This window comes from Sitophilus oryzae, unplaced genomic scaffold, assembly GCF_002938485.1.
Source record: "Sitophilus oryzae breed Bouriz unplaced genomic scaffold, Soryzae_2.0 scaffold_1059_pilon_pilon, whole genome shotgun sequence".
Lineage (NCBI taxonomy): Eukaryota > Metazoa > Arthropoda > Insecta > Coleoptera > Curculionidae > Sitophilus > Sitophilus oryzae.
Genome location: NW_022145681.1, coordinates 5111484 through 5372089, shown reverse-complemented (window position 1 = coordinate 5372089; position 260606 = coordinate 5111484). Strand labels below are relative to the sequence as shown.

The 260606-nt window shown below is 31.7% G+C and overlaps 16 protein-coding genes and 1 long non-coding RNA gene across 22 annotated transcripts; 7 read left to right on the top strand and 10 right to left on the bottom strand.

Moving 5' to 3' along the window:
• Window positions 1-5368: 5368 nt before the first annotated feature.
• Window positions 5369-56232, top strand: LOC115877010. Its single transcript, XM_030893072.1, has 17 exons — window positions 5369-5459; window positions 5506-5729; window positions 7598-7828; window positions 9557-9720; window positions 11603-11784; window positions 16675-16880; window positions 16972-17145; window positions 20885-21000; window positions 23917-24174; window positions 27528-27744; window positions 31107-31390; window positions 33420-33596; window positions 35145-35419; window positions 36913-37091; window positions 51650-52093; window positions 54165-54357; window positions 55903-56232. The coding sequence occupies exons 1-17, from the start codon at window positions 5420-5422 to the stop codon at window positions 56217-56219; spliced, it is 3681 nt and encodes a 1226-aa protein (XP_030748932.1). The 5' UTR covers window positions 5369-5419; the 3' UTR covers window positions 56220-56232.
• LOC115877035 (protein ATP6V1FNB-like) lies at window positions 40464-46462 on the bottom strand. The gene is made up of 3 exons (XM_030893104.1): window positions 46219-46462; window positions 41954-42153; window positions 40464-40684 (listed from the first exon to the last, which is right to left on the bottom strand). The coding sequence occupies exons 1-3, from the start codon at window positions 46387-46389 to the stop codon at window positions 40486-40488; spliced, it is 570 nt and encodes a 189-aa protein (XP_030748964.1). The 5' UTR covers window positions 46390-46462; the 3' UTR covers window positions 40464-40485.
• A 2767-nt stretch (window positions 56233-58999) lies between the features above and the next one.
• On the bottom strand, window positions 59000-100918 carry LOC115877025 (nuclear cap-binding protein subunit 1). Its single transcript, XM_030893092.1, has 13 exons — window positions 100738-100918; window positions 100320-100637; window positions 100120-100256; window positions 99823-100052; window positions 99510-99757; window positions 96621-96888; window positions 96424-96561; window positions 94343-94449; window positions 64065-64303; window positions 61689-61907; window positions 61480-61623; window positions 59413-59598; window positions 59000-59321 (listed from the first exon to the last, which is right to left on the bottom strand). Exons 1-13 carry the CDS (start codon window positions 100775-100777, stop codon window positions 59208-59210), a joined length of 2388 nt encoding a protein of 795 aa, XP_030748952.1. The 5' UTR covers window positions 100778-100918; the 3' UTR covers window positions 59000-59207.
• On the top strand, window positions 81053-94265 carry LOC115877015 (mucin-3A-like). The gene is made up of 5 exons (XM_030893081.1): window positions 81053-81189; window positions 87340-87547; window positions 89501-89981; window positions 91540-91668; window positions 91725-94265. The coding sequence occupies exons 1-5, from the start codon at window positions 81160-81162 to the stop codon at window positions 94189-94191; spliced, it is 3315 nt and encodes a 1104-aa protein (XP_030748941.1). The 5' UTR covers window positions 81053-81159; the 3' UTR covers window positions 94192-94265.
• Window positions 100919-101191: 273 nt separating the features above from the next.
• On the bottom strand, window positions 101192-103256 carry LOC115877006 (NAD-dependent protein deacetylase Sirt6). Its single transcript, XM_030893066.1, has 6 exons — window positions 102995-103256; window positions 102808-102935; window positions 102487-102729; window positions 102205-102375; window positions 102027-102150; window positions 101192-101815 (listed from the first exon to the last, which is right to left on the bottom strand). Exons 1-6 carry the CDS (start codon window positions 103058-103060, stop codon window positions 101378-101380), a joined length of 1170 nt encoding a protein of 389 aa, XP_030748926.1. The 5' UTR covers window positions 103061-103256; the 3' UTR covers window positions 101192-101377.
• A 585-nt stretch (window positions 103257-103841) lies between these two features.
• LOC115876992 (zinc finger protein 774-like) lies at window positions 103842-128478 on the bottom strand. Of its 2 annotated transcripts, none has more exons than XM_030893050.1 (10): window positions 128258-128478; window positions 127799-127909; window positions 124180-124637; window positions 120725-120977; window positions 114202-114339; window positions 109911-110098; window positions 108032-108302; window positions 107807-107980; window positions 105354-105621; window positions 103842-104230 (listed from the first exon to the last, which is right to left on the bottom strand). In XM_030893050.1, exons 1-10 carry the CDS (start codon window positions 128402-128404, stop codon window positions 104061-104063), a joined length of 2178 nt encoding a protein of 725 aa, XP_030748910.1. In that variant the 5' UTR covers window positions 128405-128478; the 3' UTR covers window positions 103842-104060. The 2 variants fall into 2 exon arrangements, with proteins under 2 accessions (XP_030748910.1, XP_030748916.1); XM_030893056.1 differs by having other exon boundaries at window positions 128118-128394.
• A 941-nt stretch (window positions 128479-129419) lies between these two features.
• Window positions 129420-133608, bottom strand: LOC115876970 (endoplasmic reticulum lectin 1). Its single transcript, XM_030893021.1, has 6 exons — window positions 132819-133608; window positions 132518-132762; window positions 132153-132464; window positions 131958-132093; window positions 130427-130623; window positions 129420-129698 (listed from the first exon to the last, which is right to left on the bottom strand). The coding sequence occupies exons 1-6, from the start codon at window positions 133108-133110 to the stop codon at window positions 129450-129452; spliced, it is 1431 nt and encodes a 476-aa protein (XP_030748881.1). The 5' UTR covers window positions 133111-133608; the 3' UTR covers window positions 129420-129449.
• Window positions 133609-134495: 887 nt separating this feature from the next.
• On the top strand, window positions 134496-142461 carry LOC115876977 (valacyclovir hydrolase). The gene is made up of 5 exons (XM_030893036.1): window positions 134496-134702; window positions 134772-135029; window positions 141112-141265; window positions 141948-142200; window positions 142258-142461. Exons 1-5 carry the CDS (start codon window positions 134625-134627, stop codon window positions 142346-142348), a joined length of 834 nt encoding a protein of 277 aa, XP_030748896.1. The 5' UTR covers window positions 134496-134624; the 3' UTR covers window positions 142349-142461.
• On the bottom strand, window positions 142374-143450 carry LOC115876986 (glutaredoxin 3). The gene is made up of 3 exons (XM_030893045.1): window positions 143232-143450; window positions 142756-143172; window positions 142374-142690 (listed from the first exon to the last, which is right to left on the bottom strand). The coding sequence occupies exons 1-3, from the start codon at window positions 143276-143278 to the stop codon at window positions 142513-142515; spliced, it is 642 nt and encodes a 213-aa protein (XP_030748905.1). The 5' UTR covers window positions 143279-143450; the 3' UTR covers window positions 142374-142512.
• Window positions 143451-144571: 1121 nt separating this feature from the next.
• LOC115876383 (putative peptidyl-tRNA hydrolase PTRHD1) lies at window positions 144572-144931 on the bottom strand. The gene has a single exon (XM_030892138.1). It carries the CDS (start codon window positions 144929-144931, stop codon window positions 144572-144574), a length of 360 nt encoding a protein of 119 aa, XP_030747998.1.
• A 312-nt stretch (window positions 144932-145243) lies between these two features.
• Window positions 145244-187717, top strand: LOC115876928 (high affinity copper uptake protein 1-like). Of its 5 annotated transcripts, none has more exons than XM_030892998.1 (6): window positions 145244-145401; window positions 149530-149698; window positions 167969-168096; window positions 174971-175066; window positions 176979-177005; window positions 186964-187717. In XM_030892998.1, exons 2-6 carry the CDS (start codon window positions 149543-149545, stop codon window positions 187163-187165), a joined length of 609 nt encoding a protein of 202 aa, XP_030748858.1. In that variant the 5' UTR covers window positions 145244-145401; window positions 149530-149542; the 3' UTR covers window positions 187166-187717. The 5 variants fall into 5 exon arrangements, with proteins under 5 accessions (XP_030748858.1, XP_030748840.1, XP_030748866.1 ...); XM_030892980.1 differs by having other exon boundaries at window positions 176979-177020; XM_030892991.1 differs by lacking the exon at window positions 145244-145401 and adding an exon at window positions 145717-145964 and having other exon boundaries at window positions 176979-177020.
• Window positions 153428-154078, bottom strand: LOC115876965. Its single transcript, XR_004049244.1, has 2 exons — window positions 153868-154078; window positions 153428-153779 (listed from the first exon to the last, which is right to left on the bottom strand). It is a non-coding gene; the product is annotated as an uncharacterized LOC115876965 (long non-coding RNA).
• A 2148-nt stretch (window positions 187718-189865) lies between the features above and the next one.
• LOC115876918 (leucine-rich repeat-containing protein 57) lies at window positions 189866-192580 on the bottom strand. The gene is made up of 2 exons (XM_030892969.1): window positions 192450-192580; window positions 189866-192398 (listed from the first exon to the last, which is right to left on the bottom strand). The coding sequence occupies exon 2, from the start codon at window positions 192380-192382 to the stop codon at window positions 191666-191668; it is 717 nt and encodes a 238-aa protein (XP_030748829.1). The 5' UTR covers window positions 192383-192398; window positions 192450-192580; the 3' UTR covers window positions 189866-191665.
• A 1215-nt stretch (window positions 192581-193795) lies between these two features.
• On the top strand, window positions 193796-214682 carry LOC115876911 (programmed cell death protein 4). Its single transcript, XM_030892960.1, has 7 exons — window positions 193796-194123; window positions 199757-200094; window positions 205179-205401; window positions 206852-207134; window positions 209345-209625; window positions 212052-212269; window positions 214054-214682. The coding sequence occupies exons 2-7, from the start codon at window positions 199892-199894 to the stop codon at window positions 214193-214195; spliced, it is 1350 nt and encodes a 449-aa protein (XP_030748820.1). The 5' UTR covers window positions 193796-194123; window positions 199757-199891; the 3' UTR covers window positions 214196-214682.
• A 17297-nt stretch (window positions 214683-231979) lies between these two features.
• On the bottom strand, window positions 231980-234319 carry LOC115876904. The gene has a single exon (XM_030892950.1). It carries the CDS (start codon window positions 234105-234107, stop codon window positions 232950-232952), a length of 1158 nt encoding a protein of 385 aa, XP_030748810.1. The 5' UTR covers window positions 234108-234319; the 3' UTR covers window positions 231980-232949.
• Window positions 234320-234957: 638 nt separating this feature from the next.
• LOC115876895 (putative methyltransferase C9orf114 homolog) lies at window positions 234958-237823 on the top strand. The gene is made up of 6 exons (XM_030892938.1): window positions 234958-235374; window positions 235433-235686; window positions 235747-235847; window positions 235898-236069; window positions 236126-236318; window positions 237532-237823. The coding sequence occupies exons 1-6, from the start codon at window positions 235078-235080 to the stop codon at window positions 237766-237768; spliced, it is 1254 nt and encodes a 417-aa protein (XP_030748798.1). The 5' UTR covers window positions 234958-235077; the 3' UTR covers window positions 237769-237823.
• A 382-nt stretch (window positions 237824-238205) lies between these two features.
• On the top strand, window positions 238206-242689 carry LOC115876888 (protein farnesyltransferase/geranylgeranyltransferase type-1 subunit alpha). Its single transcript, XM_030892926.1, has 6 exons — window positions 238206-238449; window positions 238610-238733; window positions 238796-239026; window positions 239087-239287; window positions 239340-239577; window positions 241940-242689. Exons 1-6 carry the CDS (start codon window positions 238314-238316, stop codon window positions 242012-242014), a joined length of 1005 nt encoding a protein of 334 aa, XP_030748786.1. The 5' UTR covers window positions 238206-238313; the 3' UTR covers window positions 242015-242689.
• The last annotated feature ends 17917 nt before the right edge of the window (window positions 242690-260606 follow it).

Genomic DNA, 260606 nt, shown 5'->3' with positions numbered 1-260606 from the left:
TATACTTAAGATCATAAATGTTTTGACAATTCACAAATCCATTAAGTTATCACAGTCCATTAATTTATAACAATTAATATTAGTAGTTATGTAAATATAGTTAAATATACATGGTGTCCCAGGCTGAGCGTGCAATAAAAAAATTCTAGAGAACAGCAATATCTAGATCAAAGATTTTTTGCACATCATTGTTTCACCACAATTAGGTCTATTGATTAAAAATATTTTCAATATGGCGGCACTTCCGGAAAATATCGAAAGTTGACAGCAACTTTCTTATTTTAAATAGGTACTTCCATTTCTTATTGCACATTTAAATTCTCTATAAAATTTTATAAATTTTGATATTAAACATTCGCCGTTTTTGAGAAAAAAATATTTAAAATTTTTCGAGGAAAAAACCTGCCTGTCAACAAAAATTGGATAACCAAAACTTCAAATTTAATAATTACCACAGCCACTGTGACATAAAGAGAAGACATGTGGCTATCTATTTCAAAAATTAAAGTGTTTAAATGTCATATTATTGGCCGTAGCTGTTATGGAACTGAGAGATTAAAAAATTATCATAAATCATTTTTTTTTCAAATGGAAACACCATTTTTATTTCCCTAGTGATAATGTTTTTAAATTTGTTTCTTTTTGATTATTCATGTTCCTATACCTAAAATAAATAGTTTTTAAATTAGGTATTTAGGATTTAGTTTTAAATCGTATATTTTCCTGGTTTTCAACCAGTAGCCTATGAATTTAAGCGTCAAGCGATATAAAACAATATATCTGTCATATGTCCATGTCATATTGCACACACATTGTTAAAAAATTAGTATGTAATCCATCGTCATTTCCAAGCCAACTTTCCGCCGTTTTTTTTTCAATCCTATAATATATTATTAATATCCAGTATTAGAAATCACTAAAATACGAGATATATTGTTATAAGTACACTTTATAAAGGTTTAGGCAGTAGTATTTATAATATACGAAATTCAAATAATTAGTTTTTTGACAAAAGGAAATAAATGAATTTACTACTGATTGTTTGACATTTAATGTCAAAGGAAGCTAGATAAAATCAAGAAAAATGTCGCTTTAAAACTAAATCTTAAATAACTAAAATGATTTATTTTAGATATACGAACATGTATAATTAAAAAATTCCTCCAAAAATTTTAAATATATTTTTCTCAAAAACGGTTAATTTTAGGTATAGAGTGTTTCAAAATCATAGTCATCATCAATCACAGTCCAAGAATACAAGTATGTAATAAAAAATGCGGGCACCCATTTAAAATAAAAAAGTTTCTGTCAACTTCCGGTATTTCCGGAAGTGCCGCCATATTGAAAATATTTTTAATCTATAGATCTCGTTGTGAAACAATGATGTGCAAAAAATCTCCGATCTAGCTATTGTAGTTCTGTAGAAACTTCTAATGCGCGCTCAGCCTGGGAAACCATGTATAACTTAATAATAATAACTTAAATTTTCTTTTGCTTCTCTTGACAAGGTTTCCTATTTTGAGTTTAATTCGGTTTGAACGGGATGTGCGATATATGAAACATGACATAACAGCATATTAGCAAGATACCTAGTGCTGAGAATCAAAAGCTTATGGAGGAGCTGAGAAGAAATCTTCCCACGAGAGATGGCACATGCTTTTTGAATCACCTTGTATATTGGGACGTGTTAGAAATGTTACAATGTTACATTAGTTTTAGATACTAAGACTACATTTTCTTTGCCACCAAAGGTCTAGCTAACAAATCTCTAGATTGGTGGAAAAATTCACCAGAGCAAACACTATTAACTCGATTAACAGAGCATTGTAGGTTCAATAGGCATCAATAATGGTTCTTCAACCCATTTCTCAATGGCGTCAGGTTCTTTTTCGTCAATTGATCTATCCCTTTGCTCCCAATCTTTAGCACAAAAAATACAATGGACTGTATTAGAGGATCTGTGTGGCAGCGACCACTTCCCGATTATTCTCTCTTTTCTCCCATGGTCTCCTTACGTTCCTCATAGATCGATATATAACTTGTCTAAGGCTGATTGGATTAAGTACCAAACAATAATAAATAAACCACTGGTAATCCCTGGAGATGTTAATGGAAACATTAATCGTATGGTCAATGTCATCAAAGAAACAGCTGATCTTTCCATCCCTTCTTACACCTTTAGGCCAGATCGTCCACCTGCTCCATGGTGGACAGATAGCTGTCATTTGGCCATCAGACAAAGAAAAACTGCTCTATCCAGATTTAAACATCATCCAACTCAGGATAACTTTATACAGTACAAGAGACTTAGAGCAAAGGCTTAACTAATCATATCCTATGCTAAACGCAATTCTTGGATTGCTATGATTGATTCTCTTTCTGCTTCTTCCTCTACCGACTTTTGGAATACTATCAGGAGTTTTAAAGGTAGACCCTCAAGATCCATTCATGGCCTTATTAAGGATTCAACATATTACAGTGATAGATTCGAAGTAGCAGAATGCTTGGCTGAACATTATAGCCAAATTTCTTAGGGTGGACCATCGATATCTACATACATATTTATAACTGTCCCACAGTTGCTCAGGAACAATCTCTTTCTGCTCTAAATGCTCCTTTTACTCTCAGAAAACTCAGTTTTTCTTTATATAAATCCCAGTGCACCAGGTCCGGACGGTATTCTTATACCTATGATCAAGTCTCTACCTCCTTCCCTACAATTGATTCTACTTGATATATACAACGACATATGGGGAAAAAAAATTGCCTAATGCCTGGAGAGAATCAGTCGTAATTCCTATTCTAAAACCAGGAAAATCAGGTACTTCTCCATCAAGCTATCGTCCTATTTCTCTAACCAATCATTTTGGTAAAATTCTAGAACGCATGATACAATCCCGGTTATCATGACTTATTGAGCACTTCTCACTGCTAAACGATAACCAGTTCGGTTTTAGACCTTTAAGATCTACTACAGACCATTTGGTTGGATTTGAGAACGATATATGGTCCTCATTTTGTGGTAACAAACACCTTATATCAGTTTCATTAGATATAAAATCAACCTTTGACAGTGTTTCAAGGCCTTCCCTTATAACAAAATTGATTAATATTGGACTAAATGGCGATATGAATCAGGTCGTGTCTCGAAATCCTCCAAATAATCCGCCTTGGATTATTCCTCCTCCCGTAGTATGCAAATTTTTGCTAGTACCTGGCTCATTTATGAGAATCAAATTTGCTGAAATATCATCCAAATACAATCCTGAAAACATAATTTATACTGACTGACGGTTCAGTAACAAGTGTTCACACTGGTTGTGCTTTTAGTTAATCAATTCAAAGTTAGTCAATTCCGATTACATCCCTACAATGATATATTAAATGCAGAACTTCTAGCCATTAAGGGGGCTCTAATATATATCGTTTCTTGTCCTCGGGCTTCTTGGCTGATATGCTCGGATTCATTATCTGCTCAACTATGTATAGAAAAACTTTACGTCCCAACATCCTTTGGAAGCACATATAATGGATTTGCGACATAGGGCAACTAGCCAGGGTTCCAATATATCTGTATTGTGGATCCTTAGCCATGTGGGCATTACCGGTAATGAAAGCGCTGATCGTTACGCAAAACATGCACGTCTAAACGGTACAGATAGGTTATCAGTTTATTCCACGGGTTGTCTGCTCACAAAAATCGCCCGACTGTGCAAATCCCTGGTTCAACTGGAGTGGGATCTTCTGGAGGAACCTAACAAACTCTGGAATGTCAAAAAGATATTCTTCTGTGGTTTCTCCACATCGAGTCATGATCGTCGCAAAGCCGTAGTAATTAACAGACTCATGTTAGGGCATTGTAGGTTTTCTCATCAATTTTTGCTTAAGGGCCAACCACCGCCTCTATGTGATAAATGTAGTAATCCTTTAACTGTCAAACATATCCTTAAGGAATGTAATCAGTTAATTAACCTAAGAGAGGCCTGCAATCTTTCGTCAGACATGTCAGTTATTTTTTCTACAAGTGAGCAACCAAAACTTTTTGATTTTCTGGAAAGATCGGGTTATATATCTAAAATATAGGTATCTAAAAAGCTACATTTTGGTTTAAAGCTACCAATTACTAATTAAATTGTACATATTTTTACGTTTTATTGTTTTATTCTATGTTGTTCTGTACAATTTACTTTATTTTTACAAAATCAATGTCTGTACTGTTAACACATACAATCTGTCTATAAACGTGTTGTTTAGTTTTTATTTTTTGTCAAATATTGTACCGAACTAAAGTAGCAGATGATACGCCGCTAAATAGCCTTTGATGCTGATGCGGCTTGAAAGCTAAAATTTCTTTCTTGCTTTCTTTCATCTAAAATTGATTGGACAGTTAAACAAAGCCATGTCATCAGATCAGTGTGATAGTCTGACAAATGTGAGCTTCATTCATTATATTGGAATGCCCGTCAAAATTTTGGGTTGCAAAATTGTTTTGGGTCGCGACCGTTGTACGCGATCTGGCGCTGTTATAGCGGTTGCTAAGAACAACCGCAAACATAAACAGAAATAATTCTCTCTTGTCCATATCTTTTGTCAAAGTCAGAATCTTCAAAAATTATAAAACCTTTCAAAATCTAAACCGCTCTCATTAATTAAGCTTTATTTACTCAAACTCGAGGTAATTGTGAAAAAGTGGTATTAAAAACTTAAAAGCTGTGCTGTGAACTGTGAACTGCAAAAACCATCGTGGATCGTGGCATAACGTCGGCGTCGGTTTCCAATGTTACATAGGTATTTCATTCTTGTTCTTATATAAAATAAAGTTTCTTGTATGCAACACACTGTATTTTATTTATAAAATTAAAAGAAAATAATAATATATTTAAATAAATAATATTTGGCGATATAATTCCGGAAAAAGCCGAACCGCTCGGAAATTTTCAAAAGCTTCGGATCGCGACCGTTGGAAGAATAGCGTCAAATAGTGTTTACATTATCCTTATGACCACTTTCCAATCTAAACTTGTTTCATTTATCTATAGCTTCGTTGTTGTATGAAATCATCTTGAAATGATAAGCCATTGACAAAGATTTATATGGAGCGTTCAGGCTCCAAGCTATTAAACTTTTTGAAAAATATAGAACTGGAAAATATAACCTAGATATCAGAAAAAGATCCCAATAGATCTATAGAAGTTACAGTGGACTAGGCCAATAGGCACCTCAAAAATCGAATCTAAACGAACATTACATACTTTTACAATATACGATTGCAAGCTTTGACTATATATCCAAATTATAAGTAATATCTCAATTTTATGGATGATATCAGATGATATCTAACCTTTTTTTAATGTCAAAATTTATACCAAAAAAACGTTGACATTGAAATATTCAAAAGTATTATGTCCATTTAAATATTATGGACAATAATGATCCATGTTGTTTACCCGATGATTTTGGTAAGTTATATCTTTGTTCTTTTTCCAAATTAACTCTTCTTCAAAGTGGGCCGTTCAAAACCATCAAAAGTAATTGAGAGATTATATGAGAAAAGAAAGAATGCCGAAATAGAATGTATAGAAACGCTAAGCAAAACCAAAAAGGAAATAATAGAAAAATATGTCAGCATTGCGAATTCAAAAGTAGAACAACTTAAAAAGTCCACTGGAGAGACAAGAGAGTGTATTAAACATGAAATTTTTGAAGCTAAACTGAGAGCGAACAATGATGTAACTCTGAACTATTACGTTTGTACAGGGTGGCGCCTCTCATACGCCGTAGAGGCTCCAAGAAGAACAACAGTTTGTATTGAAATAAAATTTTCTGAGCATATGTAGGTTAATTCAAAGCACTTTTTAAAAATATAGAGGGTTCTACAGGGTGTTCCCAAAAAAAGTTGCGTATCAAAGTTGTTTTTTTAATGGAACACCCTATATATTAATTGATTTTCGGATTCTGGAAGAAAAATAAATGTGAGTTCTATAAGACAAGTATATGACTAAAATGTAAGGTTTTTGACACATTTAACATTTTCTAGAAATAAAGAACAATTTTTAAATTACAATAAAAGCTACCTAAATTTGAATTTACCCGGTATAGCCGAATATGTAGTTAAATTAACTATTGTACTTTAAATCAAATTAAAACATGATCCAAAAAGTCATACAGGGTGAGACAAAATTAATATTGAACATTGGTCACCTTTAAAAGGATGTTACTCATTTATTTTAAATGAAACACCCAGTATATTATTCCGATATTCAATGGAGAATTCATGTCTCTTCAAAATACTATTAAGGTTGCCTACCCCTCAAACAAAGATTTTCCTAGATATTTTCATTTACATGATTTGTCCGAGTAGATCTTTATTATTTGATAAAATCTAGGTGGCTGTGATATGTATGACGTTCCTTCAACATAGCTGTCTAATTAGTCCAACTTTAACAACTAGTTATCATTTCGTGTCAGCTAAAACAAACAAATTTCTCAGAAATTTACCGAAAATTCAAACTTATCCTACATCAGAAAGAATTAATAGAATACTTAAATGCTCCTGATTTTATCTAGTCTGTTTTTTTTATGGGGATATATTAAAAACAGTGTTTACAAAACTCGACCAACTATTGTCGACAACATGAGAGAAATTATTGTAGCTGCTTTTCGAGGTAGAACTCCACATATGCCTTTTAAAATGAAAAGATCCTTTTGAAAAGACAATCATTTTATGCAGTTAACAGGAAAGGAAGCATTTTGAGCATTTGATTTCATCTAGCTAATTTTTGTCACATAATTATAGGTTTATATCTAGTTTTAATTCTGTAATAATTAAAATATATTTTAAACGTGTATATTTTTATTACCGTTGAGTATTTTACTCGACAATCTTTAATTTTTGTTAAATTAGCAAAAAATATATCACAAAGCCATCTAGATTTTTTCAAACAATAAAGATCTACTGACTCAAAATCACCAAAATTAAAATATCTACGAAAATCTTTGTCTGAGGGGTAGGCAACCTTAATAATATTTTGAAGATATATAAATTCCCCATTGAACACCGAAGAAATATACTGGGTGTTCCCTTTAAAATAATGGAGTACCTTGCTTTTAAAAGTGACTAATGTTCCATATTAATTTTGTCTCACCCTGTATAACTTTTCGAGTCAAATTTCTATTTTGTTTAACATACAATGGTTACTGTAATTAAATATTAGGCTATACAATGTCAACTAAAATTTATGTAGCTGTTATCAAAATTTAAAGTTTACTCTTCATTTTCACAAAATGTGAAATATTTCAAAATCCTTAGATTTTAGGTATATGCTTCTTTAATAAAACTCACCTTTATTTTTTTCCTATAATCCGAAAATCAATTAATATATAGGGTGTTCCATTAGAAAAAACACAACTTTGATGTGTAACTTTTTTTTGGGACACCCTGTATAATTCTATATATTTTTATATAATGCTTTCAGTTAATCTACATAAGCTGCCAAAATTTCATTTCGATATAAACTACCGTTCTCCCTGGACCTTCAGCGGCGTATGAGAGGCGCCACCCTGTATTTTAATGGACTCAAAGACAGGTTTATTGTAGAATGCACATAATATGCAAAAAGAATCATTTGATGATATATACAGTAGAATCGAATACTATACCCAGAAGAAACATGATCTTATTGAAGCATTTTTCAAAGATTTGAACGAGCTTGAATTAGAAAAATCTCAAGAGTTCAAAGGAATACTAAAAGGAACGTATGAGAAGCTAAAATCAATTTCTTACAAGTCGCATCATGAATATGATGAATTTATTGAATTTGAGATTGAGGTTTTTAAATGAGTCATTATACAGTACGTCCGATATAAGAATGAACAGCAGGAGGATATCAAACAGTCAATTAAGCCTGTTGCGCCTTGCGCAATCCTACACCATCAAGTATCATAATCCAAAAAAATCCAATTATTTCCTAACCTAACCTAACCTAACCTAACCGAGAGTCCTGTGCAAACTTGTACCTACAACCCTCTACAACGAACATGTACAGGGTGGGTCAAATTCGACGTTTTTAAAGGGAAAACTGATATCGGTGTCTGAGCTCAATTTTTGTCAAAAACATGATGGTGAAAACCGCACATCGATATCTGTTACCGTTTATGAGTTACGGGGTATTTTTCAAAAATGTGCATTTTTAACAAATCACTGTAACTTTTTTGCTATGGAAAATTTTGTATTTTTATGAAAACATTTCCAAAGCATCTTTTTACGTAGAATTTAATGGTTTAAGTATAATTTTTTAAAATTAATAATTTCCGAGTTATCAACAGAAAAGTTGATTTTTTAGTTGGGACACCCTGTATATTTTTAATTAAGTAAAAATACCTTAAAATTACCTTTTTTTTCAAAAATATAGCACGCTTGATATTAAGTTATAGTCTCCTTCGAAATACAGAATTTTTAAAAATTCACCACTTTTAACTAGTAGGCTTTGTGGACCCCTTATTGATGATAATGCCCCTAAAACAGAACTCGAAAACATATTTTTCCATCAAGACAAGGCACTGCCTCAAATCGCTGAAGTTATCAGCAAATTTTTGCAGCCAATTTAGAGAATAATTGAATAGCTAACCTAGTTCTCAGCCGTTGGCCATCGAGGCCGCCAGACTTAATGCCTATGGATTTTTCGGAAGAATAAAGATTCTTATTTTTAAATTGGGCCTATAATCTAGACACGAATTAGAAGTACTTAGCGGTTATGCGAGGTTATCTTTCACTCCTACTGAGTTAATGAATTCCGCGAGATATGTTCAAAAACGGTCTCGTTTGTCCATCAGAGAAGACTGTCGATATGTCGAACATCTGGAGCAAAAGCTCATGTCTTGGTTTACTGTTAATTTTTATTGTTATTAATATACTTTAAATGTGTTGGTGTTGTTAAATATAGTTTAAATTGTTATAAAATTCTAAATCATTCATTGCAAATATTATTTTCGTTTTAATTGCTGTCCACAGCTAGAATTTTTTTGCATTACAGCCGGCGCCGTTCAAAGCCTACTTATTCAAAGTGGGTAAATTTTAAAAAAGTCTATATCTCGAAGAGCAATCAAACAAAATATCAAGTATGCTATCTATCTTTTTGGAAAGGTAATTTTAAATTCTTTTCAATGAATTAATAATATACAGGGTACCCCATATAAAAAATAAAATTTTCTGTTGATAATTTTTAAATTATTAATTTTAAAAAAATTATACTTAAATCATTACATTCTACGTAAAATGGTACTTTGGAAATGTTTTCATAAGAATACAAAATTTTCTATAAAAAAAAGTTAGAGCGATTTGTTAAAAGTGCACATCTTTGAAAAACACCCCTTCACTCCGAAAAGGTAACAGAGGTAACTTCTGTACAAATTGGTGAAAGTTTAAAAAAATTCTACAAAAAGATTGGTCATAATTGCATGGGTGACCAATCTTATTGGTTTTAAGATCCCCATACTGTTCATTCTTATCTTGTATATACTGTCTACTTCGAATAATTGTCTATTCTTGTTTTTGTAGAAAGTCAACCAGGAAATTCTATGCAATCACAGAACTTATATAGACATAAAAACTCAATTAGAGTTAGAAACTGAAAACGATCTGAAATATTTTATTGACGAACTGAAACTCATTAAAGCATGCTGGACTAGCTTTATAAAAAATCAAACTGAGGAAGCTGTTAGGTAAATTGTATATATACAGGGTGGCGCCTCGCATACGACGCGGAGGCTCCAAGGAGAACAGCAGTTTATATCGAAATTAAATTTTGGGAGCATAATATGTATGTTAATTGATAGCATTTTATAAAAATATATAGACTTATACAGGGTTTCCCCAAAAAAAGTTACACACCAAAATTGTGTTTTTTTGTAATGGAATTGATTTTCGGATTCTATGAAAAAAGTAAAGGTGAGTTTATTAAAGAAGCATATGCCTAAAATGTATGGATTTTGATATATTTCATATTTTGTAAAAATAACAAGTAAATTTTAAATTTCAATAATAGCTGATATTTAATTACAATAAGCATTGTATGTTAAACCAAATTAAAATTTAACCCGAAAAGTTATACAGAGTGAGACAAAATTAATATGGAACACTGGTCACTTTTAAAAGCAAGTTACTCCTTTATTTTAAACAGAACGCTTAGTATATTATTCCGATGTTCAATGAGGAATTCATATATTCTCAAAATATTATCAAGATTGCTTACCCCTCAGACAAAGATTTTTCTAGATATTTTAATTTTTATGATTTTTTTTTAATCTTTATTATTTGAAAAAATCTGGCTGTGATAGGTCTTTTGTTAATTTAAGAAAAATTAAAGGATGTGGAGCAAAATACTCAACAGTAATAAAAAGATACACGTTTAAAACACATTTCAATTATTACAGAATTAAAACTAGATATAAAGATGTAATTACATGACAAAAATTAGCTAGATAAAATCAAAGCTCAAAATACTTGCTTTCCTGTTATAATACCTGCCATTGTTCACTGCATAAAATGATTCTTTGTTTAAAAGATATTTTCATTTTAAAAGGCATATGTGGAGTTTTACTACGAAAAGCAGCCACAATCATTTCCCTCATGTTATTGACAATAGTTGGTCTAGTTTTGTAAACTAGTTGGTCTAGTTTTGTAAACACTGTCTTTAACATATCCCCATAATAAGCCCAGACTAGTTAAAAGCTGGAGCATTTAAGTATTCTATTAATTGGTGAATGCATCTCAATTTGCAATTGCATATAAAATGCAATACTCTGATATAGGATAAGTTTCCATTTTCCGCAAATATCAGAGATTTTTTTGTTTTAACTTACACAAAATGATAACTAGTTGTTAAAATTGGACTAATTAGACAGCTATGTTGTGTGTGTGTGTGTGAAGTAACGTCAGACATATCACAGTCACCTAGATTTCATCAAATTATAAAGATCTACTGACACTAAATTATAAAAATAAAAATATTATCTAGGAAAATCTTTGTCTGAGAGGTAGACAACCTTAATAGTATTTTGAAGAGACATGAATTCCTCATTGAATATCGAAATAATATACACGGTATTCTATAATAAAAGAGTAACTTGCTTTTAAAGGTGAATTTTGTCTCACCCTGTATAACTTTTTGGGTCAAGTTTTAATTTGATTTAAAATGTACAATAGTTATTTTAACTCCATATTGTGCTATACCGGGTAAATTCCAATTCAGATAGCTTTTATTGAAATTGAAAAATTTTTATTATTAGAAAATGTTAAATATGTCAAAAACCTTACATTTTAGTCATATACTCCCCTAATAAAAATCACCTTTACTTTTAATCCTTACTTTTCTCCTAGAATCCAAAAATCACTTAATATATAGGGTGTTCCATTACAAAAAACACAACACTGATATGTAATATTTTTGGGGACACCCTGTAGAACTCTATATTTTTAAAAAGTGCCCTGAATTAATCTACATATGCTCACACAATTTCATTTCAATACAAACTGTTGTTCTTCTTGGAGCCTCCTGCATACTAAGTAAATTTATGTTTCTAACTTTTTAATAATGCTGTACAGTAAATTGAAGCATCAAACTTTAAAAGATATTTTGTCTTCGAGTCGAAATAATCTAGATGATCAGGAAAGTATCGTGGGAGAAGCTGAAAAAATTAGAAGCTCTTTTAACCTCGATTTAATCACAAAAGAAGAGACATTAGAAGAATGGTTAAAAAAATTACGTCTCAATTTAGCCGTAATAGGTAAAATAGTATTAATATTATACAGGGTGTTTCAAAAAACATTTGCCATCTCTCGTAGGGAGATTCCTCACGTAAAAATAAGATTTATTTTTCATATCAACATAGGTCCGATTCTGATTTGTTTCGTAGCTACAGGGTGTTAAAGTCTTAATAATTTTTCGATTTATTATAAGGTTTGTTCCCACCCCAAGTTTTAGAACGGTTCTGGAACCGTTCTGAAATCATTGGGACTAGTCTTATCCGCATGCAGTGGCGGATACAGAGGGGGGGCCCATGGGGTCTGCCCCCTCCTAAAATCTATAATTTGTGTCAAATATTAGACTTTTGGGTTAAAAATGGTGCCCTAAAAAGCATAATCTACATTTGGGCCCCCCTAAAATAAATTCCTGTATCCGCCCCTGTCCGCATGCGTTAACTCGGCACTGTTTCTGAACGATTCTAGATTGACAATCGAACAGTTTCCGAACCGTTTTTAATCTGTCTTGTCAAAACATCTGTTAAAATATACTCACTTTTTGTTTGATGTAAGATGTAAACAAAACAAACCTTAAAAATATTCTTCACAGATATTCTTATTAATTGTATAGAACCGTGGAAACTGAAAAAAGTGGTAAATTACAACCAACATTAATAAATAATGGACACAAACGATAATTTTCGTAAGTTTCACTTGGTTTACTATTCGTTTTTTTTTTTTGTTGAAAAGTGTGAACTGTAAAATGTTAAACCCTAACTAAATTAAATAGACAATTTCTAAGTATAGAAAGAATTAGAACCAAAAACTAAAACCCATTAAACTCCAAATAAATCCACAAAACAAAACAAGCAAACGCCCCGGCCCAAATGTCAATCAGCTGATAAAATTTACTAACTGCGCATGTCAGTTCCCACTTACTGGCAAGTATCGAAATTACGGTTCCGAAACCGTTCCAATAACGATCAGAAAATTGATTGGACCGCGAAGAGAATCGTTCGAGAACGATCCCTATCAAGGTTGGAACGCTTTTAGCCCTATGCGCATGAACGGAACCGTTCCTGAACTCAGCGAGGTTGGAACAAACCTATAATTTTCTTCCAAGTACTTTTAGTGATTTGAATGAAATTTTGAGGTTAAAAGTTACTATAAATGCTATTATATTTTAATGCTAAAAAAGTGATTATCACTGGAATATTTTTCAAAAAAATCGGTTATCACTGGAATATTTTTCAAAAAAGAACTTGTACCCCACTGACTTTTTTCTTTTGATGTAAAAATTGTGTAGGCCGTTTAAAAGTTACCTTTTAATGTTTTATAGAGTTCGACCTCCTTGATGAAATAAACGCTATTTTATTAATCACAATTAGGTAATAAAATTAAAATAAAAATAAAATTAAATTATATATTTTACCTAACTTATTATTAAATATTATTATATTAGTTATTATTACTATTAGTCCAACATACAGCAATTTCAAATAAAAAAATAATGGTATCTAAGATAATTACAAAAAAACCAATTTTAAAAAGATTTAACATCCTGTAACTCTAAAACTATGCATTTTCATACCCTTGTTCATAGGAGCTGTTTTTCATATTTTTTGATGAGGAATCAATGAGTACTTATTTAAAACTTTCGCAAGTTAATGATATTATTTTTTTAAGATTGCTATCAGAGTTGGATCAAGGTAAATTAATAAAATTGCGTTTATCTCATCAAGGAGACCGAAATCGACAAAATATCAAGAGATAACTTTTAATCGCCATTAAACTGCTTACACTATTTCCCTATAGAGAGAAAAAAAATCAGTGGCATACATGCTTTTTTTAGAAAAAATATTCCAGTGATAACCCATATGCACGTCCCTGATGAATATGTCGACACTTTTTTAGCTTTAAAATATGTCGCAGTTATAGCAACTTTTACCCTCAAAATTTCATTCGAAACAAGAAAAGTACTTGGAACAAAATTAGAATAAATCGAAAAAAGACTCTAAACATCCTGTAGCTACGAAACGAAGCAGAATCGAAAAATTTATTTATTTGAAAAATGTCATTCAAAATTTCATTCGAATCGCTAATAGACTTTGAATAAAAAAACAAAGGAAGAAGCATATCAAAAAACTTAGGTGAGCGCGATGGGGATGAAAAATGGCCGACTTGAATCCCGCTTTATCAGTGCCAGTGTAATTTTATTCGAAACGTATAAAAATATGATGTAAGGTAGAATCAATAATTTGTTGTTTTATTCTACGTTGTCAATAAATGTTGGAAATTATTAAAATGGTTATAAAAATATATAATTCTAATAAAAAGCAGTAACTTATAACAATTATTTATTAACACAAACATCCGATACGCTACTCATAGATAAATAAAACAAGTTTAGATTGGAAAGTGCCCATAAGGACAATGTACAACACTATTTGGCGCTATTCTTGCAACGGTCGCGACCCAAAGCTTTTGATAATTTCGGATCGGTTCGGCTTTTTCCGGAATTATGTCGCCAAATATTATTTATTCAAATTTATTATCATTTTCTTTTAATTTTATAAATAAAATACAGTGTGTTGTATACAAAAAACTTTATTTTATATAAGGACATATGTATTGTGTGAGATACCTATGAAACATTGGAAATCGATGTTATGCCACGATGCACGATAGTTTTTGCAGTTCACAGTTGGTTAGATGGTTACAACACAGTTTTTTAGTTTTTAATGCCACTTTTTCACAATTATCACGGGTTTGAGTAAGTAAAATTTAAATTAAACTCACAAGATAGCAATAATTACTTTGAGAATGGACGCTTTAACACTTTTCGGTATTTTTTCAATGAGGGCGGTTTAAATTTTAGAATATTGTATAATTTTCGAAGATTCTGACTTTGACAAGAGAAAATTATTTCTGTTGGTCTTAGGAACCGCTATAGCAGCGCCAGATCGCGTACAACGGTCGCAACCCAAAACAATTCTATATTTTGACGGGCTTTCCAATCTAAATTTATTTCCTTTATCTATGACGCTACTGAAGCATGTAAGTCAAATTGACGTATTTAAAAATTTTGACATCTAATCTTTGACAAGTAGTAAATAAAAACAAAAATGCAAGTAGAAATCTATAATTAGTTACGAAACAAATCAGAATCAGACGAGAGATGGCATATCGTCAGTGAAACGTGATAACCTGCTAACTTCATTTTTACGTTAATAAGTTTTTTTATACCATTTTAAAGAGAAAAAATACTCTATAAGTAGGGAAAGCAAATACATTTTTCCCATTAAAGAAAATTTGCTATTTTAACTCAATAATATCTGCTAACTCCCAGTGATCTGAAATAGCCGCCGAAATGCTGCTATCTCCGTAATTTCCGTTACGATCACACTAAAGCAAACACACGGATTCTTATTCGTATGTTTCTTTAGAACAGTACGTCGATCCAGGGTCGCACTAGGCCAAAGGGCAACGTAAGGAGGGGCCCGTGTGGAGTTTTTGCGTATTTTTTCGCCTTACGTTTTGGTAAATTTTTCCCTATTATATATAGGGTGAGTCTTAAATAAGTGCAAATATTTTTAGCGGTAGTACATTTCGACCCAAGAAACACGATTATGAGGGTTATTTGCGAAATTTTTTTTTGGAAAATTTTTTTAAAAAAAATTTTGGAAATGTTTTTAATTTTTAGTTTAAAGGCATACATTGTTTGTAATATGGCAACATAGGTAGTAAATTAAATTTACAAGAAAGAAAATCCAATGATTTTCAAAATTATAGCAAAAAATTGGAAATTTTAAAAAGAAATAACTCGGTTGTTTTGGATTTATTTGAAAAAACGGTAAAGAGAAAATATTATGTTTCTTTTATCGAGATTTACCAGCCCTGAAAATATTTGCCCTTATTTAAGACTCACCCTGTATAGAAATCAGCGAACTACCAATGGTAAACCAATGCAATGCAAATGCCATAATGCAATGCAAAAGCTAATATTGTTAAGAATAAATAATGAATTATAAAAGGGGTCCGCGGAGGCTGGGGCCCCCCTAATAGTTATATATATAATATATGACCAGTCCGACCCTACGTCGATCCGTTCTGTAAATACGGGGTATCCATAAAGGGTAAGGGGAAAAACGAAATTCTCTATATACGAGCAATTCATCGGCGTGCTATAAATAGTTCAAATAACATTACTTACTTGTATACAAGAATTTCCATAATACCTAATCAGTTTTATTTTTTCAACGTTTTTCCACGTAAATGATACATAATTTTTATAAAAATTAAAAAAATAAGGAGAAAAGTAATAAAAATCATGCACTGTTCTCCAAGCTCGGTCTACTACCGTTGTATAAAAATTAGGATAAGCATGGAAGCATTCTACTATATGTTCTAAGAATTAAAAGTTTAATTTTTAAATTATTTTCATATTCATTAAGTCCAAAATGCTGCTACTTCAGTTCTTTAGAAATGCATTAAAAATTTATTCGTTTTTGGACTTGTATGTTTTGCTTCTAGACCGACGATATTATAAATATATGGTTATGAATATCATATTTTTTAAATTTAATTGATTACTTCTAAATCTGTTTGGGTAATATTCAATTCCATTTTCAAAATTTCAAACAATAAAGGTTGCTATCTCCAGAAGTATATTTTTATTTCTTATTTTTGCAAGACGAATATCTGCTATCTCCTTATTGTGTCTGAAAAAAATGATGTAACACGAAATACTGAGTTTTATTTTTCCCCAGCAAATAAAATTCATATCAATGCATGAAAATACTTCCTACATGTGTACATATTTTTTTGTACCGTTTTTTGCTCTCCTGTAAAATTGGGAATAATGGAGTTAGCAGTTTATCACATTTCACTGACGATATGTTTTTTGAAACAACCTGTATGTAATATATTTCCAGATCAGAAAGCTCAAAACGTTATAACCAATTTTAAGAAAGCCACCATCATTTTCTTCAACCGATTTTTCGAAGAATTAAAAACTGTAGAAGAAGCTTTGGGCGATATTATAGACAGGGAAGAGATAACTAGTATACAGTGTGAAGTCTACACGCCGTCTTTAGAAGAAATAAAGGAAAAATATGAAATCGATATAAAAATACTTCAAGTACTTAGTTAATACTAGTAAAAGACAATACTCTTTAGCCCCAACAAATTAAATTAAGGTTGAAAATTTTCGTATTTTATTTCTCTTTTAGAAAACTTGGAATGATCTTGTAGCCGAAATGACGAAATCTATAGATGAGACTTATAAATTGCTTTTACTAGCAGCAACATTGTTTTCCAAACATTTTAGCAGACTTAAAGCGCTTCAGTTAATGATTTACAAAGATGTGAATAATACAATTTTGTCTAATAACACCAACATGCAGGTAATAATAATTAGAATACCATTTATATAAATTAATTCAAGTTTCGAATAAAAACCCATCTACCTAACTATAGAGGATTATAAAAACCAAAACACACGTGGCGGCTTTTATGCGGTTTAGGGTAAGGATACACGAGGCGGCTTATAATCGGCGGCGGCGTCGGCGTCGGCGTCGGCGTCGGCGTCGGCGTCGGCGTCGGCGTCGGCGTCGGCACTTTGATCCTAGCCGCTTGTATACGCTCGCCGGCCGTCGCCGCCGCACAGTGTAACGAAAACTAAAATAGTGGGACATTGGCATTTTTCTTCAGTTATCACTATTCTTGCTGACATTTTTTGACAGAAATTAAATAATACGACTAGGAATTTTTGCTACAGGGCGAAAAGAGTAAAAAAAGGCGTAATGGAAGGTCAAAAAAATACGAAGTTTTATAAAAGGACTTTACAGGTATATTTTTTTATTTACGAAGAGTTTATAGCTCTTATGGACCAAAAACGTTATCAAATTACTGTCGAACAATCACTTATCTCCCGCTAATATGTCAAAAATCAATCAACATTCCTAAATATTCAAATAATCAGGGATAAATTAGACTGCAAAGTTCAATGAGAACGTCACAAGTGGCAAATATCATTTAACAGTATTAAATAATATGATAATATGCCAAAAAAACGTATTCAACTTCAACAAAGGAAACCATAATACACACCTCACAAAAAATTTCGCAACACATATTTTTCGTAGTATTTATTCTTGAAACGCTTCAAACATTTTTATGTAAAAAACTTAAATCTAAGGTCTGCCTGAGTTATGATATACTTTCCATTCCTTAACAAGTTGGTATTAATGCAAATAACTTTTGAGATTATTGTTAACCAAGAGAATTTAAGAATACTTTGCAGTTTTCCAAATTAATAAGTGATGCGATAATTTATGTAGGGTGTATATTATTCCAAAATAACATAATATATAAGGCACTTACATAAAACATGCTTAAAAATCATTCTCAATTTCTTCTCCGTCCATATACAAGACCTCTTTCGCTTCCGGAAACAAGTCTACTTTTTTATCTTTAGAGTCCTTTGGTCGCAGATGTGAAAGTAGAGGATCTGAATATATCAATAAGTTGTGCAATATATCTTTAATAGTTTGGCACCAACAATGATGCAGCATTGAGGGTGGAGTGTTAAATTTGAGTGTTAAATTAAAAATTACTCAAGAGAATATTCATCGAAGAAAATATTGCCGGTTTGAAAAAATGTTCTCTTGAGTAATTTTCCTCCAATGTTGAGATTTTCTGAATTGATGAAAACTGTCCCCCACCCCAATGTGAGGATGGTTCCTCGCCCCTAAAATAGCATTCAGTATGTTCATAGCAAGCGTATAGCTTTTTCAATAAAGAAATTATAGCACAAAAAATTACGGATAAAAACTACGGTCGAATCAATGGAAAACGTAATTATTGCCGAAGAAATTTATTTTTTTCCTACAGGTTCAGATCTAGGTGGATGAAATTTATATGTAACAGTATACTAGAAGGTTCACTCTATGATATTTTATATATATATATATATATATATAATCTTGCGCGAATATAAGCGTTTTTTTTGAAAGACGTAATAAACATGTAGAAACTAGACTTGAAAAAAATTGGGACATTTTTTTCAGGTGTGTTGGTAAAAGACCTCTCTTTACGGAAAAAATTGTTGGAATTGAACAACACAAGGAAACTTCTGAAAATAATAAATTTCATTGTATGAAATTTTTGTACAGATTTGGTAAATTAAGGAAACCATAACTTTAACCCGCCATAACACCCCGACTAAGAGGTCAACTCAAGAAATATCTCACATGGTGGGGCTCTGGGATGTCCTTTATTCATCTATATAAAAAACTCGATGAATTAATTTTTTTGTTTTTTGGGCTAATGTCCTGCATTTTCCGATTTCGTTACACTGTGCGCCGCCGCGCCGTGCCGTCTGTGTGTTTTGTACCATTGAAGTCCCATTGAAGAGCCTACGCAGGCGGCACAACTCGCGGCGCACATTGCCTTGGATGGCCATTCTAACGGGACAACAATCTTGTATTTATTTATTTATTAATAAATTAAGTTGTTATAAATAAATGAATTTAACTCTATGGTTACTATACCGGGTGCGTCTCAAAAGTGGCTCACCCCTATAACTTTTTTATTTTTTGAGATAAAACAACGATATTTGGTATGTTAGTATATGACATAAATTGGGATTGATTGACGTATTCAATTGTCATTGGTCACTTCCGGTTTCACCGGAAATGACTACAACTTTTGATTTTTAAATGGTACCTTCGGTATTTTTTTTTCTTTATTCAATAGAAAATGACACTCTGAATCGAATGACATATCATATGTCAACTTTTGACATTTTAGCGTATGGTTTATTTGAAATTGTAACATGCGGTTCATAACGACAATTTGAGTCAAAATACCAAGTGTGTGGTATCAAATTATTCTTAAAAAAATGCTTTTTTCCAAATATGCTAATGAGCCACCCTTGTTCCATTTGAAAAAATTGAGATACTATTAAAAATACGATTTGGGCATCTTTTAACTGGCCAGGACAAGACACTAAAAACATTAGACGATCAAATCTATTTTTCCAAGGCTTCTTGATTAAAAATTAGTGTTTTTAACACAGCCATGGCACTCTAGATTGAAATTTAAAATAGAATTTGTTTTTGAGCGACTATGTCAAAAATTGACATATGATATGTCATTCGATTCAGAATGTCATTTTCTATCGAATAAAGTAAAATAATACCGAGGGTGCCATTTAAAAATCAAAAGTTGTAGTCATTTCCGGTGAAACCGGAAGTGACCTAAAACAATTGAATACGTCAATCAATCCCAATTTATGTCACATACTAACATACCAAATTTCGTTGTTTTATCCGAAAAAATAAAAAAGTTATAGGGGTGAGCCACTTTTGAGACGCACCCGGTATATCAGACCATTTGCTACGTTTTTAGATTTTATTTAAATCTCAAACATCGCTACTTATGTTTTGTCCCGTTATACTTTCCATCCGCCTCAGTGTTCCGCGCCGCGTCGACGAAAAGCCGCCTCGTGTGTCCTCACCCTAAAATCAAAGTCGCACTTTTATTACTTTCATACACACACTTTTTCCATTTTATATAGTTTCCAGGATACGAGATGATTGTTCCAGGTTTGTGTGATGTCAAGTTCTTGCTACCTAAATAACACAACTACATTATACAGCGTCCTCTGAAGTGCAAATATTTTCAGGGATGGTAGATCTCGATAAAAGAGACATATTTTCTCTTTGTCGTTTTTCAAATAAGTCCAAAATAACCGAGATATCTTACTTTGAAAATAAAAAAAAAATGATTTTTTGCCCTAATTTTGAGAACCACTGGACTTTTTCTATTTTTTTTTCTTGTAAATTTAATCTACTACCTATGTTGTTATATTATCAATAAATTATGTTTTTAACTAAAAACTAAAAAAATCCATTTTTTTTTCAAAAAAATTCCAAATTTCTAATTTTTTTCTGAAAAAAACTCATATAAATTCTGGAGTCACAATATACTACCCTTGAAAATATCCGCACTTATTTAAGACTCACCCTCTATATATCGAATATAATAACATAACATTTGTCGTTTCTTGTATTTTTCGTTTTTCCGTTTACTAAACTATTTACAGAGTTTGAAATTTGTTGCAAATAAATTTATTTTTAGGCCTGCAATGCAAAACTGAACGTCCTGATTGACACCTTGAGACAAGAATCTACAAAAGAGAAGCTGAACAAAACTTTCGGAGAGCTTAACAAGTACTTGGGCTCAATAGAAGACTTGTAAGTTTTCTTCTGTTAGAGTATAAAATTTATTTTAATTTATTTTTAATGAGTAAAGTTAATATAATCTATAATTACAATTCAGGTTTCAGACACACGATTTACTAACCACTGAGTGACGTTAATTTTAAATATCTGTTGCTGATGCTAACATGGTTAATAATTCAGTAAAACTCTTGTTTATACAGGGTCGCTTTTATGTATGGAAACGGTCGATTATTAGGTAAAATATAGGAGGTACCGCAAAAGTTTATACAAAAGTTATAGGATTTTTAAATATCTATTAGAGAGTAATAAATTTAAGTATACAGGGTCGTTCATAAAGTCGTGGCACATCAAAGTTTCATTTTTTTAAATAGAACCCCCTGTATATTATTACATATTTCAATTATTTCTTCAATTCTAAGCAAAAATCGAAATACATACAATGTACTTCAAACCAACCGTTTCCGAGTTATTGACTTTTGAAAATATCAGTTAAACAATTCGATTTAATTAATTTCGATGTGTTTGGTTTGATTTAATGATACCATTCTGCAGAAACTGTAATACTGTTGTGATGGGTTTTTAAATTCCTATTAGCTACTAGTAAATTTAAGTATACAGGGTCGCTCATAAAGTTGTGTCACATCAAACTTTATTTTTTTAAATGAAAACTGTATATTATTGAATATTTCAATTCTTTCTTCAATTTTAAGCAATAATCGTAATACACAATGTACATAAATTGAAGCATTAAAATGTTAAACGAAAATTTTGTAATTTTCAGACTTGATATACTCTCATTTTATACATCTAAAAATGCTAACTTGAGAACAAATGTCAAATATTATTAAGTATCACAGTTTCGGCAGAATGGCATCGTTAAATGAAACTGTACATCGAAATTAATTAAATCAAATTGTTTAAGTGATATTTTCAAAAGTCAATAACTCGGAAGCAATTGGTTTGAGGTACATTGTGTGTATTTCGATGTTTGCTTAGAATTGAAGGAAGGACCGAAATATGCAATAATATACAGGGGGTTCCATTTAAAAAAATGAAACTTGGATTTGCCACAACTTTATGACCGGTCCTGTATATTTAAATGTATTACCCGCTAATAGATATTTATATGCCCTATAACTTTTATATATAACTTTTTGCGGTACCTCCTATATTTTACCTAATAATAGACCGTTTCCATATATAACAGCGATCCTGTATAAGAACATATACAAAACGTACAGCTGGTTCCAAAAAAATGAATACGACTCTTTACACATTTTTTCCGAATATTTGGGCAGTGTATATTTATGTGTCAAGTATTTTGACATGTTAAGGTTATTATGACCATTGCCTGGAAACTTATATGGTGAAATTTTGATAAAATAATTTAGTACACACTAAAAACACGGTATGTCGCTAGTGGTAGGAAAAATAATTTTTAGAGGTTACTAGTTTATTTGGTTGCCTGTGATATGCATATCCAGGGTGTTTCCTAATTAATCTAAAAAATAAAAAATCGTTAGAAAACGAATTAAGGCGGGCTCTTAATAAGTATATTTATTTTTTTCTCGACAACCGTTTGATGAACAAGAAAAACTCAAAAGATCAATTTTGTTAAAAAAGGATGGCCAGTCAAGAAAAAAAATTATTTTCTTTAAAAAAGCAGTGGTGTACCATTTATGTTAAGCAAAAGAATCGATTTTTTTAAATTTTTAACACCCTGTAGATCAGAAAGGAAGTACTTTAGACCTAATGGTTATATAAAAATTGTTTGAAGAACACATGAGGAATCACACCATAATTTTTTTAGACTAATTCGAAAACACCCTGTATATTGTCAACTTGACAATGACTGCTGATAAATCAAAAAATACCGTTTCAGTGAAAAAAGCCTGATTTTCGCAGGAAAAATTTTGATTTGTATTGAATCTGGGCCTGCGTTTGCAAATACTCGTTTGTTTTTTAATTTTCTATCTATCTAAATTTTAAATATCATAGTCAGAAATAGTTTTATTATTTATTAACTGTAAAAATGATGTTTTCTTGTTGTGTTGCATCTTGCAAAGAAACTAACAAAACTGCAAAAATGTACGTGTTTCCAAAAGACGATAAGGTATGTACCTCAGATAAAAGAAAATATATGGTATGTATTCGTTGTTTGATTTTTTTTTCGTTCGCTTTAAAATCTATAAATCTCGGTCTATTCATTAAACAGCCAGTCGACTTACGATCATTTACATGAAAATAAATAAAAAAATAAATTGTAAAATATATATATTCTTATGTTTTATTAAAGTTACTCTGATATACTAATATATCAGTGTAACTTTAAAAATAAATCCTTTGAATTCAAATAAATACATAAAAAACATTTACAGCAGAAAAGGCGAAGGCGCTGGGTTAAACGTAGTCTCCACTAAAAACACGGAGAGGCGCTTTGACCCAAAATTTTACTATTAAGTTTTATATCTATCTTAATAGTAGATTATTTTCTTTTATCTGTGATTATGACATTGTATAAAACAACTTTGATTTTGATAAAGTGGCAAATAAATTTTTCAGAGTAGAGAAATGGGGGACTGGTATCATAGAATATACTGCCCGAAATAATAAAAATATGTTTTAAATCGTATTCAAGTTTATTGGAACCAGCTGTACGTTCAAAATTTAAAATTACCTGTTTTGTGTGTTCGCTTGAAAAATTGTACCTACTCTTTAGAAATAAATAAAAAAGTTACTACGTTCTTTATCTACTACGTGTTACTAAATTCGGGAACATCATCTGTCATCTGTCACAATCGTGTCACAAATTATTCTGTTACTTAAATAAATGTTAATTTTAGATATAATATGTTTTATACAATATAAATAACGTCTAGTTCTAAATACCCTGTTTAACTATGTATACAATATACTTTGCATTTGCAGAATTAGAGCTCAATACCAATCAGAATTAACGACTACAAAAAAATATAAAATTCATCTAGATCTAGCACTGGACGTCCTTCTTGCTGAGATGAATAGATTTTTAGTAGTCTGTCCTCCCGATTTAGAAAAAGATCCTAAAATCCAAAGAAAAAGAGCCAGCCAAACAAGCGAAATAGCCAATCATGATGAGGATCTGATACCAAATCAAATTTGGTACTGTAAATTTCAAGTCGACGCAGTTACTAATTGGGGTTTCGGGTAACAATTATTACTATTATTATTACAGTCTAAAAGTTAGTTTTAATATATAATAACAGACAAAAAGTTCCAAACGGGATTTTGCCCATGCAGATTCAGTTGATTCATTAAAAATATGACTCTTTACAATATATCATAGATAAAGGAAACAAGTTTAGATTTTGGAGAGAACTGTTTTGGAGCACATACGTTGTAGCGCGCTATAGCGGTTGCTAAGACAAACCGCTAACAAGAAAAGAAATAAATTTTCTCTTGTCAAAATCAGAATCTTCAAAAATTTATAAAACCTTTCAAAATTTAAACTGCCCTCATTGAAAAAATACCGAAAAGTGTTTAAAGCGTCTATTTTCAAAGTAATTATCGCTACCTTGTTAGTTTAATTTAAATTTTATTTACTCAAACCCGAGATAATTGTGAAAAAATGGCATTCAAACCTTAAAAAGCTGTGTGAACTGTAAAAACCATCGTGGATTGTGGCATAACGTCGGTTTCCAATGTTTCATAGGTTTGTCATACATGTCATATATAAAATAAAGTTTCTTATATATGCAACACACTGAATTTTATTTAAAAAGTTAAAAGAAAATAATAAATTTGAATAAACAAAATTGGCGACACAATTCCGAAAAAAGTCGAACCGCTCCGAAATTATCACAAGCTTTGGAGAGCGACCGTTGTATAAGAGTAGCGCCAAATAGTATTTACATTGTTCTTATGGGCACTTTTTAATCTAAACCTATTTCTTTTATCTATGCAATATATTATGTTAAGCATTTGCAGCAGTGACAAGAGAAAATTATTTCTGTTTTTGTTTGCGGTTGTTCTTAAAAAACAATTATATGTTTTGACGGGCATTCCAATCTATTTCCTTTATCTATGATGTCAAGATTCTAATTCTTTTACCAGTTATCTTTTGACAAGATGTTTTTCTTGACTTAGGGGAAGCCGGGCGAATTCCGCGCACATAAGCAAAATAGCTCCTAGATTGATGTTAATTTTTTTATGAGGTAATTTTTTGTATGAGGAGTATTGATACAATATACAAACTATTGCAACATTGAAAATTAAACATTTTTGTTTTGTTGTACCTATTAACACAAGAAAAATAAAAATGTGTGACTGCGCGGTATTACTCGGGCTTTTGGGTAATACCGCGCATGGTCTGGGGGAAGAACCCAGTAGTGAGAACAAACGTAAAGATACATTATTGTATATTAACATAAAAAAACATTCTAACGCAGATATTTATATAAAAAATAAACTGTTACCTAGCAACAGTAGTCACAAAGGTAGATTTTTCCACTACAATCAGCATGGGCCCACTTTGAGCAGGAATTACAGCGATACCAGACCTCGTTGTCCCTTCCAAATTCTCCGCAAATTAAACAGATGTCATCTTCAGGGTTTGGGAAAGGATCAACTTCGTCTAAGTCATCATCAACACAAAGCTCGCTTTCAGAATAACTCTCAGGTTCAGTATCATCATCAAACTTAATATTGTGTAAAATCGCTTATTTCTGGGGCTTACTCAACCGGGTCTCACAATGCAAATTCACCTCAAATATCCATTTAGTTGATCATTGGCAAGCACTCTCTCATTGTACATGAAAATAACAAAACAAACATTTACTGATCTGGATAAAATTGATAATTAAATAGTGACTCACCCGGGGGTACTCCGCCCTCTAAACCACTGACATCACTGACATTCTATTCAATATATCACATTTCATACCTTCCATCTAATTCAAATATTATTCGGATCTATTGGTTAATAATCTTCAACAACTAGCTAGTGTCACCTGAAATAGTATAGGGGCTTCCCCGGACGCAATTCTGCCGCTAAACAGATTCGCATCCCAATCGAATAAGCTAATTGGGGTACCTCACTAGTCTCTCTACCCCAACGCCGCATCGTGTCAATCGAGAAGACAAGGGAGACCTCAAACTCTCAAGACCAACCTCGAAGGCAAGACGTCACAAGAGGTTTTCTTCTGGTCAAACGACCCGTTGCCTTACAGTCCTTGCAACGTTTATAGTTAAAAGACTCTCAACCCCCAAATATCAGCTCTATGACAAAACACAACACAACAGCCTGCCGGTTAGACTACTACTGCCCTGCCGCAGGGCACGCAGGCAAGCTAAGCCTCCTCTTACATCACAATTTTACCGGATCGCAAATATTTACATTACTTGCCAATGAATCATACTATTTTCTCTAATCGACTTTCAAATAGAGTGTTTTAGCATTACTAGATAAATAAATAGAGAGTTTCCGAAGGAATGCATATTGTTTATTAGAATAGTGAATAAATAAAAGCATTATTATGACGAACTTATTTTCCAAGTTTTACAATTGCGACTGTGCTTTGGCTTCTTGTTGTTTTTTTTTACTTTCTAAAGTTGTTGAGAGTTTTCTTTTTTTCAATACAATATTTGCTTCTCTTTTCTGCCTTTTGTCTCTTCTCTTTTCCTTCATATTTACATTACTTGCTTCTTTTTTTTTTTCTTTTTTCTCTCTTCTTTCTTCTTCCATAGTTTCCAATTCTGATTTAAGTGGAGTAGCTGTTAAAATCTTTGAATGTTGTTTAGGGCGCGATTTCACTGACATTGGTTTAGATTTGACGGTTGGAAAAAACGGTTGGCGCAGCGCGTTATTATTTGTTATTGTTTTTCGCGGTTATTTAAACGCGGTATTTCCCTGGGAGCCGTTTATTAACATAAAAATGTATTTTTGGAAAAATACTTACATTTTATTGGTAATCGCTTGCGATAACACGTATAGGTGCACTGGTAAGTGGAGATAAAATCAAGCTGCTGTTAATAATCACTGGAACTACTAATTATCAACCGATTAAATTGCCGAAAAGATAAATGAAAACCCCATCTAGCACTAAAATGTTCATTATTGGTTAAAGACTGCCGGCAATTATTCCAAACTTTTGGAGCAAACTTCATATGGCTTATGCAACACTTCCAGCCTCACACCTGTCTATTACTAGTTGCAATTTTTTCTACAGCGGCGTGCGCGGGATTCCCCCGGTTTCTCCTAATATGGCAATATCCACCAGGCTTTTTATTCAAAGCTACCAGGTTTACCTGTATATTATGCTGGTAAATATACTGGAGCGCTATTCTGTACACACGGTATCGACAATCGTCATGTATGGTCAAGTTGATAGAGGCAAGATCCAAAACGATGATTGTATTAAGCGAACTTTAAAGTCTAATACCTAATTTATTTACTCATTAGTTACCTTAAAATATAATATGGTCTACCTATATTTTTCCATGTTTCGTTTTGTTTTCTTTACGGCACAGCTCTCCATCATCTACTTAATAAAAGATTTCAGATTATGGGAAACAATTAAAAATTATGCTCCTTTGGCAAAAGAAGACTTGCAACAAGGCGATAGATGGGTTAACAGTCAAATTGATAGATTGAATACCAGACTAGAAATAAGGCTAAATGTGGTGAAAATGCGATTTATGAAAAGCAAATATTACGTTTACGATGAACGCCTGGATGAACTAAATTTACATAAATTTAGATTTGAAGAACACAGACAAGTAAAAAATATTAAACAATAATGTTAATAATAAAAATGTCTCAATGTTCATTGTCTGCGCAAAAATACCGCATTCAATCCCGAGGCGCGAGGCGGTTCATTTATTAAGGGTGAATCTTAAATAAGTGTAGATATTTTTAGGGGTGGTATATTTCGACCCCAGAAACACGTCTATAAAAAAAATTTTTGCAATTTTTTTTTTTGAAGTGAAACTTACTTCTTTACGCGCGATGGGAGTAAAAATTTAAGGCCGCGACACACGAGCTAGCTTTACGCGAAGCGTCACAAAAAAATGGCACCGATCTTTTTTAACCTCATCTTTTCACTATATTTTGACGACGCCCTTTTTTAGCCTTATCTTTTCATGATATTTTGACGACGTTTCGTGCACTACGAAACTCCATCGTCAATGAATCAAATAAAAAAATCGTCCGATTTAAATGAAATTTGGTATGTCGATAGATTGGACCAAGACCAACTTGACCCTGTACGACACGTGTCACTGTGACAGTTAGTTTTGACGTACGAAACGTCGAAATTGATGTCGTCCGATCGCGACCAAATTTGGTGGGTAAGCTATGTGAGCGACGGTGCACACGGTCCCACCCTGCAAAGTTGGATACGACGTTTCGTTTACATTTCCATCAGGGTGTGACTAGCGATTTGATATTGAAAAAAAATGTGGGTCGATTTCAGCATAATTGGGACGGGCTACAGGACGCCATCCACGTTTCGAACCGATGTCTCTAAATGGACGAAATCGTCAGGATTTTTCTTAATTATGTCTTCAGATGGACAGACAGACAGACGAAAGTAAGAAGAAGTTTCACTTCAAATATGCGCACATAGTGCACACATTTTTTTTAAATTTTTAGTTAAAAAACATAAAATTTTTATAATATGGCAACATAGGTAGTAGATTAAATTTACAAAAAGAAACCCCAGAAAATATACAGCGGGTCTCAAAATATGAGCGAAAAATCATTTTTTTTTTTATTTTAAATGTAAAATATCTGGGTTATTTTCGATTTATTTGAAAAAAAGGTAAAGAGAAAATATGTTTCTTTTATCGAAATAAAAATATTTCAGCCCTGAAAATATTTGCACTTATTTAAGACCCACCCTGTATAAATATAAGTACAGGGTGTGCCAGGCGCCACCTACATGTGTTTTAACTGTTTTGAAGAGTAATAACTTTTCGTTCGTACCTGTATAAAACTACTGAGAAGAAAAATATACGTTTCCGTGATTTTTTACGTAAAAAATGTCTCTTGGTAAAAATCGCTACGAGCAACCGTTCTCAAGCTACTACCTTTCAAGATATTTTAAATGGAAATAGGCAATACATGTCATTATTGACAAAAAATAAACATGTTGAGTAGATAGTTATTTGACTGAAATGATAAATTTGGAAACTTTTTATTTTTTTTTTAATTGATCATAAATTTTTCTTCGAAAAAATGATGATAAAACAGTGTCTGTTGACTTTTGACACAAAATTATTTCAAATTTATGATTTCAGTTTAATAACTATTTAGTCGACATGTTTAATTTATGTCAATGTTGACATGTATTGATAATTGAGACTCCAAATATCTCGAGAACCATTACTCATAGCGATTTTTACGAAGAGACCTTTTTTACGTAAAAAACGTCATAAATGTATATTTTTTTACTCAGTAGTTTTATACAGGTACGGGCAAAAAGTTATTACTCTTCAACCCAGTTAAAAAAAATATGTAGGTGGCGCCCTCTAGAAGTAGGAGTCATATTGAGTCAAAATCAAATTTTTCATGTCAAAAAACTCCCAGACACAAATTTTCATCCAAATATTGACGTTACTTCAGAAATTATTTGGAAAAAATCGAAATAAAAATGAAATTTCTACACCCTGTATCTCCAAAACTAAGCATTTTAGGACATACATTTTTATGAACCTTTATACTTATTTCTATCTGCAGAATATGCTGCCGAAGTTTCGGGAATACATTTCGGACCACCCTGTATATTTATCCGTTGCCTATCTGAGGGACAAAATTTTACGACCTACATCGACAATGCTTTGAAATAAACTAAATCAAGCGATCAAGCGAATCGCTCGCCGCTTGCTACTTGCCATTCATCACTGCGCACGCAACTTATTGCTTGGCGCTTGGCGTTAACGAGTACTTACAACAAGTGACGGGTGAACAACCGTATTTTTAAATAGGAGTGATATTTCGCTCGAGCGATCACTCGGTTATTGCAATCGGCTGAAACTCGAGTACTCGATTATTGAAATTAATCGGATTTTCCCATCACTACTAACTAGTACCTTTACCTCTGGAGAATATTTAGCGAGGAAAACTTGGAAATATCTAGGAAACGTTTGTATACTGGCCTGGTGATATCAAGAGAAAAAAGTCAGTGACGCACATGTTTCTTTTTTAGAAAAATAGTCCAGCGATAACCTATATGCACGTCCCTAGTAAATCTGTCGACATATTTTTAGCATTAAAATATGCGGTAGGTACCGTATGATCGAGAAAAAACGGCGTCAACGATGGCTATGAAATGAAGATCGCTGTCATTTTATGTGTAAATTTATATGGGAAATGTCATCGATCGTCATTTCCCAGCCAACTGGACGCCGTTTTTTTTTTCGATCATACGGTACTTAGGTATAGTAACTTTTACCCTGAAAATTTCATTCGAATCGCCAAAAGCACCTTGAATAAAAAGGAATCTCCCTACGAGAGATGGTGCATGTTTTTTGAAACACCCTGTCTAAATAGATATTTATTGTTAAATAAATAAAAAAATATATGTTCTTCGGATTTCAATATATGACGCTTATATAAAACCTAAATCTAATAACAGTCGTATTTTTCACTTAATTTCAGTTCTGAAATATTTCAGTGAATGTTTTGCAGCTTAAATTGTATTTATAAAAGAACTATGTGTTTTATAAACTCTCTCAAATCTAGAATATCAATTCTCCTTTCTGTTTATGACATCTCATCTCACTCAAAAAAAATTATTTTTGGCGACTTGACGATAATCCATATCCAAGCAGCATTTTTAGTGTTGAATAATTATAGTATTTTAATAAATGAAAATGATAGAATAGTACCTAATGAGGATGAAATGCTTAATGTAATAGAATGATGATATCTTTTTTGAATGTGGTAGACAATGATTCAGTATTGAAAATAAAAGGATTTCGGACTTCCGTTGTCTTTATTTTTATTTTAGGTGTTGTCCATGTTCGTGTCTATTTGAAGTATAAAATTTTATTTTATTTCAGTTAATCTAGAATTATAACAGAGCTATTATAGCAAAAGCAATATGTTTATTGTTATTTGAAAACTACTAATTTTACAGGCAATTGAAAGACAAATTTTTCATTTAAAAGAATCGAATTCCGAATACGAAGAACAATGTAACGAAATATTCCAAACCTACAATCAAGAAATACAGAAGTTGGAAAGCAGATGTCTCAAAGTTCAGAGTTCTTCAATGATAAATGCTTATTTTAGAGTTCTAAAATCCAAAGAAGAGGAATGTTCAAAGGATATAGAAGAAACATTTTCAAAATATATAACAGCATGTACAGATTTTCTCGAAAAAGTTAAAGCAAGCAATATACTCTTCATTAATAGCATGAAGTAAGGTTACTACTACCGTATGATCGAAAACAAACGGCTTCCAGTTGGCTGGGAAATAACGATCGATGACATTTACCATATAAATTTACATACAGGGTGGCCCATCGAAAACGTTTCGCAATGCATAACGGCCAGAGTATTTTTTTTTTCAGAAAATTCAAAAACATGTCAATTTTGTTTGTGAGGGGGACTTTTGCCCCAAAAATGATTGCAAAATCTTCAACCCTCTAAGGGGGGGTGACATCCCCCAACTTTTTCAAATGGGAAGGGGGGTCAAGTGGCGCCACAATGAAAAGAGCTTTCTATTCTCTATATTTCCCCGCTTTATTTTTGAAAATCGGTCGAGTCATTGAGAAAATAAGAAGGATTGAAATTTGAAAAGTTTATTTAAACATTTATCAGAGTAAATGATAAGGATAAATTCCTTCGACCAATTTGCTGTTTTTTCTTATTATTTCTAGATGTTTACGAATTTTTTCACTTGCCACAAGGTTGGACGATCAGGTGCGGTAGTTGCTAGATAGCTATTCTGTGACTGGTGCGTTGAAGTTCTTCTCAATATTGTTAAACTTTTTAACAATTATGGTGTACTCACTTGCAGAAAAAGTGAAAATTATCGAACTTTATTTTAAAAATAATGAATGTATGGGGTTGGGCATATATTCAATGAACGCTATTCTGTCAAACACCTTTATGGCAAAATTGTTCGCGAGTTAAGGTACATTCAGGCTGAGAGCGTCGAGCGTCGCGTCGCGTTTGCGTCACGTCCGCGTGTCGAAATGGAATCAATTCACTTAACTTAAACCGTTCAGGCAGACAGCGTCGCGTTTGGCGTTGCGCTGGCGTCCGCTGAGCGTCGGGGTTGGAGTTCAATGGGGCGGACGCGACGCGACGCTCGACGCTCTCAGCCTGAATGTACCTTTAGTAGCAAAATTTCGCGAAACTGGTTCCGTTATGATTAAAAAGAGGCAGAGGGAAAATCCTGTAGTAAATAAAGCTATGGAGGTATTCGTATTGGGCCAAGTTGCCATGGATAGTACGCTGAGTACAAGAAAATTAGCCAATGAGACCGGCGCGCGTGAATCGTACAAGTGTCCAAAGGATACCACCCGTACAAAATTCAGTTGGTACAAGAACTCAACGAAGACGATTTTGATCGTCGCTTGCAATTTTGTGAAACTATGAGTGAACGAGTGGCGAATGATAATCATTTCCTGTTTAATGTGTGTTTTTCAGATGAGTGTACTTTCTTTTTGAACGGTGTAGTTAATCGGCACAACTGTCGGTACTAGGCTGAGGACAACCCCAGAGTTTTTCACGAGGTGCACACACAAAACCCTCAAAAATTGAAGGTGTGGGCTGGTATTTTTGGAAATTCTATTGTGGATCAGTTTAACGATATTGAGAAGAACTTCAACGCACAAGTCACAGAACAGCTATCTAACAACTACCGCACCTGATCGTTTAATTTTGTGACAAGTGAAAAAATGCGTAAACATCTGGAAATAATAAGAAAAAACAGCAAATTGGTCGAAGAAATTTATCCTTATCATTTACTCTGATAAATGTTTAAATAAACTTTTCAATCCTTCATATTTTCTCAATGACTCGACCGATTTTCAAAAACGACGCGGGGAAATATAGAGAATAGAAAGCTCTTTTCATTACGGTGCCACTTGACCCCCCTTCCCATTTGAAAAAAAGTTGGGGAATGACACTCCCGCTTAGAGGGTTAAAGATTTTGCAATCATTTTTGGGGCAAAAGTTGTCCCCCTCACAAACAAAATTGACGTGTTTTTGGATTTTTTGAAAAAAAAATACCCTGGCCGTTATGCCTTGCGGAACGTTTTCGATCGGCCATCCTGTATAAACTGACAGCGATTTTCATTTAATAGCCATCGCTGACGCCGTTTTTTTTTCGATCATACGGTATAATAAAAAATATCGCTGTGATTAGTATTTAGATTCCAAACGGATGACTTGCCACCTTGTAGAATAATGGCTAATATTTTGTTCGCTTTCACATTAGATTATTTTCTGAAGACGGAAATTATTCCGTACAAGAAGTCAAAGATTATATAAAACATTTGAGCAAGCTAGAGGGTCAAGTTGAAAAGGCAGTAACATCAGCTGAAAAAGATACTGAAGTGCAGAAATTAAAAATAGTGGACAGTGTCAAAGTCAGACACGATGAAGTATCACACACGTAAATATTATTTATTTTTTAATTCAACATTATTTCAGCGTTATTGCTAGAATACCAAATACATAAAAAAGGCTGTAACGCCTCTAGACAATTATTATGATTAATATTACAGCTCCATTATGATCTGTAATGACCCCCAGTATTTTAATAACAAACAAGTCACAACAAGTCCATGGTACAAAGAAAACAAGGTATGATCGATAGCGGCTCCAATTTCGTTAAGTTTGCGCATACCACCTGTGACGTCATACGCCATACAAAAAAATATCCATGTTGTTCTATTGCCACTAATAAAAAAAGACCAAAAGTAGAGAAGAATTAGGACATAACCCCAAAAGTTGACGTAGTGACGTAGTGACCAACCTGCGCAATATCATACCTTGTATTCTTTGTATCATGCAACAAGTCCCTAGCAATACCATGACAGCATAACACCATCTGGTATCCAGTACGAGCCTTAGTATAGGATAACGCCCATCGTGTGATATACAGGGTGTCCCAATATTCCGTAGACATAGAACTACTACGCATTTTTGGTCTCAAAATAAGTTCATTGCAGACAAGTTATCTCTTTATAAAAGTGCTTCGTTTGTCCGTTAGAGGGAATCAAACTTTAAGAAATAGATAAAGATTTGAAGTGAAAGGTCTTTACGCGTGTTGGGAGTAAAAATTCAAGACCGTTATCTCGTGATAATCTACCCCGATGAAAAATAAGCTTGTGGCAACACTGGGTAACGATCTGTGTCATACGCGGCTAAGAAAATCACTATAATAAACTTGAACCTGTACCAACCTTGATTTCATGCATATTTTCATCGATAGGTTTGTAGCTTCTGAATAACGGTCTAGGTAAAGCATCTAGGTAGCTCATTTGCCAGCTCAGAATTAGAATTTAGAGTTAGTAACTCGCATTTTCATTGGAGGACACTGTCATATTTATTTCAAACCAATAATCAACGAGAATATTCGTATAATTTAATAAAATTACTGTAAATCACTATAAATAATGAATTATTTGTAATTTCTGTATTATTAATCCGGTAAATGATGGAGATAAACAATTGTAATTGATTAAAATTTTATTTTAGAATTTAACAACATTCTGAGAATTCGAATAATGACAAGACAAGTGACATCTGTCTAAAAAAGGCAGCGATTTAGAGTAACAACTTGGTTATGTAAAATTTAGAGTGACAATTTTGATTATGCAAAAGAAATACATATTCTATGACTTTACGGGTTGCCTAACGATTAACATTAATTTAAAGATAAATCCCCAACATGAATAATGAACAAAACATTTAAACAAAAACAGACCACAGAGTACACAAAATAAATTGTATAGAGGTAAATTGTATCAAATAAAATTATTTTGATTCCAGAAATACCTAGTACTTCTATATCCACGGAATAATAGAACACCCTGGTTACCCTGTATATCCCTAAGACCAAAATCTTTCAGGATATTTCTTGTCGCTATTCAGGCAATTTTTTTATTCTAACGCTTATGATGCATAAACATCTACAGACATTATAATCTGCTTACAGCCTCAAAATAGTCAAAGAGGAGTACATTCACAAGGAGTATGTTGAGAAGAAAATAAGAGATCTAGAACGTGACGTTTTCAGCAAAGTTATATCTTGTCAAAACGATATTAAAGTAGTCCAAACGTCCTTTAAAGAACTGGACTCGACTGCAAAGAATTTTTGTGGAGAATACGAATATTATAATGATTATTGCGAAGTTTATGACGGAATTTTAGCAAAAGTGGAAACTTTAGGGAAATATTTTATCCATCCTACTCCCATAATTTTATATTCAGGTAATAATTACAATGCACATGAAATCTTCCAAAAATGACACTATTACCATATGATCGAAAAAAAACCGGCGTCCAGTTGGCTTGGAAATGACAATCGATATCGACAAAAATCAATCGATTATATGGGGAATGCCCCATATCACTTTCCGAATAAAATGACAGCGATCTTCAATTCATGGCCATTTTTTCCGATCGTATGGTATAGACACTTCTTTTAAATTAGCATTAATACTGTATGATCGATAAAAAATGCGTGATGATACCTTAGGATCTAACCTTATAAATGACCAATCAATATATAATACCATAACACAATATATAATTATAACGTATAATATAGCATTAATCCTCATTTACAAAGTAACTATAATTACTATATTGCAGTTACTTTTTAGATCATACGTTCTTCTGTATTGATTGTATGCGTAGTTCAACGGAAATATACTAACCTGGTGCGTCTCAAAAGTAGTTCACCTCTATAACTCTTTTTGTATGTTTTCATATAAAAAAAAAGATTTGGTATGTTAGTACATGACATAAATTAGGATTGATTGACGTATTCAATTATTGTTTTCGGGCACTTCCTGTATCACCGGAAGAAATGGCTACAACTTTTGATTGTTAAACGGCACCCTTCGTATTTTTACTTTATTCGATAGACAATGACACTCTGATATGTCAACTTTTGACATTCTTGCTTAAAAAATCGTATTTTAGATTTCAATCTAGAGTGCCATAGTTGTGTCATTAATGTTTAATCAAGGAACCTTGCAAAATATATTTGATCGTCTAAAGTTTATCGTATCTTATCCTGGCCGGTTAAAAGTAGATTCTCAGTAACCTTCCGTTTCCCTTCCGTTTACATAAAATATTATATCATGTAAATGAATAGGACAATGCACACTATCCGTTCCGTTTCCCTTCCGTTCCATATCCTTTCCTTCTATACGTTTTTTTGGCAGACGGACTGAAGCATATCGGAAACAGCGTTGTCAAGTTCTTACATTTGTACCAGCTCTGTTAACATTTTGCTGATATTTGTTTATTCTTTCACCTCTTAATTAAATCTATTACCTTTTTAAAAAGATATAAATTTTTGAAATAAAACTTTCGTAATGATATAAATTGTACAATAAAAAGTATGGAACTGATACGGAATGGAAGCTTTTACATATAGCGTCAATAAAATAAAAAATACGGAACGGATATAGAATGAATATGGAATGGAAACGGAAAGTATAGTGAGAATCAACCTTAAAAGATACCCAAATCGTATTTGATGTCTCAATTACTTTTAATGGAACGAGGGTGGCTCATTAGCATATTTGGAAAAAGATTTTCTTTTACCAATAATGGTATAACAAATCAACTGGGTCCACACACTTCGCATTTCGAGTCAATTGTCGTTACATTTATGGCCATGGCACTCTAAATAAAAATTTAAAATACTATTTTTTTTAATTAATAAAATATTTTTAATATATTATATTTAGACAAAACTTCGGCTGATCATTCAGATTCAAAATTCAATAGCCTTTCAAACGATGGTAAAGTATCGGCGTACACTGAAAAACTGTTCAATTTTCCCGCAGATTCTCAAGATTCAAATTATATATCTGATTTAAATCAGTTGCTGGAGGTTTATTGGAAAAATATTACTGACTACTCAAAGGTAAGCTACAAAAATAATAAAGAAAAAGTAAAGTGTTTTAAGTTAACGTTTCTTTTTTGCTAATAAAGCGAATCTGGACGAGGCCTACTTTATTTACGCCGACTCCGAACCACGGTCCTCGACCATATCATTGTCAATAGTCTACAGACTGGACGAGTGTCCGAATCGACTCTTTCTCATGAGATATCATGAAATCCCATTCGGCCTCGAACCGGCGTGAATGAGAAGTGTATGTCAATAGATTTTACAACCTAACCCCCCCCCCTAACCGGTGCCCAAATAATAGACAATATTTCTAGGCCTAAAAGTCAACCACATCTTTTAAGCTGCCAGAGATAATCTAGACTTTACCTACTTCGATCATTAGTCTTAACATTAACCCTTAAGAAATTGACCGTAATAACTTACGCATGGGAAATGCCGTGCATACTTCTCTAACTTGTCTTAAGAATTAAAACTAAAAGAATTTCGGGCTTCCATTGTCTTTATTTATTTTGCGTACACAACGTAACCAAAGTCAGATATCAAATGTCAATCCTAAAACTACTTCAAGAAACCAAGCTACACTACTTCAGAAACCAAGCATTCACCCGTAGATTAGTTCGGTGCAGTCAAGCAGGAGGTTGTCCACTAAGTATACCGTGCTGGCAACTGTTACTTTTGGGCCGGCATTTACATGTTACATGTGTGGAAGTAAATCGCATAGGGATCTTATTAAGTCGGAGTGAGAGAAATGCGACAGACCGACGCGACGCGCGACGGTGTGCTGTTGCGGCGTTGCCGATACGCCTTTCCCTATCAAGTAAAGTAAAATCACGATCGCAAACCTTATTATTAAAAGACATTTTTTTCAAGAGATAACTAGATAAAATCATTAGACATGTTTCTGAGCATCTGAAATGGAATTATAAGGATATCGTTAAGGTGTCAAATTTTTTTAACGAGAAAACGTCAGTAATCGCGATAATTTAAAAACTCAACATTTTAACACATAACAGGCCATAACTCAAGAACCACTTTAGATATTAAAACTTTTTTTTATTTTCAAGATCGGATATTTTACAATATGTTTACATAAGAAAAATTCGATAAGGTTGTTTTTTCCATTCAAAAATTGTAAACAATCCATCCATTTACTTTTAGAGCATAGCAATTTTCAGCAATCGTGTAATTTTTTTATTGATAAAGATTTTCACATACTGTCTATAAAGAAAATACAGCAGAAATATTAACAGTTCTTGAAAAAACTACAATCTATTATTTCTAATAGATTTGGAGATATAGGGAAAATTACAACGATTCGTTAATAAATAAACAAATTAAGTATCACAGAACGTAATTAAATCGTGAAGCTGAACGCATGACGTACACCTTTCCCTAGAACTTTAAGTACTGACAGAGGTATTGATTGGGTCGACCGGTCAACTGCGACAAATCTGCTATATCCCCTTCCACGTCTCTTAGCGATTTGCACAGTTTCTCGGTTTATTTCATACGTTTGGCAACGTGTTTACTGTCCTCTCTTTGTTCAGTACATTATAAATGCATTGTACTCTTCTTACATTACGGAAATCTCGACCCAAGACTAACCTTTGTCAGCCCTTAGTATACCTACACTGGAGCGTTTAATGAGTAATTGTTGAAATTTCCATACTTGATATGGACTCGATATGGATATTTACTCCCAACGCGCGTAAAACAGTTTCACTTCAATAAAAGAATCAAGCAACACTTAATGTTGAAGAGAAGTCTTCTTCTTCCAACACTCTATTAGGCAAATTACCTGTTCATTCTTCCCAGCACGCCTACAGTTTGAATCGATGGTAAGGTTATCGCTCCAACTTTTTCTTGGCCTTCCCGTGCTTCTTCTTCCCAGTGGTGATTTGTCTCGAGCTGCCGTTACTAGTCTTCCTTCGTCCATTCGGTTGATGTGGTCGTTCCATTCATGCTTTCTATTTAATACCCATTCATTAATGTTCTCCACCTTGCACGTTCGCCTTGTTTTCGCTTCGTTCTCTATCTATTAGCGTTCTACCTGCTATTTTACGGAGAATTTTTATTTCGCCTGTTTCCAAAAACAGTTTTGTTTTTGCTATGTCCGGTCTGGTTTCTACTGTGTAAGTCATTATGGGTCTCACGACAGCCTGGTATATTCTTGACTTGACCTCGACACATGTGTGATTATTTTTCCATATGGTGTCGTTCAGACATCCAGCCACTCTCATTGTTTTTGTTGTTTGTTGCCTTACCTCTGTTTCGATATCGCCATAACCGGATAGCTCTATATCGCGATATTTAAATTTCATTTCTTGTTGTATTATTTTATTGTCCACGACAATCTTGCATCTAATAGGTATCCTTGATGTTGACAGGTTCTTTGTTTTGGAGGCAGAAATTATCATATTGAGAGATTTTGCTGCAAGGTTGAAGCGATATACCAGTCTTTGGAGGTCGTCCTCGTCTTCTGCGACTAGAACGGCGTCGTCGGCATAACACAGAATTGTAATATTGCGATCACCCATTTTATATCCCTTTAAGCTCTGAGAAGTCCATAGACAAAACTATATTAACTTGTAAAACTGATTCATTGCTTCATCGACCTGAGGGAGGCTCTCTCTCTCTTGACTATTCCATATGTAAAAGAAACGTCAGAAAAGATCAGGCGAATAGCCGAAAAGTATAACATTAAAATTGTCTTCAAATCTGGATCGACTCTAAGAAGCGTCCTAACACAAACAAGGCCGGAATCATTGAAATAAGGGAAAGAGTACCAGGTACCTTGTGAATGCGGTGAGTCGTATATTGGAGAGACTAAACGCCCTCTAAATGTACGACTTGGCGAGCACAAAAAACATGTACGAAAGAGCGAAACAATGAAGTCAGATATTGCGGACCATGTTTGGTCATAACAGCACAATATAAAGTGGTCGGAAGTTCGGGTAGTCCACAGGGAACCTCATTGGAAAAAACATAAATTTAAAGAAGCCGTTTTTATAGCAAGCAATAATAATATTGTTAGCAATCATAGTAACGAAATACCTACGATATGACAACCACTGATAAAACTCTCCAATGCTGGCATTCTAAGTGGACAACCTTCACAGTTGACTGACCTCAACTTTTTCAGGTGTGAATGCCTGACCGTAGTATAAAAGCTCAGTAGTTTTAGGAAGTAATTTAGTTTACACTTGATAACGGTCAGTGATCCTTCTGATCGAAGCGTTGTGTTAATCAAAATAAATAAAGACAATGGACGTCCGAAATTCTTATATTTTCAATACTGAATCATTGTCTACCACATTCAAAGAAACACGGGAGCTATTATTATATTATAAAGAATAAACAACATAATTTATGTTCGTTAGACATGGACATGAATAATTAATTTTTATTTTCAAATGCAAGAATTACAGAACGTAGGGCGGATATGAGCTGGTTCCTTGTACCATTCAGGATCCCTCTCCACACCCCTTCTTCTATAAAACGTGTCTTGAATAACTTGTTGTCTTCCAAATCCGGTTTTCTTTATAGTTTTCACATAGTTCCACATTTTCCAGCCGTACTCAAAGCTACTAACTTCGGGAAAATAAAATCTAGAAATCACAGAATTATGAGACTTTTATACTTATGACGATAGTTTTCATATAGAAAATTTACACTCCAGAAAAAAATGATTAGTAGTTGTACAATATGATCGAAAAAAATAGCGTCTATGAAATGAGGAACGCTTTTATATATAAAATTATATGGGGAATATCATCGATCGTCATTTCCAAGCCAACTGGGCGCCGTTTTTTTTCGAACATACTGTATATGTCACCGACAAAGTATAAAATTAAGAGGCAGAAAACCTAGATTCTCTAAAATGACTAACGATTTCCGGCAATGTATGAAATTTAAATGTTTTTATATACTGTTACGGATTCCGTGAGTCCACTAATTTAAACTTACGATAAAATACTTAAGGATTTATTTCCTCACTATACAGAGCGCTGCAAATTCGGGGTACGAGCATTTTGTTATCTCGGTAACCGTAATAGATACGAACATGGTTAAATCGAGGCAAAGTTGCGCTTTGGGATGTTCACCAAGATGCCATCAAAAACATTTTAAAAATTTCAAGGCTTGCTGAGTTTTTTGGAAAAACGGATTTTTTTTTAAATCAATTTTATTTTGTCCTGTTGTTACTTTTTAAAAAATCAAAAAACTAATTGCCACTTTATTAGGGTTATCTGATAGTATTTTTAGTTTTTCAAATTAGCTGATAATTTGTGAGATAGAGAATGCCAGTCAAACTCCTTTGACTTCGACAGTGATTCACTCACCGTCATCAAAATTCTAAGGTACTTCTAGAAGTGTTACAAACTTCAAATTTTAGGTAGCTTAAGCTTATAATGGAAGGAAAAAATGAAAAATATGAAAATATCCTTATGGATTAAAAGTTAGCTGTCTAGCCGCTACCGGTAATTGACTTTCCGGCCATGGTAATACCAGAACCGGTGATAGAATTGTTTTAAAAATTTGAATTTTTATATAAAGGCACCTGCTTTATCTAAAAATTTATCAGCGTTACAGTGGATCATTTTATTTTTATTTTTAAAATTATATTTATATATTACAGTGGCATCCCCTTTATTTTAAATGGAAGTATATTATTATATTATTGAAAACTACTTTCACATCTCATAATTTTTCAATTATACTAATCTATACCTATTGACAAAAACATGATTTTGAATTAGCAGTGGTAAAATCATTAATCAATTTGATATTCGTCAATTTGATATAAGCTGGTTTTATACAATAATTCAATGTTTATGAATTATTGCTAGTCAAACTTGTTGTAGTAAAAAAATATTCACCTATCTTCCGGTAATAACTTAATCCTCTTGTGCAGATAATTAAGTCTACCATCTTTATTACTACCAGTGTAGATCAATTTCTTAACTGCTGGATCGACGGGTTTCATTATCTCTTGCAAGTTTCCTGTAAATTCTGGTACCTGCTCCTCTGTTTTAATTCTAGGATACTTTTTCAAATCTTGAAACCCCCGTATTCTGTTCTATAACAAATTCTCACTTTGGTAAACATAATTATGGGTATTTAATTTTTATGTTCAGTTTTATTCACTCAACAACTATTAATTATAAAACTTTAGAAAACTTGATGTCTAATGATATACTGCAATTGAGTGAAAAATAATGTCATAATACATTTTTTATTTCTATTATAAACTCAGATGCAAAAAAAACGCAACGGAGAAATTTTTTGTCAAATTTAAACTGTTTTATTTTTGTAATTTTTAGCCCTATTTTCATGATTTTTTTAGCAAGCTGTATTATAATTATATCAACTTTAATTTGTAAACTCAGTTTTTTATAAACTTTAATATTTGGCATATTAGACAGGGTTAATCATGGCTGAGAAACTTAAATGGAAATGACGGTTCATTAAAAATAGTTTTTCCTCCAAGATGCAGAGGCGCAAAATATTAAAACTGTCAATATTATCAATGCAAATGTCAATATCTGACAATAATAAAATTTGATTTTTAACTGTCACTCAGAGACGCTTTAGTTGTGATTTTACGGTTTGATTTCGTTTTGATTTGTCGAATTATTGTAAAATTAAATTCCTTCAGAGTTTTTGCCAGTATTCTGTTTTAGACAATGTTTTTTAAAAATGGTGGGACAATTTGTGTTTTGTATAGACTCTTAATTATTTTTTATCATGGAGTTTAATTGTTGTACACCTGGTTTCCGAAGGATACAATAGTAAGTAAATTAAACATATCTACTTACAGTTATAGATTTTTTAAATTAGTACTGCTAATAAATGCCACCTGCTAAGCAGTTATTTAATTTTATTACGGTGCATGTAAGGAATTAAGGACGCGCGTTGTGTTATATTAGCATGATCAGCAGATGATTACATCTAACTTAATTTGTTTTTATTATTTCAGGTCTCAAACGGAAACAAACTGGGAATCTTGCCTACACCAAAATTATATAGCCGTTTCCAATTCACTTCAAAGGGAGGAAAATTATGTAAAACTGCCTGCTATTTGCTGAAAACCGCCAAAGATTAAATTATAACTGTAACAACTTAATATATACTATTTCTATTCTTTTTAATATATTTTTTAATTAATATCCGACATATAAGAACACTTTGTATGCTTTTAATTCAGTTGATTTATCGTTTATAATATGTTCGACCTAATTAAAAGCACACAAAGTGTTCTTACATGTATGTCTAAATTTATTTTAAATTAACTAAAACAACCCCCCTTCCCCGCACCCCTCTCTTCCATTAGTATTTCTTCCTCCATCTACCAGAGGCGCCCTTGTATAATAAAATTGAAATGTATTATAAGTTGCCTATCTATTTAATAGTATAAGTCTTTTATCTATGGGGTTAATCAAAGAGTTGTTTTTTTACCCTAACTTTGACACACCCTGTGCAATAATTTCGTGCGTAAATTTTCCTGACATATAATTTTAGGGGCAGAACCTCATGTCTCCTGAGCATTTTATTATTTGGATCATGTCAATACATGCCTTGGTTAATTTTTAAGAGCGAAATGAACTTGCCACCAACAATTTGCAATTTTTTCAATTATAATTTATTTCTGAATTTTTTTTTCGATATGACAAAGCAGCTTTGGTGATTATTGTGAACCACAAAACATCCCCCTTTAGAACTTTTTCTTTAATGGCCATAAGCGGGAGTAAAAGACCAACCGCCCGAACAAACACTAGAGGCGCCACCGGTCATCAATGGTATAAAAATTGCAAAAATTTAATCATCTAATTTTGACACAAGGGGTCGCGCTTAACTTTTTCAATTTTAATTCAATATTCATTGTTTTCAGACTATTTTATTAGACTTTGTTGTATTTTGTGAATGTATAAATGTTTTCTTAGTATAAAGTAGCATTATAGTAATTTAAATTATATTACATACATATATAAGATTCAAATATTATGACATATATGTCAGTTGCCGTCTAAAATGTCATCTTGATAACAAAAAGCTAGTTATTGTCAAAAGCAGGGGGGTGACAGTGAAATAGGAAAATTGGAAACAGTCATTAGTGTCATTCCTGTCATTCTCCTCACGACAAGTATGGCCGCCTAGACAAGGACAGCATTGTTTTTGTCTAACTATTGTCTAACTTCACAGTTTAGAATTGACAGATTTCAGTTTCAGAGACAACTTCAGATTTGTTCTAGAACAAATTCGAAAATATTCGACGCCATTTTAATTCATTCCGTTTAGTTTCGTTTTGGAAGTTCATTTTAATATTTCGGCTGAAATTTATAAATATAAAGGTAATAAAGTATATAAAATATATATTACATGAAAAATCCTGGAGAAAACGACGTTTCTGCAGTAGTAGGTATGTCCCATGTATATGAAAAATAGGTCGTAAATAAACACTGTTTTTACATTTTTTAGATGCAAGAAAATGGTGTTATAATATCTTTGATCGGCGATTTTTCTGAAAATGGAAGCAATTTACAGCAAGGTAAGATCATTTTTAACTATAGCCAACATTAGTTATCTCCAGTATGTGCGATTTATTGTCAATAATGCAATAAATCGGACTGATAATCTGATTATGTTATCCGACTAAAAGTCTCTTTGCTTCTTTTTGATTTATAAGCCAGGCCTCTTTGGGAATAATGGACGCTTTTTTAAACAGTATATTTATATTTTATACCTATTGATATTTTTACATTGTTAATTTTAGTATAAAAAAAATTGTTTTTCTGTTTTCAGGTTTTTGTATAAGGCTCCCGTTTTCATGTTCCTGTGTCCGTTTTCTGTCCTTGAAGTCTGCGAATACGTGTGTTTATTTACAAATTACTGTAAGTCATGCTTATACCTTAACTAATTTACGCTAAAAGTACATATAATTAACTAATTGGTATTGAAACAATACAATCCTCTATATTTTTATATTTATTTAGTCACGTTGTTCCATATTTCAAATAAATATATGTGAATAAATAATTTTTTGGTTTTATTTATGAAAAGTAAAAATACAAAATACATTTGAACTGAAAGAGGACCCGCCATTGAATAACCGGAAACGGAAATGAAAATTAAGCCATCATGTCCTTATCATGTCAACCTGTCAATTGGAAAATTAGTTCTCCAGACGACAACGAAGGCTTTCGGTGGCGTATCGTGTTTCCACGATTTAACACAGAGTTGACACTTCTCTCTAGTTAATTATTTTATGGTCAAAAGTAGTTAAAATCATGTTAAAATATTAAAATTTACAAGTTATAATTAGATATTTTATATTATTTCAACAACAAACACATAATATTACAGCATAATGTTGATATGCAGGTCCAAAACAAAAACTGCCGTTATATTTTTCAGTTTTCGTTGTCAGCCGCGGAAGTTTCAGTGATTTTAGTGTTGTCGGATATTTTTATTTGTGAAATAGAAATATTGCGTTTGGATTGCAAAACTAAAAGTGGAAGTTTTATTGCAATGTAAGTAAGCGTTTGTCCATTTTATATTTTACTTTTTTCATACCTACGACAAATATAGATATATGGAAATTTTATAATTCGTTTTATTTAAAAAATGTTAGAAAACAAGCTTGTAATCCTGTAATTGACATAATTGTTATGTAATATATTCCATTTAAATGTAATATATTACTTTACAATTAACAAAATTTAAATTTAAAAAATATATTAAAAATATATACAGGCATTAATTGAAATTTTTTGAGTGCGAACAAACACGAGAGGCCGCTTTATTATTTACTTTCATTTCTTAACATGATAGACGAAGTTCTAAAGGGGGATGTTTTGTGTTGTGAACTAGTATATACTACTATGAACTGCCCATCATATTCGATGTTTGGTTTGGTTTGGAAAGATATAAACACTTTAAATTTGACCAAGAAATTCTCTGTTGCGTTTTTTTTCCATCTGAGTGTATTCTAGAAAAAAAAAGTAAATATTTTCTTTTTAATGATCACCGTCTATCATCATCCAGCAAAGATTTTTTCTCTTAACAAAAAATCTATTTATTGAGATTTATCATTTCGTGTTTGTTATTTCAATCTTTTCCCGAAATTTTCCAATTTTTACGCTACCTGTTTCATTTCTTCCTTAATTTCGTCAGGCACAACTCTCGATGGAACACTGTTGGCGATTTCGTTTAATCTTTTTTCGTTTACTTTAAACCATTTGGCTCGCAAACCTGCCTCTTTCGCAATATTAGTTGCCCAATCTTGGCCCATCGCAACTCTTTCCGATTTCGACATGGTTGATAATTACTATAAACCGATCAACGAAAATTTAATAAGCAAAAAAAAATCTGCGTACGTTTATAGATGACAAAATAATTCAATGTCACATGTCAGAAGACATATTGTATATGACTTTGGTATATGACAAACCTATTTTTATACCGGGAGGTTCATTGGAAGCATTATAAATCCCATGGAAATTTTGAACTGTCCCAAAGAACTGTCCAAATATTGGCCCATCTGTTGATTTTGCACCCAAGTCGTAAATAGGTTTTTTAAATGGCCTACCTATGCTGAATACACCATAAAATAATAAATACAAGAAGAAGTGTCAAGTCAATGTTAAATTATGGAAACAGCGTGGCTGCCTGGGTAACTAATTTTCAGATATGGCGGCTGGGACATTTGACATGACATAGACATGACAATTTCAATTTTATGAAATTTATTTCCGTTTCCGGTTTTTAATGGCGGGCTCTTCAGGAGGTTTAAATGAGGGTTAATATACTTTTTACTCTTTCTGGGAGTAAATAATACAACAAAATTACTCAAAAATATTTATTTGGAATTTAGAACAATGTAAATATGCAAATCAACACAATTAAAGAGCTATAAACACATAAACTACTGTATCAATATCAAATATTTAAATAACATCAGAGATGCTGTGTTAAAGTGAATTAGTAAAATAACAGTAACAGACTTACAGAAACTTGAAGATAAATAAATGTTTTCACAACTTCTCGGGCGTAAAACTAAATAACTGGAAGCAGGAAAAAGACAACAGGAACCCACGCAAAACCTGGAATCAAAAAAATATATAAAAAAACATAAATATAGGTACATAAGATTTTTATGAATTAAATCAAACAGGACTTGAATAAAAATAAAATGAATAAAAAATATGATACATATACATCTAATACCTAATTTGTATTTTAAAAATAATCTACATACATAGATTTATAGCATTATTGCTATGAAAATACATAATAGATACATATGTGATTAATTAGGCATTTCTGTTCATCTTGTAGATAATTAATGTAGGCTAATAATAGTTCAATAATCATAATTTACCTTGTATAGCTTGCTTTCAATTGCTCAAAATCACCGATCAGTCTTTAAAGTAGAGATACGGAAAAATCCTTGGTAAAGAATATCCCAAGATCCTTGGGTCTAAAGCTAAAAAAATATAAAAACAGTTAGTATATTACCTATTTTTACATATAATATGGCCCATACCTACTACACGCAGAAACGTCGATTTCATCATTTTCTTCATGTAATTAATATCATATATACTTTATTAAAGTGTTAACAAGGAACTTTATAACAAAAAACATCTTTGTACTTATAAATTTCAGCCGAAATATCATAAACAAACTTCCAATCAAATCTAAACGACAAAAATTAAAATGGCGCCCGACCTTGCCAGAGGCCTCGGTAGTTGACACATGGCTAACACACAGACAAAAGAAGAGGACGCCGACGTGCATAAAAATGTTCCGTAACAGAAATTGACAGAAATCATATAGAAATATTCAGATTTTTGTCTAGGACAGTCTAGAAGGCCATGCTTTCTGCCTGGGTAGGACCGCGCCAGAACCATAGATAAAAGAAAATAATATTCTATTAAGATAGATATGAAACTTAATACTAAAATTTTGGGTCAAAGCGCCCCTCCGTGTTCTTAGTAGAGACTACGTTTAACCCAGCGACTTCGCCTTATCTGCTGTAAATATTTTTTGTTTATATTTGATTTCAAAGGATTTAGTTTTAAAGTTACACTGATATATTAGTATATCAGAGTAACTTTAATAAAACATAAGAATATATATTTTAACAGTTTATTAAATATAAATTTTGACTACAAGGTAGAAAGTAAATCACAATATTTGATAAAACTTATAAGTATACCATTTTTACAGTTAATAAATAATAAAACTATTTCTGACTATGATATTTAAAAGTTAGATAGATAGAATATTAAAAAACATACCGGTATTTGCAGATGCAGACCCAAATTCAATAAAAACCAAAATTTTTCCTGCGAAAATCGTTTTTTTTTCACAGAAAAGGTATTTTTTCATTTATCAACAATCATTGTCAAGTTGACAATATACAGGGTGTTTTCTAATTAGTCTAAAAAATTGTGGTGTGGTTGCTCATGTGTTCTTCAAACAATTTTTATATAACCATTGGGTCTAAAGTACTTCCTTTCTGATCTACAGGGTGTTAAAAATTTTAAAAAAATCGATATTTTGCGTAACATAAATGGGTAAACTACTGCTTTTTTAAAAAAATATATTTTTTTCTTGACTGGTCATCCTTTTTCAACAAAATTGATCTTTTGAGTTTTTCTTGTTCATCAAACGGTTGCCGAGAAAAAAATAAATATACTTATTAAGAGCCCGCCTTAAGTCGTTTTCTAACGATTTTTATCTTTTAGATTAATTAGGAAACACCCTCTATATGCATATTACAGGCAACCAAATAAACTAGTAACCTCTAAAAATTATTTTTCTTACCACTAGCGACATACCGTGTTTTTAGTGAGTACTAAATTATTTTATCAAAATTTCACCATATAAGTTTCCAGGCAATGGCCAGAACTGTTTCCAATTTTCCGGTTTACTGTCACCCCCCTGACACTGCGAAATTTGAACAATTTTGGACAAGCCTATTTCGAGTAATTTAAGATAAACAGCATTTTTAGATTAAAACTGAAGAGGTAACAATTAATGCAAAACCAGGCAAATGCCACAACATACCTTAAAAAATTCCGAAAAGTGTTTAAACCGTCCATTTTCAAAGTAATCATTGCTATCTTGTGAGTTTAATTTAAGTTTTATTTACTCGAACCCGTGATAATTGTGAAAAAGTTGCATTAAAAACTTAAAAAGCTGTGCTGTGCTGTGAACAACTGCAAAAACCATCGTCGATTGTGGCATAACGTCGGTTCCCAATGTTTCATAGGTATTTCATATATGTCCTTATATAAAATAAAGTTTCTTGTATACAACACACTGTATTTTATTTATAAAATTAAAAGAAAATAATAATAAATTTGAATAAATGATATTTGGCAATATAATTCCGGAAAAAGCCGAACCGCTCCGAAATTTTCAAAAGTTTTGGATCGCAACCGTTGCAAGAATAGCGCCAAATAGTGTTTACATTGTCCTTATGGGCACTTTCCAATCTAATCTTGTTTCATTTATCTTTGCATAAACGCAGCGTTAAGTTTTTTCATATTTCGAAGAAGTTTTAAATTACAAAAATCCTTTTCGAGTACAATAACTGTAGGTATCATAACGTAGTAGACATCCAAATAAATTGCATTTAATAATGAACGCGTTTGCTTTTTATTGCTTTTAAACCAATTTTAGTATAACTATTTTTACGCTTAAATTTAGCAAATCTTTTTGAAAAAAAGGAACTTTATGTTCTAAAAGTATAATTTAATAGAAATCCAATTTCTTTCAATTACTTTACTTAATAATAAGATGATAAGAAATGTTCTTATGCGGCGGCTTAAGTAATGTAACTACAGTAGTTTGAAAAATAAAGCGTACTATTGCGTTCTTCGTCGCCTTCTGGCACTTCTTGATGATTTTGTTACTTAAATGAATAATATTTATGGTCCTTTTAAAGTTCTTGGTACCGTACTTTCATGTTTTTTACACTTTCTCCTATGCTTCTTATATTAATATTCTTCTTTTTCTTATATTAAAATTCTAGTTTTTCCTAAATTTTATTCCAACACTTCTTACAATTTGATGTATTTCATTTTTTCTGTCATAACTACCATAGTAATAAGCTTGACGGAATCGCTCCAATAGTATTTAAAGTGAATTCTCAGACAATATCAGTATAAGGTCAGTATTTCTGATACCACTACATTGGGCGAGTCTTTTGCGAGTGTCCCCATTCTGGAGTGACTCATCATCATTCAGTCTATAACTCATCATAATATATAGGGATTTTCCTCTTGTAGAGGGGACAGAGTATTTTCCATCCTCCTCTGACAACAGATGTTCTCCGAGGAGTGGACCTTTTCACTGTTGGGATTTGGCCCTCTGTGTCCTTCACAGTCGAGGAACTAGTCTCCGGCTAGAGTATATGTCTCCATTTTCTCCACCTCTTTAACTTGGTCTCTCCTTAGACCCGATACAGGTGTTAGCCGGGGTCTGTAATAGAGGATATATCTCTCTTTCTCCATTGCCTCCTTGGATTTGAGGTCAATTCCTATTGTGAGGACCTGACCATGGCCCTCCCCCTTCGAGTTGATGACTCTCCCACTCGATGTCCTTGCAAACTCGAGTTCCAGCAAAGCTGGCCTGCTTGCCTCTCGGTGTTGGACGACTCTCCATTCTGGCTTTTTCTCTCCTTGCCAAAGCAGAAGTGAGAGATTCTCACTCTCTATCTTGACCTTTTGGTAGAGATGCGCCAGGCTGTTTCTTGGTTCCTTTACTCTCCCCTTTGACTGTTTTTGCTTAAAATTCCTTGAAAAAAAGAATTCTATACTGGTATTTCGCCACTGCAAGAAAATCTACAAAATAAAATAGTTATTTTTTGTAAACACTTCTGCGTTAATCCAAACGGAAACTACTGGTCAGAAGTTAGGTTGACAGATATAAAAATTTGTCTAGCAAACAAAAAAATGCTTAACGTTTCGGAAAGTTTATCTCTTTCCGCCGTCGCGTCGGAAGCAAAAAAATACAAAGAAAAAAAAATAAAGAAAAAAACTGTTTAAAATATTTAAATTCAACTATTCAAGAACACTTTAGTTTTTTAAAACAGATACGTCTACAAAAACTGTTGATGTTATGTTAAAATGACATTATATCAAGTTAAACTTCAAAATTAACAATTGCTACTTGATAACAATTACTTAATAAGGTAAAACCAAAAAACCCCAAACTTTCTGTATGATTGTTTTTAATTTTTAGGTATGTTATGTTTATTTATGTTATGTTCTTTAAAATCAAAGAAGCGATTGCCATACATTACTAACATCTACAGATGCATGAGCAATAAATTTATTTTTATTAGATTATATTGAAATAGCCTCTTTTATTTTTCTTTTAGAGGCTATCGCTTCTTTTTTTATTTCGTTATAATATTGATAAAAAAAAATAATAAAAAAAATACCCATATAGGATTTTTTGGAGACATGAATCCGCCACATACGTATAGATATTTTTTAAAAAAGAATTGATCTGCCACAGAAGAAAAATATATAAGATCTTATTTCTATTTTTCTTTTCAGAAATTCTTTAGTGAGCACACACACTTTTTCATCGAGCATCCCGAAATAAACCAAACGTTCGATTCCTTCCTCGAAAAACTCTACAAAAAATGCCTTCTTTACCAGAATCAATTCGAAACCAGATGGATCAAAGACGCGACAGACTTTGACGAATTCCTAGAACAAGTTATATCGTTCTACGAGAACTACAACATAATTTACCTCATAGAATATCAAACGAAGTCTTTAAAGGAACTGGATAATTGGTACATGGAGAACGTGAAGAAGAGCTTAAAAGACAAAAAAGAAGAAGTGGAGAACCTTTATGCGAATCTGCACAACAAACTGATGCCGTTGCATGGACATCCGAACAATAAAAAACTAATGGACAAACTAAATGAAGAAGCGGAACTTGTCCATCAGAAATCTTTGGAAATTATAAAGGATTCCAAGACGCCTTATTTGGTAATATCTAGATCTCTTAAACAATATACAAACAATTAATCGGCTATTACGACCCCCTCCCCCCCGCCCCCCGTTCATTAGAACGAATTACACATTTTGCGTATTACCGTATAAATATTTTTTTTTCAAACGTATTCACAAAAGTATTAATTTTTACGACGCGATTGACAATATAAAAGTCATTTTAACATGAAGTGCCTATGCATAAAAGTACGAAAATATATTCTTAAATCTCTGATTAAAATTACATAAACTGTCAAATATATAAATAGTCTCGATATATGATAATTACTTACCAAGAAATTACTTTTAAATATTTTTACATTATTTAGAACGTTTGAAATTATTGAAAAAAAATAGCATGTCCTATTCGGTGTAAAAATGCCTTTTTGTGCCTCAGCTGTATTGTCGTCAGACATTACGATAGATAAAAGAAAATAATCTACTATTAAGATAGATATGAAACTTAATAGTAAAATTTTGGGTCAAAGCGCCCCTCCGTGTTTTTAGTAGAGACTACGTTTAACCCAGCGCCTTCGCCTTTTCTGCTGTAAATGTTTTTTATGTTTATATTTGAATTCAAAGGATTTATTTTTAAAGTTACACTGATATATTAGTATATCAGAGTAACTTTAATAAAACATAAGAATATATATATTGTACAGTTTATTTTTTTATTTATTTTACAGTTTCATGTAAATGATCGTAAGTCGACTGGTTGTCTAATGAATAGACCGAGATTTATAGATTTTAAAGCGAACGAAAAAAAAAATCATACGATATATTTTTCTTTTATCTAAGATACATACCTTATCGTCTTTTGGAAACACATGCATTTTTGCAGTTTTGTTAGTTTCTTTGCAAGATGCAACACAAAAAAACACCATTTTTACAGTTAAGAAATAATAAAACTATTTCTGACTATGATATTTAAAATTTAGATAGATAGAAAATTAAAAAACAAACCAGTATTTGCAGACGCAGGCCCAAATTCAATAAAAATCAAAATTTTTCCTGCGAAAATCAGGCTTTTTTCACCGAAAACGTATTTTTTGATTTATCAGCAATCATTGTCAAGTTGACAATATACAAGGTGTTTTCGAATTGGTCTAAAAAAATTGTGGTGTGATTCCTCATGTGTTCTTAAAACAATTTTTTTATAACCATTAGGTCTAAAGTACTTCCTTCCTGATCTACAGGGTGTTAAAAATTTTAAAAAATCGATTTTTTTGCTTAACATAAATGGTACACCACTGCTTTTTTAAAGAAAATATATTTTTTTCTTGACTGGCCATCCTTTTTCAACAAAATTGATCTTTTGAGTTTTTCTTGTTCATCAAACGGTTGTCGAGAAAAAAATAAATATACTTATTAAGAGCCCGCCTTAATCCGTTTTCTAACGATTTTTTATTTTTTAGATTAATTAGGAAACACCCTATATATGCATATCACAGGCAACCAAATAAACTAGTAACCTCTAAAAATTATTTTTCCTACCACTAGCGACACACCGTGTTTTTAGTATGTACTAAATTATTTTATCAACATTTCACCATATAAGTTTCCAGGCAATGGACATTACAGCCATTGCCTGGAAACAATTTGCTAAAGTTTTCGGAATACAGTTCGGACCACCCTGTATAAAATTGGTATAAAATGGAACATAAAATAGATAATAATAAGATAATAATTACTTAATTTTAGTTATTACCTATATTATAAACGTTTGCGTACCCACGCTAATAGTACATACATAATTATAATATTTATTTTTTAAACAAACCGTATTGTAAGCAATGAATCAATCCTCACGATTCTTTGAACGAACGAGTCGCATTGTGATCCATTTCAATTCTTACGACTCGTTCTTTCAAATTTTATGGATTCGAGCTGGCCACAATTCAGTTGAACGAACCGTATTCTAAGTGGTGTATCGAATCTGGCGATTCAATTTTAATACTCGTTCAAATGAACGACTCGTTCAATCTTTGCTCGCCTCTAGTACTAGTAGGATGAAATATTTTACAAAATCAAATTATTTCCATAAGAATATTTTCGATATTTTTATTAGGAAGCCATCGACGAGTTTTTCAATAAAAAAATTATCCAGTTTCAACTGTTGAAGAACTCCATAAATGAAAACGGTGATCGAATTTCGACTGTAAAAGAGATCAAAATCGACTTGCGTTTGTCTATTCCGAATAAATTAGATCTGCTAAGAAGTTTCGTCAGTTTCTTGGAGATGAACAATGAAAAGGATGAAGGTTAGATAAACTGTATACCTATACAGGGTCCGGCAATAGTGCGTCGGGCATCTGTAGCTCCTAGAATAAAAAACTTGAGAATTTTGTTTAAGTGCAGACCTAAAGTATGTACTAGGATGTAATTCCGGAAAATATTTTAACTTCTATAGGGTGGCTCAAAAAAGTGTGAGTGGATCTGGATGACTTTTTTTAAATGGGACACCCTGTATATTATTGCATTTTTGGCTTCCTTTCAGATCACTTTACATAATCCTAAGATATGAGTAAATCTATTTCGATAATTTCAGAGAAATTAATAAATAAATAAAAATATTATATATTTTTCAGCCTTTCTTAAAAAATTATTAATAATACAAGAACTGTCCTGAAATCAAAACTGTATTAGATATTTACTCTAGATGATCTGTACTTACTTTGCTATAAATGTGGAAATCGTAAATTTTTTAAAATATACAATAATTTTTCTTTGTTTTTTTAAATGGGACACCCTGTATATTATTTTTTCAATAGATGGAGAATTAAAAAATGAACATTTTTTGCATTTAGAGTATTTCATAATTTTTAACGATTTCGCAGATATTCCCGGTTTTGTATTTCATATGGCATTTTCCACAGTAAATTTTTATCAAAGCCACCCAATGATTTTTCCTTGCGTGTATTCGAAAAACTATTAAAAATTTTCAAATACTTTAAATACAAAAAATGTTTATTTTTTAATTCTCCATCAAATAAAAAAATAATATACAGGATGTTCCATTTAAAAAAAAACGAAGTAAAATTATTATATATTTTTGAAAGTCTGGCGTAAAATATTGAACATCCTGTATGATTTACGATTACCATATTTATAGCAAAGTAAGAACAGACCATCTAAAGTAAATATCTAATATAGTTTTGATTTCAGAACAGTTCTTGTATTTTTAATATTTTTTTTAAGAAGGGTTGAAAAATATATATTTTTGATTTATTTTTCAATATCTCTGAAACTATTGAAATAGATTTACTCATATCGTAGGATTATGTAAAGTGATCTAAAAAGAAGCCAAAAATGCAATAATATACAGGGTGTTCCATTTAAAAAAGTCATCCAGATCCACTAACACTTTTTTGAGCTACCCTATAAAAGTTAAAATATTTTCCGGCAATACATCCTGGTACAGCTGGTTCCAATAAAATTGAATACGATTTAAAACATAATTTTATTGTTTCGGGCAGTATATTCTATGATACCAGTCCCCCATTTCTCTACTCATGTCATGCTGACGTTCTAAAAAAATTATTTGCCACTTTGTCAAAAGCAAAGCTGTTTTATACAATTTCACAATAACCTTAACATGTCAAAATACTTGACACATAAATATACACTGCCCAAATATTCGAAAAAAATGTGTAAAGAGTTGTATTCATTTTTTTTTTTGGAACCAGCTGTACATACTTTAGGTTTGCACTTAAACAAAATTCTCAAGTTTTTTATTCTAGGAGCTACAGATGCGCGACGCATTATTGCCGGACCCTGTATAAAAATATATATGATTATTCTTTTAGGATTGTTGCCCCAATGTCAATCATTTCTCAACCTCTTCGATAACGATATATCTAAAAGGGATTCACGCGAAAAAATTCAATTTGCCGAAATGAAGTCCCTATCCGCAGACACCTATGATTATGACGAATATATACTATTAAACTGTGCAAACACATACGACTTTGTTTGGGAAGTGAGCACGCTTTTGAACAAGAGACTTCAAGAAGTTGAAAAGCAAGACAATGATGCACTTATAAGTACCTTCGAGGACGAATGGAAGTGTGCTGTCGACAAAGTGCTTAGTTTATATCAAGTCAGATATGATAAACGAAAATAAATTATGTAATATCTTTAAACCACTGTCCTTTTTATCATATTTGCAAATATAAAAATAAAAGTTTGCAAGTAGAACTAGGGATTTTCGGCCCTAAAATTTCAGTACCGGTATACTTACAACCTGTATACTGGTACCAACAATTAGACCAAGAGGGTCGATATACCGGAATATTGGATGGGCCGAAATGCGACGAAATTTATCAATTAATCGGCGTTTAACAATAAAGATAAAATGAAAATAAAATTGCTAAATAATATTTCATACAAATACGAACCTAACGCAGTATATTTTTTATATAATTTTAAAAACACACAATCATGCTTGCGCAATTATTGTCACCCATAAACTTAAATAAAATATAGACTACACTATTTACATCTAAACGCGGTCAAACAATCATTTTTGTACACATGTTTACTTCTGGGTACAGTTGACCGCAGCCGATCGAGTCTTCTTTCTCCAGCCTATGTTGTCACGTCTTTAATATTATCAATATATTTTTTCTTATTACGCACATATATTGAGATATTAATACTACATTTTTATAAAGTAGGTTTTAATATTCCATAGATGTATTAAAAAATCCTTATACTACTAAATTATAAGTCGGATACTATTTAAAAAGGATAAGTTCTTTACAATATGGCATAACACCGATTAGACGCCAGGTCGCTTATTCCTATTCATTCTTTATTATCTTGTAGTACGCGTAGCACGTGTGCAGTAAAGCTTTGATGCCGATATGTCCCCGGCTGTATTAACGCATTTTCTTAGTTTGTACTCCTTAAGTGTTTATTTTATTTACTTTTTCTATTTAAAAACTATAAAATATGGTTCGCCAGTGCCAAATTTGCAAGAAATTTCACTTAAATAAACCATTTAAGTCTTGAAACGACTTTCGACCGGTAGGCAACTGTCAATTTACCAATTGGGATTCAGTGGCGTTGTTTTAGAAAGGCGCTTATTTAGATAATATTTTAGTAAAATGTAAAATCTGATTTTTTTCTATTACACAATCATTTATATAAAGATTTTTGTAACAAAATCATAATTATAACCCTGTTATACATAATAGATAAATTATATTAGGCATCGGTTAAAAAATGAATAATGTTTTTATTGAAAATATATTCGGGTTTATTCTAAAACTATCTTCAGAATCTAAAATAACATACAAGACTTTTAAAATGATATTACATTATGAAACAATATTTTGTAATACCCCGGGTGCGTCTCAAAAGTGGCTCACCCCTATAACTTTTTTATTTTTCAGATAAAAAAAAACAGATTTGTATGTTAGTATATGACATAAATTATGATTGATTGACGAATTCAATTATTTTTGGTCTCTTCCTGTTTCACCGGAAATGACTACAACTTTTGAAATTTAAATGGCATCCTCGGTATATTGCTACTTTGTTCGATAGAAAATGACACTCTGAATAGAATGACATATCATATCTCAACTTTTGACATTGTAGCTTAAAAACAAATCGTATTTTAAATTTCAATCCAGAGTGTCATGGCGGTGTTAAAAACACTATGTTTTAATCAAGGAGCCTTGGAAAAATAGTTTTGATCGTCTAATGTTTTTCGTGTCTTGTCTAGGCCGGTTTAAAGATGCACAAGTCCTATTTTTAATCATATTTCAATTTTTTCAAATGGAACAAGGGCGACTCATTAGCATATTTGTAAAAAGCATTTTTTTATGAATATATTGATACCACACACTTGGTATTTCGAGTCAAATTATCGTTATGATAATGGCGTGTTACAATTTCAATTAAACCACATGCGAAAATGTCAAAAGTTGACATATGATATGTCATTCTATTCAGAGTGTCATTTTCTATCGAATAAAGTAGAAATATACCGAGAGTGCCATTTAAAAATCAGAAGTTAATAGTAATTTCCGGTGAAACAGGAAGTGACCAAAAAAATTGAATGCGTCAATCAATCCTAATTTATGTCATATACTAACATACCAAATCTTGTTTTTTTATTTGAAACAATAAAAAATGTATGGGGATGAGCCACTTTTGGGACGCACCCGGTATAATAAAGACAGTACCGAGTTAAATAAATGTAATTTTCCTAACGTTTACTTAACTCCTTTCGTTAGAACCTAAAACAATAACAAGACATTGACCGCATTTTTCGGCTATTTATGAATGAGATGCTCAGTCTATATTTTATTTTAGTCTATGTTGTCACTAGTCATTTCATTAATTAAACATTAATATCCCTTTAAAGCGGTTTTCCAGTATCTTTTGAACCATATTTTTTGGTGCAGATTTTCTTGTAATTGATTTTCCGGTACCGGTACCAATACCGGTTTTGTAAAGGAAGATAGCAAACTACAAAAGGTAACAAAATATTTCTGGAATACCTGTCCTGGATACCGGTACACCGGAGGGCCGAAAGTGCCTAAGTACAACCCCTTAAATACAAGCAAATTGCTGCATTGATTCGACGCTTTACTTCATTTGGCGGACGTTCTTGGTGCGGCAATATTTTTGTTCGTATATTTAATACTTTCACTTTTTTATTTTCAGAACTTTGTATTAAACAAAAAATATCAAATTATCCTGTAGACACTTACAAAAACACAACACATAAAGAAAGAAAACAGACGCAAAGTCACGGTCTCACACATAAAAGGGGTGGGAATAACAGAGGCACGTTTACCACAGACCACATTTACATATTAGCTGAAAACTACTCTTTTTATCACATTTCCTTCAATCGACGTAGTACATATTTAAAAAAGACACTCAAAATTATGTTACAATAGGTCTTTTATTCTCAAAACTCAATGCATACTGAATATACAAAACCTAGCCTAGCGTTCTACACCAAAGAAGAACGATAAAAGAAACATACAGTAATCATATCTGCTTAAAACGTTACATTCTATTTATACATATAATCTAAAAAATTATGTGTTTTTAAAAACATACAAAACTCTTATAAAAACGAAAAAAGGCATTAACCCTGCAACGAGACGAACTGCTGGAATATTTCTAAAATATGCGGATCCAAATCCTGCGTAAACAGCAAAGTCTCCAATGTCGAACTGTACTTTTGTACTTGCTCTTGGTGCTACAAACGAAATAAATGTATTAGATGAGAGAACTTTCAGTATAAATCCGCGTTGCAACGGAAAAATCACAAATAAAATCAAGTAACTTACAGCTAGAAATACTTGCTGCAGTCTACCAATCGTCCATTTGTACCAATGGGTGTTATAATCGCGACCATCGGTATCGCAACGCACAAGATGCTCGGAAAGGATCATAATGAATCTTTGGAATATGATAAGAAACAGATTCTTCTGGTCAGCTTGGGCTGCTTCCAATTTTTCCTCCATTCTCTCGACCTGAAAAACAGCATCAATACAATTTCTGTAAAAAAATAAAGAATAATTTGCGAACTAGTCACTGAAAAACGCTAACACTAAACACATCTTAATAAGTTAAGAAAACCTAATGCCACTTATGCGAAATAACAGTACGAATAAATCACTATTTTCATATTTCATATTAATAAAAATATCAAATTATGGCCACTAATAATTCTTGGCTAATAAGAATGGCTTCTCACTGTACAGTGTGGTCCAATGATAAGGAGCTCCGGCTGTAGCTCGGAAACCGTTATGCGAACTTACGAAAATAAAAGATATTTATAGGTATATTGGCCAAGAGAGATAAAATCTAATGTTTTCATTTTTTTTGGTGTTGTCCCACGTTGGGCACCAAAATTAAGTGCATAGTGTTTTTATTCCTACGCCTGCAAATGGTTACTTTTCGCCAGCAGAGCGGTGGATTCGTCAATATTTTTAGCCATACATATTATTTTTATAAACAGAATATATATAAGAATTTTTAAGAATGTCAATTATAAACTTGTGTATAGTGCTAATAATAAATTACAATTATTAGGTAACTCCAGAGATAAAACACCTCCACTGGAAAGGTCGGGTATTTATGAAATTTCATGTAAAGATTGTAATCAGAAATATGTTGGGCAAACTAGAAGATCAATATTAACTAGATTTAAAGAACATTATGGCTCAGATTGGTAGGCCGGATAAATCTTGCGTTGCCGAATATATTGTTCATAAAGAACATTGTATAGATATTAATCTATAATATTTATACTATATAATTAATAAATGTAAAGTCAATATTAATAATTGCTCTAGTTTCGGTAATTATTACGCTCGGTTGGTTTTGACTCGCTTGGCTATTTTTGGCACGCCTACTCGGAGCCAACTGAGCGAGTATATAAACGCTCAATTTGTAGATATTAGTTTAGTTTTATTCATCTGCTGATGCACGCATCCAGTGTAAAAGTAAAAGTGTTTTGATGTATTGTGGTGATTTAGTTTTATTTTGCTTTTGCTCCTACATATTCTTACTAATTCTTAAAACTTACATGGGCATCATACACAAAAAAACCAAACCAAAAACAGCTGTAGTTATAAGACGAGTATATCTGGTTAGGAATTAATTAATAATTAACATCATTATATTTTACAATTTTTTAACATTAAAGTATAAAGTTAGTTGTTTGGCCGCAGTGGAGGGTCCCACGCGACCCACTCTTAGTGAATACAAATAGATGTTTGTCAAATGAAAAATTATATTAGATGATAAAATTTTTGAAATTGAAAAAATATATCGCTATGTTTATTTAATAAAAATGATAAATAAATGAATGAATATTACTTTATACATTCATACCTAGATGTTATTTTTATAAAGTCATCACTAAGATGGATAAATTCTAGAATTTATGAGGTGCAATGTTTAGTGTATAAAAGTTAAGCATATCATTTAATTTTTTTAGAAACCTAGCAAAATTTTGAAAATTCCCACAACGCCATCTAGTTAACACTCTCAAAGTTAGTCGTTTATTGTACCGTTTATGTCTACAAAAGTAGAGCAAAAAAGACTTATTCAACTAAAAAATAGTAGAAAGAATGTTTGACCGATTCCAGAACTTTATTTTTGAAAATAAACAAAACTGATTTGAGGAAAAAAGTCAACTTAACTATTTGAAGAAATTTAAGAGAAAATTAGCACATAATAAAATTTTCACTCTGGTGTTTCTGTGGCGTTTCCTAGCGGTCGATATTCAAATTCGCCGAAAATGATTTACAACAATTTCTGTATAAAATGTGTAAAATTCGACAGTTCAATTGATTATTTTTCAATAAATACAAAAATGTCTTGCATCAATAGTCCTTAGTACTTACCATTTCTTCAGTAGGTTTATCTGCATTGTCCTGTTTCTTTTTCTCGTCATCCTCACTCTCGCTTTCGCTAGATTCTTCCGCTCTAGCTAACTTTTCTCTAGCCTCTGTCAGCTCTGCAGCTAACTTAATCACGTGTTTATTCATCTGAAAAACCAAACATATAATAACGTACACGTAAGTATTAAAAAAACATCAAACAAAATGTATACCTTCTTAATTGTTAAATGTAGAATTTCCCACAGGTACATCTTGGTAAATTCTGAGGTCATTTCCTTGGAAAATATCCAATTTGCTACAGCAGAACACTCCACGATCTGCGTCTTTAACATTTTGTCGACGAGCACGACCATCATCTGTTGGTGGGTACTCCAAAGTTCGAACATATTTCTCAGGATGCATATTTGGGCTTCTTCCGAATCAGCTAATATCTAAAATAATAAATAAATATATACTATTCTTATATATAGAGTAATAAAACTATAGCAGTAAACTGAAGTATTTTCTCTAATTTTTTAATGTGTTCTGTCAAAACCGTCCCTCACCTCGTTGGGAAGATTCTAGTAGTACAGTGATCATTCTGTATTATCTTCTATAATATAAATTTATAAAGAAACCAAATATAACCAAGGAAATTATGTCAAAAATAATGGGAGGAAATAGAAGTGTAAACGCATTACAGAGAATTATTAAGAGCAAGAACTAAAAGTTTGAAATTCAGAATATACCAAACAATTATACGACCAATAGTACAACATGATCGAAAAAAACGGCGTCAGCGGTGGCTATGAAATGAAGATCGCTGTCAGTTTATATGTAAAATTATATAGGGAATGTCATCGATCATCATTTCCAAACCAACTGGACGCCGTTTTTTTTTAGATCATACGGTACAATAAATAGTGCGTCGGGCATCTGTAGCTCCTAGAATAAAAAACTTGGGAATTTTGTTCAAGTGCAAACCTAAAGTGTGTACTAAGGTGGCTAAAAAAAGGGTGAGTGGATCGGAATGACTTTTTTAATGGAATACCCTGTATATTATTGCATTTTTAGCTTACTTTCAGATCGCCTTAAAATAGTAATAAATACATAAAAATAATTTTTTTCAGTCTTTCTTAAAAAAAATATTACAAATACAAGAACTGTCCTGAAATCAAAACTATATTAGGTGATTACTTAAACTGTCTATACTTACTTTGCTATAAATATCGTAATGTTAAATCATAGAAAGTGTTCAAAATTATACGCCAAACTTTCTAAAATATAAAACAATTTTTGTTGTTGTTTTTTTTTAATGGAACACTCTGTATATTATTTTTTTATTAGATGGAGAATTAAAAAGTGAACGTTTTTTTCTATTTAGAGTATTTTAAAATTCTTATCAGTTTCGTAGATACTCGCGGTATTATTTCATATGCCTCTTTCAACTGAAAATACAGGAGAAAAATCATTAGGTGGCATCATTAAAAGTTTGCTGTGAAAGATGCCATGTGAAATAAAAAACCGCGAATATCTGCGAAACCGTTAAAAATTTTGAAATACTCTAAATAGAAAAAATGTCCATTTTTTAATTCTTTATTAAAAAACAATATACTTGTAGTTTGGACAATTTTTGTATTTTTAATATTTTATTTTAAGAAAGGTTGAAAAATATATATTTTTTATTTATTTATTAATATCTCTGAAACTATCGAAATATATTTACTCATATCTTAGAATTATCTAAAGGGTTCTTAAAGGAAGCCAAAAATGCAATTCCATTTAAAAAAAAATTCCTGAACTGCATCCTAGTACACACTTTTAATTTCCACTTAAAGTTTTTTATTCTAATGGTACGTATACATTGGTGCGCTGCGCCGCGCCGAACGTTGGCCTCGCGTTACTTTTATTGTTTTAACGAGCATCCCGCAATCCATAGAAATCCCGCGAACATTAGTTTAGTCGTTAATCATGTCTCTATCGTCCGAGAAGAACTACGCAATTTTAATTTTGAGTAGTGCGACTCTTTAAACACTCCATTAATAAACAATATTCAAAGAAAAACACAAAAAAGTGAATTTATTCAAAGAAAACACACATAGTCACTGATAAATGCGCGCGGATTGCACAAATGCACACGTACCAATAAAGACAAATCGGTGCGCGCGTGCCGCGCGTTCGCAGCACAGTGCGCCGATGTATACGTGCCATAAGAGTTTCAATATTCTAGGACTTTCAATACAACGGAAAATTCTAGGCTGAGTTCGGGAAAAGAAAATACTAAATTTTCGAGAAAACATGATAAACAGCATATGAACCGGAAGAACAAACGATGAAACTTCGTTCGCGAGTATAACGGGAGTAACAAGAGCACAATATATATATGGCATTATAAAAGATATGACATATTGAAAGAATTGCTGAAACAAGAGTTAAATGATAATAAGACGTAAAATAAATGGAAAGAGAAAGAGGAATAGACCAAGAACCAGAGGAAAAGGGATGTTGAAGAGGACATGACAAGGATAAAAGTTAATGGTGAGTGATGAGAACAAAGACGAAGTATAGAAATAAGTGAAAAAATACGACAACAAAAATGTCAATTTTACCTTAAATACGTAATGAAACTTCGAGATGGCTGCGAAACTGTGAGAGAAACTTTTCGAACCCAAATTGAGAAGCGTCTGAACGAAAACGTCAATTTTCAGAGGGTTGAATCTTCCATCTCCTTCTTCGTCCGATCGGGGGTTAGGGAGATCCTTTAATACTGCCAATACCTCTTCAGGAGTGCATTTCTGGCGGATCGTTACCACTAATTGATGCGCCGCTTGCGTACCAGGAAGATTTACTAGAAAAATAACACGTATAAAACTTTCTGCTGTATTGACAGAAAACAGTAAAAATAATACAGGCTGGTCCGAACTGTATTCCAGAAACTTCGGCAGCATATTCTGCAGATAAAAATAAGTAAAAAAGTTCGTATAAATGTATGTCCTAAAATGCTTATTTTCGGAGATACAAGGTGTAGAAGTTTTATTTTTATTTTGATTTGTTCCAAAAAATTTATGAAGTAACACAAATATTTGAATGAAAATTGGTGTCTGGAAGTTTTTTGGCATGAGAGATTTAGATGTCAATATGACTCCTACTTGTAGACGGCGCCACCTACATATTTTTTAAGTGGTTTGAAGAGTAATAACTTTTCGTCCGTACCTGTATAAAAGTAATGAGTAAAAAAAAATACATTTGCGACATTTTTTACGTCAAAAATGAAATTTGGTAAAAATCGCTACGAGTAATGTTTTTCGAGATATTTAGAATCGAAATTATCAATACCTGTCATCATTGATATAAATTATACAAGTTGGCCAAATAGTTATTAGAGTGAAAACATAAATTTGAAATGTTTTTGCCAAAAGTTCAACAGAAACTGCTTTATTATCATTTTTTCGCAGAAAAATTTATGATTAATTTAAAAAAATAAGAATTGCCAAAATTTATTTATTTCAGTGAAATAACTGTCTACTAAACGTGTCTATTTGTTGTCAATAATGATATGTATTGACTATTTCCATTCTAAATATCTTGAGAACGGTTGCCCGTAGCGATTTTTACCAAGAGACATTTTTTACGTAAAAAGTCACGGAAATGTATAGTTTTTTACTCAGTAGTTTTATACAGTTACGGACAAAAAGTTATTACACTTCAAATCAGTTAAAACGCTTGTAGATGGATTTCCCTACAAATAGTCATATTGACTTCAAAATCAAATTTCTCATGTCAAAAAACTCCTAGACACCAATTGTCATCGAAATATTGACGTTACTTCAGAAATTATTGGGAAAAAAATCGAAATAAATATGAAACTTCTACACCCTGTAATCTCCAAAACTAAGAACTTTAGGATATACATTTATACGAACTTTTCTACTTATTTTTATCTGCAGAATATACTGGCGTTTCCGGAATACAGTTCGGACCACCCTGTATACAGAGTGGTCCGGATTGTATCCGGATTGTATTCGTATTCGGTACGAGTAATGATTCTAAAGATATTTGGAATCGAAATAGTCAATTCATGTCATAATTACCAAAATTATACAGGTTGACTAGTCTGAAACAATAAATTCGAAATGTTTTTGTGTCTAAGATTTAACAGAAACTGTTTTATAGTATTTTTTAGCCGACCATACCAACAGGTATGGTAGGCTATTAAGATCGGCAAAAAAAAGTTTTTTTAATTTCACTCAAAATGAGTTATTTGGGTCATAAATGACCTAAATACAAAATATTTTCATGGTGTCTGTCTGTCTGTCCGTCTCTCTGTAACACGATAACTCAAAAACCGCTAAACCGATTTTAACCAAATTTGGTACAAAAATACTGTGGCACCCGAGAATCTGGCTATTAGTTTTTGGTGGGGGTGGAGGGTTGGTAAGGGGGTATGGGAGGGGGTTAAAAATTTTAAAAATCGTAACTCCAATATTACAGTAGCTAGCGAAACGCGGTTTTCAATTTAAGATTAGGAATAATATTTGCAACAAAATTTGTAATAACATCAAAATCAGTCAAAGTCGCAGTTTTTGAGATAAAAAAAATTGATTGAACTAAAAGAATTGCCTACCAACTTATTATTAACATATTTTTATTTTATTTTTTATGGGCGGCTATACGTGTCTCCCGGCGCCAGTTTTTTTTCTAGAAAAATTCATGATTAAGTTAAAAAAATAAAAAGTTCTCAATTTATAATTTTTTTATCATCTGGTCAACATATTTATTTTTTATCAATGACATACATGTATTAACTATTTCCATTCCAAATATCTTGAAAACGGTTGCTCGTAGCGATTTTTACCAAGAAACAGTATAAGTTTTTCCAAGAGACAGTATATATAAATTCCAGAAATGTATATTTTTCACTCAGTAGTTTTATACAGGTACAGACGAAAAGTTATTACTTTGCAAATTAGTTAAAAAACATGTAGAGGCACCACCAAAAGTAAGCTATGAGCGGAAAACTTAAATAGAAATCCTGAACAAATCGTTTTAAAATCCGCAATTATAAATTACAAAACGTCCATTAAAATTTGTTTTCCTTTCAAAATCCAATCTGCTGCATACCGAGCGAGATATGTGAGCCGTATAATTGAAAGTATTGACCAAACTCATCATCTTGAGAATAAAATTACTATTTGGCAATAGTTAATTACGAGCGCAAACAATAATCCTACAAAAAAGCGAACAAAACAGGAGATTGCTTTAGTTTTTTTCACAACTTTATGAATAATTAAAAAATAGTTAAGAAAGAAGTCAATGCCAAAGCAGTACGACGGTCAAAATTATTGTGCAGGATAATTATAGTCTGTCATAATCTCTGTACATAATTAACAGAGTAATAAGTTTTTCAAAAAAAAATGTATCAAAACAACCCTAATTTCTGCAATTTAAAATCCTAATTATTATACAGCATGACGCCTCTCATACGCAACAAGGACTCCAAAATGAGACTTAAGGAGCACATGTAGGTTATCTTTCAGCATTTTTTTAAAAATATACAGGGTGAGTCTTAAATAAGTGCAAATATTTTCAAGGCTGGTAGATCTCAATAAAAGAATCATATTATTTTCTCTTTAACGTTTTTCAAATAAGTCCAAAATAACCGTGATATTTTACTTTGAATATTTATAGATTTCTCACTTAAATTTTGAAAATCGCTGTATCTTTTCTGGGTGCTCTTTCTTGTAAATTTAATCTACTACCTAAAATAATCGCAAAACAATTTCTGCACGTGATCAACTTACTGTGACAAGCGATGGCGACACTGCTGCATGCCAGATTGTGATGGATTTATGAGATGAATCTTGTAACCAACAAATCAAAGTAAAATTGGAAAATAATATATTTATTATATAATTTTTTTAAGATTTTGACGTAAATGCTTAATTTAATAATTAATATTTTAGTAATTAATTGATTTATTAGTTTTATAGGTTATTTTACTTATTACATATTGACAAAAACTCCACTCAATTATGAACATTATTCTAAGCGGTGTAATGGATTATTTTCTTATTTATTGATGTACATCTTACAACACAAGTGGTAATAACAAGTAAGAGGATGCCATTAATGCACAAACTAATAATAACAGAATTTTCTAAAAACTAACGTAGAAATAACTTTGAAAGTGGTATAATGTGCTTACCAATCAACTTGCTTCTCTGACTGCAGTCTAGGATAATAAAGGACCTTTATTGTTACGTTCTCGTGCAAAATAGTTTATCAGGGAAGCACAAGCTCTTTGCTTCGACTGTTTGGTTTGGTTTGGTTTGGCATATTTTCAACACGCAATTTCAAGAAATGCAATACAAAAACTCAAAATTTTAGTTCTTAAAAAAACTATTTCTGCTTAAAAGTACAATTTTTAAAACAAGACAATGAAGATAGTAAAAAAGTGAGAATTACTCACAAAGATTCAAGAACAACACGATATTATACAAAATAATGACTGACATTATGTCAAATAATAAACGACAACTTTGCTGAACACGGAGCAATGTGACCAATATAGCGATAATAAAATTTGGTTTTAACTAATTTTTGCAGCTTTAATCTAAATAAATAAACTGTTACAATCATCTGCTCTATAAATTAAAATGAAGAGCTGCTCGGTATCTTAAATTATACAACAAATTTAAACATTTTTGCCAACATTTTATTTAGTCAGGTTTATAGGCTTTATGTCAATTTCGATATGATTGATGACATGTTTTGCCATTATCCTATATTACCATACTAGCGTGTACCCGTGACTTCGTTCACGTCGAATTAATTATTTGTAATGGTGATGATAAAGCAAAGCAAGAATTTCCATTAACATACAAACTGGATAAAATTTTCTCACATTTATGTCAGCATGAGAAAAAACAATACGGCGATATTATTATATCACTTGGTAATATTTGAGGAGTAGTTTCATCTCGTTGGAATTTGACTTTCGAAAAATCCGTTTCCCAAAAATAAGCTTTTTACGTCAAGCAGTTTAAGCAGAATCGTGGTTAATCAATTACCCAACTTTTTGGAACACCCTATATTTAAAAAAAAAATTCAAATTATGTAAAAAACAAAATAAATTGTGCGTGTTCAAGCGTTTTCCCGAAAGACTAACCGTTTTTTAAATAACAAATATTGTAATATTTGAGGGGCGTTTTCGCCCTCTTGGAATTTGAGATTCGAGAATCCCTTCCTTATCGAACATCTACACCCCACAGTCAATCCGTGTGCCAAAAATCATCTTTAAACGTCAAGCAGTTTAAGCAGAATCGTGATTACTCAATGGTCATATTTTATGAAACACCCTGTATAAATTTTTAAAAAATCTTAAAATATGTAAAGCAACAAAATAAAATATACGTGTTTAAGAGTTTTTCCGAAAAACTCACCGGTTTTTAAATAAAAATATTCTAATATTTGAAAGGTGGTTTCACCCCCTTAGAATTCGAGTTTCAAAAAATCCCTTCTTATCGAACCTCTACACCCTAAAGTCAATCCGTTTTCCAAAAATCAGCTTTTTACGTCACGCGCTCTAAGCAGGATCGTGATTAATCAATGACCAGATTTTTCGAAACACCCTGTATACATTTTTAAAAAATCTTAAAATATGTAAAAAAACAAAAGAAAATATACGTGTTTAAGCGTTTTTTCGGAAACTTGGCCATTTTTTTAATAAAAGATATTGTAATATTTGGGGGGTGGTTTCACCCCCTTGGAACTGGAATTTCGAAAAATCCCTTCTTATCGAACCTCTACACCCTAGAATCAACCTGTATGCCAAAATTGAGCTTCTTACGTTGAGTGGTTTGAGCAGGATCGTGATTAATCAGTGCGTCAGTCACTTAAGGATTTTATATACAGGGTGGCCCATCGAAAACGTTCCGGAAGGCATAACGGCCAAGGTTTATTTTTTTTCAAAAAATCCAAAAACACGTCAATTTTGTTTGTGAGGGGGACAACTTTTGCCCCAAAAATGATTGCAAAATCTTCAACCCTCTAAGCGGGAGTGTCATCCCCCAACTTTTTTCAAATGGGAAGGGGGTCAAGTGGTACCGCAATGAAAAGGGCTTTCTATTCTCTATACTTTCCCGCTTCGCTTTTGAAAATCGGTCGAGTCATTGAGAAAATATGAAGGATTGAAATTTGAAAAGTTTATTTAAACATTTATCAGAGTAAATGATAAGGATAAACGATTTCGACCAATTTGAGGTGTCTTCTTATTGTTTCTAGATGTTTACGCATTTTTTCACTTGCCACAAGGTTGAACGATCAGGTGCGGTATTTGCTAGATAGCTGTTCTGTGACTTGTGCATTGAAGTTCTTCTCAATATCGTTAAACTTCTTAACAGTTATGGTGTACTCACTTGCAGAAAAAGTGGAAATAATCGAACTTTATTTTAATAATAATGAATGTATTGGGTTGCGCACATATTCAACGAACGCTATCCTGACAAACACCTTTATGGCAAAATTTTTCGCAAGTTAGTAGCAAAATTTCGCGAAACTGGTTCCGTTATGAATAAAAAGAGGCAGAGCCTGTAGTAAATGAAGCTATGGAGGTATTCGTATTGGGCCAAGTTGCTATGGATAGTACGCTGAGTACAAAAAAATTAGCCAATGAGACCGGCGTGAATCGTACAAGTGTCCAAAGGATATTAAAAAAACACAAGTTCCACCTGTACAAAAATCAGTTGGTACAAGAACTCAATGCAGACGATTTTGATTGTCGCTTGCAATTTTGTGAAACTATGAGTGAAACGAGTGACGAATGATAATAATTTCCTAATTAATGTGTGTTTTTCGGATGAGAGTACTTTTTTTTTGGACGGTCTAGTTAATCGGCACAACTGTCGGTACTGGGCTGAGGACAACCTCAGGGTTTTTCACGAGGTGCACACACAAAACCCTCAGAAATTGAACGTGTAGGCTGGTATTTTTGGAAATTCTATTGTAAGTTAGGTTAAGTTAGTTAGTCAGTTTAACGATATTGGCTCTGTTCCCAGAAGAATCCCTGACTAGTCAGCGCGTTTCTTATTGGTTGAAATGTGTAGAAACCAGACTAACAATCAGGTTTCTATGCATTTTAACCAATGAGAAACGTGCTGACTAGTCAGGAATTCTTCTGGGAACAGACTTATTGAGAAGAACTTCAACGCACAAGTCACAGAACAGCTATCTAGCAACTACCGCACCTGATCATCAACCTTGTGGCAAGTGAAAAAATGCGTAAACATCTAAAAATAATAAGAAAAAACAGCAAATTGGTAGTAGGAATTTATCTTTATAATTTACTCTGATAAATGTTTAAATAAACTTTTCAAATTTCAATCCTTCATATTTTCTAAATGACTCGACCGATTTTCAAAAACGAAGCGAGGAAATATAGAGAATAGTGAAACAAATTCTCTTTCCATTGCGGCAAAACAAAAACAAAACTCTTTCCATTGCGGCGCCACTTGACCCCCCTTCCCATTTGAAAAAAGTTGGGGGATGACAACCCCGCTTAGAGGGTTGAAGATTTTGCAATCATTTTTGGGGCAAAAATTGTCCCCCTCACAAACAAAATTGACGTGTTTTTGGATTTTTTGAAAAAAAAATACCCTGGTCGTTATGCCTTGCGGAACGTTTTCGATAGGTCACCCTGTATTAGTATACAAGTAGTATAGATTATGAAGCTTAGAATTAAATCAAATTAAAAGCGTTCTAAACCAGCAAGAAGAGAATACTAAATTTCTGCTCTAGTGATCGAAAAAAATAGAATGAACTGTTCTTTAATTTAAATATATTAACACCGGTGAAAGAAAATCACTTCGATTAACGGATCACATTGCGCCTTTCGAGCGAAGAAGGTACACCAAGCGCCGTTTTTCACGGTACAGGGTTTTGAAAGTAGCAGTAATTTTTACGATAACGCTAAAATTGCTTCGAAAGTCTGTCATTTGCCCAGGCGCATGGCGTTGAACTGCATTGTTAGTACTTTATTACACAGGACAATGATATTCCGTAATCCGTCTGAAAAAAGGAAGCATGCGAGAAAGCGACAAATTATGGGCATTCAAATGAAAAATTATTGTAGGAATTAGTAACACTAATTAAAATAACCAACTCTAATACTAACGCCAATTTATGTGCCATGAATGTTTTCCGTGTATTCTTTTCCGTAATGGATTCATTAAATTTTATTTTTGACGAAAATCTGTGTAGTCCATGAAGATGAAGTAAAGTGAGTTACTTTTTCCCATATGGCCGAACACGGAACACTATCTGCCAAAGCAATCAAATTTGATATGTCCATTAACAAAATTCACTCAGATGCAAAAAAACGCAACGGAGAAAAATTTCGTCAAATTTAAAGTGTTATATTTTTGTTATTTTTAGCCCTATTTGCATGATTTTTTTAACTGTATATAATTATGTCAATAATTAATTCGTAAACTAAGTTTTTTATAAACTTTAGAATATGATATATTATACAGGGTTAATCGACGGGTTGTTTTTTACCCTAACTTTAAAACAAAGCCCATTGTGGCGTTAGTAGACAGTCTTTCCATGGTGACACCCACTCATAATTAAGAGATACATACAATAAGTTAAGCGAACCTCGAAATTATTAACACCTAGTTATGGACAAATATAAAAACGTTTTAGTACGTCCGCAAACTGATTTTCATCAGGGCGTGCCATTGTTGAATACGTCGTTATGTTAAATTGTGCGAAAATACATCGTTTTTCTACAGTAAAGGAATGGCAGCGTATAACAAAACGACCACGGCTATTAATTATTGCCTCCAGTGGAAACAATCCTGTGCGTTGTTTCAGAGAGGCAAACCGTTACCTAATCGGAGAAAGTACTAAACGAGCCTATACGGTGAGCTTTTAGCAGTTCTTCAGTTCCATTCTGCTTAAGTAAATCTTAATTTGATGTAATACGAGCCTTAGTTTTACGAGCACGATGGCTCAACAAATAAATAAGATATGACTACTGGTAATAAAATATTTTTTTGTCATAAAACCGAGTGATTATCCAACAAGTAAATTTCAAATGTTTATAAACTTTTCTATTTAATGCCGGAAGAGATAAAATGTCTTAAATTATACCGAGGAGTGCATCACCATTGGCAACATAGGAGATCCCGTGCAAATTTTGAACTGTCCAAATATTGGCTCCCCTGTTGATTGATTGATCCTAGCGTTAGGTTTATTAAAGGTCTTGTATGCTAAAACCTTTGTGACAGACGGGCGGACGGACGGACGGACGGACAACGAAGTCTTAGTCTTAGTAATAGGGTTCCCGTTTTTACCCTTTGGGTACGGAACCCTAAAAAGGGCATTAGTGCCAGAGACCTTAGAGGTGAACAGTGGAGCAATCGGGAGATGTGGAAGAAGGGCATCGTATTACGGTGAAAGACGTTTTGAAACTGATTTGTATATATATGAAATAAGATTTCCTTAAATTTGGCATGTGTTTTCAGACCTTAAAAACCTACTTACGACTTCACTGTAAAATCAATATTTGAACAGTTCAAAATTTGCAAGGGATTTTCTGTTTAGATAGTGTAATTGGAACTCTTCAATATTAATATTATATATTGCGGATTTTCACGACATTCGTCGTCTCTCGCTTCTCAACTTCCACAGATTTCTGTCTGTCCAGTCTTCTTCCTGAAGGCCCCTTGAATTCATAGCGTCAACTACGCCCTGCTTCCATCTTCGAGGTGGTCTTCCACTTTCTGCCTTTCGCCAGGTGTCGATGAATGAATTCTTTTTGGCCATCGGTTATCATCCATTCTTTGGAGGTGTCCGTACCAACTTAGTATTTTGCTGTCAAAGGCGTCCAGAATAGTTTCTTTTTCTCCTATAATTTCTCGTATTCTTTGATTTGAGATGTGTTCCAGTCTTGAAATGCGACAACTTCTTCGCCAAAGATCCATTTCAAGAGACAACAATTTATTTTTCTCTACCTTGTTTAGCTCTCACGTTTCAGCGCCATAAGTGGTAATGCTCTCTACAATGGCTTTATATAGTAGAATTTTTGTTTGTTGAGAAATTTTGTCACTCCACAACAACAAGTTAAGTTGACCGATAACTCTTTTTCCTTGACCAACTTTATTTGCAATATCTTGAGTGCTTTTTCCATTTGTTGTAAAAGTGACGCCCAAGTATTTAAACGTACAGACATTTTTAATTGTACAGATTCCTACATCCAAATCCTCACGTTCGTCATCACCCACTACCAATATTAATATTAATATTCTTTAATTTAATTTGTGGACAACAAAAAATCAGCTGGCTGTGACGCGATTCCGGCGGAAATATATATGTAAGTGTGCAAGTAACGAACTTATTGGTCATCTTAAAACTCTCTTTGATGTCATATGGGAAAGCGGAAAGTCATAAAGTTGTATCTCGCAACTCTGTTATACTGAACTGTTATATAAAAAAAATGTTAAACGGTATCACGCGCTGGGTAATACCCGGTAGTTCAAACTATGCTGGAAAAACCTTATATGGCATCCATTCAAAATGCCCTAAATGGAAAAAATACGTTACATTTCTTCAAAATAACTCATACCATGTGTATAACGAAATGGGATTTTTGTGAAATCTGTAGACATTAAATTACAGGCTAGTATTAAGAGCAAAAAAAATAAAAAATTATAGGAAATGAAATAAAAATTTAGTTTAACTCTTAGTATATTTCAAATGCGTTGATAATTGCGTTTTTCAATTCCTTTCTTAAATGTTTTGCAGATACATATGTTACTAAATTCATTTATATCTTATCATATATTTTGACTTTGAACCAAACTTCCTACAAGTGCACTTCGCTTGTTATTAAGAGGAGTTAAAGATCAAATTTATATTGTTTCGTTGATTTCAGAGTGTAACGCTTATTCGCTAACTCGTGATGCACCGTGAATATTGCTAAATGTAATCTAACCATGCTTTAATTTACCACAAGTTTTTTAGTTTTGAAGTACTCCTGCTCTATATTTTCGATATCGTTCCGTAGTATCTATGTTTGATATCAATTATTAATTTAACTTTTAGTTACGTAATCGAGGGCGCCATTTTTAAATTCATTGTTGCCAACCATGGACATATTCGGCGCCGTGCTGACTAACTAGAATTTAAATTCCGCGCCGGGGATTCAGGTGGTAGTTCTGCTGTAAAAAATATCAAGTTGCCACATTTATTTATTTATTTCCTGACGTTGTCATTCGTTTTGACACTTTAGTTTTGTATTACGAGTTTTTATTTTAAATAAATAGTGTTTGGTTTTGGCTTGTTGGTGCTACTTTGAGCTTAAAAATGTTTACTAGCAGACCTTGCAGTCGAACATTGTTCTTTTTAGAAAGTCTTTTAGTGTAAAGTGTACAAGATAGTTTAATAGCTGTAAAAAACGCATCGCAGCTTTATTAGAATATTTTGAACGGGAAAGCTGTAGTAATGGCCCTTTATGTTCCTTAAGTGCTGTTAAGAAGGCGAGTTTTGTTGATGTAAATAATAACTGTTTATATATTTATAATTAATTTATTTTTGTTTCCCAAATTATTTTGAATAAAAGAAAATATGTAAAGGTGTGCCGGTCAAGCTTAATCACGTGACTAAAAGTTTATTTGATATGAACTTATATAAATGTTACTTGTACTTATGTATACCGGTTTGGTCATTTTAGAAGCGTGGACTGGATTTTAACGTGTAAGACAATGATATAGTTAGTGAAAAATTCAGCTTAGTGGAAAATCAAATGTATTAAAAAGAGATCTGGGTTGATACATTTCTTCTATGCTATGTTCTATGTCTTCTAAGGTATTGCCGGATTTTAAATCAAAAGTTCAACCCACACAAGTAGGCGTTTATGGAAAATGTTGAATCTAGGGTTGGAAACTTATTTTTCACAATTAGTTACTCATTTTACTACAGATGTAATAGATTATATTTAGCTTAGATATATCATCTTCATTTCAGTAGTGTACATGAAGGTTTTTAAAATAGTTTATTTTTTTCTACACAAATTTTCCTACAAACGTAAAAACCGGCAACACTGTATGCCGCTTGCCGTCTCTCTGTCTGTCAACCGGTCATTTATATTATTCACTGTCTTACACGTTAAAATCCAGACCACACTTCTAAAATGACCAAATCGGTATAACAGAAATATTCTTCATAAAACATGTGTATTTACTATACAGACCGAGTCTTAAACAAGTGCAAATATTTTCAGAGCTATCAAAGTTTCAATCACTGTTTTTCTGTTTGTTTTTCTTCCGCTAAATTTAATCTACTACCTATGTTGCCATATTATCAAGATATTATGTATTTTAACTAAAAATTTAAAAAATTTCCAAAAACACTAAATTTTCAATTTATTTGCAGAAAAAATATTAAGACTTACTACTTATTTAAAACTCTCCCTGTATAGTTTATGTAATAAAGTATGTTTCAATATAGGCAGTTTCGATTTACGCGGTGTTTTCAAGGAACGTAACTCTCGCGTAAAAGGAACTTCTTTTTAGAGTTTTAAACTTTACTATACTCTGTTTTTTTTTTTCTCGGGTAAGATTTCGACAGACGATGACAGAAAATAAGCAGATGACGTTCATACCAATTTATTTAATTCACTAAAAAAAGTTTCTAATATTTTTTAAAACTATGGATGGGTTTGTATATAAATCAGTCGTGCGTCGTCTCTTGTTGTTTTTAACCAGTTTTATTGGTTTATTTCAAAAATCACAGATCATATTTTGAATATTATTGGATTGACGTAACGATGAACGATATACGTACGCATATGCGTGTAAACCCCAAACCCGCCTTAAGATTTTTGACGCTTGTCAAACTCTTGCCAAATTATAGGTTATAATTTTGTGTCAAATTATGTCAAATACCGATTTGCGAATTGCTTTTGCATTTCAGTGGAGGAAAAATCAAGGGAAACTTAACTGTAGACCCAGAGCACAGTTTATAGTTAATATTCGGTGCCCAGACAGAGAGTTTTATACACAAATAAAGTTACCATCAGTAAAGTTTGTATACCATCTTACATATGGTACTAAAAACTGGAGTACCTGTAAAATAATATCACACAAAATAGGTAAATAATAGATTTTAGTGCTGCAGAAACAATGTCAAAAGGTACTGGTTTAAAAAATTAAGATTAAAGTTAATTGATCAGCTTTTAAAGCTTATAAAATTCAGTAAGTGTTATTATTAATAAAATATTTTGTTTTATTTATGTTGTGTTTTATTTGTTACTGTGCAATATTAAGGTTTTTTATTTGCACATAAGTTATATTGATAAATATAATAATAAATGCAAGAAGTTTCTTGAAGCTTGAAAGTAAGAAATAGTTCTTTTTATATTTTTATGGTATGTGGTATATTGTTTAAAATACATGCCTTGTTTGTTTTGCACACATAAATTTACACATATGTATTTTTTTAAATTAAATAACTCGATTAGATTTTTTCAGTTTTATACAGTTTTTTTCACAATATTTTGAAGTAATCACTTGTCACTCAAATTTTAAATATAGGTATTCAATTGTACCAACTTACTTCTTTGTAAAATAAAGTAAACTACTTTGAAATTAAAACGACATACACATCTATCAATGTCAAGGATTTTGTCGTTGGACAGACTATACCTTTTGTAAATGACTATACGTATTATAATAACAGAAATATGCCATTGTATTCCTCTTTCGAAATGATGTAAAACTCAATAGAACAAGAGGTTCGTGATTAATGCATCACCTCGTAGAGAAAAACCTAGTAGCTGTTGAAACGCGAACAACTTATGTCCCGAACAATAATCCGACCGCGCGTTGTGCAATTTTCCACATGTCTTCATTTCCCAACACGCGCCTTCATTGGACGTTATCTCAGTAAAAATCAGCATTCTTAAGAAACACATAGTATATCCTGTTCTTCATTCTACATGTCTTTGAATAATTTGATAATTGAATTCGCGTTGTACCAGACCTTCGTGTGTTAGATCTAGATCCCGGGACCTTTAAGATTTTTTTGCCAGCGCTAAAATTAACATACAGGGTGTTCCTTAATGACATGCTAATATTTAAGTGGGTAATTCTTGGGAATTCTTCTCTCTTCTAAGAAAAAAACTTCATATGAATAATATATGTGGCAACTATATAAATATGAATAATATATGTGGCAAATATATAAAAATATATATGGCAACACTGTCGCTTTCAGTTCCGCACCGGCTTCGATATGTCTTCGCTAGCCGAATTAGAGAAAATTAGTGTTTTATGCGTTGGCCGCAGAACGAGTAGAGGATCCACCGTACAGCACTTGAGATGTAAGGGGAAATCAAATCAGCCTTGTCACGAATTTGCCCATTAGGTTGCATATCTTCCCAATATTTTCAATCAACAGTTAACGGTTGCAAGATATACCGCGTGCGTCTCAAAAGTGGCTCACCCCTATAATTTTTTTATTTTTCCGGATAAAAAAACGACATTTAGTATGTTAGTATGTATATGATTAATTAGGATTTATTGCCGCATGCAGTTGTTTTTGGTCACTTCCTGTTTTACCGAAAATGACTCCAACTTTTGATTTATAAATGGCACCCTCGGTATATTTCTACTTTATACAATAGAAAATGACACTCTGAATAGAATGACATATCATATGTCAACTTCTGACATTTTCGCTTAAAAAATACTCGTATTAATAATACATTTTAGTCTAGATTGCCATAGCTGTATTAAAAATACTAATTTCTAATCAAGGACCTTTGGAAAAATAGATTTGATCGTTTAATGTTCTTAGTTTCTTGCCCTGGTCGATGCCCAAGTTAAAAAAAAAATTTTAATCATATCTCAATTTTTTCAAATACCTAGAATAAGGGTGGTTCATATTTGAAAAAAACATTTTTTTACGAATAATTTGGCACCACACACTTATCGTTATGAACCGCATGTTACAATTTCAAATAAACCATATGCAAAAATGTCAAAAATTGACATATGATATGTCATTCTATTCAATTGCATAAAGTAGAATTTTTTTTTCTAAGGAATAAAGTGGAAATATACCGAGGGTGCCATTTCAAAATCAAAAGTTGCAGTCATTTCCGGTGAAACAACAAATGACGTCAATGAATCCTAATCTATGTCATATACTAACATACCAAATCTCGTTTCTTTATTTGAAAAAATACGAGCGGTATATATCAAGACTTTTTCTCACTAATATAGCTTAAATGTAAATAAATTTTCAAACGAATCAATTCTAAATACAAAAAAAATTAATAAATAATTAATATGCTTAATAATTGAGTAATTAACAGTTTGATAAGAATAAGTATTAAATAAATTATAATTACAAAAGAACAATGGTTAATTAATAAAAGTACCACAACTTTAGTGCATTACGGGATCTTCATTATTTCTTATGCAGCAGAGAATTGACTATTATTGCACGTTATATCATTATTGTATTTCATTTAAAGAAAATTTAAATAGTCTTTTTTTAATTTTCTAATTATAATGAAAAACCGACAAAGCCTAAATTTAATTATTAGTATGTTATATTTAAGTAGTTTATTGTGATTATACATTCACAAGCACGAAAAACGGGCACCTTAAAATTTTGATGTTTTTTAAAGTTTCATATACAGGGTGGCGTCTCTCATACGCCGCGGAAGCTCCAACGAGAACGGTAGTTTATATCGAAATGAAATTTTGGCAGCATATGTAAGTTAAATGAAAGCATTTTTATAAAAATATATAGAATTATACAGGGTGACCCCCAAAAAAGTTACACATCAAAGTTGTGTTTTTTGTTTTTTATAATGGAACACCCGATATATTAATTGATTCTCGGATTCTAGGAAAAAAATAAAGGTAAGTTTTATTAAAGGAGCATATACCTAAAATCTAAAGATTTTGACATATTTCACATTTTGTGAAAATAAAGAGTAAATTTTAAATTTTGATAACAGTTTGCATTTTCGGCAAATTTCTGAGAATTTTTATTTGTTTTAACTGACACAAAATGATAACTAGTTGTTGAAGTTGGATTAATTAGACAGCTATGTTGAAGTAACGTCAGATATGTCACTAGCCACCTAGAACATGCTTTTAAAGGTGAACAATGTTCAATAATAATTTTGTCTCACCCTGTATAACTTTTTGGATCTAGTTTTAATTTGATTTAAAGTACAATAGTTAATTTAACTACATATTAGCCTATACCGGGTAAATTCCAATTTAAGTAGCTTTTATTGTAATTTAAAAATAATTGTTCTTTATTTCTAGAAAATGTTAAATATGTCAAAAACCTTACATTTTAGTCATATACTTCTCTAATAAAACTGACCTTTATTTTTCTTTAAGAATCAGAAAATCTATTAATATATAGGGTGTTCCATTACAAAAAACACAACTTTGATATGTAACTTTTTTGGGGACACCCTGTAGAACTCTCTATATTTTTAAAAAGTACTCTGAATTGACTTACATATGCTCACAAAATTTCAACATAAACTGTCGTTCTCCTTGGAGCCTCCGCGTCGTATGAGAGGCGCCACCCTGTATTGCAATCTAGTGAACCGATTTTGATGATCTACTGAACAAACAGTTTCTATTGAACTATTGACACATAACATTTCAAATTTATAAGTTCTAATTTTATAGCCTAATATCTATTTAGTCAACATATTTAATTTATGTCAATTATGATGACAGGTATTTATAATTTGTATTCCAAATATGTCCAGAACCATAACTCGTAGCGATTTTTACCAAGAGACAATTTTTACGTAAAAAAACTCTTAAATGTATATTTTACTCGGTAGTTTTATACAAAAACGGACAAAAAATGATTACTGTTCAAACAAGTTAAAAAATATTTAGGTGGCGCCCTTTACAAGTAGGAGTCATATTGACATCAACATCAAATTTCTCATGCCAAAAACTCCCAAACACCAATTTTTATCCAAATATTAACGTTACTTCGGAAATTATTTGGAAAAAATCAAAATAAAAATCTTCTACATTCTGTAACTCCGAAACTAAGCATTTTAGGACATACATTTATACGAACTTTTTTTCATATTTTTATCTGCAGAATATGCGGCCAAAGTTTCCGGAATACGGTTCGGATAACCCTGTATATTATTGTATTATATTTTATTTTTAGATACTGTGACTTAAAGAAAAGAAAATTACGACAAACTGATATATTTGTCGAAGATGCCAATACACCTAATGGCCATAATAATCACCCTGTACATAGTTGATGTGAGAAAAGAAATAAAAACGATTTAGTTTAATAGCCCTTACGTACATTCACGCTTCAGTAAAAATCATTTAAATACCGACAAAAGAAAGTACATAAAATCAACAACAATTTACGTCAATTTAAACATTTTCTTGGCCATCGGACTGCACCTAATCGTCCCAAAACGCTAAAAAAATAAATAACGTCCCCCCAGAAAAAAGTCTATGCCCAAAGAAACGCGATACCAAACTCAACATCGAAGAATATTTCAGTCCGACGCGACGCCGCGCAAGATATTGATAACTAGATGCAGTAATCGTGGGTGAAATATAAACATAAACAGCACTAATTTACGTGTAATGGGGAGCTAGTAATATCTCTATAACATAGGAAATGTGTACTTGGCGTTTCTTAGTGATTTTAGTGAGTGATTTAGATTAATTTAAAATAAATTTTGAATTAGAATGAATTAGATTAAATTTTTTGAGTTGTTTTAAAAAAATTATTAATTTTTCTACATTCATTTAAATTTTTATCTAAGAATTAACTAAACATCATATTAAAATATTAAAAATGTTTTCTAAAATTAAACTAACTTTTAAAAAAACTAGTTTTATGTTTCTTAAATATAAAAAATAATATCTATACTGATATATAAAATCCTTAAGTGACTGACACACTGATTAATCACAATCCTGCTCAAACCACTCAACGTAAGAAGCTCAATTTTGGCATACAGGTTGATTCTAGGGTGTAGAGGTTCGATAAGAAGGGATTTTTCGAAATTCCAGTTCCAAGGGGGTGAAACCACCCCTCAAATATTACAATATTTTTTTTATTGAAAAAACGGTCGTTTCCGAAAAAAACGCTTAAACCCGTATATTTTATTTTGTTTTTTTACATATTTTAAGATTTTTAAAAATGTATACAGGGTGTTTCGAAAAATTTGGTCATTGATTAATCACGATTCGTGATTTAAAGCGCTTGACGTAAAAAGCTGATTTTTGGAAAACGGATTGACTTTAGGGTGTAGAGGTTCGATAAGAAGGGATTTTTTGAAACTCGAATTCTAAGGGGGTGAAACCACCCCTCAAATATTAGGTGAGTTTTTTGGAAAAACTCTTAAACACGTATATTTTATTTTGTTGTTTTACATATTTTAAGATTTTTTATAAATTTATACAGGGTGTTTCATAAAACATGACCAGTGAGTAATCACGATTCTGCTTAAACTGCTTGACGTTTAAAGCTGATTTTTCGCAAACGGATTGACTGTGGGGTGTAGAGGTTCGATAAGGAGGGGTTTCTCGAATCTCAAATTCCAAGAGGGTGAAAACGCCCCTCAAATATTACAATATTTGTTATTTAAAAAACGGTTAGTCTTTGGGGAAAACGCTTGGACAAGCATAATTTGTTTGGTTTTGTTACATATTTTGAAATTTTTAAAAAAATCATACAGGGTGTTCCAAAAAGTTGCGTAATTGATTGACCACGATTCTGCTTAAACTGCTTGACGTAAAAAGCTTATTTTTGGTAAACGGATTTTTCGAAAGTCAAATTCCAACGAGATGAAACTACCCCTCAAATATTACCAAGTTATATAATAATATCGCCATATTGTTTTTTCTCATGCTGACATAAATGTGAGAATATTTTATCCAGTTTGTATGTTAATGGAAATTCTTGCTTTGCTTTATCACCATTACAAATGATTAATTCGACGCGAACGAAGTCGTGGGTACACGCTAGTTCATTCATAAAATACTTTTCTTATTTCAAATATTGTCTTTGAATTTTTTCTTCTACATTTGATTAAAAATTCGAAGTCCATTAAAAAATCATAAAAATCGTTGCTTATGTGAAAAAATAGAATTTATTTCATACCCTTTTTATTAGCTATTTAATTATGCCCTTTTTATTACCTATTTAATTTAGTACCTTCTATTTTAACCAGTTAAGTTTGAGTTTTTCTAAACTGGAATCGCAAAATGTGGAAGTAAGACTATCTCTACAGGGTGTTTCAAAAAACATGTGCCATCTCTCATGGGAAGGTTCCTCACGAAAAAATACTTTTCATATCAACATAGGTCCGATTTGGTTTTGTTTCATAGCTACAGGGGGTTAAAGTCTACATTTGTTTTTCGATTTATTAAAATTTTCTTCCAAGTGCTTTTAGTGGTTCGAATAAAATTTTGAGGATAAAAGATATTATAAATACTGCATATTTTAATGTTAAAAAAGTGACCACAGATTCATCAGGGACGTGCATATGGGTTATCACTGGAATATTTTTCGAGAAAAAATATGTGCGCCACTGACTTTTTTCTTTTGATAACAAAATTGTGTTTAATGCCAGTTAAAAGTTGTATCTTGATATTTTGTCGATTTTGATCTCCTTGATAAGATAAACGAAATTTTATTAATAGCAATTAATAAAAATAAAATTAAAACATTATTTATTTTACCTAATTTATTTTTAAATATTATCACTATTAGTTATTATTACTCTTAGTCCAACACACAGCAAATTCAAATAAAAATATAATGGTATTTAAAATAATTAGAAAAGACCTAATATTAAAAAATTTTAACATCCTGTTACTTTAAAACTTTGCATTTCCGTACCCATGTTTATGGGAACTTTTTTCATATTTTTTGATAAGGAATCGCAAGTTCATGATATTATTTTTTTTAAGTTGCTATTAGACCTAGATCAATGCAAATAAGTAAAATTGTGTTTACAAGAGACAACTTTTAATCGGATTAAACGAATTATACTATTTCGCTAACAAGAGAAAAAAAGTCATTTTTTTTGTTTAGAAAAATATTCCAGTCATAACCCATATGCACGTATTTGGAAGAAAATTATAATAAATCGAAAAAATATTAAGACTAACACCCTGTAGCTATGAAACAAAGCGGAATCGGACCTATGTTGATATGAAAAATAAATCTTATTTTTACGTGAGGAATCTCCCCACGAGAGATGGCACGTGTTTTTTGAAACGCCCTGTATAATATACGAAATGTCTACTTGGCGTTTTTTTTAGTGATTTTAGTGAGTGATTTAGCGATAATTAAATTTTTCATACAATATTTTTAAGTATTCGAAAAACAAGTTTTGTCCTATTTTGGCATTTTGCATTAAATTTTTGTACGTCTATTTCTTTTTAAAATTTAAATGAACAACATATTAAAATTATTTTCTAAAATTAAACTAACTTTTAAAAAAATATACTTTTAATTTCTATTAAATATGAAAAATAATATTCGTTCATAAAATGATTTTCCTTTTTTTAAATGTTGTATTTGTTAAATTATTTTACGTTTTGTTAAAATAAAATAGTTTTATTTTTATTGATTTTATTAAAATTAAAACTAAAAAAAGAGTTTTACTTTTAATCATCTGCTGATGTTAATATGGTTAGCAAAACGCTTGTCCGGTATTAAAAGTAAAGCGTTTTGGTGTATTGTGACAAATTAGTGGATTTTTTTGATTAGTGGTTTTATTTTGCTGTTATAACACCAAAGCTTCCAGCCTCCCATCTGTAAAATTTATTTAAAATTCAACTCTCCCATTAAAAAATAGTTTCTTATGTGAAAAAACAAATTTTTCTTCTATACATATAACCTTCTACTTTAACTAAATTCCATTTTTTCTAAAGTGGAATCACGCAAAATAATAATAATACATAATTATCCGCAGAGATAATTTTTTAGATAATAATCTAAAAAATATCCACAATTACCGTATATGTTGACAAATACAACAATTATCTACATTTAAATTGTGATATAAACAAAATTGAATTAAAATTACAAAATAAAAAATACTGGTTTTCTATTGACGTTATATAACTTAGATTAGCTGCGATTTGAAATATTTTAGAACAATAGCTAGTGCATAATATAATTCCGAAAATGCAACAGCAATTATTGTTCTTCCGTATATTTTACAAACGTTATATTAGCACTGAATTAAATAATTATTACGGTTAACAGTAATATTTGTGTTGATATTGTGTGGCCTGCATACAATTAAACCTAAATAAAATAACGAAATCCATCATTTTATGGGACGCTCTCGAATTCTAGTTTGATTAATAGAGATGTTTACAAAAAAAACTGACAAATACAGATAGGTACAGGATGGGTCATTGTACGCTTTTAAAGACGAAAACTAATATCGGTGTCTGGAGCTCAATTTTTATCAAAAACATGATAATGAAAACTGCACATCAATATCTGTCACCGTTTCGGAGTTACGGGGTGTTTTTCAAAAATGTGCAATTTAACAGTATTTTCGTGAAAACATTTCCAAAGCACCTTTTTACGTAGAATTAAGTATATATTTTTTAATTAATAATTTAAGAGTTATCAACAGAGTTCGCCACTTTTAACTAGTAGGCTTTTGACCCCTTAGACGAGGCACCGCCACAGAACGCTGAAATTATCAGTAAATTTTTGCAGCCAATTTCGAGAATAATTGAATAGCTGACCAAGATTCCAGCCGTTGGCCGTCGAGACCGCCGGACTTAGTGCCTGTTATCCTTAGTGGATTTTTATCTTTGAGAAAAAATAAAGGTTCTTATTTTTAAATTGCCCGTATAATCTAGACATAAATTAGAAGTACTTAGCCGTTACGCGAGGGTATCTTCTACCCCCCCTGAGTTAATTAATTCCGCGAGAAATGTCCAAAAACGGTCCCGTCTATCCATAACAGAAGACGGTCAACAGTCGAAAACCTGTAGCAAAATCTCATATCTTGGTTTGTATCTTTGGTTTGCTATTAATTTTTATTGTTATTAGATATAGTTTAAACGTGTTGATGTTAAATATTGTTTCTGCATCTCTCATTGCAAATATTATTTTTGATTTAATTGCTGCCCACAGCTACAATTTTTTGCATTACAGCTGGCGCCGTTCAAAGCCTACTTATTCAAAGTTGGCAAATTTTTAAAAACTCTATATCTCGAAAAGGAAAATATCAAGTATGTTACATTTTTGGAAAGGTAAAATTAAATTCTTTTCAATGAATTAAAAATGTATAAGGTGTCCCCTATAAAAAATAAAATTTTCTGTTAATAATTCTTAAATTATTAATTTAAAAAAAATTATATTTAAACCATTAAATTCTACGTAAAAAGGTGCTTTGAAAAAGTTCACAAAAATACACAATTTTTCATAGCAAAAAAGTTACAACGATTTTTTAGAGAGATGTCAATGTGCGGTTTTCACCATCATGTTTCTGATACAAATTGAGCCCCAGACACCGATATTAGTTTTCGTCTATCTCCTACAGAAAAGGGTGTTTCCCTTTAAAAGCGTCCAATTTGACCCACCCTGTACACAAGGTGTACAAGGCTGAGCGTGCATCAGAAGTTTCTAGAAAACTACAATATCTAGATAGGATATTTTTTGCCCACATCATTGTTACACAATGATATCTATCAATTAAAAATATTTTCAATATGGCGCATGGCGGCACTTCCAGAAATACCGGAAGTTGACAGCAACTTTCTTTTTTTTTAATTATCATAAATCATTTTTTTCAAATAGAAACCCACTTTTTTTGTTTCACCAGTGTGAAACCATTAAGTTTCACCAGTTAAACCGTTACTTTTGGATTATACATTCATGTTCCTATACTTAAAATAAATAGTTTTTAAGATATTTAAGTTTCAAAGCGTAATTTTTCTTGATTTTATCTAGCTTCAATTTATTGACAGTAAGTGCCAAACAATCACAATTTATTACCTTCTGTCAAAATACTAATTATTGGAATTTCGTATACTACAGGTCGGCATTTCTGGTCTTGGGTGCCGATTTTCGTGTGTACGAAGAGTACGGTCAACACGCTTATTAAAATAAGATGTACTGAATAAAGACAGAAGGCAAGTATTTTTCAAAGCGCATGGAATCTAACGTCAAATTAAGTGATTATGCAATAAATACTTCGTATTTTTGCTCTCTTCGACTTACTAGATTGCCATAGCGATTCACTCCTATACATGGAAACGCCGACCCAATGTTTCGCTTGCCAACAGGGTATATGATAAATACTGCTGCTAAAACTTTATAAAGTGCATTTTTAAAAATTTATCTCGTATTTTAGTGATATCTAATAGTTGAACTAATAACATACCATATGATCTAAAAAAAACGGTGCCCAAAGTTGGCTTGGAAATGATGATTCATAACATACCGATTTTTTAACAGTGACGTAATATGGCCAGATATATTGTTTTACATCGCTTGACGTTTAAAGTCATAGGCTGCTTGTTAAAAAATAGAAAAATATACGCTTTAAAACTAAATCTTAAATAACTTAAAAACTATTTGTTTTAGGTATAGGAAGATATATATAATCAAAAAGTAACGAATTCAAAAACCTTTTGTTTCACCCGTGACATTGATCACTAGTGAAATCAAAAAAAAGTCAAATCAGCCTTAAAAAGGGAAAATCAAATCAGCCTTATCACCAATTTGCCCATTAGGTTGTGTATTTTCCCAGTTCTTTGAATCAACGACAAGAATTTAAAAAAAATAAGTATTTAAAAAATATTTTTTCAGCTCTTGAACATTATCAGTAGTTTGTGCATTCAAAATCAAAACCACAGACCGTCCAGGCATACCAACAGACGAGACTTTCACATCAGAGAGGGTCCATCAGAGTTTGACTGGGAACATGGACTAAGGGAATCAACAATTCAAGCTCTACACAGAGAACACTTTGGGGATCATAACCTCAGGCACCTAATTTATTCTGCACCCCTATTAGGTAACATCTCGTCGTGTTATTATGCAATTTTTTTCAATTTTGAGGAATATTTCAAGACCACGATTCTAAGTTTCTGCATTAAAATTGCGTTTTATCTTTAATTTATTCTTATATTTTGTTTTATTCTCTGTTTATACAATGTTATAATAATACCGGGTACCTCTCAAAAGTGGCCCACCCCTATAACTTTTTTATTTTTTCAAATAAAACAACGAGATTTGGTATGTTAGTATATGACATAAATTGGGATTGATTGACGTATTCAATTGTTTTCGGTCACTTCCGGTTTCACCGGAAATGACAACTTTTGATTTTTAAATGGCACCCTCTGAATCGAATAACATATCATATGCCAATTTTTGACACAGTCACTCAAAAACAAATTCTATTTTAAATTTCAATCTAGAATGCCATGGCTGTGTTAAAAACACTAATTTTTAATCAAGGAGCCTTGGAAAAATAGATTTGATCGTCCAATATTTTTAGTGTCTTGTCCTGGCCGGTTAATAGATGCCCAAATCGTATTTTTAATCATATCTCAATCATATATTTGTAAAAAGCATTTTTTACGAATAATTTCATACCACACACTTGGTATTTTGAGTCAAATTGTCGTTATGAAACGCACGTTACAATTTCAAATAAACCACATGCCAAAATGTCAAAAGTTGACATATGATATGTCATTCGATTCAGAGTGTCATTTTCTATCGAAAGTAAAAAAATACCGAGGGTGCCATTTAAAAATCAAAAGTTGTAGTCATTTTCGGTGAAACCGGAAGTGACCGAAAACAATTGAATACGTCAATCAATCCTAATTTATGTCGTATACCAGCATACCAAATTTTGTTTTTTTTATCTGAAAAACGCACCCGGTATATTACTTATTTTCATGAAATATTTGAAAAATAATAAACTATTAAATTAGGGCTACTAAAACATTGTTTATTTCCTAAAACATTCCAAATTTGAGAACAATATTTCGTGCTGTTTAACAAAAAAAGTTCCAACCCCAATTGGTTGCTTCAAAAATGTGTGACCGGTAAAGCATGTTTCTTAATGTAATTAACATTCTATGTTTTATGTTATGTTCATATTCTCCGCAAAATTCTATAACTTTTTTATATACAATGTTTTATATCTAAAACTAGTAGTTTTGTTATATTTCATTTTTTTTTAAATAAATGTTTACCTATATTTTGAATACACATATACTATAACATCATAGTTGCCATGACAAAAAGTAATAATTATCAAACTTGGACATGTATCATAAGCAAGAACAAAAGTTGAATTTTAGTTTAATTTATTGTAGTAAGTATAGGTGGTAAATTTAAAGATATAGTAACGAATTTTCCTGAAAATGAATTAGTCAATATGACTGATATAACGGACAAACCAATAAAAAAATTATGTATGTATATGGCAGTAACGCTTATGGGACCAAGTACAAAAAATAGATAGAAAAGTGACCAACTGCAAGTTCTTAGTTCATGGCCATGGATATTTATTCTTAGAAAATTTCAGATAAACCTACATATCTAAAAAGGTTTCTAAAATATTTATTTTTCTAATTAATACACAAAATGTTCAATATATTTTTTGCAAAAATAAGCTTATTGGTATGTTTTAAGGGTTGAATTATATTACCATTTAAAATATTTGGATATATAAAAAATTCCCTATTTCTTATTAATACAAAACATCTAAAATGAACTTCATTATTTATCACTAGCATTTCTATAATATTTAATGCAAAAACATGATATGTCAAAATTTTAAGTCTTCAATCAGAATATAACAAATCAGTAGTATGTGTATCGTTCATAAGATTAATCGTTCATAAGATTAAATTAACCGATCAATAATTTAACAAGTTCAATCGAAAACGCAGTTACCATACTTAGTAAACCACCTACTTATCTATATAATACCAACATTAATTCAACTTAGGTAAACGAAACAGAGCCATTCCTTTCGGCGATATAGCCGTCCTAGCCAGAGGTCAACTCTACGCCAACTATGCCGGTTACATCTTCGTACAAGACCCCCACGAAAACGACTGCGACGATTGCTGGTCTTCGAACCGAACACCATGGCACCCGAGACAAAATGAACAACTGGTAGCTCTGTGGACTGTCAGAAGAATACGACACCGATACTTAGAAAGAGATCCCAAATTTGAAATTGAATATACTATCTCGCCGGTAAACTTAAGATACCACCACGAAAATTACATAAATCCCAATGGCGGTTTAAATTATAATCTTCCTGGACATATATTCGTATTGAGAAGTGGAGATAACCATCCAAATATAGATGGGCACTTTAATACAGACTATCAAAAGGATAGTGTGTTTATAGCCCAAACGCCTGATGGGACCAAGTATATTTTGCACAGTTTTCCTGCCTACTTAACATCAGAATCGCCCAGGTATGTAATGTCATAACTATACTATAACTAAGTATAATTAACCTGAAAAAGTCGCTTGGTGACTATTGCACAAATCAAAGCACATAGTAAACCAAAAAGTACACAAAACTGGAATTTCATTGCATCATGCAAACCTTATGCATTAACTTTAAACCTATTTTTGGTACAAGCATTAACAGCATTTAGATTATTCCTTTTTACAGTAATATCTGCAACTTAATTACAAATTTATTCCATAAATGTTTAAAACCTAATTCAAATAATCTTTAAAATATTCTACGGTAGATAATAGAGATGAAGAAAACTATCTTGCTTATATATTCCATAAATTTCTATATCAATAAATATTTTCCTACCCTCATTTTTCCACAATTATCTAGTTGACTACGACATTTCTAGATTAATGACATTTCCACCCTTAGAGATGGGCAAAACTGCGATTCTCCATTCGCAATTGAAACTGCGATTGCGATTTTAATATTTACCAAACCAAATTATTCGTAAAAAGATGCTTTTTCTAAATATGCCAATGAGCCACCCTCGTTCCATTTGAAAAAATTGAGATATGATTAAAAATACGATTTGGGCGTCTTTTAAAAAGCCGACGACAGGACAAGACGCGAAAAACAATAGACGATCAAATCAATTTTTCCAAGGCATCTTGACATTCTAAATTAAAATTTAAAATACGATTTTTTTAATTTAAAATATCAAAAGTTGCCATATGATATGCCATTCTATTCAGATTGTCATTTTATAAAGTAAAAAAATACCGAGAGTGTCATTTAAAAATCAAAAGTTGTAGTCATTTTCGGTAAAACAGAAAGTGACTAAAAACAACTGAATACGTCAATCAATCCTAATTTATGCCATATACTTACATATCAAATCTAGTTTTTTTACCTGAAAAAATAAAAGAGTTAAAGGGATTGAGTGGTTCTCTTGAAAAACACCCGGTATATTATGATCGTGGCACTAGAAAATAATACCTTCCCTATAAATAAATAATATCAGAGAGAAAATTCAATCGCAGTTTACTATAAAATGCTTCAATAAACCACAAAATTACATTCGCAACAATACCGCAAATCGCAACTCCTAAAAATTCAAACTCGCAGATAGAAATCACGGTCCCAGTCTCCCAGTTTACAAAATCACAATCGCAGCAAAATCGGAAATCGCAACAAAGTCGCAAATCGCAGATATTGTAATACTGGTTGCCTAAATTGAAACTCGCAAATAAAAGAAATCGCAATCGCAGTTTCCTATGAGAGCCAATCGCAGGTTGCGATTGCTATTTTAAAATCGCTGCGATTGAATCGCAGTTTGCGATTTCTTGCTCATCTCTATCCACCATAACTATAATCTGTCCAACGAAAGAACATACGACTATGAGACAGACTTCTGTATCATTTTATTTAAAAGATTGATTGTTTTTTCTGTCATTTTTTGCAATTTCGTCTGTCAAAATTATCTATTCTTCCGATAGACCGAACTATACTAATACTTCCTATATATTTTTTTCTATACTTATTATACACCTTTTTTAAACCTTTAGAAGACATTATAGCAAAACAAAATCACCAGCGTCTTCTACCACATCCAAACAAGATTCAGAAGATGAAAAGAAAATTTATGAAACATTACTGGAAATATTGCACAAAAAAACATCACCTGAAGTAGATAGGTATAATAAAAAGATACATGTAAATATTTTTTAAGTCAAACACAAAAAATTTTCAGGTTTACACCAACGCGTAAATCATCTACTACGCTTGCTACTACAACATTGCATAAAACTTCATCCGACAGAATTATACCGTTGACAGAATTGCAAACTCCGTTTACAACTAAATCAACCACAGGCTATGTCGAAGCCCATTCTCCATTAACCACAATATACACTACTCCTAAAAAAAGCAGTACCACTTCTCAAGTTGTTACATCTGAAAATTACCCCGTTAGCGTATCCCATTCTTATCCGACTACAGAATATCACAGTTCACCTAAATACGAAACTACTCGAAAGAGTGGTACCACGACACCACTTCTTACTTCACAATTAATCTCAACCACAACATCTGATCTATATCCTAATTATGTTACCACATCGCAAAAGTACGAATTAACCCCTATTAAAACAGAACCAATTTCTTCGCGTCTAACAACACAATTATACTCAAGTACGAAAACTCAAACAACGCCAAATCAGCAAACAACTAATTATTATAGACCAGCCACTGTGCAACAAACATACACAAATTCCCAAACTACAAGCAAACAATCTACTCCATATATAGTGTATACAAAACCAAGTACGTTTTCGACATATCAACCAACTCCCACTACTGCCTATGTAACACCCGCAAAAACAGGTATTATTCCACCAAAAACGACGTTACATTACTTTGTAGCTGAAGAACAACAGAAAACTACATTAGTGTCAGAAAAACCTTCGATAGCTACTGAACAGGAAAATGAAGAATATGAAGAAGCATTGTTTGATATTAAAGGGAAACCAACATATTCTACAACACCGATAAAAAGTACTTTTATTACGCAAATTCCTACGCAAGGTACGACAAAATCTTCAGAATTTACTAAAGAACAACCTTTAACTTACCTAACCAGAAAAACAACTACATCTTACCCTTCAACAGAACCAACAACTAAACTATATTTTAAGCCTGAAACTACTTACACAACAACTAAGGAGTATCAACGACCTAGTACATTTAATATACCAATAACTGTTTATGAACCAACTGAAACAGATGTTACATTAAAAGACACCAAAACTTCAACAATTCCTTATGGTACTCGATTTACAGAAACTATTTCGACTTCTTTTCAAAAACCTTTAACTAATACTGATCAGCCCACAACTAGTTTATTTAATCCTACAACTACTTATAGCAAAATTCCTATTTACACCACAAAGCTGTCTAAAATACCTACAACTGAAGTTGAAACAAGTGTAGGTTTAACAACTCTAATGAATATCAGGCAAAATAAAACTACAGAAATGACCTATTACACAGTTGAAGAAACAGAAGCTACAAAGGAAAGTACATTGACATCTCCTGATAATAGAAATACACCAACGCAAAGTGAAGATAGCACACCAATAAGAACCACGACACCTATTAAAAATGTTTATGAGCTTGAAACAACTCCAAAACATATAATTACTACAATCCAGTCTGATGGTCGTGTTTCGGTTCAAACAACACCTATTGAAGAAACAAGCACTGCAAAAATTTCGACCTCAAAGCGAAAACCTACTCTAACAACTGAAAAAAGTAATTTTCTTATCGACACAACATCGAAAAACGATTTCAAAATTCCACTTTATAAAAAACCTCCAAAAGATTACAGCGAAGACGACATATTCGGCTCGACAAGAAGCACTGTTGAAGTCTTCAGACCAACTATATCTAAAAAGTACACTAAATCCGACGTTGAGGAGGCACTATTCGATATCAAGAACCACAGAAAATCTAAAACTCTGAAAAGGAGAAAAAGTACTACCACCGAAAGCGCGCCTTCAAAAGTGGTTTATTCCGATTTTTTTGAAGCGTCGACAATTCCAACGGCCACCCAAATACCGCCAACGATGACCACACCAAATTTCATCCTGACCACATCAGCTGTTTATGCAAAACCCTCGAAAACTAGATTTTCAGTAAGAAGAAAAACTACCACAACAGAAATACCAGTTGTAACACTAGAAACTCTTCCTACAGCTACAGAAAGAGAAAATTCATTATTACGTAAAAATGATCAAATCGAACCAGTGACGCGTCAAAGTTATTTGACATCAATAAGTTTTGAGGTAAACAAGAGAAAGAAACTATTTGAAAATCAATTAAAGGAAAGAAATAAAGGCATATCATCCAAGACACCTAGTCTTAAACAATTAGAACAGCACAAGTATATCGAAGATGTTACCACAATTGCTAGTACAACCAAGCCTTTCACTAATGAAGTATTTGATAAACTTGCTTTAAGATTAGTTGCTGAAGCAAAAGGAATTGAATATCTCGAAAATGCAAGTACATTAAGCTCAGCTGGTGAAACACCGACTACTACAATTAGTTCCAGCACAAATTCAACAACAAAGAAAAAGAAATATACTAGAAGAAGAAGCTATGTCCCTAGATCAAAAAGGCCTGTAAGAAAAAAAATTGTAAAAACAGAAATAACATAAAACCTAAATAATACCGCTTTTGATTGAGTTAGTTATTTATTTAGTGTAATTTGTAAAATACTGTATACTATTAACTTTTAGAAATAAATAATACTATAAAATAGGTATTTAAAATGTTTTTATAATTTTAGTTAAAATATAATACACTTACCCGCTTCAGCTTCTTTAGCATATTTATAGTCAGCCTCTGGTTTCTCTGGGATGAATACTGAAAAAGAGTCAGGCAAAATTTCCCTTACTCTTTGATGATAGGAAAGCCTGACCAACAAAAATGTATTACTACTATATTTAATTCAAAGATTCTTTGGAAATTAATAACAAAAAAAAGGAACCCTGATAACATATAATTTCGTAAAGACCATTTCTAAAGCGAATAACAAATGAAAATCCAAATCAAAAAAATATATGAAAACACACTTCTCATTTAAAATAAATAAATAATTTGATTATTTTAAGCTATTTACTAGTTATCTACAGAAATATGGGGAGTGTAATTTAAAAAAACTTAAAACTTTATCCTAACTTTTTTATGTCACACCCTGTGTACAACAAAGTATTTTTAGAATATTCCCGTTTATAAACCATGCAACGTCTGTATAAAACTTTTTTCATATCTTTGACAACAACGACAATATTGGACTTCCTCGTAGTAATGAGCCACCCTGTATAGGAGACCCATACCTGTATTGTTCATCAGACCCATACCTGTACTGATTCATTTCTTAAAACAAGTGGAAAAATATCCTGACTTATTTCTAGGAATAAACCCACCACAAAGAAATATACCGGGTGTTTTTCAAAAGTTGCTCACCCCTATGACTTTTTATTTCTTCAAATAAGAAGACGAGATTTTTTAATGGTAACGGGGTACCATTCCTAACCTAACCTAACCCCTGGTATATTTTTACTTTTTTTGATAGAAAATTATATTCTAAATAGAATTACATCACATATCATGTTTTGAAATTCTCTCTTAAAAAAATTGTATTTTAAATTTCAATCTAGAGTATCACATAACGACAATTTAATCAAATTAATTATTCACGACATTAAATATAAACAACAAACACGACAATTTGACTCGAAATACCAAAAATTTGTGGTACCAAATTATTCGTAAATGTTTTTTTCCAAATATGCTATGAGCCACCTTTGTTCCATTTGAAAATATTGAGATATGATTAAAAGTACGATTTAGGCATCTTTTAACCGCCCAGGACAAGACACGTAAAACATTAAACAATCAAATCTATTTTTCCAAGGCTCCTTGATTAAAAATAGAGTTTTTAACACAGCCATGGCACACTCTAGATTAAAATTTAAAATACAATTTTGTAAGCGAAAATGTCGAAAGTTGATATATGAAATGTCATTCTATTCAGAGTGACATTTTCTATTGAATAAAGAAATAATACACCAAAGGTGCCATTTAAAAATCAAAAGTTGTAAAAGTGACCAAAAACAATTGAATACGTCAATCAATCCTAATTTGTCACATACTAACATATCAAATATCGTTTTTATCTGAAAAAATAAAAAAGTTATAGAGGTGAGCCACTTTTGAGACGCTCCCGGTATAGACAATTCTTTCCTGACTCGTTAGACACTTTATACAGGATATGCCGAGAAGTTGACGACAAATGGAAAATACTACTGAGATATTGAAAAGAAACGTTAATAAGGCATTTTAAATTCTTCACCATATCCAATAACAAAATAATTTTAACATAACATTTAAAACAAATCTGGCCTTTTTCGATATTATGTCTCCTAACTCCATTTTTCGCATATATACCAAAGAATACTATACAATAAAAAAAAACGGCGTCAGAGATAGCTTCGAAATGAACGTCATTGTCATTTTATATGTAAAATTATATGGAGAATATCGTAATTTCTAAGCTAACTTGTCGCCGCTTGTTTATCATATGGTACATCACAATAACAGTCGTTATATCATTTAATTCAGGGTGCATCCACACTATCCTAGAAAAAGGTGAACAGCGTATCGGCGTAACACCCTTGAATCGATTTCCAGTAATTCTATTGGCTGAAATTTTTGACAGATCAATTTGACAGATGAATTTATGTCATGATGATGATCCGCTAGGATAATGTGGATGCACCCTCAAGTAGATTGTATTTCCATCATTTTTAAATGTCATCTGTCGTAATCCTTCTCTCGCTGGACAAACTTTATTTATTTATATGATTTAGGTAAATGACATTTACCTCATACATTTCAGCATAACCTCTCTGATAAATTTAGGCTTGGGATGATCAGCATCCAAACTCAAACACACATCCCAATCCTCCCATCTCCACCTAAATTGGAAGTTACTGAGATGATAACCAAACCAGTTGACAAATCTAAAAATAAAACACTTTATCATATAGATTTACTTTATAAACAAGTACAAAAAGTCTACCTGTCAAAGCATGATACATTCATGGTATCGATTTTGTTAAAAAGCATTTCTGTTGCTAAAGCCAGCACTTGAGGCATTGTACTTGGCTGAAGTTTGCAAAGTTCTATCAAAATAGACCCATAACAAATTTCCAAATAGCGAGGAGTAGGCATATTGAATAGCTCAGCAAAAATTACTTCAATTATACAGTATTCTAACGGTATTTTTAGTTTGTATGGAAAATTCAATAAGTGAGCTGCACAATCCTTACGTTCCAGATGATACATTTCTAAAAAAATCAGTGCAATATAGAATTTGTTTGAATAAATAGAAATTAGGATAATTGTGATTTTATATTTTATTTCATTTTATTTCCCATTTAAAGTATAGGTACTTAAAATGTAATGTGTCACAGTTTTCAACTTAAATTATATACACTAAAATGAACGGTATACCGGGTGCGTCTCAAAAGTGGCTCACCCCTATGTTTTTATTTAAAATTGTAACATGCGGTTCATAACGATAAGTTGAGTCGTAATACCAAGTATGTGGTATCAAATTATTCGTAAAAAAATGCTTTTTCCAAATTTGCTAATGAGCCACCCTCGTTCCATTTGAAAAAATTGAGATATGATTAAAAATACGATTTGAACATCTTTTAACTGGCCAGACAAGACACTAAAAACATTAGACGATCAAATATATTTTTCCAAGGCTCCTTGATTAAAAATTAGCGTTTTTAACACAAGTCTAGATTGAAATTTAAAATACAATTTAGTTTTAAGGGGAAATCTCAATAGTTGACATATAATATGTCATTCTATTCAGAATGATATTTTCTATCCAATAAAGTAAAAAAATACCGAGGGTGCCGTTTAAAAATCAAAAGTTGTAGTCATTTCCGGTGAAACAGGAAGTGGCCGAAAAGAATTGAATACGTCAATCAATCCTAATTTATGTCATATACTAACATACCAAATCTCGTTTTTTATCTGAAAAAATAAAAAAGTATAGGGGTGAGCCACTTTTGAGACGCACCCGGTATACCCTACATTTTTTAAAATATAAAATTAATAGTATATAAAATTAATGTCCACTCTTTCACATGTATTCACACTGTATTTAATATCTTAATGAATGTAGTTTTATCTCATTTTATGTTTTGATAAATAATTTTTATATAAAAAAATTCAAAACACCAATTTTCAGTTTTATCATGATTATTTTCAGCTGCATCAGCACAGTAAACATTATTTATTGATATGCCATATAAACAATTCAATGGCTGCATTCAGCAGACGTCCTCGATTAGTAATCAATTACTGATCATGTGCTGAACGCTCCTGAAAATATCCAATGACTAATCGCCGTTTGGTAATCGGGCGCCATTTTTTCAATCGTTCCCAAAGAGCAATTTGTGAGACTAGGGCTAGGGATATGTTTATATAAAAAGTGTTAACAATATGACAGTCTCTGAATGGCACGCAAAATTATGATGAGAAGAGAATGATGTTGATGCATTTGTTATTATTTATTTCCTAGATAATTATAAATTGGTAAACAAAATTATTAGAGTAAAAATTAAAGTAAAAAAAATAAATATTTATTAAATACACAAACGTTATAAATGAAAACAATATAAATAAATGAAGTAATTTAAAAAAGTAAAAAACCATGTCAAAAAGTAAATAAAAACTAACGCCCTCTCCCGTTAATCGTAGAATTTAAAGAAAGGCATTCAAAAAAATTACAATCACTAAAGAACGATTACTAATCGTAAATTATCGATTACCAATCAGATTCTGTATGCTGAATGCAGCCATTGTGAAATTAATTAAAAGGTCTAAATCTATTTTTTTCTTACATATAGGTAGAATATTTAGGAGGGGAGTTAATCATCGCGACCTTACAGATCTATTGTGTGTTACATATATAGGTATGTCACCATCAATAACAAACGCTTACTAGTAAAAAGGCAAAACAAATCATATATTATGTTTTAAAAAATCAAAAATTTAATTTAATTAAATTATTTAATTAATGTCAATTCTGGATATAAAATGTGTGATCATTGGGCTGTGTTATGATACATAGTTTTTAACTAACTCTGTATATGTGTAAAAATATAGTTCAATCGCCCTATATATTTATGAAAATACTTTTAAAGACTAAAGAAAAAACTAGTTCACTTTGTAGTCTAAAGATGTTTTATATACCTCCTTTTTTAACCACTTAAACCAAATCAAACCAAACACATAAAAAAATAAGTCATATAACGGGTCTGTCTCGAAAGTGGCTCACCCTTATAACTTTTTTATTTTTCAAGATAAAATAACGATATTTGGTATGTTAGTATGACATAATATAGGATTGATTGACGTATTCAATTGTTTTTGGTCACTTCCTGTTTCACCGGAAATTACTACAACTTTTGAGGTATAAATGGCACCCTCGGAATTTTTTTACTTTATTCAATAGAAAATAACCTTAATCGAATGACATAACATATGTCAACTGTTGACATATTCGCTCAAAAACAAATTGTATTTTAAATTTCAATTTATAGTGCCATGGTTGTGTTAAAAACATCATTCTATTCAGAGTGTCATTTTCTATTGAATAAAGTAAAAAATACCGAGGGTGCCATTTAAAATCCAAAAGTTGTAATAATTTCTGGTGAAACCAAAAGTGACTGAAGACAATTGAATATGTTAATCAATCCTAATTTATGTCATATAAAAACATACCAAATCTCGTTTTTTTATCTGAAAAAATAAAAAAGTTATAGGGGTGAGCTACTTTTGAGATGCACCCCAGTATATTGCATTAACTAGAAAATAATATACTACATATTTTACATCACTTACTCACAATTGAATAATTTGTTACCTTACAAATGACAGCTCTTACCAATAATGGAATGTAGATGTTCTTCTATCAAAAATCTTTCAATAGAATGAGCTCCTGGTAGAATAGGACCTTCTGGGCAATCTGTATAATCAAATAATCGAAAAACCACCCAAGGCATAGGATATTTGTAACTATCATGATGAGGAGGCGGTAAAATTGAAGGCAAATTATGCTGCAATGCTTCACATAAAATTGAATCAAAAGCCAAATACGGACGAGGAATATGCTTCTCCGCCCACTCATCTTGTCTAAAATATAATTTTATTTAAAGGCAAGAATAATAAAAAATCAAGAACAATAAAAAATGTCATACTTCAATTTTCTTATTTGGGCCCACAAACAATCTAAATATTCTTCCTGTGGGTGAGGTGTGTCACTAGCCCAAACCCTCAAAGCATTATGGTGTTTTTTTGGCCTTTTATTCAAGAATATCTCAATTTGAACAAGTAAGTGTTCAAGAGCTTGTTCCTTTTTCTCAAATAGTTCTCTTCCTACCCATGGAAGTGTAGAAAGAATAGCAAAAATGTACCAATCTCTTCTCACCTAATAATATTTATGACACACCAGTTGATAAAATATATAAAACATAAAAAAAAATATTTATATTCACCTGTGGAACATGATCTTCATTGGCAGCACTAATCATGTTATCTAATAATTGTTGCAAAGAAGTGGCACTGATTACATGACAATTTACTAAATCTGCTAGAAATCTCAAAGAATATCTTGCAGCATCCCACTTACAACCTAAAATTTAAAAAGTACAATGAAAAATTGTAAATACTGAAACTATCATAATAGTAATCTTACTTTTTAAAGCCTCTTTAAAAGTTTTTACCATATATTCTACAAAGTCTCCACCAAAGTTAAAATTCTTAGCATTCAAGAGGCCCACTAGAGTGGTGTAAATAGTACATTTTTCAGGCATTCGAATAGCACAATCTGTTAATATTCTTAATATTTTCGCACGAAAAGTACTTAAATCAGCTTCTAGGACACTAGCCAATCCCTCCAGATTTGACTCTAATGATGATGTGCTTTTTTCTCCAACTCTCAATATAAGAGATTCTAACCGGTCTTCAATTTCTTGATTTTCAGATACTCTACGTCTCTTTCTATATGCTCTATCTAAAAAATAATTTAAAACCAGAGTATGCAAGAAAATCTTCATTGATTAAAGGAATAGTATATGGAATATGGACTTTTATTCAAAAATTGTATAACTAACCATATCCGTCCTCCTCTTCATGGGCCCTTCTTCTACTCATTTTCTTGGTGTATAGATATCTTTAGCAATAAACAATTTAATATCTGTTAATATTATACAACAAAAATTCTATAAATTAAAATAGTACAACAGGACAAACATAACCTAACAATAACCGCATCATCATAGCAATCATAGCATCATAAAATATCATATATAATTTGTTTTCTTAAGTTATGATCATATATATCTCTAGAGCATTCTCGGATCATATATAGTTTTGTAGACAAATCCATTATATATGTCTGAGAAGAGAGGCACTCCTAAACTTTTTTATTTATTGTTTTCATTGTTTTGCTCAGAGCTCAGAGTTTTCCTATTTATTTCATTATGGAGTAATCTTAATTTTTGTTGTTAATTTATGCGTAATATAAAATTGTTTTCGTTAGAAGTTGGAATTGAAACTAAACAAATATCTTTAAATAATCTTATAAAACGTTTATTCACTCAATTGAGTAAAAAATATATGTAAAAGAAAGACAAAAAATAAAAAGGAATAATACATTACAATATCATTGGTACGTGGACACATATAAAAAAGTAAAATTACCGAGATTTACAAACTAAAGACAAAAATCATTAGCAATATTATGAAAAAAACTTATTCTAAGAAAATGTCATCATCACTTTCAATTGTTAAATCTATGTTTAAAGATTCTTTTTCAATATTTGTAATTACAGCTTGTCCATTTTGTCTGGCGCCTCTTCCCTTCACCATCTTAGCTTTCTTTTTAAGAGTTATCAGTCCATTTTCCCGAGTCTTAATCTTCTTTTTCTTCCCTCCAAATGCTTCATTCTTTTTCATTTCATTTTCATCCCTCTTTTTAATTTTATACTCCTTATGAATTTCATCATACTTTTTTCTATATAACTGGACTTGTGATTTAGCAATATTCCACTCTACTATACAGTTAGGTGTTTGATTTTTTGTTGGATCTTCTACTGCAGAATATTCTGGTATTTTTAAGCTAAGATTTTTCATTACTTCCTCCAATACATCGTCCACATATGTATTTATTATTAAATCAGCCTTTTTATCCTAAAAAAATACAAAAATTATTTTTCTGACTGATATGTAGCTATTATACTGTATGATCAAAAAAAAAACGGCATCCCATTGGTTCAGAAATGAACATCAATGACAATTCCCATATAATTTTACACATAAAATGGCAGCAATCTTCATTTCATAGCCCTCACTGACGCCGTTTTTTTTTCGATCATATTGTATTAATTAATGGTTGGCATACATGTTTTGTTGGTTGTAAATTAACTATAACCATTTTTCCTCCATATTTTTTACACTTTAATGGCAAATTACCACTAGGAACAATTTGTAATGTAGTACCAAGGCATATATTAACATCAGCAATACTAAAAGAAAATAATATCAGTTCATCATCAAAAATGCCTTTGAGTATGATTTACCTTGATTGATAATCAGACATTGCCAGATCTCGAGCTGGTAAATCTGCTTCCCAATCTAAAATAGTGTCTCGTAACTTTCCCCTACATGTACGTCCTCTAACAGCTCTTTTACAAAATTCACCTAAATCCTTTTGCCCTACAGTGCTTGTTGCAGTGGGTCTTACAAACTGACTAAAATCATATTATTTGTCTCAAACTTTTATAGATATGTTAGGCACTTTTTATCATTACAAAAAAATTATTTTTTTTTCATAAAATATTAAAGCAAATTTAAATATTAACCTCTCACAAGTATCACACTGTCCAATAAACATATTGCCATGCAATTCAGCTAAATTTGTCCTAGGAACACCTGTTCGTAAATGAAGTCCATCAATATTTTGGCTTACAATATAATGCACATAATCTTTTTCTACTAAATATTTTAATGCCATATGAGTCCTTGTCGGAATAGCCTCATTGAATGATATATTTATTTCGGGTTTTTTGCCTTCTTTCTCCAATGTCCATACACCCTTTGGACCTCTGTTATAATTAAAGAACAAAGTTAAAAAATCTTTAGATATAAAAATAAAATAACTCGAATAATGACGACTAAAATACCTAAAGTCTGGAATTCCAGCTGCAGTACTAATACCAGCGCCTGTATGAACAACAACATGCTTAGCCTTCTGTAACCATTCAGTTAATAATAAACATTTATCTTTAACTTCCTCTCGGGAATGAAACGTCTATAAGCAGTTGAAAATTAATAAAAAATATGGTAAATTAACGTTTATAGAAAACTTACTTCTGGGACGCCAAGAACACCCTTATTTTCATAAGGGGAAAGTCCGTCGGCGTAATTGCAAGACATGATAAATCAATGCCTTATTAATCGTCACGTTAATAAGTACATTTTTAAAGAATATGATTTCAGGGTGCTGAAATATTTGAAATCTGGAAAATGAATGGGGAGAGAAGCGAAAGTACCTCTGTACTAAAGAAAATCAAAACTGTTGTTTATTGTTTGTCATTTGTCAGTTTGTCATGTGTAAAAAAGAAATGACAGCACAGATGTCAGCTGTGTAAGGGCTGTGTAGTTTTTGAAAATATATTTTTATCTTATATTATACTTATATTCAAACACATTATATATGATTATGAGTACTCTACGATCCCAAATCATATACCAAATTCCAACAGGGAACAGGGATTAGAGGAGGCATATGCTGTCCTCCATCTGTCCTCCATTCGCGAACTTCGAGTTCCGGGCTTTACACCCTGAGGCTACTCGAGAACGGTTCTGAAAGGAGCTGTGCGCGATAGCCTAGTGCCTCCATATGGCGCGGAACAGTTCTGGAACTTTATGACTCAATTGAATGGAGTGAGAGTATCGCGTTCTTGAACAGTTCAGAGCTGCTCAACTGCGTGAAAGGACAGCAATAGATGAGGCATAGTATGCATAGATAAAGAGGTAAATGATACCAGAGTAAGAACTTACCGTATTTTGTTTCCGGTTTATTTACTTACCGGTAACTTGATCGTTCAATTATAAGTTATCAGTAGGTCTTTACCGGCAGAGACATTACCGGTTAATACCGGTGTGTTTACTGAATGCGCCGAATGTAAAGCTGGGAGGAATTAAAGATTACAAAAGTAAAAAAGCAAAAACACTAGCTTTATTAATCCCGTAAGAACATATGATCTAGGATTAAATCTATATTTTAACGAGTTTATCTCTAATACAATAAATATATACAGACCAAATCTATGCATTATTGCTGCCAATAAATAAATATTACAATCCATAATTTTAGCAATAATATATGACGCTCTAAATATTAAATTATTACAAGTACAATTAAGTAATCAACTTATGTAGAAGACTCGTTCCTTCGTTGGTACTGTGTAGTTGTAGACTTCCGCTTTGCATTGCTCAGGAGCGTCTCAATGTCACTCGGAGCTGCTGGTTTAATTGTAGCATTTAAAAAAGGCTGTCCCGGGTTTTTCATTATGACTTGTCCATTCTTAACTTCCAAAATTCCTGTTCAAAAAATCCTTTTAATATACATATATATAATATTTTTTAAATTAAAAATGAGAAGTTTGAAAACATTTAAAACAAAAAGAAGAAACAGATAGAGAAGAAATAGATATTCAGGACACCTTGTCCTTCTTTCTGACCATATTTATATTGCAGAGTAACTATCAACAATATATAATTACAATATATTGGGTGCATCTCAAAAATGGCTAACCCCTATAACTTTTTTACTTTTTCAGAAAAAACGAGATTTATTATGTTAGTATATGACACAAATTAAGATTGTTTTTGGTCATTTCCTGTTTCACCGGAAATGACTAGAACGTTTGACTTTTAAATGGCACCCTCGGTATATTTCTACTTTATTTGATAGAAAATGACACTCTGAACAGAATGACATCATATGTTAAGTTTTGACATTTTCGCTTATAAAAAATTAAAATATGAATTTCAATCTAGAGTGCCTTTGTTAAAAACACTAATTTTTAATCAAAGCCCTTTGAAAAAATACATTTGACCATCTAATGTTTTTCGTACCTTGTCCTGTCCATTTAAAAGATGCCCAAATCGCATTTTTAACCATATCTCAATTTTTTCAAATGGAACAAGGGTGGCTCACTAGCATATTTGGAAAAAGCATTTTTTAAAAATAATTTGGTACCACTTGGTATTTCGAGTCAAATTGTCGTTATGAACCACATGTTACAATTTCAAATAAACCATATGCGAAAATGTCAAAAGTTGACATATGATATGTCATTCTATTCAGAGGGTGCCATTTAAAAATCAAAAGTTGTAGTAATATCCGGTGAAACAGGAAGTGAGCAAAAACAATTGAATACGTCAATTAATTCTAATTTATGTTATATATTAACATACCAAATTTCGTTTTTTTATCTGAAGAAATAAAAAAGTTATAGGGGTGAGCTACTTTTGAGACGCACTCGGTATTATACTACTACATTATATATATATATATATATATATATATATATATATATATATATATATATTATATACTACTACAACATTATTGTTAAGTTGTTATAACAACTTACAAATAATGTTGTAGAAACGGCATAGTTATAGAAATTACATATTTGATTAAAAATGCAATACTTACCCATTTTTGCCATCTGTTTCATCTCATCCTTAGTCATCAGATATTTCTGTACTTTAACCACTTTGTCACCAACTTTCACGTTCGCAGGTTTTTTTGACGGCAATTTACTCAAACTATGTGGAACAGGTTCAGTTTCAAAATCTGAAAATAGTTTGATATTGGATGGTTTTTCATCAATTTCATCCAGCGATATTGCTGTATTCAGAGTTTCATCTTGTATTTCAATTGTTGGAATCTTGCGTTGCAGTGGACGTTTCCTTTCATATACCTAAATTAAAGAATAACAATCAATAAATAATTGTATTTAAAACCAAATTGAGTAAGTTCGAATATAAAAAAGTGACGGCACAAATACGAAAAATCTACTACATATATGGAATTTCTATAGGATTGGTGCATTTCAGTTGATTTCAACAAATTGCGACAGCAGCGCTTCAACGGAAGAAATCACAAATGATCAGTATATATTTCATGTCGCCGTCCCGGTTACAGTTCGTGTTGATCGCATTAAAATAATATTGACATCGTAAAAAGTATTTTAGTTTTTTGCTAGTGCAGTCAGTGAGACTATAAAACACTCAGGTACGAGGTTTGTGTGATGTAACGCTGTTTCTCGTAGCAAAAAATAAGTGAAGAAGAATTCGAACTAGGCGTTGTGTTGTGTTGTATCAATTTCAAAGGTTAATAAAATTGCAGAAAAAAAAACCGCGTAAAGGAGGGCGTAATTAGGGCGTTGTTAAAACACAACACGACGGACGCCTAGTTCGAATTCTATTTCACTTATTTTTTACTACCCGAAACAGCGTTACATCACACAAACCTCGTACCTGAGTGTTCTATAGTCTCAATTTGCACATTTTAAAATGGGAATAAATATTCGTCACAACAAACATCTAATATATCAACTTGTAGAGCAGGAAAAGTAGCAATAGGAATGTAAAATTTGTATTGTCATATCTTTTCAAATTGCCAGAAAAAGTAAAAACGAAATTGGGAAAATTCTGTTTTTCTCATCATTCACCTTTGTATTTCTTCTGGTTTCCCAGATACCAGTAGTGCCAGGGCTGAAAAAAATGTTTTTATGATTTTTAAACAAAACACGTTCCAACATATTCCTTCTTTATGGTTTAAAACAGTTCTTATTGTTATAAACAGAATTTTATCTCCAAAGTCCAGATAAACGAGTAATACCTACATAAAACACTTCTTGTTTTAAGCTACATATACTTGTGTGTAGTCATTGAAAATTAACAAGTAGGTTAGGTATTGCAAATAAGTAAAATAGTCGGCAAAATTTATAGATTAGAAACTTATAGATTTTTTAGAGAATTGATACTCCTACATGTAGCACAAAATAATAGGTTTAAGTAATTTTAAGTACTTTGTTTTTTAATAGAGTTAGGTACTTTGTATTAAAAACATATTTTAAATTAAAGTCCCCTTTTTGTTGCTTAAGCTAATCTGGATGGCCTATACTTTGTTTAGGCGGCATCCGAACCGCGATCCTCGGTCACTGTCAATGGCCTACCTATTGTTGCAGACCTGTGTGGACTCGGCCTAACCTAACTAATATGTCCCGCCCCCATATGACCTGGAATCGCATTAGGGTGCGTCCACACCATCCTAGAAAAAGCGGAACGGCGCGGCGCCGGCGTAACGACCTTGAATCGATTTCCAGCAATTCTATTGGCTGAAATTTTCGACAGATGAATTTGACAGATGAAATTTTTGACAGATGAATTTTACAGCCAATAGAATTACTGGAAATATATTCAAGGTCGTTACGCTGATACGCCGATCCGCTTTTTCTATGATGCACCCTTAAAGAAGACACCGTAATGGTTCATTGAACATTCGAGAACAATCGAGTTCCACTGGAATGGAGGCATACATACGAGAACATTCTAAACCTTCTCTATGCACCTAATGAACTAATCGAGAACCGTTTAGCTGTGGGTATATAACCCGAGGTCTGTGCAAAGGAGGACAGAAACAAATAGACGCGTACAGTTGCCGTGCTAAATTCAAAATAAATTCCTTTTAGATAAATAGTAAATAAGTTGTAAATAGTTCTTTAAGTAGTTTTATCGTTATTGTGTTGTTACTTAGTGTAAAATAAATTGTGTTTAAATAAATTAGACATTCTATCCACACGGAACCGACGAAAAACGTAACACTACCACTATCAATGTGTATTGAACAAAGTGAAAAGAGCAAAAAATCCCCCATACATATTAAATAAAGTATTTTATTATTTAATTAAGTAACAAACACCATCACATTTTTCTCTCTCTGACTTACAAGATCTCCATAATGGTTCACTCCTATACGTATCGAAAAATCGCATGATATGATCATCATGAAAAATATGTGATCAGAGAAAGCAACAAGTCATACCAACTTTTTATAAAATTCTTCAACTCAAAACATCCAAATATTGTAGCATATCTTACCTTAGCACCTTCCAGCCTCACTACCGGCTTAATGTCATGTTTATCCCTATTACCATCACCATCATTATCATCAATATCCCGACTTAACTCATCTTCGGTTCGGTTTTCTTCAACTGACGGCCTAGACGGGACTAGTTCCGGATTATCTATGCTTGTTATATGATATTCAGCTACCTGAAATAATATATAGAATATTTGCACCAAAAAATAAATTAAAAAAATTACTTCTCCCTCATTTTCGTCCTCGTCGAACGTATTATATTCTTCATAATCGGAAAAGGTCATACTACTCCTATTAACTTCTGAAATAACCTCTTGTTCTATCTGTTCTTCGTATTCCATAACGGCGTGTGTCAACTGATGCGTCTCCAACTGTTCTTCAGATTCAAAACTGTAGTCACAGTTTTCGCATGGATATGGTAATCCTTGGAGGTGTGTGGTTATATGTTCCTTCACTGCATTGGCTGATTTAAAAGAGGTATTACATATGACACACCTATGAAAACAATATTAATAAAACAATCTAAATGTAATTTTTAAAACTTTTGAATAACTAGATTAAGAAAGGAACATATCAACAAACTTAGGGCGAACACGATGGGGGATAATATGGCTGACTTATTTAATAAGATAGGCTTAATCAGATACGCTACTGAAACACTAAAAATACAAGAAAAAATACCGAGCGCGTCTCAAAAATGGCTATAAGTTTTTTATTTTTTCAGATAACAAAACAATATTTTGTATGTTAGTATATGACATAAATTAGAATTTATTGACGTATTCAATTGTTTTTGATCACTTCCTGTTTCACCGGAAATGACTACAACTTTTCATTTTTAAATGACACCCTCTGTATTTTATTAGTTTATTTGATAGAAAATGACATTCTGAATAGAATGACATGTCATATGTCAACTTTTGACATTTTCGCATATTTATAGTTTATTTGAAATTGTAACATACCACTCATAACGACAATTGGACTCGTAATACCAAGTGTGTGGTACCAAATTATTCGTAAAAAAATGCTTTTTCCAAATATGCTAATGGGCCACCCTTGTTCCATTGGAAAAAATCGTGATATGATTAAAAATACGATCTGGGTGTCTTTTAACCGGCCAGGACAAGACACGAAAAACATTAGACGATCAAATCTATTTTTCCAAGGCTCCTTGATTAAAAATTAGTGTTTTACCACAGCCATGGCAGTTTAGATTGAAATTTAAAATACCATTTGATTTTAAGTGAAAACGTCAAAAGTCGACATATGATACGTCATTCTATTCAGAGTGTCATTTTCTATCGAATAAAGTAAAAAAATACCGAGGGTACCATTTAAAAATCAACAATTGTGGTCATTTCCGGTGAAACAGGAAGTGATCAAACAACAATCAATCCTAATTTATGTCATATACTAACATATCAAGTCTTGTTTTCTATCTGAAAAAATAAAAAAGTTATATGGGTAAGCCACTTTTGAGACGCACCCGGTATATAATTATTATATTCAATTCTAAGTGAATTCATAATTGATTACTTCACCACATGTAATGTACTACTTATTGACAAGCGAAAATCTGTTCTCTTATTTTTCTCGGTTATTAACTGAGATATACCGTACGTTGCACAACTGTTTTGCAGTCTTTTTCTGCAAAATAAAAACACTAAATCACCACAATACACCAAAACACTTTTACTTTTACACTGGACGGGCGTTTCGCTATCCGAAACGCGCGTCCAGTGTAAAAGTAAAAGTGTTTTGGTGTATTGTGGTGATTTAGTGTTTTTATTTTGCTGTGTAACACCAAAGGTTCCAACCCTCAACTGTAGTCTTTTTCTGGATTTTTTTCTTTTTTTTGTAATAAGGTTAATTTAAGTTTGAACATAATATCCTCCCAAATTTACTATAAACAAAAAATAACATAAAAGAAGCTAATAAATCCGCAAAATTACAAATCAAATACAAATGTGTCAATTGAGAAATATCAAACAAAATTGTCCAACATGGGGGGCATGATGTCATTTTACCTCGAATGCATACAGATAATATTAAGCTCCTTCCTTAGTCTTTTATTTAAAGTTATTAACCACAAATGTATACCTCAAATTTACCATACTGTGAATAGCACTATGGTTAATAAGGCTGTCTTTTCTTCTGAAAGACATACTGCAGATGTCGCATTTGTGTTGTAAAATTGTTTCTTCGACTTTCCTGCCTTGGCCAGCCGCATAATGACTACGCATGTGTCTTGTTAAGTGGTGACTTAACAGAAACGTTCTTCCACAAACCTGTAAAAATGTTCCAACAATTATAAGCAGTGTATTAAACCTACATTAGCTACAGGGTCCGGCAATAGTTCGTCGGGCATCTGTAGCTCCTAGAATAAAAAAACTTGAGAATTTTGTTTAAGTTCAAGCCTAAAGTATGTACAAAGACGTATTTCGGAAAATATTAAAATTTCCACAGGGCGGCTCAAAAAAGTGTGAGTGGATCGGGATGATTGTTTTTAAAAGGAACACCCTGTATGCTATTGCATTTTTGACTTCCTTTCAGAACACTTTACAGAAATACATCGCAAATTCCGTTTGCACTTAAACAAATTCCCAAGTTTTTAATTCTAGGAGCTACAGATGCCCGACGCATTATTGCCGGACCCTGTATATTACATACAGGGCGAGTCAAAACTAAACATCGAAATCTAACAAAACACCCTGAAATGAAAACTCCGTAAAAAATTATTCTGCAACCACTGTAACCGCTTTTTGTTATAGCTGGATGTCACTTTGAACTAGAGGTGGGAATTCTAGTTCCTTGGGAGTAACTAGTTCCTTAGTTCTAGTTCTTCCAGAGGAATAGTTCCTTGAACTAGGTCTTTAGTTCACATGGGTTGCGTTATAAGTCAGAACTATCCACAGTATGATCTGTATAATTTTTAAAATGTACGAAATATAACGAGACTTGTAAGTTTTATTGCAGAGAAAAACAAAAAAAATAAAAAAGAAACTCAAATCAGAGTTTAAAAAGCTATATCGTAAATCAATTGGAGCAAATAATAAAATACTTAATATTGGCACATGTGTAGGTGAAGATAAATGATACATATTAAGGTAAAGTTTCTCTCTTATTTTACGAAAAATTGCATTTTTTCTCGCTTCAAGCTTTTTGCCTAAAAATTCAGAATATCTACTTCGTTTTATAAGATATTTCTTAATTTAAGGGACCTAAAGTGAAACATTCTCATAAAATATTCAAAGAACAAATTAAAAACAGTATCCACGACAATTTTCTGTGGTAATTACGCCGGCCGCGGCAATAGACTAGGCCGGACCTGCGGACTGAATAGATTCTCGTGAACTAGTCTTTTAATAAGTTCCTCACAGTCCTTTCAGTGGGTAACATACGGCTGGCACTCCCCAATCCCGCCTAGCATCGGGCTACGATCGCGCTGGCCGATCCGTCGCCGTCGCATATTAGTATTTCGCAACAAGTCCTTTGAGAAACCGGGAACTAGTTCCTTTCGTTCCGGGGTCGGAGTAGTAAATTGGAACTAGTTCGTTCACGAACTACACACCTCTACTTTGAACGATAAACTAATAAAAAACTAGCAGAAGACGTAAAGTCGTGTATTTTATTTTGAAAAAAAAACGGAATAAATTATCTATGATATAAAATCCATCAGAAATTGCGGGGAAATATGCCTTGTTTAGATTTGACTCACATTGTATATAGCTAATAATTTAGCCTCTTTTAATATGAATAGTTTTTAAAAAGGCATAAGCATCAATAATTTGTAATTAAACTTATAGAAAATTTAATATAAAGCCCCGTTTACACATAACGTTTTACCTCTCAGTATTAAGGTACATTCAGGCTGAGAGCGTCGAGCGTCGCGGTTGCGTTGCGTCCGCCCCATTGAACTCGAACCCCGACGCTCAGCGGACGCTAGCGCAACGCCAAACGCGACGCTGTCTGCCTGAACGGTCTAATTTAAGTTAAGTGAGTTGATTCCATTTCGACACGCAAACGCGACGCGACGCTCGACGCTCTCAGCGTGAACGTACCTTTACTTGTTCAGTCAAACCTTATGAAGTAAATCCATTTGTGTAGACGAAAAAAGTTTTACTTGAACTGAACTAAGACGGTCTAGAGGACTAGGCTAAAACTGGCAGATAAAACATAATGTGTAAATGAAGTGGATGGACCTGAAAAACAGCTTGGTATACAGGGCGGTCTGAATTATATTCGGAAAACTTCGGCAGCATTTTTCATTTTATTTAGATTTTTTCCATATAATTTCTTAACTAAAGTCGATATTTGAATGAAAATTGGTGTCTAGGAGTTTTTTGACATGAAAAATTTGATTTCGATGTCAATATAACTCCTCTACTTGTAGGGGGAACCGCCTACCTGTTTTTAACTGATTTGAAGATTAATAACTTTTCGTCCGTGCCTGTATAAAACTACTCAGTAAAAAAATATACATTTCCGCCATTTCCTACGTCTAAAAGGTCTCTTGGTAAAAAATGCTACCAACTAATAATTCTCGAAATATTTGGAATCGAAATAATCAATAAACGTTATCATTAATATAATAAATTATTATTAGTTATAATAAATAAAAAATGTTTTTGTGCCAAAGGTTCAATAGAAACTGTTTCATCATAATTTCTTCTAGAAGAAATTTGATTAATTTCTAAAAATAAAAAGTTCACAAATTTATAATTTTTGCCAAATATCTATCTAAACAACATTTTATAAATAAAATGTTGTTTAGTTAGATATAGTGTTTATAAATAAAATGTTGTTTAGATAGATATTTGAGACGCACCCGGTATTGACAAAAAACAAACGTGTTATTTATAAGGTGTGTTTTGTATGGGTGCGTCTCAAAAGCACAGTGTTTTGTATGGGTGCGTCTCAAAAGTGGCTCACTTCTATAACTTTTTTATTTTTTCAGATAAAACAACGATATTTGGTATAGTATATAACATAAATTGGGATTGATTGACGTATTCAATTGTTTGCGGTCACTACCGGTTTTACCGGAAATGACTACAACTTTTGATTTTTAAATGGCACCCTCTGTATTTTTTTACTTTATTCGATAGAAAATGACACTCTGAATCGAATGACATTATATGTCAACTTTTGACATTTTGGCATATGGTTTATTTGAAATTGTATCATGCGGTTCCAAAATACCAAGTGTGTGGTATCAAATTATTCGTAAAAAAATGCTTTTTCTAAATATGCTAATGAGCCACCCTTGTTCCATTTGAAAAAATTGAGATATGATTAAAAATACGAATTGGGCATCTTTTAACCGGTCAGGACACGACACTAAAAACATTAAACGATCAAGTCTATTTTTCCATGGCTCCTTGATTAAAAATTAGTGTTTTTAACACAGCCATGGCACTCTAAATTGAAATTTAAAATAGAATTTGTTTTTGAGTGACTATGTCAAAAATTGACATATGGTATGTCATTAAATTCAGAGTGTCATTTTCTATCGAATAAAGTAAAAAAATACCGAGGGTGCCATTTAAAAATCAAAAGTTGTAGTACTTTCCGGTGAAACCGGAAGTGACCGAAAACAATTGAATACGTCAATCATTCCCAATTTATGTGATATACTAACATACGAAATCTCGTTGTTTTATCTGAAAAAATAAAAAAGTAATAGGGGGTCAGTCACTTTTGAAACGCACCCGGTATATTGACATGTATTGATAATTTACATTCCAAATCTTGAGAACAGTTAGTCGTAGCCATTTTTACAAAGAGGCTTTTTCTACTTAGAAACGGCAGAAATGTATATTTTTTCACTCAGTAGTTTTATACAGGTACAGACGAAAATTTATTACTCTTCAAACCAGTTAAAAAATATGTAGATAGGTCCCCTACAAGTAGAAGTCATTTTAACATCGAAATCCAAATTTATCATGTAAAAAAACACCCAGACACCAATTTTCATCCAAATATTGACATTAGTTCAGAAATTATTAGGAAAAAATCGAAATAAAAATAAAACTTCTACAACCTGTATCTCTGAAAGGAAGCATTTTAGGACATAACGTTATACAAACTTTTTTACCTATTTTTATCGGTAGAATATACTACCGAAATTTCCCGAATAAAATTCGGACCACCCTGTATATTATGACTATGAGTTTTGGAATAGAAATTTGTGTCAAATTCACTAACTGAAAAACATAAGTTAAAAAATAAACTAAAATTTTAGTGTTAAAATATATTTCAATCTACTAAAATGCGCAGTATTATTTTCCGCTTATTTTACGCTAAAGATGGGAGTCAATATCTGAAATAGGAAATCTGATTTTTAGCTCTTTTTATAACACTTCAGAGTCACCCTGTACACAATACTTACTTTACAAGGATATGGCCTCAGTCCAGCATGGGTAGTTATATGTCTCGTTAATCTGAATTGGGAATTAAACGAATCATCACAATAGGTACACTTAAATGGCATGTCCTGGTTGTGAATTACTAGGTGACGTAACAGACCCTGTATATAAATAATAAGTTATACAATAATTGAAGACTTTTTAAGAAGAAGTAAATAATGTTCTAAGTGCGAAAATCATTATTTCGAGATAAATAACATTTTTTTGTTACATGAGAACATAGATCACAACTACACAATTTACCTCCATACAAAAGTGCTTCGTTTGTCCGTTAGAGGGCACCAGTAAAAAAATAAACCCAAAACGTTAATGAATGTAAAATGTATTTTATTTTTTTTAACCTTGTTATGAAGCATATTGTTAAATATTATTTGTGATATTAACACAAAATTCTATATTTCCGCCAACTAGACTGTTAACACATAGTAGATCACACAATAGATCTTTAAGGTCGCAGTGACTAACTCCCCTCCTAAACATTCCTAAAAACACATAGTAGATCTTATGCGCCTACATAGCTTGATGTGACAAGAAAGATTTTTTGGAAATTAGCTTCGGGTGCGCGGTGGCGTTTTTTCACAAGAGACAAAAAATACAGTAAATGCCAGAAGAGCTATTTTGGAAATAAAAAATTCTTAATTTTCTTAAAAAAATATTGTTACGGATTCCGTGGGTCCACTATTTAAACTCACGATAAAATACTTAACGAATTTATTTGTCTCACTCTGTACACACAACTTATACTATTTACAACACAATTTATGCAACTACTATTACTGTAACGGTATTTCGCGGTATTATCAAACTTCAGACTTCAGACTATCTTCAGACTGGTCCAACTGTCAAAGCGCGGGCCTTATATACCCCTGGCGATGGTTTCTGGAATTTTCTAAAGAATTCTGTAATTTTCTTTTACTTTCTGGCGAATTCGCCAGGTTACGCAACCAGTAATACACCTTGACCTTAATATTTTCTTTTACTTTCTGGCGAATTCGCCAGTTATGCAACCAGTAATACACCTTGACCTTAACATTGCCCCCTTCTCAAATTTGATCGTCCCGATCAAGGTTTCCTGTCTGGTATCTCTTCAATCGATCCAGATGAACTACTTTCATCTTACTTCTAGGGCTGCGTTGAATCCGGTACACAACATCATTTATCCTCTTGATGACTGTATAAGGATCTTCCCATGCTGGAGTTAACTTTGGGGACCTTCCTTTCTTGCGCTGTGGGTTATACAACCATACCCTATCGTCCTGTTGAAATCCCGTAGAATTAGCTCTGAGGTCGTAACGAGCTTTCATCCGATCACTGGCTAGCGCAATTTTACTTCTAACGGTCTGATGAATTTCCAATAACCTTTCCTTCAGTTCATCCGCGTAGTCCTCTACGTTCGTGGTGCTGTTGTCTGGTGATCCGAACACCAAGTCACAAGGCAACCGTAATTCTCGACCAAATAAAATCTTCGATGGTGAAAGTCCGGTGGTGTTGTGAACTGCACTTCTATATGCCATTAGGAATAGTGGTATATGCTGATCCCAATCTCTTTGATGTTCATCCACCATCTTCGAGAGATGTTCTTCAATGGTCTTATTGAATCTCTCGACCATCCCATCAGACTGAGGATGTAAAGCCGTTGTCCTAGTCTTGTGAATACCAAGCAGATCACACATCTTCTGAAATAGTCTTAACTCGAAGTTCCTTCCTTGGTCAGTGTGAAGCCCTAAGGGAATTCCAAATCTACTGAAGACATTATTGACTAATACTTCAGCTACAGTCGATGCTTCTTGGTTTGGAATGGCAAAAACTTCTGGCCATTTACTGAAATAATCCATCGCCACTAAAACGTACTTGTTGCCCTTGTGCGTTTCAGGGAATGGGCCTGCAATGTCAACAGCAATTCTTTCGAATGGAAATCCCACGTTATATTGTTTCATTTTTCCCCTAGATCGAGTGCTTGGTCCTTGGCTGGCTGCACAAGTTTTACATTGTCGACACCATTTCTTGACATCTTAGCAATAATCCACCCAGTAAAAACGATCTCTCAGCTTGCTCAAGGTCTTGTTTACTCAATGATTAAGATGGGCTCCAGTTTTACCACCGTGAATTTCTTCCAATACCTGGGTAACTTTCTTCCTTGGTACCAGTAACTGAGTTGTTACTGTCCTGCCATCCGTACTTTCCCACGTGCGCTTTAACAATCCATTCTCAATCACCAGTGAATTCCACTGAGCCCAGAGAGCTTTGAAAACCAGCCCCCTGTCCGCAATATCCCGCCACGGTGGTCTCTCGCCGTTACCTTCCTTGAGCCGTAGTATTGCTCCGATGTCTAGATCTTCCATTTGATCTTTCCTCAATTGTATCGTCGTCCACTGTTCATCAGTTCTAAGCTTAAAACTCCTTATCATGACAGTGCCTTCACGTTGTTCCGTTTTACAGCAGTGCTTACAATCGATTTGACAGGGTCTTCTGGATAAACCGTCTGCGTTACCATGCATCTTTCCAGCACGATGTTGGATGGTAAAGTGATACTGCTGGAGCTTCTCGAGCCATCGTGCTATTTGACCTTCAGGTTATTTCATCTCCATAAGCCACTTGAGAGCCGCATGATCTGTCCTAATTAAAAATTCTTGGCCATACAGATATTTATGGAAATGATCAACTGCCTTTACAATTGCTAGCAGCTCCTTCCGGGTAACGCAGTAATTCCTTTCTGGTTTGGATAGAACTCGACTGTAATATTCTATAACTCGTTCTTCGCCATCTTGCACTTGTGATAGCACTGCACCGATGCCGATGTTGCTGGCGTCGGTATCCAGGATATACTTCCCTTGTTGTTGTGGGTAGGTTAAAATAGGACTTGAACATAAAGCCGCCTTAAGTCTTCCAAAGGCTACATCACAATCGGTGTTCCATTCGTAGCCGACTTCATCACATGTAAGGTAAACCAAGCACGTTTTCCAAGTTAATCCTCTTAACACCACCTCCATGAGACGTTCGAAAGTGGCTGGAGCATTGCATAATCCAAACGGCATGACCTTGAATTGGTATAGTCCGTTTCCTGTAGAAAAAGCCGTCTTTTCTTTATCGCCCTCGTCCAGACCCCAACTTGCCAGTATCCACTCTTTAAGTCGAGAGTGGAGAACCAGCACGAACCTGCCAGAGTTGTTAATGTGTCATCTATACGTGGCAGTGGGTAGCTATCTTTCTTAGTGACGTCATTGAGCTTCCTACAGTCCACGCAGAATCGTGTACTACCATCTTTCTTCGTCACCAAAATAACAGTCCATAACCATGGACTTGATGATTCTTCGATTACTCCATCTTCTAACATCTTATCTACCATTGTCTCCATTTCTTGTTGTTTGGAAAGGGGCACCCTTCTAGGACGTTGTCGAATCGGCTGAGCATGACCAGTATTAATCCGGTGCTTCACAAAATCCGTTCTTCCACTGTTGTACTTCTCAAAAATACTGCCATGCTTTAGCAGAAACTGCTTAGCCTTCTGTTTCTCCTCAGGTGTTAGGTGATCCCATGGCTGTTCTAGATGTTTGAGTGTGTTCTGGGATGCCGTTGGTGTGACAGCTGACGACTCTTCATCACATCTGGTGACACTTCTTACAGGTTCGCAGATGGCTATCTTGTCACCTTTTCGAATCTTGACACAATTCGGGAAAACATTCGCAATTCTGATCGGTATATTCTTGTCGGTGTTAACTAATGACTTTCCTACTAAGTACCTATCTTGTTTGTTATCGCTACTTTGTACCAGTCCAACACAGCACCCAGCGATTTTCTCCACTTTACCGAATACGATCTTCTCGGTATTACCAGGTATCACCACAGTTTCCGCTGATCTGACATCCATTCTTCCTGGTCCCTCGTCTTTAGACAACATAAACTCTTCATTTGCGATATTCAGGATATTTCTCTGGTGATCGAACGAAAATCCATGTTGACGAATCACATCCATGCCCAAGATGAAGTCATCTTCAATATCTGCCACTAAGACGCTATGCTGAAACTTCAAATTTCCTAACTTCAGTTCGACGATAGCCTCTCCCCGTACAACGGCCATTTCCCCCGTAACTGTACGTAAACACACTCTTCTTCCCAGAGGCATCAGCTTCAATCCTTGCACTGAGTTAGCCCGCACCAACGATACCATAGCGCCAGTGTCCACTGTCATTCGGATTCTCCTACCATTGACCTTCCCGTCGATCACTAAACTGTCAGCGGTTCTTCCCAGACTCCTAATGGAAAAAATCCTGGGGGCTCTGTTCTCCCCAGTCAATACTCGCCCCTTAGTATTGACTGATTTTAGTTTTCCTGGTGCCTACGTTCTCTGGATGGTGAACGGGATCGCATTTGGACAAGGCAATCCCGTTTGATGTGGCCATTCCTGCCACATCTATAGCACCTTATTTCCTGGGATCTTCTATGGTTCTCTGTCTGGGTTTTGTTGCTACTCTTGTTCACTAGTAACTCACATAGTTTACTAAACATCTCCTCCAAACGTATGTGAGAACTTCCGGGCTGTTCCTCGACCGTTACAGATCTTATCTTCGGTCTTGGAATGGCGCTAAATGCAGCTTCTATTTCCAGCGCCCTGACCAGTGCTTCGCTGCTGGTAGAAAATCGGAATATTTGCAGTCCCTCTGCAATTCGATGTCCTTCAGCCCGCTGATAAAGCACTGAGCAGCGAGTTCCTCCCTAAATCCTTCCGGTGCTTCTGGATATGCTAGGTGTACCAGCTGACGTAAGTCTGCTTCAAATTCCTGCAGACTCTCTCCGGACCTCTGCAGGCGTGTCTTGACCTGGGCCTGGTAAAGTTGGCGTCGATGTTGGTCGCCATATTTTCTGTCCAGTGCAGCGACCAAAGTTTGGTATTCTTGCTGTTGGGCTGCAGGAATAGTTTGCAACAGTTCCAGGGCAGGGCCACGCAGCGCGATGACAAGTGCCGCTGCTTTCTCCTGGTCGGACCATCCGTTGGCAGCGGCGGCTGCTTCAAACTGGCGGTGGTACATCGTCCAGGTGGTCTGTCCATCGTAGGTCGGGGCTTTGAGGTTCGCAGTTCCATGAACGCCAGGTGTCCTTACTTGTACCTTGGTCTTCTGTAGGTCCATCCCTAATTTTTCTATCTTCTGCTGAAGGCGCTCCTCCAGATCTTCTACAGCTTCTTGGAAGTGGTTCTGTTGTTCCTGGCAACGTACTTCCAACATTGATTGTTGCTTTTTTTCCATTTTTTCGAAACTTTTCTTGATACGGTCCTGCTCTTCAAGTTTTTCTTCTTGTCGACGCACTTCAAAACCTTGTAAAATTTTCTCGATCCGGTCCTGTTCCTCTTGTCTTTCTTTTTGATGACACGCCTCTAAGCCTTCCAGAATTTTCTCAAGCCGGTCCTGTTCTTCTTGTTTTTCTTTCTTTTGACGCGCTTCTAAACCTTCTAAGATTTTTTCTTGATTTTCCATAAGTATTTTCAAAAGGTGGCATTGTTCCTCTTCTTTCTCTCTTTCTAATCGGGCTCGCTCTTCTTCTCGTTCTTTACGTAGCCTTTCTTGTTCTTCTGCCTTCTCTCTTCTCATATTTTCCATAAAATCGCCCAATAATTTGCTTACTTCCTCCATTTTCTTCGCTTGCTCCCTTGTACCAACCATAAAAATACTCTAATTCGGTCTAAAAATCTTCCAATCCACTTAATTTCTTCTTAAAATCCTCTTGAATCGCACTTCCGACACCAATTGTTACGGATTCCGTGAGTCCACTATTTAAATTCACGATAAAATACTTAACGAATTTATTTGTCTCACTCTGTACACACAACTTATACTATTTACAACACAATTTATGCAACTATTACTCTAACGGTATTTCGCGGTATTATCAAACTTCAGACTTCAGACTATCTTCAGACTGATCCAACTGTCAAAGCGCGGGCCTTATATACCCCCAGGCGATGGTTTCTGGAATTTTCTAAAGAATTCTGTAATTTTCTTTTACTTTCTGGCGAATTCGCCAGTAATACACCTTGACCTTAACAATATGTTTAACGGTTCTTAAAAAAACGTGTTTATTTTTTTAGTAAGTTTGATGCCCTCTAACAGACAAACGAAGCACTTTTGTATAAGAGGTAAATTGTTTGCAATGAACTTATTTTGATTCTAAAAGTACAAAGTAGTTCTATGTCCACGGAATATTGGGACACCTTGTATATGTTATTGGTTATGGAACTTAGGACATTTTACAAATAAAACATTGCAAACCGATTTTTTGGCACTTAGCGCATTATTTACTCCAAGTCTTCAATAATATTCTAAATAATAACAGATACAAAAAGTTTTATGATGAACTGGCCTTTATATGATTACAAATATACCAAACCAATCTTATTGAAAATATATTTAAAAAAAATATAATTAAAGCCTGTTTGATCACAAACATTTCTGATCATACGAAACTTGTGTATAGAGAGTAAACTATAGTTACCTGTTTAAAAACAAAACTTTTCTCACATTTTGTACAAACGAAAGCTTTCTTTTTATCGTGTTTTTTCATATGATTGTCTAGCGACTCTTGATTACCATAATTTTTGTCGCAATGTGGACAAGTAAATTTATCACAGTGCGTGAGTTCGTGTTTCGTGAGGAGCGGTTCAGTGCTAAAAAGTTTTAAACATACTGAACAAGAAAATGATTTATCTTGACAATGGTTCCTGCAATGTTGTGCCAAATCATATTTCCTAGAAAATATCGTTCAATAAAAATCTCTATTACTTAAATTATTTAATTTGGGATCTGGTAGATAGAGATATAAGCATAGTATAAGGAAACTAGTAGCTTTACTCCTTGTCAAATTATTTGTTCTTTTTCTGCCACTTTATATGACCTTGTTCTCGTGGTCTATAACTAGGCAAAGTATAGTTGTGGCACTCGCCATTGTTTCACAAAGATGTATTTAGGAAAATATGAGTTCACAATAAAATAAAATAAAAAATATTGATCATCCAGTAAAAATTTGCTTGAAAACAGAATATTTTCACATTTGGTGTAAGTAGTAATGATTCTTCTGTATCTGAAAATATTCTGATGGAAAGAAATGCGGAAAAAATATATGACAGATTTTTATATTATTATCTATTTCAAAGATTTTCTATAACTTTTTGTTAATTTAAAACAAGTTTAATTTTAATATTAATGTGTTTGTTTTGTAGTAATATATTGGTTAAGTGATTTTCATTGGATAACTAATACATTGAACAAAACATTGTACTAAATAATAAAATACCATATTTAAACTTCAATCATTGCTAATAAACATTACAGAAATTTCAAAAGAGAAAAGAAGCAAGAACAATGAGAAATAGCATCACTACTTTCTCACATAATAAAAGAATATTTTTTTAGTTATTGCTACCGAGTCTTGATGTCTCAAAAGAACCAGGAGTTTCCGGTTCCCTAGTTACCATATTATCAAGAAATTATGTTTTTTTAACTAAAAACTAAAAAAATTTCCAGATTTTTTTTTCAAAAAAAAAATTGCGCCGAGAAATCTTCATATTTCTGGGGCCAAAATATACTACCCCTAAAAAAATGTACACTTATTTAAGACTCGCCCTGTATAGGGCGATTCACGGTTATGGTACGTTACACCGTTTACGAAACCGGAGCTGTTTTTCGGAACCGGTAACTTCGGTACCATGCCTCTAATAGGAACCGGGATTTCCAGTTTTTTTCGGTAATTTTGCTACTAGCAATTTTTTTTTCAATGAACAGCAAGCAAGGGATGGTTGTCAAAAGTAAAATCGATAAAAAAATGAGGTTTAAATGAAAATAATATCAAATTATTAAGTAGTAATCAGTCATTAGAAAATTAACCCAGAAAGTTAACAAAAACATGATCACAAATGACTCTCCAAAAAAAACTCAAAGCACAATTTTTTGAATTATTACTACAACCAATAGCAGCACACAGTAATATGGCACTCATTTTTTGTCAATCCGTCTCTGTGCTGGGACGCAACGCTCGAACCTCGCAGATCGACCGACGGAACTCAACTGAAATGCTCTGCAATCTGCCGATACTCGACAGATTGACTCTCAAAAAAAAATCAAAGCACAATTGTTTGAATTATTACTACAACCAATAGCAGCACACCATAATAAAGCACTCATTTTTTGTCAATCCGTCTCTGTGCTAGGACGCAACGCTCGAACCTTGCAGATCGACGGACGGAACTCAACTGAAATGCTCTGCAATCTGCCGATACTCGACAGATTGACTCTCAAAAAAAAATCAAAGCACAATTGTTTGAATTATTACTATAACCAATAGCAGCACACTATAATAAAGCACTCATTTTTTGTCAATCCGTCTCTGTGCTAGGACGCAACGCTCGAACCTTGCAGATCGACGGACGGAACTCAACTGAAACGCTCTGCAATCTGCCGATACTCGAGAGATTGTAAAAACTGGCAGAAAATATTTGGGAGAGTGCAACTACTCTTTTCCTTCTACTATGATATAAGCATGTGGGGTTTTTATTATATTTTAAATTTTGTTTTTGACTATTTATGCAAAAAAAATAAGATTTAAGAAATATTAAAAGAAATGTATATAATCAAAAATCAACAGTGATGGGTCGTGGGTAAATACCCGATAAGAAGGTAAATTAAATTTGGTTATTTACATTTACCCATCGAGAAATATTATAGATATATGCCTGATATACACTCGGTATATTCCTGGTATGATACCGGGTACTTACTATGAGGTCGTCGGGAAATCCCCTTATAAAAGGTTTGTTCCAACCAGCATTTCGGGATCGTTTCGAAATCGTACTCGAATCGTTTTTTTTTTGCAATTTGCTAGCATGCGCGGACTTCGAATAGTTTCGTGACGGTGCAACAAGTATCAACGTTGGAATGCTTTGTGGACTGTTTTCGGGACTGTCAAAAGTGTCAACCCCCGTTCTCAGAACGACGACGTGTCGCTGGCGACACAGTTTGACGTTTGAAACAACCAATGAGAGCTGTACTAAATTTAAAATTGACAGCTGTTTGAATTTTGTACAAATCTGATTGGTTCCTTTGATGTGTCGCTGGCGACACTCGCTGTTCTGAGAACGAGGCTTCAAGCGTGCGTGTATCGATCGGTTTTTTACTTTTGTTTAGAATTTCATAACATAACCCTATTATTTTTGTTTGCAATTTGCAATAATAATAATTATTATTCTTGAAATGGAGAATCAAAATCCAGTAATTGTTGGTAAGTGTTTTCAACTGTATACTCACTAACTCACTTACCTATCCTCTCTTTTATGATTCTGTTATCCGTAGTTTCCTGTTATCTCTTTGCAGTGGTAGAATCTTTGAACATTATTTTATAAATAAAAAATTAATTAACATTTCCGAACGATTTAGTCCACACAAACTCACAAGCAAAAGTATAACGCACACGTATTCGAATTCGTAAAAAATAACCAAGACAGAAGCATCAGCCGGACGCCGGACCAGAGTCAGCTGTTAAAAATCGACAATCCCTGCCAATATGCTTTAATACGCAAGTCAACCCAAACAGTTCTCAATTTGGACCATGTACCGAAATTACCGTTCTGAAATCGTAACTAAACGATCCCAAGGTAGGTTGGTACGCAAATAGGATCGTCCGATAACCGTCAAATCTCGGTTGGAACACATTTGAATTACTGCGCACGAGCGTAATCGTTCGGTGACGGTTCTGCGGCGGGTTGGAACAAACCTAAAATTGTGTCAATACATGCTTTGGTTAATTTTTAAGAAAGAAATGAACTATTTGCGGTACCTCGTATATTTTACCTAATAATCGACCGTTCCCATACATTTCAGCGACCCTGTATATCAAAAACATTTAGCGTCATGCTTATATCATACTATCACCAGAGTTATCACCGTCAATATACTTACGTGTAAAATTTACTATCGCATGATGAACAAGAAAACTTTCTTATTCTTTCGTGATTCTTTAAATGCAATTCTAGGAGTTGTTTTAGAAGAAAACTTTTATCGCAAAGATCACAAGAATAAATACGTTTTTCATCGATATGCGTTTCAGCTGCTTCTACGTTATCACTCTCACCGTACACATCACCCTCGCTCTCTCTTGTATTATCTTCTTCATTGTTCAAATTAGAACCTCGACTCGATTCATCCTGTATACTACTTTCCGAAGGTGTTATGCATAAAGTAATAATTTCCGTGCCATCTTGCAACTTAACTCTTTTCGAATGTTCAGTGTTAGGTTCGGCGTCATTTTCAACAATTTTCACATCTTTTACGGGTAGAATTTTTTCGCCGCCCCTTTTTGTTACCTTGGGGACTTTAGGAAAGTCGGGTTTGACCAATCCACCCGTTCGAAAGAAATTCTAAAATTGTATAAATATACAGGGTAGTGTTATAACAAATATCGATTTTTAAACATTCCCGAATGACAAATACGAATATTAATTTGTTAAAAAAATATTTTACAAAAGATAATGGATATCATAATTAATAAAACAAAAGAACTTTTAAATGTTAATTGATTTCTAATAAAAACTAATTCTTGAATGTTATTAGTAGGTATTTTTATTTATACAAGTTGACCCAGGCTTCCAAAAAACTTCTAATGTGGTTTGTGAATTTTTTTTCAATTTTTTTTCAGAATATGCTATGGCACATTTAAAAAAAATTGTAAACATACAGGGCGATTCAAACATGTTCAAACTAAAGTTGTATATTTTTAAATGAAATACTATGAATTTTTTTAGTTCAGTTTATTTGTTATTAAATTACCATTTAAAAAATTCCATAATGGCATATTCTATACCGAGAGGTTTTAGAAATATAACCATTATAAACTAAATTTACTGCTTAAAGTACCGTATGATCGAAAAAAAATGGCGTCCAGTTGGCTTGGAAATGACGATCGATGACATTTCCCATATAATTTTACATATAAAATGACAGCGACCTTCATTTCATAGCCATCGCTGACGCCGTTTTTATTCGATCATACGGTACTATATTAATTATTGTGTATTCTTCAAAATTAACCAAAATGTTGTAATCTTGTTTCTCTACCAAAAGTAATTTTGTTTGATATATACAGGATTATGACTCCACTATTTTCCATGTAGTTTGTATCATAATATGGCATATTTAAAAAAAAATTGTAAACATACAGGGTGATCCAAACATGTTCAAACTTTTTTAATTCGTTTTTTAGATTTTTTTTAGTTCAGTTTATTTCTTATTACTTAAATTACCATTCCAAAAATTCCATAATGTCATATTCTAGACCGAGAGGTTTTAGAAATATAACCATTTTTAAACTAAATTTACTGCTTATTTAAAGCCCTCTCAAAGTTCTAAATTCGAAGAGTTTTAAAATTGTTTAACAGGAAGTACTGAATAATTGTGTATTCTTCAAAATTAACTGAAAAGTTGTATAGTAAACGCCACGAATGTTTGGGAGTGATTCATCGGTCGCTACCATGTGAAATAATCTGTTCAAGGTCACATAAAACTTAATTCCAGTGCCGTGGTCTTTCAAGTCATATAATAATCAATATATAATCTGTTGTAATTTGTTGTTTTAACTGTCAAAGTCTTGTCAAAACATATATTTGGTTATAAATATAAAATGGAATGCCCAATTGGTCGCAATGCAAGCACACCAATGGACTGACGCACAAAAACGAATCCATCAAAGAAACGCGATATAGTATTGTCTTTGTCAATCACGCTAACATTTTAGAATAAGTAGGAGGAGCGCAGGCAGATGATTAGACCGGGCCTTTAAAAACCTACGTCTGCGGTAAAAATTTACGTTTTTAATGTAAAAATGATAGCGCGCGTGTCGATTCTAACTTCATCAAGCGATGAATCACTCCCAAACATTCGTGGCGTTTACTCTAATCTTGTTTCTCTACTAAAAGTTGTAATTTTGATTGATATACCGGGTGCGTCTCAACAGTGGCTCACCTCTATAACTTTTTTATTTTTTTTTCAGATAAAAAAACGAGATTTGGTACCCAGTGAGCATTTTATTCCTTAAGGAAAATGATGACGTTGTTACGTTACCCGGTACCAGGCCCAACTTTTGCCTGATAAGAAAATGTTCCCTAAATGTGACAAAACTTTGCTCACTGGGATATGTTAGTATATGACATAAATTAGGATTGATCAACATATTCTATTGTTTTTGGTAACTTCCTATTTCGTCGGAAATGACCACAACTTTTGACTTTTAAATGGCACCCTCGTTTTTTTTTATTTTATTTGATAGAAAATGACTCTCTGAATAGAATGATATATCAAATGTCAACTTTTGACGTTTTCTCATTATTTGAAATTGAAACATGCGGTTTATAACGACAACTTGACTCGAAATACCAAATGTATGATACCAAATTATTCGTAAAAAAATGCTTTTTCCAAATATGCTAATGAGCAACCCTCGTTCCATTTGAAAAAATTGAGATATGATTAAAAATACGATTTGGGCATCTTTTAACTGGCCTTTTAAGGACAAGACACGAAAAACGATCAAATCTATTTTTCCAAGACTCCTTGATTAAAAATTATTGTTTTTGACACAGCCATGGCACTCTAGATTGAAATTTAAAATTGGATTTTTGTTAAAGCAAAAATATCAAAAGTTGACATATTATGATATATCATTCTATTCAGAGTGTAATTTTCTATCAAATACCAAAGTAAAAAAATACCAAAGGTGCTATTTAAAAATCAAAAGTTGTAGTCATTTCCCGTGAAACAGCAGGTGACCAAAAACAATTGAATAGGTCAATCAATCCTAATTTAGGTCATAAACTAACATACCAAATCTCGTTTTTTATCTGAAAAAAATTAAAAAGTTATAGGAGCAAAGCACTTTTGAGACGTAACCAGTATACAGGGCTATTTTCAATGTAGTTTGTATCATAATCAAACAAAGTTTATGGTATTAAAAACTTCCTATGCCTAAAATCGATACTTGAATGAAAAAATTGTGTTTTTTTTTTTGAAAATATATGACAAGATTTGACTTTTGCTGTTTATAACTTCAATAATTATATTATATTGTTAGTAAGTTGAGTAACCAAGCTACCTAGAGCCAGTGTTCGGAAAACTACATGTTACTTTTAAAAACTACATAAACTACCTACATTACATGAAGTTAAATGTAGAGGGTGTAGTTTATGTAACCTATGTATGTAACTTTCAAATATCAAAGGTTTTGTGAGGTTTTCATAAGTTGAAGCTTTAGAAAAAACATAATGTATTTAAGAAAAAAGAAGAAATATGGCTTTAAATATAATATTCACATCATATTATTTAGACCCCTCATACAAAGGACCCGAAAATTATTCATATCAATACATAGTTTATTAATGTAGTTTTCATGTAGTTAATGAACGGGAAAATAAACTTTTTGAAGAAAAACTACACATAGTTAATCAGGTAAATTACATCTTAATCTCTCAATTACTGTATAAAAAGTACAGTATACCAAAAATACTATATAAAAAATCAATTTTAATACCTTGAGAGCATCATCTGCTTTTTTACAATTGCTTTTAAACACATAAGACTGGTTAGTTTGTTGTTTACATGTGTTACAAATTAATTGAGGAAGACCATCAGTAGGAAATACCTAAAATATATATTTATTAAAATAAATATAACTACTAATATTTTACGTAATTTAATAGTATAGGCTGTTATATATATTTGCTAAGACATAATTTTATAATTTATATTTACTTAAATATTATAAAATTTTAAGAAAAATAATATAATTTTATGGTGCCATTTAAACTTTTAAAAATTTATTTAACAAATTTCTATAATGTTGACAGTACCATAATTTGTTACAGAAAGCTAAATAATAACTCGTACTAAAGCTAATCGAACAGCAAACTTTTTTTTGCAGTAAATTTTGATTATTTGTTTCTTGAGACAAGATTCCAATACTACTTCAGCAATTTTACAGATTCCATACCTCAATAGAAATGCAAGACATAATCTGTACAGTTAATGGAATCATTTTCGGATCCTTTTGGTATATAGATGTTAATTCTTTCTCGTCACTAGTCAAACAGAACCGACAAATCTTCATATCTTGTAATTGCTTTTTGTTTTTCTCCATTTTTATAAGGCAAATTTTAATAAACAATGAACTTTTTTATGAAAGCGCCACAAACAATATGGTGGCCAACTTGGCTTGGCTTTTTATTTGGTTCGATGATCCACCGCTTGGGGGAGAGAATAAGTCGTTGAATAGTTACGTTAGAGGTCGCTCTATTTAGAAACATTAAAATTTTTATTATTTTTTATAAAAATGAATCCACAAATGTCTCATACAAATCTTATACAATATGGCAAAGTAAACAAAATTTACATTTAAAAATGTATATGTTAAAATATAGTTAAAAGCATTTAATACCCTCCCATATAACTGGTTGCCTACACAGAGAGAGAAATAGACAAACCAGAGATATAGAGTCAAATTTATCTTCCTGAAGTTCATATATGATCATTAATTTATATATGATTTACTCATATCTTAGGATTATGTAAAGTGGTCTGAAAAGAAGCCAAATATGCGATAATATTATAGATAATATACAGGGGTGATACAGGGTGTTCCATTTAAAAAAAAATCATCTCAAGCCGCTCACATTTTTTTGAACCACCCTATAGAAGTTAAAATATTTTCCCTAAATACATCCCAGAACGTACAGCTGGTTCAAAAAAAAATGAATACGACTCTTTACACATTTCTTTTTCGAATATTTGAGCAGTGTATATTTATGTGTCAAATATTTTGACATATTAAGGTTATTGTGATTATTGAATAAAGAACTTTGCTTTTGACCACCTTTTGAAGTGGCAAGTGGCAAATAAATTTTTCAGAATGTCAGCATGACATGAGTAGAGAAATAAGAGACTGGTATCATAGAATATACCGCCCGAAATAATAAAAATATGTTTTAAATCGTATTCAATTTTATTGGAACCAGCTGTACTTTCGGTTTGCACCTAAACAAAATTCCCAAGTTTTTTATTCTAGAAGCTACAGATGCCCGACGCACTATTGCCGGACCCTATACATATATTAGATTGTATGGCCTATGATTGTACGTTAATAAAAGACCAAAAGGCTATATTTTCTAGACTTTATTTAATACATTTTAAAGTTTTATAGTAAACGTGTCAATATCAGTTTCTTCCCCATAATCGAGAGGAATATCAACAAGTCCATTTTCATCAGCTTTATCTAATATGTTACATATAAGAGGCGACTCGACGCCTAAAATATATTGACAATATCGTGGCTCTAATAAATACAAGGATACAGTAGCAGGATTGTGTGTTTTTTCTAAACATTTCAATTTGACTTCTGTTTGTCTTGGTTCGCCAGTTTTATCACATAAGCTACCCTAAAATATCCAAAAAATTGTGATAAGTATTATAGGCAATGACTAAAGAATACATGGACTAGTAACACCCGGGACCAAATTGTTACCATACCACCAAACAGTGCTGTGGCATGTATTTTTCTTAACTTAGCTGATTGAAGAGATATTTATATTTTTGATAAATATTTTGACTACGCCTATGATGTATGCGGTGGTATCATACTAATTAATTACGAAAAAAACGTATTAAAATGTTAACAAAAGGTACAAAACTAATACCGACATATAGCACATATTAAGTACATACAATATCAGAAAAATAATTATCAAATTCAATAAGAAAACTAAGAAAACGCTAAAAACGTGGAGTGGACTGTTTATTTACCTATGAAACGAAACTCATGGCTCTTTCTTATTGCTGCAGCTTTTACACTTGAAAGCTGAACAACTAATTACCATTTTAATAAAGTTTATACAAAGTTCACTACACACAAACTATTAAAAATCGCTAAAATTGTCGCTGATGACATGACTCATTCGTTACAACCAAAAAAATGGCGTCTAATATCACAAATTCTGCTGCAGCCCTTATATGGGCGTTACATGTCCTTGTATTTTTTGTTATTGATTATGCGCGTTTCTATTAATAAAACTGAAGAATCTGGGATGTTTTAAACTCTTGATTATTTCTATATTTTAAAATTCATTTCAGGACCCTTTTCAAAAATATTTGTATAGCGAATAATTACCTCTGAATAAAAATGAGTAAGCTGTTTCCTTTCTCCAACTGGTTTGGGTCTTTTATGTGGGTGACGTTCAATCCAATCTAAATGTTTCTGTTTATTAAACTTTCCCAAATTAATTGCAATCTTACTTCCATCTTTTTCGATATGAAATTGTTCTATGGATTTCCCATAGCAGAATTCAAATTTCCACCAGCCTGTGCCTAAAAGAACCTCTTGTTTCATGGTCTTATTTATTACATTTATAACAAATAGATGTAAACACATAATGTAATTAAAAAATTACATTTTAATTTGTAAAAACTACTTGAACGTTTTGAAAACAGATTTGTGTGTTTGCAAACTTTACACTTAATAGCTTAGTTCAGTTTTTTCCTATTACCGATGCTGAGCCGTCCTAGAACTTTACAGCGCACGCGCAGATAAAAAACTGCTGCGTATAATTCTTCTGCGCAAGCGTATGACAGTTCTAGGACAGTTCAGAATTGATTCTGAAAAAACCCAAAGTAGCCTACTAAATTCTTAACAGATGCTTTTACCATTTTTGGTAGATGACTGAAAGACTGTCCAAAAAGATATAATAAAATAAAGTTATACCACAAAGTTAGAATAGAAAATACAACTATGAACATAATGAGACAATTTAATAATAATATACAGGTCCCGCAACAGTGCGTTGGAAATCTGTAGCTCCTAGAATAAAAAAACTTTATAATTTTGTTCAAGTGCATACCTAAAATATGTACTAGGATATATTTCAGGAAAATATTTTAACTTCTGTAGGGTGGCTCAAAAAAGTGTGATTGGATCCGGATAATTTTTTTAAAATGGAACACCTTGTATATTATTGCATTTTTGGCTTCCTTTCGGATTACTTTACATAATCCTAAAATATGACTTTTGGATAGTTTCAGAGATATTAATAAATAAATAAAAAATATATATTTTTCCACTTTAAGAAAATTATTAAAAATACAAGAACTGTCCTGAAATCAAAACTATGTTAGGTATTTACTTTAGATAGTTTGTATTTACTTTGCTATAAATATGGTAATCGCAAATCATACAGGATGTTCAAAATTCTACGCCAAACTTTCTAAAATATAAAATAATTTTTCTTCGTTTTTTTAAATGGAACACCCTGTATATTATTTTTTCCATAGATGGAGAAATAAAAGATGAACATTTTTTGTATTTAGAGTATTTCAAAGTTTCTAACCGTTTCGCAGATATTCGCGGTTTTAATATCACTGAAACCATTAATAACAAATCTATATATATTTACTCATATCTTAGGATTATGTAAAGTGATCTGAAAGGAAGCCAAAATGCAATAATATATAGGGTGTTCTATTTAAAAAAATCATCCAGATCAACTCACACTTTTTTCAGCCACCCTGTAGAAGTTAAAATATTTTCCTGAAATACATGCTGGTACATATTTTAGATATGCACTTAAACAAAATTCTTAAGTTTTTTATTCTAGGAGCTACAGATGCTCGACACACTATTGCCGGACCCTGCATGTAATAATTACCTCCATATAAACAATGCTTTCCTTGTAAAAACAACCTAACTGGAGTAGTATCCACAACTCTCTCAGAAACAAATTGTGGAGCTGTCTTACTATTTAAAGAATCTACATCATCAGGCTTAAATTGTATTAGTTCAACCTACAATAATTCATAACTACGTTAACAATTAAGATCTTCAAAAATAAAGTAGGCCTTACTTTTATCCTCTCCAATTCCGAGTTGCGTCTTAATTTTGCACTATCCTTTTTCAGTTTCAATAAATTGTAAGGTTGGTTTAAAGCACCATTCAAAGGCAAACAATTTATTTTTAATTCCCCTGTTTCCTTTGGTTTATATTTAGGATGGGTGCACAGAAGTGGTGTCAAAATAATTATTTCATATACACACGTGGACGTTTCTTTTAGATGATAGACCTCATGTTTGCCATGTATATAACAAACATAAATTACTTTAGTCAAACGTGGTTTATTAAAGTTTAAATCGCACGCAGTACCATTGTCCATTAAGACCTAGAAGACATTCATATTGGTGTTTTATTTAGATCATATTGCAAATATATTACTTCATAATATGGCAAATTAACATTATCTATCTTTTTCGTTGGAATAATTTTATCTGGTAGTAAATCATCCCGATTAAGTTTGGATTTTCTTAGATTATTTACTAAATCAGCTTCATCCCATTTTCCTAATATATATTCTTGTAATTTAACTTTTTTACCCTCTCGTTCCTCATGATATTGGCGAATATATTTACCATGGCATACCTCATATGTCCAATAACTTTCTAAACGGTATGAGCATGTACCTATAACAAATAATCCATAAATAATTAGATTTAAAAAGATTTCTAATATATATTACCTTGTGAAAATAATGGAACAATAAGTTCTAATGGACTAGGCCCTGAATATGACTCCTCTTTTTTCTCTTCTTTTTCAATGATATTTGGTAAAATGCATTTATATTTTTCTTGCATTGATGATGTGACTGTTATAGTTTCAGCATTAACGTCTGAATCTAAATTTGCATAACTACCTGGCCAATTTATATCAAATAAGATTGTATCATCAAAACCTTTAATATCACTTTGGATCGAATATTTTACAAATAAAAAAAACAATAAATAGGTATATGTCTGAATCTGGACCAACATTTTTTATTTGCTGATTAAAAGATAAATATCCAGTTTTTTACCAATATCACCAATAAGAATGCCTATGATTCTCCTATGATCTAGGAAAACACCTAGAAAATCAGAACCATATCTACAAAAGGGATGCTAATTTTAACCAGCTACCATCTACCCAACATCTACCATATAATTTAGATAGTGTCCTTTCTGTAGTCTGATTGAAAAGCACCAAAAAACACTCAAATTATCAAGTATCGGTAATCCGTACCTGTGCTGGCTGTGAGTGTGCTCTTGTTTTTAACACGTTATTATTCTGTATTGGTTCCAGATATTTTGATTGATTGTGAATTATGAGACTTGTATCTACATTATCATCATAAAGATCCCTCAAGCTACGTTATTCAAGAATTATTTCACGATCACAGTTCACGATCAAGATTCAAGATTATTCCCATTCCTAATTCCTAGAAGGGAATATAAATATTATTTGATATTATTCCCTTTATTATTCCCAATTTCTCTATATGATTCCCAGTTAGCGTAATATGTATTTTTTATATATGATTAAGCATATGAAATTCATAGATATGGAACCTTAGCAAGGAACATACAAGGAACAGACAAGGAAAGAAAGCGAAACAGTGGATAACTATGGTGGATAATATCGAGATAATATGTGATACCTAATATATGAAATATGATCCAGACAAGTTAGCTATTATTTTGTATGTAAAATCCTTGTAAAATCATTATGTAAAATCCTTTGGTAAAATCAATTAAAATCATATTATTATTTTACTTTGATATTTTACATATAAAATATCACTATCAGCGATTTTCGTTTCACAGCCATCACTGACGCCGTTTTTTTTTCGACTGTACGGTAATTCTGCGTTGTCAAAGGCGTTGTAAGAATTTCGCGTTTTTTTTAAATCAATTCTGACCGTCCTACAACGCTGATCGAGTTATTTATTAGATACTTATTAGAATCTATCGTTTTTTAAACTTAGGGTTTTAACTCTTATTTATTTTCTATTCAAATTTAGATTACTTTTGACTTTTCAGTTAGGATGACTGTTTAGACCAAAGGTTTAGACTGAAAAATTTTTATACAGAAATTATAAGGTTCCAAATTCAGACATAATAAATCTTTCTATATAGCATGGATATAGCATCCAATATTTAAACTTAATTTAATAATAAAAAATTAAATATATTGTATTATATATACAGGGTGAGTTTAAATATCTCTAAAATAAGTGCACATATTTTCAGGGCTGGTAGATCTCGACAAAAAAATATTTTCTCTTTACCGTTTTTCAAATCCAAATTAAATAAAAATATTGTTTATTTTTGCTTTGTAATTTGATAAGTTGATATATTCTGAAATTACTCAATTTATTTGTGGCATCGGATGATTTTTAATCAAAACCCACTAATTTTCTAAACCGCTTACTTTGTTATCTTTATTTTACACTGTTTACCACGTACTTTTCTGTTGTAAATACTCCTTGATTAACCTGAGCGCAGCAATAATGTATTATTTAAATAAGAGTGTGAAAAATTTAATAAGAAAAGGATTATATATTAAATTTAATAGGTGTTTCAGTACAGTAAGTTGATTAAATTTATTTCTAATAAAGTTTGGTTAGAATTGATGATTTTTGATATAATTTCATTAGGAATTAAAAACGGAAATCAAAGGTCAAACAATAAATTACGTGAAAGTTGGAAATGGCTCCAAACCGATTCTGTGTTTTCCTGGGGCTCTCGGTACCATTTGGAGCGACTTTAAACCACAAATCGAGGAATTAGATAAGGATAAATTTACGGTCATAGCTTGGGATCCGCCGGGGTACGGTTCCAGTAGGCCGCCAAACAGATTATTTAATTCAAAGTTTTACGACAATGATGCTGATATGGCTTTTCATTTTATGAAGGTAAAAAATGTGAAGGCACTGCCGTCTCTAATAGGTCAGCCCCGGCGCGGACTTTTGTTTACTTCATCAGCTGTTCATCGTTAGATATTCATATTTTGTCGGTTGATTTTTGGTATTGTTTGTTACTGTAGTGCAAGTGATGGACACTCTGTTTCTCATAAAAAAACACGAAATATTACACGTTTTGTTACCTAAGTGCTTTAACCTAAAAGTGCCCATAAGTTTTTTATTTATCATGATTTTTGAGTGTGTTTTTCAAGACTCGGTAATGGTGTGGATCCGGTGGCTGACCTTGAAACGAGTTTTTGCTACATATAGTCACAGACACTACGCATGCGCACATCTTCGATGTTGCCAGATTGCTAGTTATTTTGAAATTATTTTCAGTAGAAAACAAATATGTGCTTTTCAGTGTTTTTTTGTCAATATATACCGTATGATCGAAATAACGGCGTCCCGTTGGCTGGGAAATGATGATTGAGGACATTTCCCGTATAAAATAACAGCTATCTTCATTTCATAGTCATCGCTGACGCTATTTTTTTTTTCAATCATAGTACGCGGTATAGTATTTATATTATTATTTTAATATTTCGCACAACACGTGAACGCTTATTATGTATTTTCATTGTCAATAAAATGAAATATAAATAAAACTCTAGATTCTTATAATTAATCTAATTGCTCTAGATTATTATGCTACATTTAAAAAGTGCTTTATTAGAAATTCAGGAAATTAAAAGGGATATGTCCAAGTTTTTTCTTTTTTTAAATTTTTAAATGCTGTAGCTCCATGTCATGTTCATAATAGATTTTTTTAACATTCCATCAAAACTACGGAGGCCTTAAAAGGCTTTTTAGCCTCCGTAATTAAAATAATAGAATCAGCTTCAGCAACATTAACAGTTTTACCTTGTTTAATTCTGCTTATACATATATTGCATTAATTTTTCTGCTACCTTAAGATTTTTCTATTCTTACAACTAATTTATGTGATTTTCTTAGCATATATGATTTATAAACTATATTTTTCCTAATGGAAGGATGGAATAGGATATGCAAAATTAAGATATTTTAACATTTATTTTCCAGACAAAGCATAATATAGTATTAAGATTAAGACATAACAAATATTATAAGAAAGATCTTAATATTAATCACAAACTAAGTCTTAATTTGGTCTTGTATAAACCCAGGTATAAAACTAATATCAGATCAAAATTCAACGTTCACCATATTGTCAAGATTTCGCATTATAGGAAACAAGAAATTACAGTAAATTAAGAAAAGAACATCAAAGTACACGATATTAAATACTGTAATGTATTCTACGACACAAACCATCTCCCTTCTAAAGAGAAAAAGATAAAACATAAAGCTTATTTTAGTCTTATCAACACACTCTTCAATAAAATATATGTCTAAAATTGCTATTAATCCACTAACTTGATATTTTTAAGAAATTATGATACAAACATTATAATCAAAGTATATTATATTAGTAACATTATAGGTAAAATGTTACCTCTATCTCCCATTGACGTGTATTGTTCTATAAGACTCGTCATGGTAGCACTTCAAATTAAAACTATTGTTGCCTGTAAATAACTAGAAATTAAATAACTTGAAAGAAATAAAATAATTCTAATAAGTTTAAAACCATTAAGAAAAAATCCGTAAATGATAATTTTTAATTCTAAATTCTAATGTAAATATATAAATAAATGTTATTATTATTACAATTTTATATATTCATAATACTTTCATTTCACAATCTTCATTATCCTTCTTACCTTAATTTTTGATATCGAGATAAATTTGAAATTATAAAATTAATTATAGATTTTGTAAACATTTGTTTTTAACTAAAAATAACTCGAAAATAAACTGCAATTTGGCAACATCCACGATGTGCGCTTGCGTAGTATCGATGATCAAATGCAGCAAATATGGGCTTCAAGGTCAGCCACCGGATCCACACCTTTACCCAAGACTATGGCCCAAGACTCTAACAATTCATCAATAAAGCTTAAGTGGAGTGTGTTTATTGTGCTATACCTCATCTTTGTTGTATTCCTGGTTGCAAGGATAATTATACTAGGCAGCCTAAAGTGTCCGGAAGAGCAAGAATAGTGGGTACGAGTTATAAATCAAGACAATTATATTGAAAATATCTTTAATAAATTTAAAAATAATATTTTCCCAGGCTGCTGTATATTATGTATATTTCATGTAAACTACAAACCAAAAACCTGAGGAATAGTTACATTTTCCATGTATTCTGCAACATATTTATTAATCCGTAGTATATAAGTAGCGTGACGTCATACATCTCGCTCGTGGCTGTTCTAGTAGAGACGGCATTGGTGAAGGATAAAAAATGGTGTACAGAAGTGTACAGTATGGTCCAAAAACTTTATTCGAGTAGGCTGTGAACTGGGTGAAAGGTTGCTTTTTCCCAAAGTTTTGCGGCTTCTAAAGATTCTTACATTCACTCTGAACCAAATGCACCGAATATTTAAATATAGCAAAAAAATTTACTTGCCTGCTTTTTTCCCTTGACCCTTCATATACAGAGTTTAGTCTTAAATATGTGAAAATATTATCAGGGCTGGTAGATCTCGATAAGAGAAACAGATTTTCTCTTTATCGTTTTTCAAATAAGTCCATTGAAAGTTTCCATAAAAATGATTTTTGCTAAAATTTTGAGAACCACTGGACCTTTTCTGGGTTTTCTTTCTTGTAAATTTAATATACTACCTATGTTGCCATATTATCAGGAAATAGTTTTTTTTTAAAACCAAAGAAATTTCAAATTTTCAAAATTTTTTTTTCGACGAGCCTTAGCCTGTTTTAACGCTCGCGACCAATCCTCGGACCAATCAGTGTGCGTTGCGTTAGCCCATTTAATTTGCATTGAAGGCATCAGGGTGCAGCCACACTATCCTAAAAACGGCGTATCGGCGTAACGACCTTGAATCGATTTCCAGTAATTCTATTGGCTGAAATTTTTGACAGATGAATTTGACAGATAAAATTTCTGACATATGAATGTTTCAGCCAATAGAATTACTGGAAATCTATTCAAGGTCATTACGCCGATACGCCGTTTTTAGGATAGTGTGGCTGCACCCTCACATGAAAACAAATTTATACAGGGTGTCAAACATTTTTTTCTCTTTACCGTTTTTCAAATAAGTCCAAAATAACCGAGTTATTTTACTTTGAAAATTAAAAAAATATTTTTTTTTGCTTAAATTTTGAGAACCACTGGAATTTTTCTGGATTTTCTTTCATGTAAATTTAATCTACTACCTATGTTGCCATATTATCAAGAAATTATGTTTTTATCTTAAAACTAAAAAAAAATCCAAATTATCAAAATTTTTTTTTCGCAAATTATACCTCATAGGCGTGTTTCTGAGGCCGAAATATACTACCAGTTAAAATACCTGCACTTATTTCTAGGACACCCTGTATAGTCGTTTAGTTAAAAACATGTTAAAAACGTCGTTTTTTACTATAACTGTTTTGCTCTCTTTGTGTTCGTCCAAGCCAAAACAGTTGCTCTTTCTGTGTGCGACTAGCCTAATACCACAATGACAAAAAAATAAGATTAAAAAAGTTTATTTGGGGTATTGTAAAGGTGCGTTACTTTTTTGAAGGCGTTCATTATTAGAAAATATAGCTAAATCTACAGGGTCCGGCAATAGTGCGTCGGGCATCTGTAACTACTAGAATAAAAAACTTGAGAACTTTGTTTACGTGAAAACCTAAAGTATGCACGAGGGTGTATTTCGGGAAAATACTTTAACTTCTATAGGGTGGCTCAAAAAAGTGTGAGTGGATCGGGATGATTTTTTTTTTAAATGGATATTATTGCATTTTTGGCTTCTTCTCATATCGCTATACACAATTCTTAGATATGAGTGAATATATTTCGATAGTTTCACAGATATTAATAAATAAAAAAAATATATATATTCAGCCTTTCTTAAAAAATTATTAAAAATACAAGAACTGTCCTGAAACCAAAACTATATCAGGTATTTACTTTAGATGGTCCTATACTTACTCTTCTATAAAGATCGTGGTCTTAAATCATATAGAGTGTTTAGAATTCTACGCCAAACTTTCTAAAAATCTAATTTTTCTAAAAATAATTTTTCTTTCTTTTTTTAAATGGAACATCTAGAAGTTAAAATATTTTCCTGAAATACATCCTCGTACATACTTTAGGTTTGATTCAATTTCAACAAAATTCTCAAGTTTTTTTTATTCTAGGAGCTACAGATGCCCGACGCCCTATTGCCAGACGCTGTATAATAAGAAATAAGCTATAATATTAGCTAAATCAAGAGTTACATATTATTTTCAGAATGTACAGTGTGTCCCATTTTGGTTGAAATCATACGGTATCTCCGTTATTTGTGAAGATAGAAGGGTGCCAGGTTTGCACAAACCTGTGCCACTTTTTTGTCAAACAAAAGATGCCGCAAACAGAATTTTCATAGATCTCTTCGTTTCTGAGCTACAGGATCTTTTTGAAAATTTTGCAAATTGGGACACCCTCTGTATCTCTGTTACTATTAAAGCTATTGAGACGGTGAAAAATGTTTATTGTAGAACTTTCTACGTAGAATACAGTTGCGTAGCCTGTTATTCTACGTAAGAATATTTTTAAAGATATGAATTAAAGTTTTGTTTTCTTAAACGGAACACCCTGTATATTTATGAATTATATGATCTGGCTTGCCATTAGCTTCTCAAAAATATATATCACTATATTTATTTTCAATATTTACTGCAATATTTAAAAAAAATATATTAAAAGATCATATTTATTAGTAGGCCATGATTAATAATAATAATAATAAGAAGAAAATTTATTGTAATTTGTGTACATAGATTAGATACAAACAACAGAATTATAAAACACAATAAACCAAAATATAAAGAAAAGAAAAATATACAAATTACAAAAAGACTGGAAATACAGCATAACTGATAAAGTTCCAGCCTTGTTTAGCCCTTTTAATAAAAGAAACTAAAGAATTATTAAAAGTATACTGCTATCTGTCTCTTGTTTTATTTTGAGAGCCACTAATAAATTCTTTATATATTAGGGAAACTTAATTTGTAAATCTTGGAAACTATCGTATCGGAACTTTTAAATATTCCTGTAGCTAATTCACGTGAAATGTACTTTCAGCAAGATGGAACTCCCATCCCCTTTGTTAAATTATTATTTCTCAAATCAATAAATAATTGGAACAAATAGACCCATATGATGGCCTCCCTGAGTCCTGGATTTGTTCTTTCTCGATTTATGATTTTGGGGATTTTTGAAATATGAAATATATCGTGGCAACTAATGTCGAACACCTGGAAAATTATTTAATAATGCTAGCTTTTAGATATTTGCAAACCCATCCCGTTATAATAAATTCCGTTAAAAAAAAAAGAAAAATATATTCAGAGATTGAGTGGTGTAACAGTTCAAAAGTAAAATATATCAATTCCAAACAAAATTTTAATAAGTGTATGACTATTTTAGTAAATACCATTTTGATTTTTTGTTATTTATCACGGTCTACTAATAAGAAAATGATATACTTATTTTAAATATTGCCCTAAATAGTGAAAATAAATATAAAGTGATTAAGTTGTTCGCAGAAAAATAGATTACGCCGCTGTATTCTACGTAAAAATTCTACAAGAATCAGTTTTCACCTTCTCGATAACATCCATAATAATGGAGATACGGGGCCTGTCCCAAATTGCAAAATTTCCAAAAAGGCCCTATAGCTCAGAAACGAAGAGAGCTATGAAAATTTTGTTGACAGCATCTTCCGTTTGACAAAAAAGTAGGACAGGTTTGTGCAAACCGCATCCACCTATCTTTACTAATAACCGATCGAGATACCGTATGATTTCAATCAAAATGGGACACCCTGTACATAATATATAATATATGTGTACTATTGTATCTCATATAAATAACAAATAAAAATTGAAAATGTTCCTAATACCTACAGATTTCTTCATAATTTTAGATATCTAAGATAGAACTTTTTTGTAGAATTTAGGCATCTCCAAATTTTCTTTATTAGGTTGGAGTGACGGTGGCATATCTAGCTTAATATTGGCTGCAAAATATCCTGATAATGTTGATAAGCTAGTTGTATGGGGTGCCAACGCGTACGTTATTGCTGAAGACATTGAGGCTTTTGAAAGTAAGTTTAGTTTAGTAACTATTATTGATAGATAAACCTGGAATAACGAACTTTAACTAGTTTACTGGTATACTATAAGCATGTAGATTACAGATGCCATTAATTATGAAATCAAATATAGATCGAGTACTAACGAAATTATATTTGAGACACTAATTCTTATATCTTGATATAAAGGTCATTTTCTCCCTCTATAGTCTTGGTGCATTCTCCGCCGGTGCTGCCACCATCGGAGAATATCGTAAAAAACTAGTATATGTACAGGATGCTACAAATTCGAGGTACAAGCATTGGTATCTCGCAAACCGTAATAGATACGAAGATGTATATATATATATAAGTAACGACAGGAAAAAATAAAATTGATTTTCAAAAAAATCCGTTTTTTCCAAAAAACTCAGCAATCCTTGAAATTTTTAAAACTTTTTTGATGGCATCTTGATGAACATCCCAAGACGCAACTTTGTCCCAATTTAACCATTTTCGTATCTATTACGGTTTCCGAGATACCAATGCTCGTACCTCGAATTTGTAGCACCCTGTATATTAAAATCTCTTATATAATTTTATTATATTTCTCTACTGTAGTCTTAATCACATCGTGTGATTTTTTATTTCTTTTTATCCTTTATTGCAGAGATACTTTTTGAGATTGCTTATTTTCATAATTTAATATTTTTAGAAATTCGCGATATAAAGAAATGGTCCGAAAAAATGAAAAATCCTTTGATAAAGCTCTATACTGAAGATGGACTGCAAAAATTGTGGAATGATTGGTGTGACGCCATGCAAGATATCTACAAAAATGGGGGAGATATATGTAAAAGTCGCTTAAAAGACGTCAAAGCACCTACTTTGATACTTCATGGAAATAAAGATCCTGTTGTGCTTACAGAACATCCTCAATTCCTATTAAATCATATTAAAGACGCAAAGTAAGTATGTACTATTAATACACTTATAAAAAAATTAAAATAATTTTTTTTATATAGGCTACATACATATCCTGAGGGAAAACACAATATTCATCTAAAATATGCTGAAGATTTTAACAAAATTGTATCAGAATTTATTTTATCTTAGTATGTAAGAGTGGAATTACAACATATATTTTATATTTTCCTTTTATTAGATATAAAAGCAATATTACTTTGGTACATCATATTGACATAATATATTAACTGAATATTTTAAAACAAACAAGAAATCCTGCCTTTTACTTTAACTGCCACAGTTGGTAAATTGTTTCAACCATTTAATATTTGTGTAAGTTCCCCACTGCCAAGCAGTTCCTTTATAATATCTAAGCCTCCAATTAAATCTCCATTTACATATAATTGGGGATATGTAGGCCAATCTGAATAAGTCTTAAGGCCTTGTCGAACTTCTTCGTCTTGTAATATATCAAATGTTTCATAGGATACACTAAAATTCATACAAAATTGTTAAATAAGTCTAAAGTCTAGATAAGTAAAATTTACAAATATTACCCAGTATTATTAAGAATTTCAATAATTTGCCTACTAAATCCACATCTAGGTGTAACCCTATCACCCTTCATAAACAGCATTACTTTAGATTTATTAATTAAAGATTTTAATCTATTTTCTAAACTATCTTGCTTCGTCTCATTATCTCCAATATGAGTTTTCAGAGTTTCAATTAATTTTGACACGTCCGCTCCATCTACTCTATCAACTTTTTTATTTGATTGAAATAATAACACAGTAGGAACAGAATCAACATTATATTTTAAAGATACTTCGCTAAGTTCTTCAGCTAGGCAGGAATAAAACTTTACATTAATAAACTCGGACTTTTTTGCTAAAGTATCAAGTACATCATTTACTTGTAAACATTGTTCTGCCCAATCTGCTTGAAAATGAATTACACTGAGATTAGACTGCCTACAAAGTAACGTATTTGTAATATTAAACCCTTTTCTATTGATGTGCTTGTTACGTACTTTATGATATCTGAAAAAGCATCTTGATCTTTTATTAAAGTTGGCATATTTTCGCTTCTTGGCTAGATTATTATGCAATTATAGTAATATAACTAATGATATGATTATAGTTATAAAGAAAACTAAATTATTGATAAAAATCTTAAAAATCACACTGCAACCGTAACCAATAATTTTTTGATTTTTGATAAATGTCAAATGAAATGTCAGAGTTCAGTCCTCCTAGGTCAAATACGTTTTCCTAGGTCCTCCTCATCAGTCAGGGTTGGGACCAGGGTTCGGAAGTAGTTAATTAAGACGTAATTTACCTGATTAACTACGTGTAGTTTCTCTTCAGAAACTACTTCTTTTCCCGTTCATTAACTACATGAAAACTACGTTAATAAACTATGTATTGATATTATGAATAATTTTCCTTTGTATGAGGTGTAATAGAGGTAATATGATGTAAATATTATATTTAAAGCCATATTTCTTCTGGTTTCTTAAATACATTATGTGTTTTTAAAGCTTCAACTTATTAGAACCTCACCTCAAACCTTTGATATTTGAAAGTTACATACATAGGTTACATAAACTACATCCTCTACATAAACTACATCTAATGTAGTTTATGTAGTTTTTAAAAGTAACATGTAGTTTTCCGAACCCCTTGGTTGGGACTGTGGGTTGGAAACTTTAGCTGGTAGGAAAAAAAAGGAATATCTACTCTAAACCCAAGCTCTAGACCAATCTAGACTCTGGACTTTGCTCTAGATTCATCTCTACCTTATCTCTACACTCCATATAATCTACTCATTCTTGACAAGCTAAAAACTGTCGTCGCCGAATTTTTTGTTTTTTATTTAATCTAAAAAAAAATAAAAGTATTTTTTTCTGATGTCGTGGCGGATGCGCCAGGCTTCAACTAGTTTCAAAAATTAATTAAAAAGACGGAGAAAAGGTTGAACGCAGTTGAATAAAGTAAATAAGATCTACCTATGAGATCTACTGTTTGTTAAAAGGAAAGGTTGTAAAACTTTGCTACTATGAAATAAAAGGAGTAAAAACTAGGTCCAACAGTGCAGATAAATGTTAAACTTCCAAAAATAATATTTTTCGTTTACAAAGGGAAAGTATTTATTTTCGTATTAAATTTAACTTTTCAAAGATAACATACCAGTGTATTTAATTTTTATATTAAAAAAGACAGTTTATCTCTTAGATCATATGTATATAACTCTGTATAAACTGGGATTTTATAATCAGTTTATAGATATAAAATCCCAGATCTATGACCTTTTATATTGAAAGCATATTAAATAAATATACGGTATACCAAATATATAAATTGAAAACTATTAACCCTTAAACAATTTAAATTTCTTAAAATATTTTTGAATTTCTTCCTTTTGATATGGTTTAACCGCTAAACAAGTAGGTATGTTCTCAGGCTGTTCAATCCATAATTTATGTTTAATTGCATTTTCTTCAAGTTTGGTCTTCAAATGAATAAGGCTCTGTTCATCTGGCGCTTCTAATACTACTTTATGCATGTTATCCAAGTCTTTAAAATAGAGTTGTGTGTCTTCATCGTTATAATACAAATGTGTAACAGCAGCAACTGCATGGCATGCTTGTGTAATTAAAGCTCCCACCGGCCATTTTAAATCTTTAAGAATATCACCACGTATTACTACATATTGAACAAGAAATGCCATATTAAAGTAGTTTTGATACTAGTTATAATGTACAAAAAATACGGCACAAAGTAAACAAAAATAATAAAATTTGTAGGTTATGTTATTTTATTATTTGTCCATAGAACAAAACATGTATATTTTATTTGAATCATATATAAAATATATGTAATGATTAAATACTTCCTAGTTACTACATAAACGCAAAAAATCCATCCCTGGATTTGAATTTTAAATCCATAGATTACAAATGTGAGTTACATACATACATGTTCATCTGTGGTTGTAGGGTATTTTTTCTTTACTCTATGGATTTTTTGTATTTTTAAAAGGAATGTCAAATGTCAGATTTAAATAACCTTAAAATCTAAGAGTGAAAGGGAAATCTTTCAATTATTCTCATTTTGGGCACTTAAATTAACATTACTTTCTACTATATCTGATTAAGAATAATTTTTTTGCTTGTGTCCGTTGAACCAACAATATTTTTGGTAAGTACCCCTTTAACATATGGTTGCTTCGATTTAGATGTAGGTAAACTATTATTTTTTGTTATTTGTGTTGAAATTAAATTGCCATAAAACATAGTTGTATGCGATGTACCATGTTAAATTAATACGGTTTTACATAGTTAATATAGCTAAATTGGTATCAATCATTGCACCATCTTCATGTATTATGTAATTTAAAGAACCATGGAATAATGTTTTATTATTAAATATGTAATGGATTATTTTGTTGTAATATGTTTATTAGTCTTGAAGTCGTTTTCATATGCCTCATTTATGTTAATTTTAGTACAAATAACTCTTATAAGGATGTAAACAAAAGTAAATTTGAAACAAAATCTACCTGTTCGTATGGGTTGATACAAACACGATTTTCTGAAATGTTCTTAAATTATTAGTGGTATCCGTGTTATTTCCTCAGCAGAATTAGGAAAGACGAAAGGCTATTAATCTAGATTATTTCCTGAAATCCTATTCTTATGAAATGAAAGTCTTATCAATATAGTGTTAGTTGGTATTTAGAAAGTAGAATTAAAACTTATCAGGTGAGTTGTCCTGACGTTCATTTTCCATAACGAGAAACATAACATATCATGTATGTTAATGTTGAAAATATGTAACTGAAAAGTATGATTAGTTAGTACTTAAATAAAAATATCTTATAATCTCTTATAGGCAGATTAAAGGGTATATTCAGTCTACTTTTATTAAAGGTCTGAAGGGTTGTCTTGAAAGGATAAGTAAAACACACTTTTGTTTATTTTTAAACACAATTAGGGTTAATAAAAAAATTAATTCTTTAAAAACAAACCCTAAATGAATATTTCAACAAACTGAACTATATTTATCTGATACAGTATACAGTGATCAGAAAATTCCATTTTTTATCCTAAATAGATATGGACTTTATAGAATTTTCTTCGTTTTTCAGTTTCTTCTTTAACTTCGTTATGTGTTCAAATTCAATAGCAAAACAAAAATTAAAATAAAATATCAAAATAAAATTCAGTATAAATGGACAATAACATTGTAAATAAAATAGATAATCCATTGAACTAAATGTTGAGAATGAAGATCTGGTAATAAAAGGCATATAAATAAAGATATAGACTGGTTAAACAGGCGAGTAAATGGTAAAAAATGATAGAAACTAACAAAACAACCATACAATATACTGTTCAAAGATTTGAAGTTATTTTATTTCTAATATTAAAACTATTAAATTAATAATAAATAAAGCTTGTTGAATATCATTGTATTTAATCTGCAAATAGAAATTGCAAAAAATATTTATTAGATAATAATAACAAACTAATAATTATTTTTCAATACGTTTATGAAAAAATATTATAATTTAAGGTGCTTTATTAATTGGTAATCATTGGATGATCTACCGTTGTAAATTGGATTTTGTAATTTTAAACATCCTTTTTATTGTGAATACATAAAAACCATAATATTTATTTACATATTTTACAGTATTTTCATGTTTCTCTTATGAAATTTGAGGTAAATATTAGTCATAAATTAAATAAATATACTTACAGACTGTTTAGATAAACTAGTGGACAATATTTGATTTATTCTTATTTGGTTAAGAATATAGGGAGAGAAGGGAATATACAGGGTGGTCAGAACTGTATTCCGGAAACGTCAGCAGCATATTCTGCAGATAAAAATAAGTAAAAAACTTCGTATAAATGTAGTCCTAAAATTTTTAGGATATACACAGTTTAGTTTCGGAGATACAGGGTGTAGAGGTTTCATTTTTATTTCATACATTGTTTCACTTTTTTTTAAGTAACGTCAATATTTGGATGAAAATTGGTTTCTGGAAAAAATTGGTTTTTGATATGAGAAATTTGATTTTGATGTCAATATGACTCCTATTTGTTGGGGGCGCCACTTACATGTGTTAACTATTTTGAAGAGCAATAATTTTTCGTCTGTACCTGTATAAAACTACTGAGTAAAACAGTATACATTTGCGACGTTTTTTACGCAAAAAAGGTATCTTGGTGAAAATCGCTACGAATGATGGTTCTCGAGATAAATTTTTCTTCGAAAAAATGGTGATAAAACAGTTTTTGATGAACTTTTTCCACAAAAACATATTAAATTTATGATTTCGGTCTAATAACTATTTAGTCAACATGTTTAATTTAGGTCAATGATGACAGGTATTGATAATTTCGGTTCTAAATATCTTGAGAACCAATACTCGTAGCGATTTTTACCAATAGACCTTTTTTACGTTAAAAACTTCGTAAATTTATATTTTTTTACTCAGTAGTTTTATACAGGTACGGACCAAAAGTTATTACTCTTCAAACAAGGTGGCGCCCTCTACAAGTAGGAGCCATATTGACATCAAAATCAAAATTCTCCTGTCAAAAAACTCCCAGACACCAATTTTCATTCAAATATTGACGTTACTTCAGAAATTATTTGGAAAAAATCGAAATAAATATGAAACTTCTACATCCTGTATCTCAGAAACATACAAATAAAGCATTTTAGGATATACATTTATACGAACTTTTTTACTTATTTTTATCTGCAGAATATGCTGCCGAAGTTTCCGGAATATAGTTCGGACCACCCTGTATATGGAGTATTGCTGCAAAGTCCCTGTACGTGGCCTTTAAAGCGTAATTTACACGGGATAGAAAATTGAGATAGAACTTGCTAGAGTAACTTGCGATAGTGTTTACATTTAGGCAAATTTTAAAGAAATTTCTTGCAACAAGTACTTTCTAGGCATATGTTTTGAGCAAGAAATTGCATGCACGTATACGTGGTATGGTGTATATTGCACAAGTATATTGTTTAGTAGAAAAATGTCGCGCCGTAAAAAGAGAGCTGCAGCCACTGCTCTTCTTGTTGCAATTTTCCGCAAACAGTCAAGTAAATCTAGAAAAAGAATATGGGTTAAAGAATGGATTGCCAGAAGGCCTAGTCTTGGAGTTTACGCGATGTTATTAAAAAAAAAAAGAAATGAAGAGACCCAAAGCATTTAAACAATTTTCTGCGAACGTCAGAAGTCGATTTTACTTTTTCTTTTTATAATTTTGTTCCACTCCTGGTTTGCTTGGGTACGAATATTATGTAGCTTCCGCTGAATCTCAGCCTCAGTTGTGTTGAATTTGTCAGCTATAAATTTGATTGCTTTTTGCTTTTTAGCTCTGTCTCTGTAAATTTTCGATTTTTTTTGCCACAATTCCGGAAATCCTTCAAATAAATTAATCAAAGTTATGGTATTTTCTTTCGACCACATACTCCATTTTAATATCGTTATTTAACACGTCTTCGAAAATCACTTGCACCAAAAACTTTCAACAAGACGGAAATAAATTTTAACTTGCCAGAGCACTCTCCTAACATGTTTACACTTGCAAGCGTCTTTCGTCGCAACCACTTCCCCGCCAGTTTTGTGACTTGCTGGGAGAGTGCTTTCGGATACTGTTTACATTATGCAAGTTTGGTAGAAGTGCTCTCTCAGACATATACTTGCGATAATTTACTTGCCCGTGTAAACTGCGCTTTAACTTGACAATAACTCGTACACCGATTCACTCAAAGGACTGTCAACCGAAAACGAAATGAAACCGAAAATGACGGATATTTTACTGGACGTTTTTCCAGAGATGCGCAGGGCTACCAACTGTTATATTTTTCAGACTACCCTCGTAGTAGTTGTTTGGGATGGACATTTGATTTCGATAAAAGTTGAAGTTTATGAACATAAAAATAGTTGAGCTATCGGAACCAAGGTCAGAATCACAATGGATATAGATTGAAACAATTACTATAGCGAACCCGTCGAGAATGATGAACATAACTGCTTTCGCAACACTTCTTAGTAATGTTGATTTTTTTCTATATCGGCTACCAAACCAATTCGATTGCCACTTATAGTTATCAGCGTCGCGTTTTTATGATAGGCAATGAGACGAATAATATTGTTTCATTATGCGGTTTTGTTCTTTTGATAAGGCATATTTAACATGGTTATGGTATTAGTCTAGAAAAAACAATCGACGCTGGTTGAAAAAAATATTTACAGTATTTTTTTAACCAGCAACTGCATAGGTACGTTTCTTTTGATAGACAAAAATAGACAATGGATTATTCCCACCATATGGAAGGACATGACACGATGGATCATAGTACAATGGACCACAGCTCAATGGATCACAGTAATCACGATAGGGGTTCTCATGGTGGTGAATCTATGAGTAATATGCATATGAGCCATATGGATGGTATGAATATGTGGGTAAGTGTCACACATGTATGAATATTTCCAGATTTTTTGAGTACATAAATATGTATATATTTAATTTTTTGTCTAATTTTCTTTTTTTTTGAAATATTAAGTAAGTTAATTATTTAATAAATCTCTTGCATATTATAGGTCTTTATTTTTAGCCGACCATACCAATAGGTATGGTAGGTTAAGATCGGCAAAAAAAAGTTTTTTAATAATAATTTCACTCAAAATGAGTTATTTGGGTCATAAATGACCTAAATACAAAATATTTTCATGTCTTTACTTTATACAAAACTTATTTTTACTTATACAAAATATTTAGTGTCTGTCTGTCTGTCTGTCCGTCTGTCTGTCCGTCTGTCTGTCCGTCTGTAACACGATAACTCAAAAACCGCTAAACCGATTTTAACCAAATGTGGCACAAAAATACTGTGGCACCCGAGAATCTGGCCATTTTGAGTGAAATTAAAAAAACTTTTTTTTTTGCCGATCTTAATAGCCTACCTTACCTATTGGTATGGTCGGCTAAAAAATTGGAAAAATTCCTTTACTTTGAAACTAAAAGATCTGCCTACCAACTTTTTATTAACATATTTTAGTATGGGCGGCTATACGTGCCTCCCGGCGCCAATTTTTATTTTGTTTTTTTAATAAAGACCTATAATATGCAAGATATTTTTAAATAGGTAATTAACTTACTTAATATTCCAAAATCAAGAAAAATACACAAAAACTTAAATATAAATTAGGAATAAAGAAAAACTAAATACAAAAATATTTATAGATTTTTTTTAATTACCATCTTAATATGTCAAATGTTATTTTTCCCAATGCTTCATTTCGCCTCTGATTCCTATAGTTTCTTTAAAGTTTATAAGAAAATATACCTTCCTATAAATCTAACAGGCTCTCTAATGTCTCTCTAAAGTCTGCCCAATAAGTGCATACATGACAGTGACAGGTGCCTGTCATTTTATTTCATAATTATTACATTGTATTATCATATTTGTTGTCAATATTTAGTTGAGTTGTCAATTTTATGTTGTATGTCGAAATTTTTCTTGACTCGTTGGGCAGACTTTATATATCAGGTGCGTCTCAAAAGTGGCTCAGCCCTAAACCATTTTTATTTTTTCAGATAAAAAAAAAACAGATTTGATATGTTAGTATGTGACATAAATTAGGATTGATTGACATATTCAATTGTTTTTGGTCACTTCCTGTTTCACCGGAAATGCCCACAAATTTTGATTTTTAAATAAAACTCTCGGTATATTTCTACTTTATCGATAGAAAATGACTCTCTGAATAGAATGACATATCGTCTGTCAACTTTTGACATTTTCGCATAGATGATTTATTTGAAATTGTAACATGCGGTTTATAACGACAAGGTGACTCGAAATATCAAGTGTGTGGTACCAAATTAAGCTTGATTTTCATGCATCCGTTGTCCGACGATACGTTGATACGATATTAATTTTATTGGTAGAATTTAAAGACTTTGATTGATTAGAAAATAACGCAGTTTTTTAAATGTATTGCATTTTCATGCCTCCGTTTATCGGATATACGTTGGTGTCATTTTATATTTTTGTTTCCATAACGATTTTGCTAATTTACTTATATTTTTATTAAGATTAAATTAAATTTGTCTAAAAAGTGTCAAAACGTCCGTTATCGTATGAACGGGTCCGTTGACGGGCTGCAGTAAAATATTTACGGACGAAAAGTGGCGCGAAAACGCTATGACCAATCAGAGCACCATCGGACCATCGTACGATACGTATAACGGATGCATGAAAATCAAGCTTTACTCGTAAAAAAATAGAAGTACATATTCACAGATGGGAGTATTATTTATACAGGGTTGTTCACCACATACGACACGGAGTATTGTAGCTAAACGATTAGATTTTTGCAAATTGTAAGTTTTGGGTTCGTTGAAGTACTATTAGAGCTACAATTTGTAAAAAACAAAACACGCCCAATTCATTCATAAAATAGGCATGGGCGTACGGTGTTATATGAAAATAATGTGTATCATAAATATAATACTCTAATATAATTTTTTTCAAAAAACTTTATGCTGTTTGAATCGTTACTGTTGAGTTAGCAGATAAACACTAAAAGCTTTTATTAAAGCTCCCTTAAATATTTTGAATCATTTTATTATTGTGTTGTTAATATAATAGAAGAAATAATTACAGCTGGGGATTGGAACCTTTGGTGTTACACAGCAAAATAAAACACTAAATCAGTACAATACACCAAAACACTTTTAATTTTACACTGGACGCACGTTTCGCTAACCATGTCTGCCATCACCAGATGATCAAGACTGAGTCTTGAGGTATATTTATTTATATCGGTACTAACTATATTTTTTTCTATAATACATAATTTTAGATATAACTATTTCCAGCAAAAAAAAAATCTTGAAAATAGTTAACTTTGGAAGCGCAAACAAAACATAATTTTACTCACCAGTAGATCCAATATTGCCTATTACACCAGATATGGTATCGCTCCGCCAGCAGTTTTAAAGGTTAGGTCATTTGTCTACCCATATGTTACATCTATGGAGGGCTTAAAAAGGAGATTTATCGGCAATGGGCAAATTTGAAATTTCTGTCCCCACTTTTAAGCAGCTTCCTCGGTTTGACAGCAGAGGCACTGCGATCGACTGGGATAATACATTTTCATTGTTAGTATACGATTTAATTGTGTTTTTTAATAAAATTTATGAGTTAATTTACAAATTTTTTAGCAGTACAACAATGAGTCGTGGTAAAATTGCTTTGTACCTGGCTGTACAAGTGGGAATCCTAATAAAAACAAGGCAAATAAAGAACGGGGTGAAAGAAACCCAAGCCTTTTTCAAAGCTCCTAATGTAAGTAGTATGATCTATTTATTTATAAAAATTATGGATAGATGTTAAGAAAAACATTAAAATTATATACTGTCAGTGTACAGATTAAATTATAAACCAAATTAATAGGAAATATAGCCTAAAATCAACATGTGTATAACATAACCTAGGAGGCCTTGTTATAAAATTAAAATAATTTAATACTTACTAGGTGCTAAAATTACCTGTTGACATGTACCTATATTAACCACAGTTTGAACAGTGCTATTGAAAGTGAATATTAAATATTTATACTTCAAGATCGTATTCTCAAAATAACAGCTTTAATAATGAAATTGTATATTAAATTTATATATTGTATATTTTATTTATTAAATTTAGTGGAATTAGTTAATAGAAACAAAAGTTGTAATGTATTAATATTGCTAAATAAATATTTATATGATGAAATAAGTCAGCGTATATACATATTCACAACTCTGTATTTTTGTGCTTTTGAAATAAACTGAGTACATTATTTATTCATTAATATTTTATTTACAAACCTACCTTATATTAATAAAGTGAATATCAATAGAAAAACCTTTACAATTATTAGGTGACATTGAATATAATATATCTTGAATTTAATTGTCTACGAAACAGTGACAATTTGCAAAACTTTGCTAATGACATTAAAACTTACAATTCAACGCTAGAAAAAACGCTATTGAACACAGGAAACGTTTCAGCTCAATATACCTACTCTCTAGTTTCAGCTATAAAAAGTTATGGAATAGATAACACCGATCAAAGGGTGCAATGGTAACGTTCGTCTTCAGTTTCCATTTATGATTAAGTTATTCCTGATAAAATACTCTTAATTTTCGTTATTCAATCTGTCAATCGCCATAAAACCACTACTAGTTCGAAAGATTTTAATGTTTATTAAAATGGTATCACACTAAACTGCATGTAAACATGTCAATTTCAAATGTTTTAATGAAAAACTATGAACCTTTAAACTGCATCAACAAAACTATTAATAAAACACTAACACAATCACACCATAAACTATTTCATTCGCATTTCTCATCAAGAAACAATTACTGTTTACATCAAATCAAAGGTTGAACTGGTGATAAATTTGTTGCTGGAACTTCTATCTTTTTTGTACAACAGTTCTAGGGAAGATTTATTTTAGCAGCTTATATGTTTCTTCGGTCGTGTATGCACTAAAAAGAACCACATAATAAAACATTTTTATAATATCAACTTAGGAAAAGGATATATTAAACCGGCATCTAATATAACCTAACTAACTTTTCAAACTCAAATTTAAGGTTTTGTATTCACAATTTTAGCCACGCACATTGCTCAATTAGAAAAACCACGTTTCTAAAAGCTAACTCTGGTAAAAATATGCCCAAATATTAACTTGGCTCTATAATTTATAACAAAATAGTTATTCTTGCCATAAGAAGCTGTGTATTTCTAGTATCCCAATCATCACAAGCGCCCCTAACGGCGATTTTCGAACCATAATTTTGCGTCTTCGATTCGCCTCCTCCTTTTAGACTCCATAGTTACATCCAAATAGATAATACTTGGCTATATTTTCGAATTTCGCGTATATATATTTATTGCTCCATTAATATTTATCTGTTATTTTAACATTTACGCCAAAAAAATTCATTTGATTTTAATAACCCCCTAAGCGTTTCCCTGCAAAAGGAAAATTCGATTCTTCCTGCAATTTTTGCAAAAGCTTTCTAATTGTGGCGACGAGTTTGAATTCGAGATAAAATCTATTTATCAAATTCCTGACCACTTCGAAAAAGTCGTTGAGCTTTTCGACAGCAGTCTCACGTGGTCGTTTCTTTCCAGAGAGGATATCATTTTATCGGGGTTAGTTTTCAGCCTTTTTTTTATCTTCTGTGTGAATTTTTTTATAGCCGATACGCTAACTCCGGTATAAAGAAATATCCGCTCAAGTTTACGTTTAAGCGGCAACTCAAGCGAACTCTCTGTAGCTTCTTCATCGCAAACCCTATTATGAACACAAGGAAATACACCAAATGAGATTTCATCCACGTTATTATTAACTTACCTATATAAATTAGCTATTATTTCTCTTGTCTGACTATGTAGCGTCTTACCCTTAACAAATTTATTCGTTTTAAAACACAAATATACGATCAAACTTGATATTAATAATTAAAAACTACGAACGAAAAACATTATAACAAGATAACAAAACAATAAAACACAACTTAACTATCAAATATACTAAAAATATAGGAATAAAGTTTAGGATAACCGGTATAAAATAATGAAATAAAGTAATAATGATCAAAAAAATGACACCGCCACTGGATATTTCAATAGTATTCAATATTCCTACTCTTTTCAGAAGAGACCGTGAAGTTGGGGATAAAGCAAGCGAATAGGAAAGGCGTAAAAGCCATGGCAACCGCGTGGTAACAAATCCTGTGACGTACTCGCCAATCATGTTCGATGAATAGGCGGCCATGCGCGGCTAATAGGCAGATTATACAGAATGAAAGAAATAAGTTATTAAATAAAAACATATCGAACAATATGAACTACGTTAAAATTCCTTAGTAATATACGTCAGAATATATGCTAAACACATTATATATAATAAAAATATATTAAATTTATAGTTCATGTCTGGCAATTTTGCAATTTTATAGATAAACGTGGCAATATCGATTTTTTTTTCTCGCATTCCTTCCGTAGCTACAGATCCGATGGTCAAACAGTAAGCGATTAGATTTTTGCAAATTGTAAGTTTTGGGTTCGTTGAAGTACTATTAGAGCTACAATTTAAAAATATTTTTACAAGATACAGAGCGTCCCAAATAAATAAAAAATATTAAAGTTGTATTTTTTTAAATGGAACACCCTGTATATTATTACATTTATAGTTTCTACGATTAAAATAAAGGTAAATTTGATTAAGGTTTGTTACACTTAAACCTTACCGTTTTTGAAATATTTATTGATCAGTTATTGAGTTGAATTAATAAAAATTATACTACCTTATACAGAGTGTCCAAAAATTTATAATTAATAATTACTAGCTTTAAACGGCAATAACTTGTTTAATTTAAATAGAACACCCTCTATATTTTACCGGAAACAGATGCACTATTTAATTGTCTACAAAATTGTATTATACCATTTTTTACCTATCTCTTGAAGATTTCGTAGAAAATGCATTTTCTTATAATTTAGACCTCATTTTTCACTATACCCATGGAATATTGACATTTTAGATTTTTTTAAAGCAACATATGTACAAAATGTTCATACAATACAGGTGATAAAAATTATAATATTGTAAGTCTATTTGTTTAAAAAAAGAAAACTATCTAAATCTTTGTAAAAGAGGATACCAATAATTATTACTAATTATTAATATATCACCATTATTTCCGCCCAAAAATTAGTTAATTACGTACTTAATTGTTTTAATTAATGAATTATTCATAAAATAACATAAATAAATGTGCATTTGATTAAGAAATTAATACAATAATAAGTTATGAAAATGAACATCTGTTTTTATAAATAAGCATTCGTCAAGAAATTAAATAAAATTTATATGGTGTTACTTTTTACCACACTGTGTAATACACACACACAAAATTCAATTTTTTAGTATTTGGAGCAATTATTATTAATCTACGTAAACAGTCAATAAAAAATGTAGTTTGAATAATGGGATCATATTAATTCTCAAAAAATATTTAAACAATCTTTTTATCTTTTAATAAAATAAGCGAAATATATCGACAATATTATTTAATAATTAGTATGTACTCTTTCAAAATTTCTTACATCTTTAAAGTAATCTAAAATGTCAATATTCCATGGGTATAGTGATAAATGCTTAGGATAAATGAAGTCTAAATTATAAGAAAATGCATTTTCTACGAAAACTTGAAGAGATAGGTAAAAAATGGTATAATACAATTTGATAGACAATTGTGCATCTGATTCTCGTGAAATATAAAGGGTGTTCCATTTAAATTAAACAAGTTATTGTCGTTTAAAGCTAGTAATTATTTAATATAAATTCTTAGACACTCTGTATAAGATAGTATTTTATTTATTATTGCAACAAGATATCTGATCAATAAATAAACTTCAGTAAATATTTAGTATTAAAAACTTTGATACCCTTGGAGAAATGAAGCCTTAAAATTTTTACTGCAATTTCATAAAATTGAAAATATTTCAAAAACGGTAAGGTTTAAGTGTGATAAACCTTAATCAAATTTACCTTTATTTCAATCGTAGAATCTAAAAATAGAATAATATACAGGGTGTTCCATTTAAAAAAACACAACTATAATATTTTTCACTTATTTGGGACACTCTGTATCTTGTAAAAATATTTTTAAATTGTAGCTCTAATAGTCCTTCAACGAACCCAAAACTTACAATTTGTAAAAATCTAATCGTTTAGCTACAATACTCCGTGTCGTATGTGGTGAACATCCCTGTATATTTTTGTATTTGTATTGACTAAGAGTGGGTCCCATGGGGGGGGGGGGGACCCTCCACTGAGGCCGCGAGGGCCTATTGTGGCTCAGTTTCTACACGCTCTAATTTACAAGAGCGTCAAAGTTCACCCTCAAGACCCAGCCTCCTAATATAGGCCGTTATGTCTGAGGGCGATATGTCTCCTAGGTCTGATAGGTCTAGCATGGGTTTGCCAAACATCTCAAACCTGGTCCTGCTTCCAGCGGGACAGGTACACATAACGTGCTTCATTGTTTCTGTCATCTTCCATACAGAGTCGGCATTCGGCGTCTTCCACCAGTCCCGTCCTCTGTAGGTAGATCTCAGCCGGCAGTGGCCCGTGTACACTGCAGTGAGCACACGCGTTCCATTCCTACCGGCCTTTAGGAGTTCTCCTGTTCTATGTTTGGATGGCCCTGCTAGGATTTTCTTGGCATGTTCCATTCCGGGACTGTCATTCCAGTCCCGGAATGTCGCACTCCTAACCCATTCACAGAGCCTGTCTCTTGCGAGATTTTTAGGAATGCTAAGTGTCGGTTCTGGGCCCACGAATGGCGAGCCTGCACCAATTTTGGCGAGGGAATCAGCACGTTCATTTCCCTCTAGGCCGACATGTCCCGGTATCCATATTAGCGACACTTTGTTCCTATCTTCCAGTATATTGAGTAGTTTCTTACATTGAAGAATCGTCATAGACGTGCTTTTCGTTACCTCAAGTGCTTTCAGCTTTGCTTGACTATCCGAAAATATCATATTGTTTTCCCGGTGTATTGCTGTTCTACCAGCAGTTGCACACAGGTTTCAATAGCATATAGCTCAGCTTGGAAGATCGTGGTGTGTTTTCCAAGACTGTAGTAGATCTCAGTCTTTGGACTGCTGCAGTAAATTCCTGCTCCAGATCCTTTTTCTTTTTTGGATCCGTCCGTGTACCAACACATTTCCGATGTAATAAACCGTTTCCCGGCTTATCCCACTCGTCCCTATTCGGAAACAGGACGTTGTAGGTGCGCGTCAAGAGTTGGACTTGTGGTGTGATACCCGAAACCATTCCCAGAATCTCATCCGACTGTAGTTCTTCTACTAGCCGGTTTTGTATGAACATGATTGTTCCTTGGCTTCCTCGTGCTATATTTAGAGACCATCTTGCCTCTCTTTCCAAAAGACTTTGAAGAGGAGGTAGGTCGAGTAGGGTTTCCATAGCTTTTGACGGCGTGGAATGGAAGGCACCAGTCACCGCTAAGCATGCTTGTCGTTGTAGTTTCGACAGTTTATTCTTTGCCGTTGTTTGGTTGTCTTTCTGCCACCAGGCAACTGCACCATACGTGATAATAGATCTGATGGTCGTCACATATAGCCAGTACATATTTTTGGGATTTAATCCCCAGTTTCTACCACAAATTCGGCGGCATGCCCATAGAGCATAGCAAGCCTTTTTTGATGTTTTTTTCCAGATGAGAGGTCCAGCTAAGTTTTTTGTCCAGGTTTAATCCTAGATACTTAACTTCCTCCGCAAACGGAATTGTCTCACCAAGAAGAATGGGCGGTTTCAGTTTGTCTGTTTTCCTTCTTCTGGTGAATGGTATGATCACGGTTTTCTGTGGGTTTACACTTAATTGTTCCAGTGTGCACCAGCCGTGAATTGCATCTAGGACTTCGTGTATTTTTGAGGAGATGTCCTCCTTTTTGTGTCCTTTTACTAGGATTACCAGGTCGTCTGCAGTCCCTGTATATTGCACGGGTATATTTTAGTGTACAAAACCTTTGGAAAAAGCAGAGGGAAAAAGCTAGTTAAGAGTTCTGAAATTGGCATTTCCAAAGCTAATATTGAAAATTTTTTGGTTTTATTTCTCGGAAATCTCCGTTTGGTTTTAGTTTTTATCAGTTAGATTACGAATTTGAATATACCGCGTGGAAATTGAAAATCGGACAATTTGGTGAAGGAATCTTATAAATAGTTAGTTTGTTGTGTGTTATAAGTTAGTAATTGTGTATAAAGTGAGAAAATAAATTCGTTAAGTATTTTATCGTGAGTTTAAATAGTGGACCCACGGAATCCGTAACAATATATTTATAGGCACGTAAGCGATAAAGTCGATAAGTCAAGTGATGTTGCTGGAAATTTTAATTTTATTTTATTTTTAAACGGTTGGTTTGTGGTACATTATGTGTATTACGATTTTTTTTAAAAGAAGAATTGAAAAATGCAATAATATACAGGGGGTTTATTTAAAAAAAATGACACTTTGATGTGCCACGACTTTATGACCGACCCTGTATACTTAAATTTATTACTCGCCAATAGATATTTAAAAACCCTATAACTTTTATATTTAACTTTTTTACAATACCTCGTATATTTTAGCTAATCATCAACCGTTCCCATGCATGTCAGCTGTATACAGGATGGTCCTCATTGTATTCCGGAAACTTCGGCAGCATATTCTGCAGATAAAAATAAGTTAAAAAGTTCGTACAAATGTACATACATATGTATGTCCTAAAATGCTTAGTTTCGAAGTTACAGGGTGTAGAAGTTTCAGTTTGATTTCGTTTTTTTTTAATAATTTCTGAAGTAACGTCAATATTTGGATGAAAATTGGTGTTTGGGGGTTTAATGCCATGAGAAATTTGATTTTGATGTCAATATGACTTCTACTTGTAGAGGGCGCCACCTACATATTTTTAACTGGTTTGAAGAGTAATAATTTTTGTCCATACCTGTATAAAATTACTGAGTAAAAAATAAACATTCAAAAAGTTTTTTACGTAAAAAAGTCTCTTGGTAAAAATCACTACGAGTAATGGTGCTTGAGATATTCGGAATCGAAATTATCAATACCTCTCATCGTTGACGTAAATTAACCACATTGACTAAATAGTTATTAAACTGAAATACTGAAATCATAAATTTGAAATGTTTTTGTCCCAAAAGTTCAACAGAACCTGTTTTTTCATCATTTTTTCGAAGAAAATTTTTTGATTATTAGTAAATAAAATAATAAAATAATAATAATAATAATATAATAATTAAATATTATTAAAAAATAAAAAGTTCTCAAATTAATCATTTCAGTCAAAAAACTATATTCTCAACATGTTTATTTTTTGTCAATAATGGCATGTATTGACTATTTCCATTCTAAATATCTTGAGAACGGTTGCTCGTAGAGATTTTTAGGAAGAGACATTTTTTACGCAAAAAATCACGGAAATGTATATTTTTTCACTAGGTAGTTTTATACGGGTACGGACGAAAAACTATTACTCTTCAAATCAGTTAAAACACATGTAGGTGGCGCCCCGTACAAATAGGACTCATCTTGATATCAAAATCAAATTTCTCATGTCAAAAAACTCCCAGACACTAATTTTCATCCAAATATTGACGTTACTTCAGCATCTATTTGGAAAAAATCGAAATATTACAACCTAACATCTACACCCTGTATCTCAGAAACTAAGCATGTTAGGACATACATACGAAGTTTTTTACTTATTTTTATCTGTAGAATATGCTATCGTAGTTTCCGGAATACAATTCGGACCACCCTGTATAATTTTTACCCAATAGAAAAATAATTACAAACTTTATTACCTTTTTAATGCCAACTGATCGTAAGCTTCATTAGAAAAAAACATAAAGAAAAGTATGGACCCAGTAAATGGCGTCTAGGCCATGATCTTCACAAAATTATCATCGATTATCATTCTCCAGCCGTCTTTGACGCCGTTTTTTAGATTTGCTATAGTCTGTCCAACGAATGGATATGGACAGAACATTTGTTGTCTGTCATTTTAAGACAGGTAAATTATATTATCTGTCATCTGTCAAAATCTCTCCTGCCTCGTTGGGCAGAATATACAACATAACATGCGGGCTCTACGCATTGTATTCGTTGATATTAGATTGATTACATGCTCAAAGATTAGTCTTAATTTTTGGTGAGGCCAAGCGCGGTACTATATGAAGAATTATTAACTGGAAGAGAATATTTAAAATTCTAATCTCCAAGATCATAACTATACATAAAATGATTAGTTCAGTAGTATCAGCGATAATAAAAATTGTCTCTGGTAATAGTAAATTTTATTTCATACTGTATCGTAAAACGGCATCTTTACATACTTGATTTCCAGTCCCGAAAATATGGATTTACAGTAATAATGTTTTAACCGGACCGAAATTCTAAAATTTTAATTTTTACTAAGATTTCTATTCATTCAGAGAATAAAACTCGAATAAGTATTTTAAAACAGTCTGTTCTAAATGCTTATGCAAAAAGAAACAATAATTTTATTTTATATGCACACTCAAGTTGATTTTAATCCTTTTTAAAATAAGTAAATTCCTGTGACTCCGCGTTGACATAATTATAAGAACTTTTGCGTTTCGTGGATATCCCAAAGCATTCTGCACCAAATTCAAATTTTATTTCTTTACTGAGTACTGACAATATTTCCACCAATAAATACAATAGTATCCGAACCATACATAAGCGGATTAAAAAATACTCAATTATTTAAAACATAGATAAAGATTTTAAAATTTAAACGTTCTAAGAAATGATATTACCCTGAAAAAATCTTGGTAAACCCAGATATATGCTGGTAAACCCGATATGAATTCCTGTTAAGTAAAACAAGTTTATGAACTGTTTCGTACTTGATTTATAAAAGAACAATTTATATATATTATATATTTTCGTATTGCAAATGACATACGTTGTTAAGCATTTTATGTACTATAAATAAAGGTAGATAAAAAATCATTTAGAGGATATAAATATGTAACATTAATTTCATAATTTTGTGCTTATTCATTAGTGCACTTTAAGTAAAAAAAACTATTAAGAAATACGACTACTACTATTATGGTACGACAATTATGATAATTTATTTTTTCTTTTTTTTTAATGTTGTACAGGGTAAAAATTTTGAAACATTTAGAGTTTTGTCTAAATGGCCACATTCTTATTTTCAAACAAAACGAGATTGTTGTTGAGATTGGTCTGTTACCATATGACATGAATCACGATTAATTGACTTCCTGTTGATAGTTACCTCCTGATCATATGTCAATTTTTAACATCTTCAATCATAAAAATAGTAGTTTAAATTTCAATCTAGAGTGCCATGACTGTTATAACTTGTGACCAATGTGCCTTGGAAAAATAGATTTGACCGTCTAATGTTTTTCGTGTCTTTTCCTTTTTTTATTAGTGCGAAGTTTGATTCGAAGAATCAGGTGTGAAAAAAAATTATGAAAGTTGTGCCACAGATGGTAAAAAATATTGTTACGGATTCCGTGGGTCCACTAATTTAAACTCACGATAAAATACTTAACGAATTTATTTTCTCACTTTATACACAATTACTAACTTATAACACACAACAAACTAACTATTTATAAGATTCCTTCACCAAATTGTCCGATTTTCAATTTCCACGCGGTATATTCAAATTTCAAAAACTGTCTCAGTTGTCGATGGCTCCGGCTTATATACTCTATTGACTGCTTCTCGAAATTTCCCCAATTCTCGGAAAGCGTACTTCTTCATACCAGACAATTCTATTGTCTGATTCCCTTACTTCTCGACTTGACTAAAAAGATGGCGCCTGAAAAAGTCTTTTAATTTCTGGCGGATACGTTGCGGTTGTGCAGGCAACCAGTAATACATTTTAATTTCTGGCGGATGCGCCATTTTTCTTGACATTGCCCCCTCTCAAATTTGATCGTCCCGATCAAGGTTTCCTGTCTGGTATCTCTTCAATCGATCCAGATGAACTACTTTCATCTTACTTCTAGGGCTGCGATGAATCCGGTACACAACATCATTTATCCTCTTGATGACTGTATAAGGACCTTCCCATGCTGGAGTTAACTTTGGGGACCTTCCTTTCTTGCGCTGTGGGTTATACAACCATACCCTATCGTCCTGTTGAAATCCCGTAGAATTAGCTCTGAGGTCGTAATGAGCTTTCATCCGGTCACTGGCTAGCGCAATCTTACTTCTAACGGCCTTATGAATGTCCAATAATCTTTCCTTCCTAGCGATTCTTTCGAACGACAGTCCAACGCTATCCTGTTCCATTTCTTCCCCAGATCGAGTACTTGGTCTTTGTCTAGCTGCGCAAATCTTACAACGTTGACACCATTTCTTAACATCTTCGCAATAATCCACCCAGTAAAAACGGTCTCTCAGCTTACTCAAGGTCTTGTTTACTCCAAGATGGGCTCCAGTTTTACCACCGTGAATTTCTTCCAATACCTGGGTGACTTTCTTCCTTGGTACCAGTAACTGAGTTGTTACTGTCCTGCCATCCGCACTTTCCCACGTGCGCTTTATCAATCCATTCTCAATCACCAGTGAATTCCACTGAGCCCAGAGAGCTTTGAAAACGAGCCCTCTGTCCGCAATATCCTGCCACGGTGGTCTCTCGCCGTTACCTTCCTTGAGCCGTAGTATTGCTCCGATGTCTGGATCTTCCATTTGATCTTTCCTCAACTGTATCGTCGTCCATTGTTCGTCAGTTCTCAGTTTAAAATTCCTTACTCTGATAGTGCTTTCGCGATGTTTCATTTTCTTGCCCAAAGTAGCTCGTCGTCGATCTGGCTCGTTGTCGATAATTTGTACCCGTCCTACACGGCACCCAACGGTTTTCTCTAGTTTCCCCAACACAGTCTTCTTGGTATCACCAGGTATCATCACAATTTTCGATGATCTTTCTTCCATATTTCCTGGTCTCTTCTCTTTAGATACAGAAAATTCCTCATTTCCGATTTTCAGGATGTTTCTACGGTGATCGAACGAAAAACCATGTTGACTGATCACATCCATACCCATGATAAAATCATCTTCAATGTCTGCCACTAAAACGCTATGCCGAAACTTCAAATTCCCTAACTCCAATTCCATGAAAGCCTCTCCCCGTACAACGGCCATTTCCCCCGTAACTGTACGTAAATACACTCTTCTTCTAAGAGGCATCATCTTCAATCCTTGCACGGTTAGTCCGCACCAACGATACCATAGCGCCTGTGTCCACAGTCATTCGAATTCTTCTACCATTGACCTTCCCGTTGATCACCAAACTGTCAGCGGTTTTCCTAGACTCTAACGGAAAACATCCTAGGGGCTCTGTTTTCTTCAGCCAATACTCGCTCATTAGTGTTGATTTCCTGGTGCTTATGTTCTCTCGATGGTAAACGGAATCGCATTTGGACGCGGCAATCCCGTTTGATGTGGCCATTCCTGCCACATCTATAGCAACTTATGTCCTGGGATCTTCCGATGTGCCGATGTTCTCTGGATGGTGAATGGAATCGCATTTGGATGCGACAATCTCGTTTGATGTGGCCATTCCTGCCGCATACATAGCACCTCATATCCTGGAATCTTCTTTGGTTCTCTGTCTGGGTGTTGTTGACTCTCTTGTTCACTAGTAATTCACATAGTTTATTAAACATCTCCTCCAAACGTATGTGAGAACTTCCGGGCTGTTCCTCGACCGTTACCGATCTTATCTTCGGTCTAGGGATGGCGCTAAAAGCAGCTTCAATTTCTAGCGCCCTGACCAGTGCTTCGCTGCTGGTAGAAAATCGGGATATTTGCAGCGCCCTCTGTAATTCGTTGTCCCTCAGTCCGCTGATAAAGCACTGAGCAGCGAGTTCCTCCCTAAATCCTTCCGGTGCTTCAGGATACGCTAGGTGTACCAGCCGACGTAAGTCTGCTTCAAATTCCTGCAGACTCTCTCCGGACCTCTGCAGGCGTGACTTGATCTGGGCCTGTAAAGTTGGCGTCGATGTTGGTCGCCATATCTTCTGTCCAGTGCAGCGACCAAAGTTTGGTATTCCTGCTGTTGGGCTGCAGGAATAGTTTGCAGGAGTTCCAGGGCAGGGCCACGCAGCGCGATGACAAGTGCCGCTGCTTTCTCCTGGTCAGTCCATCCATTGGCAGCAGCCGCTGCTTCAAACTGGCGGTGGTACATCGTCCATGTCGTTTGTCCATCGTAGGTCGGGGCTTTAAGGTTCGCAGTTCCCGGAACGCCAGGTGTCCTTACTTGTACCTTGGTCTTCTGTAGGTCCATCTCCAACTTTTCTATCTTCTGCTGAAGGCGCTCCTCCAGATCTTCTACGGCTTCTTGGAAGTGGTTCTGCTGTTCCTGGCAACGTTCTTCCAACATTGCTTGTTGCTGTTCCCCCAAGCTTTTCTGAAGTCGAATTTCTTGATTTTCTAAAGTTTTCTAAGACGGTCCTGATCTTCTTGTCTTTCTTTCTGGCGGCGCGTTTCTATATCTTCTAAAATTTCCCTCCATTCATTCTTCTGACGAATTTCTAAATTGCCTAAAATTTTCTCAAGCCGGTCCTGTTCTTCTTCTTTGTCTTGTTGTCGTTGAATTTTCAAATCTTGGAAAATTTTTTCAAGCCGGTCCTGTTCTTCCTGTTTCTCTTTCTTTTGACGGGCTTCTAAACCTTCTAACATTTTCTCTTGATTTTCCATAAGTATTTTCTGTAGATGGTCTTGTTCCTCTTCTTTCTCTTTTTCTAGTCGGGCTCGCTCTTCTTCTCGTTCTTTACGGAGTCTTTCTTGCTCTTCTGCTTTTTCTTTTCTCAGCCTCTCTTGTTCTTCTGCCTTCTCTCTTCTCATATTCTCCATAAAATCGCCCAATAATTTGCTTACTTCTTCCATTTTCTTCGCTTGTTCTCTTGTACCAACCATAAAAATACTCTAATTGGGTCTAAAAATCTTCCAATCCACTTAATTTCTTCTTAAAATCCTCTTGAATCGCACTTCCGACACCAATTGTTACGGATTCCGTGGGTCCACTAATTTAAACTCACAATAAAATACTTAACGAATTTATTTTTCTCACTTTATACACAATTACTAACTTATAACACACAACAAACTAACTATTTATAAGATTCCTTCACCAAATTGTCCGATTTTCAATTTCCACGCGGTATATTCAAATTTCAAAAACTTTCTCAGTTGTCGATGGCTCCGGCTTATATACTCTATTGACTGCTTCTCGAAATTCCCCAATTCTCGGAAAGCGTACTTCTTCATACCAGACAATTCTATTGTCTGATTCCCTTACTTCTCGACTTGACTAAAAGATGGCGCCTGAAAAAGTCTTTTAATTTCTGGCGGATACGTTGCGGTTGTGCAGGCAACCAGTAATACATTTTTAATTTCTGGCGGATGCGCCATTTTTCTTGACAATATTATCAAACGCTTTCCGAAAAAAAAGGAAATAAATATTGCAAGATTTTCAGAATTAGCATTTAAATTTTGTATTTAAAAGGAGCGTCACATAGATTGGTACCTAACAATAATAAAAAAAAACATTATAAGATGTAAATATTTGGAAAGTTTCCAATCAGATCGGGAATTTTTAAATATTTTAGTGTTTGATTTGGACAACTGAAGTTTTCGGCATTATCTGGTGGTATTAGAGCAATCAGAGCTAAAATCTCGTCCCGAAGCTCTAGGCCATTAATATCATGTTTGTCTATGTTCGTTAAATAGAGATGAAGATCCATACAATGCTTTGTTATTTCCTCTCGATTGATATTCCTGAGAACTGTGAAGTCGTATAAAAACGATAAATAGTCCGAGTGAGCTTTTAACAGGTTAAACCTTTCCTGGAGTGCCTCATGGATTGTATCCAGGACAACAAAGAAAAATTCGATTTTAAACTTTTCCTGTGGATCTAAAATTGACTGACACTGATTCATACAAAAACAGTCTAGTTTTTTTTTTCTGGGACGAGCTCTAATATCATTAGTAAAAACTGCTTCAATTTCCAGCTCTTCTGCCAGCTCTACAGCATCCACTAATATTTCTCTAAAATGGTTGTCAGTCCTTATTTTGACAAAATCGTCGTCGATAGCTTTTAGAGCTTTTGTGGACTCAGTGATGTCGAGTTTCTCATTCTGAAGCAGTTTACTAGTTGCATTTATATTGTTGGAAATTTCGTACCGAAAATGACCATTTTTCCAAAATTTAGTACTGATGTACCGAATTTGGTGAAAATGTACCGAATTCAGTACAATTGTACCGAAATGGCCGCCCTCAAATTTGGCCGCCTGGAGCAACTGCTCCTCTGCTCCACCCCTCAGGACGGCCCTGTGGATGGTCAAACCGTATTTTTATCATAACTAATTTTTTTTTAAATGGAACGAGGGTCGCTCATTAGCATATTTGAAAAAAGTATTTTTCTGCGAATAATTCCGTACCACATACTTGGTATTTCGAGTCAAATTGTCGTTACCTTTATTGTCGTGGCACTCTAGATTGATATTTAATATATTATTTTTAAGCAATTTCTGATTCATGTCATATACCAAATCTCCTTTTTTATCTGGATAAAACGTTAAGTTATAGTGTTGATTAAAAGAATTGGGAAGATACGCAACCTAATGGGCAAATTCGTGACAAGACTGATTTGATTTCTCCTTACGTCTCAAGTGCTATACGGTGGAGCCTCTAGTCGTTCTGCAACCAACATAAAACACTCATTTTCTCTAATTCGGTTAGCGAAGGCATATCGAAGACGGTGTGGAACTGAAAGCGGCAGTGTTGCCATATTAAAATGTGTAATATCTGTAATACGTTTGACGAAAATATCCTTGGATGAAAAATCCGCGTTTAGGTATTTATTCCTGTTAAACATAGAATAAACAACAAAAATCAAAATTCATTTATAGATACTGAATATTTCGTATGGTCGAAAAAAATCGTTTAGTTAGGTTAGGTTAGCGCATCTTCTTATTCCTTCAATCAACGGTTATAGGTATGAGTCACGTTTGAAAAAAAAAAAGGTGTAGGTAGTATTTAATAATAATGATTTATTCCATTTTTAGTTTCAATTCTCCACTAATGCAACTGTCCTATTTCAATCCTGGCATTTTACTACCGTCGGAGGCCTTATTGGTTCGATGATTGGAATATTTATTATGGCAGCCCTTTACGAAGGTCTCAAATATTATAGGTAAATCATAACAATTTAAGATTTTTTCTAACAAACACATATATCATAGTAACATTGTTTAGATAAGGTCTGCCCAGCGAGGGATGATTTCGACAGGCTACATTCCAAAAATTAACATCAATCAAAAGCAACTTTCTTTTGAATTAAGATGTCACACAATTCCCACTATCATTCTCTCGTTCGGCAGACTATAATAATTTTGTTGCTGAATAAATACTTAATAAAAAGCTTTATTAAAGTTAAATTATTTAATATAATAGTAAAAGTGACCTCTATTTGCAAGATTTTTTGTAAGATTTTATCTCTGTTTCTTTGCTAATTCCGATTTGGTTTTAACGATACCTCATCGATACATTTTCATTTATTTTGACTTTCTCTTATTTATCGGGTCAGTTCGAGGCTAGTAATAGTAGGTTAATAATAGTAACGTATGATCGAAAAAAATCGGCGTCCAGTTGGCTTGGAAATGAACGTCGATGACAACTCATAACCATCGATCATAACCATGGATCATAACCATGGCTGACGCCGTTTTTTTCGATCATACGGTATTTTATTATACAATATAGCAAATCGTTATTTAAGAATTATTTTCTTCAAAGACAGCCTGTGGTTATTTCGACACTTGCACTGTATGAAAATCTACAAAAGAAAATAGTTATTTTTTTGTAAATACCTCAGCGTTAATCTAACGGAGACCAACTTGTCAGCGGTGATTTACTAATAAACAAATTTACCTAATGGACAAAAAAAAACGTTTCAGGAAGTATTAAGTAAGCCTCCCGTCGTCGAAAGCAAAAAAAACAAAGAACAGAGAAAAAAATGTATTTTATATAAAAATTATTATATTTAAGAATTGTTGTCTACAACTAATTTATATTTACCAAATATAGCAACAAAATAGTGGTAAAAGACTACCAATTCTCCAGGATACACAAAAACACTTTATTTCAAACTGCTGCTTTTGAAGTGCATTATCAGTAGATGATTAAAACTTAAAATAGTCGTTAAACTTGAAAAAAACTGAATGGTACTTGAAAAATTAATAAACTTTTTCATACAAAATAAATATCTTTTACATTTTTGTTTATTATGATTACTAAGTTTATAATATTACTAAGGTAAAGTTATAATATTCTTTGGTAATGTAGAAATATCATATATTATCAAAAACATAGAATGTAAAAAAATACCAAGTCTCGCAGCACATGCCACACAACTCTTCCAGGATAAAAAGTTATGAGATCTCATGTAAAACCAAGTCACTTTATTTTATTTAGTGTCTCTTTAAGCACATATTCAACAATTTTGTTATAAATTGTTAGTATCAATATTAGACATCTTTATTTCTGGAATAATTATAATGACTTGGCAATTGCATAGAACCATAATTATAAAAGAATAATCTACCATTTCGATTACTAAACTAAATAAAATAAACTGATTTGGTTTTACATGAGATTTTACAACTTTTTATAGTGGAAGAATTGTGTTGTGATACTTGGCATTTTTTTACATTCTATGTTTTTGATGGGATCTCATTTCTTTTTGTAGGTTACCCTCCTATTTTTTTCTCTGGTAATATATCATTCAAAATAATATTAAAGAAGTTTGACTAGCAATAATTCATAAATTTTAAATTATTGTATAAAGTCAGATAATATCGAGTGGATTAATTCTAGTTTTCTAACGACTTGTGTTTCCGACTTTCGTTAATACAATTTTCGTTATTACAAATTTCATCTTTAAAAATATTCAATTTATGATTTTACTAATGCTTATTCAAAATCATGATTTTGTCAATTTTACACTTATTTTATTTTTTATCTCAAAAACTATAAGAGATACATATAGGTTAGTAATAGAAAAATTATGAGATATGAAAGTAGATTACAGTTGAGGGTTGGAACCTTTGGTGTTACAAAGCAAAATAAAAATACTAAATCACCACAATACACCAAAACACTTTTACTTTTACACTGGACGCGCGTTTCGCTAACCATGTTAGCATCATCAGCAGATGATTATAAACTAAAGTACAATCTACAAGTTTATATACTCGCTCAGTGGGCACCGAGTGGGCGTGGCAAAATCTAGCCAACCGAGTCAGACCCCACTGAGCGTAACAGTTAGATTTCCGCCACTAGAGTAGTAGGAACAAAGAACTTGAAGGAATTGGACCGTTGTTCCTGTTCATACTATCTTTACATTTATTAATTCTGATGCTTTCATATGCATCTAATTGCCTGTAATTTGAGACTTGTTTAATTAATTTTAAATTATTAAGATCTATACAATGTTCTTTATCAACAATATGTTCGGCAACGCGAGATTTATCCGGTCTACCATATCTTATGTGAGCTAAATGTTCTTTAAATCTAGTTAATATCGATCTTCTGGTTTGCCCAACATATTTCTGATTACAATCTTTACGAGAAATTTCATAAATACCCGACCTTTCCAGTGGAGGTGTTTTATCCTTTGGATTACCTAATAATTGTTGTAATTTATTATTAGCACTATACACAAGTTTATAATTGACATTCTTAAAAATTCCTTTTAGACCACGGGATAACTCTCTATCAAACGGTATCGAAAAATATTTAGACGTATCTTTCTCCACTTGAAAAGTCGAATTTTCAGAAATCATTAACCTATACCTACGTTTTCTAATTAACTTATCAACTAGGGAAGGAGAATATCCATTACACTCAGCTACATTCCTAATGTAATCTCTTTCTATTTCATATCTTTCGTTGGAAAGTGGGAAACTAAGTAATCTATGAACTAAGAAATAGAAACTAGCCATTTTATGTTCAACACTATGATGTGATTCATTAGGAATATATCTGCGTGTGGTCGTATTTTCCTATAGATATCAAATTCCAGGCAATTATTAGTATTTCTAATAACTAATACATCTAGAAATGGTAATCTGTCGTTGTTCTCAATTTTATGCGTAAATTTAATGGAAGGAAAACGATTATTTAACTTAGAAATAAAATTATCTATGGTGTCTGAATGTGTGTGTCAAAAACAGCAAAAATATCATCCACATACCTAAACCATACTCTTGGAAAATACTCAAAACTGATTTCTAGCCTCCACTTCAAACCTGCTCATGAATAAATTAGCCAAAAATGGAGACAATGGATTACCCATTGCTGTACCTTCCCGCTGTTCAAAAAAGTTGTTATTAAATTGAAAACAATTTTGTTTCATACATAACGATGTAAGCTCAATATATTCAATCACAGTTTTGTTGTCGAGACCATTTGCGTTCAGTAATTCCTTCAAGTAGCCTAAAGTATGTGGAATTGGAACACTTGGGAACAACGAATATACATCAAAGGAGACCAAAATTTCACCTTCATGCAATGTTATATCTTTAATTTTGTTAACGAATTCAATATTATTTTTAACTGAGAAAGAAGGTTTATGATCACAGTTGAGGGTTGGAACCTTTGGTGTTACACAGCAAAATAAAAATACTAAATCACCACAATACACCAAAACACTTTTACTTTTACACTGGACGCGCGTTTCGCTAACCATGTTAGCATCATCAGCAGATGATTATAAACTAAAGTACAATCTACAATTTGAGCGTTTATATACTCGCCCAGTGGGCACCGAGTGGGCGTGGCAAAATCTAGCCAACCGGGTCAGAACCCACTGAGCGTAACAGTTAGATTTCCGCCACTAGAGTAGTAGGAACAAAGAACTTGAAGGAATTGGACTGTTGTCTCTTGAAGGAATTGGACCGATAGTAACAAATAATAATAACGCTGATAATATTTTAGATAGATGGAACAGGTGCCTTTATATAAAAATTCAAATTTTCAAAACAGTCTTATCAACAGTTCTTCTATAAGTATCGCCGCAAAACCAGTTACCTGTAGCGGATAGACAGCTAACTTTTAATCCATAAGGATATTCGAGATTTTTCATTTTTTCCTTCCATTTTAAGCTTAATGCTACCTAAAATTTAAAATTTGAAGTTTGTAACACTTTTACCTTTAAATTTTGACGACGGTGTTTTTGAATCACTGTTGAAGTTAAAGAAATTTGATTAGCAATAATTCATAATTCTTGAATTATTGTTGATACAAATATGATACACTTACTAGAATTATTGTTAAATTAATACAAATAAAATCAGACGAGATCAATAAAATTCGATTAATTTTAGGTTTCTACCTTTTTTCTCGACTGGAAAGTCAGTAACCGGCAGCGGCTAGACAGCTAACTTCTAATCCATAGGGATATTTCGCGATTTTTAATTTTTTCCTTTGGCTATAAGCTTAAAGCTACTTAAAATTCAAAATTTGAAGTTTGTGACATATCTGGAAGGGTCTTGAATTAATATGTACCTAGTAAGTGCATTTTGATGATCTGTCAGTAGATGTACCTACTTAGTCAGTGTCGAAATTAAAGAAAGAATCGATTTGACAGATACACCGAATCCTAAACATGACAGAAAATACAACCCATTTTTGAATTAACTTAAGTAGGCAGCTGTCACAATCATACCTTCTCTATAGTTGGATATAGATTATAATTATATAGTGTTCTCAGAACAATATTATTAATTGTAAGTATTGCTAATAGACTATAAAAGTTTGTTTGTGGTATTGTCTTATCTATACAAGTAAATAATGAGTAATTTGATTAAAATCTACATTTATAATCGTATTTGTTTTTTTATAAAGTAAGCAAAAATCGAAATACTCGAAAATTGTGTGTGTGATTGAATTCCATAATATACACATTTTAGAGCCAAAACACACGAGTCGGTTGATGGGCGTGGCTACGCAGCGGCTGTGCAGCCGGCGTCGGATCTTTAATATACAATACTCACGGATACAAAACTCACGATCAAAATCTATTACGATCAAAGTCATAACATAAATCATCGTATCATAAACGGCCTCGTATGTTTTAACTCAAGGCGCAACCATGATACAAAGAATACAAGGTATGATATTGCGCAGGTTGGTCACTACGTCACAGGTGATAAACGGCACCATTGGTCGATAAGCTCTGCGCGCCAATTTCAAATTGTCAAACAGATTGTGTCATCTGTGAAATTAGATTGTGTCAAAATGTGAAAATAATTTTTCAAATGTCAAGCTCGATGATTTGACATAACTTTTGGGGTTATGTCCTAATTCTTCCCTACTTTAGGTCTTTTTTTATTAGTGGCAATTGTACAATACGGATATTTTTTTGTATGGCGTATGACGTCACAGGTGGTATGCGCAAACTTAACGAAATTGGAGCCGCTATCGATCATACCTTGTTTTCTTTGTACCATGAGGCGCAACTATACAAAACAGCATTGTTTATATAAGAAAGTATTAATTCCTCTGTTGAAAGGGTGTTAATCACTGCGACCTTAAAGACCCCCCTTTCTTCAGTTATAACTCATCATACAGTCTATAACCGTTGATTGAAAGAAATGGGAAGATACGCAATTTAATAGGCAAATTCGTGACATGGGTGATTTGATTTTTCCTTACGTCTCAAGTGCTGTATGATGACCCCAATCGTTCTGCGGCCAACGCATAAAACACTTATTTTCTTTAATTCGGCCAGCGAAGGCATATCGAAGATGGTGCGGAACTGAAAGCGACAGTGTTGCCATATTAAAATGTGTAATATTGGTAATACGTTTGACGAAAATATCTTTGGAGGTACTGAATATTTTGTATGACGAAAAAAGTCGTTTAGTTGGCTTGGAAATGACGAATATTGCAATTTACCAAAATATTTTACATATGAAATAACAGCGATCTTCGTTTCCAAGCCAACTCAGCCGCCGTTCTTTGTTTAATCATATAATATATTAAATTGTTTAATGGTCGAAAATACATACTGTACACAGCATCTGTAAATCTACTGATGAATCCGTAGTTCCGGCAACCTATCACTCTGTTGACTGAAAGCAGAACCTGCAGAACTACGGTACGGTATTCTTTATCCCCTACGCTGTAAACGACGCAGCGGCGCGGTGCAGAGCTAAACCAGCTAAACTAAATCTCGGACAGGCTAACGGTAACGGCAGCTACATCTCAGACATGTTCCGTGCCACGAAATCTCTCATAAGGTTGCGCATCTTCTTATTTCTTCAATCAACGCTATAACTCATCATACATGGGGATCTTCCTGTTGTAGGGGGGAGGGGTTATTTCCCATCCTCCTCTGACAACATATGTTCATCCTTCAAGAACCTGATACCGGTATTGTCCCGAATCTATAATAGAGGATATCGTCGTCAATTTTTGATATTTTTAGGGAGAGCGGTTTAAAGCTTCTTACTACTTCTATCTCAATACCAACCAAAATATATTGTAGTACTTCAATACTACAACTAATCAATACATTTTGGTTACTATTGAAAAAAAAGTCGCAAAAAACTTTAAACCGCTCTCCTGAAAAGTATCAAAAAATGAATTACGCCACTTCACGATATTGACGACGTTATATCTCTTTTTTTCTATTGCCTCCTTCAATTTGAAGTTAATTCCTTGTGTGAGGACCTGACCATGACCCTCCTCCCTTGAGATGATGACTCGCCAACTCGATGTCCTTACATTGTAGTTCTGGCAAAGCTGGTTACTTCCCTGCTTGCCTCCCGGTGTTGGACGCCATCTTGGCTTTTTTTCTCCATGCCGAGGATATATTTCTTACTAAACCACATTAAAATATTTTAACATTGAACGTTTCCATAGTTCAGTTAATCATCAAAATAATTTTTTATTCCTGTATTAATGAGTATATAATTAGCTAAATGCATCTAATTAAAGTATTATGGAGTAATATATTATTAGTGATTATTTTTGTTCCATTAAATTACTGTTTTTAATTTTAGGGAATATTTATTTTGGAAGACGTACAACGCCCTACAGTATAGGTCAGTTTCATTACCTGATAAAGGGGCAGTTTCAGACGAACCGCAGATTGTGCAGTAAGTTTTTTTTCAAACATTTTTTACTATATTTAATACTTATTTAAAATAGATTTGCATTTTTTATTACTCCTCGGAAATAGCGACTACTGTTTTTTAAACATTACCTAGTATTTTAAACCACTTTTACATGGTTAAAAAGTGTACTTTTAAAATTTAAGCCAATTTATAAGTTATAAATATAGGGAACTGCTATTACAAACGAATTGACTTAATATTCAAAGAGCTTAAGACTGGATAAGTATATACCATATGATAAAAAAAGCGATGTCAAAGTGTCTTGTGAAGTGAAAATGGCAATTTCTATCGGGTTATTGTTTAAAAATTGGCATAAAAATTTGTCAAAGATTAATATTTAATTTGGAAAAAAGTAAAACATTTACAGACTCAGGCCTATTTCAAAACAACAATTTTTACTGAATCGATTGACTTTTTATGATATTTAAATATGTAATTATTAATTTTTTATTTTTAACAAATGTTTATGTCAATTTTTGTTAAACTGACTTTTTGTCATCTGATGGCGATGACAACGTCAGTTTATTAAAAATTCTTGTCGACCCGACAGAAATTATTATCGGTTGCCATTTCAAAGGCCACTATGACTCCGTTTTTTATCATATGGCATTGTAAATCGTGTCCCAGAACATAAGCTATTATTATTCTTATCATTATTATGGACATGGCGTTTTAAAAAATAGCCTGATAGCTTTGATATTCATAATGAGTATCTTTTTCTGTTTTTGAAATAATAAGAAATTGTCATTCTTTGCTTTTCTATCTTAATTTTGATGCACGGTGTTGCACAAGTTCGAAAATGTTTCACAAAGTTGACCTATTTATGACGGCTAAAAATAAGTAAAGATAAAATTAAAAGTACATTAGGAAAGCAGATAGATATTTCATTTTATAAGAAAACAAAACTATATAGTTTTATGTGCATAGTTTTTAACTGGCATTAAATAAATATTATATATATGTATTCTGTAAATTAGTACGAATACATAACGTCCTAATGATTCCAAACCCACATCAAACTCAAATTTGTCTCTTATTTTGGACAAAATGCCTTCTGATAAGTCACTCCTCGAATATTCTATTTAAAGGAACCGAATGCAAAGCGCGTGCCTATGATGAATCGCTACAAAAAAGCTGTGCCACAGATTAAGTATTATTTCAATTGGGAATATATTTTTTACAAAAGGCAACAATGTGTTCTAGAAAAAAAAAACGAATTCTGACAACGCCATAGCTCTATTAAAAGTCCGATGTCACGGCGCAGTTATCAGCAAGATGAAATAAGTGCCACGACATCTGTATAATACTTAAACTGTGTCTGTAGGAAAAACTTCCGGTGTGTATTAATCCGTCTTAAGCCGGGACCGCATTAGGCCACACGCCACGCCACGCCATGCCATCCCACGTCATGAAGGTCTGTGCGTATATTTTTCCATTTAATTACATGTATTGCGTACACACTAGGCAACACGCCACCCCACGTCACGCCATCCCACGCTACCACACGTGGGCCGACGTGGGATAGCGTGGCTTTTGGCCTAATGGGGTCCCGGCATTAATCGGACGCTCGTAGAATAAAATCCCGTTTACACATACCATATGTCGGTAGTCATTTTGTTTGGAATCTGCGAATCTGCGTGCTCAAAGAAGACCTTGTTTTTAGATCTGACAGCAGAAATAGGCGTTAACTTAGAAAACTTTTTTTTTATACGGAATATGTGCTTACTGCATTATGGATCGATTTTATTTTTTCAATCATAACTCTAGATAAATGCGAATTTTCAAATTAATAACCATTTTCGCGTCAAATAAATTGTAGTACTAATAACTAAGTACTACAACTAATCCTACCTATACATTCTATAGTAAATGCAATTGTTATTTCTTTTTGCAGACCAGGAATTTTGCCTATTTCAAAAAGGTACTCATATGCAAAGTAGGTACATTTGAATAGTAGTGGTAGTAAGTGGTCCATATACCTGGTTTATTTTTTATGATTATTGTATATTAAACGATTCATATTATGTAAATTTTTAATTATTTTTTTCTGGTGAACCGAAATAAAACTAATCTAACCAATGACCTCTAAATAAAGTAGACCTGGCATTTCATTGATAAAAAGAAAAAGATCAGAATCAGACATTCGTTTCTTGTTCTATGCGAGTGGGAACAAGACGGGCTGATCGCAGTCATGAAGGATTCCCGAGAGAATGGCAACGCTGTTCAGAGATCTCGAGAATGTGTGCCAGTGGCGTAGTTACTTTGATTGTAATATATAATTTAATATTATATTCTCGTAAATATGATTTTTAGATACGATATATCGTTGTGCTAGATGGCTCTTCAAATTTTGAAAATGACTACTTCTATACTCCAATCACTTCTATACGAAAATAACTAATTGAAATTATGATATGCACATTTCCATAGTAATGTCTGTAAATTGCTCCAGTAGTAATATAATCCATCAAGCGTTCAATGAATACGAGCCGAAGACGACTTTTATAAAACATTTATGTGAATTAATGGTATTATTTTGATTGAAGCAACGGTGAAAAATGAGAATATTTTCAAATTCAAATTTCTTTATTAGACCCCATTAAGTTTTACAGAATAATATTAGTATTAATAAATGTGTGTCTAAAGGGATCGCACCGCGATTAAAAAACCGATACAATAGCACAAAGTGCCAGAGTGGTGCGACCCCAAATACAAAATAGAAATAAATTAAATTACAAAAATAAACAGAATTAAAAAAATTCAAATTATATAAAAAAAGTGAAAATATAATTTTATCAGGGATGAGCGGAGATAAGCAGAGAGGCATAATGAAACAGTGTAAAAACCGGAACAGCAACCAATGACGGGCATATCAGTAAGTCAAGATCTCACAAATCAGTCGAAGAAATTATAATATTTACGAATTTAGTAAATTATTTTTAATTTGTTTTTTATAATCTGTAAAGGATTGAAATTAAAGTTATTAGAAATATTATTCCACAAATGTGGCGCTATGAAACTGAAAGATTTTTGGAAGTTAGCGTGTTCGGTATAGTGTTCGGTGTTGAGGAATTTTAAAATAATGCACTTGTCTAGTCGAATGATCATGGTCAACGTAGTGAAACAATGAGAACAAATAGGGAGGCTGCTCTGTAGTTAAAATTCGATAAATGAATGCCATTAAATGAAACTGTCGTCTGTTAGTCATGGATAAAATAGATAAATTTTTAAGATGTGGCGTTATATGATCTCTAAAAGGAATGTTAAAAGAAAACCGTAGACACGAATTTTGAAGTATTTGGATTTTTCTAGAGAATCTAGCGTTTATGGATGTACCATAAACAACATCGCCATAATCAAATAAAGATAAAATAAGTGTGTCACATAATTGATACTTAGTCTTTGATGGTATATATTTCTTAAGAGACGAAAAATTCTTCAACCGTATATAAGCAGCCTTTAATTTAGTAGTTATATGTGCCTGAAATGAAAGCTTCGAATCAAAATAAACTCCAAGATTTTTAGTCTCTGTAACAATGGGTATCGCAACATTATCTATATGGATATTCATGTTACCAGCCGTATTTGTAATTTTGTTTATATCACTACCAAATACTATAACACAAGATTTACCGGCATTTAATTTCAAATTATGATCTAGAGCATATTTATTAATTTTATTAAGATCGTCGTTAAAATTTAACTGAAATTGTGCCAAATTATTAGTATCTATTCTGCAATAAATTTGAGAATCATCCGCATATTGCTGCAATTTAGAAAACTGTAATTCCTTATTTTAAAACTGTCGTGACAAATTACAATTTAATATTAGGTATAAAAATATTACTATTTATAACAACAATAATAAAGATCTTTGTTAAACTAAAGTCAATTTCTAAAATATTTACTTATTTCTGGATCAGTTTCTTCGCGGATAATCGGGACCTTGTACTGAATAAATAATTAACTATTCAATAAAACATATCAAACAAAGACGCATTCATCTTTTAAACTATATATTTTTTTTAGTCTTAATAAACAAAACAAAAAATACATTCCTCTATTACAAAAATTATACTATCAAAAAGAAACGGCGTCAAAAATGACAATCGGTGATAATTTTGGCAAGGTGATATGTCATGACCCCTACTCTTGTTTATTTTTTAATGATACTTACTGGCAGTAGTACGCCTTAAGGTTGTATTTGATTTTTAAATGGTGTAATATAAATTCGAAATTTTTTTTTTTGGATATCGATTTGTGTTTCTGGAAACGTTCTATCCTTTTATAATTTTTCTATAATCAGTATTAGTTTTTGACAAGTTTTATGTCAATTTTTAATAAATGATATCTAGAAATAGACCTCGCCAAAATTATATTCGATTGGTATTCCCAGCAGTCTTTGACGCCGTTTTTTTTCGATCATACGGTTATTTAGTATGTAATATCCATTATATAAATCTATTTTGATTTTACACTTAAAAAATCATCTTTAATAACTAAAAATCCTAATAACAATCGGTATGATCGAAAAAAAAGGCGTCCAGTTGGCTTAGAAATGAACATCGATGACATTCCCCATATACGGCGTCAAAAATGACAATCGGTTATAATTTTGGCAAGGTGATATGTCATGACCCCTACTCTTGTTTATTTTTTAATGACACTTACTGGCAGTAGTACGCCTTAAGGTTGTATTTGATTTTTAAATGGTGTAATATAAATTCGAAAATTTTTTTTTTGGATGTCGATTTGTGTTTCTGAAAACGTTCTATCCTTTTATAATTTTCTATAATCAGTATTAGTTTTTGACAAGTTTTATGTCAATTTTTAATAAATGACATCTAGAAATAGACCTCGCCAAAATTATATTCGATTGGTATTCCCAGAAGTCTTTGACTCCGTTTTTTTTCGATCATACGGTATTTAGTATGTAATATCCATTATATAAATCTATTTTGATTTTACACTTAAAAAATCATCTTTAATAACTAAAAATCCTAATAACAATCGGTATCATCGAAAAAAAGGCGTCCAGTTGGCTTAGAAATGAACATCGATGACATTCCCCATATACGGCGTCAAAAATGACAATCGGTGATAATTTTGGCAAGGTGATATGTCATGACCCCTACTCTTGTTTATTTTTTAATGACACTTACTGGCAGTAGTACGCCTTAAGGTTGTATTTGATTTTTAAATGGTGTAATATAAATTCGAAATTTTTTTTTTGGATGTCGATTTGTGTTTCTGGAAACGTTCTATCCTTTTATAATTTTCTATAATCAGTATTAGTTTTTGACAAGTTTTATGTCAATTTTTAATAAATGATATCTAAAAATAGACCTCGCCAAAATTATATTCGATTGGTATTCCCAGCAGTCTTTGACGCCGTTTTTTTTCGATCATACGGTTATTTAGTATGTAATATCCATTATATAAATCTATTTTGATTTTACACTTAAAAAATCATCTTTAATAACTAAAAATCCTAATAACAATCGGTATGATCGAAAAAAAGGCGTCCAGTTGGCTTAGAAATGAACATCGATGACATTCCCATATACGGCGTCAAAAATGACAATCGGTTATAATTTTGGCAAGGTGATATGTCATGACCCCGCTCTTGTTTATTTTTAATGACACTTACTGGCAGTAGTACGCCTTAAGGTTGTATTTGATTTTTAAATGGTGTAATATAAATTCGAAAATTTTTTTTTTTGGATGTCGATTTGTGTTTCTGAAAACGTTCTATCCTTTTATAATTTTCTATAATCAGTATTAGTTTTTGACAAGTTTTATGTCAATTTTTAATAAATGACATCTAGAAATAGACCTCGCCAAAATTATATTCGATTGGTATTCCCAGAAGTCTTTGACTCCGTTTTTTTCGATCATACGGTATTTAGTATGTAATATCCATTATATAAATCTATTTTGATTTTACACTTAAAAATCATCTTTAATAACTAAAAATCCTAATAACAATCGGTATCATCGAAAAAAGGCGTCCAGTTGGCTTAGAAATGAACATCGATGACATTCCCCATATACGGCGTCAAAAATGACAATCGGTGATAATTTTGGCAAGGTGATATGTCATGACCCCTACTCTTGTTTTTTTTAATGACACTTACTGGCAGTAGTACGCCTTAAGGTTGTATTTGATTTTTAAATGGTGTAATATAAATTCGAAATTTTTTTTTTGGATGTCGATTTGTGTTTCTGGAAACGTTCTATCCTTTTATAATTTTCTATAATCAGTATTAGTTTTTGACAAGTTTTATGTCAATTTTTAAGAAATGACATCTAGAAATAGACCTCGCCAAAATTATATTCGATTGGTATTCCCAGAAGTCTTTGACTTCGTTTTTTTTCGATCATACGGTATTTAGTATGTAATATCCATTATATAAATCTATTTTGATTTTACACTTAAAAAATCATCTTTAATAACTAAAAATCCTAATAACAATCGGTATGATCGAAAAAAAGGCGTCCAGTTGGCTTAGAAATGAACATCGATGACATTCCCCATATACGCCGTTTTTTTTTCATCATATGGTATATCACTATTGAACATTTTTCGTAATTGTGAAACACAACACATTGACAACGCCGTAAAGCAATTTATGAACGAATTCGAACTGGATGTTTTGTTGGCTGCCTGAATTTAGGAGTAAACATAGTAAAATGCGTACGTTTTCAGTATCAGCTGGCGTTGCGACGTTGTCGATTGTTTTATGTTAAATTTCTTAAAATCTAAAAATTATAATTACAGAAGATTTAAATAACGGCTAATGCTGATTGGGAGTAGTTCGTGATACTAGGCTACCTTTAATTATTATCGGTTTAAGGTATTATTCTACGACGTAATTTATATTTGTAATTCCTGGTTTACAATGTGGGTTAGCTATTCCCGTACGTATACGTAGGTAAGATTTTCTTTTAAATGCGGTCGAAGTGGAAATTTGGCATACATGCAATTTTCTAAGGCAATGATGGATTTCGCCAAAATGTAAGTCGCCGGGTCTAATTTATTTCTATGTCATTGAATCTAACAAATGTATATTAATCATGCAATGAATGCCTATTTAATATACACAGTTATATATTTTGTTTATTTCATCAACTTTCTCTTTTAGTTATTCGAGAGTTATTTTATTTTTTATTTACTTAATACTTATTTATCATCGGATTTAATATTAATATAAATATGGGAAGTAAAATGTCTGATACAGAAAAAAGTATGAAGTGAAACTTCTTTACATGCCATGGGAGTAAAGATTCAAGGCCGTGACACGCCTTGACACACCACTTGGCCTTGACGCACGAGCTAGAGAGAAAAAAAAGTGGTAAGGATCGCGCAAACACCAGAAAACATTTTGTTTAAAGCTAAGAAAATCATTATAATAAACTTGATACTGTATCTGCGTACCAATTCTGTACCATTCTGGATCTGTGCTAGGAAGTAAATTTTCAAGCATATTTTCATAGATAGGTTTGAAGCTTCTGAATAACGGTCTGGGTAAAGCATCTAGCTCAGAATTAGAATTATTAGAGTTAAGCAACTCGCATTTTCATTGGAGGACATTGTTATATTTATTTCAAACCAATAATCAACGAGAATATTCGTATAATTTAACAAAATTACTATAAACCACTATAAATACAAATTGTTGGTTAGGTTCAAAAAAATATATTTAAGCGTTAACATTATCAGGTATTTGTATAAAAGTGTGTTTTTGGGGGGTATTCCACAAATTGCAGGATATTGAAGAAACAGAAAATGAACAGATTACGGAAATAAATTGAAAATAATATTTATATTAAAACAGTCATTAATAATGTCAGTAAAAGAAAACAGTCATTAAATATGTCATTTTTTCAAACATGTCCTTCAAATTCTTCAATTTAATAGCTGTTAGTAAAAAGTTTCACTTCAAATATACGCACATAGTGCACACACTGTTTTTTATTGTAAAGGGGTAGACATTAATCTAACCTAAGCAACCAAGATATATGGACGACTCTGCTCTTATCTGTAATACCGGCTGAATGTGTATTAATAATGTTACCTAATTTTTTGTTTGCAGTAGTTTTAATTTCTTATTCACTTCTTCATTATGCTCTCTTACTAGAATTTTTTTTTTATAGATGTATGTATAGTTGTTATAGCATGTGTATTACTTAGTCAGAGTTTATTTTTTATTTATTTTATTTTTTTATGTATTTTTTTACTTTTAACTGAGTGAAATGCATATTGAATTTTTGTTGTACCTATTTGTTGCTTTTGAAATTAATAACCATTTATCCTAAAATTGAGAATATCTGTATTCTATAATTCTTGCAAATGTGCCTTTAAAAGTATTAAATATACCGGGTTCAACGAAATCGTTGCACATACCGCCATTATATTGTTTATTATCAAATAAATTTGAAATTTGGGTATAAAACCACATATTTTCCATTAACAAAACACAATTGAATATCACTTCCGGTTTAACTGGAACTGAGCCAAAGAGAAGAATTTGGAATAACGTCGTTGATTAAAAGAATTGGGAACATACACAACCTAATGGGCGAATTCGTGGCAAGGCTGATTTGATTTCCCCGTACGTCTCAAGTGCTGTACGGTGGAGACACCAATCGTTCTGCGGCCAACGCATAAAATACTTATTTTCTCTAATTTGGCCAGCGAAGGCATATCGAAGACGGTGTGGAACTTAAAGCGACAGTGTTGCCATAAATGTGTAATATCTGTAATACGTTTGACGAAAATATTTTTGGATGAAAAATCCGCGTTTTAAGCTTGATTTTCATGCATCCGTTATACGTTGATACGTTGGTCCGACGGTGCTCTGATTGGTCATAGCGTTTTCGCGCCACTTTTCATCCGTAAATATTTTACTTCAGGCCGTCAACGAACCCGTTCATACGATAACGGACGTTTTGACACTTTTTTGACAAATTTAATCTAACCTTAATAAAAATATAAGGAAAATCTCAAGATCGTTATGGAAACGAAAATACAAAATGACACCAACGTATATCCGATAAACGGATGCATGAAAATGCAATAAATTTAAAAACTGCGATATTTTCTAACCGATCAAAGTCTTTAAATAGGGTTTCGGATCCTCTCATTTCTTCAATCAACGATAACACCCTATATAATTTTTTGAATATTTACATGGACTCTAAGCTGTCTATAGGTCTGTCCTTTTTAGCGATATATCGCAGCGATATTTTTAAAATTAGAAGGGATTTAAATTTTCATCCAATTTTCAACATTACATTAAATAAAAGCACTTTCGGTTTATGTTGAGAATGTGAAAATTAGTTTTTGCTTTATGGCAAGTTTTAGGATAATAAGTGGACTTTTAAAAATACTGTAATTAAATATGTTAATTGTCTATTTTTTCCTTATTCAAAAATTCTAATCTATTCTATTCTACGAGATTAGTAAGTTGGGTTTTGAAAAATCATAAGGATATGTCAGCAAAATTGGTGTTGTTATAGACAATTAATAAGATATAATATTTAATTCCCAGTATTTTTCTAGGACAACTCCCTAATTCTAAATTACGGAAAAATTTAAGAGCAATTTTCACATTTTAAACAAATAAAAGCGCATTTATCTTAATTCCTGATACCTATTTATTAGGCAACAAAATATTCGTTGTTTCCGTGAACGGTATGATTTGCAATGATTATTATAAGTAATTTCAAAATTGCGCGTATATTATTTATACATTTGAAACAATATACGATTTTTATACAAACAACACGTTGAATAAACATTTTTTTCTAGAACGGTGTTGCTTGGGTATATTTTGAACCGACGAGTTTCTAATTTGAAAAAAAAAACAATGAAACGGCAGTCTGTACAACGATTTGGTCGTCACCCTGTATATAGTAGACGTCGCACTAACATGTTAGTTCTACGCCTACTGTCACGTCGTTTTTATTAGCGTTTGCCGTATACGTTTTATATTTATAGAGATATCTATCGCTTAAATAAAATTGGTGGTAATATAGTTTGTAACATAAAGATTTATTTTCATAAATTATAGTATTAAAGTTAAAATACAGGGTGGTCCAAACTGTATTCCGGAAACTTCGGCGGCATATTCCACAGATAAAAATAATAAATAAGTAAAAAAGTTCGTATAAGTCCTAAAATGCTTAGTTTCGGAGATTCAGGGTGTAGAAGGTTCATTTTTATTTCGTTTTTTTTTTTCAAATAATTTCTGAAGTAACGTCAATATTTGGATGCAAATAATTATCTGGTAGTTTTTTGACATGAGAAATTTGATTTTGATGTCAATATGACTCCTACTTCTAGAGGGCGGCAGTTTGAATAGTAATAACTTTTCTTCCGTACCTGTATAAAACTACTGAGTAAAAAATATACATTTACGAGTTTTTTTAAATAAAAATGGTCTCTTGGTAAAAATCGCTACGAGTAAAGGTTGATTCTCACTATACCTTCCATATCAGCTCCCTTCCGTTTCCCTGCCTTTTACATAAAATATTATATCATGTAAATGAATAGGACAATGCACACTATCCGTTCCGTTTCCCTTACTTTCCATATCCTTTCCTTCCATACATTTCTTTGGCGGACGGACTGAAGCGTTTCGGAAACAGCATTGTCAAGTTCTTAATTTGTACCAGCTCTGTTAAAATTTTGCTGATATTTATTTATTCTTTTACCTTTTAATTAAATCTATTACCTTTTTCAAAAAATACAAATTTTTAAAATAATATGAATTGTACAATAAAAAGTATGGAACTGATACGGAACGGAAGCTTACATATAGCGTCCATAGAATAAAAAATACGGACCGGAGATGGAATGGAAACGGAAGGTATAGTGGGAATCAACCTTAATGGTTCCCGAGATATTTGGAATCGAAATTATCAATACCTGTCATCACTGACATAAATTAAACATAATAATAAATTAGACTAAATAGTTATTAGACTGAAATCATAAATTTGAAATGTTTTTGTGACAAAAATTCAACAGAAACAGTTTTATCATCATTTCTTAGGAAGGAAAGCTTATGATTAATTTAAAAAAATAAAAAGTTCCCAAATTTATCATTTCAGTCAAATAACTATCTACTCAATATGTTTTTTTGTCTATAATGATATTATTATGTATTGACTATTTCAGGGGCGGATACAGAAATTTATTTTAGGGCCCGGAATATATTTTAGGGGGGCCCAAATAAACGGTAATGTAGAATATGCTTTTTAAAGCGCCATTTTTAACCCAAAAGCCTAATATTTAACCCAATTTATAGATTTCAGGGGGGGCCCGGGCCCCATGGGCCCCCCCCTCTGTATCCGCCACTGGACTATTTCCATTTTAAATATCTTGAGAACGGTTGCTCGTAGCGATTTTTACCAAGAGACATTTTTAACCTTAAAAATAACGGTAATGTATATTTTTTTACTCAGTAATTTTATACAGGTACGGACGAGAAAAGTTATTACTCTTCAAAACAGTTAAAACACATGTAGAAAAGATGGCTCTCCTACAAATAGCAGTCATATTGAAAATCACATCGAAATTCCAAATTTCTCATGTCAAAAATCTCCCAGACATCGATTTTCATCCAGATATTGACGTTACTATAGAAACTAGAAATTATTTGGAAAAAACAAAATAATAATGAAATTTCTACACCCTGTATCTCCGAAACTAAGCATTTTAGGACATACATTTATACAAACCTTTTTACTTATTTTTATCTGCAGAATATGCTGCCGAAGTTTCCGGAATAGAGTATGTCCACCCTGTATATTTGCTTTTCTTTTTCTTTTAAATAAATTAAGGTAATCTAATTTTTTTAAATTTTTTTCAGGCCTTCCATGCTTAGTAAGATCCACTTCTTCCAGACGTTCCTGCATATTGTTCAAATGATTTTAAGCTATTTTTTAATGTTGATATTTATGACGTACAATGTATGGCTGTGCATAGCGATAGTGTTAGGAGCGGGAATAGGCTATTTCTTATTCGGTTGGAAGAAATCTGTTATAGTTGACGTCACAGAACACTGTCACTAATGCCTAATAAATACAAATATAGCTAGTGGACTTAGGAGATAAGGCAGCGAATATCACTATATTTTTAAGACTACCTGGCGACGCAAGATATATCTTAATAGCTTTCAATCGCTCAACGGTACATAACATTTATGAAGATGAAGAAGATATATGAAGAATTTTGACTGACCTTTCCATCACGTTGAACTCAAAAAACGGGTTCTGTTGAATATTTCGTGACGAAACAACTAAATTGGAACCTAGATAACGAAAATTATCCTGATTTGGTAAATAAAATTCCTTCAAGCACATACCTCATACCTATTGTATATGACAATATGACTTGATTTAATGTTGTTCAGTAATTAATTTAAGATAATATCATTTTTTTTGTCTGACGTAATTCAATTTTAGAATAATGTCATAAAGTATTAGTAGTTTATTAATAAGATGCAAACGAAGTTGTGTCTGTTTTTATATTGTAGTTTTATATAGTTTTATTTGGTTGTTATTCCTACATGACTCCTAAAAAAATTGAATACTTATTTGGATTAAAAATGCCCTCGAAATCTATTTATTTATATTATTTAGTGTTTAAGGGTTTATATTTATTACAGGGTATGGAAAACACAAAAATATATTGACAAATAAAAATAAATAAATAAAAATATATGTATATATATATATAATATATTCATTGGTTTTTATTGTAGATTATAACTATCCTTATAAGTTTATCCGTAAAAGCTTTGTTTTTTGAAATGAGACATTGTTTTAATAATAGTATAGTCATAGTCTGTTTATAACGAGAGAATACATAACAGTTGTCAATTTAATTCGAAAATTCGAAGATTCGAAGATAAATTGTACTGTATAGTTGAAGAAAGAACGGTCTCAATTTGGCTTGAAAATGATAGATAATGTTCATCACCGTTTTTTTTTGTCACTTTTATTTATTTATTATTATATTTTTATAGAATTCGCGTTTGATTACATTTAAACATGATATACGTGTATGTATGATGAAGTACGACCCATGATAAATTAAATCATAAATACTATAAAAAGTAGAGTTTTAGTAATCAAAGTAATCGTATGGTTTTAAATTGATTAGTCGTTACTTCGGGTATCGGTATCGATAAGTAGCGAGTACTCTAGTAACGAATGTAACAAATAGTTACTTTCTCTTTTTATGATTACCTTGAATACTGTTTATATCAGAATACCCGAAGTAACGAGTAACGAATTTATAACTATATGATTACTTTAATTATTATAACTATTTATGATTTAATTTGTCATGGGTCGTATATCTAAGATGTATAGTATTTTAAATGTAATCAAATGCGTATTCTATGAAAATATAATAATAATAATGCACAGCCGAAACTGCTTGACATAGAAACATGAAATTTGGCAAATGTGTTCCTTAAGTGAGCACTAAGAAGGGATTTTTGGAAATTCGACCGCTAAGGGGTTGAAATTAGGGATAGAACGTTGCATAAAAAGTTGTTAAAATCTGTTCTAGGAATGACACTAAGAAGCGATTTTCGGAAATTCAACCTTTAAGGGGGTGAAACTACCGAAACTAGGGGTGGAAGTTTGTAGATTTTTTTTAAATTTGTCGTAGGAGTTATAAAATTTTGCGCATAGCCTTAAGCGACGAAAGTGGATACTCGATTTTTGGAAATGTATTCCCTACGAGGGTAAAATTAGGGGTGAAAGTGTACAAAAATGTGTTAAAATCGCTTCTAAAAGTATGAAATTTTGCACAGAGGTTTCTTGGGTGAGATAATTGAGCACTGCGGAGCGATTTCTGGAAATTCACACCATAAGGGGGTAAAACTGGTGGTGAAATTTTGTATATATATATTTTTTAATTAGTCCTAGGGGCATGATATTTTGTAGAGGTTTCTTAAGTGGCGAAAGTGAGTACTTAGAAGAGATTTTTTTTGGAAACTGACCACCTAATAGGGTGATATTTTTCTCAAAAATTTGTTAAAATGGGTTTTAGAAGTATAAAATTTTACTTTTTAAAAATACTACTATTTTTTATTTTTTATATTTAGTTTCTTAGGTAACGTGATTGAACGAAGAAGGCGCGATTTTTAGAAATTCGCCATTTAAGGGTGCGAGATGAGAGGTGAATGTTCAGAAAAAATATTTTTTATATTATATATTATAGTATGAAAATTTGCATAGAATATTGTGCCCTTAAACGTAGCTAGATATTCTGTGCCTTAAGTGATGAAAGTAAGTGCTCAGAAACGATTTTTAAAATTCATCCCCTAAGAGGGTGAAATTTTGGACAAGTGAATTTTTGAATATCTGTACAAAAAATTAAAATAGTTTTACAAATGTTAAATTAACACACAGGGGTTCAATTTTTAGTTCAATAAATGAAAAACGTGGGTACTAAGAATCTATTTTTGAAAATATGTCTCTTAAGCATCAGGTGAAATTAGACACAAAGGTTGACAGCAGTTGACAATAACTTGACAAAATTGACAGCAGTACCAAACATGTACCAAAATCAGTAAAAAGTAATCATAGTAATCAAAGTAACGAATATTTGAAATGATTACTTAGTACTAGTGGAACTTAGTACTCGAGTAACGAGTAATCAAAAGTAAGGAAAATCAACCATCACTACCCGGTATGCAGAATATTGCAGAACTACATTACCTTTAAATTTGGTGTATTCCTAAAATTAAAACAAAATAACTTTAATTTTTTTATTATTTTTTAAACGCGCTTGTACATATAAATTGAAAAACAATAATACATTAAAAATTCAAATTTAGAACTAAATAACAAGAAAAAAAATAAACAAAAATGTATCACAAAGACGTTTCAACCGAGTATAGAAATACTACTGATGTAATATTACTGATAGAATAGAACTAATCATGATAATTAATTATAATATGTAGAAACAGCCTATATTTTTAATATACAGGGTCAGTCTTAAATAAGTGCAAATATTTTTAGGGTAGTATATTTCTACTCCAAAAACAGGTCTATGAGGCTTTTTCGTGAGACAATTTTTGAAAAATTTTATAGTTTTTTGTTAAAAAATATAATTTCATTGCAACTGAGGTAGTATATTAAATTTAAGTAAGAAAACTCGGAAAAGATCCGTTGGTTCTTAAAATTTAAACAAAAAATCATTTTTTTTTAATTTTCAAAGTAAAATAAATCGGTTATTTTGGACTTATTTGAAAAACGGTAATGAGAGAATATGTTTCTTTTATTGAGCCACTATTTTTATTGAGCCCTGAAAATATTTACATTTATTTAAGACTCGCCCTGTATAGTTCACAGGGAATTTAGTGATAATTGTGTTATCAAGTATTCAAAGTTGGAACATATATTTTATCTCTCGCTGAGATTAAATTATCAATTCAACTAAATTTTATATAGATATTTGGATATAAAGATTCTATAAATTTTACCTATATCTACTAAGTAGAACCTTAGTACAGGTTTTTACAAAAGTAAATTAGAATTTTATACTGATTAATAATTCAACAAATATTTTGATAGTAATTTAGATTTTAATAATTGGCTTGGTTTTATCGCACGATTACACTGAACTTTTCTGAACTACATGATGTAATGTCAAAACAAAAAAAGGTATGACTATACCTATCAATTAAAGAGACAATGATATTCCTATAATGCTGCCAGCTGAATTACAATTTTAAAAAATTGAGCAGACTTCAGCGCAAACTATATAAATTGGGATAGTTAACTAAAGTCAAGGAATGGCATTATGTTGTGCATTTAAATACCAAAATGGGTACTTTAATTTTAGTCTCAAATCCAGTATTGAATACTTTTAGAACATATGTAATGAAATATTACAGAATTTATGTTGGTATTAATTATTTATCTTTAGATTTCCTTGTTTTATAATGTCCTCCATATGTCTTTAATTCTAAGTAAAGTTTAGCTTAAATTGAAATAGTTTTCTTATACTAAATAGGTTATAATTTAAGCACATTCACAAATACTATAGTACAATTAGCTATTATACACAATAAATACCTACATTAAAATATAATATGATACAGTTACGATTAACAGCTAAATGCTTTTTAACACTTGGAATACATAATAACTATTAAAAATTAATACACTGGAAATTCTAAACATCTGTGCAAATGGTATCTTTGGACCCAAAACAGTTTTTTACTACCTCTATACTAACACGTTTTAATAATTATAATAATTGTGTCCTAAAGTAAGTATAATTCCTTTACATATTGCTAAATAGCTTAAATAGTACCAGTTATTTGATTGTCAGTTTTTGTGGTGGTAGCAGAATATACATTGTTCCATATCTTATAAAAATGTAGAAAAGTTAGAATGATATTTATATAAATTTAAAAAGCTAAAGATATATATAGAAAAATAGATTAAGTTTGTGCACTGAGAATATTTTGAGGAAAATTATTTAATCTGTAGTGTGAATCCATGTGTGATACAGAAGAATAAAAACATAAAAACATTCTCATATTAAAATAGTTTCTTTTTTACTGCTGTAAATCTTTCCATGTAAGCATCATATCCGTCAACATTAGCCAGTTGCTTAGATTCAAATAAATTTCCTTCCAAGGCTAGATTACAAATTTTACTATCGCTCAATAGTTTAGGATGAATAGAGGTAATATGTAAACAATTCTCTTCCAATCTTAAAGTTTTAAGTCTTGGACATGTAGCAATCTCAGATGAAAGGTAAGAGATTTGGTTTTGATTCAAGTTCAATTCGGTCACATTTAATGAGGCTACCTCGCTTGGAACAGACGCTATTTCATTCTGAGATAAATCCAACAAATCCAAATGTTTTAGTCCACAAAACATAAGTGGAAACTCTTTAAGATGGTTATTACTTAAAAGTACTTGTTTTAAATGAATTAAATTTGTAAAAGTTCTTGGTATTGCTGATAAGTTATTATAGCTAGCGTTAAATGTTTCCAATTTTGTCAGCGCTCCTATACAGTCTGGAATTTTAGCTAATTTGTTTTTACTTAAGTTTAAGTGTCGTAATTGCATAAACCTGCTAATTTCATTAGGTAGGACAACAAATTTATTATCAGATATGTCTAGCGTCCTTAAGGAATTTTCAAGTTGTCGGAATGCTGGTGGAAACTCGTTTAATTTCCCTTGAGAGACTTTCAAAACACCAGTTTTCTGTGCTGTTTCTATGTGTTGTTTTAGTCCAGAATTACCCATTGTTAAATAAGATTACCTAGAAATATTCAAATTTAAACGGCGTAAAGATCACATACGTACTACCTGCTTTTTCATAATCTTTAAATTAATGTAATTTAGAAATCTACGAAATGTTTGATACAAACAATATCCTTGGCTGTTAGTAGATCTTCATGTTTTAATTTTTATTTTTTTATTTTGCTAATTTACAACCACAGAAGAAAATGTTGACGTCGCTGTTTTGACTCATGTCGTTAGTACTCCTATCTACTCATAGATAAAGGAGTAAATTTATATATGATGGGAGCAAGGGATGGGAGTTTAGGTCTTACGCAGGGTTCGGAAGTAGTTAATTAAGATGTAATTTACCTGATTAGCTACGTATAGTTTTTCTGCAAAAACTACGTCTTTTCTTGTTCAAATCTACATAAAAACTACTTTAAGGAGTTAAATGGAAGAGCACAGCTTATTTCAAGTTCTAAATTTCGGTCGGTCCTTCCCATTTAGAAGTAATTTACTATTTTGCTTAAATTTTTTGGTTATAGGTGTTTTTAAGTTTTTCTTATCAACGTCAATCAACGTGTTATTTTTTTTATTTTGTAATATTTTCTTTTGTTATAATAGATCTATTTTTATTTGGGAACAAAGACATTTATTTATTTTATTTAATTAACTACATATTGTTATTACGATAGAAAAACAATCCTATAAATAAAAAAGGTAATTTTGATGAAACATGTAAGGCATAAATTATTTATTTATTTAAAGAATTATCAATTCACAAAAAAAATAGGGGATATAATTGATGTAATTAAAAAGAACTTAAATTAAAGAGAGAAATTAAAATTATTTATAAAAATTATAAAAAAATTGTGTGTGCACTATTTTACGTTTAAAAATATATTTTTTGTGTAACAAATAGTTTTTTACGTGTAACAAATAGTATTTAACGTGTAACAAATAGTTCTTCCGCATAAAAAATAGTTTTTTACGTCTAACAGATAGTTTTATACGCGGAAAAAAAGGTTTATAAGCGTAAATTTTTTTTTACGTGTAATAAGTAGTTTTATACGCAAAAGAAAGTTTTATAAGCCTAAAAATAGTTTTTTACGTGTAATAAGTAGTTTTATACGCGTAAAAAAGGATTATACGCGTAAAGTATAGTTTTTACGTCTAAAAATTAGTTTCATACGCGTGAAATAAAAAATTAATAAATAATTGGATTCGCTTTTATAAAATTTGTATTAAAATATCAATATTTTTGATAAACACGTGGCTCACAAATACACGTCGTGTCACTCATTAACTCCTAAAATTTTAAGATACCTAATTTTACTTTTGCCGAATTTAACCAATTTATGTCCAGGATTCGCCAGAATTTATGGCCAGGATTATGTATTTATGCCTAAACTAGCCACACGTATCACATATTCTTCTTTCAGCCGTTTTATAATAGAGAAAGTGAGATAGTGAGAAGCTGAATTTCACATTCAGGAACTTCTGTATAAAAAAATCGTTGGGATCGGATCAAACGTTCGAGTCGTTCGAGTATATCTATCTTTTTCGTTCTCGCGACCTAAAAAAAGGTTAAAAACCTTACACGTGTTGCAAAACAGAAGAATACGATACAAGAAAATATACGTGTTGTTTTCGTTTATGGCGGATGGCGATATGGTGCATGGGCTTTTTGCAGTATAAAATTCAGTCTTTAATTCATTAATTATATGTTTTATATTTCTAATTGATTAGTGTGTTTTAGCAAGTGAGTAATGATAAACTCAAATTATCTTATTTCTTAGTAATCGATTCTAGGAAGGTTGAAAACAAATCCCGTATGTTTTTGTTTACATTTTTGTTATGAAATTCTAGAAATGTCGCCTAAAAGGCTAGAGTATACCATAATTGAATCTAATTCTTAACAGTAATAATGTAGAATAACATATTCTACTAGAATATCGCCAGTTTAATATGAGTATTATATTGTTTTCAACATTTTCTGGACATGTTGGCGATCACGTATCTACTTCTGACAAAAATATTTTTATTGTGAGTGTAAAATAGCTTATGGTATGAAAACCACATTTTATCTAATAATAAAATAGTATAAATAACGGCAAGAAGTGGCAAATAAGTACGTGCCGGTTAAGTTATTACGCCTTTCAATTTTAGCCTTCACTTTAAAATTTTATTTATAAACGATTGTAGCGCACGCGTTTCCCATTTTTATAATTTCAACAACAAAATTGTTTTTAACCTATAAATCCAAACGAGAGCTTTATTTTTAATTACATTTTTATAATACCTATTCATACTTGTATTTATTTTTGATGACAATGTTAATGTAATTGGACGTTAAAAATAAATTGCAATTGTAATTATCTTTAATTAAATAATATTTATTTATAGTGTCTTCTTAATACTTCATGTTATTTAATATTTACTTCATTATTTTATTTATTATATTGTTATGTATTATATTTGGGAACAAATATATACATATTAATATTGATAAGAAGCAATATATCAATTGCCAAACATTTTATTTACCTACTTTATATAAAAAAAATATTTTGTGTTGATCAGTATACAGGGTGGCCCAGTATTCTGAAAAAGCTCTGTCAGGTTTCTGATTTGAGATTTTAATTATATTTTTTTTGTACAATACTAAAATAGGTATAGGGGCAATTGTAAACATTACAAAAATATTTTTTCAATATGTTTACAAGGCGATTCAAGTCTTTAAATTAAAGTTGTATATTTTTAAATAAAATGCAATATATTGTTTAGCGCAGTGGATTTGCCATTACTTTCCATTCTGACAATGCGGTAATGTCATTATGCTAAGGTAAATACCATAGACAAACAAATAAAAAGAGACTGACAAATCTCATGGTAAAGAGTGGGACCGCGTTCCCGTAGCGCAACTCAGAATAACAATTTTGAAACCAATTAGCAGGACCATGGCAGCACGTACAGCTGGTTCCAATAAAATTGAATACGATTTAAAACATATTTTTATTATTTCGGGCAGTATATTCTATGATACCAGTCCCCCATTTCTCTATTCATGTCATGTTGACGTTCTGAAAAATTTATTTGCCACTTTGTCAACAGCAAAGTTGTTTTATACAATGTCACAATAACCTTAACATGTCAAAATACTTGACACAAATATACACTGCCCAAATATTCGAGAAAAATGTGTAAAGAGTTGTATTCATTTTTTTTGGAACCAGCTGTACGTCTTTATTGCTATCTTTCTTTATTATGTGTGCTTTATATGAAAAAGAAAGAGATAGGTATAAAACGTATCGTAAGACATTATCGCTCATTCTGGCAGGCGGAAAATTTAAATTAGCATTATTAGTAGTATTCTTTCATTCTGAAACTGAAAATTTTCACTTAAACTGATTTATATTCCCTGTACCACGTAAAGGGAACGTGGTTTACAGTGTAAGTGAAAATTTGCAGCTTCTTTCAGAACGAAAGAATACTATTATAAGGGAAATTATAAAAAAAGCAAAAATTGTACTGTTTTATAAACATATTTATTTATACATAAAAATAAATAAACTTTTTATAATATAATAACAAAAAATAACAGTGTTTATTCCAACCACCTACCAATTTTAAATGCAAAAGAACTAACTGTTGCAGGAAACGATCGGCCAATTTTTTTAAAGGGCATTAAAAATCTCATTTTCGAAAAAACTACCTAATTGCCATAACAAAGTGAATATCCAAGCAAAGAAGACTTTACGAGAATCATGATCCTGAACCATTTTCAAGTCCAGTTTTAATCCTAAAACAAAAGTAAAATAGGTATATTAATAAAGTTTCTGGTTACTATAAACCAGCTATAAACTACCTACCCAAAAAAAATAAAAAAATTAATTGTATTAATTTGTTATGAGAGGTTCGAAATATTTTGGAGACTACTACTTCTACTTTTTTCTTAATAAGATGATAAATATAACTACTTATTTTTATTTTACCGGGTGTCTTTAACATATCTATCAGAGAAAGGGGGCACCAATACATATAAAAAATAGATGATACTGGCTCCTGCAGCAAATAAAATAACAAATAGTATAACCGAAAATTATAAGTAACAAAATATAAATACCTATATGGAACAAAGGAATTTGTTCCCTATCCATATTCTTAAGTCAATAAAATGGAGAGTTTAGAAAAAAAGGTAAATCACCAAAAGAAAAATTAACAAACATGACGAATTGTCATGATGTCGTCATCTTGGTTGTCATGATGACGAAAACGAAAGGCGATTGTTCTAATTTCTATTTAGAAATTACGTTTTATATGGCTGCTTCTTTCTCTCTTGTTATATTAGAATGAGATAGTGAGCCCAATAGACGCAATGCGCAGATCAGCATAAATAGAACGAAATTTTGCGTTCTGAGTTGCGCTACGGGAACGTTGTCCCTCTCTTTGCCATTTAATTTGCCAGTCTCTTTTTATTTGTTTGTCTATGGTAAATACCTAGTTTTTGTAATATGATCATTCTTGGATAACATTTTCTACATACCTAAATAAATATAATAATACAGGGTGTTGCTTAATGACATGCTAATTTCAGCTTGTTTGTGGCATCAAGTTTAGACTCGTCCTGTATAATATAACAGAGTGTATTTTAATTGATTAGTTTGAAACAATTATAAAATATTTTCAATTAAAAATATAAATAATTTAGTATTTTATATTTTTTAATAATTACATAGAAAATTTTTAAATACTATACAAATTATTATTTATTTTTTATATGTATACAGGGTGTTCCTTAATGATATGCTAATATTTAAGGAGGTGATTCTTGGACCTATTCTAGGAGAAAAACCTCATATGAATGTATGTCCTAAACATCTTAATTTTTGAGATACAGTGGTAAGTTTTTCTAAAATTTTTTTTTTCATAATAACTATTGATTTTATTACAGATATCTTTATGAAACTTGATACACGTCCTCCTATGCATCAAAATATATTTTTTTGGCGTACAAAGAATTTTATTTATTTCAACCAGTGCCGTCCACATGGGTTTTACATTGAATATTTTTGGAGAAAATTCCCGGGAAATTAAGAAATAAAACAATTTTTTTTTGTATATCAAAATAAGCATTTTTGATGTATGGAAGACATGTGTATCAAATATACCATCAGAGATATTTTGAAAAAAAAATAGAAAATTTTACAACCCTGTATCTGAAAAGTTTGTTTAGGACATACATATATTCATATAATATTTTTTTTTCTTAAAATACGCCCAAGAATCACCTCCTTAAATATTGGCATGTCATTAAGGAACACCCTGTATACATATAAAAAATAAATAATAATTTGTATAGTAATATTATTTAAAAATTTTCTACGTAATTATTAAAAAAAATATAAAATACTAAATTACTTATACATATTTTTAATTGAAATTATTTTATAATTTTTTCAAACTAATGAATTAAAATGCACTCTGTTATATTATACACAGGGCGAGTCTAAACTTGATGTATACAGGGTGGTGACAATTTCGATGCTCAACATTGGCATCTCAGAAAGTACAATAGATACGAAATCGGTTAAATGGGACAAAAGTTGCGTAATTAGAAGTTTGACAAACACCTATGAAGAAAACCCCGGTATCTTGATGGAACATTAATATCATAAGCTTTTTTAAAATAGTGCCCTCTTGTTTTTTTAAGCTACCAGCAACTGCTAAATTTCTTGAAATCTTTGCGAAAATAGTACGATGAGGCTGTGTCCTTTCAGGATACAATGTTCTACCGTATGATCGAGAAAAAACGGCGTCAGCGATGGCTATGGAATGAAAATCGCTGTCATTTTATATGTAAATTTATATGGGAAATGTCATTGATGTTCATTTCCCAGCCAACTGGACGCCGTTTTTTTTCGATCATACGGTATATCTTGCGCACGCCATATCGGAATTTCTATTATTTTTTAAGTAAACATCATACATATCTCGTATTTCCTCACTTGTGCACATATTGTTGACTGTTAATACACTTTACACTATCTACTATAATTTTTTGTGTCCAGATTTGATATTTAATAGAGTAAACCAAAATTAACTTGCTGTCATATAAAGTGTCAATTAGATTTCCAAGGCAGACTTGATCTTTTGAGCGAATTTTTAAAAAATATATATTTTTTTTGTAAATTTACATAATAATGAATAAAAATTAGATATCACCGTATAGATTATTTTTTGCTCTATCTAATAGTATAAAAATTCAAAATGGCGGCCATAAGAAAACAAAAACTTGACTGTTGTTGTGCGAAATCTAGAAGGCTTGGAAATTTTCTGGAAACGGCATTTAAATGGCCGGGGTCAAAAATATAAAACTGCCAACTTACGTTGCAATAGATACAATAGTTCTGAAGATATTCTCATTTAAAATAAACGCATTATTTTAATTTTTTTGACATAAATCCGAAACTAATCAAGATACCGGGGTTTTCTTCCTAGGCGTTTGTCAAACTTCTAATTAGGCAACTTGTGTCCCATTTAACCGAATTCGTATCTCTTGTAGTTTCTGAGATGCCAATGTTGAGCATCGAAATTGTTACCACCCTATATACTCCACTATTTTAAATGAAAAACACTGAATTTTATGGCATAAATGAACTTAATTTTTTTCAATTTCATGTTTTGTGTGTTAAATTATTTTTATATCTGAAATCTTAATTTTCCGTTTTTATTGATTTTTTCCAGTTGCATAATTGTAATAAGCAAAATAAAACACTAAATCACCACAATACACCAAAACCCTTTTACTTTTAAACTGGACGCGCGTTTCGCTAACCATGTTAGCATCATCAGCAGATGATTATAAACCTCGAACGCGATACTCTCACTCCATTCAATTGAGTCATAAAGTTCAGAACTGTTCCGCGCCATATGAAGGCACCAGACTATTGCGCACAGCTCCTTTCAGAACCGTTCTCAAGTAGCCCAGGGCGTAAAGCACTGGAACTTAAAGTTCGCGAATGGAGGACAGCAAATAACTGCACTAGTAAGAACTAAAAGACTTAAATATTATGACATAGTCCCGATTTCAATATTATTTCAATGCGATCAACATGAACGATAACCGGGGCGGCGTGAAATAAAGTTAATCGGGCAGTTCTGATTTCTGCCGTATCGAGCGCTGCTGACGTAAATTTTAAAAATCGGTTGAAATGCACCAAGCCTATAGCACTCAGTGGCAACACATGGTTCTATACATTGGGGGTGCACAACCTTAGAACAAAATTATGTGCCTCATGACTACATACATGATAACGAGCTTTATCGGAATGCTGGGCCACCCTGTTTATGAATACTACTAGAGCATTTGTTTACTGTTGTTAATAATTTTAGGTGGTTATTGAACGAAAAACTGAAGCCTATACTAAGAGGTCTCTCTGAGCTTCGAAGTTTGGCAATTACTCAAGTTTTTATAAATCACTACTTTTTTATTATTGTGATTAGTCCTTAAGGATAAGATAAGATAAGATGGCTAAGGATAGAGGTGATATTATTGATCTTGTTGAAGAAGCAGTGGCTATTGAAAAGGCTATAGATAATGAAATATCGACTTCAACTGCTAGAAGTACTGGTAGCATTGAGGTGGCAACTAGACGTAAGCCTAAGAAGGTTCACCGTCAAAATAGCAAAGAAGGAGCCATAAATGTGGGAAATTTCATTCATAAGCCTAGGTAAATGTCCACTTAGTACCTTGAGTTTGATAAAAATTATTTTTAATTAAATATTAATCTGCTAACTATAAAATCAATTTACTTATTAGCTTTATCGTTTTTATAATAACTTTTAAATCAGTCCAATTAGTTACTGTAACATTTGGTAAGGGAGGAGATATTGATTATTAATATGCTCAATAGAACAACATAACTCACAAACAAAAGTAGTTTGTTTATCTTGCTGTTGCCTTAATTCAAGTGTGCTGTATCTTTTCTGTGATTCAACCTGTACCGTACCGTGCACCAAATTTCAAATATCAAAATATATCTCATCAAATAATACAAGGAGAAAATAAAACTTTTTTTCAATATTCTATTTTATTGAAGTATCATTTAGTAGTGGGAACTATCGAATGAATACTATCGAAACATTCGATAGTTGCAATTCATTCGAATAATTCGATAGTTAGTAAGAAAACATTTGTTGAAAACTATTCGAATAAAAATTATCGAATAGATCCGTCATCTGCCTTGAAATATTGTATTCTAGTAATTCGGCAGCAAAAACCATTCATTTATAAAATTCATTCATTTATGAAATTCATTTATTCGTCAGGATCGAATATAATAAAATATTAACTGAATTTTAGTTGTCGCCCGGCGACGTAGGTTTCTTTCCGAGAAACCCGACAGCGGTCGGTGGCAATGCTATGAAAGAAGCCGGCATCTTTGATTTTTTGCCGAGTCAGATATAGATAACGACACATTATTTTTTTTATTGAGGTGCTAGTATTTACACAGAAAATACATTATGAAGGGCGCTGTTGCCATATTTTGGTATTAGTTGATATTAGCAAAGAATATTATTGTTTGGCTTTAGTTAGTTAGGGATAGTATGTTTATATATTCTGCATTTTTTTTATTAATATTCTGTTGTTACACTGCAATAATACTTGTTATTTTGGATGTAGAGGAAAATGATTTTTAATGTTTTTAAGCAAAGACTGGTTTAATAAATAATAATAACAGTAATAATTTGTTATACCTATTAACAACATAATTTAAAATCATTTAATATAAATATTTTTTTTAAGTAGTAGCAAAATATAAACAACAAATTAGATGTCAAAAATTATTTATATTAGATCCAATTTAAAAATAATATAGTCTCTAAATTTTTTGTGTGTGGCAACGTTGGTTTATTAAATAATAATAATTACAGAACTAATTTGTTATATTAACAACAAATTTTAAAATCATGAAATATAAACGTTTATTAATTTTCTAACCATGCAGTGTAATGAAAGGAAAATATAAATAAAAAATCAGAAATCAAAATTATTTATATTAGGTGCTTTATATTACTATTTAAAAATTATATTTACTTTTACTGGCATTTACTTTAAAAAATAAATGAAATATTTCTTCGCAAAAAACTACATGTAAGAAAATTAGCATAAACAAAATCATCGTTAACTTTTTTTTTAAATTGGCACGTGTAAAACTTTCATTTTAATTTTCTCACCCCATAGTTTGAGTTCGATAACCATTTACTTAACCACATTACTTAAATATGATTATTAAGTTCAACTAATTCATATTATTAAAACATCTAAAATACAAATATGTATTTTTAAAATTAATTGTAAGTTCATCTCATCTCTCTTAAAAATTGCTACTTCTCAAAATTTCCCATTAAAAAATAGACCATATACCATATAAAATTAAATAATTGAAAGATCGTACTACGGAAAACCTCACAAATTTTCGGAAAAATTTTGACCAGCTGCATATGCACACAATCGTCAATAAATAAAATTAAAAAATAACTACTATTTTAGTATATTTACTATTTTAATAAACGCAAAAATAGCACAGTATTTATACGGCGAAGTTATAAAAATTTGGAGGAACTAATAATGCACTGACGCATACAAAAATCAAACGAATACTAAATTTCATTTATCAAAAGCATTCGATAGTCGTGGCTCAACGATAACCATTTAGTCGCACGGCGAGGTTGTCACATATGCTTTACACTGCTTGGCACATTAGGCTTACAAATGAATGAATGATTTTATTCGAATAAAACCATTCGATAGTTGAAATCATTCATTCATTAACCATTCGATAGTCTAATTCATTCGATAGTTCCCATCGCTAGTATCATTAGCTACTGAATAAAAAATCATGAAAGGGTCAACACTACTTCGATATTTATACGTCGATTTATACGAAGCGACCGACGCCATGGCCAGGTCGGTCAAGTTTACCCCCCGTACTAGAGGAAATTCAAAAATAGATATACCACTATTTTGCACACCATACATCATATTTTGCACACTTACCTAAGAGAAACCAGAGCCGTTTTTTAAACGGGGGCAAACTTGACCGTTATGTTTTTAGGTTTTTTTAAATGGGACACTTCATACACAATGGGACACATTTCAAATATTTATTCAAACCCTTATAACTTTTGTCAAGAGAGTGTGCAAAATTGTGCAAAATTAGCCGGTTCGTTTGATATAAACAAAATTCCAACTTCGTAGCTGATGGGGGGTAATTGCAAATTTTTAAACCCTCATAACTTTAATCAGGATGGAGTGCAAAATTCAAAAACAGGTGTGCAAATTATCCGATTTGTTTGATATAAACAAAATTCAATTTAGTCACAGATGGGGAAATTTCAAATTTTCAACCCTTTATAACTTTCGTCAGGAGGGTGTGCAAGACTTAAAAATAGGTGTGAAAAATTGTGCATAATTAGCCGAATCGATGTACAGGGTGATTCAAACTTCCCGCCCTTGGTTTATTTATAATTTATATAATTTCGAAGAATAATAATATAATTTCGGAGACAGGATTTGAATGGCAGTGTGTAAGGTATGTTTTTTCGTATTTAAACATTTTTCAACTTTTTTCAAAATGGTGGAAATGACGTCAAAAAAATATTTTTGATCATTTTTTTTTTCATATTCTGAAAGAACTTTTTTTTAGCCGACCATACCAATAGGTATGGTAGGCTATTAGGACCGGCTTTTTTTAAACAACTTTCATTAAAAAAAAATTTATATGAGACTCTAAAGATGAAATTTTTAAATAAATCTCAACTTACTCTTACTTAATAACTTCGGATTTATTGTTAATAATGTTAATTTACCAAAAAAAGATACTAATGACAAAATATTATTTGGTTTAATCAGCTTAAAACGCTCATTTGTTACTTGGCCGACTTAATTCATATCACGGGGTGAGTTGTGAGCTTGTAACCAAATAAAGATAGAGAAAAACTTTTTTAATGAAAGTTGTTTAAAAAAATATGTTCTTTTAGAATATGAAAGAAAAATGACGACTTTGTGAAAAAAATATTTTTTTTGACGTCATTTCCACCATTTCGAAAAAAGTTGAAAAATGTTTAAATACGAAAAAATATACCTTATACACTGTCATTCAAATCCTGTCTTCGAAATTTGTATTTGCAGTTTTCCTTTTCCTGTTATAAGCCAAGAGCGGGAAGTTTGAATCACCCTGTACATAGAAATAAATCAATTTCGTAACACAAGGGGGAGCGGTCAAGTTTGCCCCCCGTTTAAAGGCGACCGCCAAGCATCCGACTCGGACGTCCGATCCGATATCGGATCGTAAGTATGCCATATAGTTAAATAACCTATAGTTTATTTGAGCTGACCGCCTTTAAGTCGCTCGCACATTTCCTACTATTCGATACGATTGTCTGAAACGATTATCGGATCCGATTATCTGACGCTCAAATAAACTATAGGTTATTTAACTATATCGCACACTTACGATCCGTTATCGGGGCGGACGTCCGAGTCGGATGCTTGATCGTGCGTCGTACTGGTCGGACCGACAACAAATCTGATCCGACAGCCGGAAGGTGTTCTATGCATTGTTTTTGTATATTGTACGGCAAACATACGATTATTTTTATCAGTTTTGATGCGTGAGTTGCTCAGTGCAGGCTTCTTTTATTATTAATTAGTTATAAAAAATATAAAACGGAAATATTTTGTCGACAGTGTGCGGTAGTCGTCCGATTCAAAATCGTTTCAGATAGTCGGATCCGATAGTAGGAAATGTGCGGCCGCCTTAAAAAACGGCTCTGGTTTCTCTTAGGTAAGTGTGCAAAATATCATTTATGGTGTTCAAAATTGTGCAAAATAGTGGTATATCGGTATATCTATTTTTGAGTTTCTTCTAGTACAACTTGGGCAAACTTGACCGACCCGCCATGGCCGCCATGGCCACCATCTTGAAACTTGAAACCCCTTTTTTCAGTTAGTTACTTTCTCTGATTATTTTGTATTCATATTTATTTTATATTAGTTTTCTGCAAAGCGTATAAATCTGGAGAAATATTATGTTAGGACTTAATAATAGCTCTAAAAGCCTAAAAGCCTGATGGCTTGATTGGTTATCGATGTCCATTTGTTTCTGTCTTTCGCCTTTCTTCCCCACGCATCCTCTCTTATCCTTCTCAAGTCCTCTTCAACATCCTTTTTCCATGTGGTTCTCGGTCTAACCCCACCTTCTCTTTCCACCTATTTCACGTTTCATTATTATACTAGGAACTCTTGCTTCAGACATTCTTTCAATGTGTCCCAGCCATCTGTCTTTGTGCTCTTGCTACTCCCGTTATACTCGGTGCCCGATATAGTTGCTTTAATTTTTCATATGTTCTTCTGCTCCATATGTTGTCCATCTTCTTTCCTCCAAAAATCTTCCTCAGTATTTTTCTTTCCCAAATCTCCAGCCTCGAACTTTCCGTTGCATTGAACGTCCACGATTCACATGCATACAGCACTATTGGTCGTATCGTTTGGTACATTCTGATTTTTAAACTTCTAGAGATGTTCTTACTCTTAATAATTTTCTGTAGTGCGCTAACACTTCTATTTCCTGCCATTATTCTTGCTTCTTGGACTTAAAATTAGAGGGGGTTATAATCAATCTGAGAAAGAGACTTCAGAAATAGTTACAATGTGTAGCGTCGTGATCGCTCCCAGACTAAAAATGTAATATGAAAATAATGTTTCACAAGTAAGGAATACTGGATTTAAGTTTATTGTACCTTGCTTTAGGTCTTGGAAAAACAGTCGTCGCTCCCGTAATGGATACGGACGTGGGTTACCGAAAAAAGGCGGCGCTGGCGGCAAAGGCGTTTGGGGCAAATATGGTTCTGAGTTGCTCGAAGACTACGAAGACGTTAATGATCCCAACTTTGATTCTGAGAATCTGAATAATGGGGATATTGAGTTAAAAGTTGTTGTACCTGAGGTTTCAAATGAGGAGTTAAAGAAAAAGGTAAACGTCTATCCTAACTTTCCGTTATATTTACTTAAATACATTTTTTCCATGCACAGTCGACAAGAGACATTTCACTATGTGTATGAATCACTATGACGATCTTGTAAGTCGGAAAAAAATAGGAAGTGTTTATTACATAAGCACATAATCTGAGGGTGCATCCACACTATTCTAGAAACGGCGTATCGGCGTAACGACCTTGAATAGATTTCCAGTAATTCTGTTGGCTGAAAAATTCATCTGTCAGAAATTTTATCTGTCAAATTAATCTGTCAAAAATTTCAGCCAATAGAATTACTGGAAATCTATTCAAGGTCGTTACGCCGATACGCCGTTTCTAGGATAGTGTGGATGCACCCTGACTCTTTATTTCATGCGTTTGGGAATGTACTTACTTTTTGTACATACATTCTTTGTTCAGTACAGTTTATTGTACTGAGCACATTGATTGTACTCTTCCAACACACGAAAATTGGCACTCCAAGTTAGTCTTTGCCGACTGTGTATATAAGATAAAGTACAGTAACTAGACTATACCTTACCTATGCCAGATAATACCGTAAGATCGAAAAAAAACGTCGTGCAGTGAAGGCTTAGAAACGACGATCGATGGTATTCTCCATGTTAATTTACATATAAAATGACAGGAATCATTATTTCGACGCCATCGTTGACGCCGTTTTTTTTTCTCGATTATATTGTATATAATTTGCTACACAGTGTAGCCTGTCTAGCAAAAGATATAATATACAGGGTGTTCCTTAATGACATGATAATATTTAAGGAGGTGATTCTTGGGCCTATTCTAAGAAAGAAATGTCATATGGATATATGTCCTAAACATCTGAACTTTTTAGATACAGGGTGGTAAAATTTTCTAATTTTTTTCAAAATATCTCTGATGGTATATTTGATACATGTCTTCCATGCATTAAAATGATTACTTTGATATACAAAAAAAAAATTGTTTTATTTTTTAATTCTTTCCAGCCGACGCAGAAATGATTTTCACACAACTGTCACCGCATCATATTTTCAGCAATTTGACCATGAAGTAAACTGACTTTAATATTTTTAAGCAAAAACTATACGTCGGACGAAAAAAAATCAAGAGATAAAAAATGTTTAGAAATGAATGGAGATTTTTTTATTTTAAGAGAAGTCACTGGTATACCACTTTTTTCTTTAAAAATATTCAATGTAAAACCCGTAGGACGGCACTGGTTGAAATAAATAAAACAGACAAGGTCCAAGAATCCCGCCCTTAAATATTAGGATCTCATTAAGGAACACCCTGTATATGTTAGTAAAATTATGTTTTGTCATTTTAGTTCAACAGAGATTGTTTTTTTTGTGTACCTGTACTTTTTTTTCTGTGTTGTCTGTCAAAATTCTTTTTAGTGTTAATTTTATCAGTTTTAAACGTCATTTTAATTTAATTTTATAGTGTGAACTAATCATATTGGAATACTTTGAAAGTAATGACATTCAAGAGGTGGCCCAATCTGTAGAGGAAATTGTTCCTCTCAATCGTAGGGATGTGTTTGTTCAGCAAGCTATCGAAACGGCAATGGACCACAAACCATCCCATAGAGAACTGACATCAGTAGTTATTTCTGATCTCTACGGATATGTAATTACCGAGTCGGATATCATTAAGGCCTTTGAGAATTTACTCGCTAATTTGAACGATTTAATTTTAGATATACCTGATGCTCCTGTAGTTCTAGGTAAGTTAAAATTAATTGTTTCTATGTAGTACCGTCTGATTGAAAAAAAAACGGCGTCCAGTTGGCTTGGAAATGAATATCAATGACATTCCCTTTATAATTTTACGTTTGAAATGACAGCTATCTTCATTTAATAGCCATCGCTTACACCGTTTTTTTTCGATCATATTGTATAATATCAGTTGAGATGATGCATGTTTAGTAACGAAAAATTGCTACCGTCGCGCATCGATGGCGGCTTGCTAACATACTGATTAAATTATTTATTATACTTCACTTCAACTATTAAATATTATCACTAAGATTTAAAACGCAACATTAACCGTTAAAGAAAATATTTAAAATTTTTGGAGGAAAAAACTGCCTGACAAAAAAATTTGTATAGCCTAAACGTCAAATTTACTGATTAAAATAGCCACTGTGTCATAAAGAGAAGGCATATGGCTATCTATTTCAAAAATTAAATTGTTTGAATGTTATATAATTTGGTCGTAGCTGGCATGGAATTGAGAGATTAAAAAATTATCATAAATCCTTTTTTTTTCAAATGGAAACCCACTTTTTTATTTGTGACCAGTGAATACCAGTGAAAAGATTTTTCAATTCGTTATTTTTTGGTTATACATGTTCCTATACCTAAAATAAATCGTTTTAAGTTATTTAAGATTAATTTTTCTTGATTTTATCGAGCTTCCTTTGACATTAAGTGTCAAACCATCAGACGGTTTATTTCATTTCCTTCTGTCAAAAACTAATAATTTGAATTTTGTATATTATAAATACTGCTGCTAAAACTTTATAAAGTGTATTTGTAAAAAGATATCTCATATTTTAGTGATATCTAATTGCAATTTGACATGACCAGATAGAGTTTTACACCGCTTGACGATTAAAGTCATAGGCTACTGGTAGTACTGGTTAAAAACCAGAAAAATATACGCTTAAAATCTTAAATGACTTAAAAACGATTTATTTTAGGTATAGGAACATTTATAATCAAAAAGTAACGAAATTGAAAAACCTTTTCACTAGTGAAATAAGAAAAGTGGGTTTCCATTTGAAAAAAAAAATATTTATGATAATTTTTTAATCTCTCAATTCCATGACAGCTACGGCCAATATTATATGGCATTCAAACAATTTAATGTTTGGGATAGATAGCCACATGTTTTCTCTTTATGTCACAGTGGTTGTGGTAATCACCAAATTTTACGTTTAGACTATACAATTTTTTTTGACAGGCAGTTTTTTTTCTTCCAAAAACGTTTAATCTTTTTTTTCAAAAACGGTTAATGTTAGGTATAGAGTGTTTGATATAAAAATTCATAAAATTTTATGAATTTTGCATTTTAGTGCCGCCATATTGAAACTATTTTAAATCAGTAAGTGCTAAATCTGCGATCTAGATAGTGTTATTCTCTAGAAACTTCTAATGCACGTTCAGTCTGGGATACCCTGTATAAAACTAATACATTATCATAACACAAAGTTTAATACATAATTTTTACGTTAAATTTTTAACGAAATATTGAGTTTATTGTTCCCAACAAATATTGTTATCTCTTTATCATATTAATGCATGAATACACTTCTTGCTACAATGTGTACATATTTTTTTGTACCGTTTTTTTGCTTTAAAATTAGGAATAATGGACTTATTAACAACCTTTTCAATTTTGCCACTAATTATATTTCAAAATTTGCTAGTAATGTCATTTAGGCCTTGGATTTATCATCCGTGAAGAGAAATTGGTTGGAAATTAAACGTTTATTGTTTTATAACTGGATTATTAGGTTTTCTCTATGCATACAACTGTATACTGCAAGCTGTTGCTAGGATATTCTATTAATTGTATTTTTTTAGACATGGCAATGATTTTAAACCTTTAAGAATAAAGTATAAGGGTCCAGGGGAAAAACACGATAAGCGCCATTTCACTGATTTTACAGCGAGAGCACTGGACGGCTGGTAGTTAACAGGTCCTTGCCGTATATTCTATATTTTTACTAGGCATATATCATAGATATATCATAAATTGCCCTGCAGAGTTTATACATTTTGTAGGGACCAGTTAGACCTACTATATTATTATAAAATCCTAAATCTAAGAAATTGGCGCTTATCAAGTTTTTCCCTGGACCCTTCAATTGTAATCACTAATTTGGAGGTTCTGAACGTAGCTTTAATAAAACCAATATCCCTATTGCAGGCAACTTTATCGCTCGAGCTATAGCCGACGACTGCATCCCTCCACGTTTTATTGTCTCTACTAAGGAGAAAAGCGACGATAATATCTTCCAAGAAGCCTTAATTCGGGCCGACACTCTCCTCTCCATGAAGCACGGTCTGGTGCGATTGGACAACGTGTGGGGCGTGGGCGGTCCGCTTCGACCAGTTCAGGCGCTCACCAGGCAGATGTCGCTGCTGCTTCAAGAATTTGTATCGTCGGGCGATGTAGAGGAAGCTTCGCGTTGCCTGACTGTGCTCGAGGTTAGTGATAATTTTTTAATTATCCACTTAGATAAGTTCCAACCTTATACCACAAAACATCCCCCTTTTGAACTTCATCTGTCATGTTAAGAAATGAAAGTAAATATAAAGCGCCTCTCGTATTTGTTCGCATACTAAAATTTTCAATTAATGCCTGTATATATTTTTAATATATACAGAAAAAGTTCTACATTTTTGTTAATTATAAAGTAATATATTACATTTAAATGTAATATATTACATAACAATTAGGTATGTAAGGCTTGTTTTCTAACATTTTTTAAATAAAACGAATTATAACATTTCATTATACAGGGTCCGGCAATAGTGCGTCAATCTTTAGCTCCTAGAATAAAAAACTTGAGAATTTTGTTAAGTGTAAACATAAAGTATGCACGAGGATGTATTTCAGGAAAATATTTTAACTTCTATAGGGTGGCTTATAAAAGTGTGAGTGGATCGGGATGATTTTTTTTAAATGGAACACCCTGTATATTGCTGCATTTTTGGCTTCGTTTCAGATCACTTTGCATAATCCTAAGATATGAGTAAATATATTTCGTTAATTTCAGAGATATTAATAAATAAATAAAAAAAAAATTTTTTAGACCTCTTAAAAAAAATTATTACCAATACAAGAGCTGTCTTGAAATGAAAACTATAATTGGTATTTACTTTTGATGGTCTATACTTACTTTGCTCTAAATATCGTAATTTTAAATCATACAGTGAGTTCAAAATTCTACGCCAAATTTTCTAAAATATAAAATAATTTTTCTTCGTTTTTTTTACATGGAACATCCTGTATATTATCTTTTTATTAGATGGAGAGTTAAAAAACAAACATTTTTGATATTTAAAGTATTACAAAATTTTTAATGGTTAGGTTAGGTTAGGCCATATGAAATATAAAACCGAGAATATCTGCCAAACCGTTAAAAATTTTGAAATACTGTAAATACAAAAATTGTCCATTTTTTAATTCTCCATCAATTAAAGAAATAATATACAGAGTGTTCCATTTAAAAAAAAAACAAAGAAAAAATATTTTAAATTTTAGAAAGTTTGACGTAGAATTTTTAACATCCAGTATGATTTACAATTACCATATTTACAGCAAAGTAAATACACACTGTCTAAAGTAAATGCCTAATACAGTTTTGATTTCAGGAAAGTTCTTGTATTTTAATAATTTTTTTCAGAAATGCTGAAAAATATATATTTTTGATTTATTTATTAATATCTCTGAAACTATCGAAATATATTTACTTATATCTTAGGATTATGTAAAGTGATCTGAAAAGAAGCCAAAAATGCAATAATATACAGGGTGTTTATTATTGCATTTTTGCCATTTAAAAAAAAATCATCCCAATCCACTCACACTTTTTTGAGCCACTCTAGAGAAGATAAAATATTTTCTTGAAATACATCCTAGTACATACTTTAGGTTTGCACTTAAACAAAATTCCCAAGTTTTTTATTCTAGGAGCTACATATGAAAAAAGTAAAATATAAAATGGATAAACGCTTACTTACATTGCATTAAAACTGCCACTTTTAGTTTTGCAATCCAAACTCAATATTTCTTTTTCGCAAATAAAAATATCCGACGACACTAAAATCATTGAAACTTCTGCGGCTGAAAACGAAAACTGAAAAGTGTAACAGCACTTTTTTTTGTGAACCTGCATATCAAAATTACGCTGTATCATTATGTTTTTGCTTTTGAAATAATATAAAACATAATAGAATTGTCTAATTACTAATAATAACTTGTGAATTTTAATATTTTAACTCTGATTTCTCTGATCTATATTTATCTTAGACAATAACTAACTTTTTGTTATCAGGCGACATTTTAGACGGCAACTGACATACATATATGTCTTAATATGTTAATTTTAAATATGTATGTAATATAATTTAAATTAATATAATGCAGCTTTGTACTAAGAAAACATTCATTCAAAAAATACAACGAAATCTAACAACATAGTTTGAAAACATTGAAAATTGAATTAAAATAAAAAAAATTAAGCGCGACCGCTTGTGTCAAAATTAGATGATTAAATTTTCGCAATTTTTACACCATTTGATGACCGGTGGCGCCTCTACTGTTTGTACGCACGGTTATTCTTTTATTCTCGTTTATGGTCATTAAAGAAAAAGTTCTAAAGGGGGATGTTTTGTGCCTTATACTTCATCTTTGACATAAAAAGTCGGAACAGTAGCAGCGATGCCGCTCCAAATTCAAGTAATTCGAAAGTAGGAGCGGCGCGACGCGTTACAACGCGCAGCAACGGTGGAAACTTTGCGGCGATATAAACACTCATTTGCAATTTACAGCTAAAATTATTTTACGGCGTCGACATGAACGCGCACAATCAGCGTCTGATAATAAAAGCGCTTATTTTTCTTTCTAGGTACCGCATTTCCATCATGAACTGGTTTACGAAGCCATTGTAATGGCTTTGGAGGCAAACAGTCAAGATACTGAAAAGGCCATCTGTAACTTGCTTAAAGCTTTTGATTCTCGAGTACTCATTACTAGAGACCAACTCGAACGTGGTTTCTTCCGCGTTTTTGATGATCTGTCTGATATTTCTATGGATGTTCCTTTGGCCTATGTAATTTTGGATCGGTAAGTTTAGAAACTAGACAGCGTCTCTCAAAATAAGTGCATATATTTTAAGGGTTAGTAGATCAAAAGAAACATCTTTTCTATTTACCATTTTTAAAATAAATTGAAAATAGCCGAGATATTTAACTTTGAAAATTTGAAAAATAATGCAAACATTGACAACCGCTGGCTACACAACCGTTGGGGTTTCAAAACACACAATTATAAATAATATTTACTAGTTGAAGCCTGGCGCATTCGCCACGACATCAGAAAAAAAATACTTTTTTTTTTAAATAAATAAAAAATTCGGCGACGACAGTTTTTAGAAGAGCCAATTAGCCATCTTTTAGTAAAAAAAGCAACTTTCTAGAGCAGGTCGTTACTTCAGTAGAGACGACACAAATAAGCACTAGCATTTTCTATAATATGTAGATCATGTCGAATTTTCGCTTGAGTTATCCTATTACTAATAAATATGCAGAATGTGAGTAATGTAGGAGGTGGCAACATTGCATTCCCTACATGCAACATAAACCAATTTCCAGAGAATGGACGGTGGCACAACTAAGTTTTTCAAAGTTTTCCGAAAAATTTCAAGAAAAATAGGAAGTTTCCATTTTTTTTCTGGGGTTCTATCAGTTAAAATACTTGCACTTATTTCTGATACACTCTATACTAAGGGCTGGCAAAGGTTAGTTTTGGGTCGAGATTTCCGTATGTTAGAAGAGTACAATAAGAAGAACTTGGCGTTTATAATGTACTGAACAATGAGGGAACAGTAAAAACGTTGCCAAACGTGTGAAATAAACAGGGAAACTGTGCACATTGCTAAGAGGCATGGAAGGGGTTGTAGCAGATTCGGCCGCGGTCTACCCAATCAGTACTTAAAATTCAAGGAAAGGGTGTAAATCATGCGTTCAGCTTCACGATTTAATTACGTCTCGTGATACTTTATTTGTTTATTTATTAACGAGTCTTAATTTTTCCTATAGCTTGTACATTTTTAAGTGCAAGTTAGAAACACTTGCAGTTTTGGTAAAAATAAATGGAATTTAGTTGGTGTTCGACAGTGGTCTCGCTATTAGAACTCTAAATTCAAAAATCGATATCTCGAAACCCATTAGAATCAATTGATTGTAGTTTTTTTTCAAAAACTTTTTTAATATTTCTGCTATATTTTCTTCGGAGACAGTATGTGAAAAACTTTATAAATAAAAAAGTTCCACAATTGCTGAAAATTGCTATGCACTAAAAGTAAATGGATGAGTTTTTCAAACATTTTTGAATTGAAAAAAACAAGCCTATCGAATTTTTGCTATTTAAACATCTTCTAAAAGATCCGAACTTCGAAATAAAAAAAAGGTTTCCATATCTAAAGTGGTTCTTGAGTTATCGCCTGTTATGTGTTAAAAAGTTCTGTTTTTAAAATATCGCGATAACTGACGTTTTCTAGTTATAAAAAAGGACACCCTAACGATATCCTTATAATTCCATTTCAGATGCTCACAAACATATCTAATGATTTTATCTAGTTATCTTTTTGCAAAAAAATGTCTTTTAAAAATAAGCGGTTTGCGATCGCGATTTTACTTTACTTGATAGGGAAAGGTGTACCGGAGAAATGTGACAACGCCGCAACAGCACACCGTCGTATTTCTCTCATTCCGACTTAATAAGATCCCTATGCGATTTTCTTCCACACATGTAAATACCGACCCAAAAGTAAGAGTTGCCAGCACAGTATATGATGTCTCAAATAATCCGTCTTACAGTAATGTATTATCATTTATTTCTGGTTTCAGTTTCATTGACTTGTGTCGCAATGAAGGATTTTTGACTGATAACATTATTAAGAGATTCCCGTCTCGAGGACGCAAACGTTTCGTTTCCGAGGGTGATCATTTTGTTTCAAGGGATAAACTAAACAAGGCCCACGAATACTAGTTTCTCGAAAGTTTCCAAGCCCATTTCATTTGATAATAAATTGAGCAAATTATTCTTGGATATGTGAACAAGTAATATCTACAACTATTAATAATTATTGTATGCTATTTTTTAAAGAAGCTTATTATATTCCTTAATAAATTATGCTTTTCTTAACAATCTTTTGGTAGATATTTTTCTTTAGAAATAGTACTAATAAAGTAAATGAATAATATTTCCATAGTTAAAATTAGAAAAGAGATTATTAAATTTTGTCATTGCATCATTTTATAATGTAATTTGTTCGCTAACCAAAAGTAATTTGGTCGGTTATTGCATATATTAGAACTTAACATATATTTGAAGATGTTAATTAAATATTTCATAGAGTATAAGTTTTATTCATTTTGTATTTAATAAGCACTTTGCAAAATCTAGATTTATGTGTTAATACTTTTTGTACATTTTCTCTATATTATCAAAATAAAGCGTTATTAGAATTTTTTTTTAAATTGGTCCCAGTTAAATTCCCAGTGAACGAAGTTTTGTCACATTTAGGGAATAGTTACGTATCTACGTTTTATTCATTTTTATCAGGCAAAAGAAGGGCCTAGTAACGTAACAACCACATCACCTAGAACACATTTCCTTTAAAGGAATAAAGTGCTCACTGGGTTGTTCCCGATGTATCGTCAAACAGTTTGGTATCGCTAAATATTTTTCTTAATTATACATTATACAAAACTAAGGAATAATGAGAGCTATATATATAGATCATACCAAGTAAACTTTTAATCACGTGATTAAGCTCGACCGGCACATCGTTGCCCACTTTTACACATTTTCTTTTAGGCAACAACGAATTTAAAAATCGCGCTCTCGATTACGTCACTAAAAGTTTAATTGGTATCGCTTTTATATTGTCTTTCTCCACATGTGTACAGTTTGATCTGGACGAGAAAATATATTTTTGACATTACATTTAAGAATCGAAATAAGAAAATACTTTGGAAGCCAAATGACAGATAGCTGTCATTCATAAACTTCATATTTTTTTGGCTTGATAAACTAAATTAATTAAAAATTCTATCAATTTATTTATCTATTTATTATTATTGTTTTATTTATTCTAATTACCATAGAATTATAGTATAATATATACTTGTAGTATTTGATAAATTACATAAACAAGCTGGTTATAAATATATAGAGATATAATAATATTTAGGGACAGAAATCTATTTTGATAATACCGGGTGCATCTCAAAAGTTGCTGACCCCTATAACTTTTTTATTTTTTTATATAAAAAGACGAGATTTGGTAAGTTAGTATATGACATAAATTAGGATTGATTGACATATTCAATTGTTTTCGGTCACTTCCGGTTTCACCGGAAATGACTACTACTTTTGATTTTTAAATGGTGCTCTCGGTATTTTTTTTACTTTATTCAATAGAAAATGACACTCTGCATAGAATGTGTCACATATCATATGTCAACTTTTGACATTTTCGCAAATGGTTTATTTGAAATTGTAACATGCGGTTCATAACGACAATTTGACTCAAAATACCAAGTGTGTGGAATCAAATTATTCGTAAAAAATGCTTTTTCCAAATATGCTAATGAGCCACCCTCGTTCCATTTGAAAACTTAAGATATGATTAAAACTAGGATTTGGACATCTTTTAACCGGCCAGGACAAGACACTAAAAACATTAGACGATCAAATCTATTTTTCCAAGGCTTCTTCATTAAAAATTAGTGTTTATAACACAGCCATGGCACTCTAGATTGAAATTTAAAATACAATTTGATTTTGAGCGAATATGTCAAAAGTTGACGTATTATATGTCATTCGATTCAGAGTGTCATTTTCTATCGAATAAAGCAAAAAAATACCGAGGGTGCCCATTTAAAAATCAAAAATTGTAGTCATTTCCGGTGAAACAGGAAGCGACCGAAAATAATTGAATACGTCAATCAATCCGAATTTATGTCATATACTAACATACCAAATCTCGTTCTTTTATATGAAAAAATAAAAAAGTTATATTGGTGAGTCACTTTTGAGACGCACCCGGTATATGACTAGAAATGTATTTCCGCATAGAGGCGTCGTAATTAACGTAATTAATGGACACCCCCTAAGAAATATCTTTATGTTAAGACATTCTTCTTACATTTTAAATTCTGTTTCCTCATAATATAACCATTCAATGGCTTCAATACAAAATAGTGGAATACTTGAGCTGCAGTTAAAAAGCTACAGCCAATGAATAAACTTATAGCTCCGCCAATAGATACTGTAACAGAAAAACTATAATTTAGTTTATAAATTAAATATTCATTTTTTATGCCGTTTTAATGTTTCGGAGATACAGGGTGTAGAATTTTCATTTTATTTAGATTTTTCCCAAATAATTTGTGAACTAATGTTGATATTTGGACGAAAATTGGCATGCGGGTGTTTTTTTGACAAGATAAATTGTATTTCGATGTCAATACGACTCCCACTTGTAGGGGGGCACCTATATATTTTTAACTGGCTTGAAGAGTAATAACTTTTTGCCCGTACCTGTATAAACTGAGAAAAAAATATAGATTTCCTCCATTTTTTATGTAAAGAATGCCCCTTAGTAAAGTTTTCGTTATATTTTAGTTTAATTCAACGATGATATGTATTGATTATTTTAATTCGATTGGCGATTTTTACCAATAGACTAGATAATAAGTATATAGGTGGTGCCCCCTAAAAGTAGGAGTTATTAGTATTGACATCGAAATCAAATTTAACATGAAAAAAAAACTCCCAGATACCAGTTTTCATCCAAATATCGATGTAAGTTTTAAGTAATAAGAGAAAAGTTTTTACTTTTCCCGAAATACAATTCGGTAGCACCCTGTATCTTCCTTCATTGGATAGACTATACTTCGTTAGAAGATTATGTTCTTTTAATTATCGCAAATTCATATTATTCATTGGATTAATAATACTTCAACTAAATCAGTTACATTAATAAAATGTCAATACAGAAATCTATACAAACCAATAATATCTAGCGGTTCTTGGCGAGCATGTCTTACATATTGTATCATAGGAGCATTAATCAGAAAGTTTATTTGCACTTGTGACTTCGGAGTTCTAAAACTGAAATAATAAATATATTCAATAAATTAAAATTAACAGTTAATTGTATGTGAAAATGGTTTTAATATGTTGTCAATCAAACACAGCTTTAGTTATTATTTTCGCCATTTTAATAGTCAGTATTTTAAATTTAGAATGAACAAAGTCTGTCCAACGGAGCAGGAAAGATTTGGACAGATGACATCCAAACAGTGACAGAAAATACAGTTTACTTGTGAATTAAAATGACAGACACAACTGTCACTGTCATGGATAGTCGTGTTGGATAAACTATAGTACACCCTAAAAAGATCATATTATGTATTATAAGCCATATATTGTTCATATACATGAAAAGTAGGTAACTGAGATCATGCATTACAAGATCCTTAATTGGGTGCGTTTATTTGGTATATAATTAATTTATATATTATATAATATATTTTTTAGTTTAGAATATGTATTAATTTGATATATGTCATATATATGTTTATTATACAGGATATCCCAATATTCCGTGGACATAGACATAGAACTACTACGTATTTTTGGAATCAAAATAAGTTCATTGGACACAATTTACCTCTATACAAAAGTGCTTCGTTTGTCCGCTAGAGGGCATCAAACTTTAAAAAAATAAACACCTTTTATAAGATATTTTCAGAATCGTTATTCCGATTTAAATGATATTTCGGGTGATTATGTTTTGCTAAGTGTGCTTTAACATTTGACTATCGCTAAAATCAAGAAAAATACGGGTGGGGTGAAAACTACCCCTACCCCTACATAAATTTTAGTTTTTTGCAACTCCACCAAAATGGTCCCTCTAGTATTTACTACATTTTTTGCCTCTTGTAAAAAACGCCATATACAGGGTGGTCCGAACTGTATTCCGGAAACTTTTTCAGCATATTCTGCAGATAAAAATAAGTAAAAAAGTTCGTATAAATGTATGTCCTAAAATGCTTGGTTTCGGAGATACAGGGTGTAGGAGTTTCATTTTTTATTTATATGATTTTTTCCAAATAATTTCTGAAGTAACGTCAATATTTAGATGAAAATTGGCGTCTGGGAGTTTTTTGACATGAAAAATTTGATTTCGATGCCAATATGACTCCTACTAGTAGAGAGCGCCACCTACATATTTTTTAACTGGTTCGAAGAGTAATAACTTTTCGTCCGTACCTGTATAAAACTACTGAGTTAAAAAATATACATTTACGACGTTTTTTACGTAAAAGAGCTCTCTTGGTAAAAATCGTTACGAGTAATATTTTTCAAGATATTTGGAATCGAAATTATCAAAACCTGTCATTATTGACATAAATTAAACATGTTGACTAAATAGTTATTAGACTGAAATCATAAAGTTGAAACGTTTTTGTGCCAAAAGTTCAATAGAAACTGTTTTATCATCATTTTTTGCAAAAAAAATTATCATTAATTAAAAAAAATTAAAAATTTCCCAAATTTATTATTTCAGTGAAATAATTATCTATTCAACGTGTGTTTATTTTTCGTCAATAATGACATGTATTTACTATTTCCATTCTAAATATCCTGAGAACGGTTGCTCGTAGCGATTTTTACAAAGAGATATTTTTTCAAAGTTTTTTTTAAAAGTCACAGAGATGTAATTTTTTTTCCTTGGTAGTTTTATACAGGTACGGACAAAAAGTTATTACACTTCAAAACAGTAAAAACACATGTAGGTGGCGCCCTCTATTAGTAGGAGTCATATTGACATCAAAATCAAATTTCTCATGTCAAAAAACTCGCAGACACCAATTTTTATCCAAATATTGACTTTTCTTTAGAAATTATTTGGAAAAAATCGAAATAAAAATGGAACTTCTACACCCTGTATCTCAGAAACTAAACATCTTAGGACATACATTTATACGAACTTTTTTACTTATTTTTATCTGCAGAATATGCTGCCGAAGTTTCCGGAATACAGTTCGGACCACCCTGTATATCGCATAGTTTTTGAGAATTTTTTTTTTGGAGAATTTATATTTTTCCTAAGCAGACCTACAAAATATACAGGGAGTTCCAATGTTCCGTGGACATAGAAGAACTACGTATGTTCGAGTCAAAATAAGTTAATTGCACATAATTTACCTCTATACAAAAGTTCTTCGTTTGTCCGTAAGACGGCATCAATAAAAAATAAGCTCAAATGTTAATTAATTTATGCGCCTCTGTAGCTTCATGCGAGAAAAACATTTTTTGGAAATCAATTTCGGTAAAAAAATTGTTTTAAAAAGTATGCACGGTGGCGTATTTTTACAATAGACTTAAAATGTAGTAAATACTAGAAGGACCATTGTACGAAATAATGGTGGGTTCATACAGCCAAATAAAATAAAATAAGAATAAAATAAGAAAGTTGGTTATATGGGATACCGTACATGCGTTCATACAGCCAAATAAAATAACAAATAAAATAAGAAGTCTTTATCTTTTAACTTCTTGTTTTATTTTATGTGAAAACGGCTTTGCGCACGCTTAATTCTAACCTACAAATATTTTCAGTTTGGATTTAATTTATTTGATAATTTCACATAAGTAAAATGTATAATATAGTAGGCAACGAATAAATAAATATACTATAAATAGTAAAATTACTATAAACAATCGTAAAAGTTAACTTTTATCCAGCCTCATCGTACTGCGCATGAGCAAATATATATTTCTTATTTTATTTTATTTGACTGTATGAACGCACACAAATAAGAATTCCTTATTTCTTATTTTATTTTATTCTTATTTTATTTTATTTGGCTGTATGAACCCACCATAAAAATCGGACGTCGGTGGATTTCAACAATATTTATAGCAAAATTTATGTAGGGGCGGGGGTAGTTTTCACCCTTCACGTACTTTTTCTTGATTTTTGTGAAAGCTAAATGTTAAAGCACTTAGCAAAATACAGACACCCAAAATCTCATTTAAATTGGAATAACGGTTCTTAAAATGTCTGACAAAATGTGTTTATTTTTTTAAAGTTTGATGCCCTCTAGCGGACAGACGAAGCACTTTTGTATAGAAGTAAATTGTGTCCAGTGAACTTATTTTGATTCCAAAAATACGCAGTAGTTTTATGTCCACGGAATATTGGGATTCCCTGTATATTTATATTGATTTACCTAGTAGTTTTCTTGATATTTTCTACAACAGATATTACAAACACATCTAAATTATCACAAATTGTTTCGCATTTGCAGTTAGACGTATGGTAGACAATTGAATTCGTTCCAACAATGCATTTCATTTGTTCCTGGTGACATATTTTTTCTAAAATAAATTGGATATGATTAAATTGCGGATAAACGATTCAAAAAGTACAGCCACCTATCTGATTTGGTAAGAAATTGAGTGAACAGTTGCAGTAAGATTGCTGAATGCGATTGAAACATTCGGTTTCGCAACTGGATATTGAATATTTTATGGAGTTCTTTAAAATTTCCTTTTCGTGGAAATGCCTACATCGTCTTCTGTTAATTGGTAAATTATGAACAGATGGTTCTGCAATAATTTCCTAAAATGTATAACTGTATATTACAGCATGAAATTTATGTGCATAGACAAAGATTTATGTGTGTACAGGGCCGGCGGAAGAGAAATATTTAGACCAGGCGAGTAACTTTTTGGTGCCCCTCTAATACAATATGATCGAAAAAAAAACGGCGTCAGCGATGGCTATGCAATGACTCATATTATACAGGATGGCGAACCTCATTCGCCTCGGTTGATTATACGAAAACGGAAACATGTAGAAAGAAAATATTTTATGGGTATATGTAGGGAGACAATGTGCACAATTTAAATTAATAATAATCACCCTGTATAATTCAAAATAATTCAAAATTATTTTGAATTATACAGGGTGTGTCAGAACTAAGATCCATACCAAAGTTATATTTTTTTTTATGGAACACCCAGTATTTTATTTCATTTCTGGATTCTTGGGCTCAAAAAAAGGCTTTTATTATAAGGGTTAAATATGTTTAAAATCTTTGGTTTTTGCGATATTTAAAGATATTTAAATTTGCATGCTACAATAGAATAGATTATTTTTTCAGAACTTTTCAGAATTAATTCTTATGCTGAGTTTAAAGGTAGAGAAATAAACTTTGATCTGTTTTAAGGTATTACATGTATTTTACATAAAAACTTCGTTATTTCAAATACAACATCCTGTAATTTTTTAAATAAATCGAAGCAGATTCAAATGCTCTTTCAAACTATATTAGGGTTTCCTATACCTATCTAGCACAGAGTGAAGGAAGAATTGAAATATGCAATAATATACAGGAGGTAAAAAAAATAAATTTTGATATGCTACAACATTACGGCCGACTCTGTACACATAAATTTACTACTAGCTAATAGACATTTAAAAACCCTATATACAATTTACTTAATATTTCTTATAATACCTCGATCCTAGAGTAGATATCTATGAATCTGTAATGCTGATCCGCATCGAATAGTCTAATTTTGTTTCTCATAAAGGCTTTTGATGGAAGTTCGTTGAATGATAGTAGCCATACATCGAATTTCTTGTGAGCTAGCTCAATAGACAAATTAGCAGGATTGTTTTGTGGCTTGTATTCAACCCAGTAATTTAAACTTGATTTAAGTCCTCCAATCTTTCTATGAAATCAAATTGACTTGTAATAGTAATCCAATCTTAACTACTTTTTTTATTAGATTATTAAGACTACTATAAGCGGGTATCTATCGAATTATATATTTTAAGTACCTATGTACTTTTTGTTTATTATAAATAATGCATTTTGAAAGAAATATAAATAATATAACACCACTATTTGTAATATGAAATACAAATAGATCTGGAATACAGGGTCCGGAAATGGTGCGTCAGGCATTTGTAACTCCTAGAATAAAAAACTTGGGAATTTTGTTTAAGTGTAAACATAAAGTATGTACTAGGATGTATTTAAGGAAAATATTTTAACTTTTATAAGGCTAAAAAAGCGTGAGTGGATTGGGATGATTTTTTAATACTAATTAAAAATACTAGAACTGTCCTGAAATCAAAACTATATTAGGTACTTTCTGTAGATGGTCTGTACTTACTTTGCTATAAATATGGTAATCGCAAATCATACAGGAACCTCAAAACTCTACGCCAAACTTTCTAAAACAAAATATTTTTTCTTCATTTTTTTAACACCCTGTATATATTTTTTTAAATAAATGAAGAATTAAAAAATGATTTTTTTTGCATTTAGAGTATTTCAAATTATTCAACGGTTTGGCAGATACTTTTGATTTCATATTTCATATGGGATTTTCGACAGTAATTTTTTTATCAAAGTCACCCAATGATTTTTCTCTCGTATTTTACCGTTGAAAAAGTCATATGAAATAATCTTACATATATCTGCGAAACCGTTAAAAATTTTGAGATACTTAATTTAAATACAAAAAATGTTCATTTTTTAATTCTCCATCTGATAAAACATAATATACAGGGTGTTCCATTTAAAAAAATAAAGAAAAATGATTATATATCTTAGAGAGTTTGGCGTAGAATTTTAAATACCCTGTATGATTTAAGATTACTATAATTATGGCAAAGTTAAGCATAGACCATCTAAAGTACCTATAAATACCTAATATAGTTTTGATTTCAGGACAAATTCTTGTATTTTTAATAATTTTTTTAAAGAAGCTTGAAAAATATATACTTTTTTTATTTATTAATATCCCTGAAACTATCAGAACATATTTACTAATATCTGAGGATTATTTAAAATTATACGTAAAATTATGTCATCTATCGTCATTTCCAAACCAACTGGACGCCGTTTTTTCGATCATATTTTATATAAAGTATTTAAAAAATGTTACCCCTTTCTTCTAGATGTTGCGGTATTGTTAGAATTTATTACAGCCAAAATATTATTAAAAGCAAAACACTTTCCTTGAACGGTGTTAACAGGTATGAAGACAGCGCAACAATTAAAAGGTTTCTTATTAAATGAACAAGATGCAAAAGTTTCTTCACACGATGCCCTTACCTGCAATTAAAAAGTATTATCAAAAAACGCTAATTTTATTTTCCTACAAGATAAGGACAGATAAGGAGGTAAATCAAGTAAATGTTTTTGTTTTCAAATTACTTTTTTACAAACGTATTTATACAAATACCCGACTAAAGCCCGATCAACCTGTGATTTAAAACGACTAATCTAATAAATAACGAACTATCATGTATCCTCTAGTTGGATAAGAAAAATAAATCATCTAGTTGGATCTTTAGTTGGATTGAAGAAATACGAAGATGCGCAACCTTATGGGCGATTTCGTGGCACAAAACCTGTCCGGGATGTAGCTGGCGTTACCGTCAGCCTGTCCCAGAATTCCCAGTTATAGTTTAGTTCTGCGCCGCTGCGCGCTGATAGTTGTTTACAGCGCAGCGGATAAAGAATGCTGTACCGTAGTTCTGCTTTCAGTCGACAGAGTGAGTGGTTGCCGGAGACACTGTTGCCAGAAATACTGATTAATCCGTAGATTTACGATTTTTGGGTACAGTACGTTAATAATAGGGATTTTCTATAATTAAACAATTTAATATAATATTATATGATTAAACAAAGAACGGCGTCAGAGTGGGATTGGTAATGAAGATCGCTATTATTTCGTATATAAAATATTATGGTAAATATCAATAATTCGTTATTTTCAAGCCAACCAAACGACTTTTTTCAGAAATTTTTTATTTTTGTTGCTTATTCTATGTTTAACACGAATAAATTTTCAATACATAAACGCGGATTTTTCATCGAAAGATATTTTCGTCAAACATATTACAGATATTACACATTTTAATATGGCAACACTGTCGTTTTCAGATCCATACGTCTTCGATATGCCTTCGCCGGCCGAATTAGAGAAAATAAATGTTTTATGCGTTGACCGCAGAACGATTAGTGTCTCCACCGTACAGCTCTTGAGACGTAAGGGAAATCAAATCAGCCTTGTAGCGAATTCGCCCATTAGTAATAATAAATAATAGTAATAAATAATCTTTATTTCAAAAGTATTTTAAATAACATAAAACGAAGTTATAACTCAAGAAAGGGGAACACACAATAGATCTTTAAGGTCGCGGTGACTAACTCCCCTCCTAAGCATTCTACATTCTCAACATAAAACGAAACAGAGTCAAAAACAAAAATAACTTAACCTAGTTTTAAGATTAATTTACATTAATTTACAGATAGGCAATCCTTTAAATTATATGGTTCCAAATCTATTAAAAATGTATACAAATGATTTTTGAAAGGCACGATATTATCTATTTGTTTCATATAATCGGGTAGGTTATTAAATAATTTCAAACAATAATAATATGGTCCTAATTCTGTTAATTTAAGCCTGTGGACTGGATAATTATAATCAGAATGCCTGGTGTTATATAATATCTGTGGCTTATCTGTGGCTTAGCTGTGGTCATATCTGTGGCTTAGCTGTGGTTATATAATATGTGGCTATATCATGGTACAAAGAATACAAGGTATGATCGATAGCGGCTCCAATTTCGTTCAGTTCGCGCATACCACCTGTGACGTCACTAGGAAAACAATGAATAAATAAAAAATAAAGAAAGTTGACAGGAGATCTGTATTTTTTGGGGTTATGGTTAAGAATTGTTTATTTTTAAGACTTTTTAGTTCGTTTAATTTAATAATTACTAAAACCAGCAGTTCCAAAAATATATTTAAAAATAATAATTATCTATTAACATGGATTTGGACGATAATAGGTAAGAATACTAAATTTATTTCTATATTCGGTATAAAATTATTTATTAGGTTTTTAGTTTGCGATGTTTATGGTAAATAATTTTCATGTTCATTGCCTCTGAATTCACATGAGGACAGAGATGAGGATATCTATGGAAAAGTAACCACAAGAGGAATTGTTACATCATTTAAAAAATGTTGGAAAGTTTATTGTTTCCCATCGAACAGTAGAAAATGCCAATGCAGATGAATGTATTGTAATTGTGATAGAATTAAGTCCAAGGGTGAAGTTTATTATAATTAGTGACCTGTGCTTTTTTTTATATGTAGATGTTTCAGGTTTTGAAAATAAATCGGTTGAACGAAACCCAAAATTTAGAGGAAGATGCCCATCAAGGATTATATAGCTCCAATCTCCTTTAATGGTAGGCAATTATTCAATGCAAATTAACTTTTTAAGTGACTGAAATATTAAATAGTTTACAATATGGTATATCACTAAAAATATATTTTACTTTTAGGTACAATTAGGGCCCGATACATTTCAAAAAGTAGAATATTATTTTATATTAAATGAGGTATTGTACCAACAATCAATTTATATTAATACCGGAGATTAAAAAATCACAGAATAAATAGTTCTTTTTTTATACTGCAAAAATAAACTATAGAATACAACAGTATTTAAAAAAATAAATAAAAAGTGATGTCCCGGCCGAGATTCGAACTCCGGTCTCTCGCTTCCTAGCCCGACTCCTTACGCACTGCTCCACAGTAACTTGCTTAGCGATAATTCAATGACGGTATATAAACAAAAAAACAGGTTTATAACAATATCTTGACGATTTGAACTGGCGCGCGGAGCGTGCTGACCAATAACGCCTGTTATCACCTGTGACGTAGCGACCAACCTGCGCAATATCATACCTTGTATTCTTTGTACCATGTGGCTATATATTAAAAATAAAGTGCACTACTGAATTAAAATAGCTGTCACTGTTAGTATATTATTCTGTTTAAACTTATTTCTACATGATTCCCTAATTTTCATGCCCAGCATAACGCGTAGGGCTTTTTTCTGAACTAAAAATATTTTATGTAGTTCATTTGTACTTCCGTATATTACCATTCCATACCTGATGTTACTCTCAAATATGGCGTGGTATACACATTTTAAAGTTTTAAAATCTAAATATATTTTTAATATGCGCAGGTTGTAGACCGATCTAGAGATTTTCGGAACATGTTTAACATATAAACTCCATGAAAGATTTTAGGTTGCATATCTTCCCAATTCTTTAAATCAACGATCATAATCTTATTCGGTACTAACTCGAATATTTCTCCTTGTTGTTTGGGGAATAATATATAAAAATAACTCTCAAAATACAACGAACTCTGTGAATATAGATCTATTTTATAAAAACTCTAGTTATAAAAAAAATTCCCAATATTAGAATTGGTGCATCGTGTCTTAATAAATTATGTTAAGTCAAAAGTTTTTCCCAATATTAGAATTGGTGAATCAGGTCCTAATAAATTATGTTAAGCCATTCTTTAAGTATAAATAATTCTTCTGTTACTTACATTTTGTGAAACAAATGAAAAATTAGACTCCAAAATATGGAAATTTCGACACATTTCTTCATTGTAACATTTAGTGGGAATATAAAATGCAGCAAAAGGATGAAAGAAAACCGTCTGACGAATAAAGTTGTCGAGTTCCACATTATATTTAAGATTAAGCCTGCAATTGATAAAACTATTAAAAAAAAATATGATTGTTATATAAGCTCCTATTACATTTCCAAAACTTGTCCTGTTTTTCCTGCAATTTCTCTGTATTCACAAAATACCACTGACGGAAAGGGAGTTTTAAAATTTATATAATCTGTTTTTACACTAAGCGATGCTCGAGTTGAATCGTATTCTGCTAAAAACTCCCTAACGACGTAGATAACGCTACCCTATACAGATAAATATACTTGTTATATAAAAAAATATACTAGACTTTATTTTAATGATCACAACTCCTATAACTTTTTTATTTTTTCAGATAAAAAAATCAGATTTGGGATGTAAGTATATGACATAAATTAGGATTGATTGACGTATTCAATTCTTTTCGGTCACTTCCTGTTTTACCGGAAATGAGTACAACTTTTCATTTTTAAATGGCACCCTCGGTATTTTTTTACTTTATTCTATAGAAAATGAGACTCTGAATAGAACTGCATATGTCAACTTTTGACATTTTCGCTTAAAAAAATGGTATTTTAAATTTCAATCCAGGGTGCCATGGCTGTGTTAAAAACCCTAATTTTTAATAAAGGAGCTTTGGAAAAATAGATTTGATCGTCAATGTTTTTAGTGTCTTGCCGGTTAAAAGATACCCAAATCGTATTTTGAATCATATTTCAATTCTTTCAAATGGAATAAGGGTGGCTCTTTAGCACATTTAGAAAAAGCATTTTTTACAAATAATTTGGTACCACACATTTATCATTTCGAGTCAAATTGTTATTCATTATGAACCGCACGTTACAATATAAAATAAACCATATGCGAAAATATCAAAAGTTGACATATGATATGTCATTCTACTCAGAGTGCCATTTTCTGTCAATTAAAGTAAAAAAAATACCGTTTAAAAATCAAAAGTTGTAGTCATTTCCGGTGAAACAAGAAGTGACGGAAAACAATTGAATGCGTCAATCAATCCTAATTTTATGTCATATACTAGACATACCAAATCTCGTTTTTTTATCTGAAAAAATAAAAAAGTTATAGGGGTGGGCCACTTTTCAAACGCACCTGGTATGCATTAAAATTATTACGTATACAGGGTGTCCCCAGATTCCGGCGTGGACATAGAATTACTTACTTATTTTTTAACTTTACGTATTTTTGGAACCAAAATAAGTTCATTGGACACAATTTACCTTTATACAAAAGTTTCTCATTTGTCCCTTAGAAGGCATCAGTTAATAAAATAAACACATTTTTGATATATTTTGAGAACCGTTATTCGTTATACAGATTTGAATGAGATTTTGGGTGTCTATGTTCTTTAACATTTGACTTTTACAAAAATTAAGAAAAAGTACGGGAAGGGTGAAAACTACCCCCACCCCTACATAAATTTTAGTATAAATATTTTCCAACTCACCCGACGACCGATTTTTTTGCGTCGTTCTAGTATTTACTACATTTTTGTCTCTAGTAATACACTTAAAAACGATTTTTCTTAAATTCATTGTGATTTTGGCTCACCCTGCATATAGGCCAATAGCTTTGTAGATAAATAAAGAGCAATCCTAAATGTTTCGCCCCTATTCATTAACACTCTTATTTCAATTTTTAAAAATTATTAAGAATGTTCTTATATTCGTTTTAAAAATTAATATAGAATATATTAGTATAGAATAATTTTATTAATGTTTTAAAATTACCGTTGAAATTGATATACAAATGAACCAAAAAAATCGTTCCAGCCATTGCGAGAACTTATCCACAATATAATGCAAGCAGTGGATGTATGCATTTTGACAAAACTCGTAAAAAATCTTCCGCATTTTCTCTGTATTTTAATGTTCTAAACAAAAATCAAAGTGATTCTGTTTTTGTTACTAAATATAATTATACCACGTAAAAATATAGATGAGAAATTGTGTCACTATTGTTGTGTGTTTACTTACAATTATTTATTTACACGCGTCGCATGTTATTTTCGCTGGTAAATGTAATATAAATATTTAACCAGTGAAATTACAACACATAAGCCTGTTTATTTATCTAACAATCAGAAAATATTAGCTGTTTTGTACTTTTGTCATATTTCGTGATTATACAGGGTATTTCAAAAAATATGTGCCGTCTCTTATGGGGAGGTTCCTCATGTAAAAATAAAATTTAATTTTCATATCAACATGGGTCCGATTCTGCTTAGTTTCGTAACTACAGCTAAGATGTTAAAGTCTTCAGTTTTTTTTGATTTATTAATTTTCTTCCAAGTGCTTTTAGCGATTCGAATGAAAGTTGGAGGGTAAAAGTTACTATGAGTGCTACATATTTTAGTGCTTAAAAAGTGTCATCAGATTCACCAGGGACGTGCATATGAGTTACCAATGGAATATTTTTCTAAATAAAAAATGTGCGCCACTGACTTTTTTCGCCTTTATTAGCAAATTGTGTAGGCCATCTAATGTCGAATAAAAAATTGTATCTTGACATTTTGTCCATTTCGATCTCCTATAGATGAGATAAATGCAATTTTATTAATAACAGTTAATGAAATTAAAATAAATATAAAATTAGTAAATTATTTATTTAACGTAATTTATTACTAAATTTTATTGAAATTTATCATACTGATCTACAGTGCTACCCTCTAGCAAATTCACCCAAAAAATAATATTATTTAAGATAACAAAAGGCCTATTTTTTTAAAGTTTTAACATCCTGTAACTTTAAAATTATGCACTTCCGCACCCATGTTTATATATAGGATCGTTTTTTCATATTTTTTGATGAGGAATCAATGAGTACTATTTAGCATTCATTAATTTTTTAAAGGTTGCTATTAGAATTGTAATCTTTATCTCATCAAGGAGACGGAAATCGACAAAATATCAAGAGACAACTTTGAATCAGCATTTAAAGGTATACTCAATTTTGCTAACAAGAGAAAAAAAGTCAACGGCGCACATCTTTTTTTTTAGAAAAATATTTCTATGAATGTGACATATGATATGTGCCAACACATATCGTCAGCTTTATGACGAAAAGGCGTATCTCGATTTTTGCTACTTTTCAGGAGATCAATTTAAAGAAAATCACTTACTTTATTTGGCCAATAAATGGAAAATCTTTAATATTTTAATAGTGTTTTTGTATTAACACTTAACGGAGACATTGAGGGAATTTTCTAAAGATAAATTGAGCGTAAATTCTAATAAATAATTTATTTTTAGTTGTTTAATAGAGAAGGTCTTTTTGTTATAATAATAATAAATGTATTTCCGAACTAATAGTATACATACGCCCATGCAAAATAAATTTAAATATGATGGTAAAGTGTTCCTAATAAGAAAAAAATACAATATTCACATTATGGATTGCATACAAGAAAATACAGTGCATACATACAAGAAAATATCTAGAAATCACCAAAAAATAATAGTTTTTTTTAAACAAAAATACATTTTTTAACTAATATATTATTAGTAATTATTTAGTTAATTGAGTTGAATGACCAATCTAAGGTTTATCACCAGTGCAACAGGGTTGTAGATCTTGATATTTTCGTAGTATTATAGGTTTTGGACCTGAGTTTTGTTTAGAATGTGATGTTGATAAAATATAGCTATAGTTTTAAAGTTACTTTTCTATAACTTTCATGAATTACCGGCAACAGCTGGTTGAGCATAAATGTATGCCTGTATGAAAACAACTGATTGAAAAGAAAATTAACCAAAAAGACCCGAACAGAAAATTGATCGAATTACAATTAGAAATAAAAATTACCCAAAATCTCGATTTTTTGTAAAAGATTGTTCTAATACAGGGCATTTAAACACACGGTCCATTTAATCAAAAACAAAACTAAACGAAAACAAAACATGTTTCTATGTTTCTTCATTCGTGCCTTTTTGATACAAATAAATATGGAGTAACAGTTTCTGTTTTCCCTGTTGACCGATAACAAATTCGACTTCCATTGTGTCTATGCTATCTTCTATGCTATATCTATGTTCCAGTGTTTATGCCGGATGATGATAGGCACAATAAATAAAATTTTCCAAAAATTGGCAGGGATGACAATGACAATGACCTGACAATGATAATGAGATGAAAATCATTGTATTTTTCGGGGAACTTTTTAGTTCGCTAAAATGTTCTTAGGGAAATTATGATTTCGGAAAATTTTCCATTAGGGCAATCTTCGTTTCGTTGTTTTTCTTTCGGTCAATTTTTCCTTCGGCCATTTATCAACGGACAATTTTTTGGATACCTAATACAGCTATGTCCACAGTCTAGCTCATTCTGACCATGGTTTTGGCAAAAAATAATACTCAAAATCACACTGTAATAGAAAGCTGCTGCAATGATAGAAGTTTTATTTTGTCCAATCATCAGAAAAGCATTAGGCGGAATGTGTGATTTTCTCTCGCATGCATTTTCATAACTTAAAACAAAAGGACCTATCTCAAATTCCATCTTTCTTGTAGTATAACAATTGGTAGAACAATTGATATAACAAAGAGCCCTATCTCAACATACGTCTCTTCGTCATAACGAAGAATTCTAGCAAATGAGATGGGGCAAATTTTTAAATGAATATAAAATGAAAAAGGTATAATATTGAGATGCGCAAATTTGCTATATTAAAAAATGACCCAATGGGCATGTCATGACGTTGATATCTCAAAATCGCCAAAAATCGAGATACGCCTTTTCGTCATAAAGCCGACGATATGTACGTCCCTGGTGAATATGTCGACATTTTTTTAGCATTAAAACATGTCGCACTTATAGTAACTTTTACCCTCAAAATTTCATACGAATCGCTAAGCACATGGAAGAAAATTATAATAAATCGAAAAAAGATGAAGACTTTAACCCCCTGTATCTACAAAACTAAGCAGAATTGGACCTATGTTAATATGAAAATAAATCTTTTTTTACGAGAGGAATCTCCCCACGACAGATGGCACATGTTTTTTGAAACACCCCGTATTTGTAAATGATGGTAGATGTTTTCCCTCTTGAAATTAAAAAAGAAGACATAAAAGAGTATTAATTTAAAAATATAATATATTTGTGAAAAATATACATTCAAATCACTAATATAAACCTATTTTATACATAATAAAAAAATAATAACTAAAATATATTTTATATAAAAAGGACTAATAACTAATAACACTCTTCTAAGAATAGCATTTATAAAATATTTGCAAATCACTATTCATTTTTATTGAAAAACAAATGGATTTTAAAGTCCAAGGCAACACATTTCTCAATGGATTACTATTCAAGTAGAATCTTTTTTTATCTTATGTGAATTTATTCAAAAAGAAAATTTTATTACAACTGTTACGTTTTACTAGGGATTCCGAATTATGCCAATTTTCCATTGACTCATTGCTAAGATATTGGGATTATGGACTTAAAGTGGGCGCATTTCAAGGAGGTAGGAGCGTCATCAGTGACTGCAAGAAGTTTATTCTCTAGCGATAGGTGTATAATATCTTCTTCCTATTAACCAATATAAGTCTTTTATTTTCAATTCGATTCACACGAGAGATGCTTCTATTACATTTAGATGTCTTTGTAATAACATGGAAGCTGTTTCAGGCTTTTTGTCGACAGCCATAATTACTGTCATCTGCAAAAATAGCTGTTGGTATCGTTTGTGGGAAAGTCTGCTGTATAAAGGACATAGAGTAGTGGTCCTAGGACACTACCTTAATGATCTATGGACCTTGGTGATCCATGAGCGCGACTTTAGATATTGTTATTCTACGCTATAAGATAATATTTCGAATTATATCGCGCGGCATTATCTAACGTCGAGGAGGCGTTCACCGGCAAAATATTGATGACGCTCCTGTTTTTTTCTTAAAATACGCTCACTCTAATGAATAAATAAGCTATATAATTTGGTTGAAAATACAGGGTTATTTCAGTATAACTAAAGCTGGCTGTAAACATTTAACTTAATGCCTTTTTACGTAATGTAGAAAAATTATGGAATGATAAAAAGGAACAAAAAACGTACTACAATGATATAGAGTTATTACATATAACTAAATTGTCAACCACACATTTAATATACAAAATGTACACTTATAAATTCAAACATCATCGTTCATTAAAAGTTGTATTAAAGTAGATTTAGTTAAATCTTCAGAAAAGGCTTTCATTGAGGTGTCAGTTCTAGTTTTAACATTCTTGGGACACTTTTTATATCTAAATATAGTACAAAAATGAGTAGCACATACAGAAGACTGATTTTGAGTGTTTTTATATATTTTTCTTGTTTCATTAAATTTAACATTATCAACAGCTTCAAAATTACTTAATATTATAGGTCTATTCTTATTAATATGGTTCAAACAAAATGTCTTTATGGCCAGTATATCTGCGCTACTATTCTGAATAATGCCTGGAGATAATGGTAACATGTATTCATTTAAATGTAAAAAGATAGAAAATTTACTGTGAGTCTTAGTTCTCATCTGGCAATCTTTTTCCATTAAAGCACTTGATAAGTTTTCTGAAATAGATGAAGGCACATTCCAATTCAAAAAAGTGATTAATAAATTCAATGGATTAGCAAAATTTCTCAATAGTTTTATTAACCCATAAGGAATATTTTGCTCAAGGTAAATGAGAAAGCTATCAGCACCATTCAACTTGTGAAAACTTAAAAATTCAAATAATGCTTTCTTTGTAAATTTGCGTACCGCAACACAAATTGTCATATTTAAACTTTGTTTACTTGTTAATGAATTTGTAACAAGAACTGAATTATACCTATATTCTGATTGTACTTTGAATGCTACTAAATAAGGTTCTTTTGATGTCATAGATAATTTACAGGAATACATAAATGCCACCATATTACTATTATTATTCTCAAATAGTTTCTGTACACTTAGTTTTCCAGTTTTAAATTTACCTTCATTCTCATACAATATATAGCACATATTTGGAAAAGTCTTTGTGTTTTCTTTTAAAGTAATTCCATTAATTATGTTTTCCTTAACTAAAAAAGCATTGTAAATGTACCATCGTGAATCAACTTCTTGCCATATTGATAAGGGTCCCCAATCATACTCAAGTTGAACCCTCTCACTATTCTGAAGCTCTGAAATATTACAGGGTGTTCCGAAAAAATTAAACACTTCCAAAACATGATGCAATCGATTGTACTGATGCCTATAGGCAAGAAACAAGCCAAGACTAACTATTGAAATGATAATTAAAAGGAGACGTTGATATTTCTTCATGGTAAATTTTTAGGAAAATATATGTCATTTCTTAGTTTAGCTTTGTTGGGGCTGGTTATTTACAAAAGGCTAGCGTACTAGAGTTATGTAATATGCCTTACTGTTACAGACTCTAGCAGTCAGCTATAACAGGCCATTGCCAGAATTATTCAAATTAAAAAAAAACAATAATCACAGAACAATAATAAACTTCTAGAAAAAATTAGGTTATATCTTCTATCCACAGCTTATATCATGTCTTGTCTATGGTCTTGTCCTTGTATGTCACAGATCAGAGAAGAAAACCGATAAGGATGGGTAGAATTTTTTTGATGTATAAATGAACCGGTATGGATGAGTAATGGTTATTTCTTTAATATTTTATTACGACTTCTTCACTTTTCGACTTTGATCTGTTTGGGCTTACTTCGCGAGTAGTGCAGAGGTCGTATATTCTACTATGTTGTGTTTCTTTATTTTTGTAAAAAAAAGTTACATGTTTGTAAAATAGTCTACAAGAGCATTAGATATTAGATATATAATCATAAAATAATAGGGCGCGTTCAGGGACGATCAGCGGCTGAGTGGCTGAGTAAGCGGTTTCCCAACGGCCTCTTTTTACACGCAAAAACAGTCAGCCGCTGAGCAAAATACTCAGCTGTCGGTCAGCCGCTGTGTTCCCTGAACGCGCTCATTGATAAAAAAAAGCCTGAGTTACAAGTTAATTACGTCTCAATCTGGTCTCAATTACAAATGGCTTGTCGTATTCAAAGGTCTTTTTAGATCATATATAAAATAAATAAAAATATATGTCATTGGTTTATTTTTTTGCGGACCAACCCTAGAAATGCAATTTTTTAATCTATTTTCTGTGGCAATCCTACATAACCTAGAATCGATGCCTAGAATCTAGAATAGTTTTCAAATTTTTTATTTATTTCTCTTATTTCTAATAATTAATGCTTTTATTGTATATGTATTTATCTAAATCATGAGCGCTACCATAAAAGATAATAATAAAAAGCGTAGTTGGAGTGAGGTAAATAAAAGTAAAAAGGCAGAAAGGAAAAAATGGAAAGAAGTAAATTTAGAGAAAAAGATGAAAAAAGAGCTGACTGGAGCTGAAATTAATCAAAATTTAATTGCAAATCAAGAACATATAACAGCACTCAAAAGATTTTCATCTATTTCTATAGCCGTTCCAGGTTCTATTATAGAAAATGCCCAATCTCCCGAACTAAAAACATACTTAGCTGGTCAAATTGCAAGAGCTGCTTGTATTTTTCAAGTAAGAATGTAATCTGATTAAATGTAAAATGTATATGGAATGTTTATTGTTTTTTTAGGTTGATGAAATTGTTGTTTTTGATGATTATGCAGATGAAGTTACTGCCAAAAAGGCAAAGTTCAATGATAATGTTGGTGAACAAGTGGCTAGGCAAAGTTGTGTACAATTGGGACGAATATTACAGTATCTTGAATGTCCTCAATATTTACGAAAAAGTTTTTTCCCGATTCATAATGATTTAAAATATTGTGGTATATTAAATCCCTTAAATGCCCCACATCATTTGGGCACTAAAGATGAGTTTATTTTTAGGTATATATTGTATAAAAGTAATTTGTAATGCAAAATTATTTTTGAGTTCTAAAATTTTAGGGAAGGGGTGGTTTTAAATACACCTGTTAAAGTAGGAAAAGGATCTATAGTCAATGTGGGATTACTTCAGCCTGTTCAAATTGATAAAACCTTAGTTCCAGGTAAATAATGCTTTTTAGAAAAATATAATCTTGTGATATTTATAATTTAGGGATTCGTTGTACTGTAAAGCTACTTCCTAGAGATACAAACAGTAAAAAGTTAAAGGGAGTAGTTGTATCTCCCCTTTTGCCTAGAAGTGAAACTGGAATATATTGGGGATATGCTGTAAGAATAGCAAAGTCCTTATCAAAGGTTTTTTCTCAATGTCCATACAAAGAGGGGTAGGTACTGGGTACTGACATAATAGTAATAAACAATATAAACATTTTCATTTCAGGTATGACTTAACCATTGGAACATCAGATAAGGGAAGCTCTGTTGATGAGTTTGATTGTCCAAAATACAAACATTTGTTGATAATGTTTGGTGGATTACAAGGTTTAGAATCAGCTTTAGAAAATGATAATGTTTTGGATGCTGATGATCCTAAACTACTTTTTGATTACTATTTAAATACCTTACCTGAACAGGTATATACACTCTATATATATATATATATATATATATATATATATACAGGGTGGTCCGAATTGTATTCCGGAAACTTCGGCAGCATATTCTGCAGATAGAAATAAGTAAAAAAGTTCGTATAAATGTATGTCCTAAAATGCTTAGTTTCGGAGATACAGGGTGTAGAAGTTTCATTTTTATTTCAATTTTTTCTAAATAATTTCTGCAGTAACGTCAATATTTGGATGAAAATTGGTATCTGGGAGTTTTTTGTCATGAGAAATTTGATTTTGATGTCAATATGATTCCTACTGATAAAGGGCGCCACCTACATGTGTTTTAACTCTTTTGAAACGTAATAAATTTTTGTCCGTACCTGTATAAAACTACCGAGGGCAAAAATATACATCTCTGTTATTTTTTACGTAAAAAATATCTCTTTGAAAAAAACGCTACGAGCAACCGTTCTCGAGATATTTAGAATGGAAATAGTCAATACATGTCATTATTGACGAAAAATAAACACGTTAAGTAGATAGTTTTTTCACTGAAATAATAAATTTGGGAAATTTTTATTTTTTTAAATTATGTAATCATAAATTTTTCTGCAAAAAAATTATGATAAAACAGTTTCTGTTGAACTTTTGGCACAAAAACTTTCAAATTTATGATCAAATAACTATTTAGTCAACATGTTTAATTTAAGCCAACGACGACAGGTATTGATAATTTTGATTCCAAATATCTCGAAAACCAATACTCATAGCGATTTTTTCCTTAGATTAACAATAAATTTTTTCCAAGAGATATCTTTTACGTAAAAAACGTCGTAAATGTATATTTTTTTACTCAGTAGTTTTATACAGGTACGGATGAAAAGTTTTTACTTTCAAACCAGTTAAAAAATATGTAGGTAGCACCCTCTACTAGTAGTAGGAGTCATATTGACATTAAAATCAAATTTCTCATGTCAAAAAACTCCGAGACACCAATTTTCATCCAAATATTGACGTTACTGCAGAAATTATTTAGAAAAAATCGAAATAAATACGAAACTTCTACACCCTGTATCTCCGAAACTAAACATTTTACGACATACATTTATACGAACTTTTTTACTTATTTTTATCTGCAGAATATGCTGCCGAAGTTTCCGGAATACAGTTCGGACCACCCTGTATATATATATATATGTCTTTTGATCTACTTCTAAAATTGTCTTATTTTGTATAGGGTTCAAAGACCATAAGAACTGAAGAAGCCATATTGGTGAGTTTATCAGCATTACGATCAAAATTAAATCCGGAATTTGAAGTTCAAAAGTTTGATGAGACTAAAGTGTACTGTAAAGATTCTGCCGTTACTGAGGACAATGTAGATGCTGTTGATTCAGAAATAAATGAAGCTAATAATAGTAGAAGTAAAGAAGTTGAAATTAAAAATGATATGAGTAGATTTGATTCAGATTAGTTTTGTAAATAAATATATACAAAATACCCTCAAAAAAATAATATTTATAAACACCTATAATGCATTTTTATTTTTTATTAAAATACATTTAGTAGATTGTATTTACATGAGGGTGGGAAAAACTCATCTGCAGACGTTTATTTTATTGAACTAAATATTTTGTTTAGAAATAAATATTATTTTCAAAATAACGAAAATTGGTTTAGTATTAGTAGTTAGTTATTTTACTTATCAGCTTAGTATCAGAAGGGTATCAGCAAAAGGGCGAAAGTGAATTTTTAATATGAAATGTAAAAAATGAAAGTAGTTATATATACACCCATCCCTGGTTTACCTTTAAATTTTAGCAGTGTCTCCTCTTTGGCAGTGTCTTGTGGTTCAAAAGCAAAACTCTATGGTTTAGTCAAAGATGATTTAATCTATGGTTGGTACTTTGACTTTGACAGAAGAAATTTTAAAGTTTTAACAGGTTGTAATTTTTGGAAAACTTTGTTTTTCTTTAAAAATAAAGTGATTTATTTATACTAGACTGCATAATTATTAAAATGAGTGACAGTAGTAGTGATGAATGTGATACACAACATGTTTTATTCAAAAATAGACCAGAATGGAGCGATGTTACACCTTTAAAGCAAGATGACGGTGACGAGCCAGTTGTCCTTATTGATTATACTGAAGAATGCAAGTTTTTTAATAGATATATTACTCTTAATAAATATAAAATAACAATAATATGTCAACCATATAAATAATACTTATTTAGATGATGTTGACATATCTACTTTATATTTAAAAATAATTGGAAAATTATGTATTTTAACCATAGTCATATGCTTTATAGTTGAAGACTGCTTTGACTATTTTCGAGCTATAGTACAAAAAAAGGAATATTCCGATAGAGCATTACAGTTAACTAAAACTGCAGCTAGTTTAAATCCAGCCAATTATACTGTTTGGCAGTACAGGTATTTGTGACCACAACTACATAAGTAACTTTTTCTTAATTAAACTAAATCTCCATTATTAGGCGAGAAATACTTAAATCGCTTGGTAAAGATTTACATGAGGAATTAGATTATATAGGTAAAGTTATTTTGAAGCAAACCAAAAATTACCAAGTTTGGCATCACAGACGCATTATAGTTGAATGGTTACAAGATCCATCAAAAGAAAAGTATCTCACAGAAGAAGCGTTGGCTAAAGATCCCAAGAATTATCATGCTTGGCAACATAGACAGTGGGCTATAAAGACTTTCAAGTAGATGTTTAATTTATCCGTTCACTGAAATTTATTTATATACATTTATAATTTTTATAGTTTATATGATGAAGAATTAGCTTACGTGGATCAGCTTTTAAAAGAGGACGTAAAAAATAATTCTGCATGGAATCAAAGGTATTTTGTAGTAAACAATACAACAGGCTTTACAGAACAAATTCTTAATAATGAAATAGATTATACATTGGGAAAGATAAAGCTTTTAATAGAAAATGAAAGTTCATGGAACTACCTAAGAGGGTAAAATAAGTAAAGAGGAAAAATAAATCTATTATAATACAGCTCTTTTTAGTCTTCTTGTGCATGATAAGAAAGGTATAAGTCATAACAAAAAGGTGGCCGATTTCTGTGAAACTTTATACAATGAAGGAAACAGATCACCATTTCTTTTAGCAGTGATTGTTGATATGTGTTCAGAGCAGTTGACCTACGATGGGGGTGATGGTGATAGCATTTATACTGTAATGAGAGCCAAAGAGTTGTGTAATGATCTAGCAACTCAGTATGATACTATTAGAGCAAAATATTGGGTAAGATTACTTTTGATGTAGTTTTACAAATTCTGCTGAGACAACAAAAGTTATTTTGCATTTTTATGATTAATAAATTGATTTTTCTGCAGAATTACTACAATTTTTTTTTTATTAATAAGGTTTATTAATATTAATTAATTGTTATGTTTAATACTTACCGTGTATACAGGGTGGTCCGAACTGTATTCTGGCAGCATATTTTGCAGATAAAAATAAGTAAAAAGTTTGTATAAAAAAGGAATGTCCTAAAATGCTTAGTTTCGGAAATACCGGGTGTAGAAGTTTCATTTTTATTTCGATTTTTTCCAAATAATTTATGAAGTAACGTCAATATTTGGATGAAAAATTGTGTGTTACTTGTAGAGGACGCCACCTACATATTTTTTAATTGGTGTGAAGAGTAAGAATTTTTCGTCCGTACCTGTAAAAAACTACTGAGTAAAAAATATACATTTACGACGTTTTTTACGTAAAAAGTTCTCTTGGTAAAAATCGCCACAAGTAATGGTTCTCTAGATATTTGGAATTGAAATTATCAATACCTGACATTGACATAAATTAAACATGTTGACTAAATAGTTATTAGACTGAAATCATAAATTTGAAATATTTTTGTGCCAAAAGTTCAAAAGAAACGGTTTTATCATCATTTTTTCGCAGAAAAATTTATGATTAATTTAAAAAAATAAAAATTTCGCAAATTTACTAATTCAGTCAAATAACTAATCTACTCAACGTATGTATTTTTTGTGAATAATGAGATGGATTGACTATTTCCATTCTAAATATCTTGAGAATGGTTGCTAGTAGTGATTTTTACCAAGAGACATTCTTTACGTAAAAAGTCACGGAAATGCATATTTCTTCACTCAGTAGTCTTATACAATAGGTAGGATTGAAAAAAACTTATTTTCAAATTTGATAATGGCCTAGGTGGCAAAAGTTGCCAATCATAAAAGTGAGTTTTTTTGCCAGAATTTTTTTTTAAACCAACCCCTTCAGGTTCTCCAACCCCCTCAAATTTTTTTTTTTTGAAAAAAAATCTGTTACGCCTTAGGTGTAAACTCTTCTTGAATGTGTAAAATGTGTTGAATGTTTAAAAGTGTGCGTTCAAAAATTGGAGGCTCTCGGAACATATTTGGAGGTGCCCCAGAGACTTAACAGAAAAAAATGAAATCCAATCTCATGTACAGGGTGATTCAAACTTCCCGCCCTTGGCTTATAACAGGAAAAGGAAAACTGCAAATACAAATTTTGAAGACAGGATTTCAATGGCAATGTGTAAGGTATATTGTTTCGTATTTAAACATTTTTCAACTTTTTTCAAAATGGTGGAAATGACGTCAAAAAAAATATTTTTTTCTCAAAGTCATCATTTTTTTTCATATTCTGAAAGAACATGTTTTTTTAAACAACTTTCATTAAAGAAGTTTTTCTCTATCTTTGTTTGGTTACAAGCTATGGGACTCTAAATTTAAAATTTTTAAATAAATAATTTAAAAATAACAAAAAAAATAAAAAAAAATAATAATAAATACTACTGTCAAGTAATTTATTTTTTACCAGGCGACTTGATTTTTATGAGAACGTCTGAATATTGCAATGAATTTGGCTGAAGGGGTTAGTTGAGATTTATTTAAACATTTTATCTTTAGAGTCTCATAGCTTGTAAACAAATAAAGATAGAAAATAATTTTTTTAATGAAAGTTGTTTAAAAAAATATGTTCTTTCAGAATATGAAAAAAATGATGACTGTGAAATTCAGCCATTCCACTATTTTGAAAAAAGTTGAAAAATGTTTAAATACGAAAAAATATACCTTACACACTGCCATTCAAATTCTGTCTTCGAAATTTGTATTTGCAGTTTTCCTTTTCCTGTGATAAGCCAAGGGCGGGAAGTTTGAATCACCCTGTACATAATACACTTTTAGCTGAAATCTAAACAAATTAACGAAATAATTCGTTACCTATTATACAGGTATGGACAAAAAGTTACTTTAAGTTACTTTTCATACCAGTTATAAGACATGTAGGTGGCGCCCCCTACAAATAGGAGTCATATTGATATCAAAATCAAATTTCTCATGTCAAAAAACTCCCTGACACCAATTTTCATCAACGTTACTTTAGAAATTATTTGGAAAAAATTGTAATAAAAATGAAACTTCTACACCCTGTATCTCCGAAACTAAGCATTTTAGAACATACATTTATACGAACTTTTTTACTTATTTTTATCTGCAGAATATGCTGCCGAAGTGTCCCGAATGCAGTTCGGACCACCCTGTGTATCATTTCAAATTGAATCTTAAAATAAATGCTGTTGATGAAATTTGGTATTTATATCCAATTTCAGGTGCATATGGCAGAAACTATAGAAAAACAGGCCAAAGAACAAGATATTCAAGATACCTCTTCAAGTACAAAATAAAAAAATTATATTTTATTTTGCAATTTTTTTGGTTTATACATGCCAGTGACTTGTGAACTTTTAACAAACTTATTTTGTACAAGAAAACATACTGTATAAGAAAGAATATTGAATATGTTTATATATATGCAAATTTATTAGTTACAAGTTATAATATGATTATATTGGCTTGATTAAGCTCGGCTATGAATTTGAATATTTGAACATTCTTTTTAATTCAAAATTTTTGTTTTTCTGAAATATTTTAATTAATTTAATAGACAAGTAAAAGGTAAGAAAACATGAAATACTATAATAAATAATGGAATTTTGAAGGAAAAACTAGCATCATACTAGTTGGAAATACTAAAAATAAGTAAATGTGCTTGTTCTGATTATTAGTGTATTAATATATATTTATGTTAATATTCTACCTAATAAAAGTTAAGCTTAACAACGAAAAGAAATTCTGTCATAGAAGAGACAAAATTATGCAATTTATCACTACAGTTTATCAACTGTAATTGGAAATTACAACTAAGGAAAGACTTTTAGTCATGCTTTGCTTGAAAACTACTTTGGTTGACTGTTATTTTTGTTTCTGTATTTATATATGTATAAAAAATGTATTTGTGAGTGTCACCAAAAAGAGAAACATTCAAGTATTATGAAATAAAAATTTTGTTTTTCTGTTAATTCGTGTTCCTTATTGACTATTGATAAGAAGGTTGATAAGTGATTAGAGATTGTCATAAGTGATTACATACTACCAAGTTTTAATTAATTTAAAGCTTGATGTTACTTCAAACCATCTTTATCTCAGTACTTATTTTTTCAATAGATTACCATGCAAACATTTACAAAATAAATAGGTACCATTCTTATTTATTGTCTGGTGTAAATGATTTATATCAAAATATCCCTTTTTTATGATTTATTTTTTGTTTACTTCTTTGGCCCTCTTTTTTATAATTTTGGTTAACTTATTCTTGGTCTTGGTCTGCTTTTAATAATACAATTTAAATAGAATTTATTATAATCTTTATTAGTACTCCGACGTTTCGATCTTTAGATCTTTTTCAAGGAACGACATTGAACGTAGATATATCTTGTCAGTTATACATATATATGTCTAAAATTTAATTACATCAGTTGTAGTGTGAGTTCATGTCAATATGTATAAAAAATTAATAATTTTGTAAATTTAATTTTTTATACATATTGACATGAATACACACTACAAAACTGATGTAATTAAATTTTAGACATGTGTATAACTGACAAGATATATTTAATTTGTTTCGATCATGTTTAGATATTTGTTCCTTGAAAAATATCTAAACATGATCGAAACGTCGGAATACTAATAAAGATTATCCAGCGCCGGTTTATACATAAAGCGGGACAAGCGGCCGCTTGGGGACCCGGGACCCGAAGGGGCCCGTATTTCGGTTATAAAAAAATATAATTATGAAACTGAAGAAGAAGTTAATAAATAAATGTTTTTTTAAAAAAGGTAAAGTAAATATTTTAACTAAAACTTCGAACCTGCATTGTTGACTACCATATGGTTTAAAATCTTAGAAAAAGTTAATGTTACGAGCAAAGCTTTGCAAGATCTATCACTAAATATATTTACTAGCATCGAGTTATTGAAGTCACAGGTATCATTTGTTCAAACACTCCGTGGAAATTTTGACGGTATCGAAATTGACCCAGCGACTTTAGTGGATGACGCTACCTATGAAGAAGATATTTCTCAAACTAGAAAAAGAAAAGTATTTTTCAATGAATCAAAAGAAAATGAAGTTCACCTAAGTGGCAAAAAGAAGTTTAGGGTGGAAGCCCATTACGCAATACGACTCCATAATTCAGGATCTTGAAAGACGAACTAAAAGCTATCACACTGTCAACGAACGTTTTAAGTGTTTTTTAGCAATATCGATGACATAGCATTTGAAGAGTCTGCCAATATCTTGAAAAATACATGTAAGTCGGATGTAGAAGGAGATGTATAGAAGGATATTATCATAGAAGGATCAAATATCGAAAAATTAAATTACAATTTAATAATTGACCAGTTTACAAAAGAGAAATGTAGAAAGAAACACACTTGATCAATGTCACAAATTTTTATTTTGTTTATTTATTAAGTTATTTCTTTTATGTTCTGTTCAAAAATTATAAATGTTTTATTTTTGCGTTAAATGTTGTATCAGGTGGAAAAAAATCCCAGTTTTGAAAATGGTTTTAATTGATTCCTCTAGACTTGTGCTGATATGTGTCAAAAGTCCCCGAAGATAAACGATGAGCTCGAGGAGAGGGGAGGGGTTAAATGCCACTTTTATGACTTTTTAGCTTATATCTCGGAAAATATGACACTTACGAAAAAACACCTTATATAGAAAATTAGAAAGCATAGAAAAAAAAGCATAGAAAATTCTCTACAAAATTAGTTGAATACATTTGTTTCATAGGTCTAAGCACAAACTAACTTAAACAGATGCGACACCTTATGGGAAATTTTGTGTTCAAAAAGACCTATGTTCGGAAGTGCGACGACAGGGCGGCGATACCGTCGATGAAGGCAAAATATTCGGCCAAACAAACAGCCGTGGTGACTTCAAATCGTTCCCGCACTCCCCCCTTTCCTAAGCTTCCATTTCTTTCGTTCTTTCTCGCCTTTAACCTTGCCTTTGATACACCGCGCCGTCTCGTCTGGCCGTCGCAGCCGTCGCACGATTATAAAGTCAAAGCGAGATTGCCAGCTTGAACTTTTTTTATGTGAGAATTAAATGTTATATGTACTTGTATTAGCACGCTTTCTCCTGGATAATAATAAATAACTATAATTACATGATGTTAGGAAATATCAGCTAATATTTATTTGTAAAGTATGAGAAATTTACAAACTTTAACAATGGATTAAGATCAATACATATGTATAAAGAAAATGACGATTTCTTTAAAATTAAAAATGATATAAAATATCCGAAATATAAAATTCTTAAAGAATAGGATCTTTGTTGTCAGCTTGCCGTTTGTATTCCAGCTGTTAATTTCAAATATTACTCTAAAGTCTATCTACTATTAGCCAGCTTAAATTATCTTTAATATCCTGCTTGTTAATAGTTTTATGCACTACTATCATTTTATTTGATATTTTAAATTGATTTAAAATTTAGCAGCTGATCTTTTATATAGCAAATAGGTACTTTTATGATACAGACACGGCATATTGTTTGCATGTGCCGTGATACCGATATAGTTTATACAAATTGGTAAGTAGAATTGGCAACAGTGTCCTAGAAAAAGAATATGGGAATCTAAGATGGAAATATTGAAGGTTTTCAGAGGATTTTTAAGTCAGTTTCTTCAGTTGTTTCACGTGGATATTACATACATCATTATTATTAGCTGTTTCCGATTTTAATTTTCTGTTGGGTTTTGTTGGTTTACATTTAGTTAGTTCACGGTGTTCTTAGTATTGTTTTAGTTAATTCAGTTTAAGTTTCTTGTTTTGATTTTATTTAAAATGCTTTTAAAAAAATGTGCTTTCAATGGATGAGAAAACATTTCACTAAAAACTGAAGAAGATACATTTTTTAGATTTTCTAGGACTAAATTATATCAAAAACTGTAGGTGTTTTTTCCGAAAATACCTATATTTTCTAATACGAAAAAAGCGAATTTAAATAGACATACAGTTCGATCAAATAATTGACTTATTAACTACATAAACTTTGTAAAAATATTATACTTCTATGCAGGTAGTAATAAATTTTCATGCCAACTTTCACCCCTATCATCCCCGAGATGAGGGATTTTCAAAAATCGTTTCTTCTACTCTATACTATTGCTTCCCAATTATACTTAAGCATATTTGGCCAAATTTTAATTCATAAATATTATGTACTTCTAAACCACATAGTACTAACGAATTTTCATAAAATTTTGCTCTTAATTTTACCCCTTTAGGAAATGAGTTTCGAGAAAACGCTTCGTAAGTATGCCACACCGAAATATCATACTTCTATACCAAATATTAACGAATATTTGCAATATTATCCTTAGAGAAACCTTTATTGTGTAATGCTTTGAATGAACAGGTTTTTATTTTATGTTTTGCTTTATAATTGTTCAGCCCTAATTTTACCCTCCTCGGGGATGAATTTTCATAGTCGCCTCTCATATAGTCATTGCGTTACTTAAGAAACCTTTTGAAATTATTAATAACAAAATTATTGTATGTTCTTAGGACGAGATTTTTACAAATTTTTATATAAATTTCTACCACTAATTTCACCTCTTTAGGGGATGAAATTACCTTTGTGCAAAATATTAAACTCCCAGAACCAATTTTACGGAATGTTTGTACCGACTTTTTTTCTTTTTGGGAGATGAAATTTAGGGATAATTATAATAATTATAGTTGTTGCAAAGATATTTAAACTCAACCATTAACATACAAACTGGATAAAATGTTCTCACATTTATGTCCTGAGCCTGAGAAAAAACAATATGGCGATATTATTATATAACTTGGTAATATTTGACGGGTAGTTTCATCTCGTTGGAATTTGACTTTCGAAAAATCTGTTTGCCAAAAATATTTTTTTTACTTCAAGCAGTTTAAGCAGAATCGTAGTTAATCAATTACCCAACTTTTGAACACCCTGTATGATTTTTTAAAAAAAATCAAAATATGTAAAAAACAAAATAAATTATGCGTGTCCAAGCGTTTTCCCGAAAGACTAACCGTTTTTTAAATAACAAATATTGTAATATTTGAGGGGCATTTTCACCCTCTTGGAATCGAGAAACCCCTCCTTATCGAATCTCTACACCCCACAGACAATCCGTTTGCCAAAAATCAGCTTTAAACGTCAAGCAGTTTAAGCAGAATCGTGATTACTCAATGGTCATATTTTATGAAACACCCTGTATAAATTTTTAAAAAATTTTAAAATATGTAAAACAACAAAATAAAATATACGTTTTTAAGAGTTTTTCCGAAAAACTCATCGGTTTAAAATAAAAATATTCTAATATTTGAGGGGTGGTTTCACCCCCTTAGAATTCGAGTTTCGAAAAATCCCTTCTTATCGAACCTCTACACCCTAAAGTCAATCCGTTTTCCAAAAATCAGCTTTTTACGTCAAGCGCTTTAAGCAGGATCGTGATTAATCAATGACCAGATTTTTCCAAACACCCTGTATACATTTTTAAAAAATCTTAAATTATGTAAAAAAAACAAAATAAAATATACGTGTTTAAGCGTTTTCTCGGAAACTTGACCGTTTTTTAAATTAAAAAATATTGTAATATTTGAGGGATGGTTTCACCCCCTTGGAACTGGAATTTCGAAAAATCTCTTCTTATCGCACCTCTACGCCCTAGAATCAACCTGTATGCCAAAATTGAGCTTCTTACGTTGAGTGGTTTGAGCAGGATCGTGATTAATCAGTGAGTCAGTCACTTAAGAATTTTATATATTAGTAGGTATAGATTGTGAATGTATCAAAAATTGAAAAAAAACTAATGAAATTAAATTCATCTCTATTTGATTCCGAACTACAAAATTCCCTCTCTATTTTCTACACAAAGGAGGCGTGGCTTCTTAGTAAACGAATGGAGGTTACTTTGCTGGTCCACTGTAAAATTCGCCTATATGACAAATCTAACGGAAAAATTTGCCTGGCGCATTCGCCAAAATCTAATTTTCACATTTGCATTGTTTGTCGCATCTGTTTAGGCAAAGAGTAGATAAGACAAGAGACGACAGTTCGCGCGGTACCTTTCATGTTTGAGTGGTGGGGAGAGTGACCTCGTCTCGCTTGTCCCTTTAAATTTTCGTAACTTTTTCGCGGGAAATTTGAAATAGACTATTATTAAAATTTGCCTGTATAGCTTATAAATAGTTACTGTGTGGGTAAAGAGATAAATAGAAACGAAAAAAAAGAGTTTTCTAAATATTATATAAAATAAATTATAATTAGAAACATATTTGTCGGGGAATAAAGATAATAAAAGCAATATTTTGTATATCGTTGGTAAACAAGAGAAAGTGACCAAGTCGATTTGTAAGAAATGTTTTATTTACGTGTATTTTTTTTACATATGGACCTGAACAAGTGTAATATCACAATGTGGAGTTTATGTACAAAAAATAGAGTTGCTTAATTTTTATTTAATAAATCCTCGCAATTACAAGCTTCTAACCATGTCTTCGATCTATGGATTACATTTAGTTTAATAACATAATTATATAGTATATTTCTATAAAAATACTTTTCAGGATCCTTTGGAAAAGAGTGAAATATTATGTTTGTCGAAGAACAAGACCTATTTTTGCAGTCTTTATAAGCACACACAATGCCACCATCTCGTCTTTTCCTGCTACTCGTGTCCTGTTCAGTATTCATATTTAACAATAATTACAAATTAGAACGCAATAAAAACGATACTAAAATTAAACCTTAAAAACTCTCAAAACGATAATATATCGAAAAACTCTGAAAAAACACTTTAAAAAGGCAAAAATGCAAGAAAACAACTAATCAGATTTGTTTATGTTTAAGCCTGATTAGCACAGCTGATTAGCGTCCTAAAATCTTAGGTTCGAACAATGACTAAAGAATATAAGGACATGTAACGCCCCTGTACGGGCTGTAGTAGAATTTGTGACGTTAGACGCCATTCGTTTGATGCCAAACAGTGAGTCATCATCCAGTCACCAGCGACAATTTTAGCGATTTTTAATAGTTTGTTGTGTGTAGTGAACTTTGTATAAACTTTGTTACAATGGTGAATTGTGTAGCTTTCAAGTGTAAAAGCCACAGCGAGAAGAAAGAGCCAGGAGTTACGTTTCATAGGTAAATAAACAGTCCACTCCAACTTTTTAGCGTTTTCTTATTGAATTCGATAATTATTCTTCAATTTGAATTAACATCTATATGTACTTGATATGTGCTCTACGTCGATACTAGTTTTGTATCTTTTGTTAACATTTTAGTACGTTTTTTTCGTAATTAGTTAGGATGATACACCATAGGCGTAGTCAAAACAATTATCAAAAAATATAAATATTGCTTCAAACAGCTAGGTTAAGAAAAATATGTGCCACGGCACTGTTTGATGCCAGCGTCACAATTTGCTGTCGGGTGTTATTTGTCCTTGGATTCTTTAGTCATTGGGTTCGAATAAATAAAATGCGCAGTTGTCAGATTTTCAGATTTTATCTGTTTATCTTTGAAATCGACCAACTTTAGTTATTCTGTTTCTTTGATATTATCAGTACATTGCGAAAAAAGAACCTAAACCAACCTAAACTAAAAATTTACATTTCCGTATTAACATACGTTACTTTATATCCTTCTTATATTATTAATTTATTTTCAGAAAATCTTGTTTATTTTTCAAAGAAATATACTTGGCAACAGACAAAATGGGACTTGATGGGACCTTTAAATTTTAATATATTTGCATCTCTCTCGCGAAATTCGACTTCTTTGTTCACTGTCGTCTCTTGTCTTATCTACTCTTTGGTTTAGGTTAGTTTAGGTTAGTCTGTGGTCTAAGTCTATTTTCTTCATCCGTCTTTTTTTAGTAGGTCTCTTTCAAACTCTTTTTTAATTTTCTATAATAACATATAATATATTATCAAATTTAAATTACAAAAAATATGTGTGATTAAAGATAAGGTGCTTTAATTTTCATTATAAGATTTCTGAATTGAAGAATTATATGAAGGCATTTCTTATTTCCAACAAAAAAATTAATTCAGAATCAAAATAATTTACTATTATTTTATAAATGTATTATTATTTATTTTGATTCTTTAATATATTATGTACATGTTGGTTTTGATTCTTTTAATTACCCAAAAATATAAAGCAAAATAAATGAACAGAAAACATTATTTACGTTAACAAATAACTTGCGCAGTCAAGGAATGATTGGTGTGAACGTATCACGTCTAAAATTTATAAAATCACAGTATATACTAAAAGTTAAACTTAATACACACTTAAAAAATCATGATATCGTACCTCTTCAACGCTATTTGAACGAAAAACATCCAATGAAAAGAAATGTGTTTGTACGGATTTGGTATATGCCATTTAATTTAGTATCCAAATTTATGAAGGACATAGTTCGGAAATCATAAATCCGGGAACAAAAATGTATAGAACCATTTTTATAGAGAATTTTGTCACCTTTATTTTTGTGTATGAAGTGTTTTTTAGTAGATGTCATAGTTTCCGAGATATAAGCAAAAAAGAGTGAAAAAATTGACATTTAACTCCACCCACCCCCCAACCCTCGAGCTCAGCGTTTATCTTCGGGGACTTTTGACACGTATCAACACAAGTCTAGAGGAATCGTTTAAAACCATTTCCAAAACTGTGGGATTTTTTTCCGCCGATGGACCTTTTTTTAACTAATTTGACTGGGGTAAAATACATTATGTTCGTTGCAACTTTTTTTACGTAGATAATTTAGTAAATCGTACAACACACTACATATCTAACCATAATCATTATGTGTAATAACAAACGTAGGATAGTTTTATTTCAGGAAGTTTCACGTTCCGTCTGCCTCGAATCATGATTTGATACTCTAGAATGATTAGAATTTGTGTCTGAATAATTGTCATTATTTTGTTTTATATCTTGGTGATAATCGTCTAAAAAAACTTTTTGCCTCTTGCTAATTAACTGAAAAATACTGTTTACTCAAATTGTTCTCTTTCTTGTGTTTGTTGTTCATAAAACTCATCATCATCTTTACACAATTCAATTTTTTCCTGCACCCCCGTCGAACTCACTTAAAATACCACAGATACCTTTCAAATCGCGCCTCAAACTCTAAAATTGTGGTTTTATCAATTTCTGAAAACGTTAGACCCCTACTGCCAGTAGTAAATAAATTATCAATATATTTTTTAAAACATGTTTGTTTTCTTTTTATAGTCGCTCTTTTTTTGTTTAAAGATTTTTAACTCTTGCGCGAGATCACCCTGTACATTAACGTTTAATTCGTTATCAGACATTCTTTTTTCCGCCGATGGACCTTTTTTTAACTAATTTGACTGGGGTAAAATACATTATGTTCGTTGCAACTTTTTTTACGTAGATAATTTAGTAAATCGTACAACACACTACATATCTAACCATAATCATTATGTGTAATAACAAACGTAGGATAGTGGGGCCCGAAAAAAAACCGCTTGGGGCCCAATGGCCTTTAAAACCGGCCCTGAGATTATCCTAAATTCTATTTAAATAATTGTATTATTAAAAGCAGACCAAAGACCAAAATAAGTTAACCAAAAATATCCCTTTTTATAAAGAACTCAACTTCTGTGCTATTTTCACCAAATATACTGGATGATTTACGGTCGATGGTATGTTAAATGTTTATGGAAAACCAGTAATAGGATTATTTTGAAAAACAATGTGGGGGTATTCTTACATAAAAATATATGTCTGTACTAGTAATTTCCAAAGATACGGTTTCTTGATATCCAGGCAGATTTGGAAGCTCACAGAAAACTTAGGTCTTTTTTCGATTTAAATCATTTGAATGACTAAGTCATTTCATTTTAAGTCATTTTTCGAAAGCTGACTTAAGACTTAAAATTTAAGTCTTTTTCAAAATGATTTGTGATTTAAATCTTTATTCCGAAATAGAAAAAAAAATCTTTTTTGAAAAGACTTAAGTTATTAAAAATATTTAAGTCTTTTCAGAAAAGACTTAAGGCTTATTAAAAGGATTTAAGTCTTTTTATAAAAGACTTAAGTCAGATTATTATATATTTTTATGATATACATTTTTAACAGCAGCTTTTCTAACTAACTGCTTTGAAATTAGTTAATTATATTAACAGTAGTTTAATTAAAAACTACAAAATTAAAAAGAAAAATTTTAATTATATGCGATTGAAAGTTGTAAAGAAATATTAATAATATTAATGAACAGTAAAATAGCTTAATGAAGCTTACTCAGGATATCAGTATCTGGTTGTTCTGTTGTTATCTATCTAAGTAGTTTATTGAAGATAATTGAGTTATATAAATTTACAGCACTGTATGTACCTATATGAGCTTCGAAACCTGACAGTTAATTTAATTTATTAAATCTCAGTTTAATTTTATGTCGAGTATTAATTGCGTGTTTCACAGATGTGGAAATTAACTTTTCATAATTTTAGGTAATCTTACATATTAAACAGTCATTCCTAAAGGTCTTCCCAGTATAAAAGAGAGGTGATGTGATCTTTCCTGTAAATTTAACCAACCAGTATTCTTAAAGGAATGTGATAATATATATGATCGTACTTTCTTAAGCCTTATATGCGCCTTTGTTAATGGGCACTTCTGTTGCAATATGAAAAGGAGCGTGTTCAAGATTTCCGACCTCTTTTAGGGCGAAGTGTACAAGATATCTTAATAGCCAATGCAGTTGCAGCAACGCAGCAGATAATAAAAATAATACTCAATACCACTAGCAAATAAAAAGTTAGTTTTTCGGGACCGGTTTTGATCATTTGTCGTGTTACGCGAGTGTAGTGAGTCTGTTGTCTTTCAAGTGAATCTCCGATTCCGTGATGTAGCCTAAAAGACGAACGAAAGAAATTGATTTCGAATATATTGAAGGGTACCTTAAAATCCTCCAGCCCTTAGCTTATGCCATCGACATATTACATAGTGATCAAAACATATCACCACTTTTTAATCGATATGTATTAGATATTCGATGACATCTATTCTGTAATGGATACATACCAAAGTCATAGCCAAAATATTACAAAATCGGTTAAATTTTATACGAGGTACAATAAATACCAATTTGAAAGTACCAAAGGGAAAAAGTAGCAAAAATACCAAATTATTTCCAAAAAAATACCAAATTAGAACCAAAAATACCAAATCAGTACCAAAGTTTGTCTTAAGCAACATGTTTAAAAATTTGTTTGCTGGCATTGATTCTGGCCTCGATTCCAGCATATTCTCATCAGGTTCATTCTCGGGTTCATTTAGACAAACCATCATCGTTTCCTTAAGAGCTTTCGATATTTCTCCATTTTCCTTAAGAGTAGAATTTATTTTCTCTAATATCGAAATAAAGTTGTTTATAAGAGGTTGATTATACTGAAACTTTTCAATTTTTCTTTTATTCCTTTGCGAGCGGCTGTATTTTGTAAACCAAATTGAATTATTGCTTTTGTTGACGGTAAGGTTGAAGCGGCAGCTGATAATGGTAGTAAAGGGGTAACATCGGGGAGATAATTATTATTACTTGTGGATGGTATGGCTAAACTGGCGGCTGATAAGGGTAGTTCCGAGGCTCGTTTAGTTGGGGGGATAATTACGCAGTCTAGTATTTTTACATTAGGATTTCTTTGATTACAGGGAGCTTCACATATTAGATTTGGGGGTAATTTTGCAATTTTGCTACATGAGGGTTTGCATGTCTCTGTAATTTCCTCGGTATTTTCCGTAGCAGGCCCGGTAGAAGGCTTTTTTAGAAATGAAGTTCTTTTGGTTGTGCCTCAGAGGTATTTGAAAAATTATTGCTTACCTCTGATTTAACCTCGGGTTTAACACTGCGATTATTAGTAATTTTTGGTATAAATAATTTATTTGTTATATCAAAATGCTTTATCAAGTGTGTTTGAAAATTTGAGCTTACCCAGCGTGCCTTTGTAACTCTTGTTTTTGTGGTTTTTGTAGAAGGATGATATTTTATTTGTAAAGTTACTTGCTTTTTACAAAAGCAGGTTATATTAAAGTCGATCCCGAAATCGAGTTTGCCTTGAAGTTTGCAGTAGAATTTGGAAGTAAAATTGATAAAAATAATGTTATTAAACAGACTGTTGCAGTTTAGAGTGCTCCAGAGTTCATCACCAATTTTTGACTTTTACTCTTGCTTTAGTATTTTAGAAACTATATTATTTTCTTGGGTATAATCAGTTTCCAAAACATGTAGAGTGGTATCTTCTGAAAGACTTCCAGAACTAAACGATTTTGTCAAAGCACCTTTAGGTTCCAGATATTTTTCAGTATTAGTTTTAGATGTACTTGGGGCTAGAAATATAGATATTTTTCAGTATTAGCTTTAGATGCAAATGGGCTAGAAATGATGCAATCAGCTTCCCGGCCGTCGTCGTCGCCACGTGCGTCTTATCTAGCGTTGCCATGTCCAACAAAATACCTGTTTAATACCAGTTTAATACCAAATAAAACCAGTTTATTACCAAATAATACCAAATTAGTACCAAAAATACCAAATTAGTACCAAAAATACCAAATTAGTACCAAAAATACCAAATTAGTACCTAAAAAATACCGGTATTACCAAGTGCTTGTACAATAAATACCACCAGCAGTTTGCCCCTCGAATTTTATAAAAAAAACATGTTTTTGTGTTTGTAGTTATTCTGAAAATTAACAGTTTTATTTTATGTGGTTTTATTCTCATTTGTACCTACAAAAAATTAATTATATAGGTAATATAAGGAAATCGCCCCCTCCTCTCCCCCCAATCTTGAATATAAGACAATTTATATTAACATTATAAAACAGGTACCTATACCTACGTAAAATTTTGGACTGAAATGGAACCTGTTTTGACTTGGGGCTAATTATATTGATTTAAGTCATTTTGCCGACTTAACTCGCATGTCATCATGAATTAAATAAAAATATAGACTTAAGTCATAAAACGAGTTAAATTAAATCAATATAATGTAAGTCTTTACAAAAATGACTTGGCTCGAAATAAAATGATTTAAGTCAAAGACTTAAGACTTACTTAAATCATTTGAACTTCATGTTGGAATTGACTTAAGATTTAAATCATTTTGATTTTAGAAACTTAAGACTTAAGTCTTTTTAAAACTGACTTGTTGCAGCTGTGTATCCAGGTATTTATAAATAAAGAATCAAATTATAATTTCATAAACATTTAATCTAATAACACTCATATAAAAATTACAATTAGATATGTCTAATGACATTTAGTTTTTAGTGTAACTTAATATTAAAATTATGTAAAACAATTTATCTAAGTAGTTAAAAAGACCATTGATGAACCTTCAGATGTCTTACATATTTAACAAATAAAACTCTTAAATTTGATTTTGGAGATTGGGTTTGTAGTTTTTGTATTGGTAAAATATTTTGGCCACTGATATATATTTTGGCCACTGATATAAGCACTTAAACAATTGCTTCCTAGTTTATCTTGCTGTCGTTTAAAACTATAGTCTGCCAATGGAAGCCATTATCTCTGGATGTCGTCTGTCGAAATGTTCCTTGACTTGTTGGACAGACTTTAGGTCTGCTGTATCTTTTCAATATTAGAGAACAACGGCATACGGTCGAGTCGGCCGCTGCTGGCACATAGACGTAGACGTAAAGAATCTTTTATGTGTATAAAAAATAAAAATATAAGAAATGCGCATGCGTACGTAAACGTTTACGTGTTTGTAGGCCGACTCGACCGTATGCCGTTGTTCTCTATTGTCGTTTAAAACTATAGTCTGCCAATGGAAGCCATTATCTCTGGATGTCGTCTGTCGAAATGTTCCTTGACTTGTTGGACAGACTTTAGGTCTGCTGTATCTTTTCAATATTATTTAATATATGTTATTAAGTAATCTGTATAGTCTGTATAGTTCAGTATTACTATGGAAAGAAATACGGTAGGCTTATTTGTTAGTAATTTTGTTAAATATCTAAGAGATCTGAAATAAAATTCTTCTGGTATTTTTTTTACCGACCCTACACAACGTTATATTTAATTAAAATTGATCAGCTTCAGTTTATCTGAAAATTATCGAATTCAGGACAAATCTCGTGTTCGAGTAGTATATAGAAAGGTTCTAATGATATACAATCTGGTTCCTATTTTTTATAACAAAATAATAACATTCTTCCGTTTTCATAACACTGATATTTTATCTATCTAAAATATTTTCTCCATTAATATTTGAGTTCTATAGAATATATACAGGATGTTTTATCAATGTGTTTTGTCTTTCCTTTGTGCTAAATTGTAAGCAATTTTGGTATTTATATGTATATAAGTTTTGAAAACATCCTATATATAATTTTACACAATGACATCTAATACAGTAATTACTCCATCGCCATAAAGCTTTAATACACTGTTTAGTTTTATAGATATTTAGGAGTTATCGATTCTTTTCTTTATTCAAAATATTTATTTATATCTCTACCTAAAAATTTAATAAAATTCTAACAGTAATAATGGTATAAGAAAATATCACATATTTTGGTATGTTCCTTTTACATTTCTGTTTGCTAATAAATCTAAGCATAATGTATTCGACATTCACTTTTATTTGATACTCTATAGAAGCCGTTTCTTACACTTTTTGGTGCTAAATTTTAGATAAGAAGTGGATAATTTGAACGATACAGAAATTGTATATTTTGGAAATATTTCTTAGTTGTAATTTATGATCTTGCTGAGAATGTATAAGATTATTTATTTTTTTACATCAATTTACATTAGAAACCTAATAGAAATTACAGTTTCTAAATTCTATACTGTAATTAAAACAGTTAAGTTTTCTAGAAAGCTATTTATTTGGTGGTGAGTATTATAGAATTTATAAGGAAGAATTTATATTTTTATAACTAACACAGTTCTTATTTTTTAATCCAGGAAGTAATTCTTTAGAAATTGGAATGAAATATATACAATATATAGTTACTATTTTAGTTATAAACTAACTGTTTAATTAGTCTGTAATATACAAAATGATACTTTTGTTTTCACAAAGTTCGATATATTCTAATATAGATGTAGATAATACTAGTTTTATATTTTAATATACACAAATAAAACAAAGTTGTGTATTTATATCAGTTTGAGAAATGTACGAGGAACATTTTATGATCTGATCTTAACAGTATTTTTTAGTATATCATATTTATGCCATTTATTTATTTATGATGTCGTTATTAGATTTTTTTTAAATAACCATTCTAATGTTATTTCTTATTTATTTATATTTTTGAACATATTATAATCATAGACATATTTGGAAAATATTTGTATTATTTGTCTGACGTTGTAACGCATTTAAATAGTGGCGTTAAAAATAAATATTTTATAATAATTTAATAAATGTAAGTAATATTTTTTTCGTAGTCATGAAAGATAAGTATTAAAAAATGTTGTCATTGTAAAATAATAGGTCTCGGTAGGTAGAATTAGAACAGTCCTATTATTATGTAATTGTATAAAAAATTTGTAGTAAAAATCGTAGATTTTTATAAGAACATAGAGAAATAATTGTGGACTGAAGATAGGCGGTTTAAAAAATACGTTTTCACTATAGGCTTGGTGCATTCTCCGCCGGTGCTGCCACTATCGGGGAATATCGTAAACAACTGGTATAGGTGCCTATATAAATACACGGTTTTAAATAGCGAGTATACGAAAAATGTATTATATAATTATTCTAAAAGTGTTATGAAGTATAATTTGTGAAAATTCTAAAAATAAAAATAAAAAAAAAATAAATATTTTGATATCTTCTGAAGGTCTAATTTGTATTATAATTTATTATTACAGCTAATAAACTTTTTAGATGAGTTCAACTATGGTAGCGAGCATAGTTTTACGCACCGGTTTTGCTAGGGGGTCATAATAATTGATTCTATTTCGGCTATAACGAAATTTTTTAAAGGTACATAATTATAATTTTGGGAGATATTCTTAAAACATTTAATCACTAGTTGATTAAAAAACGCATACCATTAATATTGCAAATTATATTTTATCCTCTCATAGTATATTTCTTATTACTCACTTGTTTCATCGAACTGCTTGAATCCATTTTTGCTTACAATCAAATGGGTGTGAGAAACTATGAAGCTATAAAATGTTGTTCCGGGAGAGTTGAATACCCGGGAAAGTTGAGTTAGTGAATCTTATTGCACCCAACAACACTCTAATTACGCTCTCCTTTACGCTTGAACATTTTTTCGGCTATTTTATTAACATGTGAAATTGTCACAACACAACGTCTAGTTCGAACTCTTTTTCACTCATTTTTTTTTACTACCCGAAACACCGTTACATCACACAAACCTCGTACCTGAATAGCACTAGTAAAAAACTAAAATACTATGACACAGCCACGATTTCAATATTATTTTAATGCAATCAACATGAACTGTACCCGGGACGGCGTGAAATACAAAGCGAAAACTTCTGATTTCTGCCGTATACAGCGCCGCGGTCGGAATTTTTTTAAATCAACTGAAATGCACCAAGCCTATTACATTAATACACTAACCAGCTTAAAGTTTGTTCTTGGTTATGCGTTTGATATTGCTTAAAGTAATGAAGCAATATGCGGATGTTTATGATATTTTATGTTAATAGTATCCGAAAATAGATACATAATTCTTTTCGATATTTCATTAAATCGACGCTCTATAACAATTCTATCACTTATTTAAAGCTGTCTACTCTTAAGAACTATCCGGTTATGTCAGTAATCATAAATATATTGAGCCAGATTGAGCCATTTTTCTATTTACTTTTTTCTGCGGCTTCTTTCCTCATAACCTGATATTCATAAGAGGTGACAATGATTTATTGGTCGAAGTTAGTTAATATGATTTTATATTTTATATATACAGGGTGATGCTTTGTTGGGGAGGATATTGGGAATTCTAAGTTTATTTTATTGGAATTCAATTTTATTGCTGCTTTTCCTAATTGTTCTGGAGAAAACAATGTCAAGAGATGGACACTCGTTTACAATAGGGTTTCCATACAGGTTTTTGGAAATTCTGGAAAAGTGAGCTCTGAAATCCGGACATAATAAATAAATTATAAAATTATTTAGCTATGTAAAGTTTGTCTAGCGAGAGAATGTCTAACAGTGGGAGTTATCTGTTACTTTAATTCACAGGTAAATTGTATGTTCTGTCATTGTTTGAATGTCGTCTGACGATATTCTTTCCTGACGCGTTGGACAGAAGGACAGACTTTACTTTAAAGGGGAAATTGAAGCCAGTTCAAAAGTGTTAAGTTTATTTTTATTACTCTCTTGATTTGTAAGTAATACTAAGATTGGTCTGCATACGTTACAGATGACATCAGAATTGGATTATTTTTTTATAATAGAAAAGTTTAATAAAAGCATTTCATTACTCACTACACACTTTCATTTTGGCATTATTAAATGCTTAATTTTATTGGTAAAATTAAATATTGCACGTTATATTCCGGTACTTCCAAACTAATTTATCCGTTGCATATACAATTAGCAAGAGCTAAAATTTGTCCAACGAGTCATAGATAAATGAAACAAGTTTAGATTGGAAAGTGTCCATAAGGACAATGTAAACACTATTTGGCGCTATTCTTGCAACGGTTGCGACCCAAAACTTTTGAAAATTTCGGAGCGGTTCGGCTTTTTCCGGAATTATATCGCCAAATATTGTTTATTCAAATTTATTTTTATTTTCTTTTAATTTTATAAATGAAATAGAGTGTGTTGCATACAAGAAACTTTATTTTATATAAGGACATGTATGAAATATCTATGAAACATTGGAAACCGACGTTATGCCACGATCCTCGATGGTTTTTGCAGTTAACAGTTCACAGCACAGCTTTTTAAATTTTTAATGCCACTTTTTCACAATTATCACCGGTTGGAGTAAATAAAACTTGAATTAAACTCACAAGATAGCAATAATAACTTTGAAATGGACGCTATAAACACTTTTCGGAATTTCTTTAATGAGAGCGGTTTATTTTCTTTATTTATTTTATTTCAAAGTTATTATTTAGCAATAATAACTTTGAAATGGACGCTATAAACACTTTTCGGAATTTCTTTAATGAGAGCGGTTTAGATTTTGAAAGATTTTATGATTTTTGAAGATTCTGACTTTGACAAGAGAAAATTATTTCTGTTTTTGTTTGCCATTGTTCTTAGCGACCGCTATAGCAGCGCCAGATCGCGTATAACGGTCGCGACCCAAAATTTTTACGGGCTTTCCAATCTAAACTTATTGCATTTATCTATGCAACGAGTGGGAGAAGATTTCGACAGGTATCAATCAAAAAATGACAGATAATACAATTTACCTGTGAATTAAAATGACAGAAACAAATGTCACCTTCTTGGACCGTTGCGTTGGAGAGACTTATATTCATAAATCAACAAAATAAAGACAAAATAATTCACATACACGGGTGCACCGAAAATAAAAAAAATTGACCAGATAGATATGGGTACTTTCATACAATGTCGGTTTAGTAGATATGTGACATCATAATCATAACATATTCTTCTTCTTATAAGTTTTTTTTATGGTTAGATTTCCCCGACATTTTTTTAAAATCCGGCAGGACTACACCGGACACCTAAAATTTTTTGACATGTCGGACATGTCTGGGTATATCCGGACGTATGGAAACCCTAATTTTCAATAAAAAACATAATAATTTATTCGTTTATGAGCCATTGTCATAATTGTTTTGATCGTTGTTTATTAAATGTTGTTGTATACCGGGTGCGTCTCGAAACTGGCTCACTCCTATAACT

What these genes read in the sequence shown, in the direction of transcription:
- LOC115877010 (XM_030893072.1), top strand. Translation starts at nt 5,420, where the DNA reads ATGGACAATAATGATCCATGTTGTTTACCCGATGATTTTG. An exon ending in CAAACTGAGGAAGCTGTTAG is followed by an intron (nt 9,721 to 11,602) that starts GTAAATTGTATA and finishes AATGCTGTACAG; the next exon opens with TAAATTGAAGCATCAAACTT. An exon ending in CACGATGAAGTATCACACAC is followed by an intron (nt 33,597 to 35,144) that starts GTAAATATTATT and finishes ATCTGCTTACAG; the next exon opens with CCTCAAAATAGTCAAAGAGG.
- LOC115877015 (XM_030893081.1), top strand. Translation starts at nt 81,160, where the DNA reads ATGTGTACTTGGCGTTTCTTAGTGATTTTA. An exon ending in TTAACATCAGAATCGCCCAG is followed by an intron (nt 89,982 to 91,539) that starts GTATGTAATGTC and finishes TTAAACCTTTAG; the next exon opens with AAGACATTATAGCAAAACAA. An exon ending in ACATCACCTGAAGTAGATAG is followed by an intron (nt 91,669 to 91,724) that starts GTATAATAAAAA and finishes AAAAATTTTCAG; the next exon opens with GTTTACACCAACGCGTAAAT.
- LOC115876383 (XM_030892138.1), bottom strand. Translation starts at nt 144,931, where the DNA reads ATGGCATTTCTTGTTCAATATGTAGTAATACGTGGTGATATTCTTAAA.
- LOC115876918 (XM_030892969.1), bottom strand. Translation starts at nt 192,382, where the DNA reads ATGGGTAATTCTGGACTAAAACAACACATAGAAACAGCACAGAAAACT.
- LOC115877035 (XM_030893104.1), bottom strand. Translation starts at nt 46,389, where the DNA reads ATGTCGAAATCGGAAAGAGTTGCGATGGGCCAAGATTGGGCAACTAAT. An exon ending in TTAAGGAAGAAATGAAACAG is followed by an intron (nt 42,154 to 46,218) that starts GTAGCGTAAAAA and finishes AATTTGTTATAG; the next exon opens with AACAGAATACGGGGGTTTCA. An exon ending in AAGTTATTACCGGAAGATAG is followed by an intron (nt 40,685 to 41,953) that starts GTGAATATTTTT and finishes TGTGATTTCTAG; the next exon opens with ATTTTATTTTCCCGAAGTTA.
- LOC115876904 (XM_030892950.1), bottom strand. Translation starts at nt 234,107, where the DNA reads ATGAAGAAATATCAACGTCTCCTTTTAATTATCATTTCAATAGTTAGT.
- LOC115876895 (XM_030892938.1), top strand. Translation starts at nt 235,078, where the DNA reads ATGAGCGCTACCATAAAAGATAATAATAAAAAGCGTAGTTGGAGTGAG. An exon ending in AAAGATGAGTTTATTTTTAG is followed by an intron (nt 235,687 to 235,746) that starts GTATATATTGTA and finishes CTAAAATTTTAG; the next exon opens with GGAAGGGGTGGTTTTAAATA. An exon ending in TGATAAAACCTTAGTTCCAG is followed by an intron (nt 235,848 to 235,897) that starts GTAAATAATGCT and finishes TTTATAATTTAG; the next exon opens with GGATTCGTTGTACTGTAAAG.
- LOC115876986 (XM_030893045.1), bottom strand. Translation starts at nt 143,278, where the DNA reads ATGCCAACTTTAATAAAAGATCAAGATGCTTTTTCAGATATCATAAA. An exon ending in GCTTTTTCAGATATCATAAA is followed by an intron (nt 143,173 to 143,231) that starts GTACGTAACAAG and finishes GTTACTTTGTAG; the next exon opens with GCAGTCTAATCTCAGTGTAA. An exon ending in GAAATTCTTAATAATACTGG is followed by an intron (nt 142,691 to 142,755) that starts GTAATATTTGTA and finishes TATGAATTTTAG; the next exon opens with TGTATCCTATGAAACATTTG.
- LOC115876970 (XM_030893021.1), bottom strand. Translation starts at nt 133,110, where the DNA reads ATGTTGGTCCAGATTCAGACATATACCTATTTATTGTTTTTTTTATTT. An exon ending in CGGAATTGGAGAGGATAAAA is followed by an intron (nt 132,094 to 132,152) that starts GTAAGGCCTACT and finishes GAATTATTGTAG; the next exon opens with GTTGAACTAATACAATTTAA. An exon ending in AAAGCATTGTTTATATGGAG is followed by an intron (nt 130,624 to 131,957) that starts GTAATTATTACA and finishes AGGTTCTTTTAG; the next exon opens with GCACAGGCTGGTGGAAATTT.
- LOC115876911 (XM_030892960.1), top strand. Translation starts at nt 199,892, where the DNA reads ATGGCTAAGGATAGAGGTGATATTATTGATCTTGTTGAAGAAGCAGTG. An exon ending in TGATGCTCCTGTAGTTCTAG is followed by an intron (nt 207,135 to 209,344) that starts GTAAGTTAAAAT and finishes TCCCTATTGCAG; the next exon opens with GCAACTTTATCGCTCGAGCT. An exon ending in GTTGCCTGACTGTGCTCGAG is followed by an intron (nt 209,626 to 212,051) that starts GTTAGTGATAAT and finishes TTTTCTTTCTAG; the next exon opens with GTACCGCATTTCCATCATGA.
- LOC115876888 (XM_030892926.1), top strand. Translation starts at nt 238,314, where the DNA reads ATGAGTGACAGTAGTAGTGATGAATGTGATACACAACATGTTTTATTC. An exon ending in TCATGGAACTACCTAAGAGG is followed by an intron (nt 239,288 to 239,339) that starts GTAAAATAAGTA and finishes AGCTCTTTTTAG; the next exon opens with TCTTCTTGTGCATGATAAGA. An exon ending in CTATTAGAGCAAAATATTGG is followed by an intron (nt 239,578 to 241,939) that starts GTAAGATTACTT and finishes ATCCAATTTCAG; the next exon opens with GTGCATATGGCAGAAACTAT.
- LOC115876977 (XM_030893036.1), top strand. Translation starts at nt 134,625, where the DNA reads ATGTATTATTTAAATAAGAGTGTGAAAAATTTAATAAGAAAAGGATTA. An exon ending in TGGCTTTTCATTTTATGAAG is followed by an intron (nt 135,030 to 141,111) that starts GTAAAAAATGTG and finishes ACTTTTTTGTAG; the next exon opens with AATTTAGGCATCTCCAAATT. An exon ending in AATCATATTAAAGACGCAAA is followed by an intron (nt 142,201 to 142,257) that starts GTAAGTATGTAC and finishes TTTTTTATATAG; the next exon opens with GCTACATACATATCCTGAGG.
- LOC115877006 (XM_030893066.1), bottom strand. Translation starts at nt 103,060, where the DNA reads ATGTCTTGCAATTACGCCGACGGACTTTCCCCTTATGAAAATAAGGGT. An exon ending in CAGTGTGATACTTGTGAGAG is followed by an intron (nt 102,376 to 102,486) that starts GTTAATATTTAA and finishes ATATGATTTTAG; the next exon opens with TCAGTTTGTAAGACCCACTG. An exon ending in ATGTCTGATTATCAATCAAG is followed by an intron (nt 102,151 to 102,204) that starts GTAAATCATACT and finishes ATTTTCTTTTAG; the next exon opens with TATTGCTGATGTTAATATAT.
- LOC115877025 (XM_030893092.1), bottom strand. Translation starts at nt 100,777, where the DNA reads ATGAGTAGAAGAAGGGCCCATGAAGAGGAGGACGGATATG. An exon ending in ATAAACCTACTGAAGAAATG is followed by an intron (nt 59,599 to 61,479) that starts GTAAGTACTAAG and finishes GCTGTTTTTCAG; the next exon opens with GTCGAGAGAATGGAGGAAAA. An exon ending in TGCAGCAAGTATTTCTAGCT is followed by an intron (nt 59,322 to 59,412) that starts GTAAGTTACTTG and finishes TTTCGTTTGTAG; the next exon opens with CACCAAGAGCAAGTACAAAA.
- LOC115876928 (XM_030892980.1), top strand. Translation starts at nt 149,543, where the DNA reads ATGGATTATTCCCACCATATGGAAGGACATGACACGATGGATCATAGT. An exon ending in TGGATGGTATGAATATGTGG is followed by an intron (nt 149,699 to 167,968) that starts GTAAGTGTCACA and finishes TTCCATTTTTAG; the next exon opens with TTTCAATTCTCCACTAATGC. An exon ending in AAAAGGTACTCATATGCAAA is followed by an intron (nt 177,021 to 186,963) that starts GTAGGTACATTT and finishes AATTTTTTTCAG; the next exon opens with GCCTTCCATGCTTAGTAAGA.
- LOC115876992 (XM_030893050.1), bottom strand. Translation starts at nt 128,404, where the DNA reads ATGGAGAAAAACAAAAAGCAATTACAAGATATGAAGATTTGTCGGTTC. An exon ending in AAGCAGATGATGCTCTCAAG is followed by an intron (nt 124,638 to 127,798) that starts GTATTAAAATTG and finishes ATACAATTTTAG; the next exon opens with AATTTCTTTCGAACGGGTGG. An exon ending in GAAACAGATGGCAAAAATGG is followed by an intron (nt 104,231 to 105,353) that starts GTAAGTATTGCA and finishes TTTTTTGAACAG; the next exon opens with GAATTTTGGAAGTTAAGAAT.